We start from the raw sequence: 288,358 nt of genomic DNA on the forward strand, positions 1-288,358 counted from the left end.
TTCTTGAAGGTGTGTTTCCATATTGTCATCTAGCGGAGTGGGGACAATTTCTTGTGGGTAATGCTGTTGTGGAGTCTCCATTTCATAATCTTCTGGTTCACTGACATTGCTATGAGTATGGGAATCTTGTTCATTTTCTGTCTTATACTCTGTTTGAAAATCATCAGAAATATGGCTTGAATCATGCTCACATGTTCCTATGCCAGTAAGTGTTTCACGTGTTGCTACTTCAAATGGCTCACATTCGCTTTTTAGGGGATGTACAATGTCCCCAGTGAGACATTCTTCTTCCTGCATTTCTTTAGCAGGATCCAGAATTACTTCATAATTATCGGATCCCGATACAATCTTGTCATTCATTGTTTGAGAACTTGCTTCATCTATTGTCTTTTCTTGGTTTTGACTCTCAAGGCTGAACTCCTCCTTTGACATGCATTCAATATCCAGTGGATACATCATTTCAACATCTAGCATTTCCATTTCATCCTTGGTTCCAGGACTCTCAGTTGATTCTAAATGTAATTGTTGATCAACAAAATCTGTGAATCCTTTCAGAATACCTTCACAAGCTTCTTGACCCATTCTTACAAAATGATCTACTTTCCCATATTCTTCAGTCACAATCTGTGGAGCTATTTCATCAGTCTCTAAAATGGGCACATTGTCTTTTATTTGAGCATGCACCTTTTCAGCCTTTATAGACTCTCCAGATCCTTCACTTTTAGTTTCTTGTCCTAATTCAGTAAGAGGGTATTCAACCTCAGGTCTGCATTCAGATCCTTCTTGTTCAGCAGATTGCTCCTTCTCCAATATATCAGCCTTAATCTGATCAACAGATGTTTCCTCATTGAATACACCTTCCTGAATATCTTTGAATTCCACTGATGTCACAGTATTGCTGACTTCTTCTAATTCTGCCTCATTTGGGGGGTTCCCATATTCTTCAAAGGAGTCATCTATATTGGCAAGCTGTCCAGTATCTAAGTGATCAACATGAGAGGCAGACTTCTGTATGTTTTCTACAAATAGTGTTTCTTCAAAAGGTGCTACTTGGCTGGCTTGTATTTCTTCACTCATCAGCTCATTAATATTCTCTTCCATTAGCTCAATCGTCTTACCTGATACTTCCTTATATTTTACAGATTGAACCTCTGACAAAATATTACTATCCTCATTTATTTTCTTGCCAGTCTCAGATTTTTCTTCACACTCTTCTGGTACCTCCATAATTTTTTCAAAATCTACTTTTTGTGTAGGAATTTTTACCTCATCAGTGACTACTGCAGGAAACTGGTCTTCACTTTCTGAAACTAATGTATCTCTTTCTGCACCAATTGTATCATTTTGTGACACTGCTTCCATTTGAGAAGATGATCCCTCTGGTATTAATTCTCTTGAAGACTCAAGAATATAATCCCTCAGAACATACTTTTCAAAGTATAATCCATTTCCATCATCTGTATCAGATGATGATTGACAAGGGAATGAAAGTTCAGGATTACTGCTTTCCTCATCTGACTGTTCACTGTTTTGTTCTTTTCGTCCCTTAGCTTCCTCATAAAGATCTTTATAATAAAATGCCAATGCAGGTGGTTCCTCCAGAAGTGCAAGATCAACCAATTTGGTCGATATAGGAAAATTATAGGATCGTGACAGGACGCCTTCATCCGTGCTAAATAACAATGAACCAGCCTCCTTTTGATTTAGTACATCTGTAATACTTTTATTAATATCTTCTTCCTTTCCTTTATCGCATGGTTCAGGCATGGGTGTTTGTACAGAAGATTCTGTTGTTCCAAACTTTCCTGTTGTATCAAAGGTTCCAGGATTTCCTGACACTTCAAATTCATCAAAATTAAAAATGTCAGTATCTTCTGAAAATGAAGTACTTTTCAGTTTTGACTCCAATGGATTGTTTGCCTCTTGAACTGGCACTTCCTGTGATTCCAGTTCTGCTGCATCCAAATCAATGGGGACCTGTTCATCCACCAAAGTATATTTTTCAAAATAATCATCATCCCCATTTCCACTTTTTCTTGTAGACACAGCAACTGTAGTGGATTGTTCAATGGAAGTAGGATTAGATCCAGCAACAAGTGAAGGATTAGATGTTTCAACTGTAGGAGGATTGGGTACGACCACGTGGGAGGGATTGGATCCACTTGCCTGGGAGGGATTGGATCTGTCTGCATGGGAAGGATTGGATCCGGTTGCACGGGAGGGATTGGATCCAACCATATCGGAGGGATTGGATCCAATAATTTGAGAATGATTGGAATGTACCACAGAGGAAGGTTTGGATTTCCCCACAATGAAAGGATTGGAACTCCATGAATTGGAAGGATTTGCACTCTGTTCTAGCTCATTGTGTTCTGATACACCAAATAATTTTGATTGTTGTTCATCTTCCACTCTATTAAAACTATTTTCAAAATATTTTCCTTTCATAATAGGATTTGTTTGCAAATAGATCAGGTTGTCCTGCATTTTGCTACATGCCTCTTGATCCACTGAACAAACTTTTGCTGGAGCAATGATGTTTAATATCTCAGAGCCTTCTGCCACAATATTGAAAATAGCTTTCTGAATTTCAGTATCTTCTTTACAGTTTAATTCATCTACTATTTTTCCCAACGCTACTAACTGTGATTGAGAAGCATCCTCAGATGTTCTATAAGTTGTGCTGAGTAAGGAACCATTCAGCTCTACATCTATGACTTCTGAAGGTTCAGGATTTGTCCTTGAATAGAACTGATTTTCATTTATAGGATTTTCTTGCTTTTCTGAACAATATGGTGGCATCATATCAGCAAATGTTCTCCCAGCTGGAGAGAGAGACGAATTTTTCAAATCTACATCCACAGTTTCCATGGCCTCATCTTCGATTGCTGCAATAAAATGATCTGTAACTTTACAAGTTACTCCTGACTGTAGACTTCCCACAGGGTTTGTAAGCTCTGAACTGCTGGTTACAGAAGTATTTGGATACTTGGCTTCTGGATCTACCATTGAATAAGATTGATCCCTTTTTATAAATGCTTCTTGCATCTCTGGAAAATGAGGTGGCACTGCTTTTGCAAATATTTTACCAGCTGGACTTCCATTTAAATAAGAATTATCCTTATATGGAACAGGTGTTAGTTCCATGTCAAATGCTAAACTTTTAAAGTCTAGAATAAATGTTTCATGAGATGAGGACTGGTGGATATCTGAGCCAGTAACTATCGTCTTTTTCAAGTCATCTGTGCCTGTATAAATTGTTCCATTAGTTGTTAATTCATTTACCACTGAAAAAAAGTTATTTGTGTCTTTACCAGTCTCTCCTAACTGTATCACAGGCTCGGAACTGATTTTTGCAGACTGTCGTGAATCTTCTTCGTTTTCTGGTAAAGCTGAACTAATTCTTGCTTCTAAGGGATGTTTTGATGCAGTTTCTGATTCTTCCTCTTTTCTAAGTTGTACTGAAGAGGTATTCATTTCTTGTTCAGGTATTGTTGAAAACGAATTGCTTAAACTGTGATTTTTCAGAATTAGGTTTTGTTTATTTTGTTCCACTGCATTCTTCTTAAATTTCCTTTGACAGTATACTGGAGCATGTTCTTGCACACTCTCTTGAACAGAGGAAAAGACATCACACACTTCATTTCCATCCTCATTGGATTTTCCTTCTATTTTAGATACTATTGGCCTGTGTTCGATTGGTGACTGAAGACACGCCTCTGTTTTGTTAGAATCCTGCACCAATTTTGATTTTGCCACTTTGTCCATTGCAGTATCGAATATCACATTTGGTTCATTTTTTCCTGGTTGTGTTCTCAAAGCACATGAATTATTTCTCGGTTTCTTCAGGGCATCTTTTAATTCTCCTGGCTTAAGATCTGTTACCTCAATATGGCGTTTATCAGCTTTACTAATTTTCCCACATTGACGTTCATTCACAGATGGAGACTGAGGCAATTCATCCATTATGAATATTACTTTTCCTGGCGGAGAGCTCATAGGGGTACTTTCCACACTGTAAACATCGGAGGCTGTGCTTTCTGATGCCCATGGCGTGGAGCATCGGCTGCTTGAAACAGTCTCCCATATAATTCCACTGTCCTCACTTTGAACTGTCAGCATGGAGAAGGATGAACTTGACATAATGTAATTCACCTTAGGTTTTACTGACTGGTCTTTAATGGCATCCTTTAGGCTATCAGGAAATAAACAAACAAAATTTTAAGGTAAATTTATAGTGTATATTTACAAACTGCTACAAATATATAAATAATTAAAATGAACTATTAATATCGAACATCATTGGCATATCTAAGAGTAAGACATATTTAAAGATATTGTAAATATCTAAATTAAAGTGAGAATATACTTGCATGGGTCATGTAAGTTGTTGTGAATTTGTCACTTTAACAGACAATAAACTATTTGAATAAAATATACAACTAATAGCGTTCAAAATTATTTTAGTGCTGGAAGTAGCTTTCATGTTAGCTTTGCAGGATCATCTGCTTGTGACAGAGGAGGAGGAGGAGGAGGAGCAGGAGGAGGAGGAGAAGGGCACTCAACTGGAAGCCGTATCCACAGAGGGTTCAAGAAACAATTTTCCGAACACAACTTCAATGATGAGAAATGCATGAGACACCTCCGCTTCACCAAGGAGGTTGTTACCGAGCTATGTCAGCTGCTACAGCCACAACTGCAGATTCAAACCATGCCATGGACAGCACTGCCTGTGCCTGTCAACATTACCATCACAAGCAACAATTATGCCGCAGGCTCCTTTCATGCTGCAACAGGTGACATTAGCAGCAGTTCACAGCTTGCAGAACGCAGATGTATCAGGGAGGTCATCGAGGTTCTCTACACTGAGAAACACTTACATCTCCTTTCCTATTGACAGCGTGAAATGGGATGAGAGAGAACAAGACTTTGCCCACATGGCAGGCGTCCCCATGGTGCAATGTGCCATTGAGATTACGCACATTGCCTTGTGTGCTCCACATCAACACCCTAGAATTCCACTTCATCAATGTACAACTGGTTTGCAACCACAGGCAGTACACAATGCAGCTCTGTGCCTGCTATTACAGCAGCAGTCACGGGTTTTTCATTCTGCACAAGTTCTTGGTACCGCCTTTATTCCAATGAAGTCTCCAAGTTAACAGCCTGGCTGCCGGTTGACAAGGGTTATCCCCGACGTGGTTCATGACTTCAATTGGGAAGTCACACACAGCTGCATAGCAGGCCTGCAATGAGGGCCAAGATTCCACAAGGATCATCATCAAACAAACAATAGGGATGCTCAACACTTCAGCTGCCTGGACTGTTCTGGTGGAACTTTTCGGTACGTCCTGAGCGGATATCCAGACTTATGCTCATCTAATACATGCTTCATAACTTTGCCATCATGAGCAGACAGCCTTTACCACCACCTGAAAACCAATAAATTCAGGAAGAGGAGCAAGAAATGAAAGAGGGGGAGGAGGAGGAGCAGGAGAAGGGGACAAAGAGAGGCAGCGACCAACAAACCCCCTGTGTGCCCAGTTCATCAAGGAGCCGTTCAAGCCGGCAATGTGGAAAATTGCCCAGGTATGTCCTGTACACAAAAAGCAGGACAAATCCAACCGGCCAATTACCGTCCCATCAGTCTACTCTCAATATCAGTAAAGTGATGGAAAGTGTCATCAACTGTGCTATCAAGCAGCACTTGCTTAGCAATAACCTGCTCAGTGATGCTCAGTTTGGGTTCCTCCAGGGCCACTCAGCTCCGAATCTCATTACAGCCTTGGTTCAAACATGGACAAAAGAGCTGAACTCAAGAGGTGAGGTGAGAGTGACTGCCCTTGACATCAAGGCAGCATTTGACCGGGTATGGCATCAAAGAGCCCTAGCAAAACAGGAGTCAATGGGAATCAGGGGGAAAACTCTCTGCTGGTTGGAGTCATACCTAGTGCAAAGGAAGATGGCTGTGGCAGTTGGAGGTCAATCATCTGAGCTCCAGGACATAACTGCAGGAGTTCCTCCGGGTAGTGTCCGAGGCCCAATCATCTTCAGCTGCTTCATCAATGACCTTCCTTTGATCATAAGGTCAGAAGTGGGGATGTTCGCTGATGATTGCACAATGTTCAGCACCATTTGTGACTCCTCAAATACTGAAGCAGTCCGTGTAGAAATGCAGCAAGACCTGGACAATATCCAGGCTTGGGCTGATAAGTGGCAAGTAACATTCACGCCACACAAGTGCCAGGCAATGACCATCTCCAACAAGAGAGAATCTAACCATCTCCCCTTGACATTCAATGGCATTACCATCGCTGAATCCCCCACTATCAACATCCTAGAGGCTACCATTGACTAGAAACTGAACTGGAGTAGCCATATAAATACCGTGGCTACAAGAGCAGGTCAGAGGCTAGGAATTCTGCGGCGAGTAACTCACCTCCTGACTCCCCAAAGCCTGTCCACCATCTACAAGGCACAAGCCAGGAGTGTGATGGAATACTCTCCACTTGCCTGGATGAGTGCAGCTCCAACAACACTCAAGAAGCTCGACACCATCCAGAACAAAGCAACCCGCTTGATTGTAACACCATCCACAAACGTTCACTCCCTCCACCACCGACGCAGTGGCAGCAGTACCATCTACAAGATGCACTGCAGCAACGCACCAAGGCTCCTTAGACAGCACCTTCCAAACCCGCGACCTCTACCACCTCGAAGGACAAGAGCAGCAGATGCATGAGAACATCACCACCTGCAAGTTCCCATCCAAGTCACACAACATCCTGACTTGGAACTATATCGCCGTTCCTTCACTGTCGCTGGGTCAAAATCCTGGAACTCCCTTCCTTACAGCACTGTGGGTGTACCTATCTCACATGGACTGCAGCGGTTCAAGAAGGCAGCTCACCACCACCTTCTCAAGGGCAATTAGGGATGGGCAATAAATGCTGGCATAGCCAGTGATGCCCACATCCCATGAATGAATGAAAAAAAGAAACATTCGTGCCAAGAGAGAACCTAACCATCTCCCCTTGATGTGGTAGAAAAATTAGAGAGGAGTTGAGAAAAAGTTTTTTCACCCAGAGGGTGGTGGGGGTCTGGAACTCACTGCCTGAATGGGTATTTGAGGCAGAAACCCTCAATTCATTCAAAAAGGAGTCTGGATATGCACCTATGAACCAAATGCTGGAAGGTGGGATTAGAATGGGTGGATCATTCTTCAGCCAGCACAAACACGATGGGCCAAATAGCCTCTTTCTATGCCTTAAACATTCTATGATTCTATGATTCAATGGCATTACCATCGCTGAATCCCCTACCATCAACATCCTGGGGGTTACCATTGACCAGAAACTGAACTGGACTTCTTTGGCCTCCTTGTCTCGAGAGACAATGGGTAGGAGCCTAGAGGTGGTCAGTAGTTTGTGAAGCAGCACCTGGAGTGGATATAAAGGCCAATTCTAGAGTGACAGACTCTTCCACAGGCGCTGCAGATAAAATTGGTTGTCAGGGCTGTTACACAGTTGGTTCTCTCCTTGCACTTGTCTTTTTTCCTGCCAACAGCTAAGTCTTTTCCACTCTCCACTCTTTAGCCCCACCTTTATGGCTGTCCGCCAGCTCTGGCCATCACTGGCAACTGACTCCCACGACTTGTGGTCAATGTCACAGGACTTCACGTCGTGTTTGCAGACATCTTTAAAGCAAAGACATGGACGGCCGGTGGGTCTGATACCAGTGACGGGCACGTTGGACTAGCCATATAAATACTATAGCTACAACAGGTCAGAGGCTGGGAATTCTGCAGCAAGTAACTCACCTCCTGACTCCCCAAAGCCTGTCCACCATCTACAAAGCACAAGCCAGGAGTGTGATGGAATACTCTCCACTTGCCTGGATGAGTGCAGCTCGAACAACACTCAAGAAGCTCGACACCATCCAGGACAAAGCAGCCTACTTGATTGGCACCCCATCCACCACCTTAAACATTTACTTCCTCCACCACCACTGCACAGTGGCATCAGTGTAGCATCTCTGCAGCAACTCGCCAAGGCTCCTTTGACGGCACCCTTCCAAACCCGCAACCTCTACCACCTAGAAGGACAAGGGCAGCAGATGCATGGAAATACCATCACCTGCAAGTTCCCCTCCAAGCCACACACCATCCTGGAACTATATCACTGTCCTTTCACTATCATTGGGTCAAAATGCTAGAACTCTCTGCCTAACAGCACTGTGGGTGCCACATGGTCAGCAACAGTTCAAGAAGGTGCCTCACCATCAAGGGCAATAAATGCTGGCATTGCCAGTGATGCTCACATCCCATTAATGTATAATAAAAAGGCATCTCGCATTCCCCGTTCACCAACACTTCCACAATCACTACCTCTATTCGAATAACCACATTGTCTTCCTTCCCTCCACAATTATTGGTCTCGCCCTCACTTCAGGACAAACATAAATTCCAATGCCTAATCCAAATCCCAAACCAAATTAATCAAATAAATAATTAGCATGTACATAAAATATGACTACTTAACCTTAGTGCCTGTCTTTCATGTTGCTTTGCCTATGATCAATGGTCGCCCTAAGCTCTCTGGCTGCATGGCCTGCGTAGCAACCTGAAAGTTTTTGTGCAGGCCATGCAAAAGTCACTTCCTTTAAGTTACTGCACATGTGCAGCAGACCAAAAACTTTTAAAGGGCCCGCATACTTAAATGAATTGGCCATGTGTTACGAAAAATATTAGAGGGTGCGTTGTCACGGTGCAGATTTTCTTTAAGGTAATTGGCAAAAGAACCAGAAGTGACATGAGGAAAAAAGAATTTATGCAGTAAGTTGTTACATTCTGGAATGCATTCCCTGAAAAGACTGGCAGATTCAGATTCAAGAGTAACTTTGAAAAGTTAATTGAATAAATACTTCAAAGGGTAACATTTGCTTGACTATGGTGAAAGAGCAGGGCAATGGGATTAATTGGATAGCTCTTTCAAAGAGCTGTCGCTGGCATAATGGGCCAAAGGGCCTCCTTCTATGCTCTCTCATTCTATCCACTTGCCGCTATGAGGTACTTCCCTATTGGCTGCAGCTTGGGAGGTGGAAGGGTGCAGATATTCCATTGAGGACACTGCAGATGTTCGCGAAGGACAACCTCAAGCACTTAAGGGCTTAGAAAGCCCAGCTGCAGATGGCACCAACCTGGCTTGAGCTGTATCAGTCTGGCCCAGGTGACTGGGTGGCACTGGTGGAGTGGCTGGCTGGGGAGTAGGCATTCTTCCATCCTGAGAGAGGGCAGTCCATTCCTCTCCATGGAGCCAAGACCACTCTCTTGGGATGGCACCTCAGCACTCCTAGTACTCTGCTGGAGAACAGAATGCTGAAGTTATGTGATATCCTGGAAGCCCTTTGCAAAACAGCCTAGATGGCAGCTGTCTGAGCTTCCATGGCAGCAACTTGTTACAATCTGACAGGATGTAATTGTTGGCAGGATGATCTTGTTGCCACAGAAACCAGACTGGAGGATCTTGCATATGGAGTGGCTAGGAATGTGGAATTAGATGGCAATGACACATTTGAGACCTCAAAGAGGAAAAGGAGGTAGAAGATGAAGATGAAGCAATAGCTTAATAAGTCAACAGGGACAAAAATAAGCTTTCTTAGGAGGTGCTAAAGAAGTTTTTAAGATGGCACAATGATGCCATGAGAAAAGAGAGGCGCTATCAACGTCAGAAAGCATTGGTTCATTAATTGGTAGCAGCTAGCTTGGAAGGGATTAGATGAAGGAGGAAAGAGAGGCGGTGAGGATGAGGGGAGAAACAACAGAGAGAGATCTGCAGCTCAAGAAGGGGTTGAGGGAAATGTTAGGAAGGCAGAGGCAGCAGAATTGGCAACTTCAGTTTGAGAAAACAAGTGCATATGCTCCTTTCATCAGGTGTTAGATGAGGTGGGGAAAGGAGGCAGCTTTTAGTGGAAATGGTTCACTATTCCACTTATTCTCCACAATGATCCTGGACTAATAAGATATCTTACCAATTCCATTTGAGATGAACATAAAACACCATTACACTTATTTTGTAAATTTATTAAAAGAACTTGCCATTATATAGTACTTTTCACCTCCTCAGGATGTCACAAAGCGCTTCACAGCTAATGAAGTTATATTGAAGTGTACTCACTGTTGTTTGCAAAAACAGCTGCGAATTTGCACATAGCACGGTCCCCCAAACAGCAATGTGATAAATGACCAGATAACTGTATTTTTAGTGGAGTTGGTTGAGGAACAAATTGTGGCTATGGCACTGGGATAACTCCCCTATTCTTCTCCACATAGTACCATGGGATCTTTTGTGTCCACTTGAGAGGGAAGACTGAGTTTAATGTCTCATCTGAGAGATGACACCCCTAACAGTGCAGCACTCCTTCAATGCAGCATTGAAATATCAGTCTAGATTATGTGCTGAAGAGGGGCTTCAGCCCAAAAGCATCTGACTCATCTTTGAGTACTATCACTGAGCTAAAGCTATATTGAAATATTTAATATTTATAAGATTGTTTTCTCATTTCCATAAGAAAACAAAGTATTGGAATATTCTAGAATGTTACAGCACAGAAATAGGCCATTCGGCCATCAAGGTGTTTTCTGTACAAGTTAAATTAGTCTAATTCAACACTCCTATTTGCATACAAAAAATGTTTATATAGCACCCTTCAAGACCAGACGTCCCAAAGTGCTTTACAGTCACTGTTGTAATGTAGGAAATGCAGCAGCCAATTTGCACACAACAAGCTCCCACAAACAGCAAAATGATAATGACCAAATAATCTATTTTTCCTGATGTTGACTGATGGACAAATATTAGCCAAGACACAGGGATAACACCCCTTCAAAATAGCACCATGGGGTCTTTTACATTATACAAGAGGGGAGTTGGGACCTCAGTTTAACATCTCATCTGAAAAACAGCATCTCCAACCATACAGCACTTCTTCATATTGCACTAGAATGTTAACCTAGATTTTTGCATTTAAGTCCTGGAGTGGGACTTGATCCTACAAACTTCTAACTCAGAAGGTGAGAGTGCTACCAACTGAGCCACAGCTGACATACTTTTTAAGAGTCCTTTCTTTCAAACAACTAGCTAATTACCTCTTAAGCACTTGTGTACTCTGTTGCAATAACAGTTTCTGACAGAGTGTTTCACATTAAAACTACCCTCTTTGAAATGAATTACAATCGCCCTATTTATATCATTACCTTAAATATATTCCCTCTTGTTACCATATGACATGTGTGGTCACTAGACAGGAGGGCAGGTCATCACAATAAATGAAGAACATGAAAAGCATTAGAGAATAGTTTCTGATTTCTGAGCTTCAACACGACAAAACCCTAACCTGCGCACCTTGCATTCAATGTGTAATTTACAGGATTATTAATTTGAGATAATATAGGAAGAGGTTGTATGTATTTCAAATTGTTATGGCACTTCCAGCTAATCAGAAATGTTGCTTGCTGGAACTAGCTGAAACAATAGTGACCAGGGAGTCTCTGCAACGATGACTGGGCCTGTCATATCTTAGAAAGAATGCACAGCAGGTGAGGAATGAGCAAGTGCTGCTGAACAGTTGGATGGGGCAATGGAGAGTGAAGACAGCAGTTTTATCTGCACTGGCATAATGCCTGTTGGGTGTGAATGAGCCACAAGGCTGTATATTATATGAAGGGACCCAAAGCCTTAACACAAACCTAAATTTACAGGTGAAAGCTTCAATGGTGAGCCCAGTTGATGAACTCTATAAGGTAAATGGTGAAAAACGCAGATATGGGCAATGGTGCAGTCACTTTAAAAACAGTTACCTAAGAACAAATCTTGGAAGAGATGTGTGAAAACTTAACAGATGAACTGGTACATTAACCACCCAATGGATATCCAAAACAGCTGATTCAGTTACTGGTTATTGCATACTACATTGTGCCACCAGCACCATATGTTTGAGGCCAGGGATGTTTGGGAAATTCTCTGCACCATCTCCTCCTCTTCAAGGAGGTTCATCACAGTCCATTCCACAATCAGGAATGCTCAACTCCAATCAAATAGAACCTGATGAATAAGTAGCAAGCCAGTAGTTGAAGATATCACTCAACAGTATATAATTGCAGAACTGAACATAGACGGGCTATGATATTGGTCACTTGTTTAACTTAATGAAATAGCATTAACATTCCACAGCACCCTGAATGACCAAACAGTCCTCGTAAGGCACAGCAATCCTTATCTTAGTTCTGAAGAGGTGAAGAAAAAGGAATTGTGTTTACTGAGCATTTCTTCACAATCTAGATCCCTGAAGGCATTCTGGTCACTTTTCCCTAAACCTTTTTTTAAATTGAATCTACATGTTATTTGAAGTAGAGTGTTCAAAAATACTCATTATACTCCAAAACTGGCCTCACCACTGATCCATACAGTGTGTTATGGTCAGGTGAGGAGAAGTCGAAGGACTTATTTTCCCTCTCCTTGTTTGACCATAACAGATTTAATTTTTTTTTTTTTAAAGTGGATGCACTGGCCAACTCAGTAGTGTTTGATTACTTATTTGCTATGATCATAACAAGAACCAATCAGACAGGTATTCTTGAATTTAACAAAAAAAAGGTTAACTTTATTGTATCCATACCAAACTAAGAAATAGAAAAAACTACGCTCCAACTTTCACACACACACATACACACACACTGGAGATTCACCCACACACAAATGGTGGGGAACAGTAGATGGTTGATTTAGAGTCCGTAGAAAAAAAGAGGTATACAGTCTGTGGAGTTTGGTGATTTGATTGGCTTCTAGCTGAATTCGGTGGTCTTGAGGCTTTTAGTTTGAAGAGATAGATGACTGATTCGGTGGGTCTCTCGGAGACAGTGATGCAGATGATTTCCTCCAAAGCAGCTTCTGACTGTAGCCGGAGTATGCACAGGTGGTCAGTCAGCAGGCAGGGTTCGCAACTTGCAAGATGGAATGGAGAGAGAGAGAGAGAGAGAGAGAGAGAGAGAGGTGGGGCGGGGGTGTGGGGGAGAGGAGACTCACTTGTGTCTGCACGTGTCCAAGTCCAGATGCTTCTCCTTGCTGCTGCAGAGAAACACCATCTTAAAACCACAGGGGGGCTTGTCACATGACAATCATGTAGTGATTCAAGCATGGTAGTTAGCAGTGTATTTCTTCTTGCTGAAAAGAACAGGCTGTTCCCTTAAACTTCCTGGGTCTTGGTTCTTGCTGCGATGAGCAGACATTTTGTCCAAGCCTCACAGGCCTTGCAAGGTAGGATACAGTGTTGAAAATTAGGTGGCCATCTTAAACTGATAGAAAAGTCATCTTTTATCTGTTCCTTTTTAAATTTCTTTAAAAAATATAAATTCAGATCTCCAGTCAGTGGATTAAAGAAAATTATCATTCAACAAAACACGTTGGCGTGACTCCTCTCCACCACACAAAATGAAATGTGATGACAGGAGCATTTCATTATGAGGGTACAAATTAAAAAGAAGCTGAATACACATACCCATCCTCAAACACTCACTACCAGTCTCACTGTCATAGCCATACACTGGTTTTAGTTTTTGCATCCGGGCTTGGGCACGAGCACAACTGGAAAACTCCAACTGCTCTGACTGGCTTTTGCTCCAGCATATACTGAATTTTCTCCTGAACCTAGGTCAGTTCCCTGGGATAACAGCAAAATACTGCGGATGCTGGAACTCTGAAATGAGAACAGAAAGTGCCGGAAATACTCAGCAGGTCTGGCAGCATCTGTGTAGACAGAAACAGAGTTAACGTTTCAGGTCCGTGACCCTTCATCAGAAAGTTAACTCTGCTTCTCTTTACACAGATGCTGCCAGACCTGCTGAGTATTTCCAGCACTTTCTGTTCTCATTTCTCAGTTCCCTGGGACCTAGGGCAATAGAGATTTTGTTTTATGGGAGGGTTCTCGCCGGCATCCACATTGTGTAGAGTTAGGGCTGTGCACCCTGGTTCGTCCCTGTAGATCCCATTAAATGCTAATGAGCAGCCTTGTTAGGTCTCCTCTCCGTTCTGCATTTAAATAGGAGAGTATGGTGTCTGATTTCCCTAACATTTCAGATTTCAGTGTTAGCTAACCAGACTGCAGGGGGTTCAATTTGGGAATCCTCCAGGCCTCTCTCTAACTCGTCCTCACTATCCCTCTCACCCTTCTCTTTTCTGATTGCTTGACAGACTTGTGCTTGTTTGCCCCTTCCTGGCTGTGATACCGTTTTAACATATTGAAGTGGCATAGCCTTTGCTTTTTCCTACGATCTGGGATATCAATTATATAATTCACCTGGCTAATTCTCTTTACTACTCTGTATGGGCCACTGAACCAGGCTTTCAATGGTTCACCCTGTATTGGTAGTAGCACTAATACAATTTTACGTTGGGCAGGAGGCCCTGCCCACTGGCCGAAAAGTCAGGGGCGAGCCCGCCTCCCCTGGGCCTGGGGAGCCAGGCCAGGACTTTTTGCTTTCCAGGCCCTTAATTGGTCTTGGGCAGGACTTCCACTTCTTGAGGCAGGAAGTCCCGCCTAATGGAACTGCCAGCCAATCAGTGGGCTGACAGTTCTTAGTCCCAGCAGCGCCACTGGGAGTGCTGGCCACTGCTGGGACTACACCTAGCTATCAGAGGCAACAGGAAGGATGACCCTGGAACTCAGGTAAATTTTTAGGGCCTCGCCAGGGTCAATCGGCCGGGCCCCGGCGAGGCAAAGTGGGGGCGGGCGTCGGTTAGGCGGTGGGGGAAGGCAAGCAGAGTAAGGGAATACACAATAAACGAGAGGATATTGAGAGGGGTAGAGGAAGTGAGAGACCTTGGAGTGCATGTCCACAGGTCCCCTGAAGGTGGCAGGACAGGTAGATAAAGTAGTGAAGAAGGCATGTGGAAGGCGTTCCTTTATTGGCCGAGGTATAGATGTAATGCTGGAACTGTATAAAATGCTGGTTAGGCCACAGCTGGAGAATTGCATACAGTTCTGGTTACCACATTACAGGAAGGACATAATTGTTCTGGAGAGAGTACAGAGGAGATTTACAAGAATGTTGCCAGGGCTTGAAAGTTGCAGCTATGAGGAAAGATTGGATCGGCTAGGGTTGTTTTCCTTGTAACAGATGAGGCTGAGTGGTGACTTAATTGAGGTGTACAAAATTATGAGGGGCCTAGATAGAGTAGACAGGAAGGACCTGTATCCCCTAGCGGAGAGGTCAATTACCAGGGAGCACAGATTTAAGGTGATTGGTAGAAGGATTAGAGGGGACATGAGGAAAAACATTTTCACCCAGAGGGTGGTTGGTGCCTGGAATTCACTGGCCAAATCGGTGGTGGAGGCAGAAACCCTCAACTCATTTAAAAGGTACTTGGACATGCACCTGAAGTGCTGTAACCTGCAAGGCTACGGACCAGGTGCTGGAAGGTGGGATTAGTTTGGGTGGCTAGTTTTTTCAGTCAGCGTAGACACGATGGGCTGAATGGCCTCTTTCTGTGCTGTAACCTTTCTATGGTTCTATGTTGTGCACTGGGGACGGTTGGGGCTTCGGGGGCGGCCCTCTATGGGGCACAGGTTGCCCGATCAGGAGGGCAACCCCCCCACAGCCCACAAGTAGGCTGCCAGGTTTTGCCAGGCGGGGTTCTTGGGGCCTTTGGCATCCGTCAGCTGAGGATAAAATACCCACGGTGGTTGGAAGAGGCCCTTAAGTGGTAGTTCATTGGCCACTTAAGAGCCTTGATTGGCCTGGGGCAGGCTGGCCATTTCTCACCGCCATCACCCTGCATAAAATTTCAGTGGGGGTGGGAATGCACCCCCCCCCCCCCACCTCCCATTCAGTTTTACGCCCCCCTCCACCCTGCCACCAGCCCACTCATTGGGGGACCGTAAAATTCCAGCCATGGTCTCTCGGCTGAAATGGCCTGGTCTTGGCATGTTTATCTGCCTGACTTTTCATAGTTGTCTAGGAGGTTCTTAGGTGTTCCTGAGCCACCGCACAGGCTCATGCGAGCCGTTCTCGGAACATGGACATGTAGTTCAACAGGGAAGGTTCATCCCTGTGTCCTAAAAACCTCTCCTTGTTTAGTTTTAGAGGACCTCTCACCTCGTGTCCATAAACTAATTCAAAGGGACTAAAGCCAGTGGACTCATTGGGTGAGTTCCTGGTAGCAAACAGAAGAAATCCCAGCCCTTTGTCCCAGTCATGGGGGTACTCACAGAGTATGCACTGATCATTGTCTTTCAGGTCAGGTGGTATCTCTCTAAAGCCCCTTGTAACTGTGGGTGGTAGGCTGAGGACTTTAGCTGGGTTATGCCCAAATTACCCATGACCTTTCGAAAAATACTGGACATAAAATTCATGCCCTGATCTGACTGGATGTCAGCAGGCAGCCCATATCAGGTGAAGAATTGGGTTAGCCCCTCCACCACTACCTTGGTAGAGGTAGTTCTTAGAGGGATAGCCTCTGGAAATAGGGTAGCCACATCCATAATGGTGAGAAGAAACTGGGAGACCCCTTTTGTTTTTGGCAGGGTCGCCACACAATCTACCAACACTCTGCTGTATGGTTCCCCAAAAGTCTGTATGGGAATTAGGAGTGCAGGTTTTATTGCAGGTTGAGGCTTCCCCACAACCTGGCACATGTGGCAAGTCTTACAGAACTCCACTACATCCTTGTGGAGTTGTGGCCAGTGAAAATGCTGTCTGATGCACGCTTGGGTTTTTCTGATACTGACATGTCCAGCCATTGGAATCTTGTGGTCTATTCTCAATATTTTCCTATGGTACCTCAACGAAACCACTACCTGGTGAACCACTGTCCACTCTTCATCTGCAGGTCTGTGAGGAGGTCTCTACTTCCTCATCAGCACCTCATTCTTTAAATAGTAGCACACTGGAACTCCCTCTGCTTCAGCTTCAGTTTGGCCAGTCTGTACTAACTTTTTTAACCCTGGGTTTGCTTGCTGAGCCTTGACCAAGGAAGACCTGCTGAACACTTCCTCTAAATTCCCAAAGAAGTTTTCAGATAACCAGACAGCAGGGTCATCCATCTGCAGTGCCAGTTCAGCCTCCTCTGACGGATACTTTTGGCCATGGACCGGGTCACCAGAAAGTCAGGGAAAATGCCAGGGACATTTTCCTGTTACTGCTCTGTCTCCCTGACCTTGTTCGGTCTCTCTAAGACCTTTAGGGAAGCTACCACCTTCACCCCCACTAGGTCATTACCAAGGAGCAGGTTGACCCCATCCACAGGTAAACTAGTGACAATCCCCACGGTTACCGTTCCTGAAATAAGGTCGCACTCCAGGTGCACCCAATATAAAGTTTGGGCGTATACCTTCCCCCAATACCATTTACTAATACTTTAGCATTCAATGCCCTCTCTTGGGGAAAGGTCATCCTTTTTCCAGCAGAAGGGATTGGGTGGCCCCTGTATTCCTAAGTATGACTATGGGCTTACTCAACTCACTCGAGGGGTATGGGGTCATTTTTCCTCTGGACACAAATCCCTGGTAACTCTCAGAGATTTTGTGAAGTTCTCCCACACTCACAGTGGTAAGTTTACTGGGTTTTACTGCTGTAGTTAAAGCCACAGCCTGATCTGCTGTGCTTTCCAGCAGGGCCCCTTTTCCTGCACTGGTCTGGTGTACCCTGACTAAACCTATGGGTTTTCCCCGTAACTTCCAGTAGTCAGCTCAAAGATGTTTCAGTGCTGTATCTCTAAATAAAATAAAATAAATGACCTGCCTTGTTACAATGGAAACATACAGATTTCTGGGTGTCACTCCTGTTCTCAGCACCATTTCAATTTTAACATTAAAACTTTACACTTGACTCTTTATTTGTAGGCTGATTTCACAAAATAGTCCCTGGTTGCCTATATTAGTTAATTATATTTATGCAGGAGAACTCCTAACCCAAATTGGGCCCAGTGTTTGGAGTTCAGAGGAGTGACATGTGAATTGCTGCAAACTTTGGATGGCGGGAAAGGGATGCAGCCACCCAGTGTATAGATTGGGCTCATTTTTAGATAGTCTTGCATGGAAGTTATAACATTGAAAAAAGCCATTTGGCCCAACTATGGGATTTGTTTACCCTCCATGTAGACTTAGAGAGGATGTTTCCTCTTGTGGGGCAATCTAGAATGAGAGGTCATAGTTTTGGGATAAGGGGTAGCAGGTTTAAAACCGAGATGAGGAGAAATTATTTCTCTCAAAGGGTCATGAGTCTGTGGAATTCACTACTCCAGAATGTGGTGGATGCCAGGACATTGAGTAAATTTAAGGAGGAGATAGACAGATTTTTAATTAGTAATGGGTAGAAGGGTTATGGAGAATGGGTAGGAAAGTGGAGTTGAGGCTGAGATGAGATCAGCCACGATCGTATTGAATGGTGGAGCAGGCTCGAGGGGCTGAATTGCCTACTCCTCCTAGTTCTTATGTTCTTAAATCCTTTTTGGGCTGAGGAGGGCCCCCTGTGTTTCAAGCTCTCTCTTCTCGCTCATGGCTGTTCACCCTCCCAGCTTCTATCCTTTTCAGGTTTTTGGAGGTGGCTAAGGAAGGGTTTCCCATGGGGCATGAGCTTATCAAGAACCTATCTACCGCTGCCTTAAAATATTTACTTAAAGACTCTGCTTCCACTGCCTTTTGAGGAAGAGAGTTACAAAGACTCACGACCCTCGGAGAGAAAAAATTATTCTCATCTTTGTCTTAAATGGGCAACCACCTATTTTTAAATAGTGACCCCTAGTTCTAGATTCTCCTACAAGGTCCTTTCCACATCCACCCTGTCAAGACCTCTCAGCATCTTATATGTTTCAATCAAGTCACCTTTTACTCTTCTAAACTCCAGCAGATACAAGCCTAGCCTGTCCAATCTTTCCTCATAAGACAACCCACCCATTCCAGATATTAGTCTAGTAAACCTTCTCTGAACTGCTTCCAACGCATTTACATTCTTCCTTAAATAAGGAGACCAATACTGTACACAGTCCAGATGTGGTCTCACCAATGCCCTCTATAACTGAAGCATCACCTCCCTATTTTTGTATTCAATTCCTCTCGCAATAAACAATAACATTCTATTAGCTTTCGTAATTACTTGCTGAACCTGCATACTAACCTTTTGTGATTCATGCATCTCAGAGCTCTGCAATCTCTCACCATTTAGATAATATCCTTCGTTTTTATTCTTCCTGCCAAAATGGACAATTTCACATTTTCCCACATTATATTCCTTTTATCAGATTTTTGCCCACTCACTTAACCTATCTATATTACTTTGTAGCCTCCTTATGTCCTCTTCACAACTTACTTTCCTACCTAGCATTGTGTCATCTGCAAACTTTGCAACCATACCTTCAGTCCCTTCATCCAAGTCATTTTATATAAATTGTAAAAAGTTAAGGCCGCAGCACTGATCCCTGCGGCACAACACTCGTTCCATCCTGCCAGCCAGAAAATGAATTTATGCCTACTCTGTTTCCTGTTAGCTAGCCAATCTTCTTTCCATGCAAATATGTTACCACCTACACCATGAGCTTTTATTTTCCACAATAACCTTTGATGTGGCACCTTATCAAATGCCTTCTGGAAATCTAAGTATGGTATATCCACCTGTTCCCCTTTATCCACAGCACATGTTATTTCTTCAAAGAACTCCAATAAATTTGTGAAACATGATTTCCCGTTCACAAAACCAAGTTGACTCTTCCGGATTAGCTTGAAGTTTTCTAAATGCTCTGCTATAACATCTTTAATAAAAGCTTCTAACATTTTCCCTAAGGCTAACTGGCCTGTAGTTTCCTGCTTTCTGTCTCCGTCCCTTTTTGAATAAAGGAGTTACATCCGTTATTTTCCAATCTAATGGAACCTTCCCCGAATCTAGGGAATTTTGGAAAATTCATCAACTATCTCACTAGCTACTTCTTTTTAGACCCTAGGATGAAGTCTATCAGGACCCGGGGACTTGTTAGCCCGCAGCTCCAACAATTTGCTCAGTACCACTTCCCTGGTGATTGTAATTTTCTTTAGTTCCTTCCTCCTTTTCCATTTCCTGATTTACAGCTATCTCTGGGATGTTACTTGTACCCTCTAGAGTGATGCAAAATACCTGTTCAATTCACCTGCCATCCCCTTATTTTCCCTTATTAATTCCCCAGACTCAGGACCAGGACCAGCACTCACGTTGTTAACTCTTTTCTTTTTTAAATATCTATAGAAACTCGTGCTATCTGTTTTTATATTTCTAGTCAGCTTTCTCTCGTACTTTAATTTTTCCCTCCTTGTCAATCTTTTACTCAATCTTTGCTGTTTTTTATATTCTGTCCAATCATCTGACCTGCCACCCATCTTTACTCAATTATATGCTTTTTCTTTAAATTTGATACTATCTTTAACTTTTTTAGTTAACCTCAGATAGTGGGTCCTCCCCTTGGAATTTTTCTTTTTCGTTGGAATGTATCTATTCTGTAATATCCCCTTAAATGTCTGCCACTGCATCTCTATTGACCTATCCCTTAACCTAATTTGCCAGTTTACTTTAGCTAGTTCTGCTTTCATGCCCTCATAATTGCCCTTATTTAAGTTTAAAATACTAGTCTTGGACCCATTCTTCTCTCCCTCAAACTGAATGTAAAATTCAATTATATTTTGATCGCTGCTACCTAGGGGCGCCTTCACTATGAGGTCATCAATTAATCCTAACTCGTTGCCCGATAGCATAGCCTGCTGTCTGGTTGGCTCCAGAACATGTTGTTCCAAGAAACTATCCTGAAAACATTCTTTTGAACTCTTCATCTAGGCTACCTTTGCTCATCTCATTTTTCCAGTCTATATGTAAATTAAAATCTCCCAAGATTATCGCTGTTCCTTTCTGACAAGCTCCCATTATTTGTTTCTTTATACCCCATCCTAGCATGTGGTTACTGTAAGGGGGCCTGTACACCACTCCCACAAGTGACTTCTTGCCTTTATCCTTTCTCATCTCTATCTAAACCGCTTATACATCTTGGTTTCTTAGGTCATCCCTCTCTAATGTGCGAATACCATCATTAATTAATAGAGCCATCCACCTTTTCTTAACTTCCTGTCCTTCCTAAATGTCAGGTATCCTTCAATATTCAGGTCCCAATCTATGTCATCCTGCAGCCATGTCTCTGTAATGGCTATCAGATCGTACTTAATTATTTCTATTTGAGCCATCAGTTCATCTGTTTTGTTTGGAATGCTATGTGCATTCAGAGACAGAGCCTTTAGTTTTGTCCTTTTATTATTTTTGTAACGTCTAGCCTTAACTACTGATTTACTCTTAGATTTGTCCTCTCTATCCCTTCCTGTCACGGTCTGTTTATCATTTCCCATATTAATACCTTTCTCTATTGCCTTGTCTCTACTCTTTGATTTCCACATCTTCCCACATTTGATCCCTTGCCCCCACTATTTAGTTTAAAACCCTCTCTACTTCTCTAGTTACGCGGCTCACTAGAACACCAGTCCCAGCATGGTTCAGGTGTAGAACGTCCCAACAGTACAGCCCCCACTTTCCCCAGTACTGGTGCCAGTGCCCCACAAACTGGAACCCACTTCTACTGCACCAGTCTTTCAGCCACATGTTCATTTCTCTAATCTTATTTGCCCTATGCCAATCTGCACGTGGCTCAGGTAATAATCCAGAGATTATTATCTTTGTGGTTCTTCTTTGTAATTTGGTGCCTAGCTCCTCATACTGACTATGCAGAACCTCCTTCCTTGTCCTGCCTATGTCATTGGTACCTACATGGACCACGATGACTGGATCCTCCTCCTGCCACTGTTAGTTCCTCTCCAGCCCTCAGTAGATGTCCCAAACCCTGGCACCGGGCAGGCAACACAGCCTTCTGGCCTCTCGCTCTTTGCTGCAGAGAACAGTGTCAATCCCCCTCACTATACTGTTCCCTACTACCACAACATTCATTTTTGCTCTCCCCCACCCACTTGAATGGCTTCTTGTACCACGGTGCCAAGGTCAGTTAGCTCATCCAGCCTGCATCCCCCACTCTCATCCAAACAAGCTGAAAGAACCTCAAACCTGTTGGACAATTGCAAAGACTGAGGCTCCTGCACTCCTCCCCTCTGTGTCCCCTTACCTGCCTCAGCTGCAGCCACACTCTCCTGTCCCTGACCACTGACCAAATCAGAAGACTAATGGGTGTGACCACCTCCTGGTACAAAATGTCCAGGTAACTTTCCCCCTCCCTGATGTGCCGCAGTGTCTGCAGCTCGGCCTCCAGCTCAGTGTCTCTGAGCAGAAGCTCCTCAAGCCTCAAGCACTTACTGCAGATGTGTTTGCCCTGGATCACACTGGCATCCAGGAGCTCCCACATGCTGCAACCATGACAGATCACCTGTCCTGCCATCCTTAATATGTATTAATTGACTCCTTAATTATTTTATTCAATTATTTATTTTCCTTTTTTATACATTTTATTAATCTTATTACCAGTTCCTGTACTGTTGTAAAGCTTAGGAATAAAATAGGCCTTAACCACTTACCAGATACTCACCAAACAGCTAGTTTCTTCCGCGAATTCCCAGCACTCTGTTCAAGTCACACTTTTAATCCTATCCTCTCCTCTCCCACTGCTTCTCTCTGAATCTCCGATCTTTTGGCGCGCTTTTTAAATCCTTCCTCTCCTGCTGCTTCTCTCCGAATCTCCGAGCTTTTGCACGCTTTTTGAATCCTCTCCCCTCCCGCTACTTCTCTCCAAATGTCCGTGGTTTTGTTCACTCCTGATATAAAATTTCCTGGAGCAAAGAAGACTGAGGGGAGACATGTTACAGCTCTTTAAAAAAAGGAGGGCAGATAAGGTTGAAGTGAGCAAGCTATTTAACTTGGTCAATCAGAGTTGGACTAAAGGACACAAGTACAAATAGACAATCCTTGGGACAAGTATTATTTCCTCACAGATGGTGGGCATATGTACAAGGGTCCAGAGAAAGTAGTTAGTTGATATGGGTTGAATTTGTATCTTTAAATGGAACTCGGATCAATATCTGTTGAGAAGGGGAATTGAAGGTTATAGCGATATTAACAGCACTGTTTATTTTCTTTTTTTTAAAAGAGGAAATAGTAAAACAAGCTTCATGTTCCTTAAAGTAGGGGATCTAAAAGGTGGAGAGGAGAAAGATGAATTTACAATATTCTGGATGGAGTAAGCAATAAATGCTGGACCAGTCCCTTGAACGCATATTTAAAAAAACGAGATGAGTCAAATGGCTTTTCTAGGTCCATACCTTGTAATGATCTCTTCTAGTCATATATTTCAATGCTATTCAACATTTCAACCGAGGTGACATTGGAATTAGTAATCCATTCCAGTTGTTTATCACTCCATGTATAAAGAAGTACATGCTGACATCTGTTCTAAATTTGTCCTGCACAACTCTGAACTCATGCCTTTGTGGTCTACTTTCCTGAAACGTTTGAAGATATTGGGCGCAAATTTAATCTCTGTAGCATCGTTTTGCTGGGACATGCTGCACCGCCAGCCGCTTCCAGCACAGCACTCTCATGAGAAGGGTGCCTATGTGAGGTATCCCCAGAGGGCAGCAGAAAGATGTGAGGGAGTGCTATCCTGAGGTCACACAGCCCAACCGGCTGATGCAATGTCAGGATACCTAATTTGGACTACGCAGGTCCGAGCAATGAATTCACGCATCACTCTGCAAACAACAAGCTCTCAGCTGCAAGAGGGGTCCCTGCATTGGCATTCTTTATAGGGCCAGGCACTCAAATTGCAGGTAAGGTCATTTTGAAGACCCATTGTAAAGTGTCTGGACGTACTTTGGAAGTGTGCGGTGTGATCCTGGATTTGCCAGGGAGTGTTGCTGCATCCTCATAGGGAAAGCAGAGGAATAAGTGTTCTGTGCACACAAAGGCTGTAACAGGTATGGGGGCAGCAGTGGCAGTGCCTTTGGGTTTGCAGCAGGGAGATGGAGCAGAGGCTGTGGAGAGAACAAGCTCTGCCATCCCCTCTGCCAAGTTGGAGCCAGACTCCTCCATGCTCCTTGACAGTGCCAGGAGGCTGTAAGGCAACCAATGCATCCAGCATCTCAGTGTACATGCCCATCAGTACTCTCCTGAATAAGGTTTTTTTTCATTCTTTAATGGGATGTGGGTGTCACTGGCAAGGCCAGCATTTGTTGCCCACCCCTGATTACCCTTGACAACTGAGTGGCTTGCTAGGCCATTTCAGTGGCGAGTTAAGAGTCATTGCTGTGGGTTTGGAGTCATATGTAGGCCAGACCAGGTAAGGATGGAAGATTTCTTTCCCTAAAGGGCATTAGTGAACCAGATGGGTTTTTACAACAATCGATGATATTTTCATGGCACCGTTATCTCTCTTCCTCCGTGGGCTGCTGTGGCTGGACAGGCAGTAGTTCTTGAGTGTCTGAAAGCAGGAAACCAGAAGGGGAAAGTTGATGTGAGGGAAGAGGTATGGGGTGGGATGCAAGAGGTCCATGGTCACATCAGCAGCAGCTTGTTTGTCATATCAGAGAACAGGATGAGGCTGAGCTGGGAGTTGAGAAGGGGCATAAGGCAGGAACATCCCATAATCCTCAATGTTCTCAGGTGATGCCAAATGCCAAGGGCTCCATCACAGAGGTCCCCATGATGCTGAGAGCCAGCTCCTTTGTGGGGCTCAGGAGAACCAGGCATCCTTCTCCCCCATTGGTTCTGCTCTGCTCCCTTTTATTGTGTGCCACTTTGTCCTGCAAGAGAGAGGGCACTGTCAGTGATTGTGTAGCACTGTGTTCTGGTGATGTGCCTACCATATTTGAATAGGTGGAGGTATATGGAAGCAGCAAGAGCTAGGTGTGAGGCTGACAATATTGGTATGTGTATGAGGGCAAGATGGAGTACGTGGAAGTTGGGCATGTTCCAAGTGCCAGGGTGTGCTGCTGGGTGAGTGATGAGGATGTGATGCACTAAGCAGTGTGAGAGGTTGGTGATGTGGTGGGTAGGAGATGTCATGTGAAGATGCATTCACTGGCGTTAACCACCTGCGTGAGGTTATTAGACCTCTTGTGACACTGCTGCCAGGTCCTCAGTGCTAGACACCAACAGTTGATCTCCCTGACTACCTGCTCCTACTCCCTTCTGAGGGTGGTCCTTGAGGGCTCCTGTGGAATCATGTCATCTCTGTTCTTGCCCATCTCCACAATTAATGCCTCCAGTGACTCATCTGTCATCATGGAACCCTCCCTCTACCCTGGTGTATTTTCCATGTTTTAAATTCAAGCAGTTATTCAGTCCCTTTAAGAGGAACAGACTGCCTTTAAGAAGAGCAGACTGTCTGCATCAGCAGGCTAAGCAGAGAAACAGAGTTAATATTTCAGGCTGGTGACATTTTGTCAGGACTGGAGAATGTTACAGGTGTAACAGGTTTTAAGCAAGTAGAGAGGCAGGCAAAGGGGCTGGCAAGGAAAGAACAAAATGGGAGGTCCATGATAGGGTGGAAGGCAGGAGAGATTAAATGAAGAGTAGAATCATTCCTAGCACCCTCTCTCTGAAAATAAAGGGAGCAGTGATTATAATTTGGAATTGCTGATACTGGGTCTCTCAACGCAATGTTGATCTGCTGAGCGCAGAGGCAACAGGCAGCGGCGCAGAGGAAGCCAGCAGCAAGCAACCCACTCAGCAACAATCATGGTAAGGCGTTGGGAATACCAAGTTTGTGTGTTGTTTACCTCCAATGGAACCAGCACAGGCAGGTCACGAATCATAACCCTCATACCCAAAAAACGGGGCAGCGAAGTTTTTAGCCCACTGCTTTTTGTTTACTTTCTCAATTCCATTATTTTTCTTATTGATTTCCACAAGTTCCCTCTGAAAAATCAATCCTCATAGTTCTTCCCCATATTGCTATCTTCTGCACTCCATGGTCTGAATGACTCTTTATGTTGAGGTGACCACAACTATATGTAATATTCCTGATGTGGCCTGATCAATGCGCTCTACATTGGCATGACTTCTGTGGATTTAAGCAATTGAGTTAGCAATATGACCCAGTATCACTAATTCCAAATTATAATCACTGCTCCCTTTTTTTCAGAGGGTGCTAGTAATGATTCTGCTCTTCATTTAATCTCTCCTGCCTTCCACCCTATCATGGACCTCCCAGTTTGTTCTTTCCTTGCCAACCCCCTTGCCTGCCTCTGTACTTGCTTAAAACCTGTTACACCTGTAACATTCTCCAGTCCTATCAGAACATCACCAGCCTGAAATGTTAACACTGTTTCTCTGCTTAGCCTGCTAAGTATTTCCAGTATTTTGTTTGTATTTCAGATTTCCAGCGTCCACAGTGTTTTGCCTTTGACTGAGTATCCTGTTTGCTTTTGCTGCCTCGCACTATTTAGATGTGGTGAACAATGAGCCACTGTCCCCCTTATCAAGTTCTATCCCTGCCATGGAATACATGTGCCTCCTATTTTTATTTCCAATATACAGCATCTCACATTTGCCCACAAACAGCTTCATTTGCTATTGATCAGCTCTGGTGCAAACCCTGCCGAGTTCTCTTTGTAAGATATTCTGAATTCTGAGTTTGATGTCATCAGCGAATTTAGCTACTTTACGCTGAGAGTGCAACTTCAAGTCATCTGGATATAGCAGGAATGAACCCAATGGATCAAAGACCCGAGACAGGAGCCATAAAGCTTGGATAATTTCACATTTTGGGCAACCTACTTGGTCACGATGAGTAGTTGGACCATGAAACCAACTGCTGCAACGAGAGGTGAATATGGCATTTGTTCCCTTGTACAGTCATGTTTAGAACTAATGCAGCCTGAAGCTAAAGGTAAAGTGAGGGTGTAATGTGCAGTGCTACTCACTAGACTTCAAAGTCGCTGCCATGCCTAGACAGTTTAGCACTGACACATGAAGCAGATAGGAAGAATCCAGCAAAAGCATATATGATCTCTGTGAAAGTTGATTGGTAAGATACAGTGGCAAATATTGAAGTGTTCAGTGCACTAGCAGGACTAGCATCAAAGCCACAGCTTTACAGGCTCAGCTCGGGCTGGACATGCTTCCATGTCAGGTGAAGGATCTACAGGCAACTGGGGAGGTGGTGGTATAGTGGTAATGTCACTGAACTAGAACTCCAGAGGCCCAGGCTAATGCCCTTGGGACACAGGTTCAAATTCCACTATGGCAGCTGGTAGCATTTAAATTCAACTAATTAATAAAAATCTGGAATTGAAAGCTAGTCTCAGTAATGGTGCCATGAAACTATCATCGATTGTCGTAAAAGCCCATCTGGTTCACTGATATCTTTCAGAGAAGGAAATCTGCTGTCCTTAGCTGGTCTGGCCTACATGTACTCCAGATCACCGCAATGTGGTTGACTATTAACTGTCCTCTGAAATGGCCTAGCAAGTCATTCAGTTGTCAAGGCTAATCAAGGATGGGCAACAAATGCTTGCAATGCCCACATCCCATTAAAGAATGGAAAAAAAACTTGTAAGAAGAATATGGGGACAAAGAAACTTTTCAAGGGTAATCTGAAATAAAAGAAATACGTGATATTTATACAGAAAGAAGGAAATATTTAGTCAACGATCACACAAATTAAAGTCTAGAAATCTACTGTGAAGCAGTGCACAAGTTTCAGAGCCAACAGAATGCTAAGAGTAGAGTGTTGCAGAGGACCCAACCAGCAACATTTGGCAAATGGACAAATATGGTCACGTATGATATGTGACCATCAATGTGCACCATGCTTCATGAAGCTAATCCCACAAACACTGCTAACTATTTGACTTGTTTTTATGGTTGTATGTCATGGTCATCTTAATTTGCAAGTGACTTGCATTTATTCTTCAGCAAGCTTAGTTATCTTATAATATGTTACTATAGGGAAAGATGGCTAATTATGCTGCACTAGCAAAATGTAATTCAACAGCTACATACAAGTTACCAGCAATTTTGGGGGGATTTAGCTACAGCAGATAGCTGGTAAGTGAAGCAGAAATTTGGTCATACCTGGTGTCCCCTCTGTGAGAACCATTTAGTTCACAAGTACTGTGATATCAAGATTCAATACAAGGCTTGCTGAGTATGACAATCAGATCTTGGCAGTGTATAATGATAGAGAAATGAACACAGAAAATACTGGAATAAAAGCAAAATACTGCAGATGCTGGAAATCTGAAATAAAAACAAGAAATGCTGGAAATACTCAGCAGGTCTGGCAGCAGCAGTGGAAAGAGAAGCAGAGTTAACCTTTCAGGTCTGTGACCTTTCTTCAGCACTCATCATGTTCTGAAGAAGGGTCACTGACCTGAAATGTTAACACAGAAAATACTGGGCTGGATCAATCCTGATAAAGGCCAAGGTCAGCTTGTCGCCCAATCTCTTGCTTACAGATGTTGACCATCCTGCTGTGCATTTTTAGCATTTTCAGGTTTAATTACACATTTCCAGTTTTCACTTTATTTCTTATCTTTATGATACAGAGCCAGAGTTCCAAGTAACTCCCACTTCCATTATCAATCAGGAGAAGGTAACTTCTGAACATCTGGCTGCTCTTTGTGGATTTTGTATGGGAGTTTTTTCTGGATTGTAGAGTCAATGATAAATCATGGCACTGAGATTAAATTTTAAGTTTTTGATTTAATTACAGAGTATGTCCACATTGCCAGGTAGTGACATGCTCATAGAATCATTACAACAGAGAAGGAGACCCTTCAGCCCATAGGGTCTGTGCCAGCTCTCTGCAAGAGCAACTCAGCTAATCACACTCCCTTGCTCTTTTCCGGTAGCCCGGCAAATGTTTTCTCTTCAGCTGTGCATCCAATCCCCTTTTGAAAGCCCCGATTGTACCTGCCCCCACCACACTCTCAGGCAGTACATTCCAGATCCTAACCACTCACTGCTTAAAAAGGTTTCTCCTCATGTCGCTGTTGGCTCTTTTGCCGATCACCTTAAATCAGTGTCCTCTGGTTCTCCACCCTTCCGCCAATAGGAACAGCTTCCCTCGATCTACTCTGTCTGGACCCCTCGTGATATTAAACACTTCTATCAAATCTCCTCTCAACGGTCTCTTCTCTAGGGAGAACAACCACAGCAACGTTGGACTAAAAGTTGTACAACAGTCAAAAGAAACGTGTTGCACATACTGCACCATGAAGAACAGATCAACTACCAGATATTGCAGTCCTAATGATGCAATCTTATCATTGACGATTATCATCTTAACGATAACTCGTGCTTTGACAAACTTGCCTACCAATAGAATGTTACTGCAGGGAACAGAAAGCTAATCTTTGCTTATATTCTTGCCCAGCAAAGTGTCATTCGACAACGACGTTCAATTTAGTGCAAAATTATTTTGGTTCTAGCAGACAGCCAGTAGGAGGGGCAGAGATGCGACCGTATCTGGTGTCTTAGTCACTTTAAATAGCCAACAGTACAAACGCTACTACTGCCAAACTGCAGACCAGGACCGTGAACGAAATACATTTGATCTCCACACAATTGCATTTGACACTATTTTTACAACATTTTCCAGCGCCAGTCACTATGGCAAGTGAGCCTAAAAATTGTTCCATGACTAAAGTTTTTTTTCCGCTTCTAAATTCCGTTACCTTTCTCCAAGTTCTTCTTCCTCCTCCGTTTCCAACACTCCACCTTCGCACGTTTCATCCTCCAGCGCGAAGGAGATTTCTGGCTCAATTTTATCAGTTTCTGCAGGAATGCAAGTTTCCAAGTTTTCCATTTTCGCTCCTATTCCTTTTTACACTACCACTTTAATGGAGAGATTCTCGGAGCCCAGTCATTACGGAGCCCAGGTTTCCTGACTCAGGACGCTCTTTAAATAGAAATGTCACCGCCAACAAATAGGAACTTCCCTGTGCCTCCTGAAACTACTATCCCCTGGGTCCTAAAGCCCACGCGAATCGAAATAGATTCAACAAGATAATGACGGATGAGGAAAGCCATTGGGCACAAGAACACAAGAAATAGGAGCAGGAGTAGGTCATATACTCCATCGAGCCATGCTCCACTATTCAATACCATCATGGCTGATCTTAGGCTTCAACTCCCCTTTCCCACCCTCTCGCCATATCCCTTGATTCCCTGTGTTATGACTGAGGCGGGAGGAGTGCACTGGTAATTCATAGAAACATAGGAACAGGAGTATGTCATTCAGCCCATCGAGCCTGCCCCGCCATTCAATATGATCGTGGCTGATCATCCATTTCAATGCGTTTTTCCCCACACTATCCCCATATCCCTTTATGTCATTTGTATTTAGAAATCTGTCAATCTCTGCTTTAAACATACTCAATGACTGAGCTTCCACAGCCCTCTGGGGTAGATAATTCCAAAGATTCACAACCCTCTGAGTAAAGAAATTTCTCCTCATTTCTGTCCTAAATGGCTTCCCCCTTATTTTGAAATTGTGTCCCCTGGTTCTTGACTCCCCAACCAGGGGAAACATCTTAGCTGCATCTACCCTGTCTATCCATGAAAGTATTTTGTAGGTTTCAATGAGATTACCTCTCATTCTTTGAAACTCTAGAAAATACAGGCCCAGTTTCCCCAATCTCTCTTCATAGGACAGTCCCGTCATCCCGGGAATAAGTCTGGTGAACCTTCGTTGCACTCCCTCTTTGGCAATAATATCCTTCCTAAGATAAGGGGACAAAAACCGCACACAGTACTCGAGGTGCGGTCTAACCAAGGTTCTATACAATTGAAGTTCTTTGAGGGAGTTACATGTGCCGTGGATGAAGGGGAACCAGTGGATGTATTGTACTTAGATTTCCAGAAGGCATTTGATAAGGTGCCACATCAAAGGTTATTGCAGAAAATAAAAGCTCATGGTGTTTTGGAAGATTGGCTAGCTAACAAGAAACAGAGAGTAGGCATAAATAGATCATTTTCTGGTTGGCAAGATGTAACGAGTGGTGTGCCGCAAGGATCTGTGCTGGGGCCTCAACTTTTTACAATTTATATAAATGACTTAGATGAAGGGACCGAAGGTATGGTTGCAAAATTTGCTGAAGACACAAAGATAGGTGAAACAGTAAGTTGTGAAGAGGATATAAGGAGGCTACAAAGGGATATAGATAGGTTACGAGTGGGCAAGGACCTGGCAAATGGAGTATAATATGGGAAAATGTGAAATTGTCCATTTTGGCAGGAAGAATAAAAAAAAGCATATTATCTAAATGGTGAGAGATTGCAGAGCTCTAAGATGCAGAGGGATCTGGGTATCCTAGGGCATGAATCGCAAAAGGTTAGTATAGAAACATAGAAAATAGAAGCAGGAGTATGCCATTTGGCACTTCGGGCCTGCTCCGCCATTCAAAAAAGATCATGGCTGATTGTCTAATTCAGTACCCTGTTCCTGCTTTCTCCCCATATCCCTTGATCCCTTAGGCATTAATATATCTATCTCCTTCTTTAATATATTTAATGATTTGGCCTCCACTGCCTTCTGTGGTAGAGAATTCCACAGGTTCATCACCCTCTGAGTGAAGAAATTTCTCCTCATCTCGGATCTAAATGGCATACCCCGTATCCTGAGACTGTGACCCCTGGTTCTGGACTCTCCAGCCATTGGGAACATCCTCCCTGCATCTAGCCTGTCTAGTCCTTTTAGAATTTTATAGGTTTCTATGAGATCCCCTCTCATTTTTCTAAACTCTAGTGAATATAGGCCTAGTCGACCCAATCTCTCCTCTATGTCAATCCTGCCATCCCAGGAATCAGCCTAGTAAATCTTATTTGCACCCCTCCATGGCAAAAACATCCTTCCTCAGATAGGGAGACCAAAACTGCACATGATACTCCAGATGTGGTCTCACCAAGGCCCTGTATAACTGCAGTAAGACATTCTTGCTCCTGTACTCAAATCCTCTTGCAATGAAGGCCAACATACCATTCTCCTTCCTAACTGCTTGCTGCACCTGAATGCTTGCTTTCAGCGAGTGGTGTACAAGGACACCTAGGTCTCGATGCACCTCCCCCTCTCCCAATCTATCACCATTCAGATAATAATCTGCCTTTCTGTGCATCTGCCATGCATTTGCCCACTCACCCAACTTGTCCAAATCACACTGGAGCCTCTTTGCATCCTCCACACAGCTCACATTCCTCCCCCCACCCCTAGCTTTCTGTCGTCTGCAAACTTGGAAATGTTACATTTAGTTCCCTCACCCAAGACATTAATATATATTGTGAATAGCTGGGGCCCAAGCACTGATCCCTGCAGTACCCCACTGGTCACTGCCTGCCACCCGGAAAAAGACCTGTTTATTTCTACTCTCTGCTTCCTGTCTGTCAACCAATTCTCAATACATGCCAGTATATTACCCCCAATCCCATGTGCTTTTATTTTGCACACTAACCTCTTATGTGGGACCTTATCAAAAGCCTTCTGAAAATCCAAATACGCCACATCCACTGGTTCTCCCTTATCTATTCTACTGGCTACATCCTCAAAAAACTCCAGTAAATTTGTTAAGCATGATCTCCCTTTCATAAACCTATGCTTTGTCCAATCCCATTTATGCTTTCCAGGTGTTCTGCTATCACATCCTTTCTAATAGAATGTAGCATTTTCCCCACTACTGATGTAAGGCTAACTGGTCTGTCATTCCCTGTGTTTTCTCTCCCTCCTTTTTTAATTTGTGGTATTACATTTGCCACCCTCCAATCTGTAGGAACTGCTCCAGAGTCTATAGAATTTTGGAAGATGACCACCAATGCATCCACTCTTTCCAGGGCCACTTCCTTTATTACTCTGGGGTGTAGATTATCAGGCCCTGAGGATTTGTCAGCCTTTAACCTCATTAATTTCCCGAGCACTTTTTTTTTACTAATACTAATTTCCTTCAGATCCTCCCTCTCATTTGAGCCTTGGTTCCCTAACATTTATGGGAGGTTATTGATGTCCTCCTTTGTGAAGACAGAACCAAAGTATGTGTTTAATTGTTCTGCCATTTCTTTGTTCCCCATTATAATTTCCCCTGTTTCTGACTGTAAGGGACCTACATTTGTCTTCACTAATCTTTTTCTCTTCACATTTATAGAAGCTTTTACAGTCAGTTATGTTCACAGGTACAGCACATAATTAGGAAAGCTAATAGAATGTTATCATTTATTGCAAGGGGAATTGAATACAGAAGTAGGGAGGTTATGCTTCAGCTATACAGGGCATTGGTGAGACCACATCTGGAGTACTGTGTACAGGGCGGCACAGTGGCGCAGTGGTTAGCACCGCAGCCTCACAGCTCCAGCGACCCGGGTTCAATTCTGGGTACTGCCTGTGTGGAGTTTGCACGTTCTCCCTGTGTCTGCGTGGGTTTCCTCCGGGTGCTCCGGTTTCCTCCCATATGCCAAAAGACTTGCAGGTTGATAGGTAAATTGGCCATTATAAATTGCCCCTAGTATAGGTAGGTGGTAGGGAAATATAGGGACAGGTGGGTATGTGGTAGGAATATGGGAATAGTGTAGGATTAGTATAAATGGGTGGTTGATGGTCGGCACAGACTCGGTGGGCCGAAGGGCCTGTTTCAGTGCTGTATCTCTAAACTAAAAAAAAAAGTACTGGTCTCCTTATTTAAGGAAGGATGTAAATGCATTGGAGGCAGTACAGAGAAGGTTTACTAGACTAATACCTGACATGGGCGGGCTGTCATACGAGGAAAAATTGGACAGCCTAGGCTTGTATCGGTGCAGTTTCCTGCCCCCACCCGAACTAGAAAACTTTATCAACTTTGCTTCTAATTTCCACCCTTCTCTCACCTTCACATGGTCCATCTCCGACACTTCCCTTCCTTGACTGCTCTGTCTCCATCTCTGGGGATAGGTTGTCTTCTAATATTCATTATAAGCCCACTGACTCCCACAGCTACCTCGACTACACTTCTTCACACCCTGCCTCCTGTAAGGACTCCATTCCATTCTCCCAGTTTCTCCGTCTCCGCCGCATCTGCTCTTCCACGACAGTGCTTCTGATCTGTCTTCCTTTTTCCTCAACTGAGGATTCCCCCCCACTGTGGTTGACAGAGCCCTCAACCGTGTCGGGCCCATTTCCCGCACCTCGACCCTCACCCCTTATTTATCCTTGCCCACACACTCACACATACATACATACCAGTTAACTGGGAAAAAATAAAATGGATTTTGGTTTACAGCTGTTACAAAGAAATAGAAGGAATAAAAAAAAATTAGGCTAAGAAGGTATGGAATGATGTCCTTTGTTTTGGTTAGGCATCCCAAATGCATCTTGACAGTTGTCAATGGGATCTTCCTACAACAGTGCTTTCAGGCAATGTTGAAGATAGGTTTTCCTAGAGATGCAGCTACAAGAGGCTACAAATAGGTCTTACAGCAGGAATGCAGCAACAATGTTTTGGTTCCCACACATTTGATATGCAAAGTTCCTTTAACATCCAACATTTCTGTACTTTTTTTGTACATTTGCCAATCCTATATATCACCTCTCAGAAGTCTCCTTTCTAGGATGAAATACTCAGGCTTGTTCAGTCTTCATAACTCAAATCTCTGATACTGGGGTCCAGCCCAGAAGCTCTTTGCACTGTTTCCAGTTCTTAAATAACTCTCTTATTTCTTGGTGACTGGGAAGTAATACATTATTCAAGGTGTGGTGCAACTAGAGTGTTAGTGTCAGCATCAGCCGTGGTTCAGTAGGTAACACTCTCACCTCCGAGTCTCCAGGACTTGAACACAAATATCAAGACTAACACTCCAATGCAGTTCTGAGGGAGTGCTGCACTGTTGGAGGTGCTGTCTCTTGGATGAGATGTTAAACCGAGGCGCCATCTGCCTGCTTAGGTGGTTGTATAAGACGTTAGTTCGGCCTCAGCCGGAGTATTGCGTCCAGTTCTGGGCGCCACACTTTAGGAAAGATGTGAGGGCATTGGAGAGGGTGCAGAAAAGATTCATGAGAATGGTTCCAGGAATGAGGAACTTCAGTTACGAAGATAGATCGGAGAAGTTAGGACTGTTTCCTTGGAGGAAAAGGCTGAGAGGTGATTTGATAGAGGTATTCAAAATCATGAGGGGTCTGGACAGAGTAGACAGGAAGAAACTGTTCCCACTCGTGAAAGGATTGAGAACGAGAGGACAAAGACTTAAAGTATTTGGTAAGAGATGCAAAAGTGACATGAAGAAAAACTTTTTCACGCAGCGAGTGGTTAAGGTCTGGAATGCACAGCCCGAGAGTGTGGTAGAGGCAGGTTCAATTGAAGCATTCAAAAGGAAATTAGACTGTTGTATGAAAAGGAAGAATGTGCAGGGTTACAGGGAGATGGTGGAGGAACGGAACTGAGTGAATTGCTCTTTTGGAGACCTGGCGCGGACACGATGGGCCGAATGCCCTCCTTCTGCACTGTAACAATTCTGTGATTCTATGTAAAAGAACCCCTAGCACTATTTCAAAGAAGAGCAGCAGTATTATCCCGGATAGCCTGACCAATAGTTATCAACAGCACAAAAACAGAATATCTGGTCATTATCACATTGTTATTTGTGGCTGGCTGCTGTGTTTCCTACATTACAAAAGTGGCTACACTTCAAAAGTACTGCATTAACTGCAAAGCACCTTGAAACATCTGTTGGTCACGAAAAGCTTTATAGGATTGCAAGTCTTTCTTTCTAGAGCATTATAACGTATCATAACTTACCAATATTGAACAATGAAGTCAAACTACATTTAATTGCAAACAACTAAATGGAATCATTGTTTAGAGACATGTGTAGCACTGAAAATGAATTTTATCACAGGTACCATTCAACTCACCAAAGAATTAATGATAACTGCATTGTTCTTTTTGCAAGTTGTGGGGAAAGACAGTTTAACTCATTATTAAAGTTGTCATGCAGGCCCCCACCTGCCAAGAATGAGGCATATTAATTTTGTCATATGAACATTGATTTTAAACTTGTTGGGAAGAAAGCCTGTTACAAGGGCTGCCAGGCACTCAGCTGAAAAACATTTGCCTACTAACAGACAGTGCTTGTGGAGACAAAAGGACCATTCCCTTACACATTCTACCCACAATGGATTTTGATCACCGGACATTGAAGGTGTAAGGAAGAGCATTCCAGAGACTGCTAAGGTGATACAATCCACAAAAGTCAGGACTGGTTAAACCAGCTGGTCACACGACTAACTGGCTGGTCCAGGATTTTTTGAATGAGCCACAGAGTTTTTGAACTCAGAAAGACTGTTTGCTTCTGGAGTGAGAAGACCTCTCCTGTCTGCTCCCATCTCTTTCTCACAAGCCTCTGGACTCACTGAAGACACATGAACTGCAAGAGAGAAAAATCTCCTACATCAAACAAGGTTTAAGAAGAAAACTGGGCCCCAACAAAAAGCAAAACCTACCTACAATCAAGGACTCTACAGTGAACTCGAAGCACAGTAACCAAAACCATCTTCAGAGATTGCCTCAAACTTTTCCACTTTATTTCTTCTGCTCTTTTCTGTCTCTATCTGTATGTGTGTATCACGTATGTATGCTAGCGTGGGTGCGTCGCGTATCCGTAGGCGTTAACCAAATTAGAGTTTAAGTGTAACAAAGTTCAACCTTTTTTCTTTAAACCTAAGAAAACCTGTTTGGCTAGTTTCTTTGCCTTATAATTGGAAGCTAGTGAACAAGGATTCACTAAGGGGGATCTAAAAAATGGTGTGTTTAAAATTAAACCCTGTTACGGAAAGACCAGATGAAGGCTGAGAGGGAACCCTAGACCCCTTTCTCACCAGGTCGTAACAAAGTATTAGACATCACTAGGCGCTGTAATTCTACATGTGTGCTCTAAATTTCAACAAAATAGAACTTCAAATTACGAAAAGTAAACAGAAGCGTTGCAAAATTTTCACTGCAGGTGCGAGAGTCTGCGACAAAGTCAACTTTCCCTAAAAACAAACATGAAAAGGTATTTGATGAGTACTCTTCCATTGGCTGAGCCTGTCTGAGAGGCCTCCAAATAGAGGAAAACATGGCTTTACAAACAGCACAGTATGATCAAAAAGATGAGAAATCTCCTCCCTTCCCCAGTTGTAAACATTTTTTTCCTGAGTAAATCGCATGTGGCATTGTTCACAGGTAGTTCAAGATCTAGTGTGCAGTTTACAGTGGCCCTGCTACAGAACAGGACACGGGATGGCTCATCATAATAAAACAAATTTACTAAAATAATTATTATAGCATACAACTTACTGTTCGTGAAAGATGCAACCTTCATATTTATATTATTGGGAGGGTGTAAAGTAGGCTGCCATTTCACTATCCCCCATTTTATGGTACCACTGAAATTGACTTTCACCCCATCCTATCAGATTATTTACTGTCCATTAGCGACAACACAATCTCCAAAAGAGTCCTCTACATTTGTGTAGTTTTGTGTGTAGTAATGTATATTTCCTGCCCACCGTCATGTTTGCTTTTCATCATTTTTCTTTGACATTTAGTTTTGCAGAAGTTGGACTTTGTGAGGAAGAGTAAGCTTAAAAATATCTTATCCCAAATGTATGGAAGATGTAACTTTGTACATATACTATTTTTTAAAATACTCCTAGAGTCAGAGGTTTGCGCACCTAAGCCTTTCCATTTTTTTTTCAGTTTCCCTAGATAGGCAGATTTTGCCAGCAACACAATGCACATATGTCTGTTACGAACAAATCCAATTTTAAATAGTTGCAGAGACATATTGTCGAAGCTTTTCATCTTGCACTCATCAGGGCAATCTGAAAGAACACCAACGTAAGGAAAAACAACAACTTTATACTGTATGAGAAGAGAGTGCTGATTGGTTGGCAAGTGAACTCTGATTGGTAGAGGCGTTGCCATGGAGAATACACCAATTTATGGTGACTGACAGTTAACTGCCTAGCTTTGTTTGCAATTTAAACCAAGCAGCTTGATTCTGATTGGTCAAGGCATTGCCCTGAGGACTGAACCACAGAATGGCTGTCACTTATTTTGTTTAGCTGAAACAGACTTAATGTATGTGCATATTCCTTTTTGTTTACAGCTTTTGGTGCCTGGCAACAGAAGGGGCGTTGTTTTGGAGATTCTTTTTCCTCATTTTGCCAATCAGCCCTAAAAAGAACAATTATTTCAATGGATCTATGCTATTCTTTGGTTTGTGGAGCAAAATATGAAGAAAATAAAGGAAGAATTTTCATTTAGATAGTGCATTTCATATCCACAGGAGTCCCAAAGTGCTTCCTTATAATTACTTTCGCAGTGTAGTCATTGTTGCTAAGTAGCCAATGCAAGAGGATTGGAGTATAATAGAGAAATCTTGCTACAATTGTACAGGGTTATAGTGAGACCACATCTGGAATATTGTGTGCAGTTTTGGTCTCCACATTTAAGAAAGGATATGCTTGCATAGGAGGTGGAACAGCGAAGTTTCACTAAATGGTCGCTGGGATGAGGGGGTTGTCCTATGACAAGAGGCCGAGTTAATTGGGCCTATACTCTCTGGAGTTTAGAAGATCGAGAAGTGATCTCATTGAAACATATAAGATTCTGAAGGGGGTAGATAGGGTATACACAGAGATTGTTTCCACTGGTTGGGAAATCTAAAACATAGGGGCACAATCTCAGGATAAGGGACCAATCATTTAGGACTGAGATGAGGAGAAATTACTTCACTCAAAGGGTTGTGGATCTTTGGAACTCTTAACCCCAGAGGGTTGTGGATGCTCCATCGTTGAATACATTTAAGGCTGGGATAGATAGAATTTTGGTCTCTCAGGGAATCAAGGGATATGGTGAGCGGGCAGGTGGGAAAGTGGAGTTGAACCCTAAGATCAGCCATGATCGTATTGAATAGCGGAGCAGGCTTGATGGGCCATGTGGTCTGCTCCCGCTCCTATTTCTTGTGATCTTGTACTCAGTCAGATCCCGAAAATAATCAAATTAAATAAATGGTAATTAATCCTAGGCGGTGCTGGTTAAGGCATGAATGCTGACCAGGACAGCAGAGGATTCCTACTCCTCTTCAAATGGTCCTATGGGCTGTTGCACATCCACCTAAACAAGAAGACTGTGCCTCAGTTTAATGTCTCTTTCACAAAATGCTGCATCCAACTACAGTACTTGCTACATACAACACTAAAATGTCAGTCTAGATTATTTCCTGGAGTGTGACTTGAATAAATAATCTTGTGATTTCCAGGCAAGCGTGTTGTCAGCGGGCCAACATGACACATCATGTTTTACTGCATACATCCTGCTGAGGTACAGCATTAACAAAAAAAAGAGGTTCTGCTCCTTAGTCCGTTTATTTTCAGTCTTCATGTCACTTTAGTAGAAACTTCCATCATCCACTGCTTATGATCGACGTTATCATATTCTTTAAACATTGAAATAGTTCAATTTTATGTAAGTCTTTCCTATCTTAGAAAGCTTATTTCTGCGGGGATTTTTTAAAGAGATAAAATTAGGCTTTCAAAACTTTTCAGGGAAGAGATTCATGATGTATTTGTTGATATTTAGCCATTATCTTTGAGGAAATAATTGTCACTTTTCTATCTGATTATGAACATTCTAGTTACTTACACTTAGAATATTTGGACAGCAAGTGCTGTATGAATGTGCTTTATACTTTTAAAATTAGGAACTGGGCTGAACTTTGGAACAAGATGCAGGGGTGCCTAAAAGTCCAGATAGTTTGGGGCAGGTCAGCCCAGATTCTTTTGGGCTCTCCTCTTCTGACAGACCCTGGCTCTGCCCGATCATCTCCCAGTGTTGGAAAAAGAAAACTACTGTTCCTTATGCTGAGGATATTTCTGCGCAGTGCTCCCAGAATCCAGGACCACTGTCCTGGAAAACACTGGAAACTCACAGACTAGTCCTCTTTCCCCAGGTTCTTTTTTGCTGGAATCCATGCAGTACTTCTAGGCACAAAAACAGAAAATACTGGAAATACTCAGCAGGTCTGGCAGCATTTGTGGAGAGAGAAGCAAAGTTAACGTTTCAGGTCTGTGACTGAACTAATGAAAGGTTTCTCCAAGTGGAGATTAATCCCGTCCCTCAGAATTTTTTCCAATAGTTTCCCTACCACTGATGTTACAATCACTGGCCTGTAATTACCTGGTTTATCTCTGCTACCCTTCTTGAATAATGGTACCACATTTGCTGTCCTCCAGTCCTCTGGCACCTCTCCCGTGGCCAGAGAGGATTTGAAAATTTGTGTCAGAGCCCCTGCTATCTTCTCCCTTGCCTCACATAACAGCCTGGGATACATCTTGTCTGGGCTTGGGGATTTATCCACTTTTAAAACAGCGAATACCTCCTCCCTTTCAATGCTAATATGTTCAAGTATATCACAATCTCCCTCCCCGATCTCTACACCTACATCGTCCTTCTCCATAGTGAACACAGATGAAAAGTAATCATTTAAAACCTCACCTACGTCCTCTGGCTCCCCACACAGATTGCACTTTGGTCCCTAATGGGCCCTACTCTTTCCCTGAATATACTTATAAAATGCCTTGGGATTTTCCTTTATCTTGCCTGCCAGTGTTTTTTCATGTCCCCTCTTTGCTCTCCTAATTATTAAAAAAAAATTTTTTTTAAAGTACCCCCCTACACTTTCTATACTCCTCTAATGCCTTCGCTGTTTTCAGCGCTCTGAATCTGCCATAAACCTCCTTTTTTTTCCCTTATCCAATCCAATAGCCATTTTTATTCATATTACATGCTGGAATTTGAGCCAGTTATTCAAATTGAATCAAACAAAAACAGAATATGATAGAAACACTTAGCAGGTCAGGAAGCTTCTGTGAAAAGGACAGACAATATTTCAGATATGGACCCTTTATCATGTGGCTCCTCTTGGGAGTGGGGAGGGGGTCCTCCAAAAAAAACACAAACTGCACTTCCCAAAGCAACCACAAAAGACAATGTTAAAATTATCAATGCTAGCAAGCTAGCTCCAAAAGGCTCTTGGGACCCCTAAAAAACTCCAATCTGTTGCCAACTCATCCAAAGCCTCCCGTCAAGGGATTACCTCCCCATTCAGCTCAGCACGCAAGCTAGCTGATTTCCCACCCTCCCAGAACCAGCAAGATGGAGCTTGTGCTCACTTACAGCATACCAGCAGCATGTTACTGAGGCCCAGGATTCAAAATGGCACCAACAGGTGGGCACAGCAGCAGTTCCATTTTGGGGACTACTTGGAAGCGTCTTTCACACATAAAAACTTTTCACAGGTTGTAAGCTTGATGAAATTTACTGCAGAATATTGCTGCACATTTGAAAATTATTTAAGAATAGTTTCAAAGTATAAATGAGAAATCAAGTATTCGATCACTGCACCTATTCTTCTGATGCATTTTGCATGTTATTTATTAACACCAAATTAGTCATTTGTAAGTGTGGGCTGTTATTGTATGTCTCCTGATTAGAGAGGTAGGAAGCTATGGGGATAAGCCATACCCTTTCCAGCATACACACTGACAGTAAAAAGGTTTGCTGTTCGCCCAGGCATGCTACATACTAATCACCTTAGGTCAAGCTGTGGTTCAAAGGAAGTGGTGTGCACCTATCTACAGAAGCTGTCTTTTGCTTTGGTTGCAGTAAAAACTACTGGGAAGTAGTCAGAATTGTTACACTCCCTCTAGAAAAGATAAGCAAAATAAACTTGCAATTAATAACAGTAGAACAGTGTAACTGAAATATTTCTTTATTTACAGTGTAATTCATGCCATTTTATGGAAATTACTTGGTCCAGACAAGTAAGTTAATAAGGAATAGCTGCTGCAATAAACCTACTAATTTCCCATCCTTGAATAACTTTCATACAAATTGAGGCCAAATAATTGTGCAAAAATGTGCTTTGCTAACCAAACATTAGATATTTTTATAACAAACAAAGATGAAACATGAATAAAGTTCAGATTTCACACATCACATTTACGTATGTAGAATGTTAGGTTTAAAAATACTTAAGTCAATGATTTGAGATTACCATTTTTAAAACAAATCTCACTTAATTATACTAACTCAAGGAAATTCAACTGATCAGTGAAGAGTTTAAACTTTTCCTTCATTATCTTTACATGCTTCTTCCATTAACTTCAATTGGATGCAATTTTGCCAAAATTATATTTGTTGTCTAGCCTCCATTAGTTATCCTTTGGTGATAACTTCCTGGGGCGGGGGGTAGGGGAGGAGGGAGAGCACAAGCATGTAAAGATAATTTGTAACCTTGTAACTTAATATGATCTTGGGTTGAACCAATTATGTGGATGATTCGGCCTCTCTCTTTACTCGCATTCTTCTGTAAAAAATAAAAATAATTTAATCACAAAAAAATTTTTCAGGACGGAAATCTGAAATGGTAACATGATCCTGAAATGGTTTAAAACTTTAGCCTCATTTAAAAAGCAGCTACAAATTCAATGTTGAATCGAATTGGAAAGCTTTTTGAATTAGTTGTCTAACACGACCATTACCCAGTAAACCAGTGTACCATTGATTTGTGTCTACTCTGCAGCAAAGTAATTTGATTTGTGGGAGCTTAAGATGCTTGTTTCTTTTTTATTCGTAATATAATGTAAGTTTTCTCATAATATTGAGCCAAACTGCATGCAAACATCAAGTTGCCAGTGTCAGGTTCCAATTACAGCTGCAGTTTGCAGTTGCTGAAACCAGTGTAATCTGCAGCAGGTTGGAAGTGGAATCAACAGCCATGTCAAAAAAAAAGTACAATATTTCACTGTAAATGCTCGATTCAGTAATGCTTTTCCATATGCGAACTTTATTTAAATTTAGACAATATACAAAATACAAAAGGGAATTTCAAAAGAAAAATGATATATAGAACATAGCAAAAACTGATTTCCATACTTTATACAATAAACTTAGTCAACAGTAAACATAAAAGTAACAAGTTAATTACTTAAAAATACAGCACTTTTTAGAATTTGGCCTCTAGAATGGTTTAATAAATAAACTGAAAATGAAAACCTCACCTTTCACCAACATTTTGCTCAGCATCCTACAAGATGTATTTTCTAGTTAATTCTTTCTTATAGTAAATAAAGGATTGAAATATGAAAACATATTTGCTCAGCATGTTATATCGAGTTACAAAGTGGGGAGGGGGGGAGCGGCAATGGATAAATACGTATTCTCAATCTGCAAAAGAGGCAGCAATTAGAGTGGAGCAGGACATCTTTCAACTCAAAAGTGAAAGTTTACTACAGTTATAACACTGCAAATGATAGCCCTGCCACCATTCAACATAGTGCAATTGAGATGGTGCATTTGCTAAACTTTCCATTACTGATCATTTCTTATATCATTCCCACTCCTCTATCCCTCACTAAATTGCACAGACCAGACTTTGTAGCAATTCCATTAAAATCACTTAAGTAATTTTTTTTACCTTTGAGGATTCAGAAGGTTCTTTCAAAAGAAGACTTTGTTTTAATAATCATCTGTCCTTAATTCTAGGATTCTATTCTTCAGTGTTCTTATTATGTAGGTTTCATTGGCAGCTTGTTGCGACAAATGCAGGAAATAAAAGACAAAAAAAAGGATCCGTAGTTTTTGTTGCCACGTAAAAGACAAAAAACTTTTATAAATCAGACAAGTTTTTAAATGAAATCATCACTGCCAGATGAATCCTCCCACTGGTGAAAGTGTGTGTTTGTTTGCAATAGGGTTCCCACTTTTCTTCACCAAAACAGCACCTACAAGTAGGGCCAGTCTGTCATCTTCCCCTACACTCTGTTGTAGCTGCTGCCGGTAGAATGCTGAACAAGTCTCTCTTATCTTTAAGTTTGTGCCACGACTAAAGAAAAATGAAATCATAATTGAATTAGTGCATCTTGTATACATTTCATTGCTATTAAAAACACAATTATCTACCTGATCAACTTAGGTACATTAGTGTAGTGGTCAAGGTGTTGGACTAGCTACATTGGAAATTCAAATCCCATCATAGCAAGTTGTGAAACTTAAATCCAAAATTCTGGTAAGTTATGGCCTAGTACCAGAAAAAGTGACTATGAAAGCTATGAGATTATTGTAAAAACTCAACTGGTTCATTCATGTAACATGGAATGGACTCTATTCAAAAACAAGATTAATGAAAGATTATTAAACACAAATGTGATACCAACTGTAATCGACTGAGGCAAAGTGTGTTATGTTGGTAAACACACTACAAGCTGAAGGACCATCAGAAAAGCCTAACTGGTTCTAACTCATGTCTTTTAGGGAAGGAAATCTGCCGTCCTTACCCAGTCTGGTCTATATGTGATTCCTGTCCCACAACATGGTAAACTCTTAACTGCCCTACGAAGTCACTTAGCAAGCTATTCAGTTGCAGCAAACTGCTAGAAAGGAAGAGAATAAAAACTGACGGACCCACTCAGCTCCAATCTAGGCATCGAATCAGGACACAAGTGCACAGCTCAGTCAATTCTGCAAAGTTTTTTCACGAGCAGGGGACCAGTGTCAAAGTTGGGAGAACTATCCCACAGACAAGTTAAGCAGTAGCCTGACAATCATTCTCTCAATCATACCCATCAGCCAGTGCCCCAGACTCCTCCATCAGCAATCCATGGCACATTCTGTCCCATCAGAAGAACAGACCCATTTGAGGTAGGGTGTAGTGGTAACCTGTCCCAGGGGAGGGGGTGCTGGGGAGGGGGGGGGGCAGAGTAAAAGCGATCCTGTAAATACTCAACAACGACGCCAGACCTTATGAAGTCTCATGGCTGTAGATAAATCATGCGCAACAAAATTTGCTGATGACCATCTGCTGATGAATCAGTACTCCTCCACTTGGAGGAAGCACAGAGGGTAGTCATAGAGTTATACAGCACAGAAACAGGCCCTTCAGCCCATCATGACTGTGCGGGCCATCAAGCGCCTAACTATTCTAATCCCATTTTCCAGCACTTGGCCCGTAACCTTGTATGCTATGGAGTTTCAAGTGCTCATCTAAATACTTCTTAAATGTTGTGAGGGTTCCTGCCTCTACCACCTCTTCAGGCAGTGTGTTCCAGATTCCAAGCACCCACTCGGTGAAATTTTTTTTCCTCAAGTCACCTCTAAATCTCCAGCCCCTTACCTTAAATCTATGCCCCCTGGTTATTGACACCTCTGCTAAGGGAAAAAGTTTCTTCTTATCTAACCTACCAATGCCCCTCATAATTTTGTATACCTCAATCAGGTCCCCCCCTCAGCCTTCTCTACTCGAAGGAAAACAACCCTAGCCTATCCAATCTCTCTTCATAGCTGAAATGCACCAGCCCAGGCAACATCGTGGTGAATCCCCTCTGCATCCTCTCCAGTGCAATCACATCCTTCCTATAGTGTCGTGACCAGAACTGTACACAGTACTCCAGCTGTGGCCTAACTAGCATTTTATACAGCTCCATCATAACCTCCCTGCTCCTATATTCTATGCCTCGGCTAATAAAGGCAAGTATCCCATATGTCTTCCTAATCACCTTATCTATCTGTGCAACTGCCTTCAGTGAACTATGGACAAGTACACCAATGTCCCTCTGACCCTCTATACTTTCTAGAGTCCTACCATCCATTGTATATTCCCTTGCCTTGTCAGCCCTCCCAAAATACATCACCTCACACTTCTCAGGATTAAATTCCATTTGCCACTGCTCCGCCCATCTTACAAGCCCATCGATATCATCCTGTAATCTACGGCTTTCCTCCTCACTATTTACGACACCACCAATTTTCGTGTCATCTGCGAACTTACTGACCAGACCTCCTCTATTCACGTCTAAATCATTAATGTACACTACAAACAGTAAGGGTCCCAGCACCGACCCCTGTGGTGCACCACCGGTCACAGGCTTCCAATCGTAAAAACAACCCTCGAACATCACCCTCTTCTTCCTGCCACTAAGCCAAATTTGGATCCAATTTACCAAATTGCCCTGGATCCCATGGGCTCTTACCTTCTTCACCAATCTCCCATGTGGGACCTTATCAAAAGCCTGACTGAAGTCCATGTAGACTACATCAACTGCCTTACCCTCATCTACACATTTAGTCACCTCCTCGAAAAATTCAATCAAGTTTGTTAGACGCGATCGCCCCTGACAAAGCCATGCTGACTATCCCTGATTAATCCCTGCCTCTCCAAGTGGAGACTAATCCTGTCGCTCAGAATTTTTTCCAATAGTTTCCCTATCTAGACTCACCGGCCTGTAATTACCTGGTTTATCCCTGCTACCCTTCTTGAATAATGGTGCCACATTCGCTGTCCTCCAGTCCTCTGGTACCTCTCCTGAGGATTTGAAAATTGTGTCAGAGCCCCTGCTATCTCCTCCCTTGCCTCACATAACAGCCTGGGATACAGCTCATCTGGGCCTGGGGATTTATCCAACTTTTAAGCTCACTAAAACAGTTAATACTTCCTCCCTTTCAGTGCTAATACATTCAGGTATATCACAATCCCTCTCCCTGATCTCTACACCTAATCGTTCTTCTCCATAGCAAACACAGATGAAAAGTAATCATTTAAAACCTCACCTGAGTCCTCTGCCTCCCCACACAGACTGCCACTCTAGTCTCTAATGGGCCCTACTCTTTCCCTGGTATCCCCTTGCCCTTAATATACTTACAAAACGCCTTGGGATTTTCTTTTATCTTGCCCGCCAGTGTTTTTTCATGTCCCCTCTTCGCTCTCCTAATTACTTTTTTGAAGTACCCCCCTACACTTTCTATACTCCTCTAGGGCTTCCGCTGTTTTCAGCGCTTTGAATCTGCCATAAGCCTCCTTTTTTTCCCTTATCCAATCCTCTCTATCCCTTGACATACAGGGTTCCCTGGACTTGTTGGTCCTACCCTTCACAGGAACATGTTGGCCCTGAACTCTCACTATTCCCTCTTTAAATGACTCCCACTGGTCTGATGTAGACTTTCCTACAAGCAGGTGCTCCCAGTCCACTTTGGCCAGATCCTGTTTTATCATATTGAAATTAGCCTTCCCCTGATTCAGGACTTTGATTTCCGTCCCCTCTTTGTCTTTTTCCATAACTACCTTAAATCTTACAGCGTTATGGACACTATCCCTGAAATGCACCCCCACTGACACTTCTACCAAGTCCGGCTTCTTTCCCCAGGATTAGGTCCAGTACCGCCCCTTCTCTTGTAGGACTTTCTACATGCTGGCTCAAAAAGCTCTCTTGTATGCATTTTAAGAATTCCACCCCCTTTAAGCCTCTTGCACTAAGACTATCCCAGTTGATATTGGGGAAGTTGAAATCCCCTATTATTACCCTATTATTTTTACACCTCTCTGAGATTTGCCTAAATAGCTGCTCCTCTTTCTCTCCCTGACTGATTGGAGGCCTATAGTACACTCCCAGCTAAGTGATTGACCCCTTTTTGTTTTTAAGTTCTACCGATATGGCCTCATTTGAGGAATCTTCTAAAATATCATCCCTCTTTACTGCAGTAATTTACTCCTTGATCAACAGTACAACACCACCTCCTCTTTTACACCCTCCCCTGTCACGCTTGAAGATTCTATACCCTGGAATACTGAGCTGCCAGTCCTGCCCTTACCTCCACCATGTCTGTGATAGCAATAATATCATATTCCCATGTGTTAATCAATGCTCTCAATTCATCTGCCTTACTAGTAAGACTCCTGGTGTTAAAATAGATGCAATCCAGCCTTGCATTTTTCACTTGTGCCCTAACAGGTCTATATTTGCTCTGCCTTCCAGACTGACTCAGTTTCTCTTCTATATTTGACTGTGCAGCACCCCCTGCTGTACTTCCATTCTGTATCCCATCCCCTGCCAAATTAGTTTAAATCCCCCACAACAGCACTAGCAAACCTCTCAGCAAGGATGTTTGTCTCATTCTGGTTCAGGTGCAACCTGTCCAACTTGAACAGGCCCCACCTTTGCCAGAAACAGACCCAGTGATCCAGGAAACTAAAGCCCTCCCTCCTGCACCATGTCTTCAGCCACGCATTCATCTGCACTATCCTCTCATTCCTATACTCACTAGCATGTGGCACCGGGAGTAATCCAGAGATTACAACCTTTGAGGTCCTGCTTTTTAATCTGCTACCTAGCTCCCTAAATTCTTGTTGGAGGACCTCATCCCTCTTTCTACCTATGTAGTTGGTACCAATGTGTACCACGACCTTTGACTGTTCACCCTCCCCCTTCAGAATGTCCTGCACCCGCTCCGTGACATCCTTGACCCTAGCACGAGGGAGGCAACAAACCATCCTGGAGTCACGTTTGCGGCTGCAGAAATGCCTGTCTGTTCCCCTTACGATTGAATCCCCTATCACTATCGCCCTGCCACTCTTCTTCCTCCACTCCTGTGCAGCAGAGCCACCCATGATGCCAAGAACCTGGCTCTTGCTGCTTTCCCCTGAGCCATCTCCCCCAACAATATCCAAAGCAGTGTATCTGTTAGAGAGGGGGATGGCCACAGAGGACTCTTGCACTACCTTCCTTCCTCTTCTCTCCTGGTGGTCACCTATTCCCTTCCTGCCTTTGCAGCATTTGCCTGCAGTGTGACCAACTTGCTAAACATGCTATCCATGATGATCTCAGCATCACAGATGCTCCACAGTGAATCCACCAGCAGCTCCAGCTCCGTAATGCGGGTAGCCAGTAACTGCAGATGGATACACTTGCTGCACACATGGTCGTCAGGGACACTGGAAGCGTCCCTGATTTCCCACATAGCGCAGGAGGAGCATATCACGGATGTGAGCTCTCCTGCCATGACTTACCTTTGGATTACTTAGTTACTCCCTTTAATTAAAAACTACTAATTATGCTAGGGGCCTCATTTCACTCCAAACACTACCCACTACAATCTGAAGTCCTTAACAAATTACACTAATTTAAAAAAAACTTTAGTAGCACTAACCTTATCACTTATAAGGTAGGTTTTAAGGTTTTTTTTTTGAAAAAAAGAACTTTCCCCAGATGTTTTAAAGCTATTTACAGGCACTAGTAGTTACTCACCAGCCAATCACCTTGCAGCTTTCCTGTGATGTCACTGTTGACTTTTTTTTTCCCAAAACTCCAGTGCGCCTGGACTGCTCTCCACTCTGCTCCCGGAAGGTAAATGACTAGGCCGTGATCCTTGGGCTGTATGTATCAGTTCCTCACTCGGCTTTCTCCACTCATGTCCACTCCTCTCCCGGAAGGTAAGTGACTAGGCCACGATCCTCGGGCTGTATTTATCGGCTCCTCTCTCGGTGTTCTCCCCTCAGGTCCGCTCTGCTCCCGGAAAGTGACTAGGCCGCAATCCTCTGGCTGTATTTATCGGCTCCTCTCTCGGTGTTCTCCCCTCAGGTCCGCTCCCAGAAGGTAAGCAAGGGGACAAAACATATTCTATGTGGACAACTTCAAATGTCTATCACCAAGAGTAACTTGGTAGCAGCAACACTGACCAAGTTCTGAATGACACAGCTGCCTGACTGGGTTTTCAGCAGGACATAAGAATAACCCACTTCTTATCCTCCCCAGTCTATCTGCCGATACATCTATCCATGACAGCATTGGTAGAAATGATCACCAAACAGTCCATGTGAAGGCCAAGTAACATCTTCACACTGAGGATACCCTGAAATATGTGGTACAGCCACCAAACTAAATGAAATAGATTAAGAACAGTTTTAATGGCTCAAAATTGGCCATCCATGAGGTGCTGTTGGGCCACCAAAGGTAGCAGAACTGTATTCTACCACAATCTGTAATCTCATGGATTGGCATATCCCTCACTCCTCCATCACTATCAATCCTAATTCAATGAGGAGTGTCAGACAAACCTAAATATGAGATTCCAACCTGGTAAAGCTACAACACAGCATTTTATGCTGCTAAACAGCAAAAGCAGCAGACTATAAACAACTAAATGATTGCACAAACAGTGGATCAGGTTAAAGCTCTATAACCCTACCACATAAGTTGTGAATGGTGCTGCATAATTAAGCAACTAATGGGAGGAGAATGTTCCACAAACATTCCCACCCTCAATGGGGGAACCCAGAACGTGAGTACAAAAACAAGGCTGAAGCATTCGTAACAATCTTAAAAAAAAAACACATTTAGTCCATTTTAGTTTTTTTCCCCTCCATGACAGAGTCAAACAACAATGTATGCTAGGAATAGACAAAAATAGACATGAATATATGAAATGTTTGTCCACATTAATGCTAAGTCATCTGTAGCTTTGTAAGTTTTAAAACAGAAAATAATTGAAAAGCATAGCTGATCAGCATCTAAAAAGAGTCATAAATCAGTTAACACTTGACTAAAATATCAATATATTCTCACCTTTATTCTTCCTGTAGTTACAGGCATAAAGTAATTGTTTATTTAAAATAGTTAGATCAGCATATCTTTAATTCAGGTAATCCTTAGTCTGCCTCTGGTCTACCATTGGGTCCAGGATAGGAATGGATGCAGTACTGTGCCAGTTTTCCTTGCGAATTTAGAATGCACTGTCAATTGGGATTATTGTAGCACAATTCACATATTAGTATCACATAACTGTGGTTACAGTCCCAATGCAAGGAACTCAATCTTGTACTTAAGTCCCTACAATTATGTTTATTTTCTTAGTTTATCATGGATGTATTTAAAATATGTTTGGCTTCAAAGACAGAAATTACAATAGGCTCCAAAATGCCAGAAAATTCACCAAATAAAACTCTGGTTTGTGTAGTTTAGGACTTTTCCCCCTGCAATGAAAAAAAAAATGAAGCATTGTATATTCTCGTGGCTTAAGTAATGATAAGCTCATGTCCCACTAAAGTGTACCTCCTTCATGTGCCATCACGCCTATATACTTTGGGATGTATTTGGATTTTCTGAAGGCTTTCGATAAGGTCCCACACAGGTTAGTAAGCAAAAGTAGAGCACATGGGATTGGGGGTAATATACTGGCATGGATTGAGAATTGGCTAACGGACAGGAAACAGATAGTAGGAATAAACGGGTCATTCTCAGCTAGGCAGGGTGTAACTAGTGGGGTACCGCAAGGATCTGTGCTTGGACCCCAGCTATTCACAATCTATATCAATGATTTGGATGTGGGGACCAAATGTAATATTTCCAAGTTTGCTGATGGCAAGAAACTAGGTGGGAATGCGTGTTGTGAGGAGGATGCAAATAGATTTCAAAGGGATTTAGACAGGTTAAGTGAGTGGAAAAAACATGGCAGGTGGAATATAATGTGGAAAAATGTGAAGTTGGCCACTTTGGTAGGAAAACAGAAATGTAGAGTATTTCTTAAATGGTGAAAGATTGGGACGTGTTGATGCCCAAAGGGACCTTGGGTGTCTTGTTCATAAGCCACTGAAAGCTAACATGCAGATGCAGCAAGCAATTAGGAAGACAAATGGTATGTTGGCATTTATTGCAAGAGGATTTGAATACAGGAGTAAAAAAAGTATTGGTGAGACTGCACCTGGAGTATTGTGTACAGTTTTGGTCTCCTTACCTAAGGAACGATATACTTGCCATAGGAGGGATTGATGAGACTGGGTCTATATTGTCTAGAGTTTAGAAGAATGAAAGTTGATCTCATTGAAGCATACAAAATTCTTACAGGGCTCGAAAAGGGTAGAGTCAGGAAGATTTTTCCCTGGCTGTGGGATCTAGAACCAGGGAACACAGTCTCAGAATAACAGTGAACCATTTTGGACTGAGATGAGGAGGAATTGTTTTCACTCAAGAGGGGGGTGAATCTTTCGAATTCTTTACCCCAGAGGGCTGTGGAGGCTCAGTCATTGAGTATATTCAAGATAGAGATCGACAGATTTCTAAATATTAAAGACATCAAGGGATATGGGGATAGTGCATGAAAATGGCACTGAGGTAGAAGATCAGTCATGATCTAATTGAATGGCGGAGCAGGCTCAAAGGGCTGAATGGCCTACTCCTATTTCCTATTTGTGAGTAACTAGTTTTATTCTGAAGATTTGTGTAGGCCTTTGCTAGTTTTCTACATGGGCAGGTTTTAAAGGAGCAATGGGCTGTCTTCAAAGAGGAGATGGGGCAAGCATAGTCGAGGTATATTCCCAGGAGGGGAATTTAATAATAATTATTAACAACTGATAATCTACATCCCAGAGTACTTAAGGAAGTGACCCAAGAAATAGTGGATGCATTGGTGGTCATCTTCCAAGATTCTATAGACTCTGGAACAGTTCCTACAGATTGGAGAGTAGCTAATGTAGCCCCACTATTTAAAAAGGGAGGTAGAGAGAAAACAGGGAATTATAGACCAGTCAGCCTGACGTTGGTAGTGGGGAAAATTCTAGAGTCCATTATCAAAGATTTTATAGTAGAGCACTTGGAGAACAGAGGACAGAGTCAGCATGGATTTATGAAAGGGAAATCATGCTGGACGAATCTATAGAATTCTTTGAGGATGTAACTAGTAGAGTTGATGAGGGGGAGCCAGCGGATGTGGTTTATTTGGACTTTCAGAAAGCTTTTGACAAAGTCCCACATAAGAGATTAGCGTGTAAAATTAAATGGCATGGGATTGGAGGTAGTGTATTGCGATGGATAGAAAATTGGTTGGCAGACAGGAAACAAAGAGCAAGAATAAACGGGGCAGTGACTAGTGGGGTACCGCAGGGATCGGTGCTCGGACCCCAGCTATTCACAATATACATTAATGATTTAGATAAGGGAACTGAATGTAATATCTCCAAATTTGCAGATGACACAAAACTGGGTGGGAGGGTGACTTGTGAGGAGGACGCAGAGAGGCTTCAGGGTGATTTGGACAAGTTAAGTGAGTGGGCAAATGCAAGGTAGATGCAGTATAATGTGGATAAATGTGAGGTTATCCACTTTGGTAGCAAAAACAGGAAGGCAGATTTTTATCTGAACGGCTACAAACTGAGAGAGGGGAATATGCAACAAAACCTGGGTGTTCTTGTACACCAGTCGCTGAAGGTAAGCACGCAGGTGCAACAGGCAGTAAAAAAGGTAAATGGTATGTTGGCCTTCATAGCAAGAGGATTCGAGTACAGGAGCAGGGATGTCTTGCTGCAATTATATAAGGTCTTGGTGAGGCCACACCTGGAATATTGTGTGCAGTTTTGAACAAAGAACAGCACAGCACAGGAACAGGCCATTCGGCCCTCCAAGCCTGCGCCGATCTTGATGCCTGTCTAAACTAAAACCTTCTGCACTTCCGGGGACCGTATCCCTCTATTCCCATCCTATTCATGTATTCGTCAAGATGCCTCTTAAACGTCGCTATCGTACCCGCTTCCACCACTTCCCCTGGCAGCAAGTTCCAGGCACTCACCACCCTCTGTGTAAAGAACTTGCCTCGCACATCCCCTCTAAACTTTGCCCCTCTCACCTTAAACCTATGTCCCCTAGTAACTGACTCTTCCACCCTAGGAAAAAGCTTCTGACTATCCACTTTGTCCATGCCGCTCATAACTTTGTAAACCTCTATCATGTCGCCCCTCCACCTCCGTCGTTCCAGTGAAAACAATCCGAGTTTATCCAACCTCTCCTCATAGCTAATGCCCTCCAGACCAGGCAACATCCTGGTAAACCTCTTCTGTACCCTCTCCAAAGTCTCCACATCCTTCTGGTAGTGTGGCGACCAGAATTGCACACAATATTCTAAGTGTGGCCTATCTAAAGTTCTGTACAGCTGCAGCATGACTTGCCAATTTTTATACTCTATTCCCCGACCGATGAAGGCAAGCATGCCGTATGCCTTCTGACTACCTTATCCACCTGCGTTGCCACTTTCAGTGACCTGTGGACCTGTACGCCCAGATCTCTCTGCCTGTCAATACTCCTAAGGGCTCTGCCATTTACTGTATACTTCCCAACTGCATTAGACCTTCCAAAATGCATTACCTCACATTTGTCCGGATTAAACTCCATCTGCCATTTCTCCGCCCAAGTCTCTAACCGATCTATATCCTGCTGTATCCTCTAACAATCCTCAACACTATCCGCAATTCCACCAACCTTTGTGTCGTCCGCAGACTTGCTAATCAGACCAGCTACATTTTCCTCCAAATCATTTATATATACTACAGACAGCAAAGGTCCCAGCACTGATCCCTGCGGAACACCACTAGATACATCCCTTGATTCAGAAAAGCACCCTTCCACTGCTACCCTCTGTCTTCTATGACCGAGCCAGTTCTGTATCCATCTTGCCAGCTCACCTCTGATCCCATGTGACTTCACCTTTTGTACCAGTCTGCCATGAGGGACCTTGTCAAAGGCTTTACTGAAGTCCATATAGATAACATCCACTGCCCTTCCTTCATCAATCATCTTGGTCACTTCCTCAAAAAACTCAATCAAATTAGTGAGACATGACCTCCCCTTCACAAAACCATGTCTCCTTATCTGAAGAAGGATGTTCTTGCTATAGAGGGAGTGCAGCAAAGGCTTACAAGACTGATTCCTGGGATGGTGGGACTGACATATGAGGAGAGATTGAGCCGATTAGGATTATATTCGTTGGAGTTCTGAAGCGTGAGGGAGGATCTTATAGAAACCTATAAAAATCTAACAGGAAGGATGTTCCCGATGGTGGGGGAGTCCAAAACCAGGGGTCATAGTCTAAGGATATGGGGTAAACCTTTCAGGACTGAGATGAGGAGAGATTTCTTCACCCAGAGAGTGGTGAGCCTGTGGAATGCGCTACCACAGAAAGCAGTTGAGGCCAAAACATTGTATGTTTCAAGAAGGAGTTAGATATGGTATGTTAGATGTGGTAGGAATATAGGATTAGTATAAATGGGTGGTTGATGGTCGGCACAAACTCGGTGGGCCGAAGGGCCTGTTTCAGTGTTGTATCTCTAAATAAATAAATAGATATAGCTCTTGGGGCAAAAGGGATCAAAGGATATGGGGGAAAGCGGGAACAGGTTACAGAGTTGGATGATCAGCCATGATCATAATGAATGGCGAAGCAGGCTCGAAGGGCTGAATGGCCTACTCCTGCTCCTATTTTCTAAGTTTCCATGATAGGACAAGCAAAGCCCGGGCTCCCTGGATGAAAGTGACTAAGAGGAAGCAGAAAAAAGGGTATGTGCGACAGATGTTAGGTTGACAATTTAAGTGAGAAGCAGGTTGATATTGTCATGAAGGTGCTTCCATTTTTTCTTTGAGGACTTGTGTTTAAAACACTGTGGAAAATACCTGAGAAGGTGCCTGGTCTTGGTTTTTAAAAAAAAATGGAAGTCACACGTCTAGATTTATGGTTGTCAGGAGGTTTTTGGCTTTCTGTTTTGGGGCTGGACTGTTTGAATAGTCAGTTGGTGGATAGTCTGCTAAGAGAGAAGCCACCCAACTCATCCTTTGCCACCTGTTTTGGAAAATCTTCTGTGTGATAGCTGAACCCACTGATGCTGTAATTCCCCCAAAAAGCTTGCAAGACTACTCTTCAACATCTCCTGAACAGAACTGCTCCAGAAAGATCCCAGTGACAGCCGTCCCTGTGTACCCGGACGCCAGACCAAAGGGCCATCTGGAATATTCCATATCTTATCCTTTTTCCTCAAGAATTGACAATAAATTGGCCAAAGTATTTTGTTTAAAAGTTGATCTCTGCAGAGCCAGTTTTCTCATTTTTTTCTTTAACCAGTGTGTCCGTGTGTTAGTGTAAATATCTGCCTTCTAAAATAACCTATCATATTTCAAACTGTGTGTTAACAAGCTTTGCATCTTCATTGAATAAGTCTTATTTTATAATAAATTAACAATTTTGCTGTTTATTAAAGAAATCTGGTTGGCAGATTTTTATTCTGAAAGTAATATAAAGTACATAATTGGCTGTATCGGTAACCGGATAAACCATTTAAATATATGTTGTGACCAGTGGAGTCGTGGAACTAGAGAAAGACAGTGCATTCCTGCAACCTCAGTCATAACATATAATTGGGGGCTCGTCCAGGATAACCCAAAGCTGACGTAGTCCAATTATAAGTGGGGTAATAATAACTGAAAAGGGAATAAGGAAAATGCCAGGTTTCTTGTGCATTAGAGTAAAGCTTATATTACCGGAATGGCTATTTGATGCATGTGCGTTTGTGCAGCAGTCTGGAATAAATTATGATTCTTTAAACACGTTGTCTGCTGATGAGCTGTTAATTGTGGCGGAGTACTTGAAGGCAGATATTAGATCAATAGCTAGGAGACCTGAAATTCAGAGACTAATGGCCAGACAGCTGAAGATTGAAGTAAAAGAGCCAAAGGGACAAGTAGAATTGGAAGAAGACAAAGTAATACTGGCACAGATTCAGTTAGACAGGATGAAGTTAGAACTAGAATTTCAGAGAGAGGAAAAGGAAAATGGGCATTCAAAGCAAGCAAGCAGAGCAGCATGATAAAGAGGGAAGCAAGCTGAGCGGCAGGATAGAGAAAGGGCAAGAGAAAGAGAAGAAAAATAAAAATGAGAATTTCAGAAGTTGGAACTAGAATTGCAAAGTGAAAGAGAAAAGGAAAAAGAGAGGCAGGAGAGAGAAAGACACGAAAAAGGGTATTCCAATCAAAAGGCTGGAACTAAAACAAAAGGGTGGCCTTGATTCCAGGGAAAGTTCTGATGAGGAAGAATCTGACTCCAACCCAGGACCCAGTGGAGAGCTGTTTAAATTTGTGCAAACCCTCCCTAAGTTTAAGGAAAGGGATATAGAGGCATTTTTCATTTCTTTTGAAAAGCTAGCTAAACAGATGAGGTGGCCGAAAGAAAACTGGACACTGTTCATGCAAAGCATGTTGGATAGGCAGAGCTCGTGAAGTTATGTTTTCTAAGAAGACGTCTGCAGATTATGAGATGGCAACAAAGGTTATTCTCGCTGCTTATGAGTTAGTCCCTGAAGCTTACAGGCAGAAATTTCAGAACCGCTGGAAACAGCCTGGACAGATTATATAGAATATGAGAGGGTAAAGCAAATTAACTTCGACTGTTGGATATGGCCACTAAAGGTAGAGGTCATGTATAAGACCGTTAGGGAAACAGTTCTCCTGGAGGAATTTAAAAATTCACTCCCTCCATTAGTAAGAACCCATGTACAGAACCAGAAGGTTTCAACAACTAGACAGGCAGCGGAGATGGCTTATGATTACAAGCTTGTCCACAAGCCCAAACCCTTTTTTCATCACCCCCACAAACCCGAGATGGATAGAAGGTGGGCGGGTGAAAGGAAGGAAAGTAGCCAGGGTGAGAAGGGACAGCTGGGTATGCCCTGGGATATGAACATATGAATTAGGTGCAGAAGTAGGTCAATCGGCTCCGATAGACTGCTCCGCCATTCAATAAGATCATGGCCGATCTGTTTGTGTCTCGAATTCCACACTCCCATCTACCCCGATAACCTTTGATTCCCTTGCCAAAGAATCTATCTAACCCCGCCTTAATTATTCAATGACCCTGCCTCAGGCCAGAAAGGAAGGTGCTGAGGGTGGAAATGAAATCCGAAAACCGAAGTTTTCCATTGCCACAAAGTGGAACACCTTTGAGCAGAATGCGAGAAGTTGCGGGGCAAACCCATGGGACTTATTGGGGTACACAAAGCCAATGCAGAGAAAGGGGCCCTGAACGAGAGTAGGACAGACTGTAGCTGCAAGGCCCAGTTAACAAAAAAAAGGCTGAGAGTGTGGGGGACGTGAACAAGATACCTGAGAGCTATAGGGAATTCTTGTCAAAAGGAAAAGTAACTCCTTATTCTTCAAATGAGGCAGGTAAACCTATAATTATACTTAGGGATACAGGAGCCACCCAAACACTTTTGCTGGGGAAAGGCATGACTGTTTCACCAGACAGCACATTGAATGCCAAGGTTTCAGTGAACAGTATCGGCAGGGAGAATATACCCGCATCTTTGTATCGGATGCACCTGGAGTGTGACCTAATGCCTGGAACGATAACCGTAGGAGGTGTCCATAATTCGCCTGTAGATGGAGTTGACCTACTCCTGGGGAATGATTTGGCTGGAGTGAAAGTAGTAGCTTCTCCAGTAGTCATGGAAAGACCAAATGAAGTCAAGGAGACAGAGGCAGTTGCAGGAAAAGGTTCCAGGAATTTTTCCTTCATGTGTAGTGACCCAAGTAATGGCTAAACGAGTTCCATCGTCAGAGGTCAACTGGCACCACAGATATTTGGCTATCTGAAACTTTTTTGAGGAATTTGGATAATCTGAAGGAAATGTTCCATAAGCCTTCTCTGATCGAGGCTCAGCAAGCCGATCCAGAGTTAAGTAAGGTGGCACAATCAGTTCAAACTGAAGCTGAGGCAGAGGGAGTTCCGGAATGCTACTATATTAAAAATGGGGATTCTGATGAGGAAATGGAGACCTCCTCACAGACCTGTGGATGAAGAAGTAGTAGTGGCACCACTGAAGTATCGCCAGGAAATATTAAAGATAGCCCATGAAATTCCTATGGCAGGTCATGTAGGGATCCAGAAGACCCAAGCATGTGTAAGTCGACATTTATACTGGCCAAGTCTTTACAAGGACGTGGTGCAGTTTTGTAAAACCTGTCATACGTGCCAGATTGTGGGAAAGATGCAACCTGCAATAAAACTGACATCTCTAATTCCCACACCAGTCTTTGGGGAACCATTTAATAGGGTGTTGGTAGACTGTGTGGGACCTTTACCAAAAACAAACGCAGGACACCAATTATTATCGGATCACTATTATGGATATGGCTACTCGGTTCCCAGAGGCCATTCCCTTGAGAACAATTTCTGCTAAGATAATGGTAGAAAAATTAACTCAGTTCTTTACTCGATATGGATTACTGATTGAGATCCAGTTGATTCAGGGTTCTAATTTTTTGTCTAACATTTTTCAGGCAGTTATGAGTAATCTGGGTATAACACAACATCCTCACCATACCACACACAGATACAAGGGGCTTTAGAACGGTACCATCAGACTCTCAAAACGATGATCAGGGCATACTGTCATGAATATCCCCATGATTTTCTGGAATTTCTTTTGTCTGCCACTAGGGATTCACCTACTGAGTCTACCGGTTTTAGTCCTTTTGAATTAGTTCATGGACATGAGTCAAGAGCTCCTCTGAAACTAATCAAAGAAAGGTTTTTTAAAACATTTTAGAAAATTTTATCTTCTATGATTCTATGAGACCTAACAAGGCTACTCACAGCATTTAAAAGGAATCTATAGGGACAAACCAGGATGTACCTTAGCCATACATGATGTGGATGTAGGAGAATCCTCTCCTATAAAACAGCACCCTTATTGCTTAGGTCCAGAGAAACAGGCAGAGGTGAAAGCAGAAAACCACGTAATTAAACCCAGTCAAAACAGTTGGAGTTCCCCAGTCGTGTTAGGACCTAAGCCTGATGGTTCAATTAGATTTTGCATAGACTACAGAAAGGTTAATGCAATAACAAAGGCAGACTCCTACCCAATTCCTTGCTTGGAAGACTGTATTGAGAGTTGGCAGTGCAACGTTTCTTACCAAAATAGATTTGTAAAGGGATACTGGCAGGTTCCTTTAACACCCCGAGCTAAAGAAATATCAGCCTTTGTCACACCAGATGGTCTTTTCCAACGCTGAGTGATGCCATTTGGGCTAAAACATGCCCCAGCAACTTTCCAGAGTCTAATGTACCAAGTGGTAGCCAGTGTTCCTAAATGTGTGGTTTACCTTGATGACGTGCTGGTTTACAGTGACATTTGTAAGAACCACCTGGAACGCCTAGAAGCTCTATTTAGAAAATTACAGTCAGCTGATTAGGCGATAAACCTGGTCAAAAGTGAATTTGCAAAAGTGCGAGCAACCTACCTAGGGCATATAGTAGGGCAAGGACAAGCGTTGCCAAGAACAGTGAAAGTACAAGCATTGGTGGAGTTCCCTGCCCCTAAGACTAAACGAGAAATCATGAGGTTCTGGGGATGTGTGGTTCCCACCACAAGTTTGTACCAAATTTCAGCACAATAGCTGTTCCACTGATGGATTTATTACAAAAGGAAGCCAATGTTGTGTCAGAGGAGTGCCAAGCATCCTTTGAGAGGCTGAAAGCAATTTTGATCAATGAACCGATGTTGGCCCAAATTTCACTAAGCCTTTCAAGGGAGCTACTGATGCTAGTGACCTGGGGTAGTTGCAGTCCCATGATGATGAATCGGGTATAGAAAGGCCAGTTGGATACTTTTCCAAAAAGCTAAATTGACACTAACCATTCTACAGTGGAAAAAGAAACCCTGGGCTTACTACTAGCTCTAAAGCATTTTGAAGTTTATGTCTGCCACAGCTACAGGGAGACACTGATATATACTGATCATAACCCTTTGTGGAAAAATTCAAAAACCAGGATGCCAGACTATTTTGATGGAGTTTACTATTGCGGTCCTATCACTTAAAGATTACCCACATTGCAGGGAAAAACAACGTAATTGCTGATGCTTTGTCTAGAATTTAACTTTGCTTAGGGCTAGGAGTACAAAGATAGTACAGGGCATAACTGTATTAGTTACAGGTAAAGAGTGAATGAGAATGAGTGTAAATGTATTTTTTTTAATATTGTTTTTTGTCCACACTTCATAATGAAATGCATTTAAAAATGGCGTTTCATTTCTCCAAGGGTGGAGGGCATCATGAAGGTTTTTTAAAATTTGTTTGTGGGATGTGGGAGTCGCTGGCTAGGCCAGCATTTATCTCCCATCCCTAATTGCCCCTGAACTGAGTGGCCTGCTAGGCGATTTCAGAGGGCATTTTAAGAGTCAACAACGTTGTGTTTCGATTATTAATTTTTCTTGAGGACTATGTTTAAAAGACAGCGGAAAATATCAGAGAAGGTGCCTGAACTTGGTCTGTTTTTAAAAAGGTCACGGGGGCGGCACAGTGGCGCAGTGGTTAGCACCGCAGCCTCACAGCTCCAGCAACCCAGGTTCAGTTCTGGGTACTGCCTGTGCGGAGTTTGCAAGTTCTCCCTGTGACTGCGTGGGTTTCCGCCGGGTGCTCCGGTTTCCTCCCACAGCCAAAGACTTGCAGGTTGATAGGTAAATTGGCCATTGTAAATTGCCCCTAGTGTAGGTAGGTGGTAGGAGAATGGTGGGGATGTAGTAGGGAATATGGGATTAATGTAGGATTAGTATAAATGGGTGGTTGTTGGTCGGCACAGACTCGGTGGGCCGAAGGGCCTGTTTCAGTGTTGTATCTCTAAAATAAAAAAAGACAGACACTTGGGATTTTGTTTAAAAAGAAACTTACTAGAAGTCACATGTCTTAAGCTAAGTAAACAGTAGGAGCCTTGCTGGCTACTGGAGTTGTTTAGAGAAGTCACATGTCTAGATTTATGGTCGTCAGGAGCTTTTTTGGCTGTTTTGCGGCTGGACTGTTTGAATAGTCAGTTGGTGGATAGCCTGCTAAGAGAGAAGCCACCCAACTCATCCTTTGCCACCTGCTTTGAAAAATCTTCTGTATGATAGCTGAACCCACTGATGCAGTAATTCTCCCAAAAGGTCTGCAAGACAACTCTTCGACATCTCCTGAACAGAATACAACAGAACTGCTCCAGAAAGATCCCAGTGACAGCTGTCCACGTGTACCCAGACACCAGACCAAAGATCCATTTCAAACATTCCCTGCCTTATCCCTTTTCTTCAAGAATTGACAATAACTTGGTCAAAGTATTTTGTTTAAAAGTTGATCTCTGCAGAGCCAGTTTTCTCATTTTTTTCTTTAACCAGTGTGTGCTTGTGCATGTGCGTTAGGTTATTTTACAAGGGTAGATATTTATACTTTCATATTTCAAACTGTGTGTTTATAGTAAAGGAGGTGGGGTAGCTTTGTTAATAAGGGAAGGGATCAGTGCAGTTGTGAGCAATGATGTAGGTGTAATAGATCGTGATGTAGAATCAGTTTGGGTGGAAATAAGGAATAGCAAGGGTAAGAAATCACGGGTGGGAGTGGTCTATAGGCCCCCCGAGGAGTTGCCTCTCTGTAGGACAAAGTATTAAATCGGGAAGTAACGGAGGTGTGTAAGAAGGACACTATAATTATCATGGGTGATTTTACCCTGCATATAGACTGGACAAATCAAATTGGCATGGGTAACATGGAAGACGAATTTATAGAGTGCATCAGGGATTGTCTCTTAGAACAATACGTTGCAGAATCTACCCGGGAAGAGTCTATTTTAGATTTGGTAATGTGTAATGAGTTAGGATTAACAAGAGATCCCGTAGTTAAGGATCCTCTTGGGGGAAGCGATCATAACACAGTAGAATTTCAAATTCAGTTTGAGGGTGAGCAACTCTGGTCTCAAACCAGTGTCTTCAACTTAAACCAGGGCAACTACAGAGGTATGAAGAAAGAGTTGTCTAAAGTGGGCTGGGAAAAGTGACAAAAGGAAAAGTCAGAAGATGAGCAGTGGCAGACTTTTAAGCAGATATTTCATAACACTCAGCAAACATTTATTCCGGTCAGAAGGAAGGACTCGATGAGAACGATGAACCACCCATGGATCACAAAGGATGTTAAGGAGAGCATCAAATCAAAAACAAAGACGTACAAAGTGGCAAAAGATAGTGGTAGGCCAGAGGATTAGGAATTATTTTAGAAACCAGCAGCGGATGACTAACAAACTAAAAAAAAGAGGGAGAAAATTGATTGAGAGTAAATTGGCAAGAAATATAAAAACAAACAAGCTTCTACGGGTATATAAAAAGGAAGAGAGTAGCTAAAGTAAGTGTGGGACCCTTAGAGGATGAGACTGGGGAATTAATAACAGGGAACAGGGAAATGGCAGATAATTTAAACCAATATTTTTGCATCGGTCGTCACGGTGGAGACACTATAAACATCCCAACAATAATAGATGAGCAAGGTGTAAATGGGAGGGAGGAACTTGTAACAATCTCTATCACAAGGGAAAAGGTGCTGGACAAACTGATGGGACTAAAGGCAGAGAAGCTGCCAGGATCTGATGGCCTGCACCCAAGGGTTTTAAAAGAAATGGCTGCAGAGATAGTGTAGGCATTGGTCATAATATACCAAAACTCACTGGATTCCGGTAGGGTACCAGTGGATTGGAAAACCGCTATTGTGATGCCCCTATTGAAGAAAGGAGGGAGACAGAAAGCAGGAAACTATAGACCAGTCAGCTTAACATCTGTCATTGGGAGAATGCGAGAGTCCATTATTAAGGAAGAAATAGCAGGACAATTAGAAAAACATAATGCAATCAAAGAGTCAACATGGTTTTATGAAAGGGAAATCATGTTTGATAAATTTGTTAAGAGTTCTTTGAGGATATAACAAGCAGAGTGGATAAAGGGGAACCAGTAGATGTAGTGTATTTGGATTTTCAGGCATTCGATAAGGTGCCACATAAAAGGGTATTGCACAAAATAAGAGCTCAGGGTATTGGGGGTAATGTGCTGGCATGGACTGAGGATTGGTTAATACACAGAAGGCAGAGTTGGGATCAATGGGTCTTTTTCAGGTTGGAAAGTCATAACTAGTGGCGTGCCACAAGGATCAGTCCTAGAGCCTCAAATATTCATTGGGTGGCACAGTGGTTAGCACCGCAGCCTCACAGCTCCAGGGACCCGGGTTCGATTCTGGGTACTGCCTGTGCGGAGTTTGCAACTTCTCCCTGTGACCGCGTGGGTTTTCGCCGGGTGCTCTGGTTTCCTCCCACAGCCAAAGACTTGCAGGTAACAGGTAAATTGGCCATTGTAAATTGCCCCTAGTGTAGGTAGATGGTAGGGAATATGGGATTGCTGTAGGGTTAGTATAAATGGGTGGTTGTTGGTCGGCACAGACTCGGTGGGCCGAAGGGCCTGTTTCAGTGCTGTATCTCTAAATAAATAAATTTACTATCTATATATTAATGACTTGGAGGAAGGGATAGAGTGTAGTGTATCCAAATTTGCTGACGATACAAAAATAGGTGGGAAGGCATGTTGTGATAAGGACACAAAGAATCTGCAAAAGGATATAGATAGGTTAAGTGAGTGGGCAAAAACTTGGCAGATGGAGTTCAATGTATGAGGTCATCTACTTTGGTAGGAAGAATAAAAAGGCAGATTATTATTTAGATGGAGAAAGACTACAAAATATTGCAGTACAGAGGGATCTGGGTGTTCTTGTACACGAAATATAAAAAGTTAGCATGCAGGTGCAGCAAGTAATTAGGAAGGCCAATGGAATTTTGGCCTTTATTGCTAAGGGGTTAGAGTTTAAAAATAGGGAAGTCTTGTTACAACCGTACAGGGTGTTGCTGAGGCCACACCTGGAGTACTGCATAGAGTTCTGGTCCTCGTATTTAAGGAAGGACATACTTGCATTGGAGGCAGTTCAGAAAAGGTTCACTAGGCTGATTCCTGGGATGAAGGGGTTGTCTTATCAAGAACGGCTAAACAGGTTAGGCCTTTATTCATTGGAGTGTAGAAGAATGAGAGGTGATCTTATTGAAACATATAAGATTCTAAGGGGGCTTGACAGGGTACAGGTTGAGAATATGTTTCCACTGGTGGGGGAATCTCGAACTAGGGGGCATAGTTACAGAATAAGGGGTCACACATTTAAAACTGAGATGCGAAGGAATTTCTTCTCTGAGGGTGGTGAATCTTTGGAATTCTCTACCTGAGAGAGTTGTGGAGGCTCGGTCACTAAATGTATTTAAGAAAGACGTAGATAGATTTTTGAAATCAGGGGGAGTCGAGGGTTATGTGGAGCAGGCCTGAAAGAGGAGTTGAGGTCTGGAACAGATCAGCCATGATCTTATTGAATGGCAGGGCAAGCTTGAGGGGCTGAATGGCCTACTTCTGCTCCTATTTCTTATATTCTTATGTTCTTATAACCTTTGCATCTTTATTGAATAAGTCTTGTTTTATAATAAATCAACAATTTTGTTGTTTATTAAAGAAACTTGGTTGAGGATTTTTATTCTGAAACTAATATAAAATATATAAATGGCCGTAGCAAAACATTTAAATATACGCTGTGACCAGTGGAGTAATGGAACGAGAGAAAGACAATGCATTTCTCCAACCTCAGTCGTAACAATATAGAAAGTTCAAAGGGAAAGTGAAAAAAAGAAATGAGGAGCAAAGAGAGAGTATGAGAAGAGACTGGCAGCTAACAAAAAAGGAGTCCAAAACTCTTCTATAGGCATATAAATAGTAAAAGAATAATTCAGAGGAGGGGTGGAGCCAATAAGGGACCAAAAAGTCGATGCACGCATGGAGGCACAGGGCATGGCTAAGGTATTAAATGAGTACTTTGCATCTGTCTTTACCAAGGACGGAGATGTTGCCAAAGTCATGGTGAAATAGGCAGTAGTTGAGTAACTGGATGAACTAAAAATTGATAGAGGAGGTAACAGAACAGCTGGTTGAACTTAAAGTTGATAAGTCACGACTGAATGGGATGCACGGAGGATACTGAGGAAAGCAAGGGTAGAAATTGCAGAGGCACTGGGTGTAATTTTCCAATCTTGCTTAGTTACAGAGATGGTGCCAAAGGACTGGAGAATTGCAAATGTTACATCCTTGTTTAAAAAAAAGTGTATAAGAATAAACCCAGCAACTACGTCAGTCAGTTTAACCTCAGTGATGGGAAAGCTTTCAGAAATGATAAAACGGGATAAAATAAAGTCATAGAGTTATACAGCACAGAAACAGGCCCTTCGGCCCATTGTGTCTGTGCCAGCCATCAAGCACCTATCTATTTTAACCTCATTTTCCAGCATTTGGCCCGTAGCCTTGTATGCTATGGCGTTTCAAGTGCTCATCTAAATACTTCTTAAATGTTGTGAGGGTTCTTGCCTCTACCACCTCTTCAGGCAGTGCGTTCCAGATTCCAACCACCCTTTGGGTGAAATTTTTTTTCCTCAAATCCCCTCTAAACCTCCTGCCCCTTCCCTTAAATCTATGCTCCCTGGTTATTGACACCTCCGCTAAGGGAAAAAAGTTTCTTCCTATCTAACCTATCAACGCCCTCAATCAGGTCCCCCCTCAGCCTTCTCTGCTCTAAGGAAAACAACCCTGGCCTGTCCAGTCTCTCTTCATAGCTGAAATGCTCCAGCGCCAGCCAACATCCTGGTGACTCTCCTCTGCACCGCAATCACATCCTTCCTCTAATGTGGTGCCCAGAATTATACGTAGTACTCCAGTTGTGGCCTAACTAGCGTTTTACACAGCTCCATCATAACCTCCCTGCTCTTATATTCTATGCCTCGGCTAATAAAGGCAAGTATCTTATATGCCTTCCTAACCACCTTATCTACCTGTGCTGCTGCCTTCAGTGATCTATGGACAAGTACACCAAGATCCCTCTGACCCTCTGTACTTCCTAGGGTTCTACCATCCATTGTATATTCTCTTGCCTTGTTAGTCCTCCCAAAATGCATCATCTCACACTTCTCAGGATTAAATTCCATTTGCCACTGCTCTGCCCATCTTACCAACCCATGAACAGTCACTTGGACAAATGTGGATTAATTAGGGAAAGCCAGCACAAATTTGTTAAAGGTAAATCTTGTTTAACTAACAATTGAATTTTTTGATGAGGCAATAAAGGGGGTTGATTGAGAGTTATGCGGACTTCCAAAAGACGTTTGATAAAAGTGCCATATAATAGACTTGCCAGAAAAGTTGAAGTCTATGGAATAAAAGGGACAGTGGCAGCATGGAGAAGAAGTTGGCTGAGTGCTGAACAGTTGTTTTTGGGCTGGAGGAAATTATACAATGTGGTTCTCCAGGGATTGGTACTAGGACCACTGCTTTTCTTGATCTATAATAAAGACCTAGACTTGGGTGCACAGGGCACAATTACAAAACTGCAGATGACACAAAACTTGGAAGTACTGAGAACTGTGAGGAGGATAGTGATAGACTTCAAGAGGACAGACAGGCTGGTGGAATGGGTGGATGTGTGATGGATGAAATTTAATGCAGAGAAGTGTGAAGGGATATATTTTGGTAGGAAGAATGAGGAAAAGCAATGGTACAATTCTAAAGGGGGTACAAGAACAAACAAACCTGAGGGGATATGTGCACAAATCCTTGAAGATGACAGGGCAGGTTGAAAATGTGATTAAAAAGGCAGACGGGATCCTGGACTTTATAAATAGAGACAAAGAATACAAAAGAAAGGAAGTTATTAAGAATCTTTATAAAACTCCTCAACTGGAGTATAGTGTCCAGTTCTGGGCACTGCACTTTGGGAAGAATGTGAAGGCTTTAGAAAGAGTGCAGAAAAGATTTACAAGAATGTTTCCAGGGATGAGGGACTTCAGTTACGTGGCTAGATTGGAGAAACTTGGACTGTTCTCCTTAAAGAGAAAGTTGAAAGGAGACTTGATAGAGGTGCTCAAAATCACGAGGGGTCTATAGAGAGGTAGAGAGAAACTGATCCCATAGGTGGAAGAGATGGGAACCAGAGGACATAGCTTTAAGGTGAATGGCAAAAGAACCAAAAGTGTAACGAGGAAAAACTTTTATTATGCAGCGAGTGGTTACAATCTGGAATGCACTCCCCGAGAGCGTGATGGAGGCAGATTCAATCATGGCTTTCAAAAAGAAATTGTATAAGCACCTGAAGGGAAAACGTCTGCAAGGCTACAGGGAAAAGGCAGAGGAAGGGGAGTAGCTAAATTGGTGGAATCGGGCAGTGTCAGCATGGATTTACGAAAGGGAAATCATGCTCGACAAATCTACTGGAATTCTTCGAAGATGTAACTAGTAGGGTTGATGAGGGGGAGCCAGTGGACGTGGTTTATTTGGACTTTCAGAAGGCTTTCGACAAAGTCCCATATAAGAGATTAGCATGTAAAATTAAAGTGCATAGGATTGCGGCTACTGTATTGCGATGGATAGAAAATTGGTTGGCGGACAGGAAACAAAGAGTAGGGATAAATGGCTCTTTTTCCGAATGGCAGGCAGTGACTAGTGGGGTACCGCAGGGATCGGTGCTAGGACCCCAGCTATTCACAATATACATTCATGATTTAGATGATGGAACTAAATGTAATATCTCCAAATTTGCAGATGACACAAAACTGGGTGGGAGGGTGAGTTATGAGGAAGATGCAGAGAGGCTTCAGGGTGATTTGGACAAGTTGAATGAGTGGGCAAATGCATGGCAGATGCAGTATAATGTGGAAAAATGTGAGGTTATCCACTTTGGTAGCAAAAACAGGAAGGCAGATTATTATCTGAATGACTATAAACTGAGAGAGGAGAATATGCAGCGAGACCTGGGTGTTCTTGTACACCAGTTGCTGACGGTAAGCATGCAGGTGCAACAGGCGGTAAAAAGGGCAAATGGTATGTTGGCCTTCATAGCAAGAGGATTCGAGTACAGGAGCAGGGATGTCTTGCTGCAATAATACAGGGCCATGGTGAGGCCACACCTGGAATATCGTGTGCAGTTTTGGTCTCCTTATCTGAGGAAGGATGTTCTTGCTATAGAGGGAGTGCAGCAAAGGTTTACCAGACTGATTCCTGGGATGGTGAGACGGACGTATGAGGAGAGATCGAGTCAGTTAGGATTATATTCGCTGGAGTTCAGAAGAGCGAGGGGGGATCTCATAGAAACCTACAAAATTCTAACAGGACTTGACAGGGTAGATGCAGGAAGGACGTTCCTGATGGTGGGGGAGTCCAGAACCAGGGGTCATAGTCGAAGGATGCGGGGTAAACCTTTCAGAACTGAGATGAGGAGAAATTTCTTCACCCAGAGTGTGGTGAGCCTGTGGAATTTGCTACCACAGAAAGCAGTTGAGGCCAAAACATTGTATGTTTTCAAGAAGGAGTTAGATATAGCTCTTGGGTCTAAAGGGATCAAAGGGTATGGGATGAAAGCGGGAACAGGGTACTGAGTTGGATAATCAGCCATGATCATAATGAATGGCAGAGCAGGCTCGAAGGGCCGAATGACCTACTCCTGCTCCTATTTTCTATGTTTCTATTCTATTGTGGAGAGATGGCACAGATTCAACAGGCGAAATGGCCTACTTCTGTGCAGTAACCATTCTATGCTTTTCTATGATTCTATGACACAAAACCTGGAAGTATTAGGAACTGTGAGGTGGATAGCGATGAGACTGCAAGAGGACAAAGACGGGCTTGGTGGAATGGGAGGACACATGGCAGATGAAATTTAATGCAGAGAAGTGTGAAGTGATACATTTTGATAGGAAGTATGAAGAGAGGCAATATAAAGAGTACAATTCTAAAGGGGTGCAAGAACAGAGAAACCTGAGGGCATATGAGTACAAATAGTTAGGGAGGTTGAGAAAGTAGTTAAAAAGGCATACGGGGTCTTGGGATTTATAAACAGAGTGATAGAGTACAAAAGCAAGGAGGTTATGATGAACCTTTATAAAACACTGGTTCAGCCTCTACTGGAGTATCGTGTCCAATTCTGGGCACTGGACTTTAGGAAGGATGTGAAGGCAGAGGGTGCAGAAAAGATTTGTAAGAATTGTTCTAGAGACAAGTGACTTAAGTTATGTGGATAGATTGGAAAAGTTGGGGTTGTTCTCCTTGAAGAAGAGAAGGTTGAAAAGAGGTGCGATAGAAGTGTTCAAAGTCATGAGGGATCTGGCAGAGTAGATAGGGAGAAACTGTACCCATTGGTGGAAGGGATGAAAACCTGAGGACACCAATTTAAGGAGCAAAGCATAGTATCGTTACTGCACAGAAGCAGGCCATTCCGCCTGTTGAGTCTGTGCTGGTTCTCTGCAAGAGCAATTTAACTACTCCCGTTTCCTTGCCTTTTCCCTGTAGTCTTGCAGATGTTTTCCCTTCAGGTGCTTATACAATTTCTTTTTGAAAGCCATGATTGAATCCGCCTCCACCACACCCTCAGGGAGTGCATTCCAGATCCTAACCACTCGCTGCATGATAAAAGATTTTCCTTATTGTGCTTTTGGTAATTGGAGACACGAGAAAAAACTTTTTTGTGCAGCAAGTGGTTAGGATCTGGAATGCACTGCCTGAGAGTGTGATGGATTAGATTAGATTAGAGATACAGCACTGAAACAGGCCCTTCGGCCCACCGAGTCTGTGCCGAACATCAACCACCCATTTATACTAATCCCATATTCCTACCAAACATCCCCACCTGTCCCTATATTTCCCTACCACCTACCTATACTAGTGACAATTTATAATGGCCAATTTACCTATCAACCTGCAAGTCTTTTGGCTTGTGGGAGGAAACCGGAGCACCCGGAGAAAACCCACGCAGACACAGGGAGAACTTGCAAACTCCACACAGGCAGTGCCCGGAATCGAACCCGGGTCCCTGGAGCTGTGAGGCTGCGGTGCTAACCACTGCGCCACTGTGGAGACAGATTCAATTGTGGCTTTCACAAGGGATAAGCAGTTGAGCAGAAAAAATTTGCAGGGTTGCGGAGAAAGGGTGGGGTAGTGAAACTAGCTGAGTTCCTCTTGCAGAGAGTCGGCACGGACACGACAGGCCAAATGGCCTCCTTGTGAGCTGTAACCATTCTATGATTTTATGCCCAAAATATGATAAAATAAAAAGTTTATGATAAAGGATTCAAATAACTAATAAATTATCATGCATGTTTACATCCTGAAATCGATCACACAATTATGCTCCCCTGGCTTCTTAAATGTCTTCATGACATTAACAGCAGCAAGACCATAAAAGAATCAACTAGTGGCTCATTTTTTTGTGGAAATATTGCTGCTGTGTTGTCCAGTTTTTTTTTTCCATACAGTTATTGGCACTTTCTTTGCAAAATTATTCATGCTAAGCTACAGGCAATAATTCTATTTCAAAATTGGCTTAGTGAAACCATGAGAATTGGGGGGTGGGGGGCAAGAAACACAAGCGATTATAATGAGTACGAATTGAGCAAGACTGAAAAAAGAAATCATAGTCCCCATGGTGATTGTGCTGCAAAGCACCAAACTGAAATTTTGATTTCAGTTCAAATTTTACTTGGGATAATTTAGTTTTATTGTGTTTTTGCAGCCAAATACTTTACAAGCAATTTTTGCATCTTCAGTACCTGCTTATCTCACAGTTGAACTCTTAAATCTTAGCCCTTATTGAGCACCATTTAAAACACACTTGAAGCAAAAATCATTAGATTGACATTTACCATTAAACGTATCGATAGTAGTAAGAACGAACATATGACAGATCATTGAATTTCCTTTTGCCATTGCTGCTTCGCAGCTTCATAATTTACTTTTAAAGATTTAGTGGGTCAATGGCAGTGGATTGCTACATAAGGAAACAGTTACATGGCCCAGGAGATGTACAGTGAAGACAGACATTGAGTGAAATGTGTTTTAATACACTATGCAAAACAGATGTTGTGTTACAAGTTTGTGCCCACAAATTCCTGATCTCAAAAAGGATCAGCAGGTGCTCCTGCCTGCATAGGAAGGAGAGAAAATCAGCTCACAGTTAGTTAGAGTCACAGGATGAATCAAGTACAGCAAATGGTATAGACCTAAAAGCAAAATAACTACATGTCTGTTCGATTAGCAGTCGTTTTCCACTGCCACATAGGGAAAATTGGGAGACAAAGGAAATAACATAAGAAATAGGAGCATAAGTAGGTCATTCTGCCCTTCGAGCCTAGACCACCATTCAATAAGACCATGGTTGATCTTCTACCTGAACTCCACCTTCCCACACTATTCTCATATCCCTTGATTCCTTTGGTATCCAAAAATTTATCGATCACTGACTAGAATATGCTCAACAATTGAGTATCCACAGCTCTCTGGGATAGAGAATGCCAAAGATTCACAACCCTTTGAGTGAAGAAATTACCCCTCATCTCAATTCTAAATGGTTTATCCCTTATTCTGAGTGTGGATCCTAGTTCTAGACTCCCCAGCTAAGGAAACATCAATTGGTAGCATACCTTCTGAGTCAGGCACAGACTTTCATCCCTTCAAAAACTGCCTTCATAACTCCCTTGACAAAAAGGTACTCCTTTCATCCTATCATCCCATCCTTTCATCAATTTCCACCCTTCTTTTGTTGTCCAAAGACTGCCCATGTATTTGCCTCTCAGCAGCATGCTCTCTTCCTCTGGTTTTAATTCCTTCAGTCCAGTTTCTGCTCTGCTCAATGCAGAAAACACACTGTGAAGTGGTTTTAAACCTTCCTCTATGTTAAAAGAAATTATAACTGCAAATTGTTCTTGTTAGGCAGCGAGTACCCTCAAGCAACCAGCTCCCAAAGATACTCATGAGCAAAGACACTCATGAGTATTTTGTTTTGTGCCTTGGGTAAAGGAGACAAACTTGATGGTACACTGTGTGGATTAGTTCTAATATAACTGGAAGCAGCTACTGATTCCGTTAATTGTTTTACACTTGCTTATTTTATCATGCAATGAAGATTTAGCACATTAAACTGACGTCCGGCTATATAAATGCAGATCTTTCTTTGTTTTCAGTCATAGTCATAGAGAGATACAGCACTGAAACAGGCCCTTCGGCCCACCGAGTTTGTGCCGACCAACAACCACCCATTTATACTAATCCTACATTAATCCCATATTCCCTACCACATCCCCACCATTCTCCTACCACCTACCTACACTAGGGGCAATTAACAATGGCCAATTTACCTATCAAGCTGCAAGTTTTTGGCTGTGGGAGGAAACCGGAGCACCCGGCAGGAATTTCCCCTAGGTTTCTTGTTCCCTGATGTGGGTTTAAGAATGGTTATATCTTGATTGCATAGCCGGTACAGAAGAAATTATGCTTTAAATGAATGTGTTTCAGAATTGGAATATGATGTTAAACATATTTCATGAAGATAAAATCATCAAGTTTGTTATAATTCTAGATTATAATCATACAATTTAATTTATATTTATAAAATTCACAATCTTTTCAGATGTTACCTGCACAAACTCCTTTTTGATCATGTCAAACTTGCATTTTTCATGCACAGCTCGTGCTGTGTTTGTTCTGTCAAAAGGTTCTGCAATGTCAAAAATAGAAATCAAGTTAAACACAATACTAACTTCCATAATTTTACACAAGTACCTTGGTGTAGACAGATGAAACAAATGATCCAGAAAATGCTCTTAATCCTCCGAAATACAGGACTGTTGCAAACAAGTTGCTGTTAAAACCTTTGAGCAAGCCTTTAGTCACCTGTCGTAAATATCCCCTTCTATGACTGTCAAGTTTTGTCTGATTGCTCTCCTGTGAGGCGCCTTGGGATATTTTACTATGTTAAAGGTGCTAAATATATCCAAATCATTGTTATGAATTCAGGTCTGCCAAGGTATATGGGATCAGGTGGTATCAACCACAGGTTTATGCGCTACGGTCGCCTGCCTGTTTACGGAAAATTATTCCCACTGCTTGCACTGTAATAGAACCCAGGTGTTTCAACAATGAAACTCCACTGGGATTGGGACCTAGCTCTGTGAATTACATGTGCACTCATTTAATCTTTTGATAGACAGACCTAGTTAACACTAGGTGACGCATCATCTGGTTCTGTTTGTAAGTGCTTTAACAGTAGACAAAACAAATATTTCATAGACCAGATGTGCATAAATTCTCAGATGGTTACCACAAAATATAAAAGCAAGCATATACTAGCTCCTTTAAAGGTGATTTTTTTTTTTCTCTGCTATCTGTCCAGCCAAGAGTGCAGAGGTAATTTCTCCCTTGGAGGTCATCTGCTGCTTTTCAAAGACAAGCAGAAATCAGAGATATGTCAACACGAAGGTGCTCAATGTCTCCTGTATGGACCAGATGTGGCAACATGTGGCCATTGCTCAGGAACTCCTGAAAACACCAGCCCACCCCGCATTTCAAAATAGCGCTCGACTGCAACTCAGCATGGAACAGTCTGAAACAGGTAACCACTTTAGGTAAACTTCTACTCAAAATGCATTTTAAATTGCCAGCCATCCATTTCTCACATGAAAAATGGCATTCAGCATAACAAAAAGGTCATCATCCTGAAACGTTGGGCAGAATCTTTCCACTTATTCCTTACTAGAATGATGAGACCATTTCTGGGTCAGGAACCTGACTTCACAGGTGGGCTGCGCCGAGGCTCTTTCCCAAACCAACGGAATTAGCATCCCGCCTCCAGGCTCCCCAACCAATTACGGAGGGCAGGCAGGATGACACATCCATTCTGTCAAAGAAATTAAGAAGATTATGGCATGAGTTAAAAGAGCTGCAGCAACCACAGGAATGAAAAGGAGACCTGGGAAGGCTGCCCCCGGGTATCATGCTCTTACCTCGAGGTTCTGCTGCGGGATCCGAGGGGCTGCAGTGCGGTAAGGAAGAGAACAACCTCTAAAACCAAGCAGGGGTGGATGGAAGTGGCCGAGGAAGTCAGCAGCAGGACGTGCTCCCTCCAACCTGGGGACAGTGCACCAAGAGGATCTAGGACCTCAGGCGGACATGACAAGTAAGTGGCGTACTTTCAGGTGCCAAGCCCCACACTGTGACCTGCCCAGCATTCTCCGACACAGCGTCCTCAGGTCAACACAACTTGCAGCTCCAGTCAATCGTCTCTTTGCAGGCACCTCACATCCCAAGGACACGCAAGAATTAGGAGGAGTAGACCCTATGGCCCATCGAGCCTGCTCCACCATTCAAAACGATCATGGCTGATTTTAAGATTCAACTCCACTTTCCCAGCTGCTTGCCATACCCCTCAATTCCAAGAGACCAAAATTCTGTCTATCCCAGCCTTAAATATATACAATGATGGAGCATCCACAACCCTCTGGGGTAGAGGATTCCAAAGATTCACAACCCTTTGAGTGAAGTAATTTCTCATCTCAGTCCTAAATAATTGGCCCCTTATCCTGAGACTGTGCCCCTGTGTTTGATCCCCCAACCAGCAGAAATAATCCCCTTTCGAAAGCCAACACTCACCTTCAGCCTATTGCCCTCTCACACCAATGCCTCACAGTGACCCTCCACAAATGATGTCCTTCCCTCATCTCCGCACAAGCCATTACCAACATGTACACCTCTCTATCTCTCTTTGCAGAACAGAGTATACAACTTGGTGAGAGGCAGACACCCAACTGCCAATGTATGCCACCTGCTCCACTGGAAAGAAGGTCTTGTTCCAGGAGCCTGCAGAAACCTGTCATAACAGCCTGAGCGTCCTGAGGCCCTGGTGCTCAGACGCGTTGAGAAAGATGATCCTCTGCCTGTAACCCCGTGTTGGGGGTCTCGCCTCCTTTGTGCTGGATCTCGGCGTCCATCCCATTTACTCTGTAAAACGGCTTGCGGTTGAGGAGAAGGCAGTTGGTGCTGCTGCTGGTATTGCTCCTACTGGAGCAGTTGACAGTGGTGTTGCTTCTGCTCTTGCCCCTCAGCAGCGATGGAAGGTTTTAGTTTTAGAGATACAGCTCAATTGGTGTAGAGATTGGGCGTCACGGGTTGCCTTTGTCGGTGGGAGAGGTCATCACATCTCACTGGACAGCTACCGCCCGCCTCAAACCGGGCAGCCCCCGGTCAGTAAGGTTCTGTCCTGCCACAGTCCACCTGCTTCAACGGGTGCTTGGAGTTCAGGGTCATTGCCCGAAAAGTGGACTGCAACACCGCACCAAACAGCACGACAAAAAAAGGAAAGAAGATACCAGCCCTTCGTTTTGCAAGCTGGAACGTCAGAACTGTGTCTCCTGGCCTGTCGGATGACCTTACGCAAATCAACGATTCTCGGAAGACCGCCATCATTAACAATGACCTCAGTAGACTCAAAGTGGACATTGCAGCACTTCAGGAGACAAGCCTCCCTGCAAGCGGATCTCGAAGAGAGCAAGACTACACCTTCTTCTGGCAGGGTAGGGATCCTGAAGAACCAAGACAGTATGAAGTGGGCTTCGCCATCAGAAACTCTTTTCTCAGCATGATAGAGCCACCCTCAAATGGCTCGGAACGCATACTGTCCATCCGACTGCTCACCGCCTCTGATCCAGTACACCTACTCAGCATCTGTGCTCCAACACTCTGCCCCCCACCTGAAGCTAAAGACCAGTTCTATGAGGAACTCCATAATTAGAATTAGAATTAGAACATTACAGCGCAGTACAGGCCCTTCGGCCCTCGATGTTGCGCCGACCTGTGAAACCATCTGACCTACACTATTCCATTTTCATCCATATGTCTATCCAATGACCACTTAAATGCCCTTAAAGTTGGCGAATCTACTACTGCTGCAGGCAGGGCGTTCCACGCCCCTACTACTCTCTGAGTAAAGAAACTACCTCTAACATCTGTCCTATATCTATCTCCCCTCAACTTAAAGCTATGTCCCCTCGTGTTTGCCATCACCATCCGAGGAAAAAGACGCTCACTATCCACCCTATCTAACCCTCTGATTATCTTATATGTCTCTATTAAGTCACCTCTCCTCCTCCTTCTCTCCAACGAAAACAACCTCAAGTCCCTCAGCCTTTCCTCGTAAGACCTTCCCTCCATACCAGGCAACATCCGAGTAAATCTCCTCTGCACCCTTTCCATAGCTTCCACATCCTTCCTATAATGCGGTGACCAGAACTGCACGCAATACTCCAGGTGCTGTCTCACCAGAGTTTTGTACAGCTGCAGCATGACCTCGTGGCTCCGAAACTCGATCCCCCTACTAATAAAAGCTAACACACCATATGCCTTCTTAACAGTCCTATTAACCTGGGTAGCAACCTTCAGGGATTTATGCACCTGGACACCAAGATCTCTCTGTTCATCTACACTACCAAGAATCTTCCCATTAGCCCAGTACTCTGCATTCCTGTTACTCCTTCCAAAGTGAATCACCTCACACTTTTCCGCATTAAACTCCATTTGCCATCTCTCAGCCCAGCTCTGCAGCCTATCTATGTCCCTCTGTACCCTACAACATCCTTCGGCATTATCCACAACTTCACCGACCTTAGTGTCATCTGCAAATTTACTAACCCACCCTTCTACACCCTCTTCCAGGTCATTTATAAAAATGACAAGCAGCAGTGGCCCCAAAACAGATCCTTGCGGTACACCACTAGTAACTAAACTCCAGGATGAACATTTGCCATCAACCACCGCCCTCTGTCTTCTTTCAGCTAGCCAATTTCTGATCCAAAGCTCTAAATCACCTTCAACCCCATACTTCCGTATTTTCTGCAATAGCCTACCGTGGGGAACCTTATCAAACGCCTTACTGAAATCCATATACACCACATCCACTGCTTTACCCTCATCCACCTGTTTGGTCACCTTCTCAAAAAACTCAATAAGGTTTGTGAGGCACGACCTACCCGTCACAAAACCGTGCTGACTATCGCTAATGAACTTATTCTTTTCAAGATGATTATAAATCTTATAACCTTTTCCAACATTTTATCCACAACCGAAGTAAGGCTCACAGGTCTATAATTACCAGGGCTGTCTCTACTCCCCTTCTTGAACAAGGGGACAACACTTGCTATCCTCCAGTCTTCCGGCACTATTCCTGTCGACAATGACGACATAAAGATCAAAGACAAAGGCTCTGCAATCTCCTCCCTAGCTTCCCAGAGAATCCTAGGATAAATCCCATCTGGCCCAGGGGACTTATCTATTTTCACACTTTCCAAAATTGATAACACCTCCTCCTTGTGAACCTCAATCCCATCTAGCCTAGTAGCCTGAATCTCAGTATTCTCAACAACATTTTCTTTCTCTACTGTAAATACTGACGCAAAATATTCATTTAACACTTCCCCTATCTCCTCTGATTCCATAATATTAGTAGCATCCCCAATACCGAACATCTGTTCCTGCTGGGGGACTATAATGCCAGGGTTGGGGCCCACCATGACTCATGGCCCTCCTGCCTTGGGCACTATGGCATTGGAAGGATGAATGAGAATGGACAGAGACTGCTTGAGTTGTGTACCTATCATAACCTCTGCATCACCAACTCGTTCTTTCATACTAAACCCTGTCACCAGGTTTCTTGGAGGCACCCAAGATCACGTCGTTGGCACCAGCTAGACCTCATCGTCACAAGGCGAGCCTCTTTAAATAGCGTTCAAATCACATGCAGTTTCCACAGTGCGGACTGCGACACCGACCACTCCCTGGTGTGCAACAAGGTTATACTTAAACCAAAGTAGCTGCATCACTCCAAGCAGAAGGGCCACCCGCGCATCAACACGAGCAAAATTTCTTTTCCACAGCTGTTACATAAGTTTCTAAATTCACTTGAAAAAGCCCTTCAAAACACTCCTACAGGGGATGCAGAGACCAAGTGGGCCCACATCAGAGACGCCATCGATGACTCAGCAATGACCACCTCTGGCAAACGTGTAAAGCAGAATGGTTTCAATTTCACTTTGCAGAGCTGGAACCTGTCATAGCCGCTAAGCGCACTGCACTGCTGAACTACAAGAAAGCCCCTAGCGAGTTAACATCTGTAGCACTCAAAGCAGCCAGAAGCGCTGCACAAAGAACAGCGGGCGCTGCGCAAACGACTACTGGCAACACCTATGCAGTCATATTCAGCTGGCCTCTGACAGCGGAAACATCAGAGGAATGTATGATGGCATTAAAAGAGCTTTTGGGCCAAGCATCCTGAAGATCGCCCCCCTCAAGTCTAAATCAGGGGACACAATCACTGATCAACGCAAGCAAATGGACCGCTGGGTGGAGCACTACCTAGAACTGTACTCCAGGGAAAATGTTGTCACTGAGACAGCCCTCAATGCAGCCCAGTCTCTCCCAGTCATGGATGAGCTAGACGTACAGCCAACAAAATCGGAACTCAGTGATGCCACTGATTTTCTAGCTAGCGGAAAAGCCCCTGGGAAGGACGGCATTACCCCTGAAATAATCAAGAGTGCCAAGCCTGCAGTACTTTCAGCACTCTACAAACTGCTTTTCCTGTGCTGGATAGAGGGAGCAGTACCACAGGACATGCGCGATGCCAATATCATCACCCTCTATAAGAACAAGGGTGACCGCGGTGACTGCAACAACTACCGTGGAATCTCCCTGCTCAGCATAGTGGGGAAAGTTTTCGCTCGAGTCGCTTTAAACAGGCTCCAGAAGCTGGCTGAGCGTGTCTACCCTGAGGCACAGTGTGGCTTTCGAGCAGAGAGATTGACCATTGACATGTTGCTCTCCTTTCCCAGCTACAGGAGAAATGCCGTGAACAACAGATGCCCCTCTACGTTGCTTTCATTGATCTCACCAAAGCCTTTGACCTTGTCAGCAGGCGTGGTCTGTTCAGACTACTAGAAAAGATCGGATGTCCACCAAAGCTACTAAGCATCATCACCTCATTCCATGACAATATGAGAGGCACAATTCAGCATAGCGGCGCCTCATCAGACCCCTTTCCTATCCTGAGTGGCGTGAAACAGGGCTGTGTTCTCGCACCTACACTGTTTGGGATCTTCTTCTCCCTGTTGCTCTCACATGCGTTCAAGTCTTAAGAAGGAATTTTCCTCCACACAAGATCAGGTGGCAGGTTATTCAACCTTGCCCGTCTAAGAGCGAAGTCCAAAGTACGGAAAGTCCTCATCAGGGAACTCCTCTTTGCTGACGATGCTGCATTAACATCTCACACTGAAGAGTGTCTGCAGTGACTCATCAACAGGATTGCAGCTGCCTGCAATGAATTTGGCCTAACCATCAGCCTCAAGAAAATGATCATGGGACAGGACGTCAGAAATGCTCCATCCATCAATATCGGCGACCACACTCTGGCAGTGGGTCAAGAGTTCACCTACCTAGGCTCAACTATCACCAGTAACCTGTCTATCGATGCAGAAATTAACAAGCGCATGGGAAAGGCTTCCACTGCTATGCCCAGACTGGCCAAGAGAGTGTGGGAAAATGGCGCACTGACATGGAACACAAAAGTCTGAATGTATCAAGCCTGTGTCCTCAGTACCTTGCTCTACGGCAGCGAGGCCTGGACAACGTACGTCAGCCAAGAGCAACGTCTCAATTCATTCCATCTTTGCTGCCTCCGGAGAATCCTTGGCATCAGGTGGCAGGACCATATCTCCAACACAGAAGTCCTTGAGGCGGCCAACATCCCCAGCATATACACCCTACTGAGCCAGCAACTCTCGAGATGGCTTGGCCATGTGAGCCGCATGGAAGATGGGAGGATCCCCAAGGACACACTGTACAGCGAGCTCGTCACTGGTATCAGACCCACCGGCCGTCCATGTCTCCGCTTTAAAGACGTCTGCAAACGCGACATGAAGTCCTGTGACATTGATCACAAGTCGTGGGAGTCCGTTGCCATTGATCGCCAGAGCTGGCGGGCAGCCATAAAGGCGGGGCTAAAGTATGGCGAGTCGAAGAGACTTAGCAGTTGGCAGGACAAAAGACAGAAGCGCAAGGGGGACAGCCAACTGTATAACAGTCCCGACAACCAATTTTATCTGCAGCACCTGTGGAAGAGCCTGTCACTCTAGAATTGGCCTTTATAGCCACTCCAGGCGCTGCTTCACAAACCACTGACCACCTCCAGGCGCTTACCCATTGTCTCTCGAGACGAAACTTTCCAGTCACTCCCTCAGAACAATATGAGAATATATTATTGGAGTTCTGTGTAACAATCTACAAACTTCTCTTCCTGTACCTACTTTAATTTTCTTCCCCCTTGTCATTTATGAGCTAACGATAGGGACCACAATACTTCAATGAAACCTTTCCCACCTGTGAGACTCAGTTGAGGTACAATGCAGGATACGTTCCCCACCCTCACAGGTTAGCACTATGGTTTTCTTTAAATTAGATCGCTTAGTAGCAAGGGATTGGCAGATTTTGTAGAATGCATGCCTGCAAGAGCTGAGATGGTGTAAATTTTGGTGAGGACCCTTGGAAGAGAAGACGACGTTCATATCCTCCACCTGGCTGACTTAAAATGCAGCTTGCAGGTACCAAAGTGGTGTTCTAACGCACTATTCCACCGTCACACCTGTTCCTTTCTGTAAAAATTACCTGTGCAGCTGATCGCTTTGATCTGGCATTGAGAGGTGGGGAGGGAGGGGTGGAGGAAGAAGATCTGCGTTGCAATCTCTAGCTATAGAAAAAGAATGATGAACAGACTTAATCTTAAAAGGGGTGCCATATGGTGAAAGGTACAACTAAAAACGTTGCCAGATTATAAGTAAGGCTGCAGAATAACATGCTGTTATGATCTTGTGCTATGAATCTCTGCTATAAATTAAAATTTCATTCACATGAGCACGTAGATACAGCATCATAAACACAAGCATACTGGCCAGCACAATCAACTCTGATCAGAGTTCCAAAAGCAAGCTGTTTCTATCTCATAAGGCGATGCGTCAAAGTTTGCACAAGATACCGAAACAGGAGGTATTGTTAATTCTTTAGCAGACCAAAGGAAGAAGCTGCAAAAGGATATTGATAAGGAAATGGCCATTAAAGTGACAAATGGAATTCAATGTCAGTAAGTATAGCATAGAACCAAAGAATTTTTACAGCACAGAAAGAGGCAATTCAGCCCATTGTGTCTTTGCTTTCTGAAAAAATTAGCTGCTCAATGTAATCCCACCTTCCAGCACCTGGTCCGTAGCTTTGCAGGTTACAGCACTTCAGGTGCAGGTCCAGGTAGCTTTTAAATGAGTTGAGAGTTTCTGCCTCTACCACTGATCCGGACAGTGAATTCCAGATACCCACCATCCTCTGGGTGAAAAAGTTTTTCCTCATGTCCCCTCTAATCCTTCTACCAATCACCTGAAATCTGTGCCCCCCTGGTAACTGACCACACTGCCAGGGGAAAAGGTCCTTCCTGTCTACTCTATTTAGGCCTCTCATGGTTTTGTACACCTCAATTAAGTCACCTCTCAGCCTCCCCTGTTCCAGGGAAAACAAACTTAGCCTATCCAATCTGTCCTCATAACTGCAACTTTCAAGCCCTGGCAACATTCTTGTAAATCTCCTCTGTACTCTCTCCAGAGAAATTATGTCCTTCCTGTAATGTGGTGACCAGAACTGTACATCATACTCCAGCTGTAGCCTAACCAGCGTTTTATACAGTTCCAGCATTACATCCCTGCTTTTGTATTCTATACCTCGGCCAATAAAGGAAAGCATTCCGTATGCCTTCTTCACCACTTTATCTACCTATCCTCCCACCTTCAGGAACCTGTGGACATGCACTCCAAGGTCTCTCACTTCCTCTACATCTCATTTTAGTTTAAAAAAAAAATCAGTAATTATACTCTAAATGAAAGTAGGTTCAGTTCTGTGGAACAGCACAGGCATTTGAGGGTACAAATTCACGGAATATTAAAGGCAGCACCCAAGGTTGATGTGGTTGTGAACAAAGCTAATAATATTCTAATTTTAATCTCAAAACATATGGAATGTACAAGCTACTAACAGTGACCCCATATAAATCCTTAATAAGGATTAAGTTAGAGTACTATATGCAGAATTGGGCTGCACACTATATAGGAAGAATATTCAAGCTTCAAAGAGGATACAACCAAGGCTGACAATGTTCCCCAAATGCCTGGCAGCATCCAGGAATGGAAGATGAATCTCTCAGGTAGTGCTGTACCCAGGAGAAAAGTAGAGCTTCGCACCTGTCATTTGCAATTGAGAGAATTTATAGCTATTCACTATGCATTTGCCAGCACAGCTAACAGTGGACAAGGATTTCTAATGAAGATGACTAGCAGCTCGGGAAAGTAGCAGAAGTAAGGGTTTCCTCTCAGATGAAACAAAGGTAAGTGTTTCACCTGTGTGGCTGAAATAGAAACTGAGACTGATGTGTGTGAGGTAAAACTGCATGTTCTAGTAGGCACTGTGGCTGGAGGACAGATATTACTTGCTCCCAGTCACAGCTCCTGGATTGCTGTGGCTACTGTATTAATACTTACAAGTGATACAAGGCACGAACATGACTTTGGAAAATAAATAGAAATGCTGATGGATTTTTCTTTATTGCTATAGTGACAAACAACTTTGCACTATAAAACTATGATGTTATTTGGATGAAAATCCTGAATATTAAACTGAGTGTAAGAGTCCAGGGTTGCTAACCCTCCTGGATACTCCTCCTGGAGTTTCCAGGAGGAGTAAGATGCATCTCCCAGGCACTGCTACTAACCCAAGAAAAGTAGTTTGTGTGTCAAGCCTGCGCCTGTGTACATTCTTCATCTTACTTGCGGCCAGCCTCTTAAGTACTTGGAACCTCTCAGGCGACAGCTACTGGCATGAAACTGCAAAGGTACAACCATAGTGGACCCAACCTTTAGAAGGTAAATGCAATACCATTTGCAAACTGTGCACAAGTGTCACAAGATCAAACATTAATGATCAAACCTCCACGAATACCTCCAACCAGAACTGTCAACCCGATTGAGTGTTAGGATTAATCAAAACCAATGTCATGAGTGCACTTCGCTTAAATCAATTTTCTGAATATTTCATATAGTATTTTGAAAGTCAGCGAAGCTTGCACTATAATTAGAAAGGGCTAACTTATTTTTCCCTAAAAATGTTCAAAAAACGGCTTCTGTTCAAAATGAATAAGGCTGGGATGCACAGGACCAATACAGGATACATGCATACAACATCCACTTTGGTTGAGAAATGGTCAAGGTGATTTTATCTCAGAGAATGTTTTCTTTGGTGGAATACAACTGATGGGATAATTGATTATAAAATAACCAGCTAAAGTGCAGAAATCCATGGACATATAATGGAAGAAGAAAATGATAAACGATTTATAAAACAGGAAAAACATTTAAAAAGACACTACAAACACAACTATAAACAGCAGGTCTGGCAGCATCTGTGCAGAGAGAAGCAGAGTTAACGTTTCAGGTCAGAGACCCTTCTTCAGAACTGATAAATATTAGAAATGTAAAAGGTTTTAAGCAAGTAAAGAGGGGGTGGGGCAAGAGATAACAAAGGTGAAGGTGCTGATAGGACAGGGACATAGAGAATAACTGACCAGAAGGCCATGGAACAAAGGGGAACAGTATGTTAAAGGTGTGCTGAAAGACAAAGTGTTAGTACAGAGAGGGTGTGAATGACTGTAAAGCACAGAGCACGCCAAGTACAAACATAAAAAAACACAATTTTAAAAAACCAAAACAGTGGGCAAGCACAGTGGAAACAAACTAAAAAACCTAAAATAACCAAATAAAAAAAAGTGAAAAGAAAAAAAAATAACTAAGCATAAAAAGGGGGACCCATCATGCTCTGAAATTATTGAACTCAATGTTCAGTCTGGCAGGCTGTAGAGTGCCTAATCGGTAAATGAGGATTAGGCACACTACAGCCTGCCGGACTGAACATCGAGTTCAATAATTTCAGAGCATGACGGGCCCCCCTTTTTATGCTTAGTTATTTTTTCTTTTCGCTTTTTTATTTGGTTACTTTATTTTAGATTTTTCAGTTTGTTTCCACTGTGCTTATCAACTGTTTTGGTTTTTTTTTTAATGTTTGTGCTTGGCGGGCTCTGTGCTTCACAGTCATTCACACCCTCTCTGTACTAATGCTTTGTCTTTCAGCACACCTTTAACATATCGTTCGCCTTTGTTCCATGACCTTCTGGTCAGTTATTCTCTGTGACCCTGTCCTATCAACACCTTCACCTTTGTTATCTCTTGCCCCACACCCGCTTTACTTGCTTAAAACCTTTTACATTTCTAATATTTATCAGTTCTGAAGAAGGGTCTCTGACCTGAAACGTTAATTCTGCTTCTCTCTGCACAGATGCTGCCAGACCTGAGTATTTCCAGCATTTCTTGTTTTTATTTCAGATTTCCAGCATCTGCAGTATTTTGCTTTTACTTAACTATAAACACTAGTCAAACAGATACATTTATTACATACCTTCAACACAAATATATTTATTTTTCCATTCCATTTCATTGGTTTTGGGAATCACTTTGGCTTCACGAATTGAAATTATTGAATTACTCCAACTGAAGTGAAAACAGACATGTATTAATAGCTATGATTTTAATCTGAAGTATTCAATGGACCTATGAGTTAATAATCTACAAGCATGTAATGATCTACCACAAACCTCACTTTTAAAGTTTGAAATCTTTGTCCCCATGCAATTCTTCTCAATCTTCCATCAACAAGAATCATGAATAAGCACTTTATTACAGATTATTACTATTATTGACTTCCAGGTTCTAGTGCAAGTTATCCCTTCAATGATGCTTTAAAATAATTGCTCTACTGGATAATAACAAAGGCAAAAGGTAATAAAAAAAAGTCAAAGCAAGTGTTTTGTCACTAGCACACATCACTGAAATGAAACAGAGCAACCTTTTTGAGTACTGGATGTCTTTTGGAACTTGCTGGTTTGTTAACTGATAATATATGATTTTTCCTGGTTTATTTCTGACTCTTATGAAGGTGCAGACTTATTTTTTATAAGTGACTGTGCAACCTTACTTGTGAAAACATTATTCAGATTTATTTTTTGTCCCAATACTAGATGTTTACAACAGATCATTAAGATATCACTGTAGGCCAGAACTGAGCAGGGTAACCATAAAGCTCTCTTCCTTCCAATCTATATGGCTCAGAAGTTAAATATGGTCCACCTGTTCCAACCTATGCTCAGTGGCTACAAGTCTTCAGTGCAAAACTGCTCCAAATGCCAGAATCCTACCTCCCTTTTTTTGGAAAGGAAACATGATCACTGCATACAATACAAATCCATGTGAAAAGATTGCAGAAGAAGTGATGATTACAGGTTCAAAATCTACAATGTGCACTCCTTCCATCAAAATAACTAACCCCCACTGGTAGTGTACATGTGTAATACAGGCTGTAACTTATTCCAGTTACAGACTTCTCCCTCCAGCAGGCATTTATACACTGTCCCTGTAAAAATAGCTGAACATTAAAAGGCTGCACTCCTGGCTCTAACATCCATCTGTTTCACAGGCCTCCATGTCCAAATACCACCTGCTGCCTTCACTCACTTTTGTGAAACCAGAACCTAGAAAATTGACACAGCAAAACAGTCACCAACAATAATTCAGCTTTCATTTTAGGCTAAAACAAGGATTTTTGATGACACCCTACTTTACAGTACACTTTTTTTTGGCAAGCTCAGAAGACAAAAAAATTTACCTGATCAATAACAACTATTTTAGTACTGCTATGAAAAGCGTGGGGGTTGAATTCCATTATATTTATGTGAACTCGCACTCTGTTTAAGATGTTCAACTTAGAAGCTGGAACGAACTTTGAATGATTTGACAAAATGGGCTTTAAAGCTTTTTATTAAATTACAATGAATTATCTTCAGAAAAATAGTTATAGGAGTTCAAAGAACCTGTCAGTTCTAATGCAAAAAGGGCTTTGCCATGTTAAAATTTAGCTTTAGACCACATATCCACTGCATCACCAAGACCACATACTTCCACCTCCACAACATGAATTGCTGCCAACCATTTACCCTGAAACCATTACACACGCCCTTGTCACCTTCAGCCTTGACTACAATTTTCTGGGCTCCTAATTTTTATACTCCATAAACACCACCTTGTCCAAAACTCTGCTGCACATACCTGGTCTAAATAACTAACGCTCTCTGGTTCATCACCCCTGTATTTGATGACCTACAATAGATGCCTATTCTCTAATGCCTCAACTTTAAAATGCTGAGTCATCTTTAATTTCCTCCATGACAATTCCCTACCCTACCCTATATCTACAACCTCCTACTGCCCTACATTCCCCTGAAAACACTCCATGCCTCATTCCAACAATCTTTGGTGTACCACCCACTCCTGCCCCATCACCCAATAGCTGCCACTCTGGAATTCCCTCATTGTAACTACATAAATTTAACTTGAACGTTGCAGTTCGTAGGTGCTAGTGCTTTAGAAGTTGTTCCATCAACATTGAAGGGGGAATTTCAGAACAATGTTAAAACAGTTAATTTCTTTATGTCAAGGGAAGATCAATATAGGTTAGCAAAGAGATTTGGGTGTCCACATACACAAATCACCAAAAGCTGGTGCAAAAATACAAAAAGTGATCAAAAATGCTAATGGATCTTGGCCATTATATTAAGGAGGCTGGAATTCAAAAGGACGAGGAAGTGATAGTTCAGTTGTACAAAACTTGGTCAGACTCCACCTGGAGTACTGCATTTATGGGCACCACACCTCAGGAAAAATATACTGATCTTGGAGGCACTACATCACAGATGCACCTCAATTATATCAGCGTTTAAAGGGTTAAATTATGAGGACAGGTTGCACAATCTAGGTTTGTCTTTCCTAGAGCGAAGATGATTGAGGGTTAAATTGATTGAGGTATTTAAAACAATAAAGGGATTTGATAAGGTAGATACAGAGAAACCATTTCCTCTGTGGAAGAATCCAGAACAAGGGTGAATACCCTTAAAATTAGAGCTAGGCAACTTAGGAATGAAATCAGGAAGCATTTTGTCACAGAACGGATAAAGGAAATCTGGATACCATCTTCCCCAAAAGCTGTGGATGCTGAGCCAATTAAAGATGCCTCAAGACTGAGATTGATATATTTTTGTTACATAAAGGCATTAAGGCATATGGCACAAAGATGGATAAATGGAACTGAGGTACAGATCAGCCATAATACAACAGACTGGCAGAACAAGCTCCAGGAGCTGCTCAGTCTATCGAGGCCAGAATAAGACTGTGGCGTTTGCCATTGAAACTCACAAGAAGTCATTTACAATACTGTGTTGCTTTCAATTTCCAGCATCAATATAAATGCAAGTAAAACTATCTTCTTGAAATTATGGTCTCCAATGCAGCAACATTCACGAGTTCATTAGATGTGAATTAGAGCAATTTCCACAAGAGAGAAACAGACATGTGGGATGTCATTTCCCAGCAAGTTAAATTTGATTATCTTTTGCGGTGGCTGACGGGAGCCATTTTACAATCCCACAAATAAACATAAGAAAAAGTAGGCCATTCGGCCCTTCAAGCCTGCTCTGCCATTCAACAAGACAACAAGATCATGGCTAACCTTCTACCTCAACTCCATCTTCCTGTACTATCCCCATATCCCTTAATTCCCTTAGTATCCAAAAATCTATCGACCACCGTCTCAAATATATTCAACAACAGTATCCACAGCTCTCTAGGGTAGGGAATTCCGTTCGAGAAGAAATTTCTTATCTCAGTCCTAAATTGGCGACCCCTTATTCTGAGACTGTGACCCCATGTTCTAGATTCCCCAGCCAGGGGAAACATTTTCTCAGCATCTATCCCGTCAAGCCCCTTAAGAATTTTATATGTTACAGTTAGATCACCTCTCATTCTTCTAAACTCCAGGGAACATAGGCCTAGCCTATTCAATCTGTTCCCTCATCCCAGGAACCTGTCCATTGAACCTTTTGTGTACTCCCTCAAGAGCAAGTATAGCCTCCTTACCTAAGGAAGGACAAAGCTGCACACAGTACTCCAGGTTTGGCCTCACCAATGCCCTGTATAATTGTAGTAATACCTCTTTACTCTTATACTCCAACTCCTTTGTAACGTAAGCAACCACACTATTTGCCTTAAGTGCATGCTGTACCTGCACGTTAACTTTCTGTAATTCATGGACATGGACACACTCTGGGCTGGATTTTGTTCTCAACCCAACGTCTGATTCCATGGCAGGGTGAGGGGTGGGTGGAGCTGTTGGAGAGTCGGAGCGGCGGCAGCTGCCACAGAACCCAAAACTGGGATTGCCAGGCCCGATCATCCCGGGACAGGATAGGCCGACGTCAGCCTATCCCACCCAGAGGCCAATTGAGGCTCGAAGCCTATCGACGGCTGAGATCTTAGCAGCAGTGGGGTGGCGGGGGGGGGGACAGCTACCGCACGGGGAGGATGTCTTGGAAAAGCAGGTGCCCTCCCTGGGGGCTTGGGGGATAGGGAGGCCTCCTTCGGGGCAATTCTTGGCCCATAGAGGACCCCTCCTCCACCCCCGGGAGCCATTGTACCCACCCGGAATCAACCTCTCCCTGGACTGAAGGCTCACCCCCCAACCCCTCGACAGAGCTTTTGGGACCAGCCCCGGCGACCCTGCCTCACCTACCTCGAGTCCAGGGTTCCAACTCTGGGCCTGGCTCCAAGGCCTCCGCAGTACTGGCAGTGACCATTGCTCCCAGTAGCATTGCCAAATACTGTTGAACTGCCAGCCCTATGACTGGCCGGCAGCTCTTGGGGGCGGGATCCCTGTCCCTATTAAATGTTTAAAGAGACGGAGATCCAGCCTCCTTCAATTTTGATGGCCAAAAACTGGAGAATTGCAGAGGCAGCCCCCTGACATTTTGGCCTGGTGCCGGGACCCCCGCGTCCTGCACAAAAGCCAGCCCTCTGAATGCAAACATTTCCCAGTCTAACCATTCAAGAATATTCTGCTTTTCTATCTTCCTTCCAAAGTCCCCTGGGCCAGATGGGATTTATCCTAGGATTCTCTGGGAAGCTAGGGAGGAGATTGCAGAGCCTTTGTCCTTGATCTTTATGTCGTCATTGTCGACAGGAATAGTGCCGGAAGACTGGAGGATTGCAAATGTTGTCCCCTTGTTCAAGAAGGGGAGTAGAGACAGCCCTGGTAATTATAGACCTGTGAGCCTTACTTCGGTTGTGGGTAAAATGTTGGAAAAGGTTATAAGAGACAGGATTTATAATCATCTTGAAAAGAATAAGTTCATTAGCGATAGTCAGCACGGTTTTGTGAAGGGTAGGTCGTGCCTCACAAACCTTATTGAGTTTTTCGAGAAGGTGACCAAACAGGTGGATGAGGGTAAAGCAGTGGATGTGGTGTATATGGATTTCAGTAAGGCGTTTGATAAGGTTCCCCATGGTAGGCTATTGCAGAAAATACGGAAGTATAGGGTTGAAGGTGATTTAGAGCTTTGGATCAGAAATTGGCTAGCTGAAAGAAGACAGAGGGTGGTGGCTGATGGCAAATGTTCATCCTGGAGTTTAGTTACTAGTGGTGTACCGCAAGGATCTGTTTTGGGGCCACTGCTGTTTGTCATTTTTATAAATGACCTGGAAGAGGGTGTAGAAGGGTGGGTTAGTAAATTTGCGGATGACACGAAGGTCGGTGGAGTTGTGGATAGTGCCGAAGGATGTTGTAGGGTACAGAGGGACATAGATAGGCTGCAGAGCTGGGCTGAGAGATGGCAAATGGAGTTTAATGCGGAAAAGTCTGAGGTGATTCACTTTGGAAGGAGTAACAGGAATGCAGAGTGGCTAATGGGAAGATTCTTGGTAGTGTGGATGAACAGAGAGATCTTGGTGTCCAGGTACATAAATCCCTGAAAGTTGCTACCCAGGTTAATAGGGCTGTTAAGAAGGCTTATGGCGTGTTAGCTTTTATTAGTAGGGGGATCGAGTTTCGGAGCCACGAGGTCATGCTGCAGCTGTACAAAACTCTGGTGAGGCCGCACCTGGAGTATTGCATGCAGTTCTGGTCACCGCATTATAGGAAGGATGTGGAAGCTTTGGAAAGGGTGCAAAGGAGCTTTACTAGGATGTTGCCTGGTATGGAGGGAAGGTCTTACGAGGAAAGGCTGAGGGACTTGAGGTTGTTTTCGTTGGAGAGAAGGAGGAGGAGAGGTGACTTAATAGAGACATACAAGATAATCAGAGGGTTAGATAGGGTGGATAGTGAGAGTCTTTTTCCTCGGATGGTGATGGCAAACACGAGGGGACATAGCTTTAAGTTGAGGGGAGATAGATATAGGACAGATGTTAGAGGTAGTTTCTTTACTCAGAGAGTAGTAGGGGCGTGGAACGCCCTGCCTGCAACAGTAGTAGACTCGCCAACTTTAAGGGCATTTAAGTGGTCATTGGATAGACATATGGATGAAAATGGAATAGTGTAGGTCAGATGGTTTCACAGGTCGGCGCAACATCGAGGGCCGAAGGGCCTGTACTGCGCTGTAATGTTCTAATTCTAATTCTGACTTTGTATTGCCAACAAATTTGCATATGTTGTTACACTCAGTCCCCTCATCTAAGTTGTTAATATAAACTGTAAATAGCTGAAGCCCAAATACTGATCCTTGAGGTACCCCTCCACTTAGAGCCTGCCAACCTGAAAATGTCCCATTTATTCCATTCACTGTTTTCTGTCCATTAATCAATTCCTCAATCCATGTTAACGTATTATCCCAATCCCATGAGTTCTGATTTTTTGTCATAACCTCGTGTGACACCTTATTGAATGCTATTTGAAAACCCAAATACACTACACCCACTGGTTTTCCTCCCTTATTTCCCCCTTTCTAGTTACATCATAAAAAAACTAACTGATTTGTCAAACAATTTCCCATTCATAAATCCCATCCTGATTCTGCTTAATCATATGATTTTCTAAGTGCCCGGTTACCATGTTTCGAATAACAGATTCTAACATTTTGCCTACTATTGACTTTAGGCTAACTGGCCTATAGTTCCCCTTATTCTCTCTTCCTCCTTTCTTAAATAGCGGGATCATGTTTGCTATCTTCCAGTCTCTGGGAACTTTTCTAGAATCGAAGGAATTCTGGAAGGTCAAAACCAAAGTATCCACTATCTTTGCAGCTACCTCTTAAAATCCTCGGATGCAGGTGGTTAGGTTCAAGGGATTTGTCACCACTTAGTTCCATTAATTATTCTAGTACTTTTTCTTTCCTTATGAGGATTTCTGAAAGTTCTTGCTAGACCCTTGGTTCTCCATTATTTCCAGAATGTTTTTTGTGTCTTCTACCGTGAAGACAGATACAAAATATTTGTTTAATGTTTCTGCCATTTCCTTATTCCCCATTTCTCTTCCCCTAATGGGCCCATGTTTACTTTCACTAATCTCTTCCTACTTACATACCTACAGAAACATACACAATGTTTTTACGTCTCTTGCTAGTCAACCCTCATTTTCTCACTCCTTAATATCTTGGTCCTCCCAATTTGCTGAATTCTATAATCATCCCAATATTTAGGTTTACTACACTTTTTTAGCAACATTCTAAGTCTCTTCATTTGATCTAACACGATCTTTAACTCAAATAAAAGCAAAATACTGCAAATGCCAGAAATCTGAAATAAAAACAAGAAATGCTGGAAATACTCAGCAGGTCTGGCAGCATCTGTGGAGAGGTGAGCAGGTCAGTGACCCTTCTTCAGAACTTCAGTTAGCTGACTCACCCTTTATACCTATGTAATTTGCTCTGATTACACTTAAAACATTAACTTTGGACTTAACTAAATCATTTTCAATCTCAATATAAAATTCTATCATATTATGGTCACTCTTCCCTAGAGGCCCCTTTATTATTATTAATTAACCCTTCCTCATTGTACAATACTAGATCCAAAAACAGCCTGTTCCCTTGTTGGTTTCATGAGATACTACTGTAGATAACTATCTTGTATACAGTCCACGAACTTGTCCTGCACACTATGGGCCAGATTTTGTCAAGGCAGCGGGGTCCCCCAACGACAGGCCAGCTGGGATAAACCTTGCCTCAGCTGTTTGGGGACCCCGGCCATATTTTAGGCCCATCTCAAAACGAATTAGCTGCTGTCGGGGCTCCCGCCCCTTTAAAAGAGGGAAGCCTGCCCCCCAAGAGCTGTCTGCCGATCAGAGGGCCGGCAGGTCTTCAGTCTTAGCAGCGCCACCAGGAACAGTGGCCACCACTGGGACTGCACTCAGCCAAAAGGACATCAATGGATGCTGTCCTCAGAAGAAGGTAAGTGGAGTCAGGGGTCAAGGGAAGAGTCAAGCAGGACCCAGTGGGGGTGGGGGTTTTTGGGTGGGGGTGGGGGGATCTCCCCCCAATCAGTAGTGCCACCGGGGGGGGGGCACTCCATGGGCCGGTGCCCAATTAGGAAGTCCACCCAATCCTCCCGCCTCTCCAAACCCGCTGGGAGGTTGCCAGGGTCCACTAGGCGGTCTCCCCTTGCGGCAGAGGGCCCACCTGCGACTGGTAAAATGTCAGTGGTGGCGGGAAGAGGCCCTTAATTGCCATGGCAGCGGGAAGGCAACAGAGATTCCACCCCCTTCCTTTCCTCGCCATTTTACGGCCCTCCCCGCCTCCCAGCCCATCCCTAGAGGGCTGGTAAAATCCTGCACTATTACTGTACATTTGGCTTGCACAGTCTATTTGAAGATAGACTTCCCATGATTACTATATTTACCCTCATTACATGCGTCTCTAATTGCCTGATTTACGCTCTGCTCTACGCTACAACTACTGTTAGGGGGCCTATAAACAACTCCCACCAGTGTTTTGTGCCCCTTGCTGTTTCTTAGCTCCACCCAAACTGATTCTAATTCTTGGTTTTTGAGCCATGAACCTTTCTCTCCACTGTCTTTATCCCATTCTTCATTGAGGGCTACGACTCCTCCTTTTCCATTTTGCCTATCTTTTTCTAAAAGTTAAGTATTGTGGAATATTTAATTGCCAACCCTGGTCACTTTGCAACCACATCTCCATAATGGCTATTAAATCCAACCTATTAATTTCTATCAGTGCTATTAATTCATCTAATTTGTTGCGAATGTTGATTTTGCAAATTCAGACATAGTGCCTTCAGCTTTGACTTTTTTCTAATTTCCCCTGGCATCACCTTAGCCACAAATGCCCCATGACCTTTGTTGCTTTCACTGTCCCTTTCTGACCTACTCTACTTACTTTTACCCAAAAAGCTGCTCTGCTCTAGCCTCGACATTCCCTTCGCTGTCTTTGAATTTACTCTTTCCTGAATCCTCCCACCATGCCAAAACCACCCCACTTTATTAGTTTAAAGTCCTGTCTACTGCCCTAGTTATTCGATTCACCAGGACACTGGTCCCAGTCCAGCTTAGCTGGAGCCTGTTCCAACACAACAACTCCCTCTTTCCCCAGTACTGGTGCCAGTGACCCATGAAGCAAAACCCCTGCCTCCCACCAAGAGTACTTATAAAAAGAAAAAGCTACTGTAAAGACACAATGGGAAATACTCCTTAGCTATCAGACTTGGTAACCCTATGATCTTATCAACTTCACACAGACTTCGTTCAAAGATAAAACATTTTTGCAGAGTCCTCTTGGTTTTATTCCATACACTTGTTTCAAAAAATTGAAGGAAACTGTTGCGATATAACCACCAGCAGCATCACAAATCGATTACTATGACAACAATAACTTATGTCTACATAGAGCATTTAACTATAAAATGCCCTAAGGTGCTTCACAGAAGCATAATCTGAAAAACATGGACACCAAGACAAAGAAATAGATATTAGGAGGAGCACCCAAAAAACTTGATTTTATGGTCTGTTTCAGAAGTGCAGAGGGAGGTGGGAAAGCTGAAAAGTTTAGGGAAGAAATTCCAGAGGGTGAAGGAAGGAGGGGATGTACAAAAGACAAGAATGAAGAGCGTGTGGGGGTGGTTATAGGCCTGGAGGAGGTTACAGGACTGGAGCAGGTTACAGCGATAGGGAGGGGTGAGGCCATGAAGGGATTTGAACACAAAGATGAAAATTTTGATTTGAAAGCATTGGTAGCCAATGTAAGTCAGCAAGGACAGGGTTTACAGAAGGTAGAGAATGGGAGGCTGGCCAGGAGAGCTTTGAAATAGTTGAGTCTACAGGTGACAAAAGCATTCCTGAGACCTTCGACGATAGATAGATGTAGGCTGGAATGTTATGGAGGTATTGGTTGGGGAAGAAAATCCCAGCCTTTTAAGTCTACCTAGTTCCCTGTTACGTTCAAATAAACCAACCTATATTCTATCTTAAAAAAAACTACTTACTCAAATTCTGTAGCATAGTATCGCAGAAACCCCACGAGCAGATCTCCCAGGTTTGAGCTATTTAATGAGAGGTATGGACTAACGTTACTTCCTCTTCGGTGCACAAATTGCAGCTGCATAGTGGGCTCAAAGCACTCCTAAAAACATTCAAATTATTTTTTAAATGTGTGATACATTTCTAAATTACTGCAGACGACATTTTCACGAAGAACACAAACTATAAGAATGCAAGAACCATGCACATGGAGTTTCTTTTGTGATGACAATACTATACATTAAGCTAGTAGTGATTCCGTACTTGCATCTTGTCAGAGGTTTTCTTTAAATGTGCATTTTTATTTATTTTGCATGATCTGGAGTTATCCCTCACTATTTGCCTCAGTGACCAGAAAAAAAGAACCCAAGTACTTTTTTCTCCCATTGGTAAAAACGGGAACCTAAGTAAACATATAGCATTCTATCCATTTTTCCTCTGCATTTCTAATGAAAATTCATAGCATTTCTTTGTAATCAGGGCAAGCTAGTTCTGTTATACCATTCGAGCTCTGGGCTCAGATTTGAAATCTGGCATCGGGTAATTATCTCCCATGGCACTACTTACAGACAGTCCAGGTCTGGAGCATGAATGTGATATTTAACTGTAAAATGGCCAGTCCTTTCAAACCTATTACTTGGGTATTTCCAATGAGGAAATGGTCTAAATAGACACTTCCTGAGGTCAGGTACAAGTAATTACTCTTGCAGCCATAAATCTTTCTACAGCGTCAGCTGTTGCTCAGTGACTCCCCTCCTTGCAGAGACCAAGTGATTGCAATGTCCAGAGGACAAAAGGGAAAAGACTGGCTTTCTTTATACTTCTGCATAATTTTTTGAAAAAGAGTGTTCCGTTGTGATTTGTTGGTATTTTATACAAATTATGGTGGGATACATCTCAAAACTACATATATTCTCTTTACCTATGAAAACACAGCATACAAACCTTGATGGTCATGAAAATTTTAAACAGAATTTATACTGTGTATTTAGAAGCCATATTCTCAGTTTTGGTTTCATGTCTTATTATAGAAATGGTCCAAACACAGACACAAGGCCTGAATTCCAAAAGTGAAAGCGACTGCTTTGATATTGTACCCATGCACCAGCGATGAGCACATGGACACCCAAACTCCACAGTTCGTATCTCTTGGCAATAATAATAGATTCTGATTTGCATTTTTTGGATCCCAATTATTTCACACTTCCCCACATTGCACTCCATCTACCACAGTTTTGCCTGCTTACTTAATCAGTCTTATCCCTTTCCAACTTCCTGCTCCAAACTACATAACTTTGTGCTATCTGCAAATTAGCCATCCCTGTCCAATAAAATTCAAAAAGAGAACAAACCGCTGATTAAGAAATAAGTGCAAAGAGGACCAAGTTGTCTGGAACTCTGAACTAGATTAGCAGGGAAGGAGGGCTAGATGTGCCTCTAGGCTGCTTGGATATTTTCTCAAAGGGCTTATATGAACTTTAACACCATAGCTCCTATTTATTGCATGTATAAAAAAACCTGTACCATCAATAAGAGTACTTTTGTTAGGCTTAAGTAACAATGGGCAAACACTGGACTCATTAGATATATATTTTACAAGCAAATTTTACCCTTGTTGCTGTAGTGCAAAATCCTAGTCGACTCAATATAATCAAGTGACATTAGAAGGCAGGTGAAACAAAGGCGAGTATCAACTAGGCTTAGAATGCAGAATAATGTCAAGACGACAAGGTTAAGGGTACTTTACCTGAATGCATGCAGCATTCACAACAAGGTAGATGATTTAAAGGCACAAATAGAGGTGAATGGGTATGATCTAATTGCCATTACGGAAACATGGCTACAGAGTGACCAAGACTGGGAACTGAATATTCAAGGACATTCAACATTTAGGAAGGACAGGGAAAAAGGAGGTGGTATTACGCTGATAATAAGGGATAGGATCAGTACATTAGTAAGGGAGGATCTCAGATCAGAACAACAAAATGTGGAATCTGTTTGGGTGGAGCTTAGAAACAGCAAGGGGCAGCAAACTTTGGTAGGAGCTGTTTATAGGCAACCAAACAGTAGTGGTAGTGTGGGGCATACTATTAATCCGGAGATTAGAGAAGCATGTAGCATGGAAAATACAGTAATCATGGGTGACCTCAATCTGGCTATAGACTGGGTAAACCTAATGAGCACTAATGCTGTGGAGGACGAGTTTCTGGAGTGTGTTAGGGATGGCTTTCTAGAGCAGAATGTTGAGGAACTGACTAAAGAACAGGTTATTTTAGATCTAGTATTATGTAATGAGAAAGGGCTAATTAATAATCTTGTTGTAAGAGAAACTTTAGGGGTGAGTGATTGTAATATGGTAGAATTTTACACTATGTTTGAAAGTGAGGTAGTTCAATCCTTTATCAAAAATTATGAAGGTATGAGGGGCAAATTGGCTGAGGTGGACTGGTAAAATACATTAAAAAGCAGGACATACATGGGCAATTTAAAGAATCATTACATAGTTTTCAGCAACTATACAATTGTTCAAGGCACAAAAATCCCAAAAGAAAAGGCAGTCAACTGTGGCTAACAAAGGAAGTTAAGGATTGTATAAGATTATATACAGTTGGCAAAAATAGCAGTAAACCTGAGCAGTGGGAGGATTTTAGAATACAGCAAAGGAGGACCACGAAACCGATAAAGGGAGAACAGAATATGAATGTAAACTAGCAAAAAACATAAAAACGGACTGCCAAAGCTTCTATAGATACGTAAAAAGGAATTATTTGGCTAAGACAAATGTGGGTCCATTACAGGCAAAGTCATGAGAATTTGTAATGCAGAATAATGGGCGGGACAGTGGCGCAGTGGTTAGCACCGCAGCCTCATAGCTCCAGCGACCTAGGTTCAGTTCTGGGTACTGCCTGTGCGAAGTTTGCAAGTTCTCCCTGTGACCGCATGGGTTTCCACCAGGTGCTCCGGTTTCCTCCCACAGCCAAAGACTTGCAGGTTGATAGGTAAATTGGCCATTGTAAATTGCCCCTAGTGTAGGTAGGTGGTAGGAGAATGATGGGGATGTGGTAGGGGGATGGATTGTAGGATTAATGTAGGATTAGTATAAATGGGTGGTTGTGGGTCGGCACAGACTCGGTGAGCCGAAGGGCCTGTTTCAGTGCTGTATCTCTAAATAAATGAATAGAGAAATGGCAGAGAAGCTAAATGATTACTTTGTGTCTGCCTTCACTGAGGAAGATACAAGAAATCTCCCAGAATTAGAGATCCAAGGGACTAGGGAGAATGAGGAATTGAAGGAAATTATTGGTAATAAGGTTGTATTGGAGAAATTAATAGGGTTGAAGGTTGATAAGTCCCCGGGACCTGATATTCTGCATCCCAGAGTGTTGAAAGAGGTAGCTATGGAGATAGTGGATGCATTAGTGATCATCTTCCAAAATTCTATAGATTCTGGAGCAGTTCCTGCAGATTGGAAGGTAGCAAATGTCACCCCACTATTTAAGAAGGGAGGGAGAGAGAAAACGGGGAATGACAGACCTGTTAGCCTTATATCAGTCATTGGGAAAATGCTAGAATTTATTCTAAAGGATGTGATAAATGGACACTTGGATAATAATGATCTGATTGGGCATAGTCAACATAAATTTATGAATGGGATATCATGTTTGACAAAGCTGTTGGGAGTTTTCTTGAGAATGTCACTAACAGAATTGATCAAGGAGAGTCGGTGGACGTAGTATACTTGGATTTTCAAAAGGCTTTGGATAAAGTCCCCCACAGGAGGCTGGTTAGCAAAATTAAAGCACATGAGATAGGAGGATTGGATTAAGGATTGGTTAACAGGCAGAGAATAGGAATAAACGGATCACTCTTGCATTGGCAGGCTGTGATTAGTGAGGTACCGCAAGGATCAGTACTTGGGCCCCAGCTGTTCACAATATATATCAATGATTTGGATGTGGGGACCAAATGTAGCATTTCCAATTTCGCAGATGACACAAAACTAGGTGGGAATGTGTGTTGTGAGAAAGCTGCAAAGCAGCTTCAAGGGGATTTGGATGGGCTAAGTGAATGGGCAAGAATGTGGCAGATGGAATATAATGTGGAAAAATGTGAAAAAATGTGAGGTTATCCACTTTAGTAGGAGGAATAGATGTGGAGAGTATTTCTTACATAGTAAGAGATTACAAAGTGTACATGTACAAAGGGACCTTGGCGTCCTTGTCACTGAAAGCTAACATGCAGGTGCAGCAAGCAATTAAGAAGGCTAATGGTATGTTAGCCTTTATCACAAGAGGATTTGAGTACAGGAGTAGTGAAATCTTGCTACAATTGTTTAGAACCTTGGTTAGACCGCGCCCGAGTACTGTGTGCAGTTTTGGTCCCCTTATCTTAGGAAGGATATTGCTGCCATAGAGGGAGTGCAACGAAGGTTCATCAGACTTGTTCCTGGGATGGCGGGACTGTCCTATGAAGAGAGATTGGGGAAACTGGGACTGTATTCTCTAGAGTTTCGAAGAATGAGAGGTAATCTCATTGAAACCTACAAAATACTTAAAGGGATAGACAGGGTAGATGCAGCGAAGATGTTTCCCCTGGTTGGGGAGTCTAGAACCAGGGGTCACAATTTCAAAATAAGGGGGAAGCCACTTAGGACAGAGATGAGGAGAAATTTCTTTACTCAAAGGGTTGCGACTCTTTGGAATTCTCTAACCCAGAGGGCTGTGGAAGCTCAGTCATTGAGTATGTTCAAAGCAGAGATTGACAGATTTCTAAATACCAATGATATAAAGGGATATGGGGATCATGTGAGAAAAGGGCATTGGAGAGATGATCAGCCATGATCATATTGAATGGCAGAGCAGGCTCGATGGGTTGAATGGCCTACTCCTGCTCCTATGTTCCTATAATGTGGACCATCTCACCACAGCATATTTCATGTTGGAGTATGATTAACTTGTAATACATTTGTCACCCTAAATCATTCATACAAAAGGGATTTCAAAGCTTTTAAAGGAGAACATATGAATATTGTTGATATCGGTAAACCAAAGCAAAATCACTAAGTTGCTGGAGCAGGATTTGAAATTACTACTCACGTGGTAATGGGTTTGGATTTAAACAAAAAGTCTGCTAGCTACAACTGTTTTATAAGTTAGCAGTTTTCACTATAAAAAGAACGAGTTGGCATTGCAAGATAGATATTAAGACTAAAATATATGTTTGATACGAAATTTTACTTTTAGGATCAAAAATATTGTTCAAAACTTTTTACTGTTCACATTATTCCCGTCACAGAACAAAGAACATTACTTACTGGGTGCTCTTTCTGGAGAGATGGAATGACAGGTTCAGGTAGAGCTTAAAACACAAAACATTACATTAAAAATGTAAAAAAAACCAGGTTATAACCAAACCACTATTTCCTTATAGCAGCATACAAAATTAATGTAATTTATTTCTACGGTATGTTACAGGAAATAAAAAGCCTAATTACAGAAATTAAATAAAAGTAATTTTCTAATAAATCAACACAGTTCAACCATCAAATTGTAATATTAACAGTTTACTGTGAATGATTTATTCCTGGTATAAATTAATAGACCTACACGCGCACACACGAACATTTGAGTAAATGCTGTTTTATAACAACAGGAGGTGTTAGCAGATGATACAAAATGCATTATCAAAGCCACTAATTTATTGTGTCTGAATTAAGCCAAATTTTGTCTTTATTACATGGTAGTCTGAGATCTTCATTGCTGCTTTAGGAATTACATTCCGTGACTCTGCGCTATTATTGTGAATACTGTAAATATCTTTATTTCCTGGCTGCAGATCATCTTTGATGCTGCTCATAGCAAGCCAGAAGTTTTTTGCAAAGTAGTATTACCAGAAAAACTGAGTGGCCCTAGCATCTGACAGTACGAGGATGGACTCCTGACAACCAGGAAAACTTTGAGATGGGCTTCCAGGGTGTTGAGATAATTGACAATGGTTATGGAATTAAGAAACATTGGGAATGCTGTTCAGAGGTGTGGGGGCTCTGAGCACTGAGCTTCAAATTTACAGTCACATTAATGGGATAATCCTATTAAAAACATGACAAAGAAAGAGTTAACAAATTTGGACACAATTAACATAAAAAACGCAACTCAAACTGGTATTGGCTTCTTTCATATGGCCCCCACTCTCCACATACTCCCCCACACACACACCACCATTTTCCTCATCATCAGTCAGTTCCATTCTTTATTTCCTTGCCTTTGTGTGTAGATTTTCTGCTTGGTAGAATTAATGGACAGAAAATCAGGGGCTCAGGGTATATAATTTTCTGATATGCACTCCAATGTGCACTATTAGTAAACTTGTGAACACATAATCCTTAATAAATTCCATAAACCAAAAATAATTCATAAAACACAAAGTTTCCAAGCATTTATATTAAAAACTGTTGAACTTCAGGGTAGGTTTTCTAATCAAAAGTAATGATTGACTAAAAAAAATCCTATTAAGTTTTATTTTCTAACTAGCAACAAGAAACTACAGTTATTGTTATTCACAATGCTGCTTCTCACATAACAGCTGTTTGTGTTCATACATAATTGCCTCTGCTATTTTGAGGTGTTTATCAGAAAAACACAATTATAATATCTGATAAATATTCATCACAATAAAAGCTTAGAATTTTAACCTCAAGCTTCTTTCTTCGTCTTTTGGAATAAAACAAAAAAAATTCTAATTCTCGCAGAATAAAATGTTATACTCTGATTCTTGATGCAGACTGGAAATTCTGCAAACTGCACATGTTCACATTGCACAAATCTGACTGACAACCCTCTCAAATGTATGGTAATATCCAGTCAAAGTCCAGCTTTTTAGAGACTAACGCTTTTAATTAAGTATTTTAATTGGCATTAAAATACATAAAATACAAGTCAATACATTAATTTAATCATATTATAAAGTGTAGTTTTTATTTTGACCATTAAAAATTACTGAGAAAAAATAATTGGAAAGATTTCAGATTCAGATTGAAACCTGCCCCATACCATTATGTACCTTACATCCCAAATCTCTTGCTCCTCTACAGTTCTGCACCATGCATCTTTCTTCTGGATGATATCATGCTAGCCCACGTTAAACTCTATCTGCCGCAGTTCTGCCCACTCACTTCATCTATGTTTTGCAATTTCCTACTCCCACCTGCACTACTTACTGTCCCTCCTAATTTAGTGTCATCTGCAAACCTGGATGTGTAATTCCAGTCCTTCATTTAACGCAATAAAAAAAAATGGTAAAAAGTTCAGGCCCCAGACAGATCCCTAAGGAATACCACTTGCCACATCCTGCCAATCTGAGCATAGATACTCTTTATCCCGTGTCTCCTACCTCCTCCTACTTCCCAACCAATTTCCAAGTTAAAGGCTACCTCCAATTATATGTGCTCTCATTCCCCCCCCCCACCAATTTTCTTTTGTGTGAAACTTTGTGAAGTGTCTTCTGGAAGTCTCTTTAGATAACATCTACTAACACTCCTTTGTTTATCTTATTAGTGACCCCCTCAAAAAATTCAACTAGATTAATCAGACATGATTTGCCTTTAATAAAACTATGCTGGTTTTCTGATAGCTCACATTTGCTCAAATACTCAGTCACTCGATCCTTAATGGAAGATTTTAGTAGCTTTCATATAACGAACACTAAACTGACATACCCAGGCTTGTAGTTAATTGCTTGCTCTTTCCCACCCTTTTTAAATAATGGAGTGGCATCAGCAATTCTCCAGTCTGACAGCATAATCCCAATTAATTAAAGAAAGGTCTGGTATGAACACGGTGGCCGAAGGGCCTGTTTCTATGCCTTTACGACTCTATGACTCTAATGCACTGCCCGAGTTGTGTGGTGGAGGTAGCTTCAATTGAGGCATTCAAAAGGGAATTTGCCTGTTATCTAAAAACGAAGAATGTGCAGGGTTACAAGGAGGAGGGGGAATAGTACTAGATGAATTGCTCATTCGGAGAGCCGGTGCAGACTCAATGGTCTGAATGACCTCCTTCAGTGCTGCAATAATTCTGTGATTCTGTAAAAGCTTGCAACTAACTCCTCTCACATTTTCTCATCTAGTACTTCCAAGTGGTTGGGGTGGAAATGATCAGGTCCTAGAGATTTATGGACCCTCAGTCCCATTATTTTCTCCATTTTTAAAAAACTATCATTGAATACAATTAAGTTCCTCTCCTTGATTTTTTAAATTTCCTTCCATCACTGGTATTTTATCCTCCTCTTCTACTCTGAAAATGGACGTGACACATTCATTTAATAAATTTGCCATTACCTATTTACCTATATCACCTGCATCTGTCTTTAATGGGTCCACATTTCCCTTAGCCACTCTCTTACCATTAAAAAAATGTTTAAAAATTACTAGCTTTTATACTACTTGCAAGTATATTTTCATATTCCTTTTTTACAGCTCTAAATATTTTCTTTGCATCCCTTTGTTGTTTTCTGTATTTCTCCCAGTCATCTGGATTACTACTTTTCCTGGCACTTGTGCAAGTCACTTCCTTATACTGTATCTTTGATAAAGTTCCCCACAGGAGGTTGGTTAGCAAAATTAAAGCACATGGGATAGGAGGTAATATACTGGCATGGATTAAGGATTGGTTAATAGGCAGAAAACAGAGTAAGAATAAATGGGTCTGTCTCGTGTCGACAGGTTGTGACTAGGGGGTACCAAAGGGATCAGTGCTTGGGCCCCAGCTGTTCACAATATACATCAATGATTTGGGTGTGGGGGCCAAATGTAGTATTTTCAAGATCGTGGGTGACACAAAACTAGGTGGGAATGTGTGTTGTGAGGACGATGCAAAGCCGCTTCAAGGGGATTTGAAAAGACTTAGTGGGTGGGCAAGAATGTGACAGATGGAATATAATGTGGAAAAATGTGAGGTTATCCGCTTTGGTAGGAGGAACAGATGTGGAGAGTATTTCTTAAATGTTAAGAGATTAGAAAGTGTAGATGTACAAAGGGATCTTGGCGTTCTCGTCAATAAGTCACTGAAAGCTAACATGCAGGTGCAGCAAACAATTAAGAAGGCTAATGGTATGTTAGCCTTTATCACAAGAGGATTGCAGTACAGGAGTAGTGAAATCTTGCTTCAATTGTATAGAACCTTGGTTAGACCGCACCGGAGTACTGTGTGCAGTTTTGGTCCCCTTACCTTAGGAAGGATATTATTGCCATAGAAGAGTGCAACGAAGGTTCACCAGACTTATTCCTGGGATGGCGGGACTGTCCTATGAAGAGAGCTTGGGGAAACTGGGACTGTATTCTCTAGAGTTTCGAAGAATGAGAGGTAATCTCATTGAAACCTACAAAATACTTAAAGGGATAGACAGGTAGATGCAGCGAAGACGTTTCCCCTGGTTGGGAGTCTAGAACCAGGGGTCACAATTTCAAAATAAGGGGGAAGCCATTTAGGACAGAGATGAGGAAAAATTTCTTTACTCAGAGGGTTGTGAATCTTTGGAATTCTCTACCACAAAGGGCTGTGGAAGCTCAGTCATGTTTAAAGCAGAGATTAACAGATTTCTAAATACAAATGACATAAGGGAATATGAGGATAGTGTAGGAAAAGGGCATTGAAGTGGATGATCAGCCATGATCGTATTGAATGGCGGAGCAGGCTCGATGGGCTGAATGGCCTACTCCTGCTCCTATGTTCCTATCTCATCTCGCATGTTGATCATGGTTGCTTGAATATAAAAGTAGAATTTTTCTGTGCTCCAGAACTTGCCGCGCCCCTGGCCAAGCTGTTCCAGTACAGTTACAACACTGGCATCTACCCAAAAACGTGGAAAATTGCCCATATGTCCTGTACATAAAAAGCTGGACAAGTCCAACCCAGCCAATTACCGCCCCATCAGTCTACTCTCAATCATCAGTAAAGTGATGGAAAGTGTCGTCGACACCAATCAAGTGGCACTTGCTCAACAATAACCTGCTCGCTGACGTTCAGTTTGGGTTCCGTCAGGGCCACTCAGCTCCTGATCTCATTACAGCCTTGGTTCAAACATGGACAAAAGAGCTGAACTCAAGAGGTGAGGTGAGAGTGACTGCCCTTGACATCAAGGCAGAATGTGACAGATTATGGCACAAAGGGGCAGTGGCAAAACTGGAGTCAATGGGAATCAGGGGGAAAACTCTCTGCTGGTTGGAGTCATACCTAGCGCAATGGAAGATGGCTCTGGTTGTTGGAGGTCAATCATCCTGAGTCCCAGGACATCACTGCAGGAGTTCCTCAGGGTAGTGTCCTAGGCCCAACATTTTCAGCTGCTTCATCAATGACCTTCCCTCCATCATAAGGTCAGAAGTGAGGATGTTCGTTGATGATTGCACAATGTTCAGCACCAATCGCAACTCCTCAGATACTGAAGCAGTCTGTGTAGGAATGCAGCAAGACCTGGACAATATCCAGGCTTAGGCTGATAAGTGGCAAGTAACATTCACACCACACAAATGCCAGACAATGACCATCTCCAACAAGAGAGAATCTAACCATCTCCCCTTGACATTCAATGGCATTATGATCGCTGAACCCCCCACTATCAGCTTCCTGGGGGTTACCATTGACCAAAAACTGAACTGGAGTAGCCATATAAATACCGTGGCTACAAGAGCAAGTCATAGGTGAGGAATCCTGCAGCGAGTAACTCACTTCCTGCTTCCCCAAAGGCTGTCCACCATCTACTAGACACAAGTCAGGAGTGTGATGAAATACTCTCCACTTGCCTGGATGGGTGCAGCTCCAAGAAGCTCGACACCATCCAGGGTAATGCAGTCTGCTTGATTGGCACTCTGTTCACAAACATTCACTCCCTCCACCACAGATGCACAGTGGCAGCAGTGTGTACCATCTACAAGATGCACTGCAGCAAGGCATCAGGGCTCCGAAGACAGCACCTTCCAAACCCGCGAGCTCTACCACCTAGAAGGACAAGGGCAGCAGGTGCATGGGAAAACCACAACATGCAAGTTCCCCTCCAAGCCACACAGCATCCTGACTTGGAACTATATCATCGTTCCTTCACCGTCGCTGGGTCAAAATCCTGGAACTCCCTTCCTAACAGCACTGTGGGTGTCCCTACATCACATGGACTACAGCAGTTCAAGAAGGCAGCTCATCACCACCTTCTCAAGGGCAATTAGGGATGGGCAATAAACGCTGGCCTAGCCAGCGACGCCCAAATCCCAGGAACAAATAAAAAAATGTTGCCTAGGACACCAGGTGAACACACTTGCTCTTCTTTGAATAATCCCCGAGAGGGTAGCTGGGCCTCAGCTGAACATCTCATATGAAAGGCAGCACCTCCAATAGTGCAATACTCTCCCTCAGTACTGCAAGGTAGTGGCCTGGATTGTGTTCAAATCTCTAGTCTGGGTTTGAACCCACAAGTTTCTGTCTCAAAAGGTGAAAATGCTGCAACTGAGTTATGCCCGACACCTAATATACTCCAGACATTGTATTTTACAGCGAAGGTTTTGTGCATGAATGTATTTACTTTTCAGCATTATTTCCCCGCCCCAGCATTTAGTTTATTAATACAATTTTTGGCTAGCTATTGTTTCATGCAATTTCCTGTATTATCAAGACCAGACCATGAAGTGAATGCTTATGTCCTGAGTAAAGCAGCAGATGCCACAGAAAATTTGCAAAGTACAGCAACTCTTTCCAAGGATTTTACACATCAGGGAGATCCTTAAAGAATCTGTTAAGTGTTGCCCACATGATGGCAATCAGTCCACCTTGGGTGCACTTTAACATGTAACCGGAAGATCCATCAAGTACATGGCCTTTGGCAAGAACTGTTATACTGGGGGGGTTGTTTGGAAAACAGCACCAGATCTGATTTAGCCATATCCATCATGATGCTAGAGGAATGCAAGCTCCTGGACAGCATGGGGCCTCTTGCAGATCTGCTCCAAGGATGTCAGTAGCCAATCTGTATCAGAGGAACAGTCAGTGGCTGGTAAGGTTACCACAATCTTTTTTGCTTCTGCCTTGTTCCACTCTCGTATAGGGATTATCTGCAACACAGTGCTGTCCACTAGACATGTGGAACAAAATTACTATGCATAAGTCAGGGTAGCACCAGGAGAAGGATAGGGCAAGCTAATGTCACTGCTTTATTTTCCAAGGTTAAAAAGGGCCAGCAATACATATGCAACACTTCTTGGCTTGTGTACCAGGGCCACACACCTGTTAAGTGGTACAACTGGGTCGGTTTACTTACCGTGTACCACCTTCTTCTGAATATGGTCCCAGCTTTTGTAGATATTGAACATTGCTGAACCTGACTGCCAGCACTTTCCAGCAACACTGGAGTGCTGTGCTCTCAGAGTCCTAAAAGCAGAACTCCTCCATCTTTATGGCGCGTGCAATTTTCTAGCCAAAGAGGGAATGGGTGCTGCAGCATTCCAGAATGACTAGATTTTCTACCGCCACATATTTGCTCGCCAATGGTTTTCAACAGCTGTTTCCCCATGGAACCTTCATAAAGATTGGCCCAGATTTTGCAGTAGTAATGACTGTCAGCAGTAATGGCTGCCAGTGTTTTCCATCATTACTCTTCTGAAACTGACAGAAACTTCTGGAGTTCACAAATGCGCAGCGAAACAAGGAAATCCAGAAGCTGTCGTCAGTGATTCTACGCTTCGCCATAGGGTTTACTGTTAAAGTACCTCCAGACTGCAATCGCTGAACTGATGAGACCTTGTCCTTTTATGCTATCAGGCTTGCTGTAAAAACTGCCGCTCCTTCACTGTCGCTGGATCAAAATCCTGGAACTCCCTTCCTAACAGCACTGTGGGTGTACCTACCTCACATGGACTGCAGCGGTTCAAGGCAGCAGCTCACCACCACCTTCTCAAGGGCAATAAATGCTGGCCTAGCCAGCGACGACCACATCCCATGAATGAATAAAAACAAACCTTGTTGAATGAGGTGCAACTGGGTTTTTATTGGTGTACTATGTTTATTAATACTACTGAAAAACCTTTCTGGCCCTGAAATTAAATTTTATTTTTGTGGAATGTCAAATTTCTCCATGATAAAAAAATCCCACATACTTTGAAAATATTTTTTTTTTTAAAGTTGTTGATTTTTCAGCTTCCACTTTAATCCCATGTGTATGTCCCATTTATTTATTTCATTCTCTGTAAAATTCAAAGTGAAGGATAATCAATGCATTTTACTTCCCGGTTTGCTGTCTGTGAAAATATTTTAATGTGACTGGCTGCTTACCTTACCTGATGACATCACTGTTGTTGGATGCCTGGAGATCCCCTTGACTTGGCACCAGATTCAAACTGAAGTCGGGAAAGGGGAAGTCCATGCCACAGCGATCACTAAATCTTGGGGGCAACTTTATTCAAGGCAGCAGTGAGTGCTTTTGCTTCACTGCTGACCATCAAATCCGGGCCATTTTATACCCCCACCCCCTCTAATTTAACACTATCTTTGCGACACTGCAAAAAAACTTCATTAGATCAGTTTATTTCCTCAGATATAAGGATGAAATTTATCTAGCACCTAACATCCAAAGAACAGCCCAAAGTATCTTTCACCAATTAATTACTTTTTTGGGGAAATGTTGCTACTGTTAGCAACACAAAGCAAGGTGGAGGAGAATATGTTGGCCAGGAAACTGTGAAAATGTTCTAGCTATCTTTGGAAAGGGACATGTGAACTTTAACGACCAAACCATTGGAAGAGGCAATTCAATATCTCTTCTGAAAGATTGCATCTGCAGTAACATAGCACTCCATCTAGTGTAGTGAAGGGTCAGCCTAGATTGTACAACTGATCCTCTGAACTGCATATTGAACCCACAAAATTCAGAGTCAGAAGCAGGTGGGAATAAAACTATTTAAGAACATAAGAACTAGGAGCAGGAGTAGGCAATTCAGCCCCTCGAGCCTGCTCCACCATTCAATACGATCGTGGCTGATCTCATCTCAGCCTCAACTCCACTTTCCTACCCATTCTCCATAACCCTTCTACCCATTACTAATTAAAAATCTGTCTATCTCCTCCTTAAATTTACTCAATGTCCTGGCATCCACCACATTCTGCAGTAGTGAATTCCACAGACTCATGACCCTTTGTGAGAAATAATTTCTCCTCATCTCGGTCTTAAACCTGCTATCCCTTATCCCAAAACTATGACCTCTCATTCTAGATTGCCCCACAAGAGGAAACATCCTCTCTACGTCTACATGGAGGGTAAACAAATCCCATAGTTGGGCCAAATGGCTTTTTTCAATGTTATAACTTCCATGCAAGACTATCTAAAAATGAGCCCAATCTATACACTGGGTGGCTGCATCCCTTTCCCGCCATCCAAAGTTTGCAGCAATTCACATGTCACTCCTCTGAACTCCAAACACTGGGCCCAATTTGGGTTAGGAGTTCTCCTGCATAAATATAATTAACTAATATAGGCAACCAGGGACTATTTTGTGAAATCAGCCTACAAATAAAGAGTCAAGTGTAAAGTTTTAATGTTAAAATTGAAAAATTCCCATCACGTTTTTGCAATCAACTGACTGACTGACTAGGAAAACTGCAAGCAGACAAGATACAAACACACACAAGCACTGCTTCAGGAAGGGTCTGTAAGTAAGGATTATAAAATTATATAAATACCACACAAGCAGACTTACTTTGTAGATAGTGCAACACCATCAGTACCAAAGAGTAACTGCTCAACGTGCCACGACTAGCATCATTTATTCCATGGTAACGTGCCCACTTTTTCACAACCAGCACGAGGGGACGAACACGACTCTCTACTGGGAGAACAATGAGATTTTTAAGCTATACATGACTGGTTTTAATTTCCATCTTTCTGCACATGCACATGTCATATAATGGTCTTTTTTATTAATCCTACATTGGAACATAAGAATTGCTGGATGAAAATATATCATAGTCCACCTAGTTTACTTTCCAGTTATTGACTATTCATAGCAATCCAACTCATATCAATTAGTCTACAACAAACCCAGACATGATGTGAGTAAAACACTAGGGGTGGGAAACATCTCCCAAGCATTCTACACTTACCACGTCATGTCTCAAATTACTGTATCCAAAAATGCTATTTTCTGAAAGAGATCCATATAATGTGCACTTGAACGAATCAATAAATGTATTTGAATGAACAGGAAAGGATAGGAAGGCCCTGTTCCTCTTGGTTGAGGGGTCCATAACCAGGGTGCATAGATTTAGTATAAGTAGGAGATTTAGAGGGGATTCAAGGGAAAAAAGTTTTCACTCAGTGGTGAGGATTTGAAACTCCTGAAAGGGTGGTAGAGGCAGTAACCCTCAAGTAATTTTTTAATGTTATGGATGCACACTGAAAGTGCCGTAACCTACAAAAGTTATGGGCAAAGAGCCAAAAAATGGGATTAGGCTGGATGGCTCCTTGTTGGCAAGGCAAGCCTGGACACAACGGGCTAAATGGCCTCCTTCCGCACTGTAGATTTCTAAGACTTCTTTGATTCTATGAATGGACCTGTTGGGCTGAATGGCCTGTTTCTGCACTGTAAATACTTTATAAATTCCTGAGTAGGTGAATTGTTTGGAAAGGTTTTAATTTCAGATAATTATCTAATACATTACCAATTTAAAAAAAAGAAAATTTCGAAATATGCTAATTTACAAACAAAGTAACAGTGCAAACAGGTGAATCTCTTGAATATAATCAAAATCTTTGAATATGTGTCTAACATAGTACATCAGTTACTAAGCCAGTCAAACAGAATGGGGTGAATTTTATAAGCTCCTCGACGTTGTGGTGGGGGGTGTGGGCAGGAATATTCTTCCGGGAGAGGCCCACCACAGGCCTTGCTGCCAGGAAGGCCCAGCCCCATTTTACCAGCGGCGGCGATGCCTCGTGACGGCTTGCCCTCCGCACGGCGACGGAAACTTTATTTAAATATGTTAATTACATTAAAATGAATGAATAATGACTTACCTGGTAGCGAAGGCCGTCCCACGCTGATATTCCGGCCGGTTGCCAGAAGTCCCACGCCTTCGGATCTCCATGCAGAGATCCAAGGCATGACACTGGTGGGGAGGCGTGAAATTTTCAGGCCGGGGTGGGGGCGAGTTCAGGGGAACAGCAAAAACTAACGTGATTTGTGGAGGAGATACTGGTAAGGGATTGAAGGGTAAAGTAGAGAAAGTTTGGGGGCAGGGGGGCGCAGGGAAGGTCGGAATCAAATTTTTTTTTTGGCTGGAAAGGGCTTTTTTGATATTAATTACTCATTGTGGGGTGTGGGTGGGAGAGGGGATTTAAACTGATAATAAAGTTTCCACTTTAATTTTTTCCCACCTGTCACTTTAAACATTTAAGTTGTAGGGCTTGAAGCTCTTTAAAAATGGCGCAGGCACCTGTGCAGTGGCGCCAGATGCGTCTGACGGGGGCGAAGCGCCTGTCCCCTTTACATCATTGGGGGCGGGTGGTCCGCCCCCTCCATGTTAATGAGCTGCCTTGTGAAATAGCACGGCGGCTCTGCAGCGCACGTCTCACGCTTGCGCCACGCACTTTTTGAAGCTCGCCGCCGTTGTAATAAAATTTAGCCCAAACTGTGAAGACCTAGGGCTGAATTTTACCAGCCCCTCGATGCCGGTAAAATGCTGCGGGGAGAGGCCCGCCTCAACCCACGACGTTGAGAAGGGCCCACCACATATTACCGGCGGCAGTGGGACCTCGGTGTGGCCCCTCCTGATGCCAGCCGGCAGGCCCTTCACCAGCATATTTAAATTAACAATTAAAATATGTAAATAAACTTACTTGCGGGCGAGAACCTGGTGGGGAGGGGGGAGTAATAAAATTTTCAGGGCGGTGGTGTGGAGGAACGGGCAGAACACTTTTTATTGGCTGTGGGAATGGTGGGAAGGGGAAGGGCAAATGTTGGAAGGTTGGGGGAGAAAGGTCGGGTAGAGAATAAAGTGAGATTTGTTCATATCGTGCAATTAAAAGACCATTGGGGGTGTTGGGGAAGGGCCTCCATGACTTAAGTATGTATTCAATAAAAAATTATCATGCACCTTTAAAAATTTAAATTTTTGCTAAGGGCTTAAAGCCCTTTAAAAATGGTGCCAGACGCCCTTGCCAGGGACGCGGCAGCCACCCCGCCCCCTCTATTTAAATGAGCCCCTGCGCGTAACATTGCATCTGCACGGGATGCACGCTATTTTTAAGACTGCGCCGCCGCAAAGTGAGGCACACTCAAAATTCAGCCTCTAGAGTTCTAAATCAATGTGGAATCACTCAGGAGTGAAATGTATGCATATGGAAGTAAATGCCCATGGCTGCAGCGATGCTTTGTACTTCTAACTGAAACTGCATCAGCAGCAAGGTGATTCATTCAACAAGTCATCATTTCTGGTGACATTGTTGCTGTTTATTTTGAATGGGATTTCATATACAAGTCAAAAGAATGGCAGTAGTGTTTTGAAGAACATTTGTAGCATTAGTAGTTACATTTTTAGTTATCCAAGATGAGACAAAAGCATACTAATACAGAATGGAAAAATGGAAGATAAGTAGTGGTTATCTGCCAGAAAAATTTGTTCAAGGGAACACTGACCTCTAGTGGACAATGTTAATTTAAAAATTGCAAATACTGGAAACAATTGTATATCAATGGCAGAATTAATTTTTGACCCCTAAATAGAGTTACACAACTTCATAGTTGGAAAGTGTGGGCTGAATTTTCACCATGGAGGTGGGAAACGGGAGAGGGAGTGAGTCAGAAACCTGCCTCTGGAGGAGAAATTGATTAATGTTCAGATTTTCGCGGGGTGATCCCTTAATTGGTATGGAGATTGCTTTCCTGTCCACTTAGAGCCAGCGGGTGTGGGAATGGAGGTGGATCAGTTGAAGTGTGGGACTCATCTTGACTCCCACGGCAGACATCATTGAGGCTGTTGGTTATCCTGAGGGAGAGATCTGAGTTTTGTGTCAAAGCCTTCCACTGCACTGGAGCGAAGTGAAATGTTACAAGGGGAGCCAGAGTCTTAGCACCCAGGGCAGAGCAGACCCTGCTTCAGTGATGCCGACCTGAATCTAATACTGGAGGCCATGAGGGAGAGGAGGGAGGTCATCTTCTTGGAGGGTGGCAGGAGGAGGCCACCTCGTCATGCAGCAGGGGCTACCTCTCTGTTCAGCTTGAATTCCTCCTCCTCTCACCTCCTGCTCCTCCCCCAATAAGCTGCATCCTTCCAAGACCTCAATGTCTTCAAGGTCCACACCTCTCTGGACAGCCATATTACAGAGCACAGCAGACCGCCACAATATTGGAGACCTTTGCAGGAGGGTACTGGAGGGCACCATCCGAACGGTCCAGGCACTGGAATCACATCTTCAGAAGCCCAATGGTTGGCCTACTGAGCAGGTGACATTGGAGTCAAAAGCTGGCACCAAAACCAATAGATGAACAATGGGCTATCTTCAAAGAAGAGATAGTTCGGGGACAGTCAAGGTATGTTCCCTCGAAGGGGAAAAGTAAGGCAAACAAATCTAGAGCACCCTGGATGACGAAAGACAGAGATTAAGATAAAGAAGAAAAAGTGTGCTTATGACAGATGTCAGGTAGAAAATACTATTGAGAACCAGGCTAAACATAGAAGGTCCAGAGGGGAAGTGAAAAAGCAAATAAGAGAAGCAAAGAAAGAGCATGGAGAGAGACTGGCAGCTAGCATTAAATGAAATCCCAAAGTTTTCTATAGGCATATAAATAGTAAAGAGGTGATAAAAGGAGGAGTGGGGCCAATTAGGGATCAGAAAAGGGATTTACACATGGAGGCAGAGGGCACAGCCGAGGTATTAAATGAATACTTTGCATCTGTCTTAACCAAGGAAGAAAATGCAACCCAGGCAATGTTGAAAGAGGAGGTAAGTCAGACATGAGAGGGGTTTAAAATTGATAAAGAGGAAGTATTAAATAGGTTAAAGCACCAGGACCAAATGAGATGCATTCAAGGATAATAAGGGAAGTGAGGGTGGAAATGGCAGAGGTCCTGGCCATAATCTTTCAGACTTCCTTAGACTCAGGGGTGGTGCCAGAGGACTGGAGAATTGCAAACGTTATACCTTTGTTCAAAAAAGGGTGTAAAGATAAGCCATGCAACTACAGGCCAGTCAGTTTAACTTTGGTGGAGGGAAAATATCTAGAAAAAATAATTTGGGACAAAATCAATAGTCACATGGACAAATGCGAGTTAATTAAGGAAAGCCAACATGGATTTAAGGGAAAATTATGTTTAATTAACTTGTTGGAGTTTTTTGAGGAAGCAACAGAGAGGGCTGATGAGGGCAATTCAGTTGATGTGGTGTACATGGACATTCAAAAGGTGTTTGATACAGTGCCACACAACAGTCTTGTGAGCAAACTTAAATAAACGCAAAATACTGCAGATACTGGAAATCTGAAACACAAACAAGAAATGCTGGAAATACTCAGCAGGTCTGGCAGCATCTGTGGAGAGAGAAGCAGAATTAACGTTTCAGGTCAGTCTGAGTTCTGATGAAGGGTCATTGACCTGAAACGTTAACTCTGCTTCTCTCTCCACTGATGCTGCCAAACCTGCTGAGTATTTCCAGCATTTCTTGTTTGTGTTTGTGAGCAAACTTGTAACTCATGGAATAAAAAGGACAGTAGGAACATGGATACGAAATCGGCTGAGTGACAGAAAACAAAGAGTAGTGGTTAATTGATGTTTTTCGTACTGGAGGAAGGTTTGTAGTGGAGTTCCTCAGGGATCAGTGTTGGGACCCTTGTTTTTCCTGATATATATTCATGACCTAGACCTTGGTGTACAGGGCACAATTTCAAAGTTTGCAGACGATACAAAACTTGGAAGCATTGTGAACGGTGAGGAGGATAGTGTAGAACTTCAAAAGAGTGTAGACAAGTTGGTGGAATGGGCAGACAGGTGGCAGATGAAGCTCAATGCAGAGAAATGTGAAGTGATTCATTTTGGTAGGAAGAACATGGAGAGACAAGATAGAATAAAGGGTACAATTCTAAAGGGGGTGCAAAAGCAAAGGGACCTAGGTGTATATGTGCATAAGTCATTGAAGATGGTGGAACAGGTTGAGATAGTGGTTAATAAGCATACAGTGTCCTGGGCTTTATTAATAGGGGCATAGAGTACAACAGCAAGGAAGTTAAGTTGAACTTGCATAAGACACTTTTTCGACCTCAGTTGGAGTATTGTGTCTAGTTCTGGGCGCCGCATTTTAGGAAAAACATGAAGGCATTGGAGAAAGTACAGAAAAGATTCACAAGAATGGTTCTAGGGATGAGGAACTTCAGTTATGAAGATAGACTGGAGAAGTTAGGACTGTTTTCCTTGGGGAAGAGAAGGCTGAGAGGTGATTTGATAGAGGTATTCAAAATCATGAGGGGTCTGGACAGAGTAGATAGGAAGAAACTGTTCCCATTCATGAAAGGATTGAGAACGAAAGGGCACAGATTTAAAATATTTGGTAAGAGAAGCAAAAGTGACATGAGGAAAAACCTTCTAAAGCAGCGAGTGGTTAAGGTCTGGAATGCGCTGCCTGAGAACGTGGTGGTGGTGGGTTCAATTGAAACATTCAAAAGGGAATTAGACAGTTATATGAAAAGGAAGAATGTGCAGGGTTATGGGGAAAAGGCAGGGGAATGGAACTGAGGGAATTGCTCATTCGGAGAGCCAGTGCAGACACGATGGACCAAATGGCCTCCTTTTGCACTGTAACGATTCTGTGATACTATGGTTACAGCACAGAAGGAAGCCATTTGGCCCATCGTCTGTGCTGGCTCTCCAAGTTCAACTCACCTCGTCCCATTCCCCCACCTTTCCCCCGTAGCCCTGCAAATTTTTTCTCTTCAGATAATTATCCAACTCTCTTTTGAAAGCCAGAATCGAATCTGCCTCCACCACTCTCAGGCAGTGCATTCCAGACCCTTTGCTTCTTTTGCCAATCATTTTAATTTGGTGTCCTCTGGTTCTCAATCCTTCCACCAACGAGAACAGTTTCTCCCCATCTACACTGTCCAGACCTCTCATGATTTTGAGCATCTTTATCAAATCTCCTTCTCTTCTCGAAAGAGAACAACCCCAACCTCTGCAATCTATCCACATAACTGCAGTCCCTCATCCCTGGACCCATTCTTGTGAATCTTTTCTGCACCCTCTCTAAATCCTTCACATCTTCCCTATAGTGTGGTGCCCAGAACTGGACACAATACTCCAGCTGAGACCGAACCAGTGTTTTATGCAGGTTTGATATAGCTCCTTCTTTTTGTACTCTATGCCCCTATTTACAAAGCTCAGGATCCTGTATGCTTTATAACTGCTCTCTCAAACTGCCCTGCCACCTTCAATGATTTGTGCACATATTCCTCCAGGTCCCTCTGCTCCCGCACCCCCTTAAGAATTATACCTTTTAACTTATATTGCCTCCTTATCTTGTTCTTCCTACCAAAATGAATCACTTCACACTTCGCTGCATTAAATTTCATCTGCTACTTGCCCGGTCATTCCACCAGGCTGTCTATGTCCTTTTGATGTTTAACACAACTCAATCTATTTGAATAAAGATTCCAAGGGTCGTATTTTACTTAAGGAGGGTTGGGAATCTGTTTGTCATTGAAGTGGATCTGCCGTGGCTGTTGAACTCAGCCATGGCATTAGCATCCTGCTTCCGCATTTCCCAGCCAGAGGTGGCATGAGTGATGATGCACCAAATCTATCAAAGGAAGAATTTCTAGTTAAAGGGACCCTGGCAGGGTCAGAAGGGCTGAACTGTACATTGATTCCTGAGGCTTTAACAACCACAGGAATGGAAAGGAGACCCAGGAAGGCTGCACCACCACACCACCCTTCCCCTCACCCACAGAAACTGAGTCTCTGACTCGTGCCTGGAGGTTCTCCTGTGGGATCCGAGAGACTAAAATGAGGTGATATTTGCCAAGGATGTGAGGAATAAGCAGCCCTCTCCAACTAAGTTGCGTGGATGGAAATGGCTGAGGAACAAGAGTGTGGCCCTTGAACATGGAGACAGTGCCCCCAAGAGATTCAAGGACCTCAATTGGGCAGGAAAGGTGAGTGGCATAACACTTTCACATGCCAAGCTCCACACTCTGACTTTCTCAGCACTTCCCTGTACAACACTCCTCAGACCAACACACCTTGCAGCTCCACTCATTCCCCTCTCAGCAGGCACCTCACATCACCATCTTAACAGCCAACACTCACACTCGCCCTCATCTTTGTACCAACTCACACCCATGCCTTTCAGTCACCCTCCACAAATGTTGTCCTTCCCTTCTGTCCACACAATCCATTTCTGACACAACTCTCTGCTTCCTCTCCTTGCAGAAGAGATTGCAGTACTCCAGGGAGAGGCAGAGAAGGTTGGGGGGACCTCCAGTGATAGCCTTGGTGATCACTAGCAATGTATGCCCACCTGCTCCATTTTAAAAGAAGTCTTGTTCCAGGAAGCTGCAGCTGTCAGCAATGACCTGCTGTAAATGCCTGAGCCTTCTGAAGGATTGGTGCATAAACATGTTGAGAGAGCTGATCCGCTGCCTGTAGACTCAGTGTTGGGGGTTTCGCCTCCTTCAGATTGGATCAGTGTCCATGCCCTCTGTTCTATGTAACAGCATTTGGCTAAGGAGGCAGCTGGTCCTGCTGCTGGTGTTGGTGCTGCTCTGCTTGCTCCTCACCAAAGGTGCAAGGCAGAGCTGCATGTGCTGCTTCCACGCCACAGTGAAGGCCGATAGCAAAGAAGTGCAGATCAAGGTGACCAAAGTCCAAGACAGGTGAACCGACTGCCAAGAAATTGGAGATCACCTGTCTAGCAGTAAGAACACATACTCAGAGCTGTGCTATGAGCATCAGCCTCTCACCTAGGCATGACTGCAGCTATTCAGTGCATTGTTTGAAGGCTTCCCAGCCAGTCAGCTTCATTGAAGTAGCACTCCACGTTGTGCTCTCGCCTGGTTGACCCTGGCGGCTTTACACAGCTTGGGAAACCCATGCACTGGCTGTTAAAAGCCAGAATACTGGGTTAAATCCTGAGTTAATTGCCTCTTTGCATATTTTAATGACTTAACTGATACGTGGGGTCCCCGCTCACCTGCAAACCAGCTCAGGTTTAACCGAGAACTGGGCAGGATAATGTCGGGTTCCCGAACCGATGCCACTTTTCGGCTCTAACTCGCTGCTCACACCAGGACCAGCCTCCCCTTGGCAGTTAAAATTCTGCCCCAAGACTCCACATAACTGCACTTTGTAACTGAACTCTGGCCTCTGGGCATTTCAACTTTACACCTGATTTATATTTGTGCAGCATATTTCAGTGTGCAGCTATTCATAGAATCATACACTCATACACTTATACACTAAATTTGCTCCTGTGGATGATGCACTATTCATACTAAAGAGAAAATGATTTGTATTCTAACTAAGTCCTAAAAACCACCATGTGAACACAAAGGCTTGAATGAAAATGAGCAAACATGTAAAAGCACAATGGTATTTTAAAATTTTAGGGATCACTATGATGGTGACATGTAAACTTTAAAAATGTCTCGAAGTCATCATCAGTATGTAAATCAGTACAAGTAAAACACAAAGTTATTTCAAGCAGAATGAGGTGAGGGGAGAGTGACTGCCCTTGCCATCAAGGCAGCGTTTGACTGAGTATGGCATCAAGGAGCCCTAGCAAAACTGGAGTCAATGGGAATCGGGGGAAAACTCTCTGCTGGCTGGAGTCATACCTAACACAAAGAAAGATGGTTGAGGTTGTTGGAGTCATCTCAGTTCCAGGACATCGCTGCAGGAGTTCCTCAGGGTATTGTCCTAGCCCAATACACCATCCTGACTTGGAACTATATCGTTGTTCTTTCATTGTTGCTGCGTCAAAATCCTGGAACTCCCTTCTGTTGGTGTACCTAGACCCCAAGACTGCAGCGATTCAAGAAGGCAGCTCACCACCACCTTCTCAAGGGCAATTAGGGATGGGCAACAAATGCTGGCCTAGTCAGCGACGCCCACACCCCACAAATGAATAAAACAAAAATGAATAGAACTCATGGGAAACTTGTACAGCTTATGCAATTTTTCACGTGAAAATTAACATGCATTGGATAATACAAATAAAATAGCAAAATCAGTAAATGCTAGAATTCAGAAACACAAAACAGAAATTGCAGCTGGCCAACTAGTCTTTTCTTACCACAGGTTGCTGCCTAACCTACTGTGTATTTCAGGCATTTTGTATTTATGAATGCAGCATTGTGTACCATCAGTTTATTACTTAGGAATACCAGTGTTTTCAAAAGCATGCCAAAATCAAATCCCTACAAGCAACACAACCAGCAGCAAGAGTTTTTTTTTGAGGGTCAGAATTTTGTTTGGACATTTTGTATGTGAGCCCAACTTGCAATAGCTGTAAATAGTCTTCCTATCTAATTTTCTTCCATACTATAAACATGACTTTTGCATACATGCCAATATTTAAGAATAACCTCTTCAAAATCAACTTCAAATAAGTTAACAACTGGAAAAAAGCTAACAGTGTAAACTGTGAACATGAATAAAACAAGTTAAGACTGAATGTGCATCGAGACATGGGCTTGTCATAATTTAATCAGCAAGGTATATCCAAAATTCAAATCACTTTTACTGCAGAAGAAAAAGCCTTGGGTACACATGCTATTTGCAGCAGTGGTGGATTTAGAAATTACTGAAGATATTGTAATGAAAGTGCCTGTGTTTTGTTAAATATATCTTTTGAGGATTCTTTTTTGAAAGATTGAAGAAATGTTAAACTTTGGCGTTTTCAAAAGAGGGTCATGTAAAGGCCACTTGACTTTGAAAAAACAGTCCCTGGAAATGTTTTATAAAAGGGGCACTAAGAGGTCTTGTGAGCAAAGGCCTGCTTGGGTCTGCAAATGAAACCTGACCCGAGCCCGACCTGGCCCGAGTCCTTTCATTTTTTCCCTTGCCTGACCCGACCACCGGAGTACAATCAACTTTACTGAAGAGATTGTGCTCTACCTTGGATGGAATCGCTCACTGCAGACAAGTGCAGAGTGTTTCTCGCCTTAACGTCCTGGCTATCACAGTGTCCGACCCAAGCCAGAATGCTGGACCCGGAAGAGCGACCCGACCCCGACAAATGTCGTCGGGTCCGGGTCGGGTAGCCATGCTCTACATGTGAGGAGAACAAGCCTTTCTGGGAAACCACCATACTTCCAGCTCAATCAACAACAGAGAACTTTGGACACCTGGAGAAGTTGTTTACAAAGAAGTGAAAGATCAAGATTGATAGAGGTCAAAAGATTGACCGGTTGTCAGGTTCGCTTTTGAATTGGTGTTGAACTGCATAAAAAGGGAACTTCCAAGGAGAGAAGAGAATTCCACAACCCAGCTCAGCTTTCCAGCGCCTCCCTAAAAGACCCCGGGAAGTCCACTGTGACAACTCATCTCATCTCCTGTCTTTGAAGAAAAGCCTGCTAAATTAATTCTCAATGCTGCCCGAAAAGAACTGTTCTAAAAGATCCCAGTGACCCGTCTATGTGTACTCAGAGACCAGACAGCATGCCAGCTTTGGAACACAACATATGTCATCTGCCGTTTCCTCAAGAATGAGCAAATATTCAGCCAAAGTGTTTTTTTTGTCTGTAATAGAGCTCTAAAAACAAATATCCCTTTATTTTTCCGTGTGTGTGTGGAAGGAGCTAAGGTAAAAAGGGAACTTTCATATTTCAATCCGTGTGTTAATGCCTTACTTCATTACTGGTTAAGACTTGTTTTATAATAAACTGATAATTTTGTTGTTTATTAAACAAACGTGGCTTGTGTGTTTTATTCTGAGATAAACATAGAGTCTATAATTGACCATATTGGTAAGTGGGAAAAAATTTAAATATATGTTGTGAGCCGTGCAGAAGTGGAACTAGAACAAATAGTGCACTCTTCCCATCTCATTCGTAACAATATGAGCACTGAGGGTACAAAATTTATTTTCCAGAGGACAAAATATTTTATTTGATGCATTTTGGAATCTTGCAAACCAACAATAATTTATTCTAGAAGGGTTTACAATTTTTAAATATAAAATTTCAACACAATTTAACAGGGTCCGGATCCTTTCATTGGCAATTTAAGCCCAGAATAAACAACCTGAATCACTTTTAGGTGACGGTGGCATAGTGGTAATGCTACAGAACTACTAATCCAGATGCCCCAACTAATTCTCTGGAGACTTAAGTTCAAATCCCACCACGGCAGCTGGTGGAATTTAAAATCAATTAATTAATGAATCTGGAATTTTAAAAAAAGCTACTCTCAGTAATGGTGCCCATGAAACTACCAGATTGTTGTAAAAACCCATCTGGTTCACTGATGTCACTTATGAAATTTACTGTCCGTACCCAGTCTGCCTTACATGTGACTGCAGCCCCACAGCAATGTGGTTGACTCTTAACTGCCCTCTGAAATGGCCTCACAAAGCACTCAATTTTACCAAACTGCTACAGAAAAGTCAAATAGGAACAAAACAAGACTGACTACCCGGCATCGACCTAGGTACCAGAAACGACAACGGCACACTCTGCCCATTCAACCCTGCAAAGGCTCCCAAAATTGGGAGAGCTGTCCCACAGACTAGTCAAGCAACAGCCTGACAGAATCATACTAAATGAATCAACCCTTACAGCTGATGTCCCAGACACCACAATCACTATCCCTGGGAATGTCTTGTCCCACCAGCAGGATAGACTAACTATCCCTGCGAGTCCTCAACATTGACCCTGGACCCCATGAAGTCTTATGGCATTGGGTCAAACATGGGCAAGTAAAGCTCCTGCTGATTACCACCTACCACCCACCCTCAGCTGATGAATCAGTACTCCTGCATGTTGAACACCATTTCAAAAGAAGCACTGAAGGTAGCAAGGACACAGAATCTACTCGGGTGGGGGACTTCAATGTCCATCGCCAGAAGTGGCTCGGTACCACCACTACTCCCGAGCTGGCCCAGCTTTGAAAGACTAGTTGCTGGACTGAACCTGCAGCAAGTGGTGAGGGGGACCAACAAGAGGTAAAAACCTGCTTGATCTCGTCCTCACCAATCTACCTGTCGCAAATGCATCTATTCATGATTGCATTGGTAGGAATGATCACTGCACAGTCCTTGCAATGATGAAGACTTGACTTCACACTGAGGATACCATCCACTGTGTTATGTGGCACAACTACTGTGCTAAATGGGATTGATTCAGAACAGATCTGGCAGCTCAAAACTGGGCATCGATGAGGCGCTGTGGATCATCGTCAGCAGAATTGTATTCAACCACAATCTGTAACATGGATTTTAGCAAGGGAAATGCAGCAAGGTGGATACAAAATTGGCTCAGTGGCAGGAAACAAAGGGTAATTGCTGACGGGTGTTTTAGCGACTGGAGGGCTGTTTCCAGTGGCGTTCCGCAGGGCTCAGTACTGGGTCCCCTGCTTTTTGTGGTGTATATTAACGATTTGGACATAAACGTAGGGGGCATGATCAAGAAGCTTTCAGGCAACACAAAGAATGACCATGTGGTAGATAGCGTAAAGGATGGCTGTAGGCTGCAGGAAGATATTGATGGTCTGGTCAGATGGGCAGAAAAGTGGCAAATGGAATTCAATAGGTCAAACAAGACAAAGGAACAAACGATTAATGGGAAAATACTGAGAAGTGTAGAGGAAGTGAGGGACCTTGGAGTGAATGTCCACAGATCCCTGAAGGTAGCAGGACAGGTCGATAAGGTGGTTAAGAAGGCATATGGAATCCTTTCCTTTATTAGCCGAGGTATAGAATATAAGAGCAGGGAGGTTATGCTGGAACTATAACTCATTGGTTGGGCCACAACTTGAGTACTGTTTGCAGTTCTGGCCACCTCATTACACAAAGGATGTAATCGCACTAGAGAGGGTACAGAGGAGATTTACGAGGATGTTGCCAGGACTGGCAAAATGCAGCTATGAGGAAAGATGGGATAGGCTGGGGTTGTTCTCCTTGGAACAGAGAAGGCGGAGGGGAGATCTGATTGAAATGTACAAAATTTTGAGAGGCCTGGATAGTGGAAGTGAAGGGCCTATTCACCTTCGCAAAGAGATCAGTGACTAGGGGGCATAGCTTTAAAATATTTGGTAGGAAAATTAGAGGGGAGATGAGGAAAAACTTTTTCACCCAGAGGGTGGTGGGGGTCTGGAACTCACTGCCTGAAAGGGTAGTTGAGGTAGAAACCCTCAACTCATTCAAAAGGAGTCTGGATATGCACCTCAAGTGCTGTAATCTGTAGGGCTACGGACCAAATGCTGGAAAGTGGAATTAGAATGGGTGGATCGCTTTTTGGGCTGGCACAGACACGTTGGGCCACGTGGCCTCTTTCTGTGCCTTAAACTTTCTATGATTCTATGAAACTCATGGCCCAGCATATCCCCCGCTCTACCACTACCATCAAGCCAGGGAACTACCCCTGGTTCAACGAGGAATGCAGGCAATCATGCCAGGAGTAACACCAGGCGTACCTAAAAATGAGGTGCCAACCCGGTGAAGCTACAACATAGGACTTACATGTATGATAAACAGCAGAAGCAGTATGCTATAGACAGAGCTAAGCGATCACACAACCAACAGATCAGATCAGATCAAAGCTCTGCAGTCCTGTCACATCCAGTCATGAATGGTGGGGGATAATTAAACAACTAACTGGAGGAGGCTCCGCAAACATCCCCATCCTCAATGATACAGCAGTCCAGCATGTCAGCAGAAAACACAAGGCTGAAGCATTTGCAACCATTTTCAGCCAGTAATGCTGAGTGGATGATACATCTTGGCCTCCTCCTGAGGTCTCCAGAATCACAGATGCCAGTCTTCAGCCAATCCAATTCACTCTGACAACATCCTGGCAGTAGAACTGAAGACTTGTCCTCCGGAAATAGCCCTGCCCCTAGCCAAGCTGTTCCAGGATAGCTACAGCAATGGCATCTACCCGACAATGTGGAAAACTGCCCAGATATGTCCTGTCCAAAAAACAAAGGCCAAATCCAATCTGGCCAGTTAGCGATCATCAGTAAAGTGATGGAAGGGGACGTTGACAGTGCTTTCAAGCACCACTTGCACAGCAATATCCTGCTCACTGACGCTCAGTTTAGGTTCTACCAGGGCCACTTGGCTACAGGCCTCATTGCAGCCTTGGTCCAAACATGAACAGAAGAGCTGAATTCAAGAGGTGAGGTGCGAATGACTGCCCTTGACATCAAGGCTATCAAGGCAGCATTTGACCAAGCGTGGCATCAGGGGCCCTAGTAAAACTGGAGTCAATAGGAATCAGAGGAAAACTCTCCGCTGGTTGGGGTCATACCTAGCACAAAGGAAGTTGGTTGCGGCGGTCAATCATCTCAGCTCAATGACATTGCTGGAGGAGTTCCTCAGGGTAGTGTCTTAGACCCAGCCATCTTTAGCCGCTTCCTCAATGACCTTCCCTCCATCATAAGGTCAGAAGTGGGGATGTTCACTGATTATTGCAGAGTGCTCAGTACCATTAGCGACTCATCTGATACTGAAGCAGTCCGCGTCCAGATGCAGCAAGAATTGGACAACGTTCAGGTTTGGGCTGATAAGTGGCAAATAACATTCACGCCACACAAGTGCCGGGCAATGACCATCTCTCCTTGATATTCAATGGAATTACCATTGCTGAATGAATAACCCACCATCAACATACTTGGAGCTACCAATCACCAGAAGTTTAACTGGACCAGACATATAAATACCGCAGCTGCAACAGCAGGTCAGAGGCTGGGAATTCTGCGGCGAGTAACTCACCTCCTAACTCCCCAAAGGCTGTCCACCATCTACAAGGCACAAGGCAGGAGTGTGATGGAATACTCTCCGCTTGCCTGGTTGGGTGCAGCTCCAACACCACTCAAGAAGTTAGACACCATCCAGGATAAAGCAGCCCACTTGATTGGCACCCCATCCACCACCTTAAACATTCACTCCCTTCACCACTGACGCACAGTGGCAGCAGTGTCTACCATCTAAAAGATGCACTGCAACAACTTGTCAACGTTCCTTCAACAGCACCTTCCAAACCCACCACCTCTACCACCTAGAAGGACAAGGGCAGCAGATGCATGGGAAGGGCAGCAGATGCATGGGAACACCACCATCTGCAAGTTCTCCTCCAAATAACACATCATCCTGATTTAGATCAGTACTGCTGTTCAGTACTGCTGTTCACTGTCGCTCAGGCAAAAATCTGAAATTCCATTTCTAACAGCATTGTGGGTATACCTACACCAGATGGACTGCGGTGGTTCAAGAAGATGGCTCACCACCACCTGCACAAGGGCAATTAGGGATGGGCAACAAATGTTGGCTTTGCCAGTGACGCTCACATCCCATGAAAGAATTAAAAGAATGTTTTCAATAGGTATACAATAATTTCAACTGAAAGTACAATCTACATTCACAAAAGGAAACTGACTCTCTATCACATTAGATTGTGCCGTGGACCCCATGTTAGCTTTTGGCAGACACGTGGTTAACCGGACTATGCATATTTTTAAAATATGCTTCGTGAGGCGCAAGGGTCAATCAACGTTATCAAAATAAAAGGTTAGCGCTGGGCTCTGTTGAAGGATCACCCAAATATTAACCAGATTTTTGTCTTAAATGTGCATTACAGATGTTTTCTGTATTTATAATCTTAAACACATGGGGCTCAAAATTGCCACTGCCTGTTAGCAGTCCTCTGTCCACTATTTTATTAGAGGGGCGGCACAGTGGCGCAGTGGTTAGCACCGCAGCCTCACAGCTCCAGCGACCCGGGTTCAATTCTGGGTACTGCCTGTGTGGAGTTTGCATGTTCTCCCTGTGTCTGCGTGGGTTTCCTCCGGGTGCTCCGGTTTCCTCCCACATGCCAAAGACTTGCAGGTTGATAGGTAAATTGGCCATTATAAATTGCCCCTAGTATAGGTAGGTGGTAGGGGAATATAGAGACAGGTGGGGATGTGGTAGGAATATGGAATTAGTGTAGGATTAGTATAAATGGGTGGTTGATGGTCGGCACAGACTCGGTGGGCCGAAGGGCCTGTTTCAGTGCTGTATCTCTAAATAAAAAAAAATAAAATGAACAGGTGAATGCATTAAAATAAACAGGGAAATGTATCAACATGCCAAGTGTATACTATCAGCAGTAATTGTTCGTCCATATTGCTCTATTGATCCTGTTGAAGTAACTGATTTCCAGTGCAAGAATATAATTCATTAAAAAAGAATTCCCCAAAGCATAATTTATAGGAACAGGTACCATGAACTAAATCTTATGCTCTTCAGTGGACATGACTGTGCTTGGGTATACAATCCATTAGGGTTAGTCATCCTCATTTTCATAGTTGTTGAAGACTACTACAGACAGTATGAGCAATCATCCTGGTTAAGGAATACAGTTTCCAAATTTATAGAAAATGGTTGTGGCAATCACTCCTAAAAATACCAATGGTCCACATCGCACTGTTTTTAAAAAAAATTATCAATCCTAAATTTGTCTTATACTAGATTGAACCCATCCCCTTGTCTTACTCTTCCAATTTAATTTAAAATGAGATTCCATAAGCTTAATTATGTTTTGGCTATGTTGTTCAACATCCTATTGGCTTTGATGATTGTTGCTCTACATTGGATGGATAAACAGGTTTAGTTTTGAGTTTACTGAAACACCTAGGTATTTTTCAGCTTCATTCTCATTTTTCAGCACCATGCATGGAGTTTGTGTGCCTTACATTTTCCTTTCCTTTCTTTTGGTATTTTACACTTGCCCACTTTAAATTTCATCTGGATTCTGCCTTATTTTGCCCAACTCATTCTGTAAATTTTAAACTGCTTCCTCAAATTCCACTGTCCTTCAGATTTTTTTTTTAAATCAATAAAGCACAGCATTGAGGTTTTTTGAAGTCCAGATCATGTATGTAAATCAACAATTGTACATAGAACACAGAACAATACATCACAGTACAGGCCCTTCAGCCCACGATGTTGTGCCAAACCCTTAACCTACTCTAAGATCAAACTAACTACCTACCCTTCATTCTACTATCATCCATGTACCTATCCAAGAGTCGCTTAAATGCCGCTAATATATCTGCTTCTACTACTACCGCTGGCAGCGCATTCCACGCACCCACCACTCTCTGTGTAAAGAACCTACCTCTGACATCTCCCGGAAACCTTCCTCCAATCACCTTAAAATTATGCCCCCTGGTGACAGCCCTTTCCACCCTGGGAATAAGTCTCTGGCTATCCACTCTATCTATGCCTCTCATCATCTTGTACACCTCTATCAAGTCACCTCTCATCCTTCTTCGCTCCAATGAGAAAAGCCCCAGCTCCCTCAATCTTTCTTCGTAGGACATGCCCTCCAGTCCAGGCAGCATCCTGGTAAATCTCCTCTGCACCCTCTCCAAAGCTTCCACATCCTTCCTATAATGAGGCGACCAGAACTGAACACAATATTCCAAGTGTGGTCGAATCAGGGCCTTATAGAGCTGCAGCATAACCTCGCAGCTCTTAAACTCAATCCCCCTGTTAATGAAAGCCAACACACCATATGCCTTCTTAACAACCCTATCAACTTGGGCGGCAACTTTGAGCGATCTATGGACATGGACCCCAAGATCCCTCTGTTCCTCCACACTACCAAGAATCCTGTCTTTAAGCCTGTATTCCGCATTCAAATTCGACCTTCCAAAATGAATCACTTCACACTTTTCCAGGTTGAACTCCATCTGCCACTTCTCAGCCCAGCTCTGCATCCTGTCAATGTCCCGTTGCAACCTACAACAGCCTTCCACACTATCCACAACTCCAGCAACCTTCGTGTCATCAGCAAACTTACTAACCCAGCCTTCCACTTCCTCATCCAAGTCATTTATAAAAATCACAAAGAGCAGAGGTCCCAGAACAGATCCCCGTGGAACACCACTGGTCACCGAGCTCCAGGCTGAATACTTTCCATCTACTACCACCCTCTGTCTTCTATGGGCCAGCCAATTCTGTATCCAGACAGCCAACCTTCCCTGAATCCCATGCCTCCTTACTTTCTGAATAAGCCTACCATGGGGAACCTTATCAAACACCTTGCTAAAATCCATATACACAACATCCACTGCTCTTCCTTCATCAACGTGTTTTGTCATATCCTCAAAGAATTCAATAAGGCTTGTGAGGCACGACCTGCCCCTCACAAAGCCATGCTGACTATCTCTAATCAAACTTTGCTTTTCCAAATAATCATAAATCCTGTCTCTCAGAATCCTCTCGATTAATTTGCCCACTACAGACGTAAGACTGACTGGTCTATAATTCCCAGGGTTATCCCTATTCCCTTTCTTGAACAAGGGAACAACATTTGCCACCCTCCAATCATCCGGCACTACTCCAGTGGACAGTGAAGACGCAAAGATCATCGCCAAAGGCGCAGCAATCTCTTCCCTCGCTTCCCGTAATATCCTTGGGTATATCCCGTCTGGCCCCGCGGACTTATCTGTCCTCATATCATTCAAAATTTCCAGCACATCCTCCCTCTTAACCTCAACCTGTTCGAGCATATCAGCCTGTTCCACGCTGTCCTCACAAACGACCAGGTCCCTCTCACTAGTGAATACTGAAGCAAAGTATTCATTTAGGACCTCCCCTACCTCCTCCGACTCCAGGAACAAGTTCCCTTGTATTCAAATACTAAACCCAAGGGCATTCCAATCTACTCCACCCCTGACATAACTCCTCTGAAGAGTACTCATTGTTTTCTACCCCTTCAGCCAGTTTCTAACCCTACTCAGGATCTGCCTTGAATGACCACAGCTTTGAGTTTGACTTCAGTTGGAACTTTTCAAATACTTCTCTGAAGACAAACAAACAAATTCCAACAACTGGGCCTCAGAACTAATTTTCATCTTTAAAAAAGACTTTGCTTTAAGTCCTTGCACAGTCAAAAGTGGGAGAGGCTATCTGCCAATTGGTTAATAATCTCCAATCGCAACAAAACAAGCTGATTTTAATTACGAAACACTAACAAGTTGAGATATTCGATTATCATTTGGCATGTATGCTTTTGGATCTATGATCCTGGTTATGTAAGGCAGTGAAAACTACTCTATCTTTGGTGTCTTCGAAAGAAGAGGTCAATCACGGCTTACTTGGTAGCATTCCTACCTCCGAGTTAGAAGGTTGTGGGTTGAAATCCCACTCCCAAGACTAGAGCACAAAAGTCAAGGCCAATACTACTGTATGGTATTAAAGAAACTTCCAAGCCTGTTTGTGAAGACACTGAGATTAGGATGCTTTGGTGGATACTGTTTATTGCTTGCCACAGAGCTTACTTCTCCACTCCTAACACCACCCAGCCAGTGCTGGCTGGCTCCTCTTTATATATACATTTGAGTACAATTAACTCTTGACATTGCTTTGCGGACAAAGATTTCGGGAAGGTTGTCCTCATCGGTTGCAGGCCTGCTGGTGCCTAGTCAGGCCTATACGTGACCGTCAGATTCTCCCACAGTGGGTGCAAGTGAAGGCGTAGTCGCTGCTGGGGGCAAATGGATCTATCCTTCTCCTCCTTTTCTCTTTCATGCTGGTTCTTCGCTCAGTCTCAAAGGTGTCTGCAGCCTGTCTGATGTAGCATCTCCAGGCATCATGATCTATGGCCTATGCTTCCCACTGGCGATGGTCAATGTGGCACACAGAGTAACTTCTTCAGGGAGTCCTTGAAACAGTTGTATAGGGCCTCTCTGTTCCTTTTAGCTCAGCTCTCCATACAACATGATCTTGGGCAGGCGACTGTCGTCCATCTGGGCAACGTGACCCGCCCAATAGTTTGCTTTGCAACAGGAAGGCCTCAATGCCAGTGATGTTGGCCTTTTCCAGGACTTCAATGCTTGCGATGCGGTCCTGTCAGCGGATCTTGAGGATGCTGCGGAGGCAGCACTGATGGATGCGCTCTAGAAGACGTAGATGATGGCGGTGGGACCCATGAATCGGCGGCATACAGAAGGGTGGTGAGGACTATGGATTTGTACATTGAGTTTGGTCTGTGCTCTGAGGCTGTGGTTGCTCCACACTCATTTGTAGAGTTTGCCGAATGCACTGTTCGCTTTTGAGATCCTATTGTCCCCTTACTTGTCTATGGTGGCATCAAATGAGATGACACTCCCCAAATAAGTAAACTGCTTGACAGCATTCAGCTCAGTTCCCTTGATGACAATGCTTGGTGGTCCATATTCTTCTTGGGGTGCAGGCTGATGCAGGACTTCAGTTTTCTTTAAACTGATTTTTAGTCCGAAGAGTTGAGCAGCCTCGGAAAAATGTGTTGTTAGATATTGCAGGTCTGACTGACTGTGGGCCGGAAGGACACAGTCATCAGCGAAAGGACCAAACACTTGTTCACCCGATTACCTTCAACTACTAGGTATTTAACATCTTTTAACGGAACTTATTAGACACTGACATGTGGTACTGAAAAAGTGCTGTAGTTCCGGAGGTGCCATCTTTCGGATGAGACATTAAAAATCGAGGCCCTGTCTGTCCTCTCAGGTGGATATAAAGATCCCATGATACTATTTCAAAGAAAAGCAGGGCAGTTTATCCCTGGTGTCCCGATCAATATTATCACTTAACCAACATCACCAATCAACATCACACTGCTGTATGTGGGACGTCCTATGGTCATAAGAGGTGCTATTTAAATACAAGGCTCTATTTTTTGCTGCTGTGAGAATGCTATATCCACAGTTTGTGGGGGAGAAGGAGAAACCAACATTACAACATACCACACACACAAGATGCTTATAGGCATCACACCCAAACATCCACATATTAGACAAAATCCTCTAAAATTGTTAAATTTCTTGAATTCCTATGAATCCTGTCAAGTTCATCCAGCTTAAAAAGTTTCACCAGCCTGCACTGATTGCTTTTAAAGAAAATGGCTATGCAAAACATTCTACATAGAATTAACTGAACCCTCCAATTTTAATCTCGGTGGCTTTACTAACATTTTAAATTTAGGGAAGAACAGTAACTTAGCTATCTGTTTTGCTAGATATTCTAAAACTATCAAGGATACGACGATGAAAAGCCAGCATCTTTTCTGGCACATTCCACATAATCTAATGAAGGTTTGAGGTCTGGATTAGCAAGAAGGGGACAACGTGTTATATATAGTTACTTACTATATGCATAGCTCCTCAGCAGGAATGTATTTCTTATTCCCACAACATTGTTTACATTCAAGTCAAATTCCACACCACTGAAAAAGCAAGAAAATTAACAATTAAACTCTTACAAACTAATGTTATTTTTGAAATGCACTAGATTCAAGAGATTCCCGAGGAGTGGAATATGGTGAAAGCAATGCCATGACTGTATTCTAAAAGGCTCAAGAAACATAACATTTGGGACAGCTATTGGTAAACATTTGGAAAGTATGATACTACAGAAAAAGGTCGTGTTTAAACCATTCTGCTGGTTAAGTTTTAAATACAACAGATATACGTGGATTTTCAGAAAGGTTTAATAAGGATAAAGTAAGGAGACATGGTATGGAGAGTTATTAGAGAATAAAAAGCTTTGCCAGAGGGAGTGACTGAGATTGGGACAACTTTATTTTTCTATAGGAAAACTGAATAAACATTTGCAGCAGAGGAAGACATAAGAACATTAGTAGAAAGCAGAGTGGCAAGATTAGTTTTTCATTACTCCAGCAAAAATAATGGGCCAAATGGCCTTCTGCTATGTTATAAAGTTCTACGGATACAGGCCCTGAAAATGAAAATGGCAACTAGATAGTAATTTTTCAAGCTGGAAGCAGGTTATATGTGAATGTATGTATACCCTCTTGATCAAAGATGGGCACACCTGAATTTCTATTCCAATTATTTTAAAGAGTTGCAGACTTTTTCAATTACATATGTCCTTAGTTACAACTGATACCGACAATAGGAGAAAAAGAACTTGTATATTGTGGATGTGGAGGAAAAAAACCCTCGCAAAGCTAAGGGAAAATGTTCTTGGATGCTTTTCCCATGGATGTTGGGAGTATTTATTTTAGGTAGAGGTTGAAAGAGTGAAGGAGGATTCATCAGCATGCTGTAATAGATCCATTTAAAAAAAAACAAACACTGTTCTAGTTTGATGAGTGGAAATAGGAACCAGAGTGTATTGAAATGCATTCCAATGAAACTAATTAGTCATCACCAACATAATCGGTCTTTATTCTAATGTTTTGCAGAATTGGAGTCTACATCCAGCTTTAATTACCCAAAATCAGCGATCAACTATAAAAGCATCTCATCCAGGAATTCGAAACACCCAACAGAATAAAAGCAGTATCTCAAAAATCAAGCAATTTCAATTATATTCTCACCAGGATACACAAACTTTTATTCTAAAAAAAGTCTTTTTCAAGTAAATTTAACACTTTTTGCAGAGTTACACAATGCAGTTTAAAAATTGGCATCACTGTATTATTTCTAAAGTCAAGAACCATAATTCATCATTGTAGTTTGAGTGCAAATTTAGAAGGCTAAAATCTGCATTACAATTTACAATGAAACGGTTCTCAGCATAAATAACTCAGTCACCTACCTGACTTTATCCCTGAATTTTACAATTGGCACTTTTGCTCGGATCAGTTGAGGTCTGTCAATGTAAGCTGTAAATAAAATTAAAAACTGAATCTATCTTCAGAAAATACTTTTAACTGCTGTCTAGTTGCACTTTCCAGAGTTGGCGCCTTTTTAGGATTATGCACATCGTCCACAAATTCTCTGGTGGGCAACATGAAAGCAGAGGGAAGGTAACCAGCTTTTTGACAAAATCCTGCCATATAATATCAGTAGTTAAGAGGTCAGCAAGGGTCTTTTGCTAATTTCCCCTTTCTATAAGGAAGCATCTGACATCTGCCATCCTTTCTCTCTTCACCATCCCAACTAGCTAAGCAAAGAGAAAAAACATTATGCAAGGAAATTATTGGTAAAAATTCATACTGCATACCCTGGTGAAATACCAAATATTGCCTTCTTTATCTAAAGAAACACACAGAAATTATAACATGGAAACAGGCCATGTATCCCTTTATCCTCTTTTCTTTCATCCCACCTAAGTTACTTTTTAAATCTTGACATGTTCTACACACTACAACACTAACAGCATAATAACTTTAAAGAGTGACTTACATAGTCTGTAGAAAAGTTGTTGAACTAAACTGAGTATGTGACATGCTTCACTCCTTTGATTCATCTATAAGAATATAAAATTTTTGCCTTTCAATATATCTAGCCAATTGATATAACAATAATTGGGAAAATGTCAAGCTAAAATTGACACTGAAAAAAAACATACCGGCTCCTCTTTCAACACCAGACACAGGTCTGCATCACTGTAACGAGTACCAAAGCCATTCAGAGAAGAACCAACCAAATACAACTTTGTCTCTGGGATGAAAAAAAGATAGAAACATATGAGAATATTTCCAATCATATAGGCACCTGCCAAAAAATTTACTTTGGTTTGACATATTTCACTTTGCCTTTCCTTTTAGTTTTACAGTAATTCTCAATATGAGTCAGGGTCAAAGTTAAACAGCAATGCCTGTTCACAATGAAAAAAAGAAAGATTGCACAATTTAGTGTAAAATCTTATATATTTAGGTGATGAAGCACCAGTAGATTCTCCTGCCATTAAAAAAATCCAAAACAAAAATTGGAACATAATATATATTGTAGCCCACTGAAATCATTGGACAACAATGTAATGGTAATACCTGCTTTTCTTTGTTCCTTCTCAAAACATTACTACAAGAACTTTTAGTCTTACTTATTTCCATCTTTGTAACATTGCCCAAATCCCCCCCCCTACCTTAACTCATCTCCTGCTGAAACTCTCAACCATGCCTCTTATACCACTAGACTTTATTCCAACAAATTCCTCTGTAAACTCGAGGTAATCTAAAACTCTGCTGCCTGCACCCTTACCCGCAACTGGTCCCATTCACTCATCATCCCTGTGCTCACTGACCAACACTGGCTCCCAGTTAAGCAAAGCTTTGATTTTAAAATTCTTATCTTTGTTTTCAAATCCTTCCATAGCCACATCCTTCCCTATTTCTGTAATCTCCTCCAGCTCCACAAACCTCTGAGATCTCTGACTTATCTAATTCTGGCCTTTTGAGCATTCCCAATTTTATGCTGCATCATTGGTGTTTGTGATTTCATTTGTCCAAGCCCCAAGTTCTGGAATTCCCTCCCTAAACCTCTCAACCTCTCTTTTCTCCATGAAAATGTTCCTGAAAACCTTAGCTCTAGCCAAATTGATTCTGTCCTCGGCCCCTCTGGGACATCCTTTTTCTCGAGCACGGCAATTCTCTCTTTAATCAATACAGCCACCCCTCCCCCCTTTTTCCCTTTCCTATCTTTCCTGAACACCTTGTATCCAGGAATATTTAACACCCAGTCCTTCCCTTCTTTGAGCCAGGTCTCTGTTATAGCCATATCATATTTCTACATGGCAATCTGCACCTGTACCTCACCAGTCTTATTAACCACACACTGTGCATTCACATACATGCACAATAACCCTAATTCAGACTTTATTACTTTCTCCCTTACTCTGACCCCACCTAATAACTTATTATCCCCCACTCTAGTGCTATCTAGCTTCCCCAGTATTCTGTGCACCTTGGTATTCCTCTCGAATACTTGCTCCTGGTTCCCACACCCCTGACAAGTTACCAGTTTTGCATCCCTCCAATCTGAGCTCCTTTTCAGGTTCCCATCCCCCTGACAATTTAATTTAAACCCTCCCCAACAGCACTAGCAAATCTCCCTGTGATGATATTCGCCGCAGACCTGCTAAGATGTAACCCGTCCATCTTGTACAGGTCCCACTGCTCCAGAACCAGTCCCAATGTCTCAGAAATCTGATGCCCTCCCTCCTATACCAGTTCTCCAGCCACATGTTCAATCGCTCAATTCTCCTATTCCTATGCTCACTTGCACGTGGGACTAGGAGTAATCCTGAGATTACTGTTCTTGAGGTGTTGCTTTTTAATCTCCTTCCTAGCTCCCTAAAATCTGCTTTCAGGACCTCATCCCCCTTCTTACCTATGTCATTGGTACCAATGTGGACCATGACTTCTGGTTGTTCACCCTCCCCCAGAAGAATGTCCTGCAGCCGCTCTGTGACATCCTTGACCTTGGCACCAGGGAGACAACACACTACCCTGGAGTCACATTTACTGCTGCAGAAACGCCTGTCTGTTTCCCTAACTAACGAGTCCCCTATCACTACTGCTCTTCCACTCTTCTTCCTTCCCTTCTGTGCATCTGAGCCACCTGTGGTGCCACAGACTTGGCTTTGACTGCACTTCTCTGAGGAACCATCATTCTCACCAGTATCCAAAATGGAAAACTGATTAGTGACGGAGATCATAGCAGGGGACTCCTGCACTACCTGCCTGGTTCGCTTAGATTGCCTGGCAGTTACCCATTCCCTATCTGCCTGCATGCTCCTAACCTGTGGTGTGACCACCTTCCTAAACGCGCTATCCCCATAGTCCTCTGCTTCCCAGATGTACAACAGTGACTCCAGCCGCCGCTCAAGTTCCAAAACCCGGAGCTGAAGCTCCTGCAGCCGGTGACACTTCCTGCAGATGTGTTTGTCTAGGACACATGGTGCATCCACGACTTCCCACATGCCACAAGCTGTACATTTCACTCAGCAGAGATGCCCTGCCATACCTTAACTTTACAGACTATTTATTATAAGTAGAAGAGCTTACCAGGTACTCACCAAACAGCTCCTTCCAATGCACCAAAGCAAAATCCAAAAACTGGAGGGTTAAGAAAGAATAACAAAAAAAGTAGAAAAATGGAGAATCTCCTTCCCCCCTTCACCCAACTTGGCACTCACCAAACTCGAAACTCGGCAGCACTCAGCTTGCAATCTGCAGACGTTTGCAGGCTGCACCCAGACTTCTGTATTTATACCTTTTGCAGCTGAAACCGCAGCAACCAGGTTTGACTCGTCAGCTACTTAACTAATCAGCCTGTTAATCGCTGCATTAGACTGTAATAAACTTACTTTACTTTCTTAACTCTACTTTACTTTCTTAACCTTACTTTATCTAGAGGGTAAATCCCAGTTAAATGCTAACTGCAGGCCAGACTTTTATAAAGATAACACTTAAAATCCCCACTCACCAAACTCAAATCTCCACACTCAGCTTGCAATCTGCACACTGTTTTATCATTACCTGAGCCAAGGGCAAATTGGCATAGGGCAAATAAGGTTAGTGAAATGAATGTGTGGCTCAAAGATTGGTGTGGTAGAAGTGGGTTCCAGTTTGTGGGGCACTGGCACCAATACTAGTGAAAGTGGGGGCTGTACCGCTGGGACAGTCTACACCCGAAACATGCTGGGGCTGGTGTTCTAGCGAGCTGCCTAACTAGGGAAATAGAGTGGGTTTTAAACTAAATAGTGGGGGCAAGGGATCAAATTTGGGAAGATGTGGTAAATCAAAGAGTAGAGACAAGCACGAGAGAAAGGTATTAATATGGGAAATGATAAACAGACCGTGACAGGAAGGGATAGAGAGTACAAATCGAAGAGTAAATCAGCAGTCAAGGCTAGACATTACAAAGGTAATAAAAGGACAAAACTAAAGGTTCTGTATCTGAACGCACATAGCATTCGAAAAACTGAGAGCGCAAATAGAAATAAAGAAGTACGGTCTGATAGCCATTACAGAGACATGGCTGCAGGATGACATAGATTGGGGACCCGAATATTGAAGGGTACATGACATTTAGGAAGGATAGGAAGCTAGGAAAAGGTGGAGGGATGGCTCTGTTAATTAATTATGGTATTAGCACATTAGAGAGGGATGACCCAAGTTCAGGAAACCAGGATATAGCAGTATGGGTAGAGATCAGAAATGATAAAGGTAAGGTGGGAGCAGTGTACAGGCCCCCTAACAGTTACCTCACAGTAGGACAGAGTATAAAGGAAGAAATAATGGAAGTTTGTCAGAAAGGTACGGTGATAATCATGGGGGATTTTAATCTGCATATAGACTGGAAAAATCAAATGGGTAAAGGAAACCTGGAGCAGGAGTTCATAGAATGTTTTCAGGATAGTTTCTTAGGACAGCATGTTCTAGAACCAACCAGAGAGCAGACTATACTAGACCTGGTATTGTGCAACGAGATAGGATTAATTCATGACCTCATAGTGAAGGCGCTCCTAAGTAGAAGCAATCATAATATGATTGAATTTTACATTCAGTTTGAGGGACAGAAGAATGGGTCCAAGGTAAGTATTTTAAAATTAAACAAGGGCAATTACCAGGGCATGAAAGCAGAGCTAGCTAATGTCAACTGGCAAATTAGGCTAAGAGATAGGTCAATAGAGATTCAGTGGCAGACATTTAAGGGGATATTTCAGAATACACTGAACAGATACATTCCAACTAGAAAGAAAAATTCCAAGGGGAGGACCCACCATCTGTGGTTAACTAAAAAAGTTAAAGATAGTATCAAACTTAAAGAGAAAGCATACAATTGCACAAAGATGGGTGGCAGGTCAGAAGATTGGACAGAATTTAAAGACAACAAAGAATGACTAAAAGATGGATCAGGAGGGACAAATTATAGTATGAGAGAAAGTGAACCAGAAATATAAAAACAGATAGTAAGAGTTTCTATAGATATTTAGAAAAAAAGTTAAAGTGAGCATTGATCCTATAGAAAGTGAATCTGGGGAATTAATAAGGGAAAATAAGGAGACGGCAGATGAATTGAACAGGTATTTTGCATCGGTCTTCACTATAGAGTAACATCCTGCAAATAACTGCAAATCAGGAAATGGAAGGGAGGGAAGAACTCAAAAAAATTACAATCACCAGGGAAGTGGTACTGAACAAATTGTTGGAGCTGCGGGCTGACAAATCCCCAGGTCCTGATGGACGTCATCCTAGGGTCCTAAAAGAAGTGGCTAGTGAGATAGTTGATGCATTCATTTTAATTTTCCAATATTCCCTAGATTCGGGGGAAGGTTCCATTAGATTAGAAAATAGCCAATGTAAGTCCTTTATTCAAAACGGGAGGGAGATAGAAAACAGAAAACTATAGGCCTGTTAGCTTAACATCTGTCTGAGGGAAAAAGTTAGAAGCTATTATTAAAGACGTTATTGCAGAGCATTTAGAAAAATTCAAGGTAATCAAGCAGAGTCCACATGGTTTTGTGAAAGGGAAATCATGTTTAACCAATTTATTGGAGTTCTTTGAAGAAGATACATGTGCTATGGATAAAAGGGAACTGGGGGATGTACTGTACTTAGATTTCCAGAAGGCATTTGATAAGGTGCCACATCAAAGGATATTGCAGAAAATAAAAGTTCATGGTGTCGGGGTAACATATTGGCATGGATAGAAGATTGGCTAGCTGACAGGAAACAGACAGTAGGCATAAATGGGTCATTTTCTGATTGGCAAGACGTAACGAGCGGTGTGCTGCAGGGTTCAGTGTAGGGGCCTCAACTTTTTACAATTTATATAAATGACTTGGATGATGGGACCAAAGGCATGGTTGCTAAATGTGCTGATGACACAAAGATAGGCAGGAAAGTAAGTTGTGAAGATGGTTGCTAAATTTGCAGATGACGCAAAAATAGGTAAGAAAATAAGTTGGGAAGAGGACATAAGGAAGCTACAAAGGGATATAGATAGGTTCGGTGAGTGGGCAAAGATCTGGCAAATGGAGTATAATGTGGGAAAATGTGAAATTGCTCATTTTGGCAAGAAGAATAAAAAAGCATATTATCTAAATGGTGAGAGATTGCAGAGCCCTGAGATGCAAAGGGATCTGGGTGTCCTAGTGCATGAATAACAAAAGATTGGTATGCAGGTTCAGAAAGTAATTAGGAAAGCTAATAGAACATTATCATTTATTGCAAGGGGAATTGAATACAAAAGTAGGGAGGTTATGCTTCAGTTATACAGGGCATTGGTGAGACCACATCTGGAGTACTGTGTACAGTATTGGGCTCCTTATTTAAGGAAGGATATAAATGCATTGGAAGCAGTTCAGAGAAGGTTTACTAGACTAATACCTGGAATGGACGGGTTGTATCCACTGAAGTTTAGAGTAAGAGGCGACTTGACTGAAACACAAGATCCTGACGGGTCTTGACAGGGTGTATGTGGAAAGGATGTTTTCCCTTTTGGGAGATCTAGAACTAGGGGTCACTGTTTAAAAATAGGAGGTCGCCATTTAAGGCAGAGATGAGGAGAACTTTGTTTGCTAAAGGGTGCTGAGTCTTTGGAACTCTCTTCTTCAAAAGGCAGTAGAAGCAGAGTTTTAAAATATTTTTAAAACTGAGGTAGATAGATTCTTGACAAGCAAAGGAGTGAAAGGTTATTGGGGGTAGGCAGGAAAGTGGAGTTGAGATTACAATCAGATTGGCCATGATCTCATTGAATAGCGGATCAGGCTCGAGGGGCCAAGTAGCCGACTCCTGCTCCTAATTCGTACGTGCGTATGTGCTGTAGGATTTCCTTTCCAACAGGCCTCTATTCTGCCAAAGTTGGCTGTGGGCCGGAAAACTACAGAAAAAAAAAATCTGAATACTTCCTACAGTTTTTGAAACACTTACTTTCGGGTTTCCCAACCTCAAACCAGCAGCCTTCACTTCCGCTCACACCCCTCGAGCCCAGACCCCACAACCACTCCATCCCCAACTCCAAGATAAAATACAGGTCAATGAATCAGGAGCCAATAATCTAACTTACGTGGGAATATTCGCTGGATTTCTCTCTGAATCTGTGTGCGGCAGAGATCTTTTTTTTCGAGATCAATCGATTGTTGTTGACAGTTACAGAAGAGGTCCAAAATTTGTTGACTCAGCTGCAAATATAAAGCGTATTGCCATCCATATACCCACACATATATACTCTTAAATATTAAATTACTGAAAGGAAAATATTTTTTGAATACATCTTTAAACTGTCCACATTCTTATATGTTTGGGCAATTACAAGAACTGAAGGCAAGGAGGAAAAACTAACATTTTCCACTTTAAAACAATCCCTGGAGCTTTTCAAATAAACAGATTTACTGTAATAAATATCTTTAAAAATTCTCAATTTCTAAAGCCAATTATGTAACGCAGAATAAAAAAGATCCATTTTACATTTTACTGTCATTTTAAAACCAAAAAAGTTTTTGCTGAGCAGCTGGGGTAAGGGTACAGTACAGGTATCACTCACATTCTCAGAATGAAGTTCAACCTGTACTTACAAAGAAGGATATTAGCATTATCGAACTATTCTTATTTCTTTACGGATGCTGATCCAAAACCCACATACATGCTGTTGCTTCCCAAATCTGTGCCTTCATCTCCTACAACACCGTTTGCATTTCTCTAATCAGATTTCCACTGCTCTCAAAAACTATCAATAAGCAGATTATGGAGGTCGTGTTCAACAGCAGTATCTTGTTAGTGAACACTGAATCCAGGATAGTTCCGATTTCCCAAAAACCAACAAGTACATGCATTTCAAGTCAACAGCAGCTAGCCAATCTCAGCCTGACTTTTCGTTCATTGGTTATGAGCATCGCTGGCAAGGCCAGCATTTATTGCCCATCCCTAATTCTCAAGCAGGTGGTAGTGAGCCACTTTCTTGAACCGCTGCAATCCATATGGTGTAGGTACACCCACAGTGAAGGGAGTTACAAGAATTTGACCCAGCAACAGTGAAGTAACAGCGATATAGTTCCAAGTCAGGATGGTTTATGGCTTGGAGGGGAACTTGCAGGTGGTGACATCTGCTGCCGTTGTCCTTCTAAATGGTAGCAACCGCAGGTTTGGAAGGCGCTATTGAAGGAAGATTGGTGAGTTGCTGCAGTGCATCTAGTATATGGTACACACTGCTGCCACTATGCACCAGTGGTGGAGGGAGTGAACATTGAAGGTGGTGGACGGGGTGCCAATCAAGCGGGCTGCTGTGTCCTGGACAGTGTCGAGCTTCTTGAGTGTTGTTGGAGATGCACTCATCCAGGGAACTGGAGAGTATTCCATCACACTCCTGACTTGTGGATGGTGGACAAGCTTTGGGGAGTTAAGAGTTGAGTTAGTTGCCAAAGAATTCCCAGCTACTGACCTAGTCTTGTAGCCACAGTATTTATATCGCTGGTCCAGTTACATTTCTAGTCAATGGTGATAATCCGGCCCCAGAATTTCATTAGTGGGGGTTCAGCGATGGTAATGCCATTGAACGTCGAGGGGAGAAGGTTAGATTTTCTACTGTTGGAGATGGCCATTGCCTGGCACTTGTGCAGCACAAATGTTATTAGCTGCTTATCATCCCAAGCCTGAACATTGTCCTGGTTTTGCTGTATGCAGACACGGACTACTGCTGAGGTGTTGCAAATGGTGCTGAACACTGCAAGCATCAGCAAACATCCCCACTCTGACCTTATGATGGAGGGAAGGCCATTGATGAAGCAGCTGAAGATGGTTGGGCCTAGGACACTACCCCGAGTAACTCCTGCAGTGATGTCCTGGGGCTGAGATGTTGGGTCTCCAACAACCATAACCATCTTCCTTTGCGCTAGGTACGACTCCAATCAGTGGAGAGCTCTACCGCCCGATTTCCATTGACTTTAAATTTTACTAGGGCTCCTTGATGCTACATTCAGTCAAATGCTGCCTGGGTGTCAAGGGCAGTCACTCGTACCTCGCTTCTGGAAATCAGCTCTTTTTGTCCATGCTTGGACCAAGGCTGTAATGAAGTCTGGAGCCAATTGGCCCTGGCAGAACCCAAATTGAGCATCGGTGAGCCGGTTATTGCTGAGTAGGTGCCACTTGATAGCACTTCCATCACTTTGCTGATGATTGAGAGTACACAAATGGAGCGACAATTGACTGGTTTTGATTTATTCTGCTTTTTATGCACAGGACATACCTAGGCAATTTTCCACATTTTCAGGTAGATGTCAATGTTGTAGCTGTACTGGAACAGCTTGGCTAGGGGCGCAGCTAGTTCTGGAGCACATCTTTAGCACTACAGCCAGAATGTTGTCAGGGCCCATAACCTTTTCCATATCAAGTACCTTCAGCCATTACTTAATATCACATGGAGCAAATCGAATTGGCAGAAGCCAATCTGTGATGCTTGGGTCCTCAGGAGTTGCCGAGATGGATCACCCACTGAGCACTTCTGGCTGAAAATGGTTGCAAATGTTTCAGCCTTGTCTTTTGCACTAACGTGCTGGGCTTCCCCATCTTTCTAAAATGGGAATGTTTGTGGAGCTTCCTCCTCCAGTTGGTTGTTTAATTGTCCACCACTATTCATGACTGGATATGACAGGACTGCAGAGCTTTGATCTGATCCGTTGGTTGCGAGGTCCCTTTGCTCTATCGCATGCTGCTTCCACTGTTTAACATGCATTGGTCCTATGTTATAGCTTCACCAGGTTGGCACCTTATTTTTAGGTATGCCTGGTGCTGCTCCTGGCATGCTCTCCTCATTGAACCAGGATTTATCCCCTGGCTTGATGGTAATGGTAGAGTGAGGAATATGCTGAGTTATGAGGTTATAGGTTGTGGTTGAATACAATTCTGTTGATGATGGCCCACAGTCCCGCATGGATGCCTAATTTTGAACTGCTAGCTCTGTTCTGAATCTATCCCAGTTAGCACAGTGGTAGTGCCATACAACACACTGGAGGGTACCCTAAGTGTGAAGACGGGAATTCTAATCCACAAGGACTGTGTGATGGTTACTCCTAACAATATTGTCATGGACAGTTGCGCCTGCAACAGATAGAATGGAGGTCAAGCAGGTTTTTCCTTCTTGTAGGTTCTCTCACCACTTGCTGCAGGCCAGTCTGTCAGATATGTCCTTCAGGACTCGGCCAGCTCAGTCAGCAGTAGTGGTACCGAGCTACTCTTGGTGATGGACAGTGAAGTCCTCCACCCAGAGTAGATTCTATGCCCTTGCTGCCTTCGGTGCTTCTTCCAAGTGAAGTTCAATATGGAAGAGTACTGATTTATCTGCTGATGGAGGGTAGTAGGTGGTAATCAGCAGGAGGTTTCCTTGCCCATTTTTAACCTATTGTCATGAGACTGCATGGGGTCTGTTGTTGACTCCCAGGACCACTCCCTCCTTTCTGTATACCATTGTTCTGCTACCACTGGTGGGTCTGTCCTGCCAGTGGGATAGGACATATCCAAGGATGGTGATAAAATGCCTAAAATCTGCACTTTTAATGAAAGGACTTAACATGCTGGGTTTCTGACTTGATGGAAATTTTTCCTATAACCTAAATAAAGGCAATGTGTGTGCAAGAAAAAGGCAAAGGAAACAAAAAAAAAAAAGAGATCTTGCACTTACATATAGTATCTTTTGCATCCTGAGGCCACCCTAAAGTGCTTCACAACCAAATAAATTGCTTTTTGAAATGCAATCACCGTTACTATATTGCATACAGCAATGAAACAAATGAACAGTTAATCGGTCTTTGTGTTGCTTGAGGGATAAATGCTTTGTGAACGCGCTTGCTCTTTGCCAAATATTGCCAAGCAGTCTTTCGTGTGCTAACAACATGAAACACAGAAAACAGGAGTAGGAGTAGGCCATTCGGCCCTTCGAGCCTGCTCGGCCATTCATTATGATCATGGATGATCATCCAACTCGGTAGCCTGTTCCTGCTTTCACCCCATATCCTTTGATCCCTTTAGACCCAAAAGTTATATCTAATTCGTTCTTGAAAATATTCAATGTTTTGGCCTCAACTGCTTTCTGAGGTGGAGAATTCCACAGGCTCACCAGGCTCTCTGGGTGAAGAAATTTCTCCTCATCTCAGTCCTGATAGGTTTACCCCGTATCCTTAGGCAATGACCCCTGGTTCTGAACTCCCCCACCATCGGGAACATCCTCCCTGCATCTACCCTGTCAAGTCCTGTTAGAATTTTATAGGTTTCTATGAGATGCCCCCTCACTCTTCTGAACTCCAGCGAATATAATCCCAACCGACTCAATCTCTCCTCATATGTCAGTCCCGCCATCCCAGGAATCAGTCTGGTAAACCTTGGCTGCACTCCCTCTATAGCAAGAACATCCTTCCTCAGATAAGGAGACCAAAACTACACACAATATTCCAGGTATGGCCTCACCAAGGCCCTGTATAATTGCAAGACATCCCTGCTTCTGTACTCAATTCCTCTCGCTATGAAGGCCAACATACCATTTGCCCTTTTTACCGCCTGTTGCACCTGCATGCTTACCTTCAGCGACTGGTGTATGAGAACACCCAGGTCTCGCTGCACATTCCCCTCTCTCAGTTTATAGCCGTTCAGATAATAATGTGCCTTCCTGTTTTTGCTACCAAAGTGGATAACCTCACATTTTTCCACATTATACTGCATCTGCCATGCATTTGCCCACTCACTTAACTTGTCCACATCACCCTGAAGCCTCTCTGCATCCTCCTCACAAGTCACCCTCACACCCAGTTGATTACATTTAGTTCCCTCATCTAAATCATTAATGTATATTGTGAAGAGCTGGGAGGGAGAGAGAGCGAGAGCGCGAGAGAAAATGAATATCGCTATCTTGAGACACAGGGATCAGTCAGCCTGATGGACAGCATTTTTATTTTCTTGTGATGCTGCCTTCAGCTTCATGTTTTGGTCAATTAGAAGTGGTAGACAATCACAAAGCAGAGACTGAACTTAAATATCGGGCTGGTCATCAGCAAATACTAGCAAAGGTGTATGGTGTTGTCTGAAGTTGTCAAAAATCTTCTCCTACTGCCTATGAGCAAATAAAGCAATGGATTTTCCAGTGCATCTTTGTACAAAATGTTCTAGCTACTGCTTCCTACCCTCATTTAATTTTCTGATCCCTATGGGGAGTGTTTTTTTTTTAGACACAATCCCACTTCAACATCCTTTTGGCCAGGACTAAATAAGTTTATTATGCTGAAACTTAGCAGGGAGATTGAGCAGGCTTTATATTGTGAAAACTTATGTAACAATGGAAGATAACAAGGGTGAATAATGGGTAAAATGGTCCCTCAACAGAAACGTGCAGCATTTAATTTTTTTTTCAAAAAGCAGTAGCTAACTGTAGTTTGTGATTAAAAGCATAGTGGTGGCTACCAAAGGGGCACTGAACTTAAATGTAAGTTACAAGTAGATCTCTTAAAAACATTGCATCATAACAGCTGAAAGAAAGCATGGAAAGCAATTATTGCAAATATGCTGCTTTGGGAGGCACTGCCGACAATGCAAGAAATACCAAAATCTACACACAACAATGAGGATAAGGTATGCTGACCACACAGAACATGAATTTCTTAAAAAGAACACTGTCCTAAGAAAAACAGAAAGTGCTGGAAATACTCAGGAGGTCCAGGCAGCATCTGTGGAGAGAGAAGCAGTTAATGTTTCAGGTCTGTGACCTTTCATCAGAACTAGCAAAGGTTAGAAAAGAATTAGGTTTTAAGTGAAGGCAGGGGGCAGGGTTGGTGGGGAACATCACAAAAGGGAAGGTGATAGGGCAGGAGAGATTAAATAGCAAAACGGTCATGGGACAAAGGCAAAGAGTATGTTAATGCTTGCGGTGGAAGACAAAGCATTAGTCCAGGGAGTGTGTTAATGGCAGAATAATGAGCAGCTTTGTCTACATGAAAAACAGGCACATGGTGAATAAAATAAAATAAAAATAGAAAAATATTTTTTAAAAGGCCGATCATGAACTGAAATTATTGAACTCAATGTTCAATCTGCAAGGCTGAGTGCTAATCGAAAGATCAGGTGCTGCTCCTCGAGCTTGCGTTAACGTTCACTGGAACACTGCAGCAGGACACGGACAGAAACGTGGGCATGAGAGCAGGGGGGTGTGTTGAAATGGCAAGCAACTGGAAGCTTGGGGCCATGCTTGCGGACTGAGCGGAGGTGTTCCGCAAAGTGGTCACCCAATCTGCGTTTGGTCTCCCCAATGTAGAGGACACTGCATTGTGAGCAGCAAATACAGTATACTACATTGAAGGAAGTACAAATAAATCGCTGCTTCAACTGGAAGGATGTTTGGGGCCTTGGATGATGAGGAGAGAGGAGGTAAAAGGGCAGGTATTACACCTCCTGTGATTGTGTGGGAAGGTGCCGTGGGAATGGACGAGGTGTCAGGGGTGATGGAGGAGTGGACCAAGATGTCGCTGAGGGAACGATTCCTTCAGAATGTTGGGAGGGGAGAGACAGGGAAGATGTGTTTGGTGGCGGCATCATGCTGGATGTGGCAGAAATGGCAGAGGATGCACCTTTGGATGTGGAAGCTGGTAGGGTGGAAAGTGAGGACAAGGGGAACCCTGCCGCGTATCTGGGAGTGAGGGGAAGGGATGAGTGCAGGAAATAGGGCGGACACCGTTGAGGGCCCTGTCAACCACAGTGGAGGGGATGTTAGTTGATGAAAAAGGAAGACATGTCAGAAGCTCCATTGTGGAAGGTTGCATCATCAGAACAGATGCGTTGGAGACGGAGAAACTAGGAAAATGGAATACTGTCCTAAGATACCTCGTCTCCTCCTCACCCAAACAGATGATGGCAATATATCCCATTCATATTTGGAGATTAAGTAAAGGGGGATAATTACTCGTTATGCTCACTGGGCTAAAAAGACGAAGATGAATTCACTGTGCAATTAGCAGAGAATATGGGGCCCTTTTTATTTTATGGGCAGCAGCTCCTTGGTTATGGAAGGAAATTTAATTTACCAAATAAACATTCTATAAAAGATTCCAGCATCTTTATTCCTAAATATTTGTTGAAATGAATGTGCCCTGTAACAACTCAGTTAAGACGAGCTTTTCAAATTAATACAATGGCTGACCTCTTGATCAGAGCTACCATCTTCACATTTCCAAAGCGGACATGGAAGCAGAACATTTTTTTACTCAGCTTAAGCTTTCACACCCACTGCTTCACTGAAAGTAATGAGCATGGAGCTGAAGCTAATTGAAAGATCATATTCCCACATCAAGTCTTCAAAAAAAAAGTGGGAAGTTTAAATTTTTTTAAAAATTGATACAAGTTTAATTTCCTAGTTATTATATTTACAACTTTCAATATCAGCCCTCTAATATTATTTCTCAATACAACATCCAACATTATTCTAAATAGCCTTAAGGTTTTGTTTCTACTATCTTCATGGTTTATCACTAAGTAAAGTTGTTCCTAAGTTTTTAAATTCACTATTCACTGATTAAATTTTTTCCTCTGCCTTAGTATTCTTGAGTTACATAATCTATACCAATTCATTATTACATCAATTTCACCGCGCTACCTCCCTCCTCGCTTTCAAAAACCTCAATACCTTCCTCTATTGAGGTACTTTTCAACCCTACCTCCAACCTGGTGTCCCACTTACTACCCATTTCAGCTATATAAAATTTAAGCATTTCCTTTCTCTTACTTGAAATATTCAGTCCAATAATAAATAAAGCTAACTTTGAATCAAATAGAAACTGTACAGTTTTGAGTGGAGTAAGCTGAACTTATCAACGCATGAATCTGGTTCTAAACATAGTCCGAAACTACATTTAAAGTGGAGCTTTCTTTAGCAGATACAACCGGTAAAACAAAGGTCTATTGTAATTCAAACTGCAAAATGCACTCCCCTATTCAGCCTCTCAATTATCCCAAACGCTTCTGCACTTCCCAGTCGTTTTTGATAAAAGCAGTTTTTCTGTACTGTTGTTCAGTATTCAGTAGCATATCACCAAATATTTAGTAGCGAATCAATACCTTATCCCTGGCCACTTGGAGAGTATTTTGTGGGTGATCCGTGAGTGGAAGCAGAGATGAAATTCCAGGTGAAGGGACTGAATACCTGCCATCAACTAGAAAAGGCACTGAACTGCCAGATGGTCGAGAAGGTGGTGACTGAAACCGCTGGCGCTTGACTTCATAAGGACTACTTCGCTCATCACTCCTTCGTCTGTAACACAGATGAGATTTCTGTGCATCAGATTATTAAAACTGGCATTTAAAATTATATCTATTGATCAATGAAATCCATAATTTAACTTGCATTGATAGGAAGGCCAGGTATAATTACTTAGATGTAATAAAATTAAATTTGAAACCGATGTTTAATGTTAATGCTCCAACATGTTTATCGTCAGCTAGTGCTAACAAGAGTAATTACTTTGAACATTCAAATTTAAAATCATGTTTCAGAAATAGATAAAAGAATCAGATAACTTCCCTAGAAGGTCATTTCCTGCTTTCGTCACTGAAAATTATTTTGAGTTACATTATATGGTGTATTTTCACAATGGTTACTGTTATATCCACATCATAGAAGTTATTGTGCTCAGAATAATCATTAGAGGACATGCCAAAACCTCTCACACTCCCTTTTGTTAATTGTATATTAAATGTGCTTAACTGTATGCAGGGGGTGGACATTAACTGGGGATTCACTTGTGCTCCAATAACTAGGAAAAGACTGAAACTGTGGTTGTGAGTTATGAAGTGCATGTTTGTAATGGGAATCTCTGTCAATAAAGGTTTATAAAAGTGTGTAAAGATTCTATGATTCACCACCTGTCTTTCTGGTGTGAAATTTTTTTTTCAGTCAGTGTTAATTTTCAAGGTGCTAACATGTCATCTGACGACCAATTTAAGGCAAAATACTGGCATAATATAAAACAACTTGCTCTTCATCTGACCCAATATGAGAGCTACTATGTCACCATTTGTGTGTCAGCAATGGTTCAGTTGGTAGTACTCTCATCAGAGTCAAAAGGCTGTGGGTTCAAGTCCCACTCCAGGACTTGAGCACAAATATCAAGGCTGACACTCCGGTGCAGTACTGAGGGGGTGTTGCATTGTCTGAGGTGTCACATGAGATGTTAAACTGCAGCCCAGTCTGCTCTCTCAGCTAGGCACAAAAGATCCCGTGACACTATTTCGAAGAGCATGGCAGTTAACCCCGGCGCTGTGGCCAATATCTCAATATCGACATCACAAAAAACAGATTATCTGGTCAGTAGTACGTTGCTGTTTGTGGGAGTTTGCTGTGCACAAATCGATTGTCACATTTCCTACATTATAACAGCGACTACACTTCACAAGTACTTCATTGGTTGTAAAGCATTTTGAGATGTCCTGTGGGTGTGAAAGGTGCTATGTAAATGCAAGTCTTTCTTTCATTTCTTTATCTATCCAGTCAGTCAGTAACTGATGTGGTATAGAATTAGAAGTTTTAATTTTAAAATTTTACTTTTCAAACTGAAATGCAACTCATTAGAAAGGACTGTACTTCTCACTAAGCGTTGCATTTTTTTTTAATTCTGAAGAAACAAGCTAAGCAGGACTTACTTCCTTCCAAGGTTATTGGGCAGACCCAGTGAATAGGTAGGGCAGACATTACTGAAGGGCCACACAGCTGATGGTCGTGGAGTAACAACTCCTGTCAGGATGGTACCAGAAAGGCTGCAAATAAGTAATTAAAATAAAATAAAATTCATTAGATCAAAATTATTTAAGTAATTTACATATTTTAAGACTTCCTTCAATTTGGTGAGATATCAAAAGGACACAGGTTATCTGTGCTCTACCACAGTGATAAAATGTGGCATCTTCATTACTAATTCCCTGTCAAAAAATGTTTAAATCCATCAGCCATACTCTGAAGTGAAACAAACAAGATATTCCAAATGTGTCCTTATGTTTGCAGGGGTGGGAGTGGGTGAGACTTTTGGCAAGTAACGAACTAAGAGTATGTTACAGAATATTGAAGCACTATAGTGGAGCAAGGATTCAACTCTCCATTTCATCATGCCAACCCAGTTGTTGCGTGGTAAAAGTACTTTCCACATTTCATGTTGTGCACCTCCCTCGAGCAGTAACGTTGGAAGCCTATGAACAGGCCATCCACCATTTTTACCAATATTAATGCACAGACTGGAAAGAAAACAGATATATATTTGATTGCAGTGGTTCAAGGCGGCAGCTCACCACCACCTTCTCAAGGGCAATTAGGAATGGGCATTAAATGCTGGCCTTGTCAGCAACACTCATATTCTAAGAAGGAATGAAAAAAACTCTCTTAAAACAGAACAAAATCAGAGGGAACATATTACTGCATACCTTCTATTAGCTGAATTAAAACCAAAAGAACACCAGAAAGGTTTCATGCCTGGCCTGGGAAGGAACTTGGAAAGAACTAAATTTTAAAAAATTGATGCAGAAGGTAACAAAATCAGGATGTTGTCATTGTATGCAAAACATGTGGTTCTGAGTGTCTCCAGTTTTTACTAATGCTTTCCCAATTTTTACTTTTAAGTATTGCATAAGATCGATGTAGGACTACATGAATAAAATTCTCAATAGTTAATATGAACAGGATACTCAATTCAAACATTTTTATTGGAACTGATATATCCAATAACGAACGCTTTTTTAAAAAAACACATATTTGGTACAAATGGTTTCCAACTGAGATGCTAAACTTAACATGCATGACTATAACTGGTTTATTTTCTTAATATGTTCTAGTATTCATGCTATAATGTCCTTCATACTGAAACATGAGTGCTCACTAGGTGATGTTTTAAATTACCTGAAAATAGAAATCATTAAATACTCAACTATGAACTGAAGCTTTTCCTAAATTTAAGTACAATGGGAGTACTAAAACTAACTGCTTTAACACTAACTGCTTTCACAATGTTACTGTATCACATAAAATAAACTTATCCCTCTCATAAATTATTATATTCCTAATTCGCACATGTGACAGGGAGAGCTGTAGTTCAGGGTAGAAGAGCACTATGAAATAACACATTGAAATCAAGTAGGTATGTGTCACTAGATAATACTGCACAAACATTTGGTCAGATTCTATTCTATACAGTACCTCCAATAACCAAACAAAATGAAGATTAGTTTCTAAATTGTCCAGTTGATGGATGTACACTCAAAAAATGTAACCTGAATGAGTCAGAAAAGGGATTATCCAAATGACTGAACATATAGTGAAGCAATCACAGCACTTATACAATTATATAACATAACTCATCATTTTTTGATCAGTTGTAGTCATGCTTGTTAAGTTTAGCATTTCAGTTGGAAACCAATTGTACCAAATAAGTTTTTCTTTTAAAAAAGGCATTCGGTTTTAGATATATCAGTCCTAATAAAAATGTCTGAGTTGAGTATCATGTTCACATTAACTATTGAAAATTTTATTTATGTCTTAAATCTATTTTATGCAAATACTTAAAAATAAAAATTAGGAAAACATTGGTAAAAATTGGAGACACTCAGAACATGTTTTGCAAACAACAGCAGGATCCTGATTGTTATTTTCTGCATTTTTTATTTATTTAATTCTTTCCAAGTTCCTTACCAATAGAATTACTGATGTTCAAAATAATCAGTTGTCACTGTTCTAAAGAATTGAGATTTATATTTATCTAATTACTTTCCAACTGCCAAACAAAAAATATAAATTCAATAAGAGAATTAAAATGTGTGCACCAGGTATTAAAACATGAGAAGGTCCATCAGTGGAATCCTGCTGCACTCACGTTGCATTCCTGAAGTTATGAGCATTGATGAGCTGTTGTTGTGAAAGAAGAGCAGGAGAGAAGGGTGGACGACCCACATTAGGAGAATTAGGGAACATGCTCTCCTTCACTTGACGTGAACATTTAATCTTTCACCTAGAAAGAGTATACAAAATGAATAACATTTTCACTTGCCACATTCACCAAAATATTATGGCCCAGAAGAGTTTTGCTGAAACAACTAAAATGCCAATCAAATAACTTAATTATGCAGCACGACTTGGAGAGTTTAACTAGGGCAGAATTTGGGTTTTGGGGAGGGGGGGCATGGAAAGAGAGAAAAATACAAAACCACCAGAAAAAAAGAGATAAAGGTTTCAAGGTTTTTGAAATAGGATAGAGAGATTGTAAGGCAGAGTGATTTAGTTAGAATTCTAGAGGGCAGGGATAAACGACTCACCTCTAACAGTAGAGCAGAATGAGCAGGAAACCAATGGTAATCTACAGTCCAATTAATTAAAAATAAAAGTCAACAAGTGGAATGGGGCAAAACCTGGAGGTACATTCTGAAATCTAAATTAATTTGTTGGGACATAGGGCCAGATTAGCTTTGTAAGGACACAGGTAATTGGTGGGATTTAGTCAGAGAGAGGGGGCTTGGACCTCAGAAGTCTGGATAAGATGTGGCTTGTCAGGGAGGTCAAGAACATTTGAGAATTAAATCCTCAAAGGTTTCAGCAGCAGTGGGGAAAAGTAGGGAGTGTGGGGCAGTGGGGGCGGGGTGGCAATATGCTGGAGGTGCAAGGCAATGATCTAGGCGACAGACAAGATATGTAAACAAAAGCTTAACTCCGGGTCAAACATAAAGGTTACACAAGACCAGTTTCAGCCTGAGCTTGAAGTTGCAGCCAAAAGTGCATTGATGCTGACGAAAGCCAAGTAAGGTGGATGGTTTTGCTACACTGCTTCAGGAATTTGACTCATCCAGAGCTTGATGTCAGTAACCGCCCATGCACAAGGAACAGATAATTGAGAGAAAGCAGTACCATAGAGGAGAGGCTGTGGAGAATGGAGTGGTCAACATGAACAACGGGAGCAGAGAGGTTGAGGAGGAACAATAAACCGTAACCAAAAACAATAAGTAGTATGGTAACATAGTTATGTTATGTTACTGGGTTAGAGGCCTGGACTAATGATCTGGAGACGTGAGCTCAAATTCCACCATGATATTGGGGAAGTTAAATTGTTAATTAAATAAATCTAAAATAAAAACCTAAAATCAGTAATGATGACTATGAAACTACCAGATTGTCGTAAAAACCTATCTGGTTCACTAATATCCTGTGGGGAAGAAAATAGGCTGTCTTTACTCCATCTGACCTATATGCAACTCCAGACCCACAACAACATAGCTGACTCTTAACTGCCCTCTGAAAGCTCACCCAGTTATATTCATGAAGTAACTCACTACCACCTTCTCAAGGGCAATAAAATGTATATATGCAAATGCACAAAGCCTGGTGAATAAGGTTGTTGAGTTACAAGCACAAATAGCCATGTGGGACTATGATGTATAACAGCAACATGGCTTAAAAATGGTGAGGACTGGGTGCTTAACATTCATGGATGCAAAGTGTTCAGAAAAGATAAAGGAGGAGAAAAAGCAAGTGGGGTGGCAGTACTGATTAGAGAAGACAACGTAGTGTTGGAAAGAGAGGATGTCCTTGAGGGGGCAAGAACAGAATCCATTTGGTTAGAACTGAGAAGCAAAAAGGGGATGATCACTTTACTGGGATATTCTATAGGCCTCCAAATAGATAGTGTGTGAGAGTGTGCGAGTGCATGAGTGAGTGAGCAGGGTATCATAGATGTGCAAGAAATATAAAATAATGATATTGGGAGAATTGAGAGGGGGAGGAATTTCTGAAATGTGTTCAGAAGAACTTCCTTGACCAGCATGTTCTCATGTCCAACTAAGGCGGCATTGCTGGATCTGATGCTAGGGAACTATGTGCGCCAACTGGACCAAGTGTCTGTGGAAAAACACTTGGGTAACAGTGATCATTGTACCATAAGGTTTAGATTAGTAATGGAGCAGAGCAAAAGACAATCTAAAATAGAACTTCTATATTGGAAGAGGGCTAACTTCAATGGGATGAGAGAAGATATAGCAAGAGGGAAAGGCAGGGGAACCAAAGCCAGGGCTCCTTGGATGACTAGGGAGATACAGAATATGATGAAACAGAAAAAAAAAAAGAGGGTGTATGATGCATGCCAGGTGAATTCTTCAATCTAGAACCAGGCCAAATACAATAAGTTGAGAGGGAAGTGAAGAGGAAAATATGACTGGCAAAGACAGAATATAAGAATAGAATGGCAGTTAACATAAAAGGGAACCCAATATTCATCTATCGGCATATAAATAGTAAGTGGGTAGTAAGAGGTGGGGTGGAGCCTATTGGGGACAAAGGAGGAGATACATGCTTAGAGATGCAGGGCAAGGCTTAACGAATACTTTGTATTGGTGCCTACAAAGGAAAAGGACTCCGATAAAATATCGGTAGAAACGGAGATGGTAGAGGCAATGGATGGAAAATGGATAGGCAGGATGTACTGGAAAGACTGGCTGTACTTAAGAGTGGATAAATCACCTGGTCCAGATGGCATGTATCCCAGGTTGTTAAGGGAAGTGGGTTGTAGTTTGCAGAAGGGCTTGCCATTATCTTCCAATCTTCCCGAGAAACGGGGGAGGTGCCAGAGGATTGGAGAGTGGCAAATGTGACACCCTTGCTCAAGAAAGGGTGCAAGGACATTCCTGGTAAGTACAAGCCCATTAATTGAACTGACCTGAAACGTTACCTCTGCTTCTCTCTCCACTGATGCTGCCAGACATGCTAAGTATTTCCAGCATTTCTTGTTTTTATTTCAGCGTTTAACATCAGTGGTGGGTAAGGTTTTAGAAACAATAATCGGGGGGAAAAAAATCAACAGGCACTTGGAAAGGCTCGAGTTAATTAAGGAGAGAAAGCACGGATTTGTAAAAGGCAGATCACTTTTGACCAATCTAATTAATTTTTTGATGAAGTAACAGAGAAGGCTGATGAAATGAATGCAGTGGATGTTGTCTATATGGATTTTAGGAAAACATTTGAAAAACTACTACTTACTAGGCTGGTTAACAAAATTGAGGCTCATGGAATAGGAGGGTTAGTGACAGCCTGGATAAAAAATTGGCTTAAGGACAGAAAACAGCAAGTCTTGGTAAATGGTTGTTTTCTCAGACTGGAGGATGCTAGACAGTGGTGTTCCCCAAGCATCAGTGGGAGGACCACTGCTTTGTTTGATATACATAAATGACTTGGATATTGGAATACAAATAACATTTCAAAATTTGCCGATGTTACCAAACTTGGAGGCACGGCAGACAGTGAGGAAGATACCAATCAACTGCAACAGGACATAGATAGGCTAGCAGAATGGGCAGACAAGTGGCAAATGGAATTTAATACAGAAATGTGAGGTGATGCATTTTGGGAGAAGGGATACGAAGAGGCAGTATGGACTTAATGGCACAGTCTGAAAAGTGTTTATGTGCATAGATCTTTAAAGGTGGCAGGACATATTGAGAGAGTAGTTCGCAAAACATATGGGATCTTAGGCTTCATGTTCTTTTTTTCATTCATTCATGGGATGTGGGCGTCACTGGCTAGGCCAGTATTTTTTGCCCACCCCTAACTGCCCTTGAGAATGTGGTGGTGAGCTGCCTTCTTGAACTGCTGCTGTCCATGTGAGGTAGGTACACCCACAGTGCTGCTAGGAAGGGAGTTCCAGGATTTTGACCCAGCGACAGTGAAAGAACAGCGATATAGTTCCAAGTCAGGATGGTGTGGGACTTGGAGGGGAACTTGTAGGTGGTGGTTTTTCCACGCATTTGCTGCCCTTGTGCTTTTAGTTGGTATAAGTCGCGGGTTTGGAAAGTGCTGTCTAAGGAGCCTTGGTGTGTTGCTGCAGTGCATCTTGTAGATGGTACACACTGCTGCCACTGTGCGTCGGTGGTAGAGGGAGTGAATGTTTGTAGATGGGGTACCAATCAAGCGGGCTGCTTTGTCCTGGATGGTGTTGAGCTTCTAGAGTTTTGTTGGAGTTGCACCCATCCAGGCAAGTGGAGAGTATTCCATCATACTCCTGCCCTGTGCATGATGGACAAGCTTTGGGAAGTCAGGATGTGAGTTACTCGCCGCAGGATTCCGAGCCTCTGACCTGCTCTTGTAGCCACGATATTTATATGGCTACTCCAGTTCAGTTTCTGGCCAATGGTAACCCCCAGGATGTTGATAGTGGGGGATTCAGAGATGGTAATGCCATTGAATGTCAAGGGGAGATGGTTAGATTATCTCTTGTTGGAGATGGTCATTGGCTGGCACGAATGTCACTTGCCAATTATCAGCCGAAGCGTGGATATTGTCCAGGACTTGCTACATTTCTACACAGACTGCTTCAGTATCTGAGGAGTCGCGAATGGTGCTGAACATTGTGCAACCATAAGTGAACCTCCCCGCTTCTGACTATGATTGAAGGAAGGTCTTTGATGAAGCAGCTGAAGATGGTTGAGCCTAGCACACTACTCTGTGGAACTCTTGCAGTGATGTCCTGGAGCTGAGATGATTAACCTCCAACCACCACAACCATCTTCCTTTGTGCTAGGTATGACTCCAACCAGTGGAGAGTTTTCCCCCCGATTCCCATTGACTTCAGTTTTGCCAGGGCTCCTTGATGCCATGCTCGGCCAAATGCTGCCTTGATGTCAAGGGCACTCACTCTCACCTCATCAGTTCAGCTCTTTCGTCCATGTTTGAACCAAGGCTGTAATGAGGTCTGGAGCGGAGCGGCCCAGGCAGCACAGTGGCGCAGTGGTTAGCACCGCAGCCTCACAGCTCCAGCGACCCGGGTTCAATTCTGGGTACTGCCTGTGTGGAGTTTGCAAGTTCTCCCTGTGTCTGCGTGGGTTTTCTCCGGGTGCTCCGGTTTCCTCCCACAGCCAAAAGACTTGCAGGTTGATAGGTGAATTGGCCATTATAAATTGTCACTAGTATAGGTAGGTGGTAGGGGAATATAGGGACAGGTGAGGATGTGGTAGGAATATGGGATTAGTGTAGGATTAGTATAAATGGGTGGTTAATGGTCGGCACAGACTCGGTGGGCCGAAGGGCCTGTTTCTGTGCTGTATCTCTAAAAAAAAAATAATAAAAAATAAGAACCCAAACTGAGCGTCACTGAGCAGGTTATTGCTCAGGAAGTGCCGCGTGATAATACTATCGATGACACCTTCCATCACTTTACTGATGATTGAGAGTAGACTGATGGGGTGGTTATTCGTCAGGTTGGACTTGTCCTGCTTTTTGTGTACAGGACATACCTGGGCAATTTTCCACATTGCTGGGTAGATGCCAGTGTTGTAACTGTACTGGAACAGCTTGGCTAGGGGCGTGGCAGGTTCTGGAGCACAGGTCTTCAGTACTATTGCAGGAATATTGTCAGGACCCACAGCCTTTGCAGTATCCAGTGCCTTCACTCGTTTCTTGATATCACGTGGAGTGAATCAAATTGGTTGGAGTCTGGCATCTGTGATGCTGGGGACTTCAGGAGGAGGCCGAGATGGATCATCAACTCGGCACTTCTGGCCAAAGATTGTTGCAAATGTTTCAGCCTTATCTTTTGCACTGATGTGCTGGGCTCCCCCATGATTGAGGATGGGGATATTTGTGGAGCCACTTCCTCCAGTTAGTTGTTTAATTGTCCACCACCATTCACGGCTGGATGAGGCAGGACTGCAGAGCTTACATCTGATCTGTTGATTATGGGATCGCTTAGCTCTGTCTATCGCATGCTGCTTATGTAGTTTGGCATGCAAGTAGTCCTGTGTTGTAGCTTCACCAGCTTTACACCTCATGTTTGAGGTATGCCTGGTGCTGGTCCTGGCATGCCCTCCTGCACTCTTCATTGAACCAGGGTTGGTCTCCTGGCTTGATGGTCACAGTAGAGTGAGGAATATGCTGGGCCATGAGGCTACAGATTGTGGTCGAGTACACTTCTGCAGCTGATGGCCCACAGTGCCTCATGGATGCCCAGTTTTGCATTGCTAGATCTGTTCCAAATCTATCCCATTTAGCATGGTGGTAGTGCCAGGCAACACAATAGAGGGTATCCTCAATGTGAAGGCGGGACTTCGTCTCCACAAGTACTGTACGGTGATCACTCCTACCATTACGGTCATGGACAGGTGCTTCTGCAGCAGGCAGATTGGTGAGGACGAGGTCAAGTATGTTTTTCCCTCTTGTTGGTTCTCTCACCATCTGCCGCATATCCAGTCTAGCAGCTATGTCCTTTAGGATTCAGCCAGCTCCGTCAGTAGTGGTGCTACCGAGCCACTCTTGGTGATGGACATTGAAGTCCCCCACCCAGAGTACATGCCCTTGCCACCTTCAGTGCTTCCTCCAAGTGGTGTTCAACTTGGAGGAGTTCTGATTCATCAGCTGATGGAGGGCGGTAGGTGGTAACCAGCAGGAGGTTTCCTTGCCCATGTTTGACCAGATGCCATGAGATTTCATGGCGTCCAGAGTCGATGTTGAGGACTCCCAGGGCAATCCCCTCCCTACTGTATACCACTGTGCCACCACCTCTGCTGGATCTGTCCTGCGGGTGGGACAGGGCGTACCCGGGGATGGTGATGGCAGTGGCTGGGACATTGTCTGCAAGGTATGATTCCATGAGTATGACTAAGCTGTTGCTTGACTAGTCTGTGGGACAGCTCTCCCAACTTTGGCACAAGCCCCCAGATGTTAGTAAGGAGGACTTTGCAGCGTCTACAGGGGTGCGTCTGCCATTGTCGTTTCCGGGTCCTCGGTCGATGTCGGGTGGTCCGTCCTGTTTCATTCTGTTTTATTGACTTTGTAGCGCTTAGATATAACTGAGTGGCTTGTTAGGCCATTTGAGAGGGAATTTAAGAATAAACAACATTGCTGCGGGCCAGACCAGGTAAGGACAGCAGATTTCCTTCCCTGATGGACATTAGTGAACTAGGTGGGTTTTTACAACAATCGACAATGATTTCATGACCATCATTAGACTAGCTATTTTTTATTCCAGATTTATTAATTGAATTCAAACTCCACCTTCTGCTGTGGACAAGTGATGGGAGTGGGGGGGGGGGCGGGGTGGTGCTGATGTGAGGAAGACATTTTTATGCAGCAAGTGGTAATGACCTGGAACATGTTGCCTACAAGGGTAGTAGAAAGTAGAGACGATCAATGGTTTCAAAAGGAAATTGGATAGGTACTTGAGGGATATAAACTTGCAGGGCTATGGGGATAGAGCGAAGGAAGGTGACTCACAGGACTGCTGCACGGAGAGCTGGCATGGAATTGATGGCCTCCTTCTGCGCGGTTATGACTCTAAATGCTGGCCTTGCTAGTGACTCCCTCATCGTGTGAATAAATAAAAAGAAACATTGTCACCTCAGATCTATTTGTCTTTTCATAATGTTCCATGTTGGCCGCCAATCCTAAAAATAGAACTAATTGCAAGGATGTCATAATTTGGGGACTAATTTAGAATAAATATTCCACAGCTGCTCAATTAACTCATTCATCGCTAAAACTGTAATGTGGCATTATTCCCAGCATAAATCCTGATGGCTGGAAGACAATAGATGCATCATTGCAGATATCCAGTAATTTGTCTGCATCTAATGGCAGTGTGCACAGAATTACAGCTGGTATTTATTGTTCAACTAGTTGCACTGAGGTGATGGCAGTGGGGATGGGGAGGCGTTTTTGATGCATTGGTCACAGTTTGCTATGCCACTTCAGAGGGTAATTAAGAGTCAATCATGTAAGTGTGGAACCGGAATCATACATAGGTTAGACTGGGGAACGACAGCAGGTAAAGGATATTAGTGCACAACCACCACACTACTGTATCTAATGATAAAGCTTTTAAAGTGCAGTGACAATTGTTTACAGGTAAACATAGTAGTTATTCAGCACCAGCAACATTTGACAATCAACAATGAGATGAATGATGGTTTCATATGCTGTAAATTAGAATCAAAAGCAATAAATGCTGGAAACACTAAGCAGATCAGGTAATGTTTGCAAGGAAAAAACAAATTTAATATTTCAGATGAGACCTTTCTTTAGAAAACATTAACTTGCCTCTCTTTTCTCTCCATGGAAGCTACCTGATCTGCTGAGTTTTCTGGGGGGTTTTTTTTATATCTGGACTTATTTTGGTATTGTTTAAGGTTGGCCAGGACACTTGGAAAACTCCCTACTCCTCTTTGAATAATACTGAGGGATCTTTACCAGGACCTGAACAAATAGACTGGACTTCAGTTTAGCATCTCATAGAAAGGATGCACATCTAACAACTTAATAATCCCTCGAGAACTTGCTTTATCTGCTTTTATATTGCCTTTTTTTTCATTCAGATTCCAGAGATCAGTATGTGAGCTGGTTCCCAGTGTTTAGACTATTAAAACCAGCTGTTAGCTGGCAGCAGAATCGTAAGCCAACAAAAAAATGCGTCTACAAGCCTGGCACTGAAAAACGGGAGGTAGATTGAACAGTGCAAATGCTCATGGATGCTGATTTCTCAGAAGCAGCTCTAGATTACATGGCCATGTTCTGGGACTCAAACCCACAAACCTTTAATCTAAAGCCCAGCTACCTGATCCGAACCCGACCAAATCCGACTAGATGTGTCGGGTTCAGGTCGGGTCGATCTCTATTCTGCATCCAGCATTCGGGCTCAGGTTGGGCTGGACTGGACTGTTTTGTTTCGTATTGTTTTTGTTTTAATCTACAATTTTTTTTCTGTTTCAATAAAGTGCGTTATTTTCAGGTCGGGTCGGGCATGTAAAAAAATTCAAGGACTCGGGCCCGGGTTGGCTGCTGTCGGGTCAGGTTTTAATTTTATACCCGAGTCAGACTTTACTTTGATCCACTTACTTGACACAATACAATAACAGAAATAGAACAAGAAATGCTTCTATCGAAATAGAGTTTTACTAAAACCAAATCTGTGCTGTACTTGAAAGCCAGGGTTCATAGGTGAAAAGCCTCTATTAACTATTAGTTGTGATATGGTAAATGGGTGGATGCTTCACTTGAGACCAAGAGCAATTGTTATTGAAACACTGCACCTGATCTGTACCAGGGGACATCAGAGAAACACTGATTGTTACCAAATCCTCAATAATAGCTGCAGCCCTAAACAACAGATGCATCATTTTTCTAGATTCCCAGAAGAAAAAGTTTTTAAAAAGTCACTTCAAATTACCATAAATGCTCAAAAACACCTGACAACTGCTACTTAAAAACAAAAGTCCTCAACTCCAGATTTATGCACAGAAGTTACGTTTAATTTTGAAAGCTACTCAAGGATAGAATATTGGTAGGCCAATAGCTCCCATTTTTGTGGTATTAGTTTATACTTATATTTAATGCGTCAAAGCAAAGATAAGACCTAAAATTCTTTCAGGAACTGTCTCCCTCTATCCAGTGATTTACAGTGTAGGCATTATGAAGTATTCTCAAAATGTTCCCTGTGGTTTCGTAAACATACTGCAACCATTCTCAAGATTCAAAATCAACACTTGTTTTTGGTAATGAAAATATTTCCCTTTGTGATCTCTTTGCAGCAGCCTCATGCTGAGGATGTCACTCATTCTATCACAGGAGGAATTACAGGTCCCACCCAATCTACAAACTGCAAGAGGAGTTATAATGCACCCCATGGGGGTAGTCGCTCTGGCTAGCTGCCTGCCTCTCTTCCTTGCCCAGGTGGCCTTGAAGAAGCGTATGTGTCTGCCAGTATGATTGAGGGCTTCCATGCCCAGTGGGCACAGCAGGGACAGCAGACAGTTTAATGGACACTTGGAATACCAAAGAACATAAAAAAATAGTAGGGCTATGGCGCATCCGGTCTGCTGCACCATTTAATATCATGTGTCGTCTTCTACCTCAATTCCGCCTCACCGCATTATCCGCCAAATCTCTTGATTCCCTTAGTATCCAGAAAGCTATCCATTTTAGTCTTAAACATACTCAATTACTGAGCATCCACAGATGGGGCACATGCTCGCGTCGCTGGGGGCGGCACGGAGATGGACAGGGCTAGCATTGCTGGGTCGGGGAGGGGGGGGGGAAACAGGGTTCGTGCCGCTGGGGGGGTGGGGGGGGGAAACTGGGCACCCACCGCTTGCGGCGGGGGGCAGACAAGAGCAGGGCTCATGCCGCTGGGGGCAGGCAAGGGGGAGGGCAGGTGCTGGTGGGGGTGGAGGTGAATGGGACTCGTGCCGCTGGGGGCCAGGGGGTATTTGGTGGGGTGATAACGGAGCTCGTGGTGTTGGGGGGGGGGGGGGGGGTAGAGAACGGGGTTCGGGATGAGGGGGGGGGGGAGAAGAGAGAAAATGTGGCTCGTGCCGCGGGGGGAACTCGTGCCGTCGGGGAGGGGGGCTCGTGCCGTCTTGGGGGGGGGTGGGGTGGGGGGAATCTTACTGTCGGTGGGGGGGGGGGGGGGGAAGAGACTCATGCCGTCCGGGGGGGGGGGGGACTCGTGCCGTCCGAGGGGGGGGGGGGGGGGGAAACGACGACTCGTGCCGTCCGAGGGGGGGGGGGGGAACGACGACTCGTGCCGTCCGAGGGGGGGGGGGGGAGGGAACGACAACTCGTGCCGTCCGGGGGGGGTGGGGGGAACGACGACTCGTGCCGTCCGAGGGGGGGGGGGGGGAACGACGACTCGTGCCGTCCGAGGGGGGGGGGGGGGGGAAACGACGACTCGTGCCGTCCGAGGGGGGGGGGGGGGGGGGGGAAACGACGACTCGTGCCGTCCGAGGGGGGGGGGGGGGGGGACGACGACTCGTGCCGTCCGGGGGGGGGGGGGGGGAACGACGACTCGTGCCGTCCGAGAGGGGGGGGGGGAACGACGACTCGTGCCGTCCGAGAGGGGGGGGGGGGGGGGGGAGAATGGGGCTTCGCCGCGCGGAGAGGATCTCGACCAGTCGTTAATGGCCAACTGATCAACAGCCAGCCGGGATTCAGAACCTTTCACTGTCTCTCTCTATCTCCCGTGAGTTTAAATCACTACACACACTGGTCGCGCCATAGAGTGTGTTTCAGACATCGCTCGTATATGGTAATTAATTTTAATATTAACTTCCAATTTCAAAAAAATCCTCTCGGCGCGCGGATCGACCGGTTGGCGCCAGTGGGTCAGACCAAGGCCTGCGCAGCCTTCACCTTCTGGCCACCGAGTTTCATTCCCTGTCGCTGCCCTTTCCCTTTAAACCCCTCTACTTTCCCGGTGTTTATTGAACTACTCACCGAGTTTCTGACCTCCTCGTTACTCCCGACGTTTTCATCTTTTTTTTAAGGAAGGTCCGTCTCAAATCTATCAGCCCGACAACTTCCGAGTCATAGGTTAAACCGCCCTGTTTCCGGATCAGCCTGGGGGATGAAGTTTGTGCAGAGCAGCTGGAGGATTTCAAATAACTTCTCTGTTTTTCACGTTACCTTATCGACCATTGTTAAGGATGGTGCTGCATCTTGAAAACTAGCTAGTATGATTTGAATATTTCTTGATTATATATCTGAAAGAAATTTTTAAAAAGCACAATTTTTATTCGTTTTCTTGGTGATAGCGAGGTTGCTGTAAAGAATAAAAGGCTGTGTTGTTTTTGGGCCCACGTGCTTTGAAATTATCAGCATCGTCTTTATGAAGGATGTTGATGTCTTTGAAGCTGGCTGGGCACAATTACTCACGGCCCATGTACTACATGTATACAGATAGAATAAAACGTTAAATATTTACACTGAATTTTGTTTATAAAGTTTTCTGATGTTACACTGATACTGCATTATACACTACAACGAACAAATGAATAAAAGGAGCAGAGCGAGACTCACAGCTTTGTTCTGGAGTCAGGTCAGTCCCCTATTTACATCACAATTTAGTCCTAGTGTGCCCTAATGTTACAGTTGCTGTGTGAAGCAAACAGATAGAAAAGGGTAGTGTGATTATGGTCTTCTTTGGCCTCCTTGTCTCGAGAGACAATGGGTAAGCGCCTGGAGGTGGTCAGTGGTTTGTGTAGCACCGCCTGGAGTGGCTATAAAGGACAATTCTAGAGTGACAGACTCTTCCACAGGTGCTGCAGATAAAATTGGTTGTCGGGGCTGTTACACAGTTGGCTCTCCCCTTGTGCTTCTGTCTTTTTTTCCTGCCAACTGCTAAGTCTCTTTGACTCGCCACATTTTAGCCCCGCCTTTATGGCTGCCCGCCATCTCTGGCGATCAATGGCAACTGACTCCCACGACTTGTGATCAATGTCACAGGACTTCATGTCACGTTTGCAGACGTCTTTAAAGCGGAGACATGGACGGCCGGGGGTCTGATACCAGTGACGAGCTCGCTGTGCAATGTGTCCTTGGGGATCCTGCCATCTTTCATGCGGCTCACATGGCCAAGCCATCTCAAGCGCCGCAGGCTCAGTAGGGTGCATATGCTGGGGATGTTGGCTGCCTCGAGGACTTCTGTTTTGGAGATACGGTCCTGCCATCTGCTGCCAAGGATTCTCCGGAGGCAGCGAAGATGGAATGAATTGAGACGTCGCTCTTGGCTGACGTACATTGTCCAGGCCTCGCTGCGGGTACTGAGGGTACTGCGGGTACTGAGGACGCAGGCTTGATACACTCAGACTTTTGTGTTCCCTGTCAGTGCGCTATTTTCCCACACTCTCTTGGCCAGTCTGGACATAGCAGTGGAAGCCTTTCCAATGCGCTTGTTGATTTCTGCATCGAGAGACAGGTTACTGGTGAAAGTTGAGCCTAGGTAGGTGAACTCTTGACCCACTTCCAGAGCGTGGTCGGCGATATTGATGGATGGAGCATTTATGATGTTCGTTTTCTTGAGGCTGATGGCTAGGCCAAATTCGTTGCAGGCAGCCGCAATCCTGTCGATGAGACTCTGAAGACACTCTTCAGTGTGAGATGTTAATGCAGCATCATCAGCAAAGAGGAGTTCCCTGAAGCCAAAAGACTTGCAGGTTGATAGGTAAATTGGCCATTATAAATTGTCACTAGTATAGGTAGGTGGTAGGGAAATATAAGAACAGGTGGGGATGTTTGGTAGGAATATGGGATTAGTGTAGGATTAGTATAAATGGGTGGTTGATGTTCGGCACAGACTCGGTGGGCCGAAGGGCCTGTTTCAGTGCTGTATCTCTAATCTAATCTAATCATACTTTGGTCTTTGCTCTTAGACGGGCAAGGTTGAACAACCTGCCACTTGCTCTTGTGTAGAGGAAAAGTCCTTCTGAGGACTTGAACACATGTGAGAGCATCAGGGAGAAGAAGATCCCAAACAGTGTAGGTGCGAGAACACAGCCCTGTTTCACGCCACTCAGGATAGGAAAGGGGTCTGATGAGGCGCCACTATGCTGAATTGTGCCTTTCATATTGTCATGGAATGAGGTGATGATACTTAGTCGCTTTGGTGAACATCCGACCTTTTCTAGTAGTCTGAACAGACCGCGTCTGCTGACGAGGTCAAAGGCTTTGGTGCGATCAATGAAAGCAACATAGAGGGGCATCTGTTGTTCACGGCATTTCTCCTGTAGTTGGCGAAGGGAGAACAGCATGTCAATGGTGGATCTCTCTGCTCGACAGCCACACTGTGCCTCAGGGTAGACATGCTCAGCCAGCTTCTGGAGCCTGTTTAAAGCAACTCGAGCGAACACTTTCCCCACTATGCTGAGCAGGGAGATTCCACGGTTGTTGTTCCAGTCACCGCGGTCACCTTTGTTCTTATAGAGGGTGATGATATTGGCATCGCGCATGTCCTGTGGTACTGCTCCCTCGATCCAGCACAGGCAAAGCAGTTCGCAGAGTGCTGAAAGTATAGCAGGCTTGGCACTCTTGATTATTTCAGGGGTAATGCTGTCCTTCCCAGGGGCTTTTCCGCTAGCTAGAGAATCAATGGCATCACTGAGTTCCGATTTTGTTGGCTGTACGTCCAGCTCATCCATGACTGGCAGAGACTGGGCTGCATTGAGGGCGGTCTCAGTGACAAAATTTTCCCTGGAGTACAGTTCTAGGTAGTGCTCCACCCAGCGGTCCATTTGCTTGCTTTGGTTGCTGTGTGCTGTGTGAAGCAAACAGATAGAAAAGGGTAGTGTGGTGTTTATGGTACTGGATTAGTAATCTAGTAAATTAGCTTTTATCGTTTGATCTCCCTTCCAGCCTATCACAGACTTCCCCTTTTGTTCTAAAAATGTTTTCCTCATGTCGCCCATGGTTCTTTTGCTAATCTTTCTAAAGTCTTCCCTCTCGCCTTTCCTTACCACTGTAGTTGCTTAAAACCTGTTACATCTCTAACTTTTTCCAGTTCTAATGAAGGCTCATCGATCTGAAGCATTAACTTTGTTTCACTCTTCATGGATGTTGTCTGACCTACTCATTACTTCCAGAATTTTCTCTTTAATTCAGTAGTCTGGAGGTTGTGGGTTGATAACTATCACCATGGTAAATTGTGAAATTGAATTCAATAAATCTTGGTGATTTTTCATTTGCAGCAAAAATTATGTGTCAGGATAGGAATGGTTGTGGGGTCCAGAACATTTTTGTGGCTGACACTAATTTGAATTAAATTACGAGTTGTCAGTATGAAACAGGATCCCTATTGGCAGCCTGCCAAATTAGAGGGCAGGAACTCCAGCAAGGCAGCTGCATCTTAAAGGCATCATGCCGTGCCTTCAAGGAAGATGGTTGTTGCATCACTGCAGGAGTTCCTCAGGGCAGTTACTGAGCCCAACCTTAGAATCATAGAATGGTTACAGCACAGAAGGAGGTCATTCAGCCCGTCGAGCCCATATCTGCTCTGCAAGAGCCATTTAGTTCATCCCATTCACCGACCCTTCCTCTGTAGCCCTTTTTTTCCCTTCAGGTGTTTATCCAATTCCCTTTTAAAAGCCACAATCGAATCTGCCTCCATCACGCTCTCAGGCAGTACATTCCAGATCCTAACCACCAACTGCATAAAAAGATTTTCCTCATGTCGCCAATGGTTCTTTTGCTAATCTTTCTAAAGCCTTCACATCCTTCATAAAGTGTGGTGACCAGAATTGGACACAATACTCCAGTTAAGGGGAAACCAGTATTTTATGACGGTTCATCATAACTTCTTTACTTTTGTACTCTGTGCCTCTATTTATAAAGCTCAGGATTCCGTATGTCTTTTTAACCACTTTCTCAACCTGCCATGCCACCATCAATGCTTTGTGCACATACACCCACAGGTCTGTCTATTGCTGTGACCCCTTTAGAATTGTACCCTTTATTTTCTATTGCCTCTCCTCTTTCTTCCTACCAAATTTGTACTTCTCTGCAATAAATTGCATCTGCCACGTGTCCACCCGTTCCACGAGCCTGTCTATGTCCTCTTGAAGCCTATCGCTATTCTCCTCACAGTTCACTATAGTTCCAAGTTTTGTGCTTTCTGCAAATTTTGAAATTGTGCCCTGTACACCCAAGTCTAAATCATTCATAATTATCAAGAAAAGCAATGGTCCCAATACCGACCTCTGGGAACACTACTGTATACCTTCCTCTAGTCCAAAAAACAGCCGTTCACTACTCTCTGTTTCCTGTCACTCAGCCAACAGTATCCATGTTGCCGCTGTCCCTTTTTTTCCATGGGCTTCAACTTTGCTGACAAGCCTATTATATGGTACTTCATCAGACTATTTTTGGAAGTTCATATGCACCACATCAACTGCATGACCCATATCAACGCTCTCTGTTACCTCATAAAAAACCCAAACAAGTTAGTTAACCTCGATTTGCTTTTAACAAATCCATGCTGGCTTTTTTTGATTAACCATCTTCTGCTGCTTCATCAATGACCTTCCCTCCATCATCAGGTCAGAAGTGGAGATGTTCATTGATGATTGTAGTTTTCAGTTCCATTTGTCCACATCTGTGAATGAATACTTCTTACAGTGGCACACAAAACATTGCACAGCAGCAGGCAAGATTTTTTTTTATTTGTTAATGGGATGTGAGTGTTGCTAGCAAAGTTTATTGCCCATCCCGAATTACCCTTAAGAAGGTGGTTGTGAGCTGCCTTCTTTGAATCACTGCAGTATATGTGCTGGAGGGAGAGTGTTCCAGGATTTTGACCCATCAACAGTGAAAGAATAGGGATTAAAGTTCCAAGTCAGGATGGTGTGTGACTTGGAGAGGAATTTACCATGGGTATTCCCATGCATCTGCTGCCATTGTCCTTCTAGGTGATAGAGGTCGTGGGTTTGGAAGGTGCTGTCGAAGGAGCCTTGGCATGTTAGATTAGATTAGATTAGAGATACAGCACTGAAACAGGCCCTTCGGCCCACCGAGTCTGTGCCGAACATCAACCACCCATTTATACTAATCCTACACTAATCCCATATTCCTACCAAACATCCCCACCTGTCCCTATATTTCCCTACCACCTACCTATACTAGTGACAATTTATAATGGCCAATTTACCTATCAACCTGCAAGTCTTTTGGCTTGTGGGAGGAAACCGGAGCACCCGGAGAAAACCCACGCAGACACAGGGAGAACTTGCAAACTCCACACAGGCAGTACCCAGAATCGAACCCGGGTCCCTGGAGCTGTGAGGCTGCGGTGCTAACCACTGCGCCACTGTGCCGCAGTGCATCTTGTAGATAGTATACACTGCTGCCACTATGCGCTGGTGGTGGAGGGAGTGAATGTTTAAGGTGGTGGAATGGGGTGCCAATCAAGCAAGCTGCTTTGTCTTGGACAGTGTCGAGCTTCTTGAGTCTTGTTGGAGCTGCACGCATCCAGGCAAGTGGAGAGTATTCAATTGCACGCCTGACTTGTGCCTCGTAGATGGTGGCCAGATTTTTGGGGAGTGAAAAGGTGAGTTATTTGTAACCACAGTATTTATATGGCTGGTCCAGTTACATTTTTGGTCAACGCTAACTGCCAGGATACTGATGGTGGGGAATTGAGTGATGGCATTGCTGTTCAAGTCAAGGAGAGATGGTTAGATTCTTTCTTGTCGGAGATGGTCATTGCCCGGCACATATGTGGTACGAATGTTACTTGCCACTTCTCAGTCCAAGGCTCAATGTTGTCCATTCTTGGTGCATGCGGGCACAGACTGTTTATTAACAGGAGTTTGACCAGGTTCTATGATGCAATGGTGGAGATAGGCATTAATCAAATGAGTAGTAGGAGGTTTTCCCCCCACACGCTGCCCCCCCTCCCCCACTCTCCACCTCTAATAGACAATATATGCTGAGGCAAATTAGTTAGCAGGCATGGAGTTATGGCAGGGTATCACCTGACTGCAGTGCAGTGCTGGGAAGAAAAAATCTCAGCAGGTCTGGCAGCATCTGTGGAGAGAGAAACTGTTAGCGTTTCGGGAGAGATGGTGGCATAGTGTTTAGTGACATTACCTAGTAATCAAAAGGCCCAGAGTAATACCCTGGGGGCATGGGTTCAAATCCCACCAAGGCAGCTGGTGGAATTTAAATTCAATTAATTAATTTTAAAAAATCTGGAATTGAAAGTGAATTTCGGTAACGGTGCCATGAAACTACCATCAATCGTCATAAAAACCCATCTGATTCACCAATGTCCTTTAGGGAAGGAAATCTGCCACCCTTACCTGGTCTGGCCTACATGTGACTCCAGACCCACAGCAATGTGGTTGATTCTTAACTGCCCTCTGAAAAGGCCGAGCAAGTCACTCAGTTGTCAAAAGCAATTAGGGATGGCAACAAATGCTGACCTTGCCAGCGACACCTGCATCCCATAAAAGAATAATAAAAATGTCAGTGATCTTTGATCAGAACTAGCAAAAGTTAGAAATGTAATAGGCTTTGAGCAAGTGAAAGCAGGCGGGAGGGGAGGAAGAAGAACAAAAGGGAAGATGTGTGATAGGGCCAAGGGCAGGTGAGATTAAATGATAGAGATATCAGTGAACAATTGGCAATGAGAGTGCTAATAGTTGTAGTAAAAGACAAAGCATGAGTCCAGAGAGTGTGTTCATGGCAGAATAATGAACAGCTCTGACTGTAGGCAAAAACATGAAAATCAAGTTTAAGTGATGCACATGGTTAAAAAGTAAACAAAATAAAGTAAAAAAAAATAATAAAAGATAAGGCAGTCATGCTCTGAAATTGTTGAACTCAATGTTGACTCCTGAAGGCTGTAGAGTGCCTAATCGGAAGATGAGGTGCTGTTCCTCAAGCTTACGTTGAGCTTCATTGGAACACTGTAGCAGGCCAAAGACAGAAATGTGGGCATGAGAGCAGGGTGGTGAATTAAAATGGGAAGCAACCGGAAGCACGGGCTCATGCTTGCGGACTGAGCGGAAGTGTTCTGCAAAGCGGTCACCTAGTCTGCATTTGGTCTCCCCAGTGTAGCAGACACCGCATTGCGAGCAGTGAATGTGGTATATTACATTCGAAGAAGTACAAGTAAATCACTGCTTCACCTGGAAGGAGTGTTTGGGCCTTGGATGATGAGGAGACAGGAGGTAAAAACGCTGGTGTAACACCTCCTGCGTTTGCACGGGAAGGTGCTGTGGGTAGGGGATGAGGTGATGGAGGAGTGGACCAGTGTGTCATGGAGGGAATGGTCCCTTCGGAATACTGACGGGAGGGCTTGATGTGTTTGGTGGTGGCATCATGCTAGAGGTGGAGGAGGATGATCCTTTGGATGTGGAGGCTGGTGGGGTGGAAAGTGGGGTCAAGGGGAACTCTGTCATGGTTCTGGGAGGAAGGGGTGAGGGCAGAAGTGTGGAAAATAGGTCGGACATGGTCGAGGACCCTGTCAACCACATCGGGGGGGTGGGGGGGGGAATCTTCAGTTGGGGAAAAAGGAAGACATATCAGAAGAGCTGTTGTGGAAGGTTGCATCATCAGAACAAACGAGTGGGAGATGGAGAAACTGAGAGAATGGAATGGAGTCCTACAGGAGGCCTGGACTAAAAATAGCAACCAAGCTAAGTTGTGAGGTAGATTGGTAGCAAACGAGAAAAATCCTTTCAAATATCTGATTGGATGGAAACCAAACGATATATCAGTGCTTCGACCATATATAGGACCAAGGAAACCTTTACGTGTATTGAGGTTGTAAGCCGCAAACCGTAGCACCATAGAGGTGTATGGCACCTAAAGAGGCTCAGTCAGTTGTGTCTGTGCTGGCTCTTCACTAGAAAATCCAAGACTAATCTCAATCTCTTTGCAGTCCTTCCACTGCTTCAAATACTTATCTAATTTTCACTTATAAGATGCTGTAGTCGCTGCCTCAGCCACTCTTGTGGCAAAGCATTCTACACCTGAACAACCCATTGTGTAAAGAACTTTTTCTAACCTCTCTCCTGACGCTTTTCATGACAATTTTAAATTGATGGCTGCTGCTCATTGACTGCCATACCAAAGAAAATAGTATGTGACTATTCAGTCTGTCAAAATCCCACATAAATTTAAAACCTTTTTAAAATCTCTCCTTAACCTTCCTTGCTCCAGTGGAAATTCTTATACTATCATAAGTCTCACCTTATAACTACAGTTTCCCATCCCTGGAATCAACTTGTCAAATCTAAGCTGTACACTCTTCATGAAGGAGAACGTTTTGGACAAATGTCAGAAACACCAAAAACTTAACTTCCATTGGGACTTTATTTTAATTGAAGAACAATGAGAAAGACCATTGCAGTCTTTGCTCTGGTCAGTGTATGGGAGCTAAAGCTGGTACCCAGCAGGATATCCAGGCACTGCCATGAATCAGCAATCAGAATAGATTTATTTTGTATCTTCTCATCATTGTCTCAATATTACACCTGCCACAATAGCCCACCCATTAGCCCTTTGCTCATGGTGGTGAATCCACTAACAACCCAATATCATTTGGAAAAAGGAGTGCCAAAATTCTTTCAGAAATCCACAGGGTTAGATTACATCTAACTCCTCATTGAAGAATATATTTAATAAGATTTTGAATAATGTTGTGACAACAGGAAAATATTGTTACCTATTGTCCAGTGCAAGAATGCAATGTTATAATTATACTTCTGTAATGATTATATATACAGTGGCACAGTATTGAAGTGTTTTTTCAGTACCAAAGCTGGGTGGTGTGAAATGATAGGGTCCTCTCTGATTCTCCTCATCACTGTGTTTCTGATCTCAGCCACCATGATGTGAAAAACCTTCCAACCTTGGAAAATTTTATATGCTTGAAGACTTAACCTGGTGCTGAGGATTTGCAACATCTAAAAAAGAAGCAGCATTAAAATTTCTGTCTTTAGTATATATTCTGGCACAGTTTAAACAAAATTAATTCACTCAAAAACACTGTAAATATGTTTTATATTTACATGGATTTCTCAATTTTCCCCTTCATAATTAATGTTCATGTTGCACATTTACATTTGTGCAATGAGTGGGTGTTCTTTTGCATATGATATAATTGGCATCTTGGAGATCAGAGTGGTTTCTACAGAACTTCTGCTAATGTTGAATCCTTCATTATGTTGAATAATGGACTGCTTCGCTGTTGTCATAAATCTAAAACCTCCAGTGCTGAACATGATTCACTCAGGATTACTTTGAAGCTCATTATATAGTTAGGAACAGTTTATTGAAGCCCCACTTAATCAAATTGTTTGGTGAACAACCAACTGAAGCATCTACTATGCTTTATAATTACTTCACCAATACCAGCCCTCAGGATATATGTGGTTGCGACAGCCTAAGTTGCATTCTGAATTATTTTTCTTCTTTTAAAAATTACCCTTTTTATTTCCTCTTTTGTGTGAAGCATTTTTCATGATAGATTCTCCAAGAATCCATCCTCAGCCCTTTTCTCTTCCTGATCTGCATGCTTCCCCTTGGCCAACATGGATTTGCCTTCCATATGTATGTTAATGACATCCAATACTACCTCACCAACTCTTGTCTCAACTATCTCTGTGCTATCATATAATAACTCTTGGATTAAATACAACTCCCTCCAGCTCAACGTCAAAAAGAAGAAAGCCATTCATTGTCTTTGATCCACGCCACAGCGTCCACTCCCTTTACACTGGCTCCATACTCTACTGGCCATTCTCTCAGACTAGGCAGACTGGCATTCTATTTGACCCTGAAATAAACCTTAACTCCACAGGCTACCCATCCCTTTCAGCTCTGGACCATTGATCGCCTCCACCCCAACTCAGCCTTTGCCCCGTTGAAACCATTATACGTATGTTTGTCACTTCCAGACTCAATCCAATGCCCTCTTTGTTGACCTTTCATCTTCTTCCTTCATTAGCTCCAACTTGTCCAAAATACTGCCACTTATTCTGAACTTGGTCACACTTGTTCATCACCGCTGTCCTTCATTCACTCATTCTCCCATAATGTATTGAATTTAAAATTATTTTCCCCTATTGTCTTGCCCTACACCACAGCCTTGCCCTATCATTTCTCTGCAAGCTGCTTTAACCCTATAACCCTTCTTGAATGTACTGATCCTTTGATTTTGACTTTCCATGCATCCCTTTCTCCGCCTTGCCACAGATAGTAGAGCCTTCAGTCACATTGGTTTTACTCCCTGAAACTCCCTGAACTTCTTCACCTTTTCACCTTTGAAAATCTCAAACTCCTCTCTTCAGCCAAGCTTTCCACCACATTTATGAATCTCTCTCTTTTTGGCCTATCTCAATCCCCATCATTCAAGCACCTGGAAACATTTTTACATCCAAGGCACTATGTAAATACAAGTTTTTGTTGTGCTCTAAGAAAACTTTGGTGTATTTGGTATATAGTTGATATCTGTGGCATTGCACATTATTGGTCATAAAATATGATCTGCCTCTTATCTGTCTGTTGTTACGACCAGGTGAGAAAGGTGTCTAGGGGTCTTTTACTGTCTTCACCTGGACTTATTGTAACAGGGTTTAATTTTTAAACACACTGTATTTTGAGCTCCCGCTTTTGTGAATCCTTGTTCACAGCTTTCCAATTATAAGGCAAATAAATGAGCACACCAGGTTTTCTTTAGGTTTAAAGAAGAAAAGTGAAATTTATTAAACCTGAAACTTAACTTCTAATACGGTTCACGCCTATGGATATACAACACGCCCATGCTAGCATGCACACGCGATACACACATGCAAATAGGGACAGAAAAGAGAAGAAAAATAAAATGGAGAGGTTTGGGGCAGTCCCTAAAAGGGGGTTTCTTGTTACTGTTCCTGTGTTTCCAGCTTGCCACAGAGTCCTTGATTGTACACAGCTCTTACTTTACATTGGGGCCCAGTATTCTTCTTAAACCTTGTTCACTGTAGGAGACTTTTCTCACTTGGGGTTCAAACGTCTTCAATGGTTTCCGAAGCTGGTGAAAGCAATATGAAAGCAGACAGGAGAGAGGTCTTCTCAGTCCAGGCGAAAAGTGCTTTCTAATTTCAAATTCCTTGTTGGAAGCTCAAATTCGTAATATTTCAACAGTCAATCAGTCATGTGACCAAACTGGCCCGACCAGGTCTGTTTGTGTATTCAGCCATCTTAGTAGTTAACCTAAAAATGCTTCAACGTCTGGTCATCAAAAGTCCATTGAGGATTAAATTGGAGCAGGGAATAACTCCTTCGTCCTTTGAAGTATTTGTCGGTTGATATGCTAATGCTTCTCTCCAGCCAAAGTCTCCATTTTTTTTAAAGCAAGTTCTTTCTTCACCATCAGCAGTTTAAATCAATGTTCATGTGGCAAAATTAATTTTCCTCATTCTTGGCAGGTGGGGGCTTGCCTGACACTCTGGTGTCTTTGTGTTGCTATTTCTCCATCTCTCTTCTTCTGTAATTAGTATTTACCTTTTCTAATTGTCAACTTAATAACAGTGAGATAGTTAGTTGGTTTCAATATTCAACTGCTTTTTTAAATAAAATTGAAATAACATTAGCACGAGAAAAGATACTGGCCTGAATTTTACCAATTAGGTGGATGACCCAGCGTCAGGGTGATATCTAGGCCAGCAGCAGGACTTCTTTGGCGATTTTACGAGGAAGAGCCAATTAGGGACGAGCATGCAGGGCAGCCGGCCAATTAAGGGTGGCGGGTGGTTCACAGTGCTGGCAGCTCGCTAGGAGGTGCCATTTTTAAAGGCACATGTGCAACATTCAGGCAGGCTGCAGACTTAGACTGGAAAGGAGGGGTCTATAGCAACAGAAGCAGCAGAGGAATGGCTTCAGCAAGAGAAAGAGTCGCTCCACGATTCAGTGATGCCTTCCTGGAGGTGCTCCTGCAGGCAGTAAGACAAAAGAAAGATGTCCTGTTTCCAGCAGTAGGGAGGAGAAGGGCAGTGAGCCTAACAAAGAAGGCATAGCTGGAGGTGGCAGACATAGTGAGCAGCTGAGGGGTGCTTGCAAGAACCTGGTTCCATTGCAGGAAGAGATTTCATGACCTGGTGTGGTCTGGAAAGGTGAATCATGTTTAGAATTGGAAACTGGAAGCCCAGCATGAATTAAAAGTCACCCATGAAGTGTGAGGCCAAGTGGCAGACCCATGCATGGGGCAACACCAGGCACCGACGTCCACATTGAGGCGCCCAGTTCACGCACACCCAAACCCCATAGTCAGCGATGGTGAATGCTGCACTAAGATGGCTGAATGGCTGCATCACCATGCCATCCCAGCGGCACAGTGCTGCACATTTACAGTGCCTCATTGTGACCAGCACAGATGGGCCATGAGACAGGAGTAACACCGCGTATGTCTGTGCTTGCAGGAGAAGCACACTCATAATGCTAGGGAGTGTTAACACATGGAAGGTGGAGTGCCTTTCATTGTCTTGTTGACACCGATGGAAAAGGAGGCCGTGGACATCAAATGGGTCACAGCAAGGCAGCCTGTCGCTGTGGGCGAGGCACATATGGAAGCAATGGAGAGTGACTAAAGTGATAGTTGCAGCCTTTATTCCCTAGACGATGTGTGAGCTATAGCACCTATGTAGGCCTTTAACACCACTGGAAGATCATAATGAAGGGGAGGCATCAGGGATTATTTGAAGAAGCAGCTGTTTCACTTAAATCATGCCTCTCCACCAGGTGTTGCAGCAGATAATGAAGAGATGAAGGCTCCTGCTACACAGGAAAGCTCAGAGGATTCACTGCCATCTCAAGACACTGCATCACTTCATTCCAGCACACCCTGCACCAGCGCAGATACACCCAGAAATGGACACGGTGGGCTGGAGTTTAAGAGCTGCAGCGAGCTCAAAAAATGGCGGCCCACCCACACACGCCACACGCTGAAGAACCGCCAGGTTCTCCCATGTGGCAGCTGATTTAAATAGCCGGGACGTCCCACCCCCCCCAATTCACATGGAGGGGACGAGCTGTCCATCCCCAGCAATGGCGTCAGCTGCCTGTGCGCAGGTCGCAGGTACTGGCACCATTTTTGAAGGGCAGCCAGCCCTGCTGGCTCATTTACATTTTTAAAGAAGTATGCCCCCCAAAAGAATACAATAAATTTCTAACGCCCCTTTCCCACCCCCCAATACCATTTACATTAAATATTTGCCCTTTTGCCCGCCCCCCCGCAAAACACTTACCTTTTAAATGTGACCATTCTCCCCCCCCCACCCAAGACTGCACAAAGTTCAGAGTTCACCCCCTTCCCACCATCCTCGACACCTATTACATTTATTTGACCCCATCTTCCCACCACCCCCCCCCCCGCCCACAGAAAATATTAACTCCTTTCCCCTCCCCACCAGTGTCATGCCGCCTTTCCCCAGTGGGGAATTGAAGGCACGGGAGTGCCTGTTCTCGAACTTCCAAGCCTTATTGTGAAGACAACACTGAGACCAAGAAGCTTAGGCAGAGATTGTTTATTGCTTGCCACAGAACTTACTTCTCCACTGTACTGATCTAGGAATTTCCAAGTAGAATCACTGCAACCTTGCAATCGGTTAAACGCCATAATATATTCTTCTTGGAAGAACCTCCATTTTTCTAAATTTATCAAAGTTTGACCACGCCTCATAGGCACTCAGTAAGTCATCTTTCATATAAATTTTATCCATAAATTTCAAAGGATCATCAGGGTTTGGGGCGGCACAGTGGCGCAGTGGTTAGCACTGCAGCCTCACAGCTCCAGGGACCCGGGTTCGATTCTGGGCACTGCCTGTGTGGAGTTTGCAAGTTCTCCCTGTGTCTGCGTGGGTTTTCTCCGGGTGCTCCGGTTTCCTCCCACAAGCCAAAAGACTTGCAGGTTGGTAGGTAAATTGGCCATTATAAATTGTCACTAGTGTAGGTAGGTGGTAGGGAAATATAGGGACAGATGGGGATGTTTGGTAGGAATGTAGGATTAGTATAAATGGGTGGTTGATGTTCGGCACAGACTCGGTGGGCCGAAGGGCCTGTTTCAGTGCTGTATCTCTAATCAAATCTAATCAAATTTCAAGAAATTGTCCAAACCTTCTTCATTGTCCAAATGATGAGCCTCTAGCACCGAGAACAATTTTCCCCTGATCTTGCTTTTGGCGGGAAGTGAAAGTGCAAGGGCTATTCCTTGCTTCCTTTTTGGTAAAGATGTAACCCATGTCCATAGATCAACTTCATTCTTCCATTGATCATAAGGTTCGGATTCACAAAACAGCAGTGGAAAATCATATCCCGACATCTTACGCCTGGTTTCAGTCATCCTTCTTCAAAAAAGAAACGCCAATTACAGCCTTCTCCTGTCTGAAAACAAATCCTAGTCTCCAAACTTTACTTTCAGGCAACCATCCTCTGCTACCATTGTTCTCAAACTTCCAAGCCTGATTGTGAGACACTGAGACCAGGAAACTTGGGTAGAGACTGTTGATTGCTTGCCACAGAACATATTTCTCCACTCATAACAACCCACAGCCAGTGCTGGCTGGCTCTTCTTTATATATACATATTTCACAGAATCACAGAATAATACAATGCAGAAGAGGCCCTTCGGCCCATCGAGTCTGCACCGATGCATTAAAAACACCTGACCTGTCTACCTAATCCCATTTGCCAGCACTTGGCCCATAGCCTTGAATGTTTCGACGTGCCAAGTGCTCATCCAGGTACTTTTTAAAGGATGTGAGGCAACCTGCATCTACCACCCTCCCAGGCAAGGCATTCCAGACCGTCACCACCCTCTGGGTAAAAAAGTTTGCACTGGAGTGCTGACTTGGGTTGCATTAGAGTGCTATAGTGGAAGTTTGGTAACTGAGGATAATTAAGGGTTAATTTTATCTAAAGTCTAATCTGTCTTTTAGTTAGCAGATTAACTTAACAGTTGCTGTTTGGGTTGGAGAAGGTGAGTTTTAGACCAGCTTTAAACAGGGTTCACTCAGGCTCTGCTTGCAGCTGCACCTTGTTAATTAGAGAATTGGCTTAAACCAGTTTTCAGGGGCTAGAGTCAGTCAGTATAAAAGTGGGCTATCTTACAGTGCTGACCTTGTTTGCACTAGAGTGCTGTAGTGGAAGTTTGGTAACTGAGGAAGTTCGTTGAGGAGGGAGCGAGGAGCTCCTTTCATTTCCTACCTGTCCTCAGAGTGAGGGGAACTGAGAGCTTCCAAAGAGCACAGCTGACTGGTGAGTTAGTCCTGCTGGGTATTTTTCCAAGTGGATTGAACTGTAAGTCATTGTTTTAGCAAGACTTAATTGTTTTTTTAATTATAATCTTCTATAGTTTTAAATTTAAAGGGTTTAGTCATGGGAGGAGAGCTTGAAGCCGTGGTTTGCTCCTCTTGCTGCATGTGGGAATCCGGGACCAGCATGTGTGCAGGAAGTGTGTCCAGCTGCAGCTCCGCAAGCTCGGGTTTCAGAGCTGGAACGGCGGCTAGAAGCACTGTGGAGCATCCGCGAGTCTGAGAGTATTGTGGATAGCACGTATAGAGAGGTGGTCACACTGCAGCTGAAGGGACTTGAGGAAGGAAGGGAATGGGTGACCACCAGGCAGTCCAAGAGAAACAGGCAGGTAGTTCAGGAGTCCCCTGGGGTCCCGCTTGCAAATCGGTATTCCATTTTGGAGGCTGATGAGGCTGGTTCCTCCAGGGAGTGCGGACAGAGCCAAGCTTCTGGCACCGCAAGCAGCCTGTCTGCACAAGAAAGGGGAAAGAGAGGAAGAGCAACAGTAATAGGGGATTCTATAGTCAGGGGAACAGATAGGCGCTACTGTGGCCGTCAACGTGACTCCAGGATGGTGTGTTGCCTCCTTGGTGCCAGGGTCTGGGATGTCACTGAACGGCTGCAGGGCATCCTGAAGGGTGAGGGTGATAAGGCAGAGGTCATGGTACATGTTGGTACCAATGACATAGGTAGAAAGAGAGATGAGGTCTTGCATCAAGAATTCAGGGAGTTAGGCAGTAGACTAAAAAGCAGGACCTCTCGGGTTGTAATCTCTGGATTACTCCCAGTGCCACGTGCTAGCGAGTATAGAAATAGGAGAATAGCACAGATGAATGCGTGGCTTAAGAGTTGGTGCAGGAGGGAGGGTTTTAGATTTCTGGACCACTGGGACTGTTTCTGGGGAAGGTGGGACCTGTACAAGCGGGACGGTCTACATCTGAACCAGAGGGGGACTAACATCCTTGCTGGTGGGTTTGCTAGTGCTGTTAGGAGGAGTTTAAACTAATTTGGCAGGGGGAGAGGACGCAGACTTCTAGCAGAATAGGGACACAGCTAAGCACAAGAAAGCAAACAAGTCAGAGGGAATACAGCGGAAGTAAGTTTCAAGGGAGTAAGACCAGGATGGAAGACCTCTACTTTAATGCCAGGAGTATTGCAGGTAAAATGGATGAGTTAAGGGCAATGATTGACACGTGGAATTGTGATATAGTAGCCATCACGGAGATATGGTTGAGGGAGAGGCAGGATTGGCAGCTCAATATCCTGGGATATAGAATCTTCAGGCGAGACAGAGGAGGGGATAAAAGAGGAAGGGGCATTGCAATATTAGTTAAGGAGTCAGTTACTGTGGTAAGGAGAGATGATATCTTGGAGGGGCATCAAATGAAGCTTTATGGGTAGAGTTCAGGAATAAAAAAGGGACAGCCACATTGCTAGGTGTTTATTATAGACCCCCAGATAGTCAGCGGGAAATTGTGGAGCAAATATGTGTGCAATTTGCAGAGGTGTGTAAAAATAATAGGGTAATTATATTAGGTGATTTCAACTTTTCCAACATTAATTGGGATAGTCATCGTGTTAAGGGCTTAGATGGAGTGGAGTTCTTAAAATGTATACAGGAGAACTTTTTAGCTCAATATGTAGAGGATCCAACAAGGGAGGGTGCAGTGCGAGACCTAATTCTGGGGAATGAAGCCAGACAGGTGGTTGATGTGTTGGTGGGGGAGCATTTTGGTGATAGCGACCATAACATGGTACAATCCGAAGAAGGGTCACTGACCCGAAACGTTAACTCTGCTTCTCTTTCCACAGATGCTGCCAGACCTGCTGAGTGATTCCAGCATTTCTTGTTTTTATTTCAGATTTCCAGCATCCGCAGTATTTTGCTTTTATATTATTATGGTGCAATTTAAGCTTGATATGGAGAAAGAAATAGACAAGTTGCAAAAAAAGGTTTTGGATTGGGGGAGAGCAAATTTTAGTAAAATAAGGCAGGATCTGGCCAAGGTAGACTGGAAAGAGTTACTTGTTGGGAAATCTACAGAAGAGCAGTGGGGGGCATTCAAAAAGGAAATGGGGAGGGTACAGGCCCAACATGTTCCCTCTCGGGTAATAGGGAGGAGCAACAAGCCCAGAGAACTATGGATGACCAGAAACATTCAGGGTATGATGAGAAGGAAAAGAGAGGCTTTTAGCAAATACAAGGAGAGCAAATCAATGGAAGGATTAGTGGAGTACGGAAAGTGTAGGATGGAGCTTAAGAAAGCAATTAGGAGAGCAAAGAGGGGATATGAGAAAGCTGTGGCTGGTAAAAGTAGGGAAAATCCCAAGATATTCTATAAGTATATCAATGGGAAGAGAATAACCAGGGAAAGAGTAGGACCTATTAGGGACCAAGGGGGAAATTTGTGGGTGGAGCCAGAGGACATTGGTAGGGTGTTGAATGAATACTTCACATCTGTCTTCACCCAAGAGAATGAGGATGTAACTTAGAGAGAGAGACTGTGAGGTTCTTGAGCAAATTGTCATAGGGAGTGACAAGGTATTGGAGGTTTTGGAAGGCTTAAAAGTGGACAAATCTCCAGGTCTGGACGATTTGTGTCCCAGGATGCTGTGGGAGGCGAGGGTGGAGATTGCAGGGGCTCTGACCCTAATTTTTAATTCCTCTCTGGCCACAGGGGAGGTGTCAGAGGACTGGAGAACAGCTAATGTGGTCCCACTATTTAAGAAAGGTTGTAGAGATAAGCCAGGGAACTACAGACCAGTGAGGCTCACGTCAGTGGTAGGGAAACTATTGGAGAAAATTCTGAAGGAGAGAATCTATCTCCACTTGGAGAGGCAAAATTTGATTAGGAATAGTCAGCATGGCTTTGTCAGAGGGAGGTCATGCCTAACAAATTTGATTGAATTTTTTGAGCATGTGACCAGGTGTGTAGATGAGGGTAGTACAGTTGATGTAGTTAACATGGATTTCAGCAAAGCCTTTGACAAGGTCCCACATGGGAGACTTATCAAGAAAGCAAATATTTGAATACAATTAACTAATTAACACCCAACATTTGTTCGCCCTATTATCTTGAACTACCAGGTATTTATCATCCATTAACAGAACTTCAGACCCGAACAGTGCCGGCTGCCACGCCTAAGATCATGGCGGGCCCAGAAGATTGAAGGTAAGTCCATTTAAATGTATTCATTTTATTAATGTAAATATTTAAATTCCGGTCCTGTCGCCCAGCGGCGGGTGGGCCGCCACGGAGCCTCACTGCCACCAGGAGGATCGTTCTGGGTCCTCCGGGCATCGAGATCTGTGGTGGGCCTCTTCCGGACCCATTTTCAGTCTGCCCCCGCCACAGATCATGACGTGGGGGGACAGCAGGATCCAGCCCAGTACTACAGTTGAGGCCGAACCAGTGTTTTATACAGGTTTATCATAACTTCCTTGTTTTTGTACTCTATGCCCCTATTTATAAAGCCCAGGATACCATATGCTCGATTAACTGCTTTCTCAACCTGCCCTGCAACCTTCAACGATTTGTGCATATATACCCCCAGGTCCCTCTGCTCCTGCACCCCCTTTAGAATTGTACCCTTTAATCTATATTGCTTCTCCTCGTTCTTCCTACCAAAATGAATCACTTCACAGTTTTCTGCATTAAATTTCATCTGCCACTTGTCCGCCCATTCCACCAGCCTGTCTATATCCTCTTGAAGTTTATTGCTATCCTCCTCACAGTTCACAATACTTCCAAGTTTTGTCATCTGCAAATTTTGCAGTTGTGCCCTGTAAACCCAAGTCTAGGTCATTAATAAATATCAAGAAAAGCAGGGGTCCCAACACCGACCCCTTGGGGAATCCCACTATATACCTTACAAACTTTCCCCACTCTTTTTCCTGTCACTCAGCCAATTTTGTATCCACGCTGCTACTGGCCTGTTTATTGCCCAGGTATGTCCTGTCCAAAAGAAGCAGCACAAATCCAATATGGCCAATTACCACCCCATGAGTCTACTCTCAATCAACAGCTAAGTGATGGAAGGTGTCTTTGACGGTACCATCAAGCGGCACTTGTTCGACAGTAACCTGCTCATCGATGCCCAGTTTGGATTCTGCCACTCAGCTCCAGGTCTCATAACGGCCTTGGTACAAATATGGATGACCGAGCAGAATTCCACGAGTGAGGTGATAGCGAAGGCAGCATTTGACTAAGTGTGGCATCAAGGAGCCCTAGCAAAATTCAAGTCAGTGGGAATCAGGAAAAAACTCTCCACAAGTTGGAGTCATACCTAGTACAAAGGAAGATGGTGGTGGTTATTGGAGACCAACCATCTCAGCTCCAGGATATCACCACAGGAGTTCCTCAGGGCAGTGTCCCACGCCCAATCATCTTCAGCTGCTTCATCAATGACCTTCCCTCCGACATAAGGTCAGAAGTGGGGATGTTTTCTGATGGTTACTCAATGTTCAGCACCATTGCCAACTCCACAGATTCTGAAGCAGTACGTGTCCTGGACACCATTCAGGCTTCGGCTGATAAGTGAGAAGTAACATTTGTGCCACACAAGTGCCAGGCAATGACCATCTCCAACAAGAGAGAATCATTTCCCCTTGATCTTCAATAGCATTACCATCGCTGAATACCCTACCATCAACATCCTGGGGGTTACCACAGACCAGAAAACTAACTGGACCAGCCGTATGAATATGTGGCTACAAGAGCAGGTCAGAGGCTGGGGATTCTGAGAGGAATAACCTACCTCCTGACTCCCCAAAGCTTGCCCACCATCTACAAGGCATAAGTCAGGCGTGTGATGAAATTTCTCCACTTGCCAGAATGAGTGCAGCTCCAACAACACTCAAGAAGCTCGACACCATCCAAGACAAAGCAGCCCACTTGATCGACATTGCATCCAGCACCTTAAATATTCACTCCCTCCACCACTGCCGCACAGTGGCAGCAGTGTGTACCATCTACAAGATGCACTACAGCAAATCGCCAAGGTTCCTTCCACAGCACCTTCCAAACATGTGATCTCTACCACCTAGAAGGAGAAGGGCAGCAGATGCATGGGAACATCACCACCTGCAAGTTCCCCTCCGAGCCACACACCATCCTGACTTGAAACTATATTGACGTTCCTTCACATTTGCTGGGTCAAAATCCTGGAACTCTCTCCCTACCAGCGCTGTGAGTGTACCTACATCACATGGACTGCAGCGGTTCAAGAAGATGGCTCATCACCACAGTTACAGCTGGAGTACTGTGTACAGTTCTGGTCGCCACACTATAGGAAGGATGTGATTGCACTGGAGAGGGCGCAGAGGGGATTTCACCAGGATGTTGCCTGGGCTGGAGCATTTCAGCTTTGAAGAGAGACTGGATAGGCTAGGATTGTTTTCCTTCGAGCAGAGAAGTCTGAGGGAGGACCTGATTGAGGTATACAAAATTATGAGGGGCATAGGCATAGATAGGGTAGATTGGAAGAAACTTTTTCCCTTAGCAGAGGTGTCAATAACCAGGGGGCATAAATTGAAGGTAAGGGGCAGGAGGTTTAGAGGGGATTTGAGGAATGATTTTTTTTCACCCAGAGGGTGGTTGGAATCTGGAACACACTGCCTGAAGGGGTGGTAGAGGCTCACAACCCTCACGACATTTAAGAAGTATTTAGATGAGCATTTGAAATGCCATAGCATACAAGGCTACAGGCCAAGTGCTGAAAATGGGATTAGAATAGATAGGCTTGATGGCCGGCGTGGACACTGGGCTGAAGGGCCTGTTTCTGTGCTGTATAACTCTAACTTTATGACACCACCTTCTCAGGGGCAATTAGGATGTACAATAAATGCTGGCCTGGTCAGCAATGTTCACATCCCTTGAATGAATAAAAAGAAAATGCCTTCTGAAAATTCATATAAACTACATCCAACAACATTCTCTTGAATACTTCCTCAAAATATTCAATTGCTTCCATAGAAGAATATATTATGGCATTTAACCGATTGCAAGGTCGCAGTGATTCTACTTGGAAATTCCTAGATCCATGTAGGCTATCTCTAATAGTTCAAATTTTTCTAAGTGCTCAGTCACTCATTACAAATTCCAATAACATCCCCACAACAGATGTCAGACTAACAGGTCTATAATTTATTGGTTTCTCTCCCTCACCTTTCTTATACAATAAAATTACATTTGCAGTTTTCCAATCTAAAGGGACAATTCCTGAATTGAGAGAACTTCATAAGATTATGGCTAAAGCATGTGCAATTTCCTCACCTACTTCCTTCAAAACCGTGCTGTAAAAATTATCGCCTGGTTGGTTGATGGCATAGTTATCTCTGACATCTGGTTGGTCAAAGTTCTGAGATGTAATTGAAGAAACAGTGATCTCTTGGTCTGAAAATGATTTGTTGAAAGTATATTGCAATCATATTTCTATAATCATACCCCTTGCATACACTTTTAAATATAGTTAATTTTTCACAGAGTTGTTCACAGAATTATGTGGATAGGGTTCATATCTATTGTTGTTGAGTGGCACTCAGTGCATATTGGGAAATAGAATCCTTCTATTTTCCTTTCCTCCAAGCCTTTCTTCTGCTGCAGGGCATTCCTTGCTCTCTTTCTTTGAGGTTACTATATTGGTTCATAGTTCTTCATCTCTGCAAATGTATTGTGATTTAATTTTTTTTGTACCCTATTCTGTCCAATTTTCTTGTCCTGATCTACATTCTGCCATTTTCGAACATTACATTTTATGTTTCAGCTGTGGCTCAGTTGGTAGCATTCTTGCCTTGGAATTAGAAGGGTATGAGTTCAAGTCCCACTCCATGATGTAAATACAAAAAATCAAGGCTGATACTCCAGTGCAGTATTGAGGGAGTGCTGCACTGTCTGAGGTGATGTCTTTTGGATGAGACATTAAACCAAGACCCCGTCTGCCCTCTTGAGTGGACGAAGAAGATCCCATGGCACTGTTTTGAAGAAGAGCAGAGGAGTTATCCCCGATGTCCTGGTCAATACATATCCCTCAAAAACATCAGAAAAACAGATTATAATAAAAGCAAAATACTACAGATGCTGGAAATCTGAAATAAAAACAAGAAACGCTGGAAATACTCAGCAGGTCTGGCAGCATCTGTGGCGAGAGAAGCAGAGTTAACGGATTATCTGATAATGATCACATTTTTGTTTGTGAGAGTTTGCTGTATACAAATTGGCTGTTGCGTTTCTTACCTTACAACAGTGACTACATTCCATTGGCTGTAAAACGCTTTGTGATGACCAGTGGTCATGAAATACGCAATATAAACACAAGTCTTTATTTTTTCCTGTTTGTTTTCTTCAGTCGCAGGTTTTAAAAAAATAAGTAAATGAATTTGGAAATTCAGTTAGAACTGCAACTTAATCCTGCCTTTATTTTATAACTTTTCCTTGCATTAAATGCCCAAAATAGGCACAAAGTTGTGTGTTTTTCTGGGAATCTGTTGGGTCTGTAGTATCACATGGTTAATGTAATCAAATGTTGGGATCTGATTGGTCCACCAGATCAAGTGATTAGACTGGACCAATCAGTAACATTACAAGCTTTCTACCTTGTTGCAATCGATACAAACACACATCATAGACATATAGACACAGGGGGCAGAATTTTCCTGGTCCAGTGATAACAGGCATGGAGGTGGGGGAGCCGGGAAAATAGGGAGAGCCACATCCGGATGGCTCCTCGATGCATTCTCACCACTGGGGAATTTTGCCAGAGGCAGTCTATAGTACTGTAGAAAAATTATGGCACAGAAGGAGGCCATTCAGCCCGTCATCCATGCTGGCCGAAAAAATAGCCGCCCAATCTAATCCCACCTTCTAGCACCTGTTCCATAGCCTTGCAGGCTACAGCACTTCAGGTGCATGTCCAAGTACCTTTTTAAAAGAATTGAGGGTTTCTGCCTCCACCACCATTCCTGGCAATAAATTCCAGACACCCACCACCCTTTGAGCGGAAAAAGTTTTTCCTCGTGTCCCCTCTAATCCTTCTACCAATCACCTTAAATCTGTGCCCCCTGGTAATTGACCTCTCCATTAGGGGAAACAGGTCCTTCCTGTCTACACTATCTAGGCCCCTCATAATTTTGTACACTTCGATTAAGTCACCCCTCTGTTCTAAGGAAAACAACCCTAGCCCATCCAATCTTGCCTCATAGCTGCAACTATCAAGCGCTGGCAACATTCTTGTAAATCTCTTCTGTACTCTCTCTAGAGCAATTATGTCATTTCTGTAATGAGGTGACTAGAACTGTACACAATACTCCAGGTGTGGCCTAACCAGCATTTTAAACAGTTCCAGCATTGCATCCCTGCTTTTGTATGCAGGGAATCAGATCAGCTGCCCACACCATGGAGGCAGGTGGCAAATTATGCTGGTTCAGGCCCCAATTAAGAGCAATTTTGCATCTCGCCAGCAGAGCAGCCCCCCCACCATGTGTGGAGGCCACCACCTCAGTGGAGATGGCCTCCCTGCAGCAGGCTGGGGGTCATTGGAGGCATTGACGAGGCCACAATCATGGACAATCTGGATCCAGAAGAGGGGTTTCCACTCCATGCCAGTGTACCTGCCGATCTAGATTTTGTTCATTTCTTCACTGACATGCATCCCAGGTTGAGGTGCCCTCGAGGTCCCCGACCTGCCTCAGCAGCACCCACCTCTCACGATGGGGCTGCCGAGGTTCCAGAGCTGTCATTCTTCTGATTGGGTTTGCAGCATCAAGAGCCCACAAGGACGGCGAACGTGAAGGTGCATCCCAGAAGATTGCTGAGCTGGACTTGCTCCTGAATTGGGGCCCCAAAGCACACAGCATAATACAGCCCAAAGCTTCTAATAATATAGAAAGATTTTTGAGTTGTTATTTGGGAGATTCTTATTTGCAGAATTGATTCCTCATGTTGTGATTTTTCAAAGAGAAATCAAAACAGGGATGGAACCTTCCACAGCTCTTCTCCTCCTCTGCCGCTAGAACTCTAAGGAATTTCCCAGCTTAAGTCAACCTGAGGACAATTAGAATCATAGAATGATTGCAGCATAAAAGGAGCATGACCTGTCATGTCTGTGCTGGCTCTCTGCAAGAGTAACTCACCTAGTCTCACACCCCCACATTTTCCCCATAGCCCTGCAATCTTTTTCTCTTCAGATAATTATCCAATTCTCTTTTGAAGGCCTCAATTGAATCTGTCTCCACCACACTCTCAGGCAGTGCATTCCAGATCTTAACCACTCTCTGCGTAAAAACGATTTTCCTCATGTCACCGTTTCTTCTTTTGCCAATCACCTTAAATCGGTCCCCTCTGGTTCTCAGCCCTTCCGCCAACAGAACAGATTTTCTGTAGAGATCCAGACCCGAGACAGGATAAGGACTGGCTCCCTCTCAATCCCAGTGATCCGGTTTTCCTGACTATGGGCAGGGAGACGATCCCGTATAACGGAGACGGCACCATCTACCCAGTCTTCATCAACGAGGCGGCCTATTACGAGAAGAAGACCACCTTCAGCCTCACAGAGAGAGTGAGGATTCGGGTCCCTCCGATATGGAGGGAGAGTGAGCAGGTGTAGATAGAGGGGGCACCCTCTCAAGTGTAACGCACCCTGGTAAGTCCTGGAACCGGGGTACGAGGGAATCGGATTAACCGGGCGCATCACATCCTCTCGTCCCGTTCTCTTCCTGTCGCACTCTCTTCCTGCTGCGCTCTCGTCCTGTCGCGCGTGCAGACATTCTGAGGGGGGAGGGTGAACAGCCAGTGGTCGTGGTGCATGTTGGTACCAACGACATAGGTAGAAAAAGGGGTGAGGTCCTGCAAGATGAATTTAAGGAGTTAGGAGCTAAATTGAAAAGCAGGACCTCAAAGGTAGTAATCTCAGGATTACTTCTTGTGCCACCTGTTAGTGAGTATAGGAACAGGAGAACAGACCAGATGAACACGTGGCTGGAGAAATGGTGCAGGAGGGAGGGATTTAGATTCCTGGGACATCGGGACCGGTTCTGGGGAAGGTGGGACCTGTACAAGCGGTTACACCCAGGTTGGACTGGAACCGATGTCCTCGCAGGGGCATTTGCTCGTGCTGTTGGGGAGGATTTAAACTAGAATGGTGGGGGCTGGGAACCTGAGTGGGAGACTGAGGTGGAGGAAACAAGGATAGAAACGAAAGACAGGAACCAAAAAGGCAAAAGTGGAAGGCATAGAAATCAAGGGCAACAAACAAATAGGGCCATAATGCAAAATAATGCTAAGATGACTAAGAATGTTAAAAAGACAAGGCTAAAGGCATTGTGTCTCAATGCGCGGAGTATTTGCAATAAGGTAGGCGAATTAACCGTGCAAATAGATGTAAATGGATACGATATAGTCGCGATTACGGAGACATGGCTGCAGGGTGACCAAGGATGGGAACTGAACATCCAGGGGTATTCAATATTTAGGAAGGAGAGGCAAAAAAGGAAAGGAGGTGGAGTAGCGTTGTTAGTAAAAGAGGAAATCAATACAGTCATGCCAAGGGATATAAGCTCAGAGAATCCTGATGTGGAACCTGTATGGGTGGAGCTAAGAAACACAAAGGGTCAGAAAACGTTGATGGGGGTTGTATATAGACCCCCAAACAGCAGTGGTGATGAAGAGGATGGCATTAAACAGGAAATTAGAGACGCATGCAATAAGGGTGCAATTGTAATTATGGGTGATTTTAATCTACATATAGATTGGGCAAACCAAATTAGCAATAATACTGTGGAGGAGGAATTCCTGGAGTGCTTACGTGATGGTTTTTTTGGACCAATATGTTGAGGAACCAACTAGAGAACAGGCCATCCTAGATTGGGTATTGTGTAATGAGAAAGGATTAGTTAACAGTCTTGTTGTGTGGGGTCCCTTGGGGAAGAGCGACCATAAGATTATAGAATTCTTCATTAAGATGGAGAGTGAGAGAGTTGATTCCAAGACTAGGGTTCTGAATCTAACTAAAGGAAACTATGAAGGTATAAGGCGCGGGTTGGCTATGATAGATTGGGGAATGTTACTTAGAGGGTTGACAGTGGATAGGCAATGGCTAGCAATTAAAGAGCGCATGGATGAATTACAACAATTGTTCATTCCTGTCTGGCGCAAAAATAAAACAGGAAGGGTTGTTCAACCGTGGCTTACAAAAGAAATTAGAGATAGTATTAGATCTAAGGAGGAGAAATATAAAATGGCCAGAACAAGCAGCAAACCTGAGGATTGGGAGCAGTTTAGAATTCAGCAAAGGAGGACAAAGGGATTGATTAAGAAGGGGAAAATAGAGTATGAGAGTAAGCTTGCAGAGAACATAAAAACTGACTGTAAAAGCTTCTATAGATATGTGAAGAGAAAAAGACCAGTGAAGACAAATGTGGGTTCCTTACAGTCAGAAACGGGGGAATTTATAACAGGGAACAAAGAAATGGCAGACCAATTAAATGCATACTTTGTGCTGAAGTTCTAGAGTTCTGAAGAAGGGTCACTGACCTGAAATGTTAACTCTGCTTCTCTCTCCACAGATGCTGCCAGACCTGCTGAGTATTTCCAGCATTTCTTGTTTTTATTTCAGATTTCCAGCATCTGCAGTATTTTGCTTTTATATAAATGCATACTTTGGTTCTGTCTTCACAAAGAAGGACACAAATTACCTCCCAGAAATGTTGAGGAACATAGGGTCTAGTGAGAAAGAGGAACTGTATGAAATCAGTATTAGTAGGGAAATGGTGTTAGGGAAATTAATGGGATTGAAGGCTGATAAATCCCCAGGGCCTGATAATCAACATCCCAGAGTACTTAAGGATGTGGCCCTTGAAATAGTAGATGCATTTCTGGTCATTTTTCAAAATTGTATAGACTCTGGAACAGTTCCAAAGGACTGGAGGGTAGCAAATGTAACCCCACTATTTAAAAAAGGAAGCAGAGAGAAAACAGGGAATTATAGACCGGTTAGCCTGACATCAGTAGTGGGGCAAATGCTAGGGTCCATTATAAAAGATGTAATAGCAGAGCACTTGGAAAACAGTGACAGGATCGGACAAAGTCAACATGGATTTACGAAAGGGAAATCATGCTTGACAAATCTACTGGAATTTTTTGAGGATGTAACTAGTAGAATAGATAAGGGAGAACCAGTAGATGTGGTGTATTTGGACTTTCAGAAGGTTTTCGATAAGGTCCCACCTAAGAGATTAAAGCACATGGGATTGGAGGTAAGGTACTGACACAATTAGAAAACTGGTTGGCAGACAGGAAACAAAGAGTAGGAATAAACAGGTCTTTTTCTGAGTGTCAGGCAGTGACTAGTGGGGTACCACAGGGATCAGTGCTAGGACCCCAGCTATTCACAATATATCTTAATGATATAGATGAGGGAATTAAATGTAATATATCCAAGTTTGCAGATGACACAAAGCTGGGTTGGAGTGTGAGCTGTGAGGAGGAAGCAGAGAAGCTCCACTGTGATTTGGACAGGTTGAGTGAGTGGGCAAATACATAGCAGATGCAGTATAATGTGAATAAATTTGAGGTTATCCACTTTGGTGGTAAAAACAGAAAGGCAGATTATTACCTGAATGGCAATAGATTGGGAAAGGGGGAGGTGCAGCGAGACCTGGGTGTCCTTGTACACCAGTCGCTGAAAGTAAGCATGCAGGTCCAGCAGGCAGTTAAGAAGGCAAATGATATGTTGGCCTTCATAGCAAGAGGATTCGAGTACAGGAGCAAGGATGTCTTGCTGCAATTATACAAGTCCTTGGTGAGACCACATCTGGAGTATTGTGTGCAGTTTTGGTCTCCTTATCTGAGGAAGGATGTTCTTGCTATGGAGGGAGTGCAGTGAAGGTTCACCAGACTGATTCCTGGAATGGCAGGACTGACAAATGAAGAGAGATTGGGTCGATTAGGCTTGTATTCACCAGAGTTTAGAAGAATGAGAGGGGATCTCATAGAAACCTACAAAATTCTAACAGGACTGGACAGACTAGATGCAGGAAGGATGTTCTCATTGGTGGGGGAGTCCAGGACCAGGGTCACAATCTAAGGATAAGGGGTAGGACTTTAGGACTGAGATGAGGAGGCATTTCTTCACCCAGAGAGTGGTGAACCTGTGGAATTCTCTACCACAGAAAGCAGTTGAGGCCAAATCATTAAATATATTCAAGAAAGAGTTAGATATAGTTCTTAGGGCTAAAGGGATCAAGGGATACGGGGAGAAAGTGAGATCAGGGTACTGAGTTTGGATGATCAACCATGATTGTACTGAATGACGGTGCAGGCTCGAAGGGCTGAATGGCCTACTCCTGCTTCTATGTTTCTATGTTTCATGATTTTGAATACCTTTATCAAATCTTCTCTTAATCTCCAGGAGAACAGCCCCACCTTCGCCAATCTATCCACATAACTCACATTCCTGAACCCTGGAAGCAATCTCATAAATCCTGTCTGCACCCTTTCTATTACTTTCACATCCTTTCTAAAGTGTGGTGCCCAGAATTGGACAAAAAACTCCAATTGAGGCCGAACTAGTGTTTTACAAAGGTTCATCATGACTTTCTTGCTCTCTGCCCCTTTTTATAAAGCCCCGGATCCTGTATGCATTTATTTAACCACTTTCTCAACCTGCCCTGCCACCTTCAATGATTCGTGCACATATACTCCCAGGTCTCTCTGCTCATGCAGCCCCTTTAGATTTATATCCTTTATTTTATATTGCCTCTCCTCATTCTTCCTACCAAAAGGAATCACGTTGCACTTCTTTGCATTAATTTTCGTCTGCCACGTGTTCATCCATTCCACCAGCCTGTATGTCCTCTTGAAGTCTTTCATTATTCTCCTCACAGCTCACAGTACTTCCAAGTTTTGTGTCTTCTGCAAATTTCAAAATTGTGCCCTGTACACCCAAGCCTAGGTTATTAATATACATCAAGAAAAAACGTGGTCCTAACACCGACCCCTGGGGAACCGCACTATATGCGTTCCTCCAGACCGAAAAACAACTGTTCACCACTACTTTCTGTTTCCTGTCACTCAGCCAACTTTGTATCCATGCTGATACTGTCCCCTTTTTTTCCATAGGCTTTAACTTTGCTGACAAGCCTGTTGTATTTTATTAAACACCTTTTGGAAGTCCACGTACAGCAGATTGACTGCATTATCCTCATTAACCCTTTCTGTTACCCTGGCCTGTAGTTGCTGGGTTTATCCTTACACCCTTTTTTGAACAAGGGTGTAACATTTGCAATTCTCCAGTTCTCTGGCACCACTCCTATATCTAAGGAGGATTGGAAGATTATGGCCAGCGCTTCCACAATTTCCACAGTAACTTCCCTCAGCATCCTCGGATGCATCTCCTCCACTCCTGGTGGCTTACCAACTTTAAGTGCAGTCAGCCTATCTAATACTTCCTCTTTATCAATTTTTAGCCCATCTAGTGTCTTAACTATCTCTTTTTTCACTATAACTCGGGCAACATCTTCCTTGGTAAAGCCAGACACAAAGTACACATTTAGTACCTCAGTCATGCCCTCTGACTCCATGCATAAATTCCATTTTATGTCCCTAATTGTCCCCACTCCTCCTTTTACCACCCTTCTACTATTTATATGCCTATAGAAGACTTCAGGATTTCCTTTTAACTGCCAGTCTGTTCCCATACTCTCTCTTTGCTTCTCATTTCTTTTTACACCTCCACTCTGAACTTTGAATATTTAGCTTGGTCCTCAATTGTATTATCAACCTGACATCTGTCATAAGCAATCGTTTTCTGCTTCATCATACTCTCTATCTCTTTCTTCCTCCAGGGAGCTCTAGCTTTGTTTGTCTTGCCTTTCCCCATTGTGGGAATGTACCTCAACTGTACCCGAACTATCTCCTTTTCGAAGGCAGCCATTGTTCCATAGAAACATAGAAAATAGGAGCAGGAGTAAGGCCATTCAGCCCTTCGGCCCTGCTCCACCATTCAAAAAAGATCATGGCAGATCGTCTAATTCAGTACCTTGTTCCCGCTTTTTTCCCATATCCCTTTGGCATTAGTTTTGCCAGCCAATCTTTGATTCCAATTTACCTGGGCCAGATCTGTTCTCACCCCATTGAAGTTGGTCCTCCTCAATTCATTATTTTTACTCTGGATTGTGGTCTCCAGTACGCAAACTCCAAGTGTCACTATGTGCTGAGGTTCTATCTGTCCCCGGTGTTGCGAAGGATGGTCCTGGTCACATTGCCACGGAACGCTCCACGCAGTTGGACCGTGCCGTACCACCTATCCTTCGTGGAGCAGTTTCTGCGGGAAAACACCTTCGACCACCGATCCATCAGGCAGGCATAGAACCTCAGCACATAGTGACACTTGGAGTTTGCGTACTGGAGATCTACACACAGCTTGATGCAGCCGCACACGAAAGTGGTCATCAGGATGAGGGCCACGTTGGGTACATTTTTCCCGCCCTTGTCCAGAGATTTGAACATCGTGTCCCTCCGGACCCAGTCCATTTTAGATCCCCAGATGGAACGGAAAATGGCTCGAGTGACTGCCACAGCGCAGGAGTGGGGTATGGGCCAGACCTGCGACACGTACAGCAACAATGTGAGCGCCTCGCCCCTGATGACCAGGTTCTTACCCACAAAGGAGAGAGATCGCTGCCCCCACATGCCCAACGTTTGTTGTACCTTGGCTACTCGCTCCTCCCAGGTTTTGGTGCACGCCCCGGCCCTTCCGAACCATATCCCCAGCACTTTCAGGTAGTCTGACCTGACGGTGAAGGGGACAAAGGATCGGTCAGCCCAGTTCCCAAAGAACATGGCCTCGCTCTTGCCGTGGTTAACTTTGGCTCCCGAGGCCAGTTCGAACTGGTCGCAGATGCTCATCAGTCTGCGCACGGACAGCGGATCCGAGCAGAAGACGGCGACGTCATCCATGTACAGGGAGGTTTTCACCTGAGTGCCTCCGCTGCCTGGGATTGTCACCCCTCTTATGCTCGCATCCTTCCTAATAGACTCAGCAAAGGGTTCAATACAGCAAACAAACAAGACCGGGGAGAGAGGACAGCCCTGTCTGACTCCAGATTGGATCGGGAAACTTTCCGATTCCCACCCGTTGATTGAGACTGCGCTACTGATGTTTGCTTAGAGCAGTTTGATCCAATTGCAGATTCCCTCCCCAAACCCCATTTTGGAAAGCACGTCCATCATGTAGGTGTGCGATATCCTGTCAAAAGCCTTCTCCTGGTCCAGGCTGATGAGGCAGGTGTCCACCCTCCTGTCCGGTACGTAGGCGATCGTATCCCCGTGTCGCACGAGGCTATCGGAGATCTTCCTGCCGGGTACAGTACAGGTCTGATCAGGGTGGATCACCAACTCCAGAGCAGACTTGATTCGACTGGCTATGAATTTGGACAGAATCTGTAGTCAACATTAAGCAGTGAGATGGGCCGCCAATTTCTGATTTCTGCCCTCTCCCCCTTCCACTTGTAGATGAGGGTGATGATGCCTTTCCTCATGGATTCTGACATGCTGCCGGCCAGGAGCATACTCTCGTATACTTCCAGCAGGTCCGGGCCGACCCAGTCCCACAGGGCCGAATACAACTCGACCGGTAAGCCGTCGCTTCCGGGAGTTTTACTCGTCTCGAAGGACTCAACGGCCTTTGTCAGCTCATCCAGAGTTAGCGGCTTGTCCAGACTCTCCCTCCTGCTGTTATCTAAGACCTCTGTGATCGATGACAGGAAGGACCGGGAGGCTCTGCTGTCTGTGGGCTTTGCGTCATACAGCCCAGCATAAAAGGATTTGCTGATCCTTAGTATGTCGGACTGCGAAGACGTCACCGAGCCATCCTCTTCCTTCAGGCTGCTGATAACAGAGCTCTCTCTGTGTACCTTTTGGAAGAAGTAACGCGAGCACGTCTCATCCTGCTCGATGGAGCGGACTCTGGACCGGAAGATGATCTTGGAGGCCTCCGTGGCAAAGAGCGAGGCTTGCTGGCTCTTCGCCTCTTGGAGGTCCTCCTTGACCTCGACCCCCATCGGCTGCAGCCGGAGAAGATTTTGCATACTTTTCTGGAGTCGGGACATTTCCTTCTGTCTCTCTCTCGCCCTCTTAACCCCTTTGCGGATAAAGAACCTCTTGATGTTCTCTTTGATTGCTTCCCACCAGTGAACTGGAGACTCAAAGAGGGGTTTCACAGTCCTCCAACCTTTATAATCCCTTTTGAGTTCCTCAACATTCTCTGGGGTCCGCAGTGTAGCATTGAGCTTCCACTTTTTCTTTCTTTCCAAAATATACTTTATTCATAAAAATCTGTAAAAATTACATTCCCAAACAGTTTAAAACAGCAACAAGTCAAAAAATACAAACAGTGCAAAGGTGATCAGTTTCCTTCTATACAATCATGAGTTGCCTCACAACTCTTCCATTTCATTGTCATGCCAAATACATTTTTACATTTACAGCACACAAAATTTTCCCGATACAGTTCGAGGGGTTTCCCATGGATCCAGCCCCTCAGTTCAGCTTGGTGGGGGGACCTTACACTGTGGTCTTTCCCCATTGAGCCTTTGCTGCGGCTGCCCCAAGCTTTAGTGCGTCCCTCAGCACATAGTCCTGGACCTTGGAATGTGCCAGTCTGCAACATTCGGTGGTGGACAACTCTTTGCGCTGGAAGACCAGCATGTTTCGGGCAGACCAAAGGGCGTCTTTCACCGAATTGATAGTCCTCCAGCAGCAGTTGATGTTTGTGTCGGTGTGGGTCCCTGGGAACAGCCCGTAGAGCACAGACTCCTGTTACAGAGCTGCTTGGGATGAACCTCAACAAAATCCACTGCATCTCTTTCCACACCTGCTTTGCAAAGACACATTCCGGGAGGAGGTGGGCGACCATCTCTTCCCCACCACAGCCACCGCGGGGACATTGCGCGGAGGGGGCGAGACTTCGGGCGTGCATGAAGGATCTGACGGGGAGGGCCCTTCTCACCGCCAGCCAAGCTACATCTTGGTGCTTGTTTGAAAGTTCTGGTGATGAGGCATTCCGCCAAATGACTTTGGCGGTCTGCTCGGGGAACCATCCGACAGGATCCCCCGTCTCCTTTTCCCGTAGGGCCTTGAGGACGTTCCGTGCAGACCACTGCCTGATGGATCGGTGGTCGAAGGTGTTTTCCCGCAGAAACTGCTCCACGAAGGATAGGTGGTACGGCACGGTCCAACTGCATGGAGCGTTCCGCGGCAATGTGACCAGGCCCATCCTTCGCAACACCGGGGACAGATAGAACCTCAGCACATAGTGACACTTGGAGTTTGCGTACTGGAGATCTACACACAGCTTGATGCAGCCGCACACGAAGGTGGTCATCAGGATGAGGGCCACGTTGGGTACATTTTTCCCGCCCTTGTCCAGAGATTTGAACATCGTGTCCCTCCGGACCCGGTCCATTTAGATCCCCAGATGAAGCAGAAAATGGCTTGGGTGACTGCCACAGCGCAGGAGTGGGGTATGGGCCAGATCTACGCCACGTACAGCAACAACGTGAGCGCCTCGTACCTGATGACCAGGTTCTTACCCACAATGGAGAGAGATCACTGCCCCCACATGCCCAACGTTTGTTGTACCTTGGCTACTCGCTCCTCCCAGGTTTTGGTGCACGCCCCGGCCCTTCCGAACCATATCCCCAGCACTTTCAGGTAGTCTGACCTGACGGTGAAGGGGACAAAGGATCGGTCAGCCCAGTTCCCAAAGAACATGGCCTCGCTCTTGCCGTGGTTAACTTTGGCTCCCGAGGCCAGTTCGAACTGGTCGCAGATGCTCATCAGTCTGCGCACGGACAGCGGATCCGAGCAGAAGACGGCGACGTCACCCATGTACAGGGAGGTTTTCACCTGAGTGCCTCCGCTGCCTGGAATTGTCACCCCTCTTATGCTCGCATCCTTCCTAATAGACTCAGCAAAGGGTTCAATACAGCAAATAAACAAGACCGGGGAGAGAGGACAGCCCTGTCTGACTCCAGATTGGATCGGGAAACTTTCCGATTCCCACCCGTTGATTGAGACTGCGCTACTGATGTTTGCTTAGAGCAGTTTGATCCAATTGCAGATTCCCTCCCCAAACCCCATTTTGGAAAGCACGTCCATCATGTAGGTGTGCAATGTCCTGTCAAAAGCCCTTTCCTGGTCCAGGCTGATGAGGCAGGTGTCCACCCTCCTGTCCTGCACGTAGGCGATCGTATCCCTGAGTAGCGCGAGACTATCAGAGATCTTCCTGTCTGGTACAGCATTGAGCTTCCACATCACTTTTTCTCCCCCATGTGCAGTATTTCACACTTATCTGCAATAGATTTCCAGGCTGCCTCCAACAAATCCACTGCACTTTCTAGTTTAGTATTATTTGCAAATTTCATCAATATGTATTGACTTTTTGAATCAAATCCATGATTTTAAGTTTACAACGCGCTGGGAGAGGGGCGGGTCCAATTGCGCACCGGAAACCCAGAAATAAGTGCAGCCCTTCTGTCAATGGCTTTTTAACTTAGCCACCTCATTAGCATCTTCCTTCCAGATTTCTTGTCCAATCAGCGATTGGATGTGATGTGGACTGGCATGATGTAATCTCAACTCCAGTATTTAAAGGGGCAATCCAAACATGCAAATTGAAGGAATTAACTGTCAGAGAATGGGAACTGTTAGAATGTACTGGAGACAGGCAAAGACTGTGCCCCATTTCCTGGATGTGCTGCTCAAAACTATGCAAAGTAGGAGAGAGATACTCTTTCCTAGCAATGGGAGGAAGAAGTCTACTGCTGAGACATAGAAGCAGGGGTTGGCAACATGTCTGTACACGGATACCACTGTCCGTGGTAAAAGAGTTTGAGGTCCGTGACTGGTAATTTCAGGGATGGGAAATTTCTCATTGGCTTCTTTAGACCAGCTTTTTTTAAAAAAGCAAGTGTCAGTTTCACAGCTGACAGGTGCTGAGAGTGGGAACGGCACCTTTGAACTTCAGACAGCTTTGGCGTTTTCCGGTGGGTTCCGATTTTATTTTTAAAGCTCGCTGGAAAACCCCAAAGCTGTCTGGAGTTTGGAAACAGCTGTTCCATCTTTCAGCAACAGTCAGAGAGGGTGAGAGAGTCGGACAGAGAGAGGGGCAGAGAGGAGGGACGGAGTGGGAGAGAGACGGACAGAGAGAGAGGGACGGGGGAACAGGGGAAGAGGGGACAGAGAAGGGGGGGACAGAGAGGGGGGAATGGAGAGAGAGGGGGAACAAAAAGAGGGAGGATCGAGAGAGAGGGAGAGGGACAGAAGAAGGAGGGGATAGAGAGAGTGGGGGCAGAGAGAGAGAGGGAGCTGAGAGAGAGGGGGACGGGGGACAGACAGAGAGAGAGAGGGGGACAGAGAGAGGGAGAGAGAGACTGTGGGAACGACACAGAGGGGGGGACAACACAGAGAGGGGAAATGACACAGAGAGGGAGGAGGAGAGAGAGGTATAGAGAGAGACAGACAAAGAGAGAGAGGAGGGAGCGAGAGCGATCAAGTTCACTGCTGACAGATGAATGTCGATCCAGAATGCTCTGCATCGCTACAATAAGTGTGCAGTCAGACATTGACTACTTATGCAAGCAAAAAACTGCGAGGTATATCACTAAATCAGTGTCCAACATGTGACGAGAAAGTAAGTCAATAAATTAGTTTTTTCATTTAAAGTTTCTTCACTACAATGTATATTTGTTGTTGTTTTGATTAAAAGTAAGCTAAATGTTTGATACCTTTATCTTTCCGAAATTGTCTCAGCGGCCCCCTATGTAAGACAAAAATTGGAATGTGGTCCCCTACATGAAAAGGTTGGACACCCCTCTCTCTGTTCCCCCTCTCTCTCTGTCCCCCTCTCTCTCCCCCTCTCTCTCTGTCTCTGTACCCCACTCTTTAGCAGCTAGGTTATTTTATAACACAACCTTAAAGACTTGTGTTATGTAAACTCATTTTAAAATGGCAAAAGTCACTTAGGGAATGTCTCAATTTCTACATTCTGCCATGCATTACTTTCACTTGGGACACAAGCTCAGTGACATGTTGAACGTTGCTGGACTTTTATTTCTATTTAGGTGTCATAATTCTGCTGTTATCCATTTGGAATCACATTGTTCCAGAACTTGTATTGAGGAAAAACAGGAAACCCAAGGAATCGCCAGAAGTCAGCACTGTAAGTTCCTTGTGAATACAAGAGTATAGTGTAATGGAGCTGGATGATATTGGCAAAAACATGATGCTGCTGGCCCATATACAATAGTTAGTAAATACAATGTAATGGATAACTTTAATAAACCTAAATCTATGATGAACTATCTACAATTCATTCACAAAATCCATGCTGCATTTGCAGTTTTAAAAACTCGGGGAAAACATAGCAAAAAATTTATTATGTTTAAATAACTATGTTAGAAACAGTCATTAACTGATTTATTTTTGCTGTAAATTGGATTAAAGGACAAGTTTTACAAATATGTCAAAGATCAGTAACTGCAATGTGCATCATTTACTATCCAGTTTGAGAGTCATAGAGAGATACAGCACTGAAACAGGCCCTTCGGCCCACCGAGTCTGTGCCAACCAACAACCACCCATTTATATACTAATCCCACATTAATCCCATATTCCCTACCATCTCCCCACCATTCTCCTACCATCTACCTACACTAGGGACAATTTGCAATGGCCAATTTACTTATCAACCTGCAAGTCTTTGGCATGTGGGAGGAAACCGGATTTTAGCAAGGCGTTTGATAAGGTAGGCTCATTCAGAAAGTAAGGAGGCATGGGATTCAGAGAAAGTTGGCTGTCTGGATACAAAATTGGCTGGCCCATAGAAGACAGAGGGTGGTATAGATGGAAAGTATTCAGCATGGAGCTCGGTGACCAGTGGTGTTCCACAAGGATCTGTTCTGGGACCTCTGCTCTTTGTGATTTTTATAAATGACTCAAAGTTGCCTCCCAAGTTGATAGGGTTGTTAAGAAGGCGTATGGTGTGTTGGCTTTCATTAACAGGGGGATTGAGTTTAAGAGCCGCGAGGTTATGCTGCAGCTCTATAAGGCCCTGGTTCGACCACACTTGGAATATTGTGTTCAGTTCTGGTCGTCTCATTATAGGAAGGATGTGGAAGCTTTAGAGAGGGTGCAGAGGAGATTTACCAGGATGCTGCCTGGACTGGAGGGCATGTCCTACGAAGAAAGATTGAGGGAGCTAGGGCTTTTCTCATTGGAGCGAAGAAGGATGAGAGGTGACTTGATCAAGGGGTACAAGATGATGAGAGGCATAGATAGAGTGGATAGCCAGAGACCTTTTCCCAGGGTGGAAAGGGCTATCACCAGGGGGCATAATTTTAAGGTGATTGGAGGAAGGTTTCGGGGAGATGTCAGAGGTAAGTTCTTTACACAGAGAGTGGCGGGTGCATGGAATGCGCTGCCAGCGGTGGTAGTAGAAGCAGATACATTAGGGGCATTTAAGCGACTCTTGGATAGGTACATGGATGATAGTAGAATGAAGGGTAGGTAGTTAGTTTGATCTTAGAGTAGGTTAAGGGTTCGGCACAACATCGTGGGCCGAAGGGCCTGTACTGTGCTGTACTGTTCTATGTTCTATGTTCACCCGGCAGAAACCCATGCAGTCACAGGGAGAACTTGCATTTCCGCACAGGCAGTACCCAGAACTGAACCTGGGTTGCTGGAGCTGTGAGGCTGCGGTGCTAACCACTGCGCCACTGCCGCCCAGAGAGCAGATAACCTGAATGGCCAATGACATTTGAAAATTGTAAGGGCGGCACAGTGGCGCAGTGGTTAGCACCGCAGCCTCACAGCTCCAGCAACCCAGGTTCAGTTCTGGGTACTGCCTGTGTGGAGTTTGCAAGTTCTCCCTGTGTCTGCGTGGGTTTCCTCCGGGTGCTCCGGTTTCCTCCCACATGCCAAAGACTTGCAGGTTGATAGGTAAATTGGCCATTATAAATTGCCCCTAGTATAGGTAGGTGGTAGGGAAATATAGGGACAGGTGGGGATGGGGTAAGAATATGGAATTAGAGTAGGGTTAGTATAAATGGGTGGTTGATGGTCAGTTGATGGTGGGCTGAAGGGCCTGTTTCAGTGCTGTATCTCTAAAAAAAAAATAATGACATTACATTAAAATTGCCCCTTTGCTAACAGGCAAGAGATTTGGCTTGGACATAAATTGGTTAGCCTGGAGTACAATCTTACAGATAGTGACTCAGTATTTTACAACTACAGTAACAACTGCTCAACTTTTTGCAGAAAAGCTTTTTGTTAAAGTTATCTCGTCAGAGCTGAATCGGAATCGACAGTGATAGACTGAGATAGAGACATTAGTGAATTTAAGAGAATCACTTTATTGGAGGAACTGAAGGACGCATTTTATTTTGTCACTAGATTTGGTGAGTAAATTACATTTTCTCCATGACAGATGCTGTTGTTTCTGTATTTTAGAATCCAGGACCTACTTTAACAGCCTATCAAGATGAATAATCTAGTCTTAGCCTCTGACACCGGGAGCATCAGAGGAATGTATGTTGGCATTAAGAGAGCTTTTGGGCCAACCATCAGGAAGATTGCCCCCCTCAAGTCTAAATCAGGGGACACAATCACTGATCAACGCAAGCAAATGGACCGCTGGGTGGAGCACTACCTAGAACTGTACTCCAGGGAAAATGTTGTCACTGAGACCGCCCTCAATGCAGCCCAGTCTCTGCCTGTCATGGATGAGCTGGACGAACAGCCAACAAAATCGGAACTCAGTGATGCCATTGATTCTCTAGCCAGCGGAAAAGCCCCTGGGAAGGACGGCATTACCCCTGAAATAATCAAGAGTGCCAAGCCTGCTATACTTTCAGCACTGTACGAACTGCTTTGCTTGTGCCGGGATGAGGGAGCAATACCACAGGACATGCGCAATGCCAATATCATCACCCTCTATAAGAACAAGGGTGACCGCGGTGACTGCAACAACTACTGTGGAATCTCCCTGCTCAGCATAGTGGGGAAAGTGTTCGCTCGAGTCGCTTTAAACAGGCTCCAGAAGCTGACTGAGTGTCTCTACCCTGAGGCACAGTGTGGCTTTCAAGCCGAGAGATTCACCATTGACATGCTGTTCTCCCTTCGCCAGCTACAGGAGAAATGCCGAGATGCCCCTCTAAGTTGCTTTCATTGATCTCGCCAAAGCCTTTGTCCTCGTCAGCACCCTGAGGCACAGTGTGGCTTTCAAGCCGAGAGATCCACCATTGACATGCTGTTCTCCCTTCGCCAGCTACAGGAGAAATGCCGAGATGCCCCTCTAAGTTGCTTTCATTGATCTCGCCAAAGCCTTTGACCTCGTCAGCAGACGCGGTCCATTCAGACTACAAGCAAAGCTCAGATGTCCACCAAAGCTACTAAGTATCATCGCCTCATTCCATGACAATATGAAAGGCACAATTCAACATAGCGGAGCCTGATCAGACCCCTTTCCTATCCTGAGTGGCGTGAAACAGGGCTGTGTTCTCGCACCTACACCGTTTGGGATCTTCTTCTCCCTGCTGCTCTCACATGCAATCAAGTCTTCAGAAGAAGGAATTTTCCTCCACACAAGATCAGATGGCAGGTTGTTCAACCTTGCCCGTCTAAGAGCGAAGACCAAAGTACAGAAAGTCCTCATAAGGGAACTCCTCTTTGCTGACGATGCTGCATTAACATCTCACACTGAAGAGTGCCTGCAGAGATTCATCGACAGGATTGCGGCTGCCTGCAATGAATTTGGCCGAACCATCAGCCTCAAGAAAACGAACAACATGGGACAGGACGTCAGAAATATTCCATCATCAATATCGGTGACCACGCTCTGGAAGTGGTTCAAGAGTTCACCTACCTAGGCTCAACTATCACCAGTAACCTGTGTCTCGATGCAGAAATCAACAAGTGCATGGGAAAGGCATCCACTGCTATGTCCAGACTGGCCAAGAGAGTGTGTGAAAATGGCGCTCTGAAACGGAACACAAAAGCCCGAGTGTATCAAGCCTGTGTCCTCAGTACCTTGCTCTACGGCAGCGAGGCCTGGACAACATATGTCAGCCAAGAGCGACGTCTCAATTCATTCCATCTTCGCTGCCTCCGGAGAATCCTTGGCATCAGATGGCAGGACCAAATCTCCAACACAGATGTCCTCGAGGCGGCCAACATCCCCAGCATATACACCCTATTAAGCCAGCGGCGCTTGAGATGGCTTGGGCATGTGAGCCACATGGAAGAAGGCTGGATCCGCAATGACACGTTGTACAGCGAGCTCGTCACTGGTATCAGACCCACCGGCTGTCCATGTCTCCACTTTAAAGACGTCTGCAAACGCGACATGAAGTCCTGTGACATTGATCACAAGTTGTGGGAGTCAGTTGCCAGTGATCGCCAGAGATGGCGGACAGCCATAAAGGCGGGGCTAAAGTGTGGCGAGGCGAAGAGACTAAGCAGTTGGCTGGAAAAAAGACAGAAGCGCAAGGCGAGAGCCAACTGTGTAACAGCCCCGGCAACCAATTTTATCTGCAGCACCTGTGGAAGAGTCTGTCGCTCTAGAATTGGACTTTATAGCCACTCCAGAGGCTGCTTCACAAACCACTGACCACCTCCAGGCGCTTACCCATTGTCTCTCAAGACAAGGAGGCCAAAGAAGAAGGCTACTTACCGTTAATCTCTCGTTCCCTTCCTGTCTTACTCTGCTTTTCTGTTTTACGTGACTCCTCTGAAGTACTATCTGCTCCATCCTATAAAATTGTCCTGATTTGGAGATAACTGCCCTTTTCTTGGCTGCCCTGTCTTCAGAAAGGTATTACAAGTTGGTGGAGAAGTTGCACAAGAATTGACCATCACGGGTTAAATTGTGTTGTGACAATAGAAATGATCCATCTTCCTGTCGCTGATTTTTCTACTACCTCACCTCAAGAACCACAATAACAATCCTCTCCTTGGGTTTCATTGTTTATTGGATGAACTTGCACTCCTGACACAGTGTGAATCTGTAGAGGTCATCCGATGAGGTCCATCTACCACCCCGTGACATGATGTAGCTAGCTCTACTCTGTCAACAAAAGTAATTCACATTGGCATTGCATACTATTTTCTTGCTAGCTAGCTAAGACAGTTGTGCTGCTCTCCATTGATGCTTGTATGCTTAGCTACTTTATTTACAGGGAGAATTTTTTAAAAATTCTGATTGTGTTTTAATGGCATTAGATTGGCTGTGCACTTTATATACTGATTAATTGCCCCATGTCTGTGGCTGAGTCAATAATTTTGTGAAATGTCTGTGGTGCAACATGTCAGTGCCTATCCCTGCATAGAAGGCTACGCTCCTGGGATCAGTGCAGAGACCTAAGCAGGTCAGGAAAGGTGAGTACAGTACTTACATCCTGCTGTGCGCATCACCCCACTTCCTCACTCTGCCTTCTCTACTGCAGGAGCTGAGTTCTTCTGAGCATGCACTATCGCAGGACTCATGCAAACCATGCACCAGACTAGCTCAGATACTCACACTTCGGTGGAACCAGTAAGCAGATAGTTGAGTTTTCAAGTGTGAATCATACTTCACAAGTGAGCAAGAGCAGATGGTGGAGACAGGGACTGCAGTGAAGAGTCTGCGTCAGAGAGAACAGCCTTCTCCAAGTTCTGCTCAGCTGGACACAAATGCTATACCTCAGAGGCCGCTGACGAAGAGAATCATTGAGCAGCACCAAACATTGTGCAATGCACTGACAGGCCTTCAAAGTATACTCACTGCGATTACAGAGATTGGATGGGTCCACCTCAAGCATGAAGAGGGTGATGTCACAGGCTACTGAGATGACGTCTTCTTCCATGGACAGAGTGGTCAGCGCTATGAACTGTCATACACTCCTATCAAATGAGCCCATGCATGCCTTGAACATCACCGTACAGACTCTGGATGCCAACATGTCTGCAACCTAAAATAGGTTGACAGATTGCCTTGCCTTGGCCTTACAGTGCTACACTGATCTGCACCAAAGTGTTTCCTCTCTAGCACTGTGGTAGCAGTAAAGTGTGACTGGGCCATGAGAAGGAAGATAGTGAATGGAGACATGGAAGTGGGGACTCCACTCAAAGGCTTTCCACTTCTCATCCACAGCCCACCTCTCAGTCAGTAGCCAAAATCATGCCTCATCTCCTGATGGCCAAGTCTGGCCCGTACAGATGCAGGTGGAGTAGTCTTTGGCGGGGCCCTCACGGGCTCCAAAACTAGAGTCATGAGCATCGCAGCAGTCAAAGCAGGGATCTGAGCAACCTGCCTTTACCTCTGCTCAAGCCACAGAGGTTGCACCACATAGGAGTGTCAGAAAAAGGAAGACTAAGGCTTGATAGTTTTTTTATTTTTTTTTTTATTTGGAGAGATACAGCACTGAAACAGGCCCTTCGGCCCACCGAGTCTGTGCTGACCAACAACCACCCATTTATACTAATCGTACATTAACCCCATATTCTCTACCACATCCCCACCATTCTCCTACCACCTAACTACACTAGGAGCAATTTACAATGGCCAATTTACCTATCAACCTGCAAGTCTTTGGAAGTGGGAGGAAACCGGAGCACCCGGCGGAAACCCACGCAGACACAGGGAGAACTTGCAAACTCCGCACACGTAGTACCCAGAACTGAACCCGGGTCGCTGGAGCTGTGAGGCTGCGGTGCTAACCACTGCGCCACTGTGCCGCCCATATCCTGAACAGGATATGCAGATGGATGTCTGGGAAAATATTGTTTTGATATGTTTTTGTTTTTTTATTTAGCTTACACAGCTGTTATTCTTTTTCACCACTTTCCCATCTTATCATCATTAACTTGTTTGATGACGAATGTGAAAACATTAATTGATGGGGGTCAATGGGGAATGTTCAAGGGGAGGTCATTGCAGGACTACTTTGTGTCAATGGCATGGGTACAGGGTGAGAGGGAAAAGAATGGCTATTGCATTTTCTGGTAACATGGCTGCAAACTAAGTGAACTGTGCTTTTATAAGGGCATTACTTCCATCCCCACCAGCAATGTGAACAGCTGGGGGTGCATCATCCTCCTCTTCACTTTCTTCCTCCTGCAGGTCAAGCCTCACTGTTGCACAATGTTGTGCAGGGAGCTTGGACAGCCACATGTGTTTGTACCATTATTTAAAAAGGGAGAAAGTGAAAGATCGAATAATTACAGGCCAGTCAGCCTAACCTCAGTAGTGGGAAATTATTGTAAAAAATTCTGAGGGATAGGATAAATCTTCATTTAGAAAGACACTGATTAATCAAAGACAGTCAGCATGGATTTGTTAAGGGATGTTCGTATCTGACTAACATGATTGAATTTTCTGAGGTGGTAGTAAGGAGGGTCGATGAAGGCAGTGCCTTTGATGTAGTCTATATGGATTTTAGCAAAGCGTTTGATAAGGTCCCACATGGTAAACAGGTCAAGAAAGTAAAATCCTATGGAATCCAAGGCAAAGTGGCAAGTTGGATCCAAAAATTGGCTCAGAGGCAGGAAGCAAAGTGTAATGGTCGATGGTTGTTTTTGTGACTGGAAGGTTGTTTCCAGTGGGCTTCCACAGGGCTCAGTACTAGGTCTCTTGCTTTTTGTGGTATATATTAATGATTGGACTTGAATGTAGGGGTATGATTAAGAATTTTGCAGATGATACAAAAATCGGCCATGTAGTTGATAATGAAGAAGAAAGCCGTAGACTGCAGGAAGATATCAATGGACTAGTCAGGTGGGCGGGAGAGTGGCAAATGGAGTTCAATCCCGAGAAGTGTGAGGTCATGCATTTGGGGAAGGCTTACAAGGCAAGGGAATACACAATAATTGGTACGATACTGAGAAGTGTCGAGGAACAGAGGGACCTTGGACTCCATGTCAATAGATCCCTGAAGGTGGCTGGACAGATGATCAAAAAGGCATATGGGATACTTGCCATTCTTAGCCAAGGCATAGAATATAAGAGCTGGGAGGTTTTGCTGGATCTGTATAAAACACTCGTTAGGCCACAGCTGGAGTACTGCGTGCAGTTCTGGTCACCGCACTACAGGAAAGATGTGATTGCACTAGAGAGAGTTCAGAGGAGATTTACGAGGATGTTGCCTAAATTGGAGAATTTTGGTTATGAGGAAAGATTGGATAGGCTAGGGTTGTTTTCTTTGGAACAGAGGAGGCTGAGGGGAGACCTATTTGAAGTGTATAAAATTATGAGGGGTCTGGATAGAGGGGATAGGAGGACCCTATTCCCCTTGGTCAAGGGGTTCATAAACAGGGAGCATACATTTAAGGTAAGAGGTTTAGAGGGGATTCGAGAGGAATTTGTTTTACCCAGAGGGTGATGGGGATCTGGACCTCACTGCCTGAAAGGGTGGTACAGGCAGAAACCCTCATAACATTTAAAAAGTACTTGGATGTGCACCTGAAGTGCCCTAACCTAAAAGGCTACAGATCAAGAACTGGAAAGTAGGGTTAGGCTGGATGGCTGCTTGTCAGCTGGTGAGGACATGATGGGCTGAATGGCCTCCTTCCATGCTGTAAATTCCTATGATTCTATGAGGATGAAAGCTTCATTGCAGCGACCCTGGAATCCTGCACACACCTGCATGAACATCTTTCTGTGGTTGCAGACCACCTGCACATTGATGGAGTGGAAGCCCTTATGGTTGTTCTGGAGGTGTCTGATTGCTACAGGCATGCAGTGGATGGCGTCCTGCACCTGTGGGAAACCAGCCAGAGCCATAAAGCCAATTGCCCACTCATTCTGACTGGCATCATCACAGGAAAAGTTGGCATAATTGCCAGCCCTGGCAAAAAACCCATCAATGACCTGTCTTATGCATTTGTGAGTGGCTAACTTGGAGATCTGCAGCAGAGCCCTGGAAAGATCTGGAGGCAAAAAAGGCAGCCACTGGTAGCACATGGCCATCAGGTCCAGCAGGGCTTCTTCTAGGAGGTTGCAGATGTCTTTTATCATGTGACATGACATTCTAACCTCCTGACACACTGGTGTTCAGATATGTCAAGGAAACTGACCTTCTGCCAGTAGACCCAGTTTTATGGGTAATGCCTCCCTCTCTGCTGGTCCCCTATCTGGTCGTGTTTCTGTTGGTCGCCTCTCTACTGGCCCCATGTCTTCTGTTCCCCTCTCTGCTGTTCCCTTCCTTGCTTCTGTGACCAGCAGGCTGCAGGTACAGTTGCTGGTGCTGTTGCCAGTGGTCTTGGTTCTCATCTGTGGACCAATCTAAGGAAGCAAAGCAGCACCCATGCTGATGTGATGGAGCAAACTTTCAAAGTGTAGAATGTTACCTCCAAAGTGTAGAAATCAACCTCTGAGCTGAAGTACTCTGAACAAACCCTTTCCCACTAGCAGGTAAGAAAACAGCAATAATAATAAGTACTTATTGGCATATTTGCCTGATATTGAGTCAGTCCCCTCAATTGCCACAATTTACTTGCCTTCCTTTCACAGATGACTTTCAGGAAGTCTAGGAAACCCATGGGCTAGATTTTAAAGTGCAGGAGTGTTGAAATCTCACTCTAATTACGAGTAACATATGGTAGTTAAGAACCAGCCTCGCCTGAGGAGTTGCACCCGCGTGAAATGCAGAAGTCAGTGAATTGGAACCAGCTTTCCAACACACTGTTAATTTCACCGGTTTTCATGCTGATTAACATTCAGCTAAAAATCACTGATCTAAATTGGAAACTGTACCCTATTATAAGTCAATATCTTCATGAAGGGAAGAATAAAGTGGGGTTGTAATTGTTCTTCCCAATTCTGCTTGAAGTATTACTTCTCTCCCAACTCCATCTATGCTTAAAATATGACTAATTTCAATCCCAAATTGACATCGTTCAATTCCATACTGTCCAGAGAACAATAGCATTACAAATGTAGCACACCATATTCTTGATAACTGTTGTGGCCAAGTGAGAAGGGGTAGAAGGGCTTCCCTCTTTTCCCTCTACTTGTTTGACCACAACAGGTTTAATTCTTTCTTAAAGTGGATGCTCTGGCCAATTCAGTAGGTGTTTCATTACTTACTTATTATGATCATAACAAGAACCAATCGGACAGGTTTTCTTGAATTAACAAAGGAAGGGGTTAACTTTATTTTACTTAAAGTGAACTAATAAAAATAATAAACAGTGCACCAACTTTCACACACACACACACACTAGAGGTTTACACACACAAATGGGTTTCAGAGTGGGAAAAGGTAGATTGGTTGAGTTAGAGTCTATATAAAAAAGGGGTATACAGTCTGTGGCATTTAGTGATTCGGTTGGCTTCCAGTAGAATTCGGTGGTCCTGAGGTTTTTAGTTTGAAGAGGTAGATGACTGGCTCGGTGAGTCTCTTGGAGATAGCGATATGATGATTTCTTCCAAAGGGGTTTCTGATTGTAGCCGGAGTATGCAAAGTTGGTCAGTCAACAGGCAGGATTTGAAAGCTTTCAAGCTGGAATGGAGAGAGAGAGAGAGAGAGACCCCCACTCGGGTCTGCAGAGAAAACACCAGCTTAAACCACAGATGAAGAGGGCTTGTCACATGATAATCACTCTGTGATTCAAACATAGTAGTTAGTTTCTTATTCTTGCTAAAAGAAAAATAACAAAGAGCTCCCTTAAACATCCTGGGTCTTGGTTCTTGCTGGGATATGAGCAGACATTTCATCTCCCTCCTCACAATTGTTGCATGTAGGATACAGTGTTGCAAATTAGTTGACCATCCTAAGCTGCTAGCAAAGTCATCTTTTTTTAAATGTCTTTTTAAAAATAATACAAATTAAGATCTCCAGTCAGTGGATTAAAGAAAATGATCATTCAACAACGCACATTGGTGTAACAATAACATATAAAATATTACCACCATAACGCTACAGACCAAGTAAAGCAAAATTTCACATCTTATGGTTTATTAGTTGAATCATCTAAGATTGGATTTATCATGAATTCAATCACACTTCTCAAAAATACAGCGCTCTGAACATTTTGCATTTAAACTTGATTGACAATGATAAGTTCCAATCGAACATCCTCCAATATAAGATGAAGGGCTAAACATTGGGCTCCACCATTTTTTGGGGATGGAGGGGTGGTGACAATCCGTGACAGTTGCCATGAAGGTAGACAACATGCAATTTTAGTGATACCCCTTCATTTACCTAATTGTAGCATTGGTCCAAGCAAGCTGCAGATAGTGTGACCATAGACCTCTTGCTTTCCAACCTGCTTCTCTCACGTCAACCTTACCCTTTCTGATTTCCTGCTTTCAGAAACCTAATTACTGCTGCCTGCCTAGCGACAACACATCCAGGAGGAGGAGAAAGAGCAACAGCACAGCACTGAGGAGGAGGTCCCATCATTTGATTTGACATTCGCAGCCACCAACTCAGATACTGGCACAGCACGTACCTTAGAGTTGCGATCTGCATGTGGTGAGTCACTGGGCTTGAGTAGGCTGGAGCCAGGACGGAGGAAAGGATACTTTACACTGGCGGGCGAAGTCACAGACAATTTCTGCTACAGGGGATCCCATTGAGGATCTCTAATGGACGACATACAGGAGAACGCTGATGAGGAGGCACACCGAGATGCTGGGTTCATTGGCTGGCCTGCCATTGTCAAGGAGCATGGAGGAGTCTGGGTCCAAGTGAGCGGAGCGCATTGCACAGAACTTGCCCTCTCCGCAGCCTCAGCATCATCTCCCTGTTGTGCTGCAGACCCAGCACGGCAACTTCCGGAAACCGCACATACACTGTTAAATGCAGGAATCAGGAAGTTGCAGCTTAAGGATATGCAGCAGTGCAGAAATGGGTGGACACCAGACAGTCTAGAAAGACCAGGCAGGTAGTGCAGGGACCCCTGAGTGTATCTCACTCACCAACCAGTATTCAGTTCTGAATATTGGTGAGAGTGATGGTTCCTCTAGGATATGCAGCCAGAGTCCAGTCCATGACACCACAGCTGGCTCAGCTCTACAGGGAGTGGTGGGACAACAGTAAGATTGGAAAAAGCAATAGTGATAGGGGATTTGATAGCCAGGGGAACAGACTTGCGTTTCTGCAACCACAGATGTGAATCCAAGATGGTATGTTGCCTCCCTGGTGCCAGGGTCAAGAATGTCACTGAGCAGCTGCAGAGCACTCTGTGGTGGGGAGTGGGGGCTGAACAGCCAGCACTGTGGTCCATATCGGTACCAACGACATCAATGACGTAGGTAGAAAGAGGGATGAGGTCCTGCAGGCAGAGTTTGGGGATCTAGGAAAGAAACTAGCAGGCAGGCCCTCAAAGGTAGTAATCTCAGGATTACTCCCAGTACCATGTGCAAGTGAGTATAGAAATAGGAGGATAGAGCAGATTAATGTGTGGCTGGAGAGATGGTGCAGGAGGGAGGGCTTTAGATTTCTGGGACATTGGGACCACTTCTGGGGAGATGGGACCTGTACAGGCAGGATGGGATGCACATGAACAGAACTGGAACCAATGTCCTTGCGGGGCAATTTGCTAGTGATATTGGGGAGGGTTTAAATTAACTTGGCAAGGGTGTAGGAACCAGGAGGTACTATTAGAGAGTAAAACCAATTTGGGAGAGACACATAGCACTAGAATAGGGAACAGTAAAGTGTCATGCAGACCTCCACCTGCCAAGAATGAGGCATATTAATTTTGCCATATGAACATTGTTACGACCAGGTGAGAAAGAGGTATTTTTTTATCCCAGTTCAAACACTGCCTCTACAATTTAAAATTCTCAGTTCAAACTCTGCAACAGCCCAGCCAGTTAGTCATGTGACTAACTGGTCTGACCATGTCTTGGCTCTGTGTATTGTGTGTGTCAGGGAATGGTCCTTTGTCTACAAACACTATCTATTAATATGCAAAAATGTCTTTCCAGCCAGGGGTCTGACAACCCCTTGTAACAGGCCATCTCTTCTTCCCAGCAACAATTTGAAATTTAATGTCCATGTGGCAAAATGAATATGCCTCATTCTTGGCAGGTGGGGGACTGCATGACACCTCCACACCCAGGGGAATGAAATGCAATTTGAGAAAAGTGCATTTCATTAAAAGGGTTGAGAGAAAATATATAAGATACAGGAAACCATGCATTTCTCTCATTCATTCCCATTCATTTATGAATCTTAAAGCTTTCTAAAACTGTGTTTTCTTGTGCCAGCGCTGCTTTAATTTCCCCTTTTTGGCATCCCAGTAACCATGTGGTTCTTTGAGGAAGATTTTCTTCACTTTACCCATTGCCATGATTGCCTAGGGTCTGAAAAGGGGGATGGATGGTTTCTCTTTAGTTCTGACTGTCAGGGAGGATTCTTTGTTAATCTCCCCTTTGTTCTCTGGGAAAGCACGGCAGAACAAGGTGTGGCTTTAACTGCAGTAAGAGTGAGACCCAGGAAGTCTACTGCTGCAAATGCAGGAAAAGTTAATTGGATTCCTGAAGGTTATCAGGGTGTTGTGTCTGAAGGGAGAGTAACCCCATACCCCTCGAATGGGGTAAGAAAGTCCACAGTAATCCTCAGGGACACAGGGGCCACTAGATCCCTTTTACTGGGAAAAGGCCTGACCTTTTCCCCAGAGAGTGCAGTGAACTTCAGAATGGTGGTGAATGGTACTGGAGGGCAGTGTATGCCTATATCTTTACACCAGGTGCACTTGGAGTGCGACCTAGTTTCGGGACCAGTGACCTATGGGATTCTCCCTAGTTTGCCTGTGGATAGGGTTGACCTACTCCCAGGTAATGATCTGCCGGCGATGAAGATGGTAGCTTCCCCAGTAGTGAAAGAGAGACCGCAGGAGGTAAGAGAGACAGGGCAGTGGCAGGAGACGGTCCCCTGCAGTTTCCCTGAATGTGTAATGAGTGAAGCCATGATCAGACCAGCTCCCCCAGAGGAGGCTGAATTGGCCCTGCAGGCAGATGGACATGAGGTCTGCCTGTCCGAGACTTTCTTTGGAAAGTTAGAAGACCCAGGGAATGAATTAAATGAATTTTCCTTAGCTGAGGCTCAGCGAGCTGACCCAGTATTGTGAGAGACAGCACAGGCTTCCCAGTCTGAAATTGAAGCAGAGGGAGTCCTTGATTGCTACTATTTAAAGAATGAGGTACTGAGGAATGAGGAAATGCAGTTCTCCTCACAGACCTGAGATCAAGGGGTGGACAGTGGTGCACCAGTTAGTGCTGCCATAGAGGTACCGGAAAGGAATAGTAAAAATGCCCCATGAGATTGCAGTGGCTGTACATGCGGGTATACAAAAAAAACCAAAGCCTGCGTAAGACAGACTGGCCAAAAATCCACAAAGTTGTGGTGGAGTACTGTAGGAGTTGTCACATGTGCCAGGTTGAGGGGAAACCCCAACCTATGATAAAATATGCACCCCTAAGTCCTGTATCGGTGTTTGGAGGACCCTCCAGCAGACAGCTGGTGACCTGTAAGGGATCCCTGCCAAGAACCAAAGGGGACAGGCAGGCAAAAGGCTGGCAACAGATTAGAAAGGGACGGGGAAAAAGGGACCAAGAGGACAGGTTAAAGGAAGTCCGGGAGAAATCCCAAATGGAAATTCCTACTGTCCGGTCAGTGAACCCCGAAATATTTGAAAAGTTAGACACTAGAGTGTCTGAATGTGTAATGAGTGAAGCCATGATCAGACCAGCTCCCCCAGAGGAGGCTGAATTGGCCCTGCAGGCAGATGGACATGAGGTCTGCCTGTCCGAGACTTTCTTTGGAAAGTTAGAAGACCCAGGGAATGAATTAAATGAATTTTCCTTAGCTGAGGCTCAGCGAGCTGACCCAGTATTGTGAGAGACAGCAAATGCAGACACTAGAAGCACCCTGCCAAAGTTACTAGCAGCAATTACAGAAACAAAGAAAGCACTCAAGAGGGCAGAGAAACCATGAGGGTGATGTCTCACCCAGTTGAAGTACAACGGGGGAATGCATCAGAATCTGGACAAATACCTGCAAGCAGGAGTGTCCCAGAGGCCAAAGGGATGATTAGCAAAGAATCCACCCCCACAGTCAGGAAAAAAGGGAACCAGCCATTCCCTGAGACGAAAAGCCCTTGCATGACTCATCAAAGCACTGAAAGAGAGTTCAGAGTGGAACCACCCACTGCCACCGTCCCTGAGCAGAACTCTAACCTAGGGCTAATTAAACCTAACCCTCCCCCCTGCAGACCTCAACAAGAGCAAAGACACCTTAGGCTGTCATGGAAATGTGCAAACGGGAAAAAAACTTCCCCAAAAAGCATTTGTTTATTATGATGCCAGAAAGGGCCATTTAAAGCAGCACTGCTACCAAGAATAGACAGGCTGTAACAATTGTTAGGGTTCTGAATGAATGAGAGAGATGTATGTGTGTTTTCCTGTCCTTATCTTCTCTCTAGTCTCTTTTAATGAAATGCTCTTTTTAAAAAAATCGCATATCATTCCGCTGAGTGTGGAGGTTCATGCAGACCCCCACCTGCCAAGAATGAGGCATATTAATTTTATCATATGAACATTGATTTTAAACTGGTGCTGGAGTGAAGAAATGACTTGTTTGAAGATCACCAGACATTGGGCTGGAAGGACATTTGCATACTAAGAGATGCTGCTTGTGGAGACAAAGGGCTATTCCCTGCTCCAATTAACCCAAATGGATTTTGGTCACCATACGTTGAAAGTGTAAGGAAGCGCATTCCAGGCCCTGCTAAGATGATACAACCCACAGAGCCAGGACTGGTTAAACCAGCTGGTCACATGACTAACTGGCTGGTCCAGGTTTTTTGAACTAGCCACAGGACAGTTTGAATTCAGAAGGCAATGTGCAACTGAAGCTGAAACAAGCAAGTCTCTCGCCTGGCTGTCTCTCTCTCTCGCTTTCTCCCAAGCCACCGAACCCACAGATGACATGTAAACCTCAAGAGAGAAAAGACTCCTGCATCGGAACAAGTTGAAGCGTGAACTGGGTCCCAATGAATTGCAAGACTTACCAGCAACCAAAGACTCCATATTGAACTTAAAGGACTGTAACTACCAGATATTGCCTCAAACTTTTCCCCTTTATTCCTTCAACTTTTTCTGTCTCTATCTGCGTGTGTGTTTATTACATATGCATGCTAGCGTGGTCGCGTTGCATATTCATAGTCGTTAACCGGATTAGAGTTTTAGATTAATAAACCTCTACCTTTCTTGTTTAAATCTAAGGAAACCTGTTTGATTTCTTGGCCTTACAATTGGAGCAGTGAACAAGGATTCACTAAGGGGGAGCTTAAAACACAGTGTTTTAAAATTAAACCCTTTTACAGTTAAACCAGGCAAAGGCTGAGGGGGAACCCCTAGACCCCTCCTACTTGGTCGTAACAAAGGTAATAGGTGGGGGTTAGAGTAAGAGGAAATGTAATAAGGTCTAAATTAGGTTTGCTGTGCATGTATATGAATGAGCGGAATGTGGTATATAAGGTTGGTGAGCTGCAGGCTCGATAGCCACATGGAAATATGATGTCGTGACTGTAATATCCGGGTAACTATACTCTTTGTACTGAATAAAGATAAGTAGTCTATGGGTTAAGGTAACTGGAGTTTATTTACAAAAGTCTAGCATCTATGACTTCCACTACAATACTCCTCACACAAGGTTCTGTACAATCCGTGACATCACATCCTGTAATGATACTTACAGTCTATTTACATAATCTATCCAGCAACAACTTATATAACATTATATTATATCTCCCCCCAAGTCTCTGACTTCATTCATCAGGTTAAGTAATGCTGTGATGTTTTCATGACTCTGCCGCAATGCATTCCCTTTCACTTAAAGATGTTAGAGGTTTTGAGTCTTTTAGTTCTTCCTCTTCACTTTCTTGTATTTGAGTGGAACTATTCGATGGCAATGATTTTCTGTTCCTTCTTATCATCCCCTGAACAGTCTGGACAATGTATGATCGTGGATATGGTGATTTCTCTATCACTTCTCCAGATCGACTCTGGTTTTTAACCCAAACTGATTCACCAGGTTGGATATCTGACAGATTTCTCACTCTGTAGCGTCTATCATAATTCTCTGCTTGAGTTGACCACTCAATTCACTTGTACTTGTGAGTAGAGCAAGTTGTGCCTTCTACCTTTTTCCCATCAACAATTCGCATGGGGCTGAACCATTCTGAAGTGGTGTACATCGCTATCTTTTCAGTGCCAGTTGAAAATCTTCATTTTTCTTCAATAACATCTTCACAATTCGTACACCTCTCTCTACTTCTCCTTTGGCCTGAGGGTACCTCGGTGAACTGGTGACATGAACAAATCTGTATGTTTCAGTAAACTCTTTGAAACTTTTGTTCACAAATTGTGGCCCATTGTCAGATATCACTATATCTAGAATGCCATGAGTCGCAAAAATTTCTCTCAGAAAGATTTATTCACAGCCTCTGAACTCTGGCCATGTAGTAGCTTAACTTTAACCCATCTTGAGTAATAGCCAACGACAATAAGGAACATCCTCCCTGTATGCTCTAAAAGATCCATTCCTAGATGCTCCCATGGTCTGGATGGAAACAAAATGACCTGAGTGGCTCTCTCATCTCTTGTCTGATAGTAGCACATGTAATGCATCTGGATATAATTTCTTCTATCTCTTTTGTTATACCAGGCCACCCTACTGAGTTGCGCACTCTTGCTCTACATTTGGTGATTCCTAAATGACCTTGGTGTAATTTCTCCAAGATATCCAATCTTAAAGCTCTTGGAATGATCAATCTTTTGTCGTAGACTCGCAAATCATCCACAATACTTAGATGACTCCTTTGCTCATGATATTTCCTTAAAACCGGGTTTTGTGACATATATTCAGGCCAATCATTTTGACAATATTCTCTTATTATTTTGCATATTTCATCATCTTTCTGCAGATTTCTGATTTCACTCAGTTTCTGAGCTGTTGCCGGTACATTGTCAGTTATTGTTAAAGCAAAGACTTCTACTTCCGCCAGAAGTAAGACATCTCCTTCTTCAGGTCTTCCAATTGTCGCTTTTGATAATGCATCTGCTGTTATCTGCTGTTTGGAACATATTCGGTTGTCGTATTATGTCTCATTAGTCTTAGTTGAAATCTTTGTACCCTTGGAGGTAACTTTGCTAGCTCTTTCGAATTCAGCATCAAGATTGGTTAGTAGTCAGTTTCAATCTTAAAGTTAAGGCCCAATAGGTAGTCCGAAAATTTTTCGCATGTCCACGTTGTGGCCAACGCTTCCTTCTCAATGACTGCATATCTCTGTTCGGTTTCACGAACAGAAGCAAAATACACAGGTCTGCATCTTCCATCCTTCTGGACTTGAAACAAGACTGCACCTAATCCTGTTGCTGATGCATCCACCACAGTTATGGTCGTTAGCTCTGGTTTATAATGCACTAACACCTCTGACGAAGTTAACATCTCTGATATTCTCAAAGGATTTTTTCTGGCTTTCTCCCCAACACCAGATATTACTGCTCTTTAGCATTGTCGCAAAGGCTCGTTTATAGTTGCTAAATTTCGTAATAATTTCCCTACCCGATTCATCATTCCCATGAATCTTTGTAGTTGGCGTTATGTTCTTTGATTCTGGGAAATCTTTCATTGCCTTCGTCTTCTGTGGATCTGCCTTGATACCTGACCCATCAATTATGTGACCAAGGAACCTCACTGTTGGTTGCGAAAATACACACTTCTCACTCAATGTGAGACCTGCTTCTTCTAATGTTTGTAATACTACACTTACCTTTGTGGTTGTGTTCTTTCTGGTTTGCTCTATGAATTAGGACATTGTTCATGTGACAGATTATCCCCTCTAAACCTTCCAGGATCCTTGACATCGTTCTCTGAAAGATCTCAGGTGCTGGCGTAATACCAAACGGTAAACTGTTGAAACAGAATCTCCCAAATGGTGTTATAAATCTTGTCAATAATTTTGACTTTTCTTCCAAAGATAGCTGCCAAAATCCACTGTTTGTGTCTAATTTCGTAAATATGGAGCTTTCCCTCAGTTTTGACAAACTTTCATCCATTGATGCCATTGGGTGGATCTCCCTCTCCGCTGCTTTATTAAGTTGGGTGAGGTCTACACAGATTTTTATGGATCCATTTGCTTTCTTTACTGGAACCATACCAGACCACCATCTAGTAGGTTTAATTAATGCTGATATCATTCCTTGGTTCTGCATTCCTTCTATATCTTTTTTAACCTTCTCCAGGAGTGGGTGTGGGACCTTTCTCGGTGTGAATAAACACACTGGCTCTGCCTCTTTTCTCAGAGTGAATGTGATATTCTGTTTTCAATTTTCCCAATCCTCTACATAGCTTTGGGAATTCATCCCTAAAATCTCTTGTCCCTTAATTCCTTCTACCCTCCATAATATTTGTAGGTCAATGCAAGTCTTCCTGCTGAGTAATGAACAACTCTGTTTCTCAATAATATACAGCATTTTGGGAATCTCTTTGTTTTTGTATCTTAAAGTCATTCTCAGTTCCCCTATAACTTTCAGCTCTATGCCTCCAGGCTCATATAGCTTCTTGTTTGTTTTCTAAAGCTGGCCTTATTTAGCCATGGTTCTTTAACCGATAGAACAGAAACTGCTGCTCTTGTCAAACTTAAAGCTAGTTTTATTTCTTCCTACCAAGATATCTGCTGTCCAGCAAATTTCATTTTCTCCTTGTATATCTCCTGAGAAAGGAGTTTCAGTCATTTGCTCATCTTGTACCTTGTTTATTCTCTTTGCTACGATAGTTTCCATTTTTTGTGTTAAAACGTGGGAATCTATAATTTTAAAAACTAAAAAGGATTTCATGGCCTCTTACCCGCTCTTGATCTTTTCATTGAAAACTGTCGGCGAGACATTGGTCATCTCAATTTCTCTGCCCCCCTCACTCACTCTAACCTGTCCCCCTCTGAACTTGAGGCACTCCGTTCTCTCAGGTCTAACCCCGACATGGTCATCAAACCTGCAGACAAGGATGGTGCTGTTGTTGTCTAGCATACCGACCTCTACCTTGCAGAGGCTCAGCGCCAACTCTCAGACACTTCTTCCTACCTCCCTCTGGACCATGACCCCACCACCGAACATCAAGCTACTGTCAACAGGACTGTCACTGACCTCATCTCCTCTGGAGATCTTCCCTCTACAGCTTCCAACCTCATAATCCCACAACCCCGCACAGCCCGCTTCTACCTCCTTCCCAAAATGCACAAATAGGACTGTCCCGGCAGACCCATTGTGTGAGCCTGCTCCTGCCCCACTGAACTTATTTCTTCCTATCTTGACTCTATCTTTTCTCCGCTGGTCCAGTGTCTTCCCACCTACATCCGTGACTCTTCTGACACCCTACGTCATTTTGACAATTTCCAGTTTCCTGGCCCCAACCGCCTCCTCTTCACTATGGACATCCAATCTCCCTACACCTCCATCCCCCACCAGGACGGTTTGAGGGCTCTCTGCTTCTTCCTTGAACAGAGGCCTAACAATCCACCACCACCCTCATCTGCCTGGCTGAACTTGTTCTCACAATGAACAACTTCTTCAACTCCACTCATTCCTTCAAGTAAAAGGTGTTGCTATGGGTACCCACATGGGTCCTAGTTATGCCTGTCTTTTTGTGGGGTATGTCAAACATTCCTTGTTCCAGTCCTACTCAGGCCCCCTCCCCCAACTGTTTTTCCAGTACATTGATGACTGTATCAGTGCCGTTTCCTGCTCCCACCCCGAACTGGAAAATTTTATCAACTTTGCTTCTAATTTCCACCCTTCTCTCACCTTTACATGGTCCATCTCCGACACTTCCCTTCCCTTCTTCGACTTCTAAATCTCCATCTCTGGGGATAGGCTGTTTACTAATATCCATTATAAGCCCACCCACCCCCACAGCTACCTCGACCACACTTCTTCGCACCCTGCCTCCTGTAAGGACTCCATTCCATTCTTCCAGTTTCTCCTTCACCGGCGCATCTGCTGTGATGATGCTACATTCCATGACAGCACTTCTGATATGTCTTCCTTTTTCCTCAACCGAGAATCCCCCCCCCCCCCGCCCCACCCACTGAGGTTGACAGGGCCCTCGACCGTGTCTGGCCCATTTCCCACACCTCTACTCTCACCCTTTCCCCTCCCTCCCAGAACCGCGACAGGGTTCCTCTTGTCCTCACTTTCCACCCCATCAGCCTCCATATCCAAAGGATCATCCTCCGTCATTTCCGCCACCTCCAGCGTGATGCCTCGACCAAATGCATCTTCCCCTCCCTTCCCCTGTCAGAATTCCGAAGGGATCGTTCCCTCCGTGACACCCTGGTCCACTCCTCCATTACCCCCACCACCTCATCCCCTTCCCATGGCACCTTCCCCTGCAATCGCAGGAGGTGTAATACCTACCCAATATTTTGCTTTTATTTGGACATTGAATCATCTGGAGATCGCTGAATTTTGGGTGTTTTTTTAAAAGGAAGGTGAAAAAGAATTGACAGTAAACAAGTACTGGAAACATGTGATTTCAAGTAAACAGGGGGTTTGACTTAAGAGCTATTTTGAGTTGTGACAAGATAGAATTTATGATTATCATGGGACTGAACCTGGGAACTGTTTCGGTTTCACTTTGAGCTGTTAAAAGCCAGCTTTTTTAGACTAAAGGGAGTGTTGGAGATTGGAAGAACATCCAGGACACTGTTACCTCTCTTTGAAGAATCCCTGCTCTTGAAAAGCAAAAGCTTGTATGAAGTTGTACTGTTGCCTCCTGTATTTTGAAGAAACCCTGAAAGGTTGTATAAACCTTGCACCTTTAAAAAGGACTTTGCATCGAATGTGCAAGTACTGAAACTTCTGTAGCTGCCCACCTGATGGATGACCTATGTGAAGCCTTCTGTAGTTGAATTTCCTTGAACGCCTACCAAAACGGACTGTTCATCAACGTCGCCTGGAAAGATTCCTAGTGGCAGCCTATTCGACTTTGGAACAAAGGACTTCCATATCCAGTATAAGTTACATTTTTTATTCGTTCTATTTCTTTCTAACAGCTGTAAACAAAAATCCCTTTTTTTTCCTGGTTAACCGGCTTTTGGATGTATGTGCGTGTGCATGAGGGCTGGGATAAAATATGGGGCTTTAATATCTCAATTCGCGTATATATTTAATTCATTCTTGGTTAAGACTTGGTTTATAATAAACAGATAAATTTGTTGTTTATTAAAGAAACCTGGTTGGTGTACTTTATTCTGGGGACAAATAAAGTATCTAATTGGCTGTTTTAGTAACTGGGAAAATTTATTGATAAGTTATGACCGGTGGAGAGGTGGGACTGAATTATCGGTCGTAACATCTTGTTTAAAAGATTTGTCCCTTTGCTGGTCTGCAGCATTTGCTTCTTGCTGTGACACATAGACTGGAAATGTCCCTTTTTTAATGTAGGAAACATTCCACCTCCCTGGCTAGGCAATTTTACTGCCAGTGCCTCTCTCGGCCACACCTACTGCAATTCAGTGCTGATGCCTGTAGATGCCTTTCCTGCCTTTCTGGCTTTTTAGTTCCATTTCTTCCTGAGTTTTTTTTCACAAACTCCACTGAGTCTAATGCCTTCAAGATCAGACTCTCCCTGTCCCCTTGAACCACAGGTTGGTTGAATTTTCTAACCTCCGCCTGTCTACTCAACTCAATGGCTTTTTGTAAACTCAAGTCTTCCCTCAACTCTAGCTGAAATGACAGCGCATCGTCTATAACCCCGACTACAATTCTATCTCGAATTAACTCGTTACACAAGCTTCCATACTCACAATCTTCTGTGATCATATATAGGTCATTAATAAATGAATCAATGCTTTCTCCTTTTCTCTGGGTTTTTCCTGATCTTGAAATACCCTTCTAAAGCTTTTGTAACTTCAACAAAAGTAGTCTGCTTCTCATCAATTCCTTGGATTATGAGAATGTCATCTGTGTAGTATAAGGACCTAAAAGGGTTGACGTTGGAGACAGTGAAAGCAACCCCTCCCACTGTAGTGATGATGATGTAACAGTCACATGGTAATGGGCTTGGGAAGAAGAGAGTAGCAGCACAAAGGATGCTAGCTGGAGAGGCTTGAAGAGAGTGTAAATAGAGATGTGTAAATAATAAAAGGTATTAGTTGACCTTATCCAGAATCCGAGACTTTATCAAGAATGCCCTAACTATGCTGTTACTACAACAACAACACACAACATGTTGGCACCAGTTAAAATGACCAGAAAGTACTGAGAACACCTTACCTTGTGAAGTAGCACCAAGAGAACAGCAGATCTCATCAAGGGACTGCAAAGAGTTCCGGACCTGCACCGTAGCCATAGAAGACATGGACCGTTATGGTCCGTTAGCCGTGCAGGCATTCTGATGGGGTGGTCTGCAACGAAGCATCCAGGTCCAGCGATCGGGTTCCAAGTCACAGTGCGGGGCGATGGTCCAGGATCGGGTGAGAGAATTTTAATAAAGGGCCATTGTGTATAATAGCGCACTGGGTTGAAAAAGCGTGGAAAGAGGTCGATCTCAAACGAAAAGGTGAATCGGGAGTCAGGCAGAATTGGCTGCCATTGCTCAGACAGACCACGTAGAGAAAGCATGGGAACTCCTGAAAAGCGCAGGAAACCCCCAGAAAGAGTGCGAGCACCTCCATTAAAGCCAAAATGGTTTAAAAAGAAAGGGGAACACCCTAAAAAGCCTAAGGAAACAAAATGGATTTAAAATTTAGAATGCCTGAAAGCTTCCATGATCAGGAAGGACCTAATTAGGTACAAAATTGGTCCTTATGGAGAAAAAGATTCCTACAATTTAGAATTGCTTTCCAGCTGCTTCCTAAATCAGAAGCAGAACAAGTTAATACCCTCTTCTATTTTATGGGTGCAGTTGCAGATGACATGATTGTGAGGCAAGGGATACAGGAGGCTTCTGATAAATTTTAGGATGTGCTACAATCGTTCAACAAATATTTCAATTTACAAAATTCTGGAAGAGCAAAATTTAACAAGCGAGTCCAGGAGATAGGGGAATCCATAGATTCTTTTATAAATGATATACACAAATTGGCTGAGGGATGTGACTATGGAGAATTGGAAGGCGGAACTAATAAGGGACCGAATAGTTGTCAGAATAGCTGATGAGTCTTTGTCAGATCTCTTACAGTCAAAAGATGACCTTACACTTGAGAAGGAAATTCAGATCCTATGACAAGCGGAAGTCCGAAGACAAAACAGAGCCGTTCTGCGGGCAGAAGAGAAACCTTGGATTAGACAAAATCCAATAACTGTACAGTTCTTGAAGCCAAAGACAGAGAGGCAATCTATTGAGAAGAACACACACATGGTGAGAAGGTGCATGACACTGGGAAACAGTGCCAGTGCTGTGGAGCCAGGACGATCCACAGATGGGAGCAGTGTCCTACTAGTAAAGCGGAATATGTCAACTGTAAAAAGATTGGCCATTATAGGAAAATGTGCCAGAGCAAGACCTTTTTGCTCAAAGTCGCAAAACAAAAAACCTTCACACAAAGAGCGGTGAATGAAATGCACCAACTTCCAGCAGGAAAGGAACCAGGACATTTCCTAGGATAAATTAATGACCCAAATCAGGGATTTTGGACAGTGGAAATTTATGTAAAGGGATACCTAATGAATTTCAAATTGGACACAGGTGCTAGTGTCAGAGTTCTGTCAGATCAAGAGCCTTGGTTGATGAGACATTGCCCACAACCAATGGGGACACAGTTGGATGGTCCAGGTGGGACCCAACTAAAAATGAAGGGTAAGCTTCAAGCAACTCTCCAATATAGAGGGAGAAAAATTATGGAAAACCTATATGTCTTGCAAAACCAAGAATTTTCCCTCCTGAGCAGAAAAGCCTGCTTAGACCTGTATCTGATCAAGAAGATTGATGAAGTCAAACAGCCATAGGTAAGCAGTCACTTTCAAGCAGACTATTGGAAACTTTTCACTCCAAAGGCTCAATACAGAGTAAAGAATCACACTTAAAGTTAAGATGCCAGACCAGTGTATATCTTTACACCCATAGAGATACTGCACTGGATGATGAACCAAGTTCAAGATCAGTTGGAAGAGATGACCAGGATGGGAATCATTTCTCCTGTTAAAACACCAACGGAGTGGTGTTCGGCTATGGTTCCAGTCCCGAAACAAAATGATACTCTTCATATCTGCGTGGATTTAATGCAGCTTAACAAAGCAGTGGCGCGTGAAATTCACCCAATGTCCACAGTGGATGACAGCTTGGCAAAATTGTCTCAGAGCGTCATGTTTACCAAACTCGACGCCAGTAGTGGGTTTTGACAAATATCCTTAGATGAAACCTCAAGATTACTAACCACATTTATAACACCACAGGAGGTTTTGTTTCATTCGGTTACCATTTGGAATAACTTCCGAACTAGAGATCTTCCAAAGATCTTTGTCTAAAATCTTAGAAGAGCTCAAAGGAGTTATTTGTCACACGGATGACATCCTGATACATGGGTGGTCAGTAGAGGAACATGATAAAAGAGTTCATGCAGTCCTACAACAACTTCAAGAAGCAGGGCTAACATTGAACGAGAAGTGAAAATTCTCCAAGCAATCAATCCATTTCTTGGGACACATAGTAAGCAGTAAAGGTACTGTTATGCCAATGGCTTTGTTGAATGAGAATTTTCTTTAATCCACTGACTGGAGATCTAAATTTACTTTTTAAAAAAAAGACATTTTCAAAAGACAAACTGCCAGTAAAGTCATCCTTTCAGCTTAGTGTGATCACCTAATTTGCTACACTGCATCCTTTATTGCAAAGGACTGTGAGAAGGGAGACAAAATGTCTGCATTTCCCAGCAAGAACCAGGACCCGGGAAGTTTAAAGGAACTACCTGTTCTCTCAGCAAGCAGAGAAATACTGCTAACTGCTATGTTTGAATAACTGAGTGACTGTCATGTGACAAGCCCCTCCCCATCTGTGGTTTAAAGCTTTTTTTTCTCTGCAGTAGTGGAGACGCAACTGGACTCTGACATGAGCAGACCCTTTCTCTCCATTACAGTTTGAAAGTTTTCAAATCCTGCTTGTTGACTGACCACTTTTGCATACTCGATCTCCAATCAGAAACCCCGTTGGTGGAAATTTTCCATATCGCTATGTCCAAGAGACTCACTGAACCAGTATAAACGTAACAGTATAATGACAGACCCACAGAAGACACGAGCCATTACTCCTACAGCAACTCCAAGTACAGGGTGCCATTGGTTATACGCACATCACTTTGCAGGTGTCGCATGTCAACTTTGAATTATGTCACAAGTATGTCCTGACTGACAGAGACTGTTAGTAGGTAAGTGATGGGGGTATGGTGCATTGTGCAGTGTCTGAGGCTGGTGCTGCAGTTGATGGGATACGACATTTGAAGATGCATTCACTGACCTTGGCTACTCATGTGAGATCATTGAACTTTTTCCAGCACTGCATCCAGGTCTTCGGGGCTTGACTCATGGCATTGATCACCATGGCTATCTGGTCCCACTGCCAGCACGCATCTCTCCTCCTTTGCACCTCCTCAGCCCAGGCCTCCAGTGCAGCATCAGAAAATCTTGGAGCAAACTCTCTTCCATCTTGTGCCATTCCTGTGTCTTTTCAGGTTAGAATCAGTTGTGGAATGACTTCCAGCACCTGCTCTAGCCCCAATGCTCTTTAAGAGGTGCAGGCTGATTTTAAGTATTGCAGGCTAGCGTTAACCAATGCTGGCCGTTCACAATTTTCAGCCCCCTGCTGAGCTGTGCAGCCACTCAACAACAGGGGTAGCACTGGCTGCATGTTGCAATCGTGTAAATTAACCAGCAGCACGAAGTTGGTGTGCTGCCTGCTTTGAAAGCAATAGGAGTGGCTTAATCCTGCATTGCGATTCCTGTGCCTGTTTTGGGGGGCTATTGAATTTAGCCCTCATCATTTATTTTTTAATATAGCACAAACATACCATTAATGGAAAATATTCTTGATATACACTAACTCTTACTGATAGTATATAACCTATTGTTAGAGGATTAGTGGAGAGCACACTCTGCTGCTTTGTAAAGAAAGAGAGGAACTGCTGTGTGCAGTTGCTTTTTGTACCTCCCTGGTGTACTAAAAGCTTGTTACTTTATTGATCTATGAGGTGTTAAAAGATGGTCAATGCTTCTAGCTCCAGAGAGTCATCATACTCATTGTATATAAAAATAGAAAAAAACTGGAAATACACAGCAGGTCAGTCAACATCTGCAGAGAAAAGATAGCCTTAGAAACCTGCCTTTTTCCTTTCTAGCTGCTGACTGACTTGCTGTGTATTTCCATCCTTTACTTTTTTTATTTCAGATTTGAAGTTCTTCCTTTTTATTATTAATTTTATATGTGAATGGAGGGAATTTCCCTTACACTTATGGATTTGTCTGCAGGCTTTTTTTAAAACTTCTCTTCTGTTTTTCCCAAATTGCCTGTCTATTGCATCAGTGTTTCAAGGCCTCAGATCATTGCACTGTTAATGACCCAAAGGCAGTGTTCCATTTGATGGCATGCTGCAGCCTTCAATTCTGTGTCTCATTCTCCATTTTAAAATAAAATATCTGTTTTTAATTACACTTTGAATTCTTCTTTTCACAGGGTAATTTAATGGTTCACCTGTAATTGTCTTCCTATTTTTCCCCATATTTCCCTACATGTTTTTAAAATTACATTACTTATTTGAAAAGTTAGACTGTCTCCTGTAGTTGTGATGGGATTTGGACTCTATAAGTGACATATTACAAATATTTAAGGCTGCATCCTTTCAAGTTTGAAAAGTTGAACCTATTCATGCTAAACATCAGCATTTTATGCAGTCATCAGGGTTGGCCATCTGCTTTTGCTGAGGAAAGTTGTCATTTTTTACTGTTTGGTTACACACTAGTTGTTTTATTTATCTATATTTTCTAAACTTTTTGGGACCTATTTTCTGCTGAGTGATATTGGTAAGACCTGAATTTTCAATGATACACCAAAATCCTAGCCATTGTGCCATTTCTGCTGTGCTCCCAAACCAGTGGTACATATTATGTTAATTAGCAGTGGATTATTAGCAATTGGGTCACAATGATGATTTTGAACTCCATCACATCTACCACCTTTAAACCAAACTGCTCCATATGGAGTGGTCTGTAGTGGCCATCATGGTTTCTGATCGTTATTAGTTCTGAAATAGTGCCAACTGCAGCTTAGAAACGGGTGGTTGTTGGTCGGCACAGACTCTGTGGGCCGAAGGGCCTGTTTCAGTGCTGTATCTCTAAACAAATAAAAATAATAATAAAATAAACAGACTGTACTATCCATGGGTGGCAGGGCATGTCACCATCATGACTGGTTGGTTCATTGTAGAGTGACTGCAGATATCATTTTATTCGTTCTTGGGATGTGAGTGTCACTGGCAAGGCCAGAATTTATTTCCCATCCCTAATTGCCCTTGAGAAGGTGGTGGTGAGCCTCCTTCTTGAACTGCTGCAGTCCATGTGGTGTAGGTATGCCCACTGTGCTGTTTGGTAGGGAGTTCCAGGATTTTGACCCAGTGACAGTGAAGGAGCAGTGATATAGTTCCCAGTCAGGATAGTGTGTGGCTTCAAGGGGAACTTGCAGATGGTGGTGTTCCCATGCATCTACTGCCCTTGTCTTTATAGGTGGTAGTGGTTGTAGGTTTGGAAGGTGCTGTCGAAGGAGCCTTGGTGAGTTGCTGCAGTACATCTTGTAGAAAGTACACACTGCTGCCACTGTGAGTAGGTGGTGGAGGGAGTGAATGTTTAAGGTGATGGATGGGGTGCCGATAAAGCAGATGCTTTGTCCTGGAAGGTGTCAAGCTTCCTGAGTGTTGTTGGAGCTGCACCTATCCAGGCAAGTGGAGAGTATTCCATCACACTCCTGACTTGTGCCTTGTAGATGGTGGACAGGCTTTGGGGAGTCAGGAGGTGAGTTACTCGACTCAGGATTCCTAGCCTCTGACCTGCTCTTGTAGCCACGGTATTTATATGGCTACTCCAGTTCAGTTTCTGGTCAATGGAAGCCCCCAGGATGTTGATGTTGAGGGAATTCAGCAATGGTAATGCCATTGAACATCAAAGGGAGATGGTTAGATCCTCTCTTGTCAGAGATAGTCATTGCCTGTTACTTGGGTGATGCAAATGTTACCTTTCACTTATCAGCCCAAGCCTGAATGTTGTCCTGGTTTTGCTGCATGCGGACACGGACTACTGCTGAGATATTTCAAATGGTATTGAAACAATCATCAGCGAGCATCCCCACTTCCGACCTTATAAAGGAGGGAAGGTCATTGATGAAGCAGCTGAAGGTTGGACCTAGGACACTAACCTGAGGAACTCCTGCAGCAATGTCCTGGTGCCGAGCTGATTGGTCTGCAACAACCACAACGGTCTTACTTTGCACTAGGTGTGACTCCATCTAGTGGAGATTCCCTCTGATTCCCATTGACTTCAATTTTGCTGGGGTTCCTTGATGCCACACTTGATCACTCAGTCAAATGTTGTTTGATGTTAAAGACGTCTCTCACTTCCCCTCTGAAATTCAGCTCTTTTATTCATGTTTGGACCATGGCTGTAATGAGGTCTGAAGCTGAGTGGCCCATCATTGTGTGCATGATGTTAAAAAGAGCTGCATATAAAGAAAAATAATGCAGATCAGTTGAAGATATGATCACAACATTTGGAGATTGTAAGATAAGCCACAGCAAGAAAGTGAAACATTCGTGAAGGTAGAAGTTAAGGCAGAACCAGGAAGAGGAACTACAGCAAATGGTGAAATTCCAAATTGCAGAGCATCTTTAAACAAATGGACAGGATAAAGTAACAAAATGAAATGAAAATAAGTGCACAAAAATAAATAAATCTCAATCTGGAGACTGATTGTGGAATGTGTGGGCTTCTGTAGTTTATTTTGAAGTGCCGTTTGGTAATGGGAGGCTTCCACCAAAATGGTGAACAAAGTGCCTTGGCAGTTTAGGTCTTTCAAGCAACAAGTTGCCCTGGAGAAGCTGTAATTTGTTTGCCTTTTGCATTCGATGATCAAAGATATATCCTGCAGGGAGAAATGGGAAGGGGGTCACTGAGATGAAAATAAGAACATACCAAAAGGTTCATCAAAGGTGTAGAGAATGTGACAAAAAAGTGTCAAAAATCAAAATTTTGGACAATTGAAGCTCATTTCCCCTTCAAAAATCTATAAAAATGCAAATACAAAAGTCGTATTTTAATGTATTTTAAGTTTTTTCCCCCTATAATACAACTTGGGGGCGATGGTGGTAATGTCACTGGACCAGCAATCTAGAGGCCCAGGCTAATGCTCTGGGGACATGGGTTCAAATTCCACCATAGCAGGTGGTGTAATTTAAATTCGATTAATAAATCTGGAATTTTAAAAAAAGCTAGTCTCGGTAATGGTGACCATGAAACCATTGTCAATTGTCGTAAAAACCCTTCTGGTTCACTAATGTCCTTTGGGGAAGGAAATCTGCCATCCTTACCTGGTCTGCCCTACATGTGACTCCAGACCCACAGCAATGGTTGACTCTTAAATGCCCTCTGAAATGGCCGAGCGAGCCACTCGGTCATACCAAACCAAGAGAGAAAAGTTTAAAAGGAATGAAACAGGACAGACCACCTGGCATCGACCTAGGCACTGGAAATGACAATGGCACACCCAGCTCTGTCGACCCTGCAAAGTCCTCCTTACTAACATCTGGGGGCTTGTGCTAAAATTGGGATAGCTGTCCCACAGACTAGACAAGAAATAGCCTGACATAGTCATACTCACGGAATCATACCTTACAGACAATGTCCTTGACACCACCATCACCATCCCTGAGTATATTCTGTCCCACCAACTGGACAGACCCAGCAGCGGTGGTGCCACAGTGGTATATAGTCAGGAGGGAGTTGCCCTGGGAGTCCTCAACATTGACTCCAGACCCCATGAAGTCTCATGGCATCAGGTCAAACATGGGCATGGAAATGTAAACCACCTGTTGATTACCTCCGCACCCCACCCCTCAGCTGCTGAATCAGAACTCCTCCATGTTCAATACCACTTGGAAGAAGCATTGAGGATAGAAAGGGCACAGAATATATTCTGGGTGGGGTTTTCAATGTCCATCACCAAAGAGTAGCTCGGTAGCACCACTACTGACTAGGTTCGCCGAGTCCTGAAGGACGTAGCTGCTAGACTGGGTCAGCAGCAGAGGATGAGGCAGCCAACAAGAGGGAAGAACCTACTTGACCTCATTCTCACCAGTCTACCTGTCGCAGATGCATCTGTCCATGATTGTTTTAGTAGGAGTGACCCCCGCACAGTCCTTGTGGCAAGAAGTCCCATCTTCACATTGAGGATACCCTCCATCTTGTTGTGTGGCACGACCACCATACTAAATGGGCTACATTTCGAACAGATCTCGCAACTCAAAACTGGGCATCCATGAGAAGTTGTGGGCCATCAGCAGCAGTAGAATTGTATTCAACCACAATCTGTAACCTCATGGCCCGGCATATCCCCCACTCTACCATTACCATCAAGCTGGGGGACCAACCCTGGTTCAATGAAGAATGCAGAAGGCCATGCCAGGAACAGCACCAGGCATAGCTAAAAATAGGGTGTTAGCCTGGTGAAGCTACAACACAGGACTACTTGCATGCCAAACAGTGGAAGCAGCATGCGATAGAGCTAAGCGATCCCACAACCAATGATCAGATCTAAACTCTGCAGTCCTGCCACATCCAGTTGTGAATGGTCGTGGACAATTAACTCCAATGGGCAGCACAGTGGCGCAGTGGTTAGCACCGCAGCCTCACAGCTCCAGCGACCCGGGTTCAATTCTGGGTACTGCCTGTGTGGAGTTTGCAAGTTCTCCCTGTGTCTGCGTGGGTTTCCTCCGGGTGCTCCTGTTTCCTCCCACATGCCAAAGACTTGCAGGTTGATAGGTTAATTGGCCATTATAAATTGCCCCTAGTATAGGTAGGTGGTAGGGAAATATAGGGACAGGTGGGGATGTGGTAGGAATGTGGGATTAGTGTAGGATTAGTATAAATGGGTGGTTGATGGTCGGCACAGACTCGGTGGGCCGAAGGGCCTGTTTCAGTGCTGTATCTCTAAATTAAACTAAACTAAACTAACGGAAGGACGAGGCTCCACAATTTCCCCAACTTCAACAATGGGGGAGCCCAGCACATCAGTGCAAAAGACAAAGCTGAAGCATTTGCATCATCTTCAGCAGAAGTGCTGAGTGAATGATCCATTTTGCCCTCCTCCTGAAGTCCCCAGCATTACAGATGCCAGTCTTCAGCCAATACAATTCACTCCACGTGATATCAAGAAACAGCTGAAGGCACTGGATACAGCAAAGGCTATGGGCCCCGACAACCTTCCAGCAATAGTACTGAAGACTTGTGCTCCAGAACTAGCTACACCCCTAGCCAAGCTGTTCCAGTACAGCTACAACACTGGCATCTACCCAGAAATGTGAACAATTGCCCGGGTATGTCCTGTACACAAAAAGCAGGACAAATCCAACCCAGCCAATTACCACCCGATCAGTCTACTGTCAATTATCAGCAAAGTGATGGAAGGAGTCATCAACAGTGCTATCAAGCGGCACTTGCTCAGCAATAACTTGCTCACTGACGTTCAGTTTGGGTTCTACCAGGGGCACTCAGCTCCTAACCTTATTACAGCTTTGGTCCAAACATGGACAAAAGAGCTGAACTTCAGAGGTGAGGTGAGAATGACTGCCCTTGACATCAATGCAGCATTTGACCGAGTATGGCATAAAGGAGCAGTAGCAAAACTGGAGTCAATGGGAATCAGGGGGAAAACGCTCCACTGATTGGAGTCATACGTAGCACGAAGGAAGATGGTTGTGGTTGTTGGAGGTCAATCATCTCAGTCCAAAGCCATCACTGCAGGAGTTCCTCAGGGTAGTGACCTAGGCCCAATCATGTTCAGCTGCTTCAGCAATGACCTTCCCTCCGTCATAAGGTCAGAAGTGGGGATGCTCACTGATGATTGCACAATGTTCTGCACCATTCGCGCCTCCTCCGATACTAAAGCGGCCCATGTCCAGATGCAGCAAGACCTGGACAAACATCCAGGCTTGAATTGATAAGTGGTAAGTAACATTCACGTCACGCAAGTGCCAGGCAATGACCATCTCAAACAAGAGAGAATCTAACCATCCCCCTTGACATTCAATGGCATTACGATTGTTGAATCCCCCACTATCGACATCCTGAGGGGTTACCATTGAACAGAAACTGAACTGGACCAGCCACATAAATGCTGTGGCTACAAGAGCAGGTCAGAAACTGGAAATTCTGCAGCGAGTGACTCACCTCCTATCTCCGCAATGCCTGCCCATCTACAAGGCACAAGTTAGGAGTGTGATAGAATACTCTCCACTTGCCTAGATGGGTGCAGCTCCTACAACACTCAGGAAGCTTGACACCATCCAGGACAAAGCAGCCCACTTGTTTGACAACCCATCCACTACCTTCAACATTCACTCCCTTCACTACTGGCACACAGTGTGTACCATATACAAGATGCACTGCAGCAACTCACCAAGGCTCCTTCGACAACACCTTCCAAACCCCCAACCTCTACCACCTAGAAGGACAAGAGCAGCAGATGCATGGGAACACCACCATCTGCAAGTTCCCCTCCAAGCCACACACCATTCTGACTTGAAACTATCAGGCCATTCCTTCACTGTTGCCAGGTCACAACTCTGGAACTCCCTCCCTAACAGCACTGGGTGTACCTACACCACATGGACTGCAGCGGTTCAGGAAGGCAGCTCACCACCACCTTCGCAAGGGCAATTAGGGATGGGAAATTAATGCTGGCCTAGTTAGAGATGCCCACATCCATGAAAGAATTACAAAAACTGGTGGAATTATTGAGTATAGCTTAATTTATGACAAGTTTCTGTCTCAATTCCCTGCGATTGTAATAATTACTTTGTTCATTTAAGTGAGGCTGTTATAGGTTTTGTTATTCACAAAAAACAAACTGAATTGTGGAATGTGATCCCAAATTACTGATAAAATTCCTGAAATCCAATGTAATAGAAATTAAATGAACTTATTTGGTCCTAGGCCTTTATTCAGGAATGTTTTTCAGCTGCATCTTTTTTTGAGAACTGTGCCAGCTTTTCATAGTTTGAAAGGATGGCATGCATGATGTCATAATCTAATCAGGACAGCTCGAGATAATCAGGACTGGTGATCATTGACATACATTTGTGTAAATGTTAGATGTGATAAATATGAATCAGTTCTAGGAACATAGGAAGATAGGAACAGGAGTAGGCCATTCAGCCCCTCGAGCCAGTCCCGCCATTCAATGAGATCATGGCTGATCCGCGGCCTAACTCCATATACCTGCCTTTGGCCCATATCCCTTAATATCTTTCTCAACAAAAATCTATCTATCTCAGATTTAAAATTAACAACTGTGCTAGCTTCAACTGCTGTTTGTGGGAGAGAGTTCCAAACCTCAACCACCCTTTGCGTGAAGAAGTGCTTCCTAACATCTCTCCTGAATGGTCTGATCTTAATTTTTAGACTATGCCCCCTAATTTTAGATTCTCCAACCAGTAGAAATAGTTTATCTTTATCTAGCCTGTCTTTTCCTGTTAGTATCCTGAAGACTTCAATCAGATCACCCTTAACCTTCTAAATTCTAGCGAAAACAGGCCTAATTGTGTAATCTCTCCTTGTAACTTAATCCCTGTAGTCCAGGTATCATTCTTATAAACTGACGTTGCACTCCCTCCAAGGCCAATATATCCTTCCTAAGGTGAGGTGCCCAGAACTGCTCACAGTACTCCAAGTGGGGTCTAACCAGGGTTTTGTACAGCTGCAGCATAACCTCTGTGTCTTTATACTCCAATCCTCTAGATATAAAGGCTAGCATTCCATTAGGCTTTTTGATTATTTTCTGCACTTGCTCATGGCATTTTAAAGATCTATGCACCTGAACCCCCAAGTCTCTTTGGACATCCACTGTACTTAACCTCTTCCCATTTAGAAAGTACCCTGTTCTATCCTTTTTTGGTCCAAAATGGATAACCTCACACTTGCCCACATTGAAATCCATCTTCCACAGTTTTGCCCACTCACCTAGTCTGTCAATATCTCTTTGCAATTTTATGCTATCATTTAGACTGTCTACAATGCCGCCTAACTTTGTATCATCGGCAAATTTGGATATATGACATACTATGCCATCATCCAAGTTGTTAATGAATAATGTGAATAATTGAGGCCCCAACACAGATCCCGGTGGGACACCACTAGTTACATCCTGCCAATCGGAGTACTTACCCATTATCCCCAGTCTCTGTCGCCTACCACTCAACCAACCTTCTAACCATGTCAATAATTTGCCCTCAACTCCATGGGCTTCTACCTTAGTTAACAGTCTCTTATGTGGGACTTTATCAAATGCCTTCTGGAAGTCCATATAAATAACATCCATAGACATTCCCCTGTGTTACCTTAGTCACCTCTTCAAAAAATTCAATGAGATTTGTCACACATGACCTTCCCGTCATGAATCCATGCTGGCTGTCCCTGATTAACTGAATTTTTCTAGGTGTTCAGTCACCCTATCCTTGATTATAGACTCCAGCAACTTCCCCACCACAGAAGTCAGGCTATCTGGTCTGTAATTTCCTTGGTTCTGTCTTGGTTTGATCTCTATAAACCAAGCACTATACATAAGAGTTTAAAAAGACACATGCACTGCCTCAGTCTATATTATTACATATGTTGGGAGGTTCATCATTATTGTCTCTGTGGTAACCAGCTTGAGAAGAAGTCTAACACAAATTTCAGATATAGCAGACTTGTAATTGGTTAGGGAAATGACAGCCTGCTGTTTTTTGAATGAGATCGGCAATTATGAATTTCTTATAGCAACCAATCAAGGAGTATCAAAAGAAGAGAAACAAAAAAATATCCTTCTAGTGAAAATAAGTTGTACAGATTGAAATCTTCACAGAAAGGCTTAGTTGACTCACACAGCTTAATGAAGAGGCAAAAACTAGGACATTGTAGCACACAGATCACAAATTTCTATTGTTTTCCCTTTTGTGGAAATAGCCGATAGAATTTCTACTGTAAATATATGTCTATATTATATATTGATGTTTGCTAAATATTTACTTGTTCATAGTATAATAAATGTGCATAAGAACATAAGAAATAGGAGCAGGAGTAGGCCATTCGGCCCCTCAAGCCTGCCCCGCCATTTAACAAGATCATAGCTGATCGGATTGTGGCCTTAACTCCACTTTCCTGCCTGCCCCCATAACCCTTGACTCCCTTGTAGATCTGTCTGATTCAGCCTTGACAATATTCAATGACTGCTGTCTGAGAAAGAGAATTCCAAAGATTAACGACCCTCTGAGAGAAGAAATTCTTCCTCATCTCCATCTTAAAAGGGAGACCCTTTATTCTGAAACTATGCCCCCAATTCTAGATTCTCCCATGAGGGGAAACATCCTCTCTGTATCTACCCTGTCAAGCCCCCTCAGAATCTTATATGTTTCAATAAGATCACCTCTCATTCTTCTAAACTCCAAAGAGGGTAGGCCCAACCTTTCCTGATAAGACAACCTCTTCATCCCAAGAATCAGCCTAGTAAACCTTCTCTGAACTGCTTTCAATGCAAGTATATCGCTGCTTCAGTAAGGAGACCAAAACTGTATGCAGCACTCTAGGTGCGGTCTTACCAATGCCCTGTACAGTTGTAGCAAGACTTCTCTACTTTTATACTCCATCCCCCTTGCAATAGAGGCCAACATTCCATTTTCCTTCCTAGTTACTTGCTGTGCCTGAATGCTAACTTTTTGTGATTCATGCACAAGAACACCCGGTCCCTCTGTACATGTAAATAATATTCTGCTTTTCTATTCTTCCTGCCAAAGTGAACAACCTCACATTTTCCCACATTATACTTCATCTGCCAAATTTTTGCCCACTCACTTAACCTATCTAATATAATAGTTTAAAATGAGAACTAGGTTTGCTGTGATGTCCTATTTCTTATTGAGGATAAGCAGAAATTTCCTCCAATTATCTATCTATGTCAATGATTTGGATTTGGGGACCAAATGTAATATCTCTGAGTTTGCTGATGACACAAAAGTAAGTGGGAATGTGAATTGTGAGGAGGATGCAAAGAGGCTCCAAGGGGATTTAGACAGGCTAAGTGAGTGGGCAAGAGCATGGTAGATGTAATATAATGTCGAAAAATGTAAAGTTATCCACATTGGTAGGAAAAGCAGAAATGCAGAGTATTTCTTAAATGGTGAGAGATTGGGAAGTGTTGATGTCCAAAGGGACCTTGGGTGTCCTTGTTCATAAGTCAGTGAAAGCTACATGCAGATGCAGCAAGCAATTAGAATGGCAAATTGTAGTTATTATTTATTGCAAGATAATTTGATTATAGGAGTAAAGAAGTCTTGCTGCAATTGTATAGAGCCTTGGTGAGACCGCACCTGGAGTATTGTGTACAGTTTTGGTCTCCTTACATATGGAAGGATATCTTTTCATAGAGGGAGTGTAACGAAGGTTCATCAGACTGATCCCTGGGATGACTGAGATGAGGAGAAATTTCTTCACACAGAGGGTGGCGAATCTTTGGAATTCTTTATCCCAGAGGGTGTGGAGGCTTCGTCATTGAGTATATTCAAGACGGAAATTGATAGAGTTATAGATATTAAAGATATCAAGGGATATGGGGATAGTGCAGGAAAATGGCGATGAGGTAGAAGATCAACCATGATCTGGGTGAATGGCAGAGCAGGCTTGAGGGGCCGAATAGCCTACTCCTCTTCCTATGTTCCCAATTAAATATAGGGAACACCAAAGCCATTGTCTTCAGTCCTCACTACAAAACTCCATTCCCTGACCATCGGCTCCATCCTCTCCCCGGCAACTGTCTGAGGCTCAACCAGACTGTTTGCAAACTTGATGTCATATTTGACCTCGAGATGAACTTCTGCCCATATATCCCTGCCATCACTAAGACTGCTTAGTTCCACCTCAGTAACATTTCCCAATTCTGCCCTGCCTCAGCTCATCTTCTGCTGAAACTGTCACCCATGCCTTTGCTACTTGCCTATTCCAATGCACTCCTTGCCGGCCTCCCACATTCTACCATCAAACTTGAGGTCTTCCAAAACTCTGCTGCCCATGTCCTTACTTGCATCATCCCATTTAACCATCACACCTATCCTCGCTGACGTGCAAGTTTTGGTAGGAAGAACGAGGAGAGGCAATCGAAAATAAAGGGTGCAATTTTAAAGCAATGCAGGAACAAATGGACCTGGGGGTATAATAAAAGCAAAATACTGCAGATGCTGGAAATCTGAAATAAAAACAAGAAATGCTGGAAATACTCAGCAGGTCTGGCAGCATCTGTGGAGAGAGAAGCAGAGTTAATGTTTCAGGTCAGTGACCCTTCTTCAGAACTAGCAAATATTAGAAATTTAAAACATTATAAGCAAGTAAAGCGGGGGTGGGGCAAGAGATAACAAAGGAGAAGATATAAATAGGACAAGGTCACAGAATAGCTGACCAGAAGGTCGTGGAGCAAAGGCAAACAATATGTTAATGGTGTGTTGAAAGACAAAGCATTAGTACAGATAGGGTGTTAATGGACTGAAAATTGAACAGCCGCAAGTACAAACATGGAAAAAAAAAGTGGGTAAGCAAACTGAACAAACTAAGATGAAATAAAATAAAATAAACACAAAAAAAAATTTTAAAAAAGGAAAAAGAAAAAAAAAATAACAAGACCCGGGGCACAAATCATTGAATTTAGCAGGGCAGGTTGTGAAAATGGTTAAAATAGAGGCATAGGGTGCACAAGCAAGGAAGTTATGATGAACCAGACTGTTTGCAAACTTGATGTCATATTTGACCTCGAGATGAGCTTCTGCCCACATATCCACGCCATCACTAAGACTGCTTAGAAAAACTGGAATATTGTGTCCAATTCTGGACACTACACTTTAGGAAGGATGTGAAGGCTTTAGAAAGGGTGCAGAAAAGATTTACTAGAATGGTTCCACTGATGAGGGACTTGAGTTCTGTGGATAGGTTGGGTGCTATTCTCCTTACAGAAAAGACGGTTGAGAGGAGATTTGATAGAGGTGTTCAAAATCATGAGGGATCTAGACAGAATAGATAGAGAGAAACTGTTCCCATTGGCGGAAGGGTTGAAAACCAGTGGACACCGATATAAGGTGAATGGCAAAAGAACCAACAGTGACATGAGAAAAAGCTTTTTTATGCAGTGGGTGGTTAGAATCGGGAATGCACTGCCTGAGTGTGATGGAGACAGTTTCATTCATGGCTTTCAAAAAGGAATTGGATAATCATCTGAAAAGAAAAAAATTGCAGGATAATGGGGAAAGGGTTGGGGAGTGGGACTAGGTGATTTGTTCTTTTATAGAGTTGGCACAGACACGACAGGCTGAATTGCCTTCTGTGCTCTAATCATTCTATGATTCTACTTGTTAGTTATGATTTTGGCCTTGTTGCAACTGGCACAGAAGTAAAACATGGCAGTGTGGGTAAGAAGCCAATATCATTTGCAAAAAAGTTTGTCACTGAAATGTTTGAGAAATTATGGAGAGATATTTGTTTGTTTAACCCTTTTGCAAACTGATTCAAAGTTGTTATTTGAAGTAGCTAACAGTTAGCTGTAATTGCTTGCTGCTGTAAATACCTATCTGTGACTATCTATTAAAGACTACGGAGACAATTTTAACCCAGTGAAACCTAGGCAGATGGGCAGTTAACATCCACCCACCCTAGAGTTGCTAAGGGCTGACTATCCCGATGTTAATCTGCTCAACTGAGTCGGCAGCAAGAATTAGTAGGTCCTCTTTTAAATATGCATGTTGAGTCCTAATGACATCATCTAGGCCGAACTTCAGTTTTAGTTTGGAGATCTGAGGAGGCCCAAAGAAGCATGGTTTTTAGTTTTATTTTTCACCTTTATTGTGGAACCAGGAGGCAGTTCCTATCATAAGACACCTGTAGGATAGCCCCAATAGCCAATCCCAACACCTACCTACGGTCTGCGGATGGCTTCCAGCATGTGAACCTCCACTGCTTCCCGCTGACTTCTTGTCTGGGAGGATTTAAATGAGGCCTGGAAGTTAAACTACCCTGGGCTTCATTTCTGGAGCAGTTGGTGGGTTTCGAACTCACACAACTATTCATCTGCCCAAAACCAGCTCAGGGTAAATATATGGCCTTATCTGTTTGGTAGTATAGTCCATTACAAAGTTATCTGGCTTGAATGATACTGTTAATTCTTTAAATTGCATTAGTATGTAATTAATATCCCAACACACAAATAGGGAGAAGAGGTTCACCCTGGGCAAACTATGCCATATTACTTGTTATACAGATCATGCATCAATTCATAGGAGTCATGCCTGCCTGTGAGAGCTAAGGTTTGTGTTCAACCTAATTTGTAATGATGTTGTTACAATTGAAATATAAACAAATCCCTTTATAGGAATGAACAAAACATATGGAAGGGGGAGAACAACAGTTAAAAATCAAAGATGAGGTGGGCTGACTCATGTCACAAAGAGGCAATATTAGTTGTCAGTGAACAGGTTGTTAAAAGGTGAAAAAGAGTTTTAAAATTTTGAATGATACACAAAAATGATGTCAGACTCATATTGAAAGGAGAAAAGGGCTGTGAAAATAAGTAAGTGGTAACAAGGGGAAGGACTTTTCTTAAAATACAGGATGGAGGGGAATTAAATTAAATGAAAAATGGAGAGGGGAAACATGCAAGATATGATTCAGCACAGAAAGAGGCCATTCAGCCCAGCATACCGGCTGTCAGTTAGTCCCACTCCCCTACTCTTTCTCCATAGCCCTGCAGATTTTTTCCCTTCACGTAATTATCTAATTCCCTTTGAAAGTTATAATTAAATCTGCTTCCACCGCCCTTTCATGCAGTCCAGCTCCTAAGAACTCGCTATGGAAATTTTATTTAGCCAAAGTCAATGTTCAGACTAGAGGGCTTGCAAAGTTTCAAAGGAAAACGTTAGATTAAGTTCCTGAAGTTTGTATTGAGTAATTACAGAAGGGTCAAAGTAGGAATAGGAGGGGCAGTTGAAGTTCCTATGTTCCTACGAACACACATATAAACAGACTAGAGATGTTCAGCAAAGTTGTCACTGAATCTGTTTGGTATCTCCAATTTAGAGGAGACTGTGCAGTAATGCGGAATACAGTATTCTAGATTGTAGGAAGTGGGTTAAGTGCTACATTTGGGGCTCTGGATAATTGCGGTAAGAGATATACGAATAGGTCTTTCATTTGCCATGGCTACTCAAGAAACTGCAAGGTTAGTGCCAGTGGGAGCGGCAATGTTAGAAAGAATAATGGGAAATTTTAAACACAACAACAGGTGGGAGAGGGACAGGGTGTTAAAATTTCAAAAATCAGAAACCCGATTCTAACTCGCCTTAAATATGCAGTTTTCCAGTTTTAAGCCAGGAAATGAGCTGGGGGATAAGTAATTAACCTGATCAGCCAGTTATTTAAATATGTTAATGAGGCTGCATACCTCAGACTTTAGCAGCCATTTAGCCATTTAAACTTAATGACTGGAGGCTCAATTTCCCAGGGCTCTGGAAATCCGGCAACTTAAAGGAGGTGAGGAAGACTGCATCCAGCAGGTAAGTGCCGTTGTAGCACTGCTTGCGGACCAGGAGGAATAGAAATGTTTCCCTTAATCCCCCAAACTAACCTGCCTCCCTTCCCACAAAGTCTTCAACCCCCTACAATGATTGCTTTAATTGCCTGACCCATGATTTCCCACGAACCCACATTCTCCCCCTTTATGTCTTTGCCCCGCAATATCTTCAATCGCCCTCCTGCCGTAATCACTTCAACCGCATGCCCCCAACCCATGATCTTCCCCCCGCAATGTCTTCGCCCCCACAATGTCTTCAATCTCCCCCACCGTGAGCACTTTAACTGTCTGACCCACGATCTCCCCCTGAGTGATGTCTTCCTCCAAGTGATGGCTCCCTCCACGGCCAATCTCTCCATCTTTCCCTCCATCCTCTCGGCTCCATTGCTGCAACCTTCCAGTGCAGGCCTTCCAGGAGAAAAATCTTGACAGGACCTCCTCATTGCCTGCATTTCCAGGTTTTCTGGCTCTCATGACACCACCATCCCCTCCCCCAACTCCTTCCCTTTCCCTGTTCCGCTTAAATGTTGTGATCAATATCTCCAAAAGCAGGGAGGGGAGGAGAAGATATCGTTGCTTATTGTAGTTAGCGGAATTGGCAGATAGTGGACGCGGATATTAGTGAGATAGGGTTTCCTTATTTTTGCCTTCAGTTTGTCATTAAAGTATACTTAGGCAGTAATAATGCCTGTTTGTGATTTGTATTATATGTTTAGTAATGTGATAAGATTTTCTATCATCAACAGCAATCAAGACAAATACTAAAGCGTGTTTGCCAGTAGCAATCCCACATTGTAATATTGTGGAAATAGGTGGAATTTTTTAACTGACACTCAATTCCGTCAGAGTGATGAGAATTCATTATTTTAATATCATGTTCAGTCAAGGTAATAAAAATAATTAACTCAACTGTATTGGTTTGCGAAAGAATCTATAATCTAAACCTACCAAGCAAGTGGACTCTGGAGTACATATTCTCATAGAAACACAGAAACATAGAAAATAAGAGCAGGAGTAGGCCATTCGGCCCTTCGAGCCTGCTCCGCCATTCATTATGATCCTGGCTGATCATCCAACTCAGTAACCTGTTCCTGCTTTCCCCCATATCCTTTGATCCCTTTCGCCCCAAGAGCTATATCTAACTCCTTCTTGAAAACATACAATGTTTTGGCCTCAGCTGCTTTCTGTGGTAGCGAATTCCACAGGCTCACCACTCTCTGGGTGAAGAAATTTCTCATCTCAATCCTGAAAGGATTACCCCGGATCCTTAGACTATGACCCCTGGTTCTGGACTCCTCCGCCATCGGGAACATCCTTCCTGCATCTACCCTGTCAAGTCCTGTTAGAATTTTATAGTTTCTATGAGATCCACCCTCACTCTTCTCATTTCAGATGCAACTGTGGAAGACTTTTGCAATCTGTTCCTCCAGCCAAATTAGAGTTTTCTTCTGCAGGATATCACAAGTCTCTGATGACATCTGAATGTTTTGATGAGCTTACTGTCAAATATTCCAAATATCCACCAACAATTTTAGCAGTATAGAGTCATAGAGTTATACAGCACAGAAACAGGCCCTTCAGCCCATTGTGTCTGCGCTGGCCATCAAGCACCTATCTATTCTAATCCCATTTTCCAGCACTTGGCCCGTAGCCTTTTATGCTATGGCGTTTCAAGTGCTCATCTAAATACTTCTTAAATATTGTGAGGGTTCCTGCCTCTACCATCCCTTCAGGCAGTGTGTTCCAGATTCCAACCATCCTCTGAGTAGAAACATTTTTCCTCAAATCCCCTCTAAACCTCCTGCCCCTTATCTTAAATCTATGCCTCCTGGTTATTCACCCCTCCGCTAAGGGAAAAAGTTTCTTCCTATCCTATCAATGCCCCTCATAATTGTGTATACTGGGCAGGCAAGAGGCAACAATAAAGATGATTGGACAATGGAGACTTGAAATAAAATTTATGGTGCATAAACATTGACAATAAAGTTAACACATTAACCGACTTTTAGACACCCAAGTGATTTCCCTTGTGAAACTACAAATTCTTTCTCTTCCTTTTCCTCTTACTTCTATGTGGCTTCAGCAGAGCTGGAGGCAGGCTGCTTGTTCCTCTGTTCTGACTGCTGAGATCCTCTTTATTGTTGCCTCGTGGCTGATGTCCTCGCAGTTTTGGAACCAGTGAGGATTCCGCCAAAGACTGCCCCACCTGCACTGGTGCAGGGGCAGGCTCAGCAATCAGGACATGAGGCAGCATGTGGAGCTCTGACTGAGGGGCAGGCAAGGGAGCAGGAGTGGGAGTGCCTTGAGCAGTGTCCTCACTTTCATGTGCCCTTTCTGCATCCTCTCTCTCATGACCCACCTGCATTTCCCTGCTAGCCAAGAGCACTTTGCTGCACTTTAGTGAGGCACTCAATGGCCAAGAAGAGGCTTTCTTCCATCCAGTTAAACTAGCAGACTGAGTGTGCAATCCATTGATGAGGGCCAGCGTGCACTCAGTTGCCTGCCATGTTGATTCTTTGTGCAAGTGGCCACTCTTTCCATGGAGGTAGGCATGAATTCAAAGACTCCTCCGAGCTCTCTCCAATAGTGTGCAGCGCCTCTGGAAATGCTGACAGAACCTTACATTTTCTGCTGCTGCTTCAAAATAGTCCTCTTCATTGATGCCAACCAAGGCTCATCATCTGTATCCAGCTGAGCAGAGCTTGGAGGAGCCTGCGCCCTTCGATGGGGACTGTCCACTGCTATCTGTGTGTCCAATACCTGATCCTGCTCACTTGTGATGTGTGGTTAAACATGTGACAACCCAACTACCTGCCCCACCGAGGTCTGTGTATCTGAGCCTCTGGTGGGTGTATATGAGTTGTGTGAAGAACTCATATGTGTGATGAGTTATATGAGCCTGCCCCTGCACCGGTGCAGGTGGGGCAGTCTTTGGCAGGATCCTCATTGGCTCCAAAAGAGAACGTTCTTTTTTTAAATAAAAACTCAAAGCCGTCCTTATAAGTGATAAGGTTAGTACTACTAAAGCATGTTTTTTTAATTAGTGTAATTTATTAATAATTACAAGTAATTATTACTAATTTTTTAATATAATAAGTAGTGGTTTTTAGGGCATCAAGATCCCTAGTGTAAATAATCTCAAATTTTTGAGTAATTTAAGGGAGTAAATTAAGGGTAAGTCATGGCACGGCAACTCGGCAGTGTGGAGTGCTCCTCCTGTGCAATGTGGGAAGTCAGGGACACTTCCAGTGTCCAGGGCGAGCACGTGTACAGGAAGTGTCTTCAGCTGCAGCGACTCAAAATCCGTGTTTCGGATCTGGAGCGGCGGCTGGGGACACTGGAGCATCCACGAGACTGAGATCATCGTGGTTAGCATGTACAGGGAGGTGGTCACACCGCAGGTAAAGACTGCTCAGACAGAAAGGGAATGGGTGACCACGAGGCAGAGCAGAAGAACTAGGCAGGTCGTGCAGGAGTCCCCTGGGTCCATCTCCCTATTTAACAGATTTTCCACTTTGGAAGCTGGGGGAAATAGCTTCTCAGGGGAATGCAGCAAGAGCCAAGTCTGTGGCACCACAGGTGGCTCAGCTGCATAGGAGGGGCGAAAAAGAGTGGGAGAGCTATAGTGATGGGGGTTCTATCGTAAGGGGTACAGATGAGCGTTTCTGTGGCCGTAAATGCGACTCCAGGATGGTATGTTGCCTCCCTGGTGCTAGGGTCAAGGATGTCACAGAGCGGCTGCAGGATATTCTGAAGCGGGAGGGTGAACAGTCAGAGGTCGTGGTTCACATTGGTACCAACGACATAGGTAGAAAGTGGGATGAGGTCCTGCAACAAGAATTTAGGGAGCTAGGTAGCAGATTAAAAAGCAGGGCCTCAAAGGTTATAATCTCTGGATTACTCCCGGTGCCATGTGCTAGTCAGTATAGCAATGGGAGGATCGAGCAGATGAATGCGTGGCTGAAGACAGGAGGGAGGGCTTTAGTTTCCTGGATCACTGGGTCTGTTTCTGGCGAAAGTGGGACCTGTACAAGTTGGACAGGTTGCATCTGAACCGGAACGGGACCAACAACCTTGCTGGGAGGTTTGCTAGTGCTGTTGAGGGGGGTGGGGGGGTTAAACTAATTTGGCAGGGGGATGGGATACAGAGTGGACGTACAGTAGTGGGTGATGCACAGCCAAATCGAGAAGGGAAATTAAGTGAGTCTGGAAGGCAGAGCAAATATAGATCTGTTAAGGCACAAGCGAATAATGCAAGGTTGGATTGCATCTATTTTAACGCAAGGAGTCTTAGAAGTAAGACAGATGAATTGAGGGCATTGATTAACACATGAGAATATGGTATTATTGCTATCATAGAGGCATGGTTGAGGGAAGGGCATGACTGGCAGCTCAATATTTCAGGATATAAAATCTTCAGGTGTGACAGGGAGGGGGGTAAAAGAGGAGGTGGCATTGCACTATTGATCAAGGAGTCAATTACTGCAATAAGGAGGGATGATATCTTAGAAGGTTCCTCAAATGAGGCCATATGGGTAGAACTTAAAAACAAAAAGGGGGCAATCACTTGGCTGGGAGTGTACTACAGGCCCCCAAATAGTCAGGGAGAGATAGAGGAGCAGATATGTAGGCAAATCTCAGAGAGGTGTAAAAATAATAGGTTAATAATTGTAGGGGATTTCAACTTCCCCAATATTAACTGGGATAGTCTTAGTGCAAAAGGCTTAAAGGGGGAGGAATTCTTAAAGTGCATACAGGAGAGCTTTTTGAACCAACACGTAGAAAGTCGAACAAGAGAAGGGGCGGTACTAGACCTAATCCTAGGAAATGCAGCTAGACAAATGGTAGAAGTGTCAGTGGGGGAGCATTTCGGGGATAGTGACCATAACTCTGTAAGATTTAAAGTAGTTATGGAAAAGGACAAAGATGGACTGGAAATAAAGGTACTGAATTGGGGAAAGGCTGATTTCAATATGATAAAACAGGATTTGGCGAAAGTGGACTGGGAGCAGCTACTTGTAGGAAAGTCTACATCAGACCAGTGGGAGTCATTCAAAGAGGAAATAGTGACAGTTCAGGGCCATAAAGGTGAAGGGTAGGACCTACAAATCCAGGGAACCCTGGATGTCAAGGGATATAGAGGATTGGATAAGGAAAAAAAGGAGGCTTTTGGCAGATTCAGAGGGCTACCAACAGCAGAGGACCTGGAGGAGTTTCGAAAGTGTAAGGGGGTACTTAAAAAAATAATTAGGAGAGTGAAGAAGAAACATGAAAAAACACTGGTGGGCAAGATAAAGGAAAGTCCCAAGGCATTTTATAAGTATATTAAAGGCAAGAGGAGAACCAGGGAAAGAGTAGGGCCCATTAGGGACCAAAGTGGCAATCTATGTGTGTAGCTGGATGATGTAGGTGAGGTTTTAAATCATTACTTTTCATTTGTGTTCACTATGGAGAAGGATGATGTAGGTGTAGGGATCAGGGAGAGGAATTGCGATATACTCAAACAAATGAGCATTGAAAGGGAGGAAGTATTAGTGGTTTTAGCGGGCTTAAAAGTGGATAAATCCCCAGGCCCAGATGAGATGTATCCCAGGCTGTTATGTGAGGCAAGGGAGGAGATAGCAGGGGTTCTAACACAAATTTTCAAATTCTCTTTGGCCACAGGAGAGGTGCCAGAGGACAGCAAATGTGGTACCATTATTCAAGAAGGGTAGCAGAGATAAACCAGGTAACTACAGGCCGGTGAGTTTAACATCAGTGATAGGGAAACTATTGGAAAACATTCTGAGGGACAGGATTAATCTCCAATTGGAGAGGTAGGGATTAATCAAGAATAGTCAGCATGGCTTTGTCAGGGGGAGATCTTGTCTAATAAACTTGATTGAAGTTTTCGAGGAGGTGACTAGATGTGTAGATGAGGGTAAAGCAGTTGATGTAGTCTACATGGACTCAGTAAGTCTTTTGATAAGGTCCCGCATGGGAGATTGGCTAAGAATGTAAGAGCCCATGGGATCCAGGGCAATTTGGCAAATTGGATCCAAAATTGGCTTCGTGGCAGGAGGCAAAGGGTGATGGTCGAGGGTTGTTTTTGCGATTGGAAGTCTGTGACCAGTGGTGTACTGCAGGGATCGATGCTGGGACCCTTGCTGTTTGTAGTGTACATTAATGATTTAGATGTAAATATAGGAGGTATGATCAGTAAGTTCATAGATGACACGAAAATTGGTGGTGTCGTAAATAGTGAGGAGGAAAGCCCTAGATTACAGGACGACATAGATGGGCTGGTAAGATAGGCAGAGCAGTGGCAAATGGAATTTAATCCTGAGAAGTGTGAGGTGATGCATTTTGGGAGGACTAACAAGGCATGGGTATATACAATGAGTGGTAGGACCCTCGGAAGTACAGAGGGTCAGAAGACCTTGGTGTACTTGTCCATAGGTCACTGAAGGCAGCAGCACAGGTGGATAAGGTGGTTAGGAAGACATATAGAATACTTGCCTTTATTAGCGGAGGTATAGAATATAAGAGCAGGGAGGTTATGATGGAGCTGTATAAAATTCTAGTTAGGCCATAGCTGGAATACTGTGTACAGTTCTGGTTGCCACACTATAGGAAGGATGTGATTGCACTGGAGAGGGTGCAGAGGAGATTCACCAGGATGTTGCCTGGGCTAGAGCATTTCAGCTATGAAGAGAGGCTGGATAGGCTCGGGTTGTTTTCCTTAATTAGAGAAGACTGAGGGGGGACCTGATTGAGGTATACAACATTATGAGGGTCATAGATAGGGTAGATAGGAAGAAACTTCGCTGGGGTGTCAATAACCAGGGGGCATAGATTTAAGGTAAGGGGCAGGAGATTTAGAGGGATTTGAGGAAAAACTTTTTCACCCAGAGAGTGGTTGGAATCTGGAACACACTGCCTGAAGGTGTGGTAGAGGCAGGAACCCTTACAACATTTAAGAAGTATTTAGATGAGCACTTGAAACGCCATAGCATACAAGGCTATGAGCCAAGTGCTGGAAAATGCATTTGGAACAAATAGGTACTTGATGGCCAGCGCAGACACGATGGACCGAAGGGCCTGTTTCTGAGCTGTATAACTCTATGACTCTCTGACTATATGGTAGTTGGAAGTAAAACTGAAAGTAACTCAGTGTTCTGGGGAAAATACCTGACCTGGGGGTTGTTGTAAGGTCAGATAGGCAATGTTGCAGCAGTGAACAGAAGTCTTTTTAAAGCTTGTTAAATCTTTGTCAAAGTTAAATCTGTGACTTCAAGTGTGATTCTTCAGCCTGAGATGTGACATTGGTGACGGGGTTATAAAGACAAACAATACAGATGTAAATTCGGAAATATTTAGGATTGTGTCATGGCATTTACTGGAGCTGATATGTCTACAGTCGGGGAATTGAGCCATTTGATCCGATTGGTGATGCCAGTACCGGCAGTGTGAAATGGAAAGCGTGGCTGGAGGAGTTTGTCGCGTATGCTGACAGTTGTGGTTTGTTTTTGGATGGGGTGACGGAGGTGCAGAAAGCACAGCAGTGGGCCTTATTACTGTTCAATGTGGGTGCGTCGGTGAGGGAGACTTTCAAGACGTTGCCTGACACAGGAGAAAAGGGGGATTATGAATGTGCAGTGAAAGCTTTGAAGGACCATTACGTGATGATGCCAAATGCCATATTCCAAAGGCATGTTTTTCGTCAAATGAGACAGAAAGAGGGGGAAAGAGTAGCCCAATTTGTGACTCATTTGAAGTAGGCGTCAGATGGATGCAATTATGTTGCGACGGATCTGAATAATCAGATAGTGGATCAGGTGATCCAACATTGCAAGTCGGAAAAGTTGAGGCGTAGACTGCTGGAAAGAGGAGGTGACAATGTTGGATGACACTTTGAAAATAGCGGCTGCATTGGAAGCAGTGGATGGACAAGTCACAGCATGAAACTTGGTCCCATTTCCACCACTGACACGACAAAATCTGAGGTTAATGGAGTGACACAATGGAATCCAGGTACGTGTAAATGTAAACAACAAAAGTCTGAGAGAGAGTGTTTCAGATGTGGCAACTTGGGACACTATGGAAGAGATGATTACTGCCCTGCCAAGGAAAAGATATGCAGAAAATGTGGGGGCAGAGACCATTTTGCCAAGAAGTGCAGAAGCAAAGCTGAACAGAGTGGGAAGCCTGGCAAACCATATAAGGGAAAGAGATGGAAGTAGTACAACTGTGCGACGAGTTGAAGAAGATGCAATGAGTGAGGACATGAATAGCAATCGTGGATACATGTTTTCTGTCAATGGAAGCAACCATGAGAAAGTTCCAGTGATTGTTGGGGGTGTTGAAGTGAGCATTATTGTAGATTAAGGTAGTGACAGTAATGTCATCAGCAGAGCACTATGAGAGGAACTGAAGGCAAAGAGAATCAAGTGCACATCTCGAAAATGTGTCAAAAAGCTTTATCCTTACACATCTAAAACCCCACTACAAACTGTTAGATGTTTCACTGCGAGTGTGATAGCTGGGGATCGGAGTGTGGAGGCAGAATTCGCCCATAAGCCAGTTAGAACATAGAACATAGAACATTACAGTGCAGTACAGGCCCTTCGGCCCTCGATGTTGCGCCGACCTGTGAAACCATCTGACCTAAACTATTCCATTTTCATCCATATGTCTATCCAATGACCACTTAAATGCCCTTAAAGTTGGCGAGTCTACTACTGTTGCAGGCAGGGCGTTCCACGCCCCTACTACTCTCTGAGTAAAGAAACTACCTCTGACATCTGTCCTATATCTATCACCCCTCAACTTAAAGCTATGTCCCCTCGTGTTTGCCATCACCATCCGAGGAAAAAGACTCTCACTATCCACCCTATCTAACCCTCTGATTATCTTATATGTCTCTATTAAGTCACCTCTCCTCCTCCTTCTCTCTAACGAAAACAACCTCAAGTCCCTCAGCCTTTCCTCGTAAGACCTTCCCTCCATACCAGGCAACATCCTAGTAAATCTCCTCTGCACCCTTTCCAAAGCTTCCACATCCTTCCTATAATGCGGTGACCAGAACTGCACGCAATACTCCAGGTGCGGCCGCACCAGAGTTTTGTACAGCTGCAGCATGACCTCGTGGCTCCGAAACTCGATCCCCCTACTAATAAAAGCTAACACACCATATGCCTTCTTAACAGCCCTATTAACCTGGGTAGCAACTTTCAGGGATTTATATACCTGGACACCAAGATCTCTCTGTTCATCTACACTACCAAGAATCTTCCCATTAGCCCAGTACTCTGCATTCCTGTTACTCCTTCCAAAGTGAATCACCTCACACTTTTCCGCATTAAACTCCATTTGCCATCTCTCAGCCCAGCTCTGCAGCCTATCTATGTCCCTCTGTAACCTACAACATCCTTCGGCACTATCCACAACTCCACCGACCTTCGTGTCATCCGCAAATTTACTAACCCACCCTTCTACACCCTCATCCAGGTCATTTATAAAAATGACAAACAGCAGTGGCCCCAAAACAGATCCTTGCGGTACACCACTAGTAACTAAACTCCAGGATGAACATTTGCCATCAACCACCACCCTCTGTCTTCTTTCAGCTAGCCAATTTCTGATCCAAAGCTCTAAATCACCTTCAATCCCATACTTCCGTATTTTCTGCAATAGCCTACCGTGGGGAACCTTATCAAACGCCTTACTGAAATCCATATACACCACATCCACGGCTTTACCCTCATCCACCTGTTTGGTCACCTTCTCGAAAAACTCAATAAGGTTTGTGAGGCATGACCTACCCTTCACAAAACCGTGCTGACTATCGCTAATGAACTTATTCTTTTCAAGATGATTATAAATCCTATCTCTTATAAGCTTTTCCAACATTTTACCCACAACCGAAGTAAGGCTCACAGGTCTATAATTACCAGGGCTGTCTCTATTCCCCTTCTTGAACAAAGGGACAACATTTGCTATCCTCCAGTCTTCCGGCACCATTCCTGTCGACAATGACAACATAAAGATCAAGGACAAAGGCTCTGCAATCTCCTCCCTGGCTTCCCAGAGAATCCTAGGATAAATCCCATCTGGCCCAGGGGACTTATCTATTTTCACACTTTCCAAAATTGCTAACACCTCCTCCTTGTGAACCTCAATCCCATCTAGCCTAGTAGTCTGAATCTCAGTATTCTCCTCGACAACATTTTCTTTCTCTCCTGTAAATACTGACGAAAAATATTCATTTAATGCTTCCCCTATCTCCTCTGATTCCACACACAACTTCCCACTACTATCCTTGATTGGCCCTAATCTAACTCTAGTCATTCTTTTATTCCTGATATACCTATAGAAAGCCTTAGGGTTTTCCTTGATCCTATCCGCCAATGACTTCTCATGTCCTCTCCTCGCTCTTCTAAGCTCTCCCTTTAGATCATTCCTGGCTAGCTTGTAACTCTCAAGCGCCCTAACTGAGCCTTCACGTCTCATCCTAACATAAGCCTTCTTCTTCCTCTTGACAAGCGCTTCAACTTCTTTAGTAAACCACGGCTCCCTCGCTCGACAACTTCCTCCCTGCCTGACAGGTACATACTTATCAAGGACACGCAGTAGCTGCTCCTTGAATAAGCTCCACATTTCGATTGTGCCCATCCCCTGCAGTTTCTTTCCCCATCCTACGCATCCTAAATCTTGCCTAATTGCATCATAATTTCCTTTCCCCCAGCTATAATTCTTGCCCTGCGGTATATACCTGTCCCTGCCCATCGCTAAGGTAAACCTAACCGAATTGTGATCACTATCACCAAAGTGCTCACCTACATCTAAATCTAACACCTGGCCGGGTTCATTACCCAGTACCAAATCCAATGTGGCATCGCCCCTGGTTGGCCTGTCTACATACTGTGTCAAAATACCCTTCTGCACACACTGGACAAAAACTGACCCATCTAAAGTACTCGAACTATAGTATTTCCAGTCAATATTTGGAAAGTTAAAGTCCCCCATAACAACTACCCTGTTACTCTCGCTCCTGTCGAGAATCATCTTCGCTATCCTTTCCTCTACATCTCTGGAACTATTCGGAGGCCTATAGAAAACTCCCAACAGGGTGACCTCTCCTCTCCTGTTTCTAACCTCGGCCCATACTACTTCAGTAGACGAGTCCTCAAACATCCTTTCTGCCGCCGTAATACTCTCCTTGATTAACAATGCCACACCCCCCCTCTTTTACCATCTTCTCTGTTCTTACTGAAACATCTAAATCCCGGAGCCTGCAACATCCATTCCTGTCCCTGCTCTACTCATGTCTGCGAAATGGCCACAACATCGAGATCCCAGGTACCAACCCATGCTGCAAGCTCACCCACCTTATTCCGGATGCTCCTGGCGTTGACGTAGACACACTTTAAACCAAGTTCTTGCTTGCCAGTGCCCTCTTGCATCCTTGTAACCTTATCCCTGACCTCACTACTCTCAACTACAATTTAGGTTCCCATCCCCCTGCTGAATTAGTTTAAACCCCCCCGAAGAGCACTAGCAAATCTCCCCCGCAGGATATTGGTACCCCTCTGGTTCAGGTGATGACCATCCTGTTTGTAGAGGTCCCACCTACCCCAGAAAGAGCCCCAATTATCCAGGAAACCAAAACCCTCCCTCCTACACCATCCCTGCAGCCACTTGTTCAACTCCTCTCTCTCCCTATTCCTCGCTTCGCTATCACGTGGCACGGGCAACAACCCAGAGATAACAACTCTGTTTGTTCTCGCTCTAAGCTTCCACCCTAGCTCCCTGAATTTCTTTCTTAAATCCCCATCTCTCTTCCTACCTATGTCGTTGGTGCCTATGTGGACCACGACTTGGGGCTGCTCCCCCTCCCCCTTAAGGATCCCAAAAACACTATCCGAGACATCACGAACCCTGGCACCTGGGAGGCAACACACCAACCGTGAGTCTCTCTTGTTCCCACAGAACCTCCTATCTGTTCCCCTAACTATGGAGTCCCCAATGACTAATGCTCTGCTCCTCTTCCCCCTTCCCTTCTGAGCAACAGGGACAGACTCTGCGCCAGAGACCTGTACCCCATTGCTTACCCCTGGTAAGTCGTCCCCCCCAACAGTATCCAAAACGGTATACCTGTTGTTGAGGGAAACGTTCACAGGGGATCCCTGCACTGCCTGCTGGTTCCCTCTCCTTCCCCTGACGGTAACCCATCTACCTACTTCTTTTACCTGAGGTGTGACTACCTCCCTATAACTCCTCTCAATAACCCCCTCCGCCTCCCGAATGATCCTAAGTTCATCCGGCTCCAGCTCCAGTTCTCTAACGCGGTTCTCGAGGAGCTGGAGTTGGGTGCACTTCCCGCAGATGCAGTCAGCAGGGACACTCTTGGCGACACTTACCTCCCACATTCTGCAGGAGGAACATTCAACTGCCTTAACCTCCATTCCCACTATTCTAAATTCCCAACAAATCTACTGAAAACCAAAAAAAAAAAGTCAAAACTTGTTAGCTTAGCAATCCGACGGACAGAACTTTTTTTTTTGGTTAGAGGAGGAGGATGGGTGGGAGACACTACCCGAGTAGTGTTTCGGGTAAAGCAACCGCCCAAATATGTAACCTCACTTACCCAGCAGTCCCGCATGCGCTCCGCCTTTCCACGAGAAATGCTCTGCTCCCGCTGTCCTCTCTCTCTGTGGCTTCCGATTTCTTGGCGCGCTTTTCAAAGCTCTGCTCCCGCTGTTCTCTCTCTCTCTCTGTGGCTTCCGATTTCTTGACGCACTTTTCAAAGCTCTGCTCCCGCTGTTCTCTCTCTCTCTCAGTTGAACGACAAACACACAGATCTTCACTGGAGAAGGAAGCTGAACCCTTTGTGCGGTTTGTGGCAGTTCATGCTACACCCAATGACAACTAGAGAGACTGAAAGAGAGTCAGACAAAGATCCAGAATTGAATGACATCAGACAGAGAATCCAAGCTGGAAATTGGGAGAATTGCCCATTCAACACGTACATTGTTATATGAGATGCACTGTGCGCAATTGGGAAGTGTATTCTCAGACGTAACAGATTTATAGTGCCACAAAAAGCTTAAACCTAGGCTGGTGATGCTACCTCATGAGGGTCACTTGGGAGTGATTGGGACTAAGCAAAACTTATGAACGAAAGAAGGATGTGGAGCAGTTTGTCAAAACATGTCATGGATGTCAACTTGTCAATAGACCCAATCCACTGAAATATTTGCAAGGCATGCTCTACCAGTCACTTTGTATTCAGACAGTGGGCTGCAATTCATTTCACAGACCTTTGCTGATTACATGCAAGTCACAGGCATTCATCATCACAGAGTAACACCTAAATGGCCACAGGCAAATGGGGAAGTGGAAAGACAAAACCAATCCTTAGAGAAATGGATGAGGATTGCTCAGGCTGAGGGTAAAGACTGGCCATGTATAGAGCAACTACACACACTACAATGGGAAAGAGCCCAGCTGAGTTGTTCTTTGGACGCAAAGTACGCACTGAGATACCAGAGCTGAGGGATATTAGAGTTGATTAGGAGGTTAGAGATGCTGAAAAAAAGTGTGCTGCAAAGTTTTATGCAGACCACAGAACCACAGAAGGAGAGCTAGACTGATGCGATGCCAGGTGATGAAGTAATGCTGAGATGGGAGAGTCCGAGTAAGATGGATGCACCATATTATCCCAAGCCATACACGGTTATTACCAAGGAGGGAAACAGTGTGGCTGTGCGGTCGCCAGAAGGAGTAGGGTATGACAGAAATTCTTCATATGTTGAAAAGTATCAGGGTGACAAAGACAGAGCAGCAGATGAACCAGATGTAGGAGCTGAGGCGAAGCTGACATTCAGCATTTCAGAAGTCCAAGCCAGTGATGCTGTTGGCAGGCAGACAGCTTGCTATCCAGTGGGAGAAACATCAGTTCCAAAGGGGCCAACAACATTTCCTAACCCTGACATGGTGACCAGAGTTCCTGAGACAACAAGCATACCACGGCGCAAGTAGAGACTACCAAAGCTATATGAAGATTTTGAGTTGTGATTATATTTAAAACAATAAGGGTCTACACTGAATGTTGCCCTTGAAAGCACATATAATTGAGGAAATTCATTTACGTGTGTTTAGTCTGATAAGGGAGGAATGTCATAATTGTGTATGTGGGCTTGAGTATTAGAGACTATATGGTGCTTGGAAGTGAAACTGAAAGTAACTCAGTGTTTTAGGAAAAACATCTAACCTGGGGATTGTTGAAAAGGTCAGATAGGCAATGTTGCAGTAGTGAACCAAAGTCTTTATTAAAGCTTGTTAAAGTTAAATCTGTGACTTCAAGTGTGATTCTTCAGCCTGAGATGTGGTAACGCCTGCCCGCTCAGATTGGTCAGGAAACCTGGAAGCAGGATGCTAATGTCATGGCTGAGTTAAAAAGTAATGGCAAAGCCCACTCCACAATCTTTGGATTCCTGACCTACCAGCTTCCCCTGCTGTAAGGGTGGTCCAAAAGTTAAAATTCTGCCCAGTGTCCAAAATTTAAAAATCAAAAAATGCATATTTCACAATAGCCTGATTACATTTTCTTACCTGCAATCAGTCCCCATACTCCTTTGAGAAGAACTACCAGGGCTTCACTCTATGTTTTGCACACCCATTTCGAGTAGTGGTTTAATACTCTGCAGCTCCCTGGACCCTAAAATTCTTCCTTTCAATATTGTGGATGAATTCTGTAGAACTTCAGCAACAGAAAAGAAGTCTATTGAAAGTTGTAACTTGTTTATTTTCTGACTACCAGATCCTGCTCGCCACCCTCCCCCCCCACCACCACCTCCTGCCTCACCACACTAGTGGGAGGCTGCACCATCAGGCCATACAGGTTAAATGTATAGTTGAGACAGAACATACGCGCCTATGTTCCTACGTTTCTATGAACATACGAATAATGATGGACAAGTAAAGACCCTCTGGTGCCTCCAGCCTATTCCACACAATTGCGATACCTTGTGTATCACAATACATACACTCCCGACCCCACTCAAAACCATGTGATCTCCTGGAAGAGATGAAAATCGAGAAAAACCCAGACCAATTTGGGGGGAAAAATCTGGGAAATTACTCTCTCACTCACCTAGGTGATCGAAGCTAATCCAGGAGATCACTCTAGCCCTGAATTACCTTTTGTAAGAGGTAATGTTAGGCCGAACCAGAAACCAGTCCAACGCTTGATTGTAAAAGTCAGCGAATCAGCATCCACCACACAAGCCTGTTCCAGAGGTCCACTACTCTCTGAGAAAAGAACTACCTTCTGTAATCTAATCTAGATCTGGCCTTGCACAATTTAAAATTGTGATCTCTGGTCCTCCATAACCTATTTAATTGGAACAAATTATCTGTTCAAACAATCTGTTCCTTTCATTATCTTTTTTTTTATGTATGTACAGATACAGCACTGAAACAGGCCCTTCGGCCCACCGAGTCTGTGCCGACCAACAGCCACCCATTTATACTAATCCTACATTAATCCCATATTCTCTACCACATCCTCACCATTCTCCTACCACCTACCTACACTAGGGGCAATTTATAATGGCCAATTTACTTATCAACCTGCAAGTCTTTTGGAGGTGGGAGGAAACCAGAGCACCCGGCGGAAACCCACGCAGACACAGGGAGAACTTGCAAACTCCGCACAGGCAGTACCCAGAACTGAAACCGGGTCGCTGGAGCTGTGAGGCTGCGGTGCTAACCACTGCACCACTCAATCAGATCACCCCTAAGTCTACGCTTCTCCAAAGTGTAGAGTCCCAACCCCTTGTAGCCTACCTTGATAGCTAAGATGCTTTATACTGAGAATTAATCTAGCGGCTCTCCTCTGCACCCTTTCCAAAGCCTCAAAAAATCATCCACCATGTGAGGCGACCAAAACTGGACACAGTATTCCAAATGAGGCCTGACCAAGTTCTTGCACCAGGACAAAATAGTATGCCTTGCCTTATACTCAATTGTCCTATGAATGCACCCCAATAGCCTATTTGCTCGAGCTATCACTTCACACCATTGCTCAAGTACCTTTAGAGATATATGCATTAGCATGTCCAAATCTCCTCAGTTCTTGACCTTCTTTGATTCTTTTCCCTGAAAAGTGTGTGAATGTTGAGCATTCACCCTGCCCATGTGCATAACATTGCACCTATGCAAGGTATTGATCATTTGCCAGTCATTAACCTAATCTCCCAACATATTAAGATCCGTCTGAAGCAGATGAGCATTGTCTATGGTTAAACACTCACATAGATCTTGGTGTCATCTGCAAATTTGCAGATCCTACCTCTAACACCTACGTCCAGATCATTAATAAAAATGCTAAAGAGCACCAGTCCCAAATAATGTTCCCTCCAAATTTTCTTTGCCATGCACAGCCTGTTTATTGCATGGTGTGATATATTCTAGATTGCCACATGGCCGTACATGCATGCATCTTAGATGGAACGTTGGTTGGTAGCAGCCTGCTTACTGCACTGCGCAGTACATTCTAGATTGTTGTATGGCCACACACGCGAGCTGCTTAGAGAATACATTGGTCCCAACACTGATCCCTGCGGGAAAACACTGGTGACTAGTCTCCAAACAGATCCAAACATTTTTTTGCTAACGCCCTCCCAGCCAGTTCTCAATCCAGCTCAATATGTTACCACTAATACCAGGGACATCAATCTTATAGGAGGCCTCTTGTGCAGTACCATATCAAAAGAATCATAGAATGCTTATAGCACAGAAGGAGGCCATTTGACCCATCATGTCCATGACAGCTCTCTGTGAGAACTACACAGCTAGTCATACTCTCTTGCCTTTTCCCCATAGTCCTGCGAATGTTTTCTCTACAGGTGCTTATTCAATTCCCTTTTGAAAGCCATGATTGAATCTGCCTCCATCACACTCTCAGGCAGTGCATTCCAGGTCCGAACCACTCGCTGCGTAAAAAAAGCTTTTCCTCATGTCGCCTCTAGGATTTTTGCCAATCACCTTAAATCGGTGTCCTTCAGTTCTCAACCCTTCCAACAATGGGAACAGTTTCCTCCTATCTACTCTGTCCAGGCTGCTCATGATTTTGAACATCTCTGACAAATCTCCTCACAACCTTGAACGCTGAAGGATCTGTACTTAACAAAGGACTCCGTTTTATCCCCTTACGCCCCCATCTTAATGAATTTCGCGCTCGGCATGACGTTGAGCTCTTCTTCCGTCATCTTCGCCTCCGGGCTCAATTCTTTGACCAGAAGTCCTCCCCTCGACCAGCAGACCCTTTCACCCACCTCCAGTATCCTCCATCCACCTGGACCCCTCCCTCTGGCCTGTTACCCACTCCTGATCTTTTCATTGAGATCTGTCAGTGTGACATCGGCCATCTTAATTTCTCCACTCCCCTCATTCACTCTAACCTGTCTCCCTCTGAACTTGCTGCACTCCGTTCTCTCAGGTCTATCCCCGACATTGTGATCAAACCTGCTGACAAGGGTGGTGCTGCTGTTGTCTGGCGTACCAACCTCTACCTTGCAGAGGCTCAGCGTCAACTCTCAGACACTTCTTCCAACCTCTCCCTGGACCATGACCCCACCACCGAACATCAAGCCACTGTCTCCAGAACTGTCACTGACCTCGTCTCCTCTGGAGATCTTCCTTCTACAGCCTTCAACTTCATAGTCCCACAACCCCAGACAGCCGACTTCTATCTCCTTCCCAAAATCCACAAACAGGACTGTCCTGGAAGACCCATCGTTTCAGCTTGTTCCTGCCTCACTGAACTTATTTCTTCCTATCTTGGTTCTATCTTTTCTCCCCTGGTCCAGTCTCTTCCCACCTACCTCTGTGACTCTTTGGACACCCTACATCATTTTGACAATTTCCAGTTTCCTGGCCCTAACTGCCTCTTCTTCACTATTGACATCCAATCTCTCTACACCTCTATCCTCTACCACGACGGTCTGAGGGCTCTCCACTTCTTCCTTAAACAGAGGCCCAACCAGTCCCCATCCACCACCACCCTCCTCTGCTTGGCTGAACTTGTTCTCACATTGAACAACATCTCCTTCAACTCCACTGACTTCCTTCAAATAAAAGGTGTTGCTATGGGTACCCGCATGGGTCCTAGTTATGTCTGTCTTTTTGTGGGATATGTCAAAAAAATCCTTGTTCCAGTCCTACTCAGGTCCCCTCCCCCACCACTTTTTCCGGTACATTGATGACTGTATCGGTGCCACTTCCTGCTCTCGCCCTGAACTGGAAAACTTCATCAACTTTGCTTCCAATTTCCTCCCTTCTCTCACCTTTACATGGTCTATTTCCGACACTTCCCTTCCCTTCCTTCACTTCTCTGTCTCCATGTCTGGGGATAGGCTGTCTGCGAATATTCATTATAAACTCACCGACTCCCATGGCTACCTTGACTACACTTCCTCACATCCTGTTTCCTGTAAGCACTCCATCCCATTCTCCCAGTTTCTCTGACCTTCCATGACAGTGCTTCTGACATGTCTTCCTTTTTCCTCAACCGAGGATTTCCCCCTACTGTGGTTGACAGGGCCCTCAATCGTGTCCGACCCATTTCCCGCATTTCTGCCCTCACCCCTCCCTCCCAGAACCGCGACAGGGTTCCCCTTGTCCTCACTTTCCACCTCACCAGCCTCCACATCCAAAGCATCATCCTCCACCATTTCCGCCACCTACAGCGTAATGCCACCACCAAACACATCTTCCCTTTCCGTCCCCTGTCAGCATTCCAAAGTGATCGTTCCCTCCTCGATACCCTGGTCCACTCCTCCATCACCCCCGACACCTCGTCCGCTTCCCATGACACCTTTCCATGCAATCGCAGGAGGTGTAACACCTGCACTTTTTACGTCCTCTCTCCTCACTATCCAAGGTCCCAAAAACTCCTTCCAAGCAAAGCAGCGATTTACTTGTACTTCCTTCAATTTGGTATACTGCATTCACAGCTTACAATGTGGTCGCCTCTATATTGGGGAGACCAAACGCAGATTGGGTGACCTTTTTGCGGAACATCTCCGCTCAGTCCGAAAGCATGACCCCGAGCCTCCGGTCGCTTGCCATTTCAACACCCGCCGCTCTCAAGCCAACACAGCTGTCTTTGGCCTCCTCCAGTGTTCCAGTGAATATCAACGCAAGCTCAAGGAGCAGCACCTGATCTTTCGATTAAGCACTCTATAGCCTTGTGGAGTGAACATTGAGTTCAATAATTTCAAAGCATGACTGGCCTTTTTAAGATATTTTTTAATTTTTTGTTTTATTTTATTTTATTTTTTAACCATGTGCCTGTTTGTCACGTAGACAGAGCTGCTCATTATTCCGCTATTAACACTCTCTCTGGACTAATGCTTTGTATTTCACCACAAGCATTAACACACACTTTGCCTTTGTCCCAGGACAGTTTTGTTATTAATCTCACCTGCCCTTTTGTTCTCTTCCCCACCATCCCCCACCCCGCTGCCTTCACTTGCTTAAAACCTAATTCTTTTCTATCCTTTGTCGGTTCTGATGAAAGGTCACAGACCTGAAATGTTAACTCTGCTTCTCTCTCCACAGATGCCACCTGACCTGCTGAGAATTTCCAGCACTTTCTGTTTATATTTCAGATTTCCAGCATCAGCAGTATTTTGCTTTTATTTTCTCCACATAACCTTCTCTTCTCTAAGTATAACAGTCCCAACTTTGCCAATCTATCCATGTAACTGAAGTCTGTCATCCCCAGAACTATTCTCATAAATCTGTTTCCGCACCCTCTCCAGTGCCTTTATATCCTTCCTAAAGTGGGGTGCCCAGAATTTGACACAGTACTCCATTTGAGGCTGAAAAAAGTGTTTTATAAAAAAAGGTTCACCATAATTTCCTTGCCTTTGTACTCCATGCCTCTATTTATAAAGCCCAGCATAAATGCCTTATTAACCACTTTCTCAATCTGCCCTGCCACCTTCAACAATTTGTGCACAAATACCCCCAGATCCCTCTCCTCCTGCACTCCTTTAGAATTGTATCCTTTATTTTACATTACCCTTCCTGGTTCTTCCTACCAAAATGTACCATTTCACACTTCTCTGCATTAAATTTCATCTGACATTTGTCTGCCTATTCCACCAGCCTGTCTATGACCTCTTGAAATTTATCACTATTGTCCCGACAGTTCACAATACTTTCAAGTTTTGTATCATTTGCAAGCCTAGGTCATTAACATTGATCAAAAAAGGCAGTGCTCCTAATACTGACCCCTGGGGAATCCCATATATAACCTTCCTCCAGTCCAAAAAACAATCATTCATCACTACTCTCTGTTTCCTGTCACTCAGCCAACTTTGAATCCATGTTGCCACTGTCCCTTTTAGTCCATGGGCTTCAACTTTTCTGACAAGCCTGTTATATGGCACTTTATTAAATGCCTTTTGGAAGTCTAAGTAGACAAAGTGTACTGGGCTTCCCTCATCCAACAACTTGGTAACTTCTTCAAAAATACATGTAAGTTTGTATGACATGCCCTGCTTTTTATAAAGCCATTTTGGATGTCCCTAATATATCCCTTTCTATCCAGGCACATATATATGTTAGAAAGTGCAAATAGGATGTACAAGGAAGGTACCAGAACTGAGAAATTAAAGCTATTGGGAAACGTTGAACATGTTGGGGCTTTTTTCTTTAGTTAGAGGGAAGATGTAGTGGTGAGCTAATATGTCTTTAAAATTATGACTGGGTTGGGCAGGGTAAATGTGGAGAGAATGTTTCCATTTGTGGAAGAATTCAAACTTAGGGGCCATAAATACATGACAGTTACTAATAAACTAATAGGCGTTAAGGAGAAATATCTTTACTCAGAGAGTGCTTTAAATGTGGAACTCACTACCACAGGAAGTGGTTGAAGGAAATATCTTAGCTGCTTTGAAAAGGACAAGTACATTTTTAAAAAAATCATTCAAGGGATATAGGCTTTGCTGGCAATGACAGCATTTATTGCTCATCCCCAATTGCCTTTTGAGAAGATGGTGGTGAGCCACCTTCTTGTACCACTGCAGTCTGTGTGGTAAAGGTACTCCAACTGTGCTGTTAGAGAGGGAGCTCCAGGATTTCAACGCAGCAGTGATGAAGGATTGGTGTTTTATTTCCAAGTCGGGTTAGTGTGTGACTTTGAGTGAAACTTGGAGTCAGTGGCATTCACATGTGCTTGTTGCCCTTGTTCTTTGCGGGGATAGAGATTGCGGGTTTGGGAGGTGCTGTTGAAGAAACTTTGGTAAGTTGCTGCAATGTATCTTGTAGATGGTACACATTGCAGCCATGATGCACCAGTGGCAGAGGGAATGAATATTTAACATGGTGAATGGGGTGACATTCAAACTGCTGCTTTATCCTGGATGGTGTTGAACGTCTTGAGTGATGTTAGTGCTGCACACATCCAGGCAAGTGGAGAATATTCCATCACGCTCCTGACTTCTGCCTTGTTGAGAGTGGAAAGGCTTTGGGGAGTTAAGAGCTGAAGAACTCGCCACAGAACACCCATCTTCTGAACTGATCTTGTAGCCACAGTCTTTATATAGCAGTTTCTAGTCAATGTGACCCCCCCAAGATGTTTATGGTGGGAATTCAGCAATGGTAATGCCCTTGAATGTCAGAGGGAGGTGGTTAGACTTTCTCTTGTTGGAAATGATCATTGCCTGGCACTTGTGTGTTGTGTGTTACTTGCCACTTATCAGCTCAAGAACATAAGAACATAAGAAATAGGAGCAGGAGTAGGTCATTCAATAAGATCATGGCTGATCTACCCCGGACCTCCTTAAATATCACCCCATTGTTCCATTACAGATTTTCCTATGAGTCTTTGGTTCCATTTTACCCCAGCTAGATCCCTTCTCATCACATTAAAATTAGCCCCTTCCAATTTAGAATTTCTACTTTAAATTGTTCCTTGCTGTTTTCCATTACTACTCTAAACCTTATGATATGATGATCACTTTTACCCAAATTACACTTGGCCCCCTTGGCCCACCTCATTTCCCAGCACCAAATCTAGCAATACCTCCTTCTTTGTTGGACCAAAAACATACTGATCAAGGAAGTTCTCCTGAACACATTTCAGAAATTCCTCCCCCTCCTTACCATTTACTTTGGTACAATTCCAATCAATATTTGTGTAATTAAAGACTCACTCTCCAACAGGTATTCAGTTCTGAATACTGAGGAAAGTGATGCTTCACCTGGGGAGTGCAGCCAGAGCCAAGTCCATGGCACCACTGGTGGCTCAGCTGCACAGTGGGGTACAGGGAAGACTGGAAGAGCCATAGTGATAGGTGATTCAATAGTCAGGGGAACAGACAGGCGTTTCTGTGGCCGCAGACATGAATCCATGATGTTGACTTGCCTCCCTGATGCCAGGGTCAAGGATGTCACTGAGCAGCTGCAGAGCATCCTGAGGGGGGAGGGTGAACAGCCAGCAGTCGTGGTCCACATCGGAACCAACGACATAGGTAGAAAGAGGGATGTGGTCCTGCAGTCAGAATTTAGGGAGGTGGTAAGAAATTAGCAAGCAGGACCTCAAAAGTAGTCATCTCCGGATTACTCCCAGTGCCACGCGCAAGTGAGTATAGAAATAGAAGGACTTATCCTTCTATTTAAGACAGATGAATGCGTGGCTGGAAAGATAGTGCAGGAGGGAGGGCTTTAGATTCCTGGGACATTGGGACCAGCTCTGGGGGAGATAGGACCTGTACAGGCTGGACGGGTTGCACCTGAACAGAGCCAGAACTCAGTTCCTTGTGGGACGTTTTGCTAGTGCTGTTGGGGAGGGTTTAAACTAGTTTGGCAGGGGGATGGGAACCTGAGGGTAGACTCAGTTGGGACAAAAACAGAAATGAAAATGGAAGGCAAAAATTAATGAATGAGTCTGGAAGACAGAGGAAACAGAGGTTAGAAAATTTAAAAAAAGTGTTTGGCAGTGCTCAAGGGTATCTATTTCAATGCAAGGAGTATAGTGAACAAAGCAGATGAGCTGAGGGCACAGATAGACACGTGGCAGTATGATATCATAGCTATTCCAGAAACATGGCTTAAGGAGGGTCAGGAATGACAGCTCAACGTTCCTGATTACAGGGTTTTCAGATGCGATAGGGAGGGGGATAAGAAAGGAGGGGGAGTGGCAATTTTGGTCAAGAAAACTATTACAGCTGTTAGGAGGGATGATATGTTGGAAGGTTCATAAAATGAGGCCATATGGATTGAGCTGAGGAACAAAAAAGGGGCAAACACACTGCTGGGAGTGTACTATAGACCCCCAAACAGTCAGAGAGAGACTGAAGAGCAGATATGTAGGTAAATCTCTGAGAAGTGCAAGAACAAGAGAGCAGTAATAGTAGGGGATTTTAACTACCCCAATATTAACTGGGATAGTTCTAGTGTGAAAGGAATTGAGAGAGCAGAATTCTTGAGGTGCATTCAGGAGAACATTTTTGCCCAGTATGTAGCAAGTCCAACAAGAGAGGGTGCAGTTTTAGACTTAGTTTTAGGAAATGAAGATGGGCAGGTGGAAGGAGTGGCAGTGGGAGAGCATTTTGGTGGTAGTGATCATAATTCAGTCAGTTTGAACATAATTATGGAAAAGGACAGAGATAGAACAGGAGTTAGAGTTCTCAATTGGGGTAAAGCCAATTTGACTAAGCTGAGGAGTGATTTAGCGAGACTGGAAACAGCTACTTGAAAGTAAATCAGTGTCAGAGCAGTGGGAGGCATTCAAAGGGGAGATTCAAGGGGTTCAAAGTAAACATGTTCCCACAAAGAAAAAGGATGAGACGGTCAAATCTAGAGCCCCATGGATGTCAGGGAGCTTACAGGGTAAGATAAGGCAGAAAAGGAAAGCTTATGTCCGATACCAAGAACTCAATACTACAGAAAGCTGCGAGGAGTATAGAAAGTGGAGGGGTGAAATCAAGAAGGAAATTAGGAAAGCAAAGAGAGGGCATGAAAGAATATTGGCAAGCAAAATCAAGGTAAACCCAAAGATGTTTTATCAATACATAAAGAGTAAGAGGATAACTAAGGACAGAGTAGGGCCCATGAAAGACCAAAAAGGTAGCCTATGTATAGGGGCGGAAGATGGTGGTCTGGTTCTTCATGAATACTTTGTGTCTGTCTTCACAAAAGAGAGGGACAATGCAGATATTGTAGTTAAGGAGGAGGAGTGTGAAGTATTGGATGTGGTAAACATAGGGAGAGAGGAAGTATTAATGGGATTAACATCTTTGGAAGTTGATTAATCACCAGGGCCGGATGAAATGTACACTAGGCTGTTAAAAGAAGCAAGAGAGGAGATAGCAGAGGGTCTGACCATCATTTTCCAGTCTTCACTGGATACAGGTGTGGTGCCAGAGGATTAGAGAACTGCTAACGTTGCACCTCTGTTTAAAAAGGGAGCGAGGGATAGACTGAACAATTACAGGCCAGTCAGTCGAAGCCCAGCAGTGGGCAAATTATTGGAATCTATTCTGAGAGACAGGATAAACTGTCACTTAGAAAGCCATAGGTTAATCAAGGATAGTCAGCATGGATTTGTTAAGGGAAAATCTTGTTTGACCAACTTGATTGAATTTTTTGAAGAAGTAACAAGGATGATAGATGAAGGTAGTGCAGTTGATGTGGTCTACATGGATTTTAGCTTTTGACAAAGTCCCACATGGCAGACTGGTTAAAAAAAAATCCCATGGGATCCAGTGAAATGCAGCATGGTAGTTACAAAATTGGCTCAGCGGCAGGAAACAAAGGGTAATTGTCGACGGGTGTTTTAGCGACTGGAGGGCTGTTTCCAGTGGCGTTCCACAGGGCTCAGTACTGGGTCCCCTGCTTTTTGTGGTATATATTAATTATCTGGACATAAATGTAGGGGGCATGATCAAGAAATTTGCAGACGACACAAAGATTGGCCGTGTGGTAGATAGCGAGGAAGATAGCTGTAGGCTGCAGGAAGATATGGATGGTCTGGTCAGATGGGCAGAAAAGCAGCAAACAGAATTCACCCTGGAGAAGTATGAGGTGATGCATTTGGAGAGGTCAACCAGGCAAAGGAATACACGATTAATGGGAAAATACTGAGAATTTTGGTGGAAGTGAGGGACCTTGGAGTGAATGTCCACAAATCCCTGAAAGTAGCAGGACAGGTCGATAAGGTGGTTGAGAAGGCATATGGAATCCTTTCCTTTATTAGTCGAGGTATAGAATATAAGAGCAGGGAGCTTATGTTGGAACTGTATAACTCATTGGTTAGGCCACAGCTTGAGTACTGTGTGCAGTTCTGGTCACCTCATTACAAAAAGGATGTAGTTACAGTATAGAGGGTACTGAGGAGATTTATGAGGATGTTGCCAAGACTGGAAAAATGCCGCTATGAGGTTGGGGTTATTCTCCTTGGAACAGAGAAGGCTGAGGGGAGATCTGATTGAAATGTACAAAATTGTGAGGGGCCTGGATAGAGTGGAGGTGAAGGGCCTATTCTCCTTAGCAGAGAGGTCAGTGACTAGGGGGCATAGATTCAAAGTGATTGGTAGAAAAATTAGAGGGGAGATGAGGAAAACATTTTTCACCCAGAAGGTGGTGGGGGTCTGAAACTCACTGCCTGAAAGGGTAGTTGAGGCAGAAACCCTCAACTCATTCAAGAAGAGTCCAGATATGCACCTCAAGTGCCGTAATCTGCAGGGCTACGGACCAAATGCTGGAAGGTGGGATTAGAATAGGTGGATTGTTTTTCAGCCAGCATAGACACGATGGGCCAAGTGGCCTCTTTCTGTGCCTTAAACTGTCTATGATTTTATTCTATGATTCTATAATATCACCACTCTTTAGCTTTTGCACATCTCTGCGATTTCCCTGCAGATTTTCTCCTCTATCTCTCTCTCACTATTTGGAGGCCTATAGAATACCTCCAGTAGCGTGATCATTCATCTTTTGCTTCTCAGCTCTAACCAAATGGATTCTGTTCTTTCCCCCTCAAGGACATCTGCCCTTTCCAATACCACAATGTCTTCCTTAATCAGAATTGCCACCTTTTCTCTTTTCTCCTTCCCTATCTTTTCTGAACGCATTGTATTCTTGAATATTAAGTGCCCAGTCTTCACCATTTTAAAGCCGTACATCATATTCCCATGCAGCTATTTGTGCTTGTAGCTCACTAACATTATTCACCACACCTTGTGCATTTACATACATGCAATGTAATCCAATCTTTGCATTCCTAGAAGTCCTTCTTAGTCTTCTACAATCTAATATGGTACTATTCCCTTCTCTAGTACTATCCAACACTCTCACTTTGTGCATCTCATTCCTCTTTTCTACTTCTATATGCTGGTGCCCATCCCACTGCCAATTTAGTTTAAACCCTCCCAACCACACTAGTGAACCTCCCTGCAAGGTCATTGGTTCCAGCCCAGTTGAGGTGCAACCTGTCCTTTTGGATAGGTTCCTCCTGCCACAAAACTGGTTCCAATGCTCCAAGAACCTGAAGCCCTTTCTCATGCGCCATGCCTCAAGCCACGCATTGATCATCCCTATCTTCCTATTTCTCCTCTCACCGGCATGTGGCACTGAGTAATCTGGAGATTACTACTTTTGAGATCCTACTTTTTAATTTCCTTGCTCCTGAAAATCTGACCATTGGACCTCAATACCTGCCTTCTCTATGTCGTTGGTACTGATGTGCACCACAACATCTGGCTCACTCCCTTCCCCGTGCAGAATATTCTGCACCCTCTCCATGAGTCCCTTTACCCAGGCACCAGGGAGGCCACACACTGGGGTCTCATGATGACGGTTACAGAAATGCCTGTCTGTCCCCCTAACTATGGAATCTCCTATAAAAACTACATTTCTACTCTTTGTTGCTCCCTCTTTTGCAGCCCCTTGCCCATTAGTGCCATGGTCTGGACTGCATTCCAGAGTGATGTCATCACTCCCAGCAGTCTCCAAAGCTGAGTACCGGTTTGTGAGTGGCATACACCTCAAAGACTCCTATACATCCTTCCACTGCCTACTCTTCCAGTTGGCCACCCATCTACTATCCTGATCTCTCACTGCGAGTGGAGTGACCACCTCCTGGAATGTACAATCCAGGAAACTCTCCTGATCCCTTATGCTCTGCAGTGACTCCCTGAGGAAATTCTGCAGCGATGTCCTGGGGATTACATGATTGGCCTCCAACAGTCACAACCACCTCCCTTTGTACTAGGTATGAATTCAGCCAGTGGAGAATTTTCTCCCTGATTCCCTTTGACTTCAATTTTACTGGAGAACCTTGATGCCACACTTGGACAAATGTTGCCTTGATGTCAAGGGCAGTCACTTTCACCTCACCCCTGGAATTCAGCTCTTTTCTCCATGTTTGGACCAAGGTTGTAATGAGGTCTGTAGCCAAGTCGTCCTTGTGAAACCCAAACTGAGCATCGGTGAACAGGTTATTGTTGAGTAAGTGCCACTTGATAGCACAGTCAATAACCTTTACTGATGATTCAGAGTAGGCTGATGGGGTGGCAATTTGCCATATTGTGTTTGTCCTGCTGTTTTTTGTGAACACGCCATACCTGGGCAATTTTCCACTTTGTCAAGTAGGTGCTATTGTTGTAGCTGTACTGGAACAGCTTGGCTAGAGTGCAACTGGAGCACAAATCTTCAGCACTACAGCTGGGATATTGTCAGGGCCAATTGCCTTTGCTGTATTCAGTGCGCTGAGCCATTTCTTGATATCACATGGAATGTTGAAAGGAAAGTGAATAGAAAGATATGCTGACATACTAAGGCTGTTATGAGGTAGATGGAATGGGTGAAGATTTATGTGAAGCATAAACACCAGCACAGGCTCATTGGACTGAAAGGCCTGATTCTGTGATTTATATTCTATGATATAAATATATCCATTGAATTGTTCTTTTTGTCTTTTAAAGCCTCAGCTTCCTTATTTTTTTCCTCATACTCCCTTTTTGTTATCCTTATTCTATTCATCGTCCTCTTATTTTCTCATATTTAGTTTTTTCATTAATTTTATTCTTATAATTTTCATCGGCCTTCTTCAATTTTAGTTGGTTTGAAACCTCATTATTTATCCATGCTATCCTAAAACTTGTAATAGGTTGCTTTATTTTTAATGAAATATTTTTCAATATCCCACTGCTGCTGTATAATCCAGTGTGCCAGTTTCTCCTCGATGTTCAAAGAGACTTGGGTGTGTTTGTACAAGGAACGCATAAAGTTAACATGCATGTACAAGCAATTATGAAGGCATATGGCATGTTGGCCTTTATTCCAAGGGGATTGGGGTACAGGAATAAGGAAGTATTGCTACAGGTGTACAGGGTTTTGGTGAGACCATGTCTGGAATACTGTGTACAATTTTGGTCTCCACATTTAAGAAAGGATATACTTGCATTGGAGGCAGTGCAGCGAAGGTTCACTAGATTGATCCCTGAGATGAGGGGGTGTCCTATGATGACAGACTAAGTAAATTGGGCCTTTATTCTCTGGAGTTTAAAAGAATGAAAGGTGATCTCATTGAAACATATAAGATTCTAAAGGGGCTGGATAGGGTAGACACTGAGAGATTATTTCTGCTGATTAGGGAATCTAAAACATGGGGACACAGTCTCAGGTTAAGGGGTCGATCATTTAGGACTGAGATGAGGAGAAATTACTTCACTCAAAGGGTTGTGAATCTTTGGAATTCTCTACCCCAGAGGGTTGTGGATGCTCCATCGTTGAATACATTTAAGGCTGGGATTGGCAGTTTTTTGGTCTCTCAGGGAATCAAGGGGTAAGGCAAGTGGGCGGGAAAGTGGACTTGAATCCTAAAATCAGCCATGATCATTTTGAATAGCAGAGCAGGCTCGATGGGCCATATGGTCCACTGCTGCTTCTATTTCTTGTGTTCTTGTGTGTTGTGTTCTCAGGTAGTTTGTTCGTTATCTTCCTAAAATCTTCCCAAATCCAATCTAATATTTTAGTTTTATACAAACTGTTTCCCTTTCTCATGGATCTTAAACCTTACTATTCCCAAGGTACTCACCCACATCTAGCTTATCTACTTGATCTATTTCTTTACTCATAAGTAAATCTAGCAAGACCTTCATCCTTGTAGGCCTATTAACATACTGCTTGAGGAAGCAGCCCTGTAAACATTTCAGGATTTCCATTCCTTTTCCTCATCCTCTGTCGCAGTGCATAATAGAACAATAATTTTATTACTCCTACTCATTTCTCGAATATGCCTGAAGATTTCATCTTTCATTTGATTCCCACAATTTGGAGGAATGTAACACAACCCTACTAAATTTAACATGTGGTTATTTGAAAATCTTTGAGCTCAAACCAAATTGTTTCTCTTTACAACATGTATTCTCTCTTATGCATCCTTGATGCCATGCTTGGTTGAATGCTGCCTTGATGTTGATGGCAGATACTCTCACAACTCCTCTGGCATTCAGTCCTTTTGTCAATGTCTGAATCAATGCTGTGCAGTTTGGAGCTGAATGGTTCTGGCAGAATCTGAACCAAGCATCAGTGATCAGTTTATTTGTGATTAGATGTCACTTGATGGAACTATGATAACTCCTTCCAACTTTTTACAGAAGATTTGGAGGAGGCTGACCATATGGCAATTGGCTGGGTTAGAGTTACCCTGCTTTATGTGGATGGGAGTACTCAAGCAATCTTTCATATTGTTGGGTAGACACCAGTGTCATAGTTGTATTGGAACAGCTTGACTAAAGGATTGCTCATGTGTGATACACAGTGCTAAAGGCAGGATGTTCCAGGAATCATAACCTTTTCTTTCTCCAGTGCTATCAGCTGCTTCTTTATGTCACATGGAAGGAACTGACTTGGCTGGACGCTAACATTTATAGTGGTAGAGACCTCTGGAGGAGACCAAATAGGATCAGCAATTCAACATTTTTGGCTGAAGACATTTGCAGTCACCTCAGCACTTGTTCTGGTTGAGGATAGGGATGTTGTTGGAGTCTCCTCCCGTTTGTTCGTTCCTTGGTTGATCTTCATTATTCTTGTCTGGATGTGGAAAGGTCAGAGCTTTTCTCTGATCCATTGGTTGTCGCACCACTTAACTCTGTCTACAGCCTTCTGCTTTTCATGTTTAGCATGCAGGTAAACATGCACTGCTCATGCATGCCTTTCTATACAGAACATTGAACCAGGGTTGGTCTTCCTGCTTGAGGTGATCGAGAAACAAAGGATATGAAATACTTGAGGTTACAGATTGTGGTAATATACAATTCAGCAGGCTTGATGGTTACCAGATTTGTTGAATTTAAATTCACAACTTGATTTGAGTCCATAATCTCTGGATTGCGAGTTCAGTACTGTTACGATCAGGTGAGCAGGGGTCAAAAGGCTCCCCTCTTGTCCCTCTCCTTGTTTGACCACAACAGGATTTATTCCTTTTTTAAAACAGTGGATGTGTTTACCAATTCGGTAAGTGTTTAACCCTTTTCGTGCTATGAACATAAAAGAACCAATTGGACAGGTTTTCTTGAGTTTAAACAAGAAAGAGTTTATTATACTTAAAATATAAACCTAACCTAAGTAAAATCATAAAACTACACTCCAATTTTCACACATATACACACACACAGAATAGTTTGGGTTGGATTGGAGTTCAGAACAAGTAAAAATAATATACAGTCTGTGAGGTCTGGTAATTCAGTTGTCTTCCAGCTGAATTCGTAGTTCCGAAGTCTCTGGCTGGTAGAAATGCACTTGTAGCTGGTCCACCTGGTTCAGGGTTTTCTTGGAGACAGTGATGTAGGTGGCTTTCTTCCCCGGGGTCTCTGTCTGTAGCAATGGTAGATTTGGATGTTCCGCAGTCGCAGACAGGTTTGGAAACTTGCGCTGAGAGAGCGAGAGAGAGAGAGAGAGGAACAGCCCCACTGGGGTCTTGCATGGGTTGACTCTCAAAACCTTTTCTGCTGTATGTAACAAAAGCTCCAAGTTTTACACACACTGAGGAGAATATCACATGGTTCTCTCAGCACCTTTTTTTTAATGAGCTCCAAAGTCTAAAACCCAAATCTCTCTCAGGTTATTTTGTGTCAATGTTTATGTCTCCACTAGTGAATGCTCCAAGATTGCTTTGAATGTCCTGCGAACAAGGGTGTTACTGGATAATCTACTCAGCTATCCAAGCCATTGTCCTGGATGGGAACCTTGTTAGACATGCATCTCCAATTCGATGTCCTGGAATGTGAGGTATTTCAATACAAATTGTGGTGGCCAGCTTGGCTGCCAGCTTTTAAAAAGTTAAATGTAGCATCCCAGCTTTCCTTTTTAAATGTTTAATGCAGGTTTTCAACCAATGAATTAAAAATCCTCATTCATCATAGCATGTTTTCTTGACACCTCCCCACCACATGGAATGAAATGTGACGATAGGAGCAATTCATTATAAGGTCATAAGTAAAGAAAGAAACTGTATACATACATTCTCAAGCACTCACTTCTCAAACTCACACTCTATAGCTAGGCTCTGGTTTAATTTTTATCTGGGATGGTTCTGCGTTGAGTTAGACTCTGGGCCACGCATCAGCTATTACATTGATTTTTCCTGCACTGTGGCTAATTTTTAAGTGGTAGGGTTATAAAAGCAGGCTCCATCAAAATAGCCTTGCATTTTGATTTTTGAATTTCTCCACGAAGTTTAAGGGGTTATGGTCAGTGTAGACTATAGTCTCTCTATATCCATTTTGGACATAGACCTCAAAGTGCTGGAGAGCTAGCAACATTCCCAGCATTTCCTTTTCCACAGTGGAATACCTCTTTTGGTGTTGTTTTAATTTTTTGGAGAAGTACCCAACTGGTCCCTCAGTGCCTGACTCATGATCTTGGCACCTACCCCTAAGTCACTAGCATCAATTGCCTTAATGCTGAAATGCACTGTATTGTTGGTTATGCCGAACTGTCCACCAAGTCCCCAGATCCTTGCCTGTATTGTGTTCTAGAACCACTATCTTTATATGGCTACTGATTATTCTTGTTTTTTAATCTCATTTTTGAATTTGTCTGCAATAAGTTTCATTTACCACTCATCAATCCATATCCATAACAATGCTGCTCCCTCTCTACGGTCCTCGAACACAGTTATTGATAGCACAAGAAGGAGCCCAGCTCTTAGCTATAGAAATCCAAAAAGAATTCCACATATCCCAGTATCTTTCCCTGCTTCAAATAATTCAAAGGGGCTTTCTGCAGTATAACATTTTAATTATTCAATAATTTGAATTAAACAATTTTAAGGGCACATAAAGGTTGAAATGTGGGAATAAAATAGTATTATCATATAATTAAAATGAAGCACATTTGGGAAGGACAGCATTACCCCTGAAATAATCAAGAGTGCAAGCCTGCTATACTCTCAGCACTACATGAACTGCTATGCCTGTGCTGGGACGAGGGAGCAGTACCCCAGGACATGCGCGATGCCAATATCATCACCCTCTATAAAAACAAAGGTGACCACGGTGACTGCAACAACTACCGTGGAATCTCCCTGCTCAGCATAGTGGGGAAAGTCTTTGCTCGAGTCGCTCTGAACAGGCTCCAGAAGCTGGCCGAGCACGTCTACCCTGAGGCACAGTGTGGCTTTCGTGCAGAGAGATCGACCATTGACATGCTGTTCTCCCTTCGTCAGATACAGGAGAAATGCCGTGAACAACAGATGCCCCTCTACATTGCTTTCATTGATCTCACCAAAGCCTTTGACCTCGTCAGCAGACGTGGTCTCTTCAGACTACTAGAAAAGATTGGATGTCCACCAAAGCTACTAAGTATCATCACCTCATTCCATGACAATGTGAAAGGCACAATTCAACATGGTGGCTCCTCATCAGAGCCCTTTCCTATCCTGAGTGGTGTGAAACAGGGCTGTGTTCTCGCACCCACACTTTTTGGGATTTTCTTCTCCCTGCTGCTCTCACATGCGTTCAAATCCTCTGAAGAAGGAATTTTCCTCCACACAAGATCAGGGGGCAGGTTGTTCAACCTTGCCCATCTAAGAGCGAAGTCCAAAGTACGGAAAGTCCTCATCAGAGAACTCCTCTTTGCTGACGATGCTGCTTTAACATCTCACACTGAAGAGTGCCTGCAGAGTCTCATCGACAGGTTTGCGGCTGCCTGCAATGAATTTGGCCTAACCATCAGCCTCAAGAAAACGAACATCATGGGGCAGGACGTCAGAAATGCTCCATCCATCAATATTGGCGACCACGCTCTGGAAGTGGTTCAAGAGTTCACCTACCTAGGCTCAACTATCACCAGTAACCTGTCTCTAGATGCAGAAATCAACAAGCGCATGGGTAAGGCTTCCACTGCTATGTCCAGACTGGCCAAGAGAGTGTGGGAAAATGGCGCACTGACACGGAACACAAAAGTCCGAGTGTATCAGGCCTGTGTCCTCAGTACCTTGCTCTATGGCAGCGAGGCCTGGACAACGTATGCCAGCCAAGAGCGACGTCTCAATTCATTCCATCTTCGCTGCCTCCGGAGAATACTTGGCATCAGGTGGCAGGACTATATCTCCAACACAGAAGTCCTTGAAGCGGCCAACACCCCCAGCTTATACACACTACTGAGTCAGCGGCGCTTGAGATGGCTTGGCCATGTGAGCCGCATGGAAGATGGCAGGATCCCCAAAGACACATTGTACAGCGAGCTCGCCACTGGTATCAGACCCACCAGCCGTCCATGTCTCCGCTATAAAGACGTCTGCAAACGCGACATGAAATCCTGTGACATTGAGCACAAGTCGTGGGAGTCAGTTGCCAGCATTCGCCAGAGCTGGCGGGCAGCCATAAAGACAGGGCTAAAATGTGGCGAGTCGAAGAGACTTAGTAGTTGGCAGGAAAAAAGACAGAGGCGCAAGGGAAGAGCCAACTGTGCAACAGCCCCGACAAACAAATTTCTCTGCAGCACCTGTGGAAGAGCCTGTCACTCCAGAATTGGCCTTTATAGCCACTCCAGGCGCTGCTTCACAAACCACTGACCACCTCCAGGCGCGTATCCATTGTCTCTCGAGATAAGGAGGCCCAAAAGAAAAAAGAAAGAACATTTGACTTAAGAGTAGACAGTAGACTGTATTTGGTTTGCCTGTTCTGTATTATTGACCCTTCCTCCAATTTCTTCCCAAATGCAAACTTAGATAGCTTTGTTTCAGTCCCCAACTTCAAATCATTTGCACATGTTGTGAACAGCAATGGCTGTGCACTGATTTCCTTAGCACCCGCGAGTGACCCCTTGCCGTGTTGATGCAGCTCCATTTTTAATCTTCTATTGTTTTCTCTGGGTTGGCCAATTTTCAATCGATCTCAGAATCTTGCCTTCCTAGCTTATGCTTTCCTTAATTGTCAGACACAGCATCAAAGGCTGAAATCTAAATATATTTGCTGAAATCTAAATATATTACATCCATAAAATTTTTGTTGTCAACAAGCTCTGTAATTTCCTCAAAAGACTCCAGTAAATCTTTGAGTATAACTTCTGCTACTAATTATTTCTTAAAGATAGCGGTAAGAACATTACTGATTCCACTAGTCATACTTTTATATATCCTTGTAAGAACACCATCTGAGCCTCGTACCTTTTTGCTTTAACTTCCTCAGCCTATCAGTCACAGGACATAGTTGATTAAAAGATCAAACGATTTCAGGACTTGCAACAGGGCAGTGTTGATATAGAGAATTAGTTCATCCAATCACAAAGCAATTGTGGCTCGAAAATCCTGCAGGTGTTATATTTACTCCACAAGTAAAGAATTGCAACTGCTAACTTTGACCATGGGATATATGTAAAATATGGAGCAATTTCTAGCCATTTATCTTTTTCCTTAGGCAGTGGATCATTCCCTGAACTGCACTTTTGCCTTCTTTCTCTCCAATTTTTGTCCCTCCTTTTCTGCAGAAAACACTGACTCCTTGCAGGAGTATGGTTACTTGGGCACTAGTCACCCTTCAGTACTTTGCCCTGTTTCATGCCTGATTCTGAGCAGTGATTCTCAGCAAGCTATTTAGCTAAGGAGACAAACAAAATCTAGTTTTGACCTTGCCCAATGTCTACACACATGGACTTTTCAGAAGGTCTTGTTGAATAACAATCAAGATTGGGAACTGTAGCCAATTTTCCCCTCCTAAACCCAGGGAGCTGAGGGTAATTGTAACACCCCTACTGCCACCTAGCAGAGATTAACTAGCTCAGTGTAGACACAGATAGAAACGTGGGACCTTGCTAGTCTGTATTGCTCAACTACTCACTTCATATATTTTATGAGGTATTGTGAAAGCTAAAAGCACATTATTAAAGTTTTTTTGTAATTTCAAGAAGACATATTTGATAACATTTGACTGTTCAATCCCAGCAAGGTTATCTAAAGGAGGAATGAAACAAATGTTAGGTATTTTTCCACAGGGAGAAAGTGAAATAACATTGGCGTACAAGTCAACGGGAATTGAGGATGTTGATGGCTAGATAGATATTAAGGAAAGTTGCACCATGCCTTCTCTGAAAGGTAAGTTAGTTCTCTTCTGCTGAATTGCTTAAGTATTTCTTATGCATGTACTTTATCGATATTCAAATGAGACTATAATGACATGCCTATGGGCATCATTCTACTTCCAGCAGAATTTCTGAAAATATTTCAAGCTTGCTGACACTGGGAAATTAATGAATTAAAAAAAAAAAATCAGCATCTAATACCAGACAAAAATTAGTGTCTGATGCCCATAATTTTGTTTCACTGTTATTGACCTGTGTATTACTTCCAATACTAATGCCAAGTGAAAGAACACATTAACCACTTCATATCTTCCTCAATGTCTTTCATTGATTGAGGTCATCTATTTCCCTCTAATTTAGTCTCAATTACAATTGAATTTATAGTAGAACATTATATAGTGTTATTTTGCTGTCACCTGAAAGAAAAGAAATAACTTGCATTTATATAGTGCCTTTCACAACCTCAGTATGTCCCAAAGTTCTTCCAACCAATGTAGTACTTTTGAAGTGTAGCCACTGTTGTAATGTAGAGAAATGTAACAGCCAATTTGCATACAGCAATGTCCCCCCACCACCCCCCCCCCCCCAAAAAAAATGAGATAAATGACCAATTAAACTGTTTTAGTGGTTTTGATTCAGGGATAAATGTTGGCCAGGATGCTGGGAGAACTTCCTTACTACTCTCCAAATAATGCTCTGATATTTTTAATGGTGACCTCGATTTATCATCTAATCTAAAAAACAGCACTGGAGCGCCAGCCAAAATTATGGTCTTAAGTGCTGGTTAATATTTCAAGTTAATGACCTTTCTGAACTGTAAAATGTTACAGGTGAACAGCTTTTAAGTAGGTGCAGAACTGGACAATAGGGGGCAGGAAAAGAAAAAAGTACTAACCAATAAGGAGGATAATAACAGACTTGAGGTATAGACAGATGAGTGAGATGAGCAAACACATGGCAGATGAAATTTAATGCAGGGAAGTGTGAAGTGATATATTTTGGTAGGAAGAATGAGGAGAGGCAATGTAACTAAATGGTACAATTTTAAAGGGGTTGCAAGAACAGAGACCTGTGGGTGTAAGTATACAATTCTTTGAAGGGGGCAGGATAAGTTGAGAAGGCTGTTAAAAAGGCATACAGGATCTTTGGCTTTATAACAGCGACAATAGCCTATATTTATATAGCACATTTAATGTAGTAAAACGTCACAAGGTGTTTCACACGAGTGTCAAAATTTGACACTGAGCCACATGTAGCAATATTAGGGCAGATGACCAACAACTTGGTCAAAGAGGTAGGTTTTAAGGAGGCATTGAGCACAAAAGCAAGGAAATTGTGTAAACCCTTATAAAACACTGGCTAGGCCTCAGCTGGAGTATTGTGTTCAATTCTGGGCACCACACTTTAAGAAGCATGTCAATGCCTTGGAGAGGATGCAGAAGAGGTATACTAGAATGGTAGCACGGATGAAAGGCTTCAACCATGAGAGACAGGAGAAGTTGGGGATGTTCCACTTCAAACAGAGAAAGTTAGGACCAGATTTAAGAGAGGTGTTCAAAATCATGTAAAACAAGAGAGACTTGCATTTATATAGCACCTTTCATAACCTCCAGACATCTCAAAGCACTTTGCAGCCAATTAAGTACTTTTTGAAGTGTAGGTAGCCAGTATGCACACAGCATGCACACACACACTCCCACAAACAGCAATGTGATAATGACCAGATGTTGATTGAGGGATTAATATTGGCCAGGATATTGGGGATAACTCCCCTGCTCTTCTTCGAAATAGTGCCATGGGATCTTTTGCAGCTGCCCAAAAAGGCAGATGGGGCCTCTGTTTAGCATCTCATCTGAAAGACAGCTCCCTCTGTACTTCACTGGAGTTCCAGAGTGAGACTTGAACCTGTGATTCAGAAGCAAGAGTGGTACCAACTGAGCCGCAGCATTGATAGAATAAATAAGGAGAAACCCAGTGGCAGAAGGGTCAGTCACCACAGGACACAGATTTAAGGTGATTGGCAAAAGAACCAGACATGAGAATAAACAGTAATTACGCAGTGAGTTGTTATGATCTCCTATGGTCCAGGCATGCGGTGGAAAAAAGGCTAGACTCTAGGGGCACAGATCGCCTCACCAGACTTGCATGTATGTATGGGAGATCCTTAACCCAAGCAACAGTTGTTGAAGTTGTTAAAAGTCAATACTAAGGCCAGAAGGCTGGAAAGTACCTAATGGAAAGATGAGGTGCTGTCACTCAAGCTTGCACGAGAGGCCAAGGACAGGAAGGTCTGAGTGGGACAGTGAATTAAAGTAGCTAGCGACTGGAAGAGTGGGACAATGAATTAAAGTAGCCAGCGACTGGAAGAGTGGGACAGTGAATTAAAATAGCTAGCGACGGGAAGTCTGGCTATCTGCATGTGTGACTCTGAGATTCTGGTCACTTGTCCTAAAATGTGAACAGTGTGTTTCATCCTCCACAGATGTTGTCCAACCTCCTAAATGTTTCCAGCACTTCTTCGTAAGGGCTAATAGGCTGGGAACAGACGAAGCCCTTGAGAGATATAAAGAAAGTAGGAAGGAACTGAAGCAAGGAGTCAGGAGGGCTAAAAGGGGTCATTAAAATTCATTGGCATACAGGATTAAGGAGAATCCCAAGGTTTTTTATACGTATATAAAGAGCAAGAGGGTAACCAGGGAAAGGGTTGGCCCACTCAAGGACAGAGGAGGGAATCTATGTGTGGAGCCAGAGGAAATGGGCGCGGTACTAAATGAGTGCTCTGCATCAGTATTCACCAAAGAGAAGGACTTGGTGGATGATGAGCCTAGGGAAGGGAGTGTAGATAGTCTGGGTCATGTCGTTATCAAAAAGGAGGAGGTGTTGGCCGTCTTGCAAAGCATTAAGGTAGATAGGTCCCCAGGGCCTGATGGGATCTACCCCAGAATACTGAGGGTGGCAAGGGAAGAAATTGCTGGGGCCTTGACAGAAATCTTTGTATCCTCATTGGCTACAGGTGAGGTCCCAGAGGACTGGAGAATAGCCAATGTTGTTCCTTTGTTTAAGAAGGGTAGCAAGGATAATCCAGGAAATTATAGGCCAGTGAGCCTTACGTCAGTGGTAGGGAAATTATTAGAGAGGATTCTTCAGGACAGGATTTACTCCTGTTTGGAAAAAAATGAACTTATTAGCAAGAGGCAGCATGGTTTTGTGAAGGGGAGATCATGTCTCACTAACTTGATTGAGTTTTTTGAGGAAGTGGCGAAGATGATTGATGAAGGAAGGGCAGTGGATGTTGTCTATATGGACTTCAGTAAAGCCTTTGACAAGGTCCCTCATGGCAGACTGGTACAAAAGGTGAAGTCACCCGAGATCAGAGGTGAGCTGGCAAGATGGATACAGAACTAGCTCGGTCATAGAAGACAGAGGGTAGCAGTGGAAGGGTGCTTTTCTGCATGGAAGGCTATGACTAGTGGTGTTCCACAGGGATCAGTGCTGGGACCTTTGCTGTTTGTAGTATATATAAGTGATTTGGAGGAAAATGTAGCTGGTCTGATTAGTAAGCTTGTGGACGACACAAAGGTTGGTGGAGTTGCGGATAGTGATGAGGATTGTCAGAGGATACAGCAGGATATAGATCGGTTAGAGACTTGGGCGGAGAAATGGCAGATGGAGTTTAATCCGGACAAATGTGAGGTAATGCATTTTGGAAAATCTAATACAGGTGGGAAATATACAGTAAATGGCAGAACCCTTAGGAGTATTGACAGGCAGAGAGATCTGGGCGTACAGGTCCACAGGTCACTGAAAGTGGCAACGCAGGTGGATAAGGTGGTCAAGAAGGCATACGGCATGCTTGCCTTCATCGGTCGGGGCATAGAGTATAAAAATTGGCAAGTCATGCTGCAGTTGTACAGAACCTTAGGCCACACTTGGAATATTGTGTGCAATTCTACCACACTACCAGAAGGATGTGGAGGCTTTGGAGAGGGTACAGAAGAGATTTACCAGGATGTTGCCTGGTCTGGAGGGCATGAGCTATCAGAAGAGGTTGGATAAACTCGGATTGTTTTCACTGGAACGACAGAGGTGGAGGGGCGACATGATAGAGGTTTACAAAGTTATGAGTGGCATGGACAGAGTGGATAGTCAGAAGCTTATTCCCAGGGTGGAAGAGTCTGTTACTAAGGGACATAGGTTTAAGGTGCGAGGGGCAAAGTTTAGAGGGGATGTGCGAGGCAAGTTCTTTACACAGAGGGTGGTGAGTGCTTGGGACTTGCTGCCCGGGGAGGTGGTGGAAGCAGGTACGATAGCGACGTTTAAGAGGCATCTTGACAAATACATGAATAGGATGGGAATAGAGGGGTATGGTCCCCGGAAGTGCAGAAGGTTTTAATTTAGACAGGCATCAAGTTCGGCGCAGGCTTGGAGGGCCGAATGGCCTGTTCCTGTGCTGTACTGTTCTTTGTTCTTTGTTCTTGTTCATATTTCCAGCATCTGCAGTATCTTGCATGTTTAAGTGTCTGGAATGGGGCTTGAACCAACGGCTTTCTAATTCAGAGGTAAGAGTGCTACGATTGAGCCAAGGGTGACAGATGCAATGCATATTAGCGCACAATCTCACCAATTACAGGTTTTATTTGCTTGATAAGGGATTTTTTAGCTGAGTGAGCCTTTAGCTTGGTAATAGCATTCCCACCTCTAAGTCAGGAGGTGAAAGTTTTGAGCCCCATTCTAGAGAACCCCAGTGAGTAGAGAGTTGAATAGGTCTCTAAGTACTGAGTTGACATCCAGCGGGATACACACATCCAAACAGAGTGATCTTTGGCTCAGTGGTAATAATCCTGCTTCTGAGTCAAAAGAGTGGGTTTGAGTCAATTTCCAGACAGCCCCGGTGAGTGAAGACCGGAGCGCCAGCTCTGAATACTCGATTGTATCTAATATTTACAGGTGATTCCCCCACCCCCATCTAAAGGGTAGCTGGCTCTTTAGCCTTGATTGCAGCCCATCTAAGATGAAGGTACTCTAAAGGTAAACACCATGAGGTATGCAACAGGAAACCACCTCAGCAATTCTTCCCTAGTCAATGGCTCAAGCATCTCATGTGTGAGACTTGAGTTAGCACCTTACCTGGAGCAGACACAATAGATGGACAAAAAGGATATTTAAGTAGCAGTTGAGGAATTTCTCAAAAGTTAAAAGCTATATATGAGTTGGCATTGGATCAGTGGAAATTGACCTGCGACAGAAAAAAGTAGCATCTGGGATAGTAGAGAAGGTCTGACAGTTGCTTAGAGTGGCAAAGATACTACAGACTGCCCAATCAGAAAAGTGTTTGATATGCCTAAAACATCATGGGCTGAATTTTTCCAGCTCACCGCCAATCTCGGCGAGCTTCAAAAACGGCATGGCGCATGCGCCAGATGTGCACCGCAGAGCCGGCGTGATATTTAGCGCGGTGGCTCATTTATTTGGAGGGGGCGGACAGCCCGTCCCCGATGACGTAGAGGAGGCGGGTGCTCCATCCCCAGCAATGGTGTCCGGCACCACTGCGCAGGCGCCATTTTTAAAGGGCTTCAGGCCCTTCTGTATCATCTAAATTTTTAAAGTCATAGTTTTTTAAAACATAAAAGTAAACATTTATTTACAGTTCCTATCCCCTCTCCCACCCGCCCCATGACTGATCAGTTTATTTTTTGTCCTCTCCCCCTGAACTTTCTTTACTTTAACCTTCAACCCCTTCCCACCATCCCCTCCACCAATCGCATTAGTTTTTGCCATTCCTCCCTGCCCCGCCCTGAAAACTTCACTCCTCCCCCTTCCTCACCAGTGTTCCGCCTCAGATCTCCAAACAGAGATCCAAAGGTTCAGGAGTTCCGGCAGCCGGCTGGAATATCGGAGCGGGACAGTCGTTTCTACAAGGTAAGCCTTTATTCATGTAATTTAAATTAATTAACATATCTTAATTAGGTCCCCGTCAGCGAGCAGCGAGGGGGCCGCCATGAGGCCTCGCTGCTGCCGGTAATATGGGGCGGGTCCTTCCCGGTGTTGAGGCCGATGACGGACCTCTCCCAGAGATATTTTCCAGGACCCTGCCCCACCCCCCCCCCGCCACGACCCCTGATGTCGGGGGGCTGGTAAGATCCAGCCCATGTGTAAGTGTCTAGTGCATAAGTTTCCATTAATTTCAAAGAGATCAGCTATGTCCTAAGATATTTGACATCTTCATCAGAGAAGGAAGCATTGCATAATTGCAAAAACAGTCATATTATGTTGTGAATGATTTTGTACACAGGTGCATTATGGTGCTAGCAGACCAAAATTAACATCTGTTATACTTCATCCTTCTATTAATAGGGCTTGACTTAAATTTTACTTGTCTATGGAATACAGTCTATTAAGTTATAGAGTCAAAGAATGAGTTGAATTTTACCAGCCTTGTGGGGACGGACTGGGAAGCGGGAAGGCTGACAAAATGGCGTGAGAAGGCAGTGGTTGGCATGCCTGTTGTCTTCTTGCCAGCAGAGGGAAAGGTGGCAGATGGCCCACCCGCCCAGAGCTCACTTGAGCCATTTAATGCATCAGCCTGGACCAGGAGAAGGCTTTTGACAGGATGTCGCACACCAACATGATGGACGTGCTTTCCAAAATGGGGTTTGGGGAGGGAATCTGCAATTGGATCAAACTGCTCTACACAAACGTCAGTAGCGCAGTCTCAATCAATGGGTGGGAATCGGAAAGTTTCCCGATCCAATCTGGAGTCAGACAGGGCTGTCCTCTCTCCCCGGTCTTGTTTGTTTGCTGTATTGAACCCTTTGCTGAGTCTATTAGGAAGGATGCGAGCATAAGAGGGGTGACAATCCCAGGCAGCGGAGGCACTCAGGTGAAAACCTCCCTGTACATGGGTGACGTCGCCGTCTTCTGCTCGGATCCGCTGTCCGTGCGCAGACTGATGAGCATCTGCGACCAGTTCGAACTGGCCTCGGGAGCCAAAGTTAACCACGGCAAGAGTGAGGCCATGTTCTTTGGGAACTGGGCTGACCGATCCTTTGTCCCCTTCACCGTCAGGTCAGACTACCTGAAAGTGCTGGGGATATGGTTCGGAAGGGCCGGGGCGTGCACCAAAACCTGGGAGGAGCGAGTAGCCAAGGTCCGACAAAAGTTGGGCATGTGGGGGCAGCGATCTCTCTCCTTTGTGGGTAAGAACCTGGTCATCAGGTGCGAGGCGCTCACGTTGTTGCTGTACGTGGCGCAGGTCTGGCCCACACCCCACTCCTGCGCTGTGGCAGTCACTCGAGCCATTTTCCACTTCATCTGGGGATCTAAAATGGACCGGGTCCGGAGGGACACGATGTTCAAATCTCTGGACAAGGGGCGGAAAAATGTACCCAACGTGGCCCTCATCCTGATGACCACTTTCGTGTGCGGCTGCATCAAGCTGTGTGTAGATCTCCAGTATGCAAACTCCAAGTGTCACTACGTGCTGAGGTTCTATCTGTCCCCGGTGTTGCGAAGGATGGGCCTGGTCACATTGCCGCGGAACGCTCCATGCAGTTGGACCGTGCCGTACCACCTTCGACCACCGATCCTTCGTGGAGCAGTTTCTGCGGGAAAACACCTTCGACCACCGATCCATCAGGCAGTGGTCTGCACGGAACATCCTCAAGGCCCTACGGGAGAAGGAGACGGGGGATCCTGTCGGATGGTTCCCCGAGCAGACCGCCAAAGTCATTTGGCGGAATGCCTCATCGCCAGAACTTTCAAACAAGCACCAAGACGTAGCTTGGCTGGTGGTGAGAAGGGCCCTCCCCGTCAGATCCTTACTGCACGCTCAAAGTCTCGCCCCCTCCGCGCAATGCCCCCGCGGTGGCTGTGGTAGGGAAGAGACGGTCGCCCACCTCCTCCTGGAATGTGTCTTTGCAAAGCAGGTGTGGAAAGAGATGCAGTGGTTTTTGTCGAGGTTCATCCCAAGCAGCTTTGTAACACAGTAGTCTGTGCTCTACGGGATGTTCTCAGGGACGCACACCGAGACAAACATCAACTGCTGCTGGAGGACTAGCAATTCGGTGAAAGACGCCCTTTGGTCTGCCCGAAACTTGCTGGTCTTCCAGCGTAAAGAGTTGTCCACCACCGAATGTTGCAGACTGGCACATTCCAAGGTCCAGGACTAAGTGCTGAGGGACGCACTAAAGCTTGGTGCAGCCGCAGCAAAGGCTCAATGGGGAAAGACCACAGTGTAAGGTCCCCCCACCATGCTGAACTGAGGGGCTGGATCCATGGGAAACCCCTCGAACTGTATTGGGAAAACTTTGTGTGCTGTAAATGTAAAAATGTATTTGGCATGACAATGAAATGGAAGAGTTGTGAGGCAACTCATGATTGTATAGAAGGAAACTGATCACCTTTGCACTGTTTGTATTTTTTGACTTGATGCTGTTTTAAACTGTTTGGGAATGTAATTTTTACAGATTTTTATGAATAAAGTATATTTTGGAAATAAAAAAAAACTTGAGCCGTTTAATGCCTCCACTGGCATTTTACCAGTGCTTGGGAGGGTCCTCCACCACATGGGGAGACAGCCAGGTATAAACCCTGGCAGCCTCCTGACAGACTCCAAGATGGGGAGGCCTTCCTTTTAGGGCACTCTGGCCCATGGAGGGGTCGCCCGGGGACAATGCCCCCCACCGGGGCAATGCCGCCGTCTACCCTCAGTGATCAACCCCCAGCCGTCCTGCCTCACCAGGCCTGCCTAACTGTGCCTGGTGCCCCCAGACCCCAGTTACCTGACCTTGAGGCCACATGGCCATTGGTACACCTTCATCATCCAGCCACTAGCAGTGGCACTGCTGAGGCTGCTGAGCTGCTTGCCCTCTAACTGGCTGGCAGATGTTGGGGAGAAAGTTGCCATCCTTAATAGGGATGGCAGCTCCAGTGGCAGCTATTTAATTGGCTGCCCTGACAAGATACGGCCCTGGGTCCCGTGACCGCTGAAGCGGGTTTGCAACCCCACCACCCCTGCTTTTGGCCCTGGAGGCAAGACCCCTGCCGCCTCCATAAAATCCAGCCCAAAATGTCTGGTACAGATATTATGTGTTGTGTTCAACTTACTTCCTTGAGCTAAGCACTGATATGTATTGTAATTGCCTATTAGTAATTGAATATGAGTAGGCCCTTTGATTGGAGAAAGCATATTGTACCAATTACAGCACGGTCCCTTCTTAGAGTCATACAGTCATTACGGTACAGAATGATGTCATTCGACCCATCGAATCCATGCCGGCTCTCTGTAGAACAATCTAGTCAGTTCCATTCCCCATCTCTATTTCCATAATCTTGCAAGTTTATTTCCCTCAAGTGCCTATCCAATTTTCTTTTGAAATCATTGATTGTCTCCGCTTTCACCATTCTTGTACACAGAGAGTTCCACTCGCTGCGTATAAAAAGTTCTTCCTCACATCCCTGCTGTATCTTTTGCTCAAAACCTTAAATCTGTGTCTCCGAGTCCTTGTACCATCAGCTCGAGTCGCTCTAAACAGGCTCCAGAAGCTGGCCGAGCGCGTCTACCCTGAGGCACAGTGTGGCTTTCGTGCAGAGAGATCGACCGTTGACATGCTGTTCTCCCTTCGTTAGATACAGGAAAAATGCCGCGAAGAACAGATGCCCCTCTACATTGCTTTCATTGATCTCACCAAAGCCTTTGACCTCGTCAGCAGACGTGGTCTCTTCAGACTACTAGAAAAGATTGGATGCCCACCAAAGCTACTAAGTATCATCACCTCATTCCATGACAATATGAAAGGCACAATTCAACATGGTGGCTCCTCATCAGACCCCTTTCCTATCCTGAGTGGCGTGAAACAGGGCTGTGTTCTCGCACCCACACTTTTTGGGATTTTCTTCTCCCTACTGCTTTCACACGCGTTCAAGTCCTCGGAAGAAGGAATTTTCCTCCACACAAGTTCAGGGGGCAGGTTGTTCAACTTTGCCCGTCTAAGAGCGAAGTCCAAAGTATGGAAAGTCCTCATCAGGGAACTCCTCTTTGCTGACGATGCTGCTTTAACATCTCACACTGAAGAGTGTCTGCAGAGTCTCATCGACAGGTTTGCGGCTGCCTGCAATGAATTTGGCCTAACCATCAGCCTCAAGAAAACGAACATCATGGGGCAGGACGTTAGAAATGCTCCATCCATCAATATTGGCGACCACGCTCTGGAAGTGGTTCAAGAGTTCACCTACCTAGGCTCAACTATCACCAGTGACCTGTCTCTAGATGCAGAAATCAACAAGCGCATGGGAAAGGCTTCCACTGCTATGTCCAGACTGGCCAAGAGAGTGTGGGAAAATGGCGCACTGACAGGGAACACAAAAATGCGAGTGTATCAAGCCTGTGTCCTCAGTACCTTGCTCTATGGCAGCGAGGCCTGGACAACGTATGTCAGCCAAGAGCGACGTCTCAATTCATTCCATCTTCGCTGCCTCCGGAGAATACTTGGCATCAGGTGGCAGGACCGTATCTCCAACACAGAAGTCCTCGAGGCGGCCAACATCCCCAGCTTATACATATTACTGAGTCAGCGGCGCTTGAGATGGCTTGGCCATGTGAGCCGCATGGAAGATGGCAGGTTCCTCAAAGACACATTGTACAGCGAGCTCGCCACTGGTATCAGACCCATCGGCCGTCCATGTCTCCGCTTTAAAGACGTCTGCAAACGCGACATGAAATCCTGTGACATTGATCACAAGTCGTGGGAGTCAGTTGCCAGCATTCGCCAGAGCTGGCGGACAGCCATAAAGGCGGGGCTAAAGTGTGGCGAGTCGAAGAGACTTAGCAGTTGGCAGGAAAAAAGACAGAGGCGCAAGGGAAGAGCCAACTGTGTAACAGCCCCGACAATCAAATTTTTCTGCAGCACCTGTGGAAGAGCCTGTCACTCTAGAATTGGCCTTTATAGCCACTCCAGGCGCTGCTCCACACACCACTGACCACCTCCAGGCGCTTACCCATTGTCTCTCGAGATAAGGAGGCCAAAGAAGAGTCCTTGTACCATCAGTTAATGGGAACAGCTTTTCTTTGTTCACCTCATCCAAACCTGTCATAATCTTGTACACCTCTATCAGATCTCCCCTCAGCCTCCTTTGCTCCAAGTTTGATTTGTTAAATCTTTGGGAAAATGTTCCAGAGGGTCTGAAATAAAAGCAGCCATTACATTACCACATAAATTTTAGTGTTTATTCAATCACACATTTGATGAGTATGACGAACTGCACATTGTTCTCTGAGTCAGAAGGTTGTGGGTTCAAGTCCCACTCCAGGACTTGAGCACAACAATCTAGGTTAACACTCCAGTGTAGTACTGAGGGAGTGCTGCACTGCCAGAGGTGCCATCTTTCAGATGAAATATTAAACCATGGTCCCATCTGCTTTCTGGACGTAAAAGATTCCATGGCACTATTTCGAAGAAGATCAGGGGAGTTATTCCCGGTGTTCTGGCCAATATCTATCCCTCAACCAATATTACAAAATCAGATTGTCTGGTCATTATCACATTGCTGTTTGTGGGAGTTTGCCCTGTGCAAATT

General features: G+C 43.8%; 1 protein-coding gene across 6 annotated transcripts; it reads right to left on the bottom strand.

Annotated features, from left to right (window-relative positions):
- Window positions 1–41,782: 41,782 nt before the first annotated feature.
- Window positions 41,783–163,090, bottom strand: tent2 (terminal nucleotidyltransferase 2). 6 transcript variants are annotated; one of them, XR_010974853.1, is made up of 16 exons: window positions 162,994–163,090; window positions 151,631–151,765; window positions 149,418–149,531; window positions 147,837–148,029; window positions 139,819–139,933; window positions 133,373–133,464; window positions 133,207–133,270; window positions 132,617–132,683; window positions 131,203–131,279; window positions 109,581–109,709; window positions 100,167–100,210; window positions 94,819–94,955; window positions 84,908–84,999; window positions 72,964–73,043; window positions 43,481–43,888; window positions 41,783–42,370 (listed from the first exon to the last, which is right to left on the bottom strand). XR_010974853.1 is itself a non-coding variant. In XM_068029455.1 (15 exons), exons 2-15 carry the CDS (start codon window positions 151,726–151,728, stop codon window positions 43,808–43,810), a joined length of 1,383 nt encoding a protein of 460 aa, XP_067885556.1. In that variant the 5' UTR covers window positions 151,729–151,765; window positions 162,994–163,090; the 3' UTR covers window positions 41,783–43,807. The 6 variants fall into 6 exon arrangements, 4 of the variants coding, with proteins under 4 accessions (XP_067885556.1, XP_067885557.1, XP_067885555.1 ...); XR_010974854.1 differs by lacking the exon at window positions 41,783–42,370 and adding an exon at window positions 50,397–50,544 and having other exon boundaries at window positions 43,805–43,888; XM_068029455.1 differs by having other exon boundaries at window positions 41,783–43,888.
- Window positions 163,091–288,358: the final 125,268 nt, after the last annotated feature.

This window comes from Heterodontus francisci, chromosome 4 (assembly GCF_036365525.1).
Source record: "Heterodontus francisci isolate sHetFra1 chromosome 4, sHetFra1.hap1, whole genome shotgun sequence".
NCBI lineage: Eukaryota > Metazoa > Chordata > Chondrichthyes > Heterodontiformes > Heterodontidae > Heterodontus > Heterodontus francisci.

Excerpts from the sequence above, each read along its gene's own strand:
- tent2 (XM_068029454.1), bottom strand. The coding sequence starts at position 151,728 with ATGTTCCCTAATTCTCCTAATGTGGGTCGTCCACCCTTCTCTCCTGCT. Across the intron at positions 133,465-139,818 it reads AATCCAGCGAATATTCCCAC|AGACAAAGTTGTATTTGGTT; the intron begins GTAAGTTAGATT and ends TTTTCATCCCAG. Across the intron at positions 131,280-132,616 it reads AAATTCAGGGATAAAGTCAG|TGGTGTGGAATTTGACTTGA; the intron begins GTAGGTGACTGA and ends TTGCTTTTTCAG.